This window comes from Melospiza georgiana, chromosome 1 (genome assembly GCF_028018845.1).
Source record: "Melospiza georgiana isolate bMelGeo1 chromosome 1, bMelGeo1.pri, whole genome shotgun sequence".
In the NCBI taxonomy this organism is placed as follows: Eukaryota; Metazoa; Chordata; class Aves; order Passeriformes; family Passerellidae; genus Melospiza; species Melospiza georgiana.
In genome coordinates this window covers 37,253,081-37,541,438 of record NC_080430.1, presented here as the reverse complement: position 1 = coordinate 37,541,438, position 288,358 = coordinate 37,253,081, and the positions used below count along the sequence as shown (strand labels likewise).

General features: G+C 36.6%; 1 protein-coding gene across 1 annotated transcript; it reads right to left on the bottom strand.

Moving 5' to 3' along the window:
- Positions 1 to 54,166: 54,166 nt before the first annotated feature.
- On the bottom strand, positions 54,167 to 230,959 carry KCNH8 (potassium voltage-gated channel subfamily H member 8). The gene is made up of 16 exons (XM_058025604.1): positions 230,879 to 230,959; positions 174,643 to 174,876; positions 160,013 to 160,144; positions 145,176 to 145,303; positions 142,672 to 142,912; positions 127,423 to 127,580; positions 122,108 to 122,315; positions 99,980 to 100,177; positions 95,077 to 95,276; positions 93,099 to 93,348; positions 88,562 to 88,776; positions 73,847 to 73,885; positions 71,799 to 72,154; positions 67,763 to 67,869; positions 66,601 to 66,677; positions 54,167 to 55,869 (listed from the first exon to the last, which is right to left on the bottom strand). The coding sequence occupies exons 1-16, from the start codon at positions 230,952 to 230,954 to the stop codon at positions 55,159 to 55,161; spliced, it is 3,330 nt and encodes a 1,109-aa protein (XP_057881587.1). The 5' UTR covers positions 230,955 to 230,959; the 3' UTR covers positions 54,167 to 55,158.
- Positions 230,960 to 288,358: the final 57,399 nt, after the last annotated feature.

The following is a 288,358-nucleotide window of genomic DNA, read 5'->3' as shown; positions in this document are numbered from 1 at the left end:
AGGTTAAAAACTGGATCTTACAGAAAATAATTTTTCCCCAGTAAAGCTGATGTGGGAAATTCTGGTATTAATTGTTGTTGGCTTAATGCATCTTTGGTTATTTATGATTACTGTTGTCATTAGCATTTCTAGAAGTATTTGCATATGATAGGGTTCATAACAATAAATTGCAGACGCCAGTCTTCAGAGCAATGTGAAACCACTTGAACACTTGTAAAGTTTACTACGGCCTGGAGAAGTTGTGGTTGAAGAAAATGATCCCAGGGCCGTTTGTTGCCTTGAGAAAGGCTGTGCTTTGTTTGCTGGGTCTGTCACCTCTAAAGATCTGTAGCCTTCAGATGGCAGCAAGAGCTGCTGCAGCATCAGTCACTGTGTCTTTCCACACCCCTTCTGGCCTAGTCCTGCAGTAGGAGAGAACACCACCCATCCCAGCGCCAGCTGCTGCTGTGACAGAAGGACAGCTGGCAGTCACAACCAGGGGACAAATGGGAGCTGCTGCTTGTGAGGAGCAGTTCTCTGAGGCAGGTGGGGGGCAGCAGAAGACAGGTCTGCCCTAATATGAAACTCCCTAGAAAATGGGCTTATGTCACTTTTCCAAAATCAATCTCTAAAACAATACAAAAAACACCCCCAAACCAAACAGCAAACCCTCATTTAAAGGCAAACATCTGCCTTTATCAACTACTGTAATGGGATTGATTTATTATATTATCTTCTACTGTTCCTTGTAGAAAGTGCCCAACTTTAAGCCTCTGTTCTCCTTTTTCCTGAACTTAACTGTAAACCTAAATGACGTTTTGCTTCAGAAATGTGGTACTAATCTGAATAGAATCTTTCATAGAAACTGGACCATATGTCTTCCTCTAGACAACTAAGTATTAGGTGTTTAATTGAGAAAAATCCCTGAAATCTCAGCTGCATTCAACTACATTTCCAAAAACAGTCTCTAAAAACCCTCAACATTTAATATGAATGTTTTGTTTCCTTTTGTGATTTTATTCTGCCTTTTTTTTTAAATAAAAAATTTAAAAAGTGGCATAAAGAGTGGGAGATTTTGAGGAAGTGATTCATATCTAAATGACACCGATGCAGATTAAATACCTGCAGGAGTTCTTGCAGCTCAGGTTTTGTGCAAATAGCAGAGGTCAAACTTGTTGGAAGGAAAAATGTGAGACCTCCCTGGCAATCACTTGGTTATCACATGGTTATCACTTGTAGTGTCCAGGATGGATTTAACTGCTAAGTGCAAGAAGGCAAGGCTCTGTTACCCCCTGTTATCCCACACTGGGGGTGTTAGTCATTCTGAGAAGAGTGGATGGCTTTAGATTTTTGATGAAATGAGGCGGGTGAGGGGACAGCTCTGGTTTGACCGCGGCACGGAAGCATTTGTGCACAGCATCAAGCAGGACCAATGAGTAGGGGTGAGGGAAAGGGCCAGATCTATATTCCTCAGTAAATCCATGTCTGCATAAAAGAAATTCTCTGAAATCCTGTGGACTGGAACTGCTGCCAACAGGCAAGAGCTGGTGATTAAAGAAAATAATCCTTGTCTTTTGATGGCTTGTTCAGAATTTGTGCAGAGGATGAAGCAGAGCATCAAGTGCACCTAAAAGGCAAAATAGATATTTTCTGTTGGCTGACATTTGTTCTTATTTTCTTTCATTAGAATGGCTTTAAACATCCATTTGCTCAGGATTTTGTGTGACATTATGTGTGTGCTTCACATGTCTGTAAAAAGAGAGGTAACCTTTAAATCCACCACTTTTGCACAATATTAACTCAGCAATGTCCTCAATAGGGTAAAGGCCCTGGAACTTGTAAATGAAAGGGTTGTTGTTGAAACTCCATATGCTCTGACTTAATTCCTTCTGCATTGGAATTACATATGTTCCTAGCTTAAACCATACTTTTCCAGTGGCTTAGAATGCTCTAGCTGAATTTAATAAATCATTGAACTGAGATGTGGATGTATAGCTAAAAAATTAGCAGTATAGTAGACTTTTCCATTTTTTTTTTCCATTGGGAATGTGGCTATTTTCTACTATATTAGATGTTGCTGCTGCCTTACCTGAGGTGACACATTCTGTGTTTAATAAATGGTAGTTAGGTATTGAAAGAATCATTAATTTTTTGTAATTGTTCTTATGATACTTATAACCAGGGTGATTTTTGTCTGCCTTTTGCTCTTGGTAATTTGAAAGTCATAGTGTGGGGTTAAGGTTCTCCAGCTACTGCTCCCAATAGATGTCAAGAAATCACCACTGGAGATACCCAATTCTACTAAAGAATGCTGCTTCTCTTGCGTTGTGCTGTGGTTCAGATAACTGAACCTTTGTTGAGATCCATGCCAGCCAGAAAGCAAGCAGTCTCCATGATATTATGCTACAAGGCTTGGAGGGACATGAGAGCATCTTTATTACCTGTCAGCTGGCTTGGTAGGGAGTCCACTCAAATTAGCAGATTGATTTTATGCAGAGGAAGATGGAAGAAAATCTGGCTCTCTGTTTTGACATCCTCTACCCCTCAGGTGGGCTGAGTTGGCCCTACTTCATGTTTTGTTTTTCTGTGTGGCTTGGGAGTGTGGGAGTGTTTGTTGTTGCTGTTTTGGAGTTTTTTTGGTTTTTCTTTTGTTTTTTAGCATTTTCAGACAACAGTTTTGAATAGAATTTGGCTGTCTCCCAGCCCAGACTGTATGAGGACTGTAAAAACACCCTACTTGCCATTTGAAAGATTTTTACTCTATTCAGAAAAATTTTCAAGCTAAAAAGTTTCACTGCAATGACAATGCGTGAAAATCAAGAAAATAGTGGGCTCAAACTGTACAGGACTGTTCCTGCATCCTGTTGCTGCACATCTCAGGACAAACTGCATTTCAATCTCTTTTCAGGCACTGCAACACAAGCCTCAGCTGTCTCAGTAGGGGTTGAGCCCTGAAAGGACTCTGCCTCCTAAGATCAGGGTCCTGGGGAGCCTGTTTGTAGTCAAAGGCTTTCTGCAACAAAGGCGGCTGATCTTTGCAAATGTGCAGCAGGATTTCCCTCCCCTGCCCCTCCTTTTGAGAATGATGATTCCCTGCAATTAAAGGTCTTGCTTTCTGGTGTGCTTCAGAGACCTAATGTTGATTTGTTTGTTTTTGTGTTAGGTTTGTTTTGTTTGTTTTTTTCCTTGGTTTTGTCTTTTAATTCCACCTCCTCCACTCCCAGCTGTTTCCTCAGTTTGGAAAATAAAGGAGTGGATGACTCATCATTTCAGCTTTCCAATCCTTGTTTTATCTGTGATTTTTACAGCTCCTAATAAACTGTAGGAATAAACTGTTGAGATTCCTAATAGGAAGACAAGACATTGGTATGACAAAGCAAATCAGTGGTGCTGTCTCTCATGGGGAAGGTTTCACTGACTCTAACTCCCAGAATAAGCATCAGTAATTTTATTGATACTGGCCATCAATAACTTAATTGGATTTAACTGCATACCAGTTAAATCCACTGCTATGTGCTTGCTGTTTTTCATAGTATGTCTTGTTCAAAACAGCATCATTAGCTGTACAAATTCAATTTATGTTAAATTATATTTCAGCCTTGTGGAGAGTTGCCTACAGGAAATATCCGAGCAATTTTTTCCTTCTTTCTGTAAGAATGGAGTGGCAGTGTGGGTGCTAATGAATATTTAGAGTGCTTTTATTAAAAAAAAGAACAAAAGAAACAGCACCACAACCAAACACACTTTCTGACAGCATTCATTAGAATTTAATTGGAATTTTATCAAGATGAATGTGGTTAAGCACTACATTGCACTAAAGGCAAGGGGGAGCTTCCAATGGACTGTGGAACAATACCAAGAATGGGTTTGGCATGTTTTCCATATATTTACTTGAGACTGTTTGGGGCAAGGATACTCAAGAGTTAAAGGCATGAGTTTAGACAGCATAATGGAGGGAAAAGTACATCTGTGGTCCTTGTGACACTTTACAGAATTCTTAGGATCCATTTTGCATTTGTTTTGTGAATACACATGTAAATAAGCAAGTTCTTTTCTGGAAGCATTTTACAGGCAAGGAAAACCTTAGAGCAGCTGTGAAGGGACTGCACATAACCCTGGAGCAGTCATTCTGTACCAAGAAATGAACTGTAGGGGAAGTGGTCTCCTAAGACTGTGAATCCACAGAAAAATTCCTTTGTGTTTAACCTTTGAAACAAATAATGGTTCTCCACATAGCAATAATATGCTCAGCAATATTTTGATTTACATTCACAACTTTCATTTTTACCTGTAAAGCCGTGGGAGCCTTGTGAGGGGTGTAAGGGACCTAATGAAAGGCTGGAACTGTTTAGACAAAGCAGATCCTGTTCTTGTCAAGCAGTATGGTCTCAAAGTAGGGCACTTGGCTGCAGTGCAGAAAAGTTTGGTTTCTTGCCATGCAGCAATTCTGTGATGTTTGGGAAATCTCTCCTTCCTGTATGCTTTGTTTACCTTTCTGAAAATTTGTAATGATCTCTCTTGCATGAGCATGAGCTTCACAGCTTAAAATCTAGGTAAAACAGAATATATTCTTGAGAAAACCTGCTTACAGGATTTCATGGAACAAAGGACTTTATGCCTGACAGCCTGTTGCTTTGGAGACATGCATACATGTTCTGTATCCTGCTCAGTTTCTTGACTTAGTAGAGTCAAATATTCTTATGGTTAAGAATCAATATTGTACATGTTTGAGCAAAACACTCTGATCTAAGGCTTGCAGGCTCTATGGCTTGTCTAAAATTTTATTTTGAATGATTTTGGACAGTTTCTTTTTTTCTTTTCGCTGCCTGGGACTCTGCTTCTGAAAGATGCATTTTCTGACACCTCTGGAAATTTAATTCTCAATAATAGTTGACTACAGAAGAAGTTAAACTTTCATTCCAGAGCATCACAAATTCTAATGTTTAGCAAGGCCACCTTCCCTCCTGTCTACCTAACCCTTAAAAGCCCTTGTTGTGCAAGTCCTTTTAACATTGCCTTTTAACATCCACTGATTTGAGGAGGTCCCAGGGACACCTTTTGTTCCCCTTCCCCAGCTAAGCCACCTGCTATTCTTTTTTGAGACTATCTTGTCTTACCTCATTATCAGGAGCCTTCCTGAGCAAATGTTTAGCTAATGAGGCTCTGGCACTGCACAACAAAAAGGGGCTACTTAAATGTTTTTAAACAAATGTTCAGGTTTTAGTAACTCCACAAAAAAAAACTAGTTTTCAATGGAAGCAAATTCATACCTTTTCGAGGAGGAGAGAATTAAAATATGACACTAAAACAAGTAAAAGTCCTTTATGACATTATGGATGGACTACAGCACCAGAATACTAGAAACATCTGTATGATTATTGATAACTTATTTTTGTGCTAGATGCTACATGTGCCAGTAAACTTTTAAGCTTTTTAATCACATAAATATTGTCTGGGTTACATCTGGAAGAAGGGTAGCAGGAGGTTGATTCTTAGAGCTTACCTTATTTCCTCAAAAGTAACAACTCATAAGGAAAAACTCTTGCAAAATTCAGATTTTCTCAGCTGAATTGCTCAGCTACCCTTTAATAGAATAAAGTCTCTGAGTCATGGTTGTCCTCGGGATTGCACTCAGCAGCTGTGTGCATATGTAATAGGTTGAGGAATTCCTCCCTCTTGAAAAGTCAAATTGCTCAATTTTTTCATGAAACAAAATTAATTCTATGAGTTTTAAATAAAATGCAGTGAATACACTCATACTGCAGTGGCAGTAGTGGTGTTGTACCCTCCCTTTTAGCCAGTGTTGGAGGACACTCAAGATTAAGAGCAGATCAGCTTGGTTCAGATTTTTGTTGTCTAAGTCAGAACCCAGACCAAAATGCCAGTTTACTCAGATAAATGGGGACTAAACCCCACATTCTCTTCCTGAATTTGCCAAATATTTGATTCAAAATGAACTAGAGGGAGTTCAACACAGGAATAGCATGTGTTTCATGGCAGGGATATGTGCAGAGCTAGAGAGAGGTTAGTGAATTTCTCAGCTAAATTCTGTGAGTTTTGTATGTGTTGCATGAAAGGATATCAGAAGTCATCTCTACAGCACTGCATTTCTATTCAACCAAATTATTCCTGAGCTGGACTTGACAATTATTCTTGCAAAAAATCTGGATCAGCTATTTGTAATTTTTAATTGATAAACTGTTTGCTAAAACAGGATGTCTACTCCTCGGTATCCTAATTTGCAATCTAAACAGTTCTGTGCTAAGTAATAATGCTTGTATAACGTTTTACCACAGTTGAACATGATTTTTTGGACTGACATCACCATGACATTGTGATTGATCAAGTTGGTGATATTATAATTTTTTAAGCTTTTGTGAAGTTTGTGGTTTCTTTTCAAACTAATCAACTTTTCTCTTTTTTCTTTGAGCTGTCAAAAACACTTGCAACCACAATTGGATCCTTTTTATGATACTAATTTTGTATTGCAGAAAACTACTACTCTTTAATAAGGTCTAAGGTTTACTGAAATATAATCCTACTGTAGAATAATACAGAATCAGATATTAATACTTCCTTGTTACATATTACTTCCAAAAATACACCACTGGAGAAAAGAGAATGCTCTACTCTCGGAAAATCAACAGATTTGTGGTAGTTTAACACAGGCCAGAAATTACATTCCAAATAAGCCATGTCTCTTTACCCTGCTCCTTCTGGTAAGAGCGGGACAAAGGTAGACTGCTGGTTGAGATAACAATTTACTGAATGTAAAACAGCAATGGAGTAAGAACCACACTCTCAGATCCCCGCTGCAACCAGGACAAGCTTGTAATGCAGTTTCAGTCCTACACAGTGGCACAATATCCCTTGCGGATAAGCCAACATCCTTTTATGTGGTCAGAGTGATAATAATTTTGTATTGCAGAAAACTACTACTCTTTAATAATGTCTAAGGTTTACTGAAATGTAATCCTACTGTAGAATAATACAGAATCAGATATTAGTACTTCCTTGTTACATATTACTTCCAAAAATATTCCAGTGGAGAAAAGAGAATGCCCTACTCTCTGAAAATGAACAGAATTGTGGTAGTTTAACACAGGCCAGAAATTAAATTCCAAATAAGCCACATCTCTTTACCCTGCTCCTTCTGGTAAGAGCAGGGTAAGAGCAAGGTAGAGACTACAGGTTGAGATAATTTACTGAATGCAAAACAGCAATGGAGTAAGAACCACATTCTCTGCCCCCTCTCTGCAACCCGGACAAGCTTGTAATACAGTTTCAGTCCTACACAGTGGCACAAAATCCCTTGAGGATAAGCCAACGTCCCTTTATGTGGTCAGAGTCACCTAAGCAAATTTACTGTTATCTCAGTTTTGCACATTCTACCATCTCCCCTGGTTTAATAATGATTAAAACCATAAAGTTTTCGCACATCATGTTATACATGGACAGAGTCCTGTGAGGCAAAGCTACTTGGCACATAATATCTTAAAAAAAGAAAATAAAGAGGAAATACCAAATCAAGGCTCTGGGAAATGCATGTTCAGTAGAGATATCAAAATAACTGTAAAGGGAGACTATCAGAGTAAAGTCTATTTATAGAAAGTATGTGTCAGGAGCACAATGCACTGAATAGAAGAAGAAATCTTTGAGTTAGCAATGTGCACAGTGGCAGATATATATATATATATATATATAGCAGTCTTCTGTGCTCTGCAGAGGTTTTGTGATTTTTTTAAAAGTGAATATATTTTTTGAGAACGTTGGTATAATAACACCATTAGAAAGAAAATTCCTTTGGCTACCTGCAAACAGGGGAAAGCATGAAGAAATGTCATGTTCAAGCTTTCTCTGTTAGTACTTGTTAATCCTTTTTTAAAGGTGCAGTGTAACAGATGAAACCTTGTGAGTTTTACACAATCATTTTACAATTCTAGCATTTCAGGGTGCCCATGGAGAATGTACTTGACCCAATGCCCTTCTATTTTCTTCACTAGTGCCCATGGCCTTGGAGGAGGAACATCTTAGAGCATTTATATTGGTGACTGAAAAGAACTTTAAATTTGAAGTTTGTGTGTAATGATAATGATGCTGTGAAGCAAGCATCTAAACAAGAAAAAATGTGTTAAGGGAATTGTGATGTCTCCAGTTTACCAGGTGTATTCTTGCTTTTGAAAATATTGAAAGGCTTAAAAAAAAGCTAAATTTGATAGTAAGTGTCTCTTCTCTTTCTGCAAAGGTCCTAATAAAAGAAAGAGACAGAGGGGCAGAGTCACTATGTCCTGTCTCTAAAATAACTTGGAGCTATCCCCATCCTGAAATGTTGCTACAAAAGACTAAGTCTCAAAATATTTTGGTGCATTGACAAAATGACTAGGAGTGATCAAATTGAGGTCTTGGAGTAATGTATGGTCTGACTATTTCTGCTGGTTTGCCAAACTTCTTCAGTCCCTAACCTGACGGCTGTCATCTGCTAGGAACTGGATTATTTCTGAAACATTGTACTATGGAAACAACTGGGTTTGGCTTCAATGAAAAAACAAAACTTTTGCATTTAAAAGAAGCCACAAAGCATTTTTCTTTCACAGTTCTCTCCTCTTATGTGGACTACATCTTTGCATATTGGTTTGGTTACAAAATATAATTCCTAGTTTTTCTTCTCTCTCTTTCAGCCAGGTTAGTGCTTATGTCTGTCTTTTTGCTGTATTTGCTTTTAATTACTGCAGTTGCACAAATTAGTCTTAACATTATATTTTTTACTATGCCTATTGTAATAAACTAATACAGAGAATTGTAGATCAGTGCTCTGCACTGCAGTCAATTTTGCAGTGAGTGGGTTTCAGCAGTAGTAGTACATCTGTGCTCTAGAAGATGGCAGTGGAGCTGTTTAACAGCTGCAATTGCCAATGAAGTATGAGACTTACCTGTGCAGGCATCTGATAACACCTGGATCCAGATGTTCATTTCCTGCTGTTCGCATCCTTCCCTTCAAAGATGAAGTTTCAGTGTCTGTAGTGCACGAACAGACACACTGTGTGGGAAATTCTTGATCCAAACAGCAGCCTTTGTTCAAATTATTCATGAAACTGGGCTTTAGCCTATGAACGTAGCAAAGTAGGGGTTTCAACACATTGCAACCCAGTATGTTCTTAAATTTTATGTTCAGGATATTCATCAGCAAGTGAAGGAATCAAAAGGCTGTGTCGCAGACATATTTTCATTAAAATCCTTTCTTAGGATTTTTTCCTGCTGAAGCTGAGAAGTTTCAGCAACAAAGTGTAAACAATGGTTATCTGCTGCTGTGGAATGCACCAGGTGTTTCCGAGATTGGTCTCCTGTGGAGGTTTGGATTTACCTACCACTCATGGCAGAGCTGCTCTCGCTCTCTGCTGGGACACAGATCTTTGTTATTCATTCTTTTCTATTCTTAGCTTAGCTAGCCTTCTGAGAACTTTCCTTCTATCTCTTTTAGTATAGTTATAATGTAGTATATATATCATAAAATAATAAATCAAGCCTTCTGATCATGGAATCAACATTCTCGCCTCTCTTCACCTCAAAACCCTTGTCACCACCGTCACGAGGCTGGTTCTTTGTAGCAAGTTCATTTGGAATATTTACATTTCCATTGGGGAAAGTTGTTCCTGCACAAGCATTTTCAGACAATCAGGAAAGATTAATAAGTAGGAGCATTAAGACAGCAGCTGAAGAAAGAACAGCTTCTAAAAGCTAGAGGAATAAATGAAAGTGGCTGAGCAAAGTTCAATTTCAAGCCTATTGGTGCCCAAGTCCTTTGAGATACAGTTTGAAAGGAAGAAAATGTAGCTGAAGATCTCTAAGTCAAGAGCTCGGGACTGTTAAGAGTCTAGGTGACTTGGGGTGCTGGCAGTGGAGCCCAGAACAAACCACTCAAACTGACTTTCCACAAATGCAAGGAAGGCTTGGTATCCTTGGTTCCTTTTCTATAAACTACAAATATCTAGAATTTGAGAGGACAGTAGAGATGGGTTCTTTAAAGTTGGATAATATAATATTTATATTCTATGAATGCTGTAATTATAAATATGTAATGTAAACTAGAAATCTGGTTGAAATGGAACGGTAAGTCTGGCCTGGGACTGAATCTCTTGAATATATGAAGTAAAGGAAATCTAGGGCTTCACATTAACCAAACAACAAGAGAACAAAATATTGCAATGAACAGGTATCCATCTGTTTCGCAGAATAATGTGTGGAGGCTGTAGGGAGAAAAGAGAAAAATGTGGTTTTGCCAGACACTGGGATTCAGGATTCCTTTCATTCTCGTCTTTCCCCAGTTCCCTTTCAGCTTCAGACTGCTTCCGAACACAAGCAATTCAATTAATTTTTCTGGAATTGACACTCTTCAGTCTTCTGCTTTCAGAGGGAGGTCATTATATGAGGATAAAGGCTACAGTTCAGTTGTCATAAGGGATGCACAGATTCCCAGGATTCCTTGGTTTTAAACGGTTGAGTGAATTGTGCAGGTATTGTGGAAACATGTTTTGAAGGGAATTTGCATCTCATTGTCATGTGAGTCAACCAAGTAGTAAAACCTGATAAATGGAACCTGAACGGGAAAAGAAAATTTTCTAAGAGCAAGAATAAAACCAAAACTGTCTGGAAATAGGAGACAAATGTAAAGGAACTTTTGAGAAGCTGATGAAAATGAACCAAAGGAGAGAAGTATAGGAGGAGCGAGCTTTAGGTTAAGTTTATCGGATTGTCAGAGAGTGCAGGTAAAGGGATCAGTACTAAGTAAGCAGGCACAAAGCTTGTCTGACATGATCAGAAGTAACACAGAAAAAGGTATGAAGGGGAAAACAGGTCAATTTAATCATCAGGTACTTTTAACCACTGTCCAAATAGCAGGGAAATACCATTGCAGAATCCTTCACAAAGACATAATTTGGTATAGCTTATAGCAATACTAAATTATATTATTTGAGTACCATTGGTTGTATTTGAATTGTCAAGTCAAAAACGGTAAAAATTGTTAAGCATCAGTACTGCTATAGTGTTTGTATTGTCCTCCCACCCACAATGTCAGGTCAGATGCAGGGCATTTGAAGTCACAAAAGGAAAAACTTGCATTTTTATCTTCTTCCAACCTTCAGTTATCCTAAATGTTAAATTGTATTACAAAAGGAGTTTTTTGGTATCCATGTAGCCAGAGATTTAAGTGTTGGTCTTGGGCAACAGCCTTGATGAACTGAGACTCTTGGAATGAATAACTTCTTGTCCATGTTAATTTTCCTTGTGTATCATTTGTATGAGCAATGCATATCTCTCATAAACGGACCTCTTTCTGACTGGGGAATGTAGAGGAAATGCTGGATTGGCAGGATAGGGAACAAATGAGACAGAGTGATGGGTAGGAGCCTTGTGTCCTGCTGCTAACAACTGTTTTCTACTGTGTGTTTTTGGCCGTTGTCTGTCCCATCCTTCGTTCTTCCTTTCAGGCCAATGGAGCAGAACTGAGGGAAAGAAATACATGTGCAGCTCAGAAAACGACATTAAAAATAAAGAAGTTGAAATGAAAGAATGTTGAAGTTATCTCCTTTTTTATTTGCTGAGCTAATAACTTTTCTTGAGCAAAGTTACTTGAATAACCAATATAAAAGATAGACATGAGCACTAAATCTAAGCTCCTATAAAAAACTGAAATGCTTAGTGACTGGAAAATATCTTTTGATTTACCTAGGGTATTTTACTTCTATAAAATTCCTTGCCTCCTCTCGGTTTCCATGGGTGTTGGATTGTTTCTCTCTTTTGTTTTTGTAGCAAACCTGACTTTTAAACTTCCATAAAGAGGAAATCAAAATTAATTCAAGCTTCCAGGCTGATACTGTCCACTTGTTCTCATACAAGCACTATAATTTATACATATCAAAGCAGTTCAGCTCATAGGTGGAAAAAATGGGATTACAGCTGCAGAGTGTTTTATCACAATATGGAAAGCTCATTTTATTGCCATCTCTTTTGTTTTTTTCTTAATATTTTTTGAAATTTAATTTCGGGTACTCTTTTTTTCCTTTCCCTTGAAGAGAATGTAATAGGTATTTGTCAACATTTGATGCTGGCATTAGAAAAGCACAGACAAGTGCATGTCTATCTCAGACCTCCAGCTTCATCTGAATAAGACACATTGATTACACTAAAATATTTATCTGTCTCATGTAAAGCATGATAAACTCCCTGGGAATCTGAGCTGTAGGATGTGGTATGAGACATGAGGAGCTATCTGGTCCTTTGCTCTTAAACAGCTTTTCTCTTCCAGTACATTGCTAGTTTCATATGGGAAATCTGCTTTAGGTGTTGGATGATGAAATTTCAGGTGCTCAGGTTGGTGAGGATTCATTTTTTTTTTTTTTGGCCAGTTCACAAAGAAATGCGGATGTATACATATAGATGAGTCAAATTAGTCTCCTAAAAACTATTGATGTAAGGTGTGTACAATCAAACCACTATGAATTTGCTGATCCAGGCTAATGTGTTTCACATTTCTTTTTAATTTATGACTTTCTATCATACAATCAGGCAGACAGGAAACATGGTCATTTTGACTGGCAAAATCAAATGGGATTTTTCCTAACTGTGAGTTAGAGAAATTTCTAGTTGTGAGTTTCAGTAGATTTTTCTGTTTGGATCATATTAAATAGCATGCAGTAATAACAAGGTAAAAGAATGTCTTAAATGTTTTATTAGTTTGGGGGTTAATTTTGATTATTTAAAAGTGTGCTTCAACCACCCTTTTCTCTTTCCTGGTACCTCAGAAACTGCACCTACTGTGGCCTTCGAACTCTGATGTGCACAGTGACAAAAAATAGACAAAGTTTGTTGGTATTTGTTTGGTTTTATGGTTTGGGGTTCTTTTTAAGAGTGATCAGGTAAAAAGGTACTGAATCCTGAATAGAGTTGAGATCACAGCTTTCCCCATAGTGGGCCACACATACGTTGCTTTTATGGGATGGTTGCTGTCAGACAGAGTTGGGATGTTCCTAGAGTAGGAGCTGGGTTCCAGCAGAGAATTGCAAAGGTTCCTCTGGAGGAAAAAGTAGAGACACTGATGGTGGCCAGTGCGTGTTCCACCAGCCAGTCAGTACCAGATCTCCCTTTCTGTGACTCCTGTAAGCTTTGCAGTGAGTGGGGAAAAATGAGATGGATGGGATAGGCCCAGGCAGGAAAACTGTCTCCAGTGCTATCACACAGCATGCCTGGGTCAGCTGCTGACACACCAGACCTTTGATCTCCAGAGTAAGGCTGCTTTGCTCTTCATTCTTATTAGAGCCATTCTTGAGCCTGGATATGGCTCAAATGCTTCTGATCTTACTTGGATAGAAGGGGATTAAATGGCATCCAGGCAAATGGTTTGGTTTTAGAGCCCCATGTCTGTGTACTTCAGTATTTAAGCAGGTATTAGCTAAGTATTCTTCTAAAGCCCTGAGACAGTGACGTGCAATTTCCTAAATGTATACAGTTTTGGAATGTCACAATATTCTGCGTGGTCTGTTCAACTCTAGTTGTGCTGTGTGGGAGTGGTACAGATGGAACTAGATTAAGATCTTGCTTTTTATTTTATGGGCTCTTCCATCTGAAACACACAACTTTATTTTTTTCTTCCTGTTTGTGTGAATTATTAAACTACTCTTAGAAAAGTTTGTTGATTTTTGACTTATGACATGACAGATTCTGTGTGTGTATTTTTTGTTCCTTTTTTCCTTTCCTGAAATAAAAAAACTGCTGTCAGAATTTTATATTCTGAAAAGTAATTTTGTATTTCTTAAGAACATAAACTTTTAGTCTATTATTTTGTGAGTTGTTATGATGGATATATCAAATTCTTTTTGGGGAAAGTCTTATATTTCAATGTACATATCAGATTTCAACACAGAGTAAATAATCTGTTCTGATCTGTACTTTATGAGGCTTTTGCCACTGAAAAAATCTAGTCCTATACATTTTTGGGAGGAAGTTAAAATATTTATGTTTTCTGAAATAATACGTCTTTCAAGTATTTTCAGTTTTATTGCTAAAGCGTTCGAATAATAGTAATGCAAATGGCTCAATAGGATTTATATTTTGAAGCTGCTTCCAAGGTAGACATTGTATCCTTATTATTAATATTTCAGCCTTGTTTTTAAAAAGTTTCTTCTGCATTTTTTCCCTAAGAAGCATAAAATATTATTTTCATACTCTCAAAATATAAAAAAATCACCCCTCTCAAATCCTTTCAATCTTCAGAGTTTTTTATTTTATTTTTAATGCATTTCTTTGAATGCTTCACAGGATAAAGAATTAAGATAGAATTTTTCATTGCTAGGATTGTGAAGCTATCCAGCATTTTAACAAAGCAATTGTTAGTGCTTTGGAAAGGCTTTTCTTTAATCAGATATTTAATGCTGCAGCAATCAGAAATCAGGATAATAGCGAGTCTTTAGCAGCTTGGAAAATTGGGACAATGGCTATTGTAGTGTGTAGCAGTGGTCCTTAACTGTCTGTCTAACACAGCTAAACACCTATTGGGAGCAAAGAAAGATGTGTTTTTCTCCCATTTTGAAGAGTTTCCATCCTCTATTACTTTTTGATGTAATACATGACAAGAATTTACTTGTTATTGCAATGATGAATATCTTATCTTGCTGTGATGGCTGAAATCTTTCCTATTTAATGGGGTAAAACCTAGAAGGGCTGTGAAAATCACCAAATCCTTTCATGACTTAGGACCATATGCCCTTTTTCTTTTAATAACTACATATTGAATGCTCTCTTCAAACTGCTTAGCTATTTAAACTGCAGGTTGCAGTCTGACCCTAGAATTTTGCCAGGGAAATGTGATTAAAGTGATTTCTACATTCTCTGATTTATGTAATATGTCCTTTGTTTATAATTTAGGAAGTAACAGAGTACTGCCAAAATTTTTGCCTTCAGCAAGCACATTACAGAAGATCTTCACTGAAATCATGTACTTTTGTCTGAAGTTTTACCTTTCTATGGCTCTATGAATAGCCACAGAAATAAGACGCCTGTGGCCATGAGGGACATAGTGAATACAGGTCTCTAAGTATTATTAACTGCATAGAAAGGAACAAATTGAAAACATGTTGTTGAAGGAGATACACCACAGAATATTTTCTAGCCAAATCAGGAAAAGAATTTCTTCTAAGAGAAGTATATTAATTTTCAAAAGCTTAGGCTAAATAAAACTTGAACTTTGGGGACCTAATTACATTTTTAACTAGTAGTAAGTAATGGAAAGATTACATCTAATGGAAAGACACATTTAATCGATTTTTGTTTCCTAATTTCCTTCAGCATTTTTAATTGTCTCATTTAGAAATGCTGTAAGTAAAAGTGATGTTAGATTCACTTTTCATTTAGGCTAACAAAAATAACCAATGAAAAATCTCAATTCCTTTTGGAACTGAAAGTGAATACACTGCTTACAGACAAGGCATTCCACTCTCTACTACTGGGTTAAAGATCATCGCAGATAAATATTCCAGCAGGGAAAGTTGCTTATGCATCTCCTGCAAAAATTACAACTTACATGGCACTAGTTTGTTACAGGGAAAACATCTAATAATTCTCTAGAATGACAGAAGAGAATTCAGTTTCATCTTTGCTACACTTTAAAGACCTGGACATGATCTACATGTATCGTATCACATCTCCCTTTTCAACACTGGAACAAGGAAAAACAGTGGAGAACTTCAGACCAGTAACTAAGGAGGGATTTTTTTGCAAGTTTTTACTTGCTTTATGCCTTTGTTAGCATTAGGATAAGTAAAAAGTCAGGTGCTTTGTAAATGGGAGACAAATATTAACCCAACTGTGATCCTCTCCTATGGGAATAATTGAGCTTCCTTTGTATGAAGGCTGTCAGCTGTCATGTGGGATATTGGTCAGTCAGAAAAACATTCTAGTAAAACTAACTGGATCCTGTTGGAACAAGAGCTGTAGAGATTACAGCAGCAGAATTTTCATATGCTGAATTGATGAGTTTCCCTGTCTGATAGTGGAAACTTGATTGAGTATTTAAGAAGAGATCCATGTTTTAAATAAAAAGAGGCTGGCTGACATTGAACTCTCAGTTTTGTGTAAAAGTTTTCTTTTTTCAAACAGAATATCACCTTTTCCTTAATGAGACATTTGAGACATACTTTGTGTTCAACCAAGGATTCAAGCAAGTAGGGAAGTCAAATCATCAATAATGTCATAGGTAAGGTCAAAACCAGTGATTCACATGTTGAACTTAAAAAAAAAAGCATTGAGATAGTAGGAATCTGTCTATTAATGCTGTCTGTATGAACTTTTCTGTAATGGAAGCAGTAACTTCATCCTAAAACTTTGGCTACTGGAGCCAGAAACCTGGTGTTTCTCCTTTGCCCATGCTTCTAGAATGTCAGAATGCACAGCTTCCCTGCCATAGAGTATGCACTAGATTGGGTGGCTCTGTTAAAAAGAAGTGTGGAAAGTGTCTTTATTACCTCTGGGGTGGGTTAGTTACACATGAGAACAAATATTTATATGCAGGGTGCATATTATTAGTGCATATATGTTGTAAACCAACACAGACAGTGGTGCAAAGGATCCTGTGAGTGGGCAGAGTGGGTGTCTAAAGTGAGATTATCAGGTGTTCCCTCCTCAGTAAAGTACTGGGACACCTTCACTGGCACAACATGCTGTCAAACTTCTGTGACTCCCTTTCCTGAACCAGTTGCATGGTGTCTTGAGCAAGCTTATACGATGCTACTCAAAGCAAAGCAATCCTAAAAATCCACAGAAGGAAGGATATTTAGACTAATGTTTTTTAAAGGAATGTCAAGTAAAGAAAATAGTTGTTTCAGTCTGAATGGACTAAAGAAGAGATTACTGCTCTTTAATGTAAGGTCTCTGAAAGTCAGGCTAGTAAACACATTGTAAGATAACACCAGGACAGCTGGACAGCTGGGCTAGAGCATGAATAAAAAAGACTTAACCTCTAGATTTGTGCTTAGCTGAGTCTAAAGAAAGCCCTTAAAAGAAGGGAAAAAAACGTCTTGCATTACTGTGCACATCAATTCTGTCCTTCTTTTGTGCAGGTTTGATGGGCCATAATTGTCTTCCTGGCATTCACAGTGAATCACATTAATTTTGCTCTTAACTCTTTTGAAATTCAATAGAAAAATATGCAAATTGTTCAGAAGAAAGCACGTAATTCAAAAGAGGTGTTATATGCTGGAGTTTTTTTTTCCTAACTGAAAGAACAGAGGCTTCATTGTCTTTTCAGGACTCCTTTATTTATCTTGATAAATCGGGAGTCTGTTTCCTCCACAAAATTTGAAATTAATTTTTCCAGCTCCTGATTCTATTCTAGTGTTTCGAGTGTAGGAAGGAAGAAGGGTTTCTTGTTGCTGTTATTATGCAATTGCATACATTCCTCCATGACAAAATGGGTTGTTCCCCTATGGATTTTCTTAAAAATGAAACCACCCCAGTGATATTAACTAATTTGGTTGGCAATGTAGAGACGAGATTAGCTCTGCTCTTAGAGTCTCTTTGTGAATAAACTTGCTCCTGTAACTTTGAGATGTCAGGGCTCCAGTGTGAGATCAAGTGCATCTTATGGAAGTGGGATTTATGCAGGGTCACAGGCATAAGAGAAAGATTATAACCCTGAGCAGTGGGATGGCTTAACAGTGCTCCCATAGCTAACCATCAGATGTGCTCTCAGATAATTTCTGACAATTTTTCTCAGATATTGTCCCCTAGCAGTCCAGTATCCTCTGTTCAAATACTGATTCCAAACCCAAATGAGGACTTTCCCCCCTCCCCATTTTGAGCAGGATGGAATATGGATGAGATAAGGGATAGAAAAACACCTATCGAACAACCCAACTCACAAAACCTTACCCTGTGCATGCTTATTACCTTTGGAGAGATGGTATGCATCTATTCAAACTCTTATGTTTAGCTTGATGGCAATGCAAATATAAATTGAAATCCATTGCTTGCTGCTGACCTGCTGTGAGCAGGAGATCAGGCCATACAGAAAGGCACTGGCCTCTCATCCTATGTGAGCTCCTAGGAATTACTCAGTACTATATGGACACATTCACTTTTTCTTTTCCAGCTTAATTCCAACAGCTGCCTTTGCCAGAATATCTTGTGAGCTGGAAAGAGAGAATAGTCTTACTGCTTCCCACTTCCTGCCATAGAGTGTCTCTCCGGAACACTTGTGTGTTTTTCTCTTATGAAATGAAGTGAGGAAGGACGGTAAAGATGCAGAAGCACCATAAATGGCTCTTGATAGTCATTTTAATATCTCAGCTTTGACCTGGGAGCAAGCTATTATCCATCAGCTGTACTGCACTAAGGACAAAATAGAAACAAGAGGTTACTGTGAAGAAAACACCTTGTGCCAACTCTCCATCCTGTGGGAACTTCTGCTCCTAAAGCTTTGAGAAGAATGAAGCAATTAATGTCTGAGAGGCTAAAGTGGATATTGCTCATCAAGGTGTACTTCATGTGTATTTCTCCTGTTTGTATTTGTGACTAACATTGGCCCCTGGGGGCTACCTGAGGCATCGTGTTGCTGCTTTAAGCACACACTGCAGGGTAATGGCTGCTGTGGATGCCACAGGAAGCTGTAATGAAGGGGAAGATGAGCACTGAGTGGGGGAAAGGAAAGAGGTGTGGGGCAAATTGGCAATATGCCTGCTAAATAGGGAGGGAAGCAATGACATTTCTGCTCAGCAGGTGTGTTTGGTGTACCAAATCCCCCAGGCTGCATCGCCTAGAGCCTTTTGTTTTAGTCCTGTTCCCACATTTGGAGTTGCTCTCACTTCTGAGAAAGGTGTGTCTGGTGTATCTGTGCTCTCGGGGGTAGGTGAACCTTTCCGATAAATCTGCAAGCAAGGGGCGTGTGGGAAATACTGAAAAATTACTGATGCTTCTAAAAGGTTTTTAGCCTTAATGCTCTTTCAGGCTGTTTCTGCTCACACCTGAGGTTCTGGGTTTGGTTGTAGAAAAGGCCTAAGTGTTGCCTTTCCCACCCAGTCTGTGAACATATACAAGAATAACAGGAAGGGTGAAGGGGGGCATATGTAAACTGAACTGTCTCAAATTTAGAAACCATTTAAAAGTATTATTTTCATGCTGTGAAAGGAAGAGAGGCAATATATTATTCCACTGACAAAATTGCTTGTTTTATTTGGGGAGTGGACAGTGAGCAGCAATACAAGGTTGACATCTCTCCAAGTTAGCATTCAAAACAAAACACTCCTGGAACCACAGCTTACATTTGTTCTTTATTTGTGTGAAAAGCCTTTTCTGTTTGTGCTGGAATTTTTAAGGCTACCTTCAGCCTTTCATGCTAACTACAAGTATGTTCCTTTAAGCTTCCTGTTGTGTCTTCACCCATTTGTATAAATACTTTGAAAAAATAGATTCATTGACTTACATGGTAAGGTGGCTTGTTGGTTCCTGCATGCTGCACCTATGCACAGGTGTGTTTTCAAGTACATTTGTCTGAAAACTTAGATCCTGCAATTTTTCCATAGCTAAGATTGAAATTTAATGTTTGATACTTCAAAGGATTTTGGTTTTGTTTCATTTTTTAAAAAGCACTGATAAAGCCCAGGTGTATGTAACAGCTACAGTGCATAAAACTCTTTGTAATGTGCAGTTACGTTCAGAGTCTTGCAGGTGGTAATTTACGATGGAAAGATTTTTGAGAATACATTTCCAAATGTGACCAAGAAGGACAACGGCTTCAACTTTGTTGTTTTAATTCAATGCATGTAAGAGTGCCAGGGCAGCAAAGCCAATTCTCAGTCATCCTCATGGCCATTTTCACACACATTTTTCTACCACAGCTATTAAAATGGAACAATAACAGTTAGGATGAATGAAAATTCAAAATTTTATTAAATATGTCAATCAACTTCTGCATTTGGCAACCTGGCTTGTTGCTATCTCTGGAAGGTTTTTACACACCTGAACAGTTTGTGGAGCTGTACCACGGTTGCCTTTTTATGTAAGCAGTGTAAAAACTGCAGATTAAGGCCACAGTTACTGTTTTGGTGAAGACAAAGAAGCCTTGAATGAGAGAAAGGTGGTAGCTTTTACCAGTGAGGAGTGGGGAGATGGGAAAGGATAGAAACACTTCACAAACTGGGCTATTATTTTTCAGAAAAGCAACACGCTTGTGAATGGGATTTAAAAGCAGGAAGTTCACACCTGATTTAAGTGACAGAGTGGAGTCTTAAACATTTGGCTCCATCCTTTCTTGATGCAGCATTTTTCATTGGCTTTCCCTCTTTGCTCATTCTCAATAGCCCATCTCAGGAAGGGATTTCCTTTGGCATTCTCCTTTATTGAAATAGAAATCTAAGTTTCTAGGTTTACATAAATTTATTGTCAGCCTCCAGGCTTGTCTTGCTGCACCTGTAGTTGAAAATGATTTGCCATACACTACTAGCAGATTGAGAATACTCTTGCGTTTCATTTTTCTTTTATTATCTGCTGCAATATAGTCTGATAAAGAAATTTTATATTTTCCATGCATAGTCATGGAAGTATAGGAGGATTTGTCCATTCTCCTGACATGGAGGAAAGTCAGAGAGAGAAGAATGAAAGTGGAAAATTTGCTTTGGACCCCTTCAGAAACTGAAATTTTATGTCACTCATAATTACATTCAAGCCCCTAGAAAAGGTACACTTGCTGAAGCTTTGGCATTCTGCAGTATAGCAACATTCAATGAAGATTTCTCTTTACTTTTGTTCCTTCCAAGTATATCACTCACATTTGGTCTCTGCTTTGTAAGCAGTGTAAGTCAAGGCTGCTGCCTATCTGTTGGAATTCTTGCAGTGTTACTGAAAATCTCTTTACCTGATGGCGCCTTCTCTGGGAGGAACATGAGCTAGAAATAGCAAGAAAAATATATTCTACACTTAAAACAGTAAATAGGATTTATGTCTCTGAACAGAATGCAAATACATTGAACAGTGCATTGCACAGCAATGCAAATACCCCACAAAAACTAAAAGACAAAAAAACCTCTCTACAGTGTCAGTCTTGTTTTTGCTGTGCTTCACCTTGCTTGATGGTTTTACCTCTGTGTGACAAACCCAGGGTTCAGTTCCTTCTACTTTGAGTGCAGTGTTGGTTATCAGGAGGATTTGGAAATGTCTTTTCCATTTGTCCTTCAAGGGTTCGAGGTTCCATGTCTTTACATATAAAAAATCCCCAGGTTGGTATAATTTAAGCATAATTTTTACACCTCCCTAGTTTTATTTGTATGACAGGGAAAGGCCTCTGCCTATCCAGAAAATGTACCTACCAATACCAGCAGATACCTGTACCCTTTTTGTCTAGATAATTCAGAGAAACCTATTTGCCTGAAATCTCCAGGTGAATTTCCCTGTTTACTGTTGCAGGAGGTGACCTTTTCTGATTTATAGGATCTTTTTTTAAACAAATTGGACATTTCGCTGTTATTGATTTTGCTATTTCAGTCATTCACACACAAAGTACAGAATTTTGGAGCCTAGACATCATGGACTCAGTGTCCCAATGGGTTTTGTTGTGTTGTTTTTCCCTTTTTTTCCTCATTAGAGCAGATGGAACTATAACCTGTTGGCTGTCCACCATCCCTATTGATTCTTAGTGGGTTTTAATATATTCTGAGTTAAGTTCTCTGCAGGTACTCAATACTGAATAAGTTGTTTCTGTACAAATTAAAAAAAACCAAACAAAACCTTTTTATTCCCCAGAACTAATGTGACCAGAGGGTCAGCTGAGGAAGATTCCCCTGGACCGCTTCAGGGTGATTTTTCATCTTCATTAAAGGTCATGGGTTTGATTGCTTGAAGAGCTGGGCTTAGGTGTCCTGTCTGACTTTCCCCCAGCCTGGATACACTCCCTTTTCCAATGTTCTTTATTTGGCTGGATGCACGAGGAAATATCTCCTCTGAAATATCATGCCTGCTAAGTACAGAAAAAGGTCCTGTTTGGATATTTTACATGCATATTCATAGGTTTTTCTGAATGCATTAATATATGTTCCCTGCCCTCTGTTCATGTGTTCTTCTGTCCTGGGGGTCTCTTTGGTGGTCCCTGGTGGTTGGTGACCCCAAAGTCATACCTGACTGCCTGGTGAAGTGGTAAAAGCTGGCATAACTGGGCTGGTTGATTTCCAGTTCTTCCTACAGAATGAATATTGTGTGCCTCCATAGGCCAGTGGTTTCTGAAGAATAAGCATTATATTAACCACCAGGTGCAAATGATTTTTCATCTGGCAGCAGCTGAAGAGTGGAAAAAATATGCTCATAGAGGGAAACTTAAAAAGATGGGTTAGATGTCCCTTATATGTTAACAGTCTGAAAGCAGATTGCTCCCCCTCAACCCTATAACATCCCATGAGTGTGTTTCCTAAACCAGCCTAGTGAATTTAGGTGAATTAATCTCAGTTCCCGAGCAGCTGGATTTATAATGTGATCTTGCAGAGGAATACACAGTCTGGTTTGATAATACAGAGCTGTCTAAACAGAAGACATGGCTTTTACACAATTCTGCTTTTCAGTGCAAGGAAAGCAGAGTCAGATGTTGTGTTCAGGAGCACAGCATGGGTATAACAGACCTGTACACCTACACAGATCTACACCCCAGGTGTGACAGCCTTCACCTAAAATGGCTGTAAGTCTTCCTATTGTTCATCCAGCTCTAAATGCTCTTTTGTCTCTGAAGAGGAAAGGGACTTGTTTGTGCTGTGAGATTTGACGTATCTAACAGAGCCTTGGCTTTTAATTTACACACCGACATAATCCCTGCAGAGAAGGAGGTGCTCTGAGTTGTTTTCCTGGGATGCTTATCTTCCTGTATTGACTGAGAGATGAGATGTGGAGAGAAAGTCAATCTTCTCTTATATTTAGTTGCAAAGACATTAATATATCCCCTTCTGTCCCAATAACCATGCTGATGAATCTTTTATTCAAGCAAACTAATTTCCAGACCTGGAAAATATATATGAGAAAGCATGTGGTGACTTAAAAGCCAAAAAAAGAGAAATGTCATGGAGAACAGGCAAAATGCCATATGTGTTGGTTGCAGCAGTAAAGCCCATGGAGAGAGCAGTAGGAACTAGAATTAAACAGCTTTGAAAGCCATTTCACTACTGGTGTGTAAGCTGCAAGGTGCAGTGAGAGCCAATTCTCTTATCTCAACAGCATGAGCCTCACAATCAAAGCTGTCTGGATTTTTAGTTGCCCCCTGGACCGGTTTAGTGTTCTCATACAGAAAAATGTTTGGATTTTCTTCCATGGTTGCATCTGGAGATAAAGGTGCTTATGCACATCTCTGATGGCAGGCTCCTCTGCAGTGCTCAGATGTGCTTCCAGAGGAATCATCAGGAATGGTTTGCACTCAAGAAAGTGCTTAATTTTTGTTCAGATCCCCACCTCCCTCTTTTTAACCTCTACCAAGGTCACTGTTGATCTTTGAATCAAGGAGGATTTTCTAGCAGGACTTTTTGCTGGTATGATTGAAAAAAAGCCTGTTTGGGTATAGAAATGGAAATACAGGCCCTGTAAATTTTCTTGAAAATGTAAATATTTCAGTTACATCAGAAGAATTAAGTCTTTAATTGCTTTATTGATTGATATATGTGCGCTTTAGGAGGACATATAGCATTTACCTCAACCTCCCCAATCCTACTCTGGATTTTGTGAAAAACAAAGAAAGAACTGACTATCTCAGAAAAAAACATAAATATCTCACTCTTTAATGTTATCAGCTAACAATGGCTTCAGTAAACTTTGATACAGTTAATATAAAAATCAATGCTAAGTAATTCAGAAGACAATCAAGCCCATTATGAAACCAAGTTACAAATCTCCATGAGACCACTGATATCAATGGAACCCATAGCTGATTTAAAATTTGGATAAGTTTAGTGACTTTGAGTATTGGAGGTGATGCTGTCAGGATTAAAGCCAGGGCCCACTGTGGTGAAGTGGTAGCATTTAGATTTCAAATAGCTTCTTTCTGTTTGAGAAGAACATATATATTTTTTCTTCGGCTCAAGAAAGGCTTGCATCCCCTAAAATCTGGACATTTTTGTTAAGATCACTGTTGTTTATAGGTACTATTTAAAATTCTAAAAATCCTTGAGCTTAGTTCTATTAATCTCTGTCCTCCTACAGACTTTTTCTTTCATGTGGTTGTTTGGGGCCATTTGAATAACTATTTAAAATGCAACATGAGTAAGGTGCTACCTCTATAATACCAAGGAAATGTCTTTAATTGCCTTTTAGATAAAAGCTAAAGGTCTTGATGTCATTTTTTCACAGGCATCTTATTAGCCTGTGTGACATGTGTGGGAAACTTCTGGCTTGTAACAGTCAATTTGTATTTTTTGAAAACAGTCATGTCAAACCAATCTAACTTCTTCCAGTGGCAAGGTAACTGGTCTTTGCATAGAAAACAGAAACAGATGTTGAATATCTTAAGTAAAGCTTTCTTGTTGATATGCACTATATTTTCACAAGCAAGCTAGATTAATACATTTAGTTGTAACCAGTAAAAAAGAACTTCAGTAGTCATGGGACAAAAAGACTGGATGAGCAAACAAAGTAGGATGCCTAAGGAATCCATCCTGAAATACAAAGTAGGATGCTTAAGGGATCCATCCTGTCACAAATACAATTAAATGCTTTTATCTGTTACTATGATGACAAAATCGAGGATGGTCCCTCGATTTTAACCTGAAGAACAACTGTGCAGTTAGGAGTTCACTAAAAATCTGGGAGGTAGCATGGATCAGAACCTGAACAGAAGCTGACAGCGTCACACAGCTATCAGAAGGGAAAAGGCAAATGAAAGGGAAGAGTTGGGAAAAGTGTGAGATTCTGAACATTGGAATGTGGTGGCAAGTTTTGGTTTAGAAGAGAATCATGGTGGAGAACTACTACTAAGAATTACTGTGCTGAGTTTCATCCAGCACAATGTAATACAGGGGTAGTCCAGAACAGGAATCCTAGGAATGCACTGATTTTTTTATCCTCGTTCTTACAAAACTGAGGTCACTGGTAGCTAGAACTGACATTTTTCACCCACTCTTCACAGCTGTAAAGTGAGAAAAATTACTTGAAATCACAGCAGCATACAAAATAGTACAGTTAGGCTAAATAACACATTAATTCAAAATAAATAGAACAATAATTTGAAATAGTACGATCAAGAGTGTTCACTATATAATATCCAGTTAGGCTTCAGCAGCTCCAGAATTCTGGATTCTGCTGTTTTACTGAACTGAATGTTCAGGATAGAGGGCATAAGTGACTCCCCAACATTTATTGCTGTTCACTACAGGCAGGTTTTAAAGTATCCTAGTGATTTTAACTCCAATACCTGTTAAGCAATGAGCACTGAAGGATTTAGTTTCCCCTTTCCTGCTGTTCCTCCTTCCCTTAGGGCTACTGCTTGCCATGGAAACACCCACACATTTAACTGTGTCACCAAAAATATAGTGACTTTCCTTAAAAACTCTGACTTAAAACATCAGGCATTTGACACACAGGGAAGCTTGGGATATAGCAAAATAACCCGAAACAGTGAAAAATAATAAAATTTATTTGTGGTAACAGCTACTGAGGAATTCAGTGCTTGGGTCAGCAGAAGCCCAGCAGATGGGTCTGTCTGTCATGTGATGAGGGAAGTAAATGAAGTTAAACTTCCCAATGCTCTGTGCCTCATCATTCCAATAGCCTGGCTAACCCTCAGAGCTGCTTCTGATGTGAAGCTGGAGGATTGGGCAGTCTACCAGCTGGATCAGGGAATTACTTTCACCAGGAATATGACTTTCATTTGTTGCCAAAGAGCAATGAAATTCTTCTTTCTTAACGAGTGCCAGCAGCACTTGAACCTGCAGTGGGTAGCAGGTTCACAGGAGAGGATGTGCCAGGATTTCTCTGCTGCTCAGAAAGATGCGAATGATTTAAAAAAATTTTGTTGAGCAGCTTGCTTTCTTGTTTAGTAAACACCAAGCTGGCCAGGCTGTGCAGTACCACAGTTTACAGTTTAATTGCAGAGGAAACACCATGGGTGGGCTGTACCTGCACTGAGGGAAAGCTGCAACTAGCAAAGAACAGTTGAGGCAAAGAAAAAAATTCTGGTAAAACAGAATAAGGAAAAGAGATAGCAAGGGACCGGAAGAAATTAAACTCAGAAATAAGCAAGATGTACTCAGTGTTTTTCACAAGAGATTCTATGCCCAAGCTTTGGCTTGGCACCTTAAGTCTAGGTGGCACTGCATGAGATTCTTGCTTGATGTAGAGAAATTAAAGCTGCTTTGCAATTTGGAGTATGTGAAATCTCTCAGCACCTGTTGATACTTCTGAGAATGGAGATGATGAAAAGTGAAGAACAGTCCTGAGCTCTCATCCCAGCCCCTGAAGAAGGGAGCTTGGGCAGCCTTGCTGATGCTGATCTTACATGACTGCCCATCAGTGCCCTCAGTTGCTAGGCATCCAGAGCAGCATAACCTGTCTCCCCAGCTGTCAAACGTGCATGAAGCTGCACTCACCTGTCCAGGTGCCAGGCACAGCCAATCTTGTGTTAGCAGTGCCACGTGAGCTAAAATCTTGCTTTCCTTTGAGGCAGCAGCAACCACTGGGGAGAGACACCTGTTCTCTTACTACCTGAAAACGTGTTTGACTTTGCTAGTTCTTTCACCTCTCATTGCTGGAAGGTCATTAAAAGGAAGAGCATTATTTCCTTCACATTAATGTAATCCATGCTGTCACTGTGTTTACATTCTGTAAGGACTCCAAGTCTGAATCATGAGTTTTTCAAGGTGACAGATGTATCTGCATCAAAAATGAGTTCCTTGCCTCTGTGTCTTCCTCTTCCTTAGCAAATTAAGAGAGAAGGTAAATAGGTAAAGGTAAAATATTTAATATTTACTTGTAGATACTTTATGGTATGAATCTGAGTTGTTATGGGATCTGAGCACAATTTCATGTGTTTCCTTTCCACACACACTCCCCAGGTTGTTTGAATCTTTGAAGAATTGTGTGTCTGTATGATTAAACCACTTTTCAGCACCTGGGATCCCATTTAATGAAATTATGTGCTGTGTTGCTGTTAAGGCTGTCCCAGTGTTTTGTGGACCAAGTATAAGTTCAGTCTGTAACTTTTACAAAGGTGTCTTCCTTCTGGGATTTGCGAATTATAATAATACTTTTTAAATTTTTCCTTTGCTCTTGGTGATGAGGAAAGTTTTATGAAGACAATTATTCTTCCATCTGTAGTTATATCATTCAACTTTGTTTTTGCTGTCCTGTGTTATTCTGCCTACTACTCTCAGCATCCCTGCTCCTGCTGGTACAAGCTGTTGTCCCAGTCTGTTCCAGACGTTTAATCTGTGAATCTTGGTGTTTATTCTAAGTCCTCCTTTGCTACAGTGTCCCTGTGAGTGAGCTGCTATTGCCCTTTCTGCCCTCCCAATCCTCCAGACTAATTCCTTTCACTTCTATATTTCCATCTTTCTGCTGCTGCAAAGTAGATTGTGTTCCTGATACCATGATTTTTTCTGAGTAACTTTATGCTTTTTATCAGTGAACCCCAGCATGGTTCCTGCTGCTTGATTGGATGTCTGTGCTGAACCTAGCGTGCAGCAGCAATTTATTTCTCCCTCCTGCATTGCTATTTTTGTTTCTTGCCCCCTTGATCACTGCTAGGCTTGGGTTTGTTTTTTTTTTTTTTTATTCAGCTAATGCTCATTCATATAATTTTCTTTACCTCATCCCTGTCCAATAAACCTGCTACATTTGATTTGCTCTGCCATTTATTTGGCTCCTTTGGCTGTAAGTGTGCATATACACCTGTTTTATGTGGACTTGTTTTCACTTTTTCTCAAATGGCTTTTGAAAATGTGGCCAATTGCAGCCATACTTTAGAGAAGTAACGCTATCCAGGAAAATTAAGCTTCTACCCTTTCTGTGGAAAATAGAGCACTGGAAGGGGCTCCTCAGGGAAGTGGTCACAGCCCCAGCCTGTCAGAGTTCAGGAAGCATTTGGACCACACTCTGGCACATGGTGTGATTCTTGGCAATGGTCCTGTGCAGGGAGAGGAGCTGGATTCAATGATCCTCATGGATTCCTTCCAGCTTAGCAAATTCTGTGATTTGTTGTGATTCTGTTACTGTAGCAGAAGGCACATTCTAAAGAAGTTTTTCTAATGTATGTCTCAGTTGCCAGTATATATGGAATTTGTGTACAATTGCTGTGAAAAATTATTCAAGTTTAATTATACACAGCTGTTTTAAAAAAAATTATACCTTCTTTATCGTATAAACAAGGGTTTTTTTTCCTCTGAAGGCATGTTCAATTGGCAGACTGGTGTTTCTGTCTTTTTTGGATGTACATGACAGCTGCTTTTGACACCCTTCTTGCTTTCTCCTTGATGGGCTTCACAGGCTGCTGTTGAACAATTTCTCATACTTGAGTATCCTGCATTGCTTTCTTTTAACTGCTTTTATAATATGAATTTATTTTTAACCCTTTTAATTTTTTCTCCTGTAAAAACTTTCTGGTTGAATGGAATCTCTCTTCTTTGGCTCCATCTTGCCAGAGGTTATTCTACTGACACTGTCAATGGAAATGCATGAAGCTGAAAAGTCTGCAACAGCAAAGTGTGGCTGTAATTATTTAGTGTCATTCTAGAGGCAATGAGGTCTTTCAGGGGTAAAATAAGTTCCTAGTTCAGGCTATAGCTATATATTATGTCTCATCCCTGGGATACATTAAAAAATGACTTCTGTTTGAGTACACATTTCCTGGCATGGAGAATAGTGTTGGCATGGGTGACAGCATCTGTTTGGATGACTGTATTTCTGATTTCCAGAGCTCTTCAGAAAAGCTCTGTTACTCTGAGAGTTTCTGCTACAGCAATTCTTATTTTGCTTTGCTCCTTCCAAAGGTAATTTGCTTTCTCATCCATTAATTTCAGTAGTGATTTTCTACACAGAAACTGTAAGATCAGCAGTGGGGTTGTTTTAATTGAATACAGTTGAATGAAATAAAACAAGAGGCATCAGGGCAAGGCTGTGCAAGGAAAGGACTGTACAATATAGGACTCTTGCAAATGGAGGTGAGGATGGTTGGCACAGACTATAAGGCTTGTGAGGAGCAATCCTTATCTCTGCTACTAGATTTTTCCATTTTCAAATGGTCTGTCACACACATCATCCATCTCCTTGCCTGTGTTAACCTCAAATGTAGACACCTTTCAGCCAAATTTTCCCACCAGACATTTCAGGCAAGAGTGTACAACATGTTACCTGTGGGAACATGCTTAATTGTCGTTTCCTGCCTAAGTTCTGTCAGGTACTTTCCTCAGCACTGTCTCTGGTGAAAGATTATCCTTCATTGCTGAAGGTGGGACTGTTCCAGATATTGTGAAATAGCAATTAGGTGTTTCCTGTTGTCTGCATTGTCATAGAATCGCAAGGATTCTTTCCCTCTGATGTTACGATGCTTTCTGAAACCAGAGATTCACAAAATACGTTCTTCAAAATTATCATGTTGGAGAGAAATAAATTTCATTGAGTGACACTTGCCTAACTCATCTTTGCTATCTGTTGTCAGTGATGGAAAGGCTCAAAACCAAATCTAGCTGAAGTTAAGCTCTCTTTCTTTAGAAGAGTCAATAAATATAAGAATGGAAATTTACAGTATCTGGCAGTTTGACTTCAGAATCTCTGAGAGGGGTGTTTAAACACTTCCTTGCATGGCAATAATTTTTATCACTGCTGACTACTATGTTTCTTAAATTACCTCTAAATATGTCTACAGCAGTGCAAAACCATGCACATGCTTACAGAGCATTTCTTACACAACCCAAAGGAGAATGGGAGAAGAGATCCAGGTCTGGGTTATCTAAGGAAGGAGGACGAAGATTTTTTAGTGCAATACCCCAGAAAAGGACTACAAGAATAAAATTTGATATGAGAAAGTTTTAAAGATTTACATTGAACCTAGCTGCAATTTTAATATCCTGTTTTATCCAGATGAGCAGTCATATTGGCAGAGTACTATAGAGAGAAAAGATGTGGAAAAAAAAAGGACTTAATAGCATGGGCGAGACTCATGTTTATGACAGCTTCTGAAAGCTCTGTTCCTGTACCCGGTCAAAATAAAATTTCCATGCTAAGTTGCCTGAGATACATTCATGTACAATATAAATCTGAGATGGAGGGTGCCATAAACATAGTACAAGTTTGGCTTCTGCAGGAGAGAAATTCTTCAATCTGTAATGCAAATCTCAAAAGATGTATAACGAACATAAAGAGCAATACAAGAAAATCATATAACTTAAAATTGCTTTGGAGGAAATTATTTTTAGAATGGTGCAAGTAGGAACAATTTAAAATTACTGCATAGTGCAAAAGATGCTTTTCCATAAGAGTAAAAATTGTGGAATGCTTGCATTATGGTTTCTGAGAGGAGACTAGAAAGAAAATCTGTATATATATGTATATATATATATCTCACTATATGTATATATATCTCACTATATGTATATATATCTCACTATATATATATATATATATATGTATATATATATAGTGATTCTCTGGAATGGCAACCTTGCCTTTCAGCAACCTTGTTGACCTCCATGGCAGAGATTTGAAGGGACTGATTATTTATATAATAAATAGGTGTTATACTATAACACCTAACTTGGTCTCAGACAACTAGCAAGAAAGACAATTTTCCATTAACAGAGTGTAAATGAATCAGTCTGTTTTATAGCATGCCCTCTAGTAGTTAGCCTGTGAGACATTTCCTAAGGTAGTGCAAGTAAAAGCAGCATTTTTTTTTACAGTGATCAGCTATAGTGTGCTTTGTTTTTCCATAAAGAACAGAAAAATTTATTTACAGCAACATAATAATAATGAATAAATTATTATTATTATTATTATTATTATTATTATTATTAGTATTATTATTAGTATTATTATTAGTATTATTAGTATTAATCAGTATTTCACTTTCCTGCTACCAAGTTATAGGGTAGGATCTAACAGATACCTTGATCACAATACTTCCTCTTCATCTAAATCATCATCCAGCTGCATCTAAGTTTTTGTTGTCACAACAGACAGCTTCCAGTGCTGATGCATTGTCATCCCCAGCAACTCATTTTGGACATGAAGCTCCACTGGCAGGAGTGCTGTGAAGGGCAGTGACTGAGCCAAGCCAGCAGGCTCATAGGCAACTTCCATGAGGCTGACCACAGGCATGTCTTCCACCAGGGCTCTCATCTAGCTGTACCATAAGGATGAACTCATTTATGCTGGGAATCACAGAGGGAAGAGTGCTTGGAGTATTGAGCAGCAGTAAAGACTGTTGATATTTCAGCAGAGGATCTGTTGAAGGAGACCAACCGTGTGCCACAAGTACCCTGGACAAATTCTTGGTTGTGAGGGAATAATTTTTGTCCTATGCTTTAGTAAGTAAGTTTTCATTTTAAGTCCTGATGCAAGTTATGCTGAGAGTAAAATCAGCAGCATTGACCCATCTGCATAGAATTTTTTTCTGGCTCAGTGAAAGAAAGCAAGGATGCTGAGATATGGCAAATTGTCCCATGCCCTCCCATGTACTGGAGTACTAGAAGTGCTGTGAAGTTCTCAGGTATTGCCACTAGGTGTTACTCTCTCAAAAAGATGCACACTGCGTCTTTGGGTAAAACAAAGGAAAATATGGGAACCTAAGATGACAAATTACTGCTGGAAACTTTCAGATTAGAAAAAAAAAATTCTAGCTAAATACATATAATTTGAAAATTAGTCATTTTCAGGATTTTCACTGTGATCTGGGAGACAACCAGCCTGATAATTGAGGGAGAGACTATGTAGTTGCAAGGATGAGGATAGGAAGTGCATTTGATTGAAGTGAAGCAGCTCATGGGGCATGGAAGTACCCCTACAGCATGCAGCTCTCAACCCTTTTGACCTATGATAGACAGTTTTTGTGGCTGATACGAAAAGAAGTTAAATGATCTAATGGTGTTTTTTAAGTGGTAAATAACACTCAAGTGAAATCTAAAGACTGTGATACCTGAACAAAATATGTATTGATAGTTAACAAAAAATTATGAATACAGAACAACTCTTTTGGCAAATGCAAGGTTGTCTAAAGTCACATTTTTTTTCTCTTTGCTCTGATGCATACATGGGGAAGAACAGGTTCATGGATAACTGATTTGAGGTGGCTGACATATTGCAGCTAATTTTTATTGTGTTGTCTAAGCCCTAACAGTCTAGTTCAAATATTATAGTTCAAATACTTTGCTTGCATGTGTGACCTAAAAGATGGTCACACATTTTAAGGTAGTGCGTTAAATTATTTTAGGGAGTTGATATTAGTAGTTTGTAATGTCTTTCCAGCAATTTTGGTTTTGGCAAATTAATATATTCTAACACTTTGCCCTCATCTGTACCAAAAATAAAAGGAACCAAGACCTAGAATATTTTATCAAAAAGATCATGACCAAACCTATCTGACACCGTTTGTGTTCAGGAACTGATATGTATAAACAAACATTGATTCCATGTCACTGATCTGTTTGAAAGCTGGCTCAACATCTGTTACTGTTTGGCAGAGGGGAACAGAATGTACAGATTTTTAAAGCCTTGTAAAATGCTTTCATATTTATTTAATGATTGATATCTCATTGCAATTAATAACCTGATAAAATTCTTTATGAGAGATAGGAGGATGAGAGAAGTTAACAGACAAGCACATCTGCTAGTCCTTTGGAGATCCAGAAACTTTTTAAATGAGAATCAGACTTGGAACTCCTTTCGAGTTTATTGCATCCTGAAATCTAGAGAGGATAGTAATGGGCTGAAAGGAAGCACGCTGTATTGCCATGAAATGTGCCCCAGAGGAGACTTTAAAATTGGTCTATCACCAGTTTCATTAGTCAAATGTTTTCACTGGAGAAATAATGGGAAGCTGGCTGTTTTCCTAGCAAGTGAATACCACCATCAATGACACTTCTATGCTTTAAAATATTCCATCTCACAAATGATAGCAATCACGTAGTCATAATCAGAGTGGAGAAAGACTTCTGAAAATACTGGTTAGAAATTCTGTGAGCAAGAAAGACATCAAATATATATATATATATATAATATATATATATATATATATGTATCATTAAATGGCAGAAAACTGAAATTTTGAAATGAAGAAAGATAATAGTAGTCATTTAAAATGTTCAAGTGTTCTATTCAAGACATTTTTGTTTACATTTGAGGTACGTTGCCTTTAAATCAGATATTCAAACTTTAATGTAATTAGATGTTATCCTCAATAAGTTTCATAGTATTAAAATGTTCTGCAAATGATAAGTAGATATTCCCAGGCTGATGTCAGAAGAACTCAAAACAGAATGGTACAGTCACTCCACTGCTCTCATCCAGTTTGTAGCTTAGCCTGGCAGCAGCTGGTGGAGCTGAGATTGCAGCTGGAATCAGTAGCAGCATTTTGCAGTGTTCCATGGGTGACTGCCCGCTCTGCCTGGGGCCAGGCTGAGATCCCCTGCAAGAAACACAGAGCCCAGAGCTCCTACACTTCCCTGTGGAGCCTGCAGCAAAGCTGCTGTGTCATTTCCAAGGCTAAACTGGCTGAACATGGCTAGATGCTGGCTGAACATCAGGTTCATGTCTCTGAATGGGGCACTTCAAAGAGGTGCACAGCTGTGTTCTCAGGCGCATTCTCTGAATTTACAAAACCAGGGATTTAAACTTAGTTTCTCATTTAACTTAGCTAGAACTATAGCAGTCAGTGCTGAAAAAAAAATGAAAGGATAAAGACAGCTGGCAAATCTTGAAAAGTACATGTGTAGGTAAAAAAAAAAAGATACTTTTATGATTACGTTTTAGAAAAAAAATTACTATAATATATACTATAATAACATATATAATATACTATATATTATAACATGCTATAATGGTATGCAATTTAAGTTGATAAATTAAGCAGTGAAAATTGGAAAAGGCCAAGATTTAGGTTGCATGGGAGCTCTCATGAGCATGCATCATGGCACAATATTTGCTCTCCATAAGTTCTCTCAGTCTCTATTACTCCCAGTATATTCTGTAGTGGTTTTGAGCTTGAGTCATTGAGCAAGCAGCAGAGAGTGAGTTCTTCTGGGTTTAATTCCTTTTACAGAACTAATGTAGGGAAAACTGTAAAAGTTTGCACTAGAACAAGTCTAGTATAAAGAGAACTTATTGAGAAGACATACACAACAGCCTCTCTTGATCAGATGTGAAGTTATTTTTCTAGAATGCTAATAGTCATAACTATTAGCAGTCTAGAATCTGTTTGAATCTGTTTAACTATTATGTGCATTGCCTCTGCTTTAAATAATAAAAATTTTACTCAGTTATGATAAAAAGCTTTCCAATCTGAGAAAGCCATAGAAACATGGCTTCTCAACCTTGTTCTGGAAAAGCACAGAACTTGTTTTATGGTATTTTCCTAAGTTAACAAATATATTTTATTTCAAACACAAGGCTTTGAAAATTTTGGCACTGACACAAATTTTTATTAGATCAGTGAAAGAAAATGGGCGTGGATCCTATTACCAAATGATTGAATGGAACTTTTTCAGTAATGATATCCTCACTATTTCAACCCTTGAGTAGATTTGGTACTAGAAAAGCTATTTAATCTGTCATTCCCTTCCACAATAAAATTCTTTAGTAGAAGACAAATGAATGTTTACTAGATATTTGCAGTCTATAATGAAGAAAAAAATTAAAATTAAATTGGAATATTTTGATTTCAAAAGTACAAACAGTTGATGCTAAAAAGTAAAAATCATCTTCCCCAAACATGGCACACATCAATTTAAGTTTAATTACAAGTAACAGCATCAATACCATCTTGATGATTGTCAGAATATTGAAGAGTTGTAGGCAGATGCTGGCAATACAGCAGTAAGTATGAATCTTTCCCTGTTGTATCATTTAATTTTTTAATGAAATCACACTGCTTACAGACTCTTCAGGTACATTCAGGCCCACAGAGTATTGTTTACACACAGCACAGCATAAGCCAACCTGTTTTCTTAGGTGAAATCTATGCAAGTCTAAAAATAACTCTATGAACATATGTGCTACAGTATTTTGAGGTAACCTTTGTTTTCTCACAACCTAATGTAATAAATCAAAACCATAGAGCCAGGAACATGCTGCTTCAGCTCCTCTTGCACAGCCATGCATCACTTCTCAGTGCAAAAGGAAACTTCTGATTTGTGTATCATATAAAATCTGCAGAAAGTACTTAGGGTTTTAAAAAGAAATAGTAGTTGGAAAATACCGTTGATAGTAAATAGTATTTGTAAAATTTGTAAATACTTACCTCTTATAAAACCCACATGCTAATGGTTGGCTGATATGAGCGTAACTTTCTATTGAAAGTTTTTACCACTTTAAGGGCTCTATACTTGTAGATCACCTGCTGGGTGTTTACTAACTGTTCATTATCTTGTGGTTTATGTTAAATGAGACCAAGGTCTGCTCACCACAAGTCTGTCTCAGAGAAACTTGAATAATACATGGGCCTTTCACATTCTTGTGGGTTTTCTTCATGGTCCAGAACTTAGCGACTGGATCTGCTTTCATCGTCAGAGGAGTAAAGCAAATTGGTATTGAAGATTAAGAAAACATTGCTCTATTTTGGAAAGTCTAACGTGTTCTCTCTTCAGTGGGAAAAAGTTTGTCAGGTTATCACTCACAATTATTAAATTGGCTCAAGCGTTTAAAATGTGAAAGCAAATTGCTTGTGGAAAACCAACTGAGCTTGTGACTCTGTCAAAACAAACAGCTGTTGTGCTTGACAATGAAGGGCTGCGGGTGCTAAAGGGAGGCTGCTGCTCATCAGCCTGACAGAAGGACTGAAGGGAAGCAGGAAGACACAAGGAAGCTGATACTAATGTCAGCAGTACTGAGAAACATTAAGGAGGCAAAAGGAAGGGCTGTGTTGGGAAGTGTAATGCATATGCAAAGTCTACAAAGGCACCACCCATGCCCTCAAAGGCCTCCATCTACCAAATTAAAGAGTATTGATAGCTCTTAGAACAATAACAAGTAGTGCAGAAAGGGTCCTTTGGTTTTCCGGTTTGTGTGTCTTGTATATTGACATGGTGGAACTAAGTAGCAAAGTGGAGTTCAGGTGTTTAGTTGTTCCAGCAGGGATTTGCCTTTTTTTTGGAACTGCAGTAGGCTCATGCAATGTCTTTTCTTATGACACAATGCCTTTGTCAATTAAAAACATCCAAATCTGCAATCTGATATTTGTCCGCAGGTCAGTGAAAGGGCAGTCGTGTAATTTAGAGTTATGCCTTTTAGCTGGTTTTCCTCAAACCAGCTGAATGAGATACAACAAATGCTCCTAAGTTCTTGAAGACATTTCTCAGTGTATTTTTTTTCAAAATGGTATTTTTACATTACTGTTACAAATATGATCTGGTGTTAAAAGTATGCTTTATACAGATAAAATACATGTAGCTAAAAATGCATCAAATTCAGTTTCAGATAAAATAATTGCTGACAGTCTATAATAAATTTAAATTAAGGCATGATTACATTCTTTGTAAACTAATCTGCTTGTAAACTAAAAGTTTGGATTATGATGCATAGATTGAAATAATGATATGGAGTCTTTAGTAGAAGCCTGATTCAGCAGCTCATTGTGTGGGACTGACATTGTGCAGGTATTTTTGACTTGTCTTCTAGTTAAGTTCTTTATTCTTTTTAGTTTTTCTACACATTTGGCCTTGAAATATTCCTAATATCTGTGGAATGTGGTCTTTCATACGGTAGTAGCCCCTGTGTGTTGGTTTTCTCTTCCTTAGGCATGATTCTGAACTTCATGTGTTCCCTGCAATCGGAGTTTACTGCTAGTCTGAGTGGTGAGGACAGCACCATGAGCCCAAGCCGGAACAAAACATGCCCTTTTACTTCTGGTTTAATGGGTGCACAAAAAGCAGAAATATTATTGTGTGAGGCTGACTTTTAGCTTTAACTGAAGGGTCTCAGTAAATCAGTCTTTTGCCTTACCAGGAACTCTGACTGGAAGCTTCAGTTTCTTCAACAAAAGTAAAACATTCCACTGGTCCTGGGACAATTTTTTTAGTAAGTCCTGGTCAGCAAGTAAATATTGAAGTTCATGATATAATAGGAAAGGGAAGAAGGGGGAGATTCTTAGCTTTATTGCTCACCTGCTGGGAAAGAAGAGTTACTCGAAGGGAGATGAGAGCTGAGAACCCTTGTGAGACCTCTTGGACAGCACTGGTGCTGGTCGCAGATGAGGAAGACAGGCCATCACTGTGGGGAGTGCCAAAGTTGGCAGATTTTTTTGTCTGCTGTCAGAAGGTCACAACGTAGTGGGGTGATGCATTACATACAAATGCCATATGGCACCTCCTGACAATACTGCTGTAGTTAAAAATAACACCTGAACACCATTAGACTACTGTGGATTTGAAGAATGCATTTTTTTCAATCTATCCTGTTAGCAAATTTTCCATTGCATTTAATCTGACTACATTCATTGAAAGGAGACAAGCATACACTTTTTAAAACATGTTTTCTAAAGTAAGTTACTAGACATTCTTGAGTATAGTAGGTAAATAAACAAACACATCTGTTTTAAGACAGTCAGCAGTCGCTCTACTGCAAATGATGTCAAGCGTAGAAAGAGACACGGTATTCCACTCAGAGTATTTAATCCCTTTCAAGATAACTTTCTTAGGTTAGGCTTAAATGCACCATGTAAAATGTTAATGCAAGTAATTCTGCTTTTGTTGCCCATGAATAATTCAGATCTGAGTATCTGCTATGTGTAGTCTGCAAGTTCACAGAAGAATCTTATCTAACTACTCTGACAGTCAATCATTAGAAGTTTTAAGGAAGTATAACATGCTCAAGTACTGTAACTCAGCTGATTGCATTAGCACAGCTCAAAGAGATACATTTGTACTGCAAAGATTATTAAGAAAAAGGTAGTTATGTGTTATGAAGGCAGGTGTTTTCAAACCACAATTACATCCAGTAAAAAATTGTCATGCAAAAGTCAGAGTTTTCTCTAAGTTATAGTTGTCTTTGCCTCTGCTGAAACGCATGCCTCTTTTGAATGTATGGCATGTCTTGCAGCTATAAAAACAACTCATCAATAAGCGGTCCTTTAACAATTATTTAAAAATATTTAGATGCAGGACAAATTGATTAAAAAAAAAAGTAATGATCCAAGACTTGTCTTGGCACACAAAGAATTGGTTGAGTGGAAACAGCAGTGAGGTGGTAGGGACTAGAGGTCTCCTTTTGTCTGCTTGTCATTTTTGTCATGACAGAGACGACCTACATCACCTGCATGTGTGCTGTGGTACATGGCATTGCACACTGGGTCTTGGGACAGGGGAAATTTGAATTCACGTCCCTGCAATATGAACGCATAGAGTACGATGGCGATAATAAGGGTGCTGAGGGGAGATGGGTGTCATCATGGTCTTCTGGTTTTTTTCTTACCTCTTGTAACAGTCATTTGTGTAATGTGATGACAGAAATAATTTGGCATGTGGGGTGAACATAGGTGGATGGGTTTCTAGGAGAAAGATGTAAAGGGGAAACAAAACATATACAGAGGGTAATGTAAGAAGTTATAAAAAAGACAACGGATACAAGTCTGTATTTCCCATGGAAAGAAAAATGACCATGAAGCTTTCAAGGAAATTGGCTTCAAAACTTTTTAATATCTTAACTCCTTATTAAAGATTGGGAGAGTTGTCAGGGAAAGCAGTAGCAAGTTTGGCACAGAATTCAAAAGGCAAAAAATGTTTTGATTGACTTCTGTGACTAGCATCCTAAGCTTTATTTTGAAGGCAGCATTGCACATGGCACATTTAAGAATGAGTGTTGTCATAATGACTTTCCTCAGAAAAGAAAAGATTTTTGGGCAATTTCCAAACATTTAGAGGAGAAGAAGATTTTTGGGCAATTTCCAGACATTTAGAGGTCCTGTGTTCAAGGTGCCCCAGCAGTCTGGTTGGGTGCTCCCTCAATCCCACTCTGCATTCCAGTCTGCTGCAGTAAGCTCCACTATAGCAGAGTTCACCTTAATATGAAGGCCAAATGCGTTTACTTTTCAAACAAATGAAAACCTCAGTCTTTTCAAAAGGTATCAAACAATGCAAGCAGCTCCATGGCCTGCAACCAAGTCTGCCTCTGGTTTTTGGAAGCATTTTCATGTTTGCTGTATCTAAATACTGGTTCAGACAACTGATTTCAACGTCTCATTTTTCCATGTCACCATAAAAAAATCTCTTTATGTATACAGGCTCAGGCTGTTTACCTGGTTCTGGTTTCTCTGTATATGAATTTCTCTGAATAATTTCATAAGGCAGCAAAAGGGTAAGACGACATCACTACTCAGTTTCTAGGGTTTTTTTTTATTCACATGCTAGCCTGATATCTTTTCTGGATGTTCCTTGTTATTACAGAATCAGCTAGATTGGAAAAGATCTTTGAGATCATAAAGTCCAACCTATGACCAAACACCGCCCTGTAAATTATAATGTGAAACCAAGTGTTACATTATACTACATCCAGGCTTTCCCTAAACATTTCTGAGCACAGTGAGTCTACCACCTCCCTGGGCAGCCCAATCTAAAGCCCAACTGCTCTTTCTGTGAAGAAGAAGCCTTGGCATCCCTTCTACTGTGACTTTATAGTTCATGTAGTGATTTTATGTGGTGTTGCTCTTGATAATTGGAATAGATTTTTCAGGAGCAGATTAAAGATAAGTAAAATTGTCAGAGACAATATGATTAGTTCTTCAGAGAGCTTAAGAGATGTGGTAGACACTCAAATGAGAACTTTCTTATTCAGGGTTTTGAAAGTAAGAGATGAAAAATAGGCATGTTCCTTTTGAAAATCACTCAAAAATTCTTCTGTAAACAGTATTATAACAAACCATTGTTACAAGTCATTCACTAGTGATGCACGAGCGAGTTAAAAGTGGCTTTGAACATGACTTATTCCTCTTGGTAACATCTACTATTCAAATAAATATTAGACAGCATTTGAGCATAAAAAATGTGGAGGAAGAAAAATGAAAATGTGTGAAAGAAATAGAGAAATATTACTTTATAATAAAACTCTAGTAAGGATGTGGCAAGAGGGAGGGTACTAAAAAGAGGAAAAGTCATAGAAAAGATGGTTATTATTTTTGTTCATTTGTTGAAGTTTGTGCCTCTCAAGGGACATGACAGAAATGTGCAACTTCTTTGAACCTCAGCATTATCCCTCTAGTACAAAAGAAGCAAGGGTTTCTTGTGAAAATGAAAGTTCAGTTGTGTAAATAAAAGCTACGTGGGTGTCATTCAGATTGCAAATGACTCCAGTAATGCGTCATGGCCTTCAGGGATTGGCAGTCTGGAGACTGTGAAGAGGGCACAGTGCTCACATCATCCAGGAGAGGAGCAGAGGCTGGAAATTGTGCTAGGAAGAGTAAACGCTCATCCTAGAGCTATGATTTGTGTGCAGGCTTTCTTCTGCAGTGTTAAAGAGAGGCTGAAAAGTGCTATGTGGATTTAACACTGTGTTCATGTCAGGCAGAAAAAGAATTGTCAGTGACGGCTTTATAACTTTAATTAACTTGGTCTTTGTTTACAAACCCCCAAAATGTTTGAAATTACACTACAAACATGATATCACCTGTTTTTGCACTGCATGTACTCATGTAAGTCTCTGTATATGCTTTTGATCTACGTATATCAGAGCCATATACCTTGTGAAACAGGGTGCTGTCATATAATGAATTATTTGGTATTAAAAAAAATCCAAATATCTAGATATATATGACCCTGTTAAATACCCTTATTTTATTTTAGGGTTTCTTATCACTGTAGGCCTCTAACATTTCTTCCTGTTATCCATATATTGACAGAGATACTCATAACATTTTTGTCCTAGGCACATACCTGTGTATTTTGACTTTTTTGCCTTTTTAAATTTTAGCTGCTGCTTTCTGTATGGCAGGGATTGGGTGTTACTAGCATTCAAAATTACATTCAGGAAATGTGCAAATTGCCTGAAGAGCAGTAGAAAGATGATGCATCCATTTCTTACTGTAATTGAGTAACATAACAAGGGTACAGTTCTCACCTTGAGTGTCACCAGGAACTTGGGGATGGGGATTGGTACAATTTTCATATGTAACCTGTAATTCTTGGGCATTTGAATGGCTTGTGCAAGCTGTCAGGGGCCTGTCTGTTGGTGTTGGTGGCCAGCCTGTTGTTAAATAAATGCAGGATGTGCACTGGTACCAAGGTGGATTGGGTGTAAGCTGGCATGTGAAGTGTTTAGCAATGTTTGGGAGATGGTGTGTGCTGTTTGGAGGGGATCTGTCCTGTGAATCCAGACAGCTCCTGCCTGCTTCTGCTTTCCTTGCCAGACTGCTGGGTATCTCTCCCCAGCAAGTTGCTTTCCCTGTCTGTGCTGGAGCTGCTTTGGCAGTTTATGTATCTTTACTGAAAAGGAAGATTTGGTGGTATGCATTGTCACAGAGTATGCACTATGCATTTGTGCCTTGCTGTCACAAGGCATTGCTGTGAGCTGTCAAAAATCCCAGAGAATTTTCAGCTGTCAAAAGCCTTTATAATTTCCCCAGCAGAATATTTTGCTGTGGCCATTCTGTCCATTCCTGTTTGGGGATTTTAGCCTGCTTCTTGCCATTCCCAGCAATTACCAGCTCTACTGCCATTATTTTTTAACTCACACACACACACACACACACACACACACACGCACACATGCTCCTCCCAATATTTTACTTATTGCTTCTCATGGGGTTTTCTTTGTTCCTCTCCTCCTTGCAGCAGAAGTGCCTCCCTCCCTGCAGGTTCATTGTTTCTTACCTACTGCTGTGACTTTGCTTTTGAAGGATTATCACAATTCACTAAAATTTTTTGGGTAGGAAGCAAATTAAAATGGCAGCCAAAGATCACTCAGGTTATAAAAGTTATAAAGATTACAAAGTCTTTTACATCCTGGGCATTGGAGTACTAAGCTCTGAATGACAAGACTTGTTCTGTGGGCAAAGGACCCATTGAGTCTGAGTTAACTTAGTGGAAACTGATCCAGTTGTTAATGGGCTTCCTTAAGGAAGCTAAATCTGGGGGCTGTTTGTTTCCTTCCTGTGAAATGGAGTGTGGAGTGAAATGAAGCTGAGGGAAGATAGGTAGGAAGAATAAGAAAGTAGGATGAAATTTCAGCTCCAGCTGGGCCATCTGTTTTGAAGTTGCTTTGAATTTTGTCTTCTTTTTTCCTAGGTTGGCTTGACACTGATTTTAGTCTAATCCTGAATTATTTGTAATTTAAATGTGTTTTAGTTATCATTGGCTGCAGAAGTACATAGAAGACAAAAAAAAAAAAAGAAAAAAAAGACACATGCTTTTAGTTCCCTGAAAATGTAAATGCTGGGATGGGGACTATCTCACTTTGAACAAGAACAAATTAGTTTTGAAATTTTTACTGAACTGGAAGTTTGAAAATAGTTGACTTTTAAGTGGATATTCAGTGTCGTGCTTGCAGGCTTTCTACAGCTGGTCTCAAAGTGAATGGAAAGAAAAGGTTGAAACAGCAAGAAACTTGTCTTAACAGCACAGTTATATGTTTGATTCAGCACTGGAGTCTTAGAAGTCCTGTTTCCCTTGCTGGAAACTGTTAGTTAGTGATTTTACCTGAAGTGGAGCCTACCTCAGACAATTTTAGTTTTCAGTTATAATGACATTCACTTACTATTCAAGTTACAGCTTTCTCCATGTGATGCTTAGTGGTCCCTTAGAGAGTTCAGGGACAGAGGTGAGAGAGGTGAAGTTTTTTATTGTTGTTGTGTGGATATGGTCAGGGTGGGGTCTGATTCTTTCCTTAGCTGATCATATACTCTGCTGTGACAGTTCAGGCTTCTCAGGGAACTGCACCTGATGACAAAAGTATTGTATAAATAGACAAACAGAAAACTACCTGCAGGTTGGAAACTTGTGTTCCCATCCCTACAGCACATCACTTTAGAAGTGCAAGAAGCGAAAGGCAAGGAATTATCAAAAGAAAAGAAATTGTTAATAACACATAAAATATTAGAAATTTATCTAAAAAAAGTTTTAGAGAATTATGTGAAAAAGCTTTTTCTGGCAGCTTGCTGATTGTATATGTAGAGGAGAGAGAGATTGATTACATATTGTAAAGCCTTAATTGGCAGCCATCTGAGTGAAGTATTGTCTTTGAATCTAAGTTCTGTAGAAAATGTCCCTCCCTAGACAATGGGTTAATATAATTTTTCAGGTGTCCTCAAAAAGTTGTAGCTTGGAGAGTGAGCTGCTTCTCATCCTGTAATAGATTAGAAGTGCATGCTCCTGCTTGGAGCAGAAGACAATAGGGAAGTGGTATCTGTGGTTTGCAGGCTGGCTCTGCCTGCAGAGAGAACCACCCGTCCCTGACCTCCACACACCCAGCCTGCTGAAAGCCCTGGCAGAAAGAAAATGGTCTCCTCACAATAGATCAGCGAGGCAGGGGTAGGGGCCTTTCAGCATTCTATAGTAGCTACTAATGGAAAAAGAGCAGCTCAAAATAATTTTCTGGAATATTCACATAGAATGAGCATAGCAAAGGAGGAAACTTATTTGGTGAGGCAGCACCAATAAAGTACACCTTTGCAAGATACCTGAGAGGTGGTGCTCCAAAGCTGGAATTTCGTTCAATGAGAAATATCAGCAAGCTGGTGTTTTAGCTATATCTGAAGCAAACAGGAGATTTTAAAAAGCTTTTCAAAATCTTTTCTTATGCAGTTATTTGAAATGGAATTATTTACTAGTGTGCATATGACATAGTTTCTGAAACTTCAAAACTGAGTTCTCAAAGTCGTTGAGATTAGAAATTAGGGTCTAGGGTTCCTTAGTATCCATGATCTAAATTTCCAGTGCACCCACAGTTTGGTATCACACAGGTATACACTTCTGGTGTTGTGTAGCAGTCTGCTACCCTGGAAGCAGACTTGGACAGCCCAAAGACTATCAGGCTTACTGTCTGGAACCTGTCTTGGTTTTGTTAAACATCAGCGGCAACTTAGATATTTTTAGAAAGCATTTTGGGCTCAGTAATTCTAAATTTTCCAGTTAAATTTGTTTCACCTGAAAATTCCCAGGGTAGCAAGTGTCTTTGACAGACCTTCTTCGCTTATAAGCACATAAAATACATTGCTGTATGTGTATTTAAGTTATTATTTTACAGCTTTTGGCCCACTAGTTTGAGTGGGCATCTAATCCTGGTGGTTTTGAGAGATACCTATGATTGTTGTTGAGTCACATCAATGCCAATGCTCGTTCAGCCTTGTATCCTAAAGAAGAATAAGTAGAAAGCAGAAGAAGGATGTCAGTTTCTCTCATTATGTGAAGCAGAGGCTCTGTTAGCTTTAATATGATGGATCGGGATGTTCCATCTTTGATTAGCTGAAGAATATACAGTAATTTATGAAAAAAAATTCTTATGGGCAACAACCAGCGTTAAAGGGAATTATGCCCTGAAGGTAAAAAATATGGAGTAACCAAACATATAGAGAAAAAATAGAAAACACTCAGAAATGCTTTTATGAAAACATAGGCTAACAAACTGGAGTGTAAATGAAGAACCTGTGTGGAAAAACAAAACTAGGACTCAAGATTAAGTAAACAGTGTCTAGTGGGAAAAATTCTTTCTGAGTAGTTGCAGTCTGATGTACTTTAAACAACCAGACAACTTTAGCAGGTTCTGGGTTTCTGCTATTGCCTTCCTTGGGTCATTAGCTGAAAATGAAGGCATCAGATTTTTGTCTGATTTTTGTTATTGACACTAACAAGAGAAGACTTCAGTGCTTAAGAAGACTTAAGTCCTGAGGTTCCTCATTTATTTCAGACAGCTCTTGTATCTATCCCAGCTTCAGGATAATGCCACAGATTTCTGATGAACCTCACATTTATAGGCTTTTGTAATCCTCTTCCTGTGTGTTGGTGATTCTTTCCCGTCCCTTGCAGTTGGTTGGTCTTTCATTGTTGTTTTGCAGCTTTTTCTTTTTAAATGTTTTCCAGCTGGCAGTGAATCATTATGTGCTACATTATCTGCTTTCCACTGCTCTGAGGGATCCTTTATTTATTAATAAGAACAATAGCAAACTGAAATGCATGTCCTTTTCATAGTCATTAGTTGCAAAGTACATTGTTCCAGGCCACATTGCACCTCTGTCGTAAATAAAGCCTGTAACAGCCACTTAACCCAAATACAATGAATATTAAAACCAGCATTCGTTTGGCACTGATTTAAAAATAATAGATTTAGACTCTGTGTGGATCAGCAGTTTTAATATTTAGCTGAATCTGAATAGGACAATGAATTCTTTTTATCTTGCCATTAAGCCATTTATTTTATACCAATGTTGCTTACAAGACAGAGTTTACACAAGCTAAGGAAACAAAACAAAACAGGCTCAGGAACTCTCCCTGTGGAGAGGAAAAAGGTTATTTCTAAGTCACCACATTCTAGTTTAAACCAAACAATAGTGGGAAAGCAGAAAGTGAGAACAGGTTCACATCAATATTAAGAATTAAGAGTTCAGTCTGGAAAGCTCAGGCTGTATGGGAGTCATACCCTGGCTGAGGAAATACAATAAAGCTGTAGTTAAGAAGTTAAGGAAAAAAAAAAAGATTAATTTCTTCCACTAGCATTTATGACTGAAAAAACCCTTAAATGTTCTTCCACCCTGCAGAACTCAGCTTAGAGCTGGCAAGGGACCCTAGAAACATTAGGATCTTGTCATAAACTCTCTAGGCTAGACTTGGATGTGTCTGGAAAGTTCAGTGCTGTTATTTGTGAGAGAGAAAGAGAACTGGGAACTGTTTCGCTGTTGGAAACTTTCACTTCTCAAATATAGTTTGGAGAACAAATGCCACTAACAGTGGTAGGCAAAACACACATTGGAGAGACAACAGCTTGCAGATTTAATCACCAAATGGTCACTCAAAAAAAACAAGAGGAAGGTCCTGTACCTAGGTCTATTTTGGACTTCTAACTGGGGCACTGCAGAAGATAACCTTGGACAAACTGACCACATGTAGAGAGTTTAAATTAAATGGAAAATAAAAGTCTGAAATAATGTGCATATGACAATCTGAAGTTAGTTGAACATAATTGTTTAAGGATATGAATGCTGAGGAGGCCTTGCTTTTCTTCAAATTAAAGATACAACAAAATACCTAAACTTCCTATTCCTAGAAAAAAAAACAGGGCTTTTTTGTGGCAGGTTCCAGTTTTAACATCTTCATTCACACCAGAATTTGTGTCTACATTGGCCTATTCAGCATCACCTGCCAAATCAGTCAAACATTGAATTATCCAACTGTCTTAACAATATGGAATTTGTCCAAATTTTAAAGTTGACATTTGGCTGCAAATAACTGTAAAGGACCTAATTGTTGCTGATGTGGAGAGAGCCTGTTCCCACTCCCAAAGCTGCCAGCTTTTTCCTTACCTTGTTGAGTGTCTCAGTGGATATTAAGTCATATAAAGACTATGCTGAGAGGCAACATTGTATATAATTATTTCCTTTTTTTCCAAGTTTGTTTAATTTTTATTATAATGTTTCCCAAATTATTATTGATTTCTGGTTTCAGATAGGGCCTGGCGTCTTCTGCCTACTGCTTGCACAATGATTGGGGGAGAAGGTGTAGAAGAAGGGAAAGCACAGGATGTAAAATTCTTCTCAAGGACTTGGCTGCCTGTGGTTGCAAGGTTGACTGTAGCAGCAGTGTGGCTTGCACAGCTGTGCATGCAGAGTTAGCAGATGTGCTGCATATTGCTGGAACACACTCTGCCTTCTTGCCCCTGAAAATACTTGACTGAGGCAAACTTTATCCTCATGGGTTGGTATTTTTCAGATGTGATTCTTATGTCTGATGGCAGGTTAAGGAAAAGGGCTGCTGTGCTGCTTTTGCTAAGCTGGGATTGCAGGTGTGAAATAAACCTTATGCAAGGCCTTCAGAGACTTCCTTTTATTCTACCTTGCACGCACAAAGAGGCTAATTAATTATCAAACTGTCTGGCATAATTCAAGCACCTGCTCTCAGAAACTTAACAAGTTCACAAACTGCTGTTGCTACACAGCCCTCACTGCAGACAATGTCTTGTTTGTAGGTACTCTATTTTCACAGAGCGTGGTCCTGAGAATCCTTTAGCATTTATGCTTGGAAACATATTCTGGTCTCCTAGGGCTCTGTTTCCTGGTGCAGCTCACACTGCTCCTCCACTGCTGGGCAGCAGGGCAGGCAGGGAGCCCACCCCTGCCTGCTGCCTCCAGGCTGGGCAGAGGGACCCATGGAGGCAGCCAGCTGTTCTGCTCCTGCCTCCCTGCAAGCCATTGTGGGGCCTTGGATAAATTTTTCATGCTCCTTTTTCTCTTTGTGCAACTCCTTTTCTTGTTTTTTTTTTTTTTTTATTTTTTTTTTTTTTTTTTGTTAGGTTGAAAGCTCTCTGAACTTTGTATTATCTCCAGATACTGTGGTGACTACAACAGACCCCTGAACTCTTTTAGGTGCTCCAGTTTCTACTGCAATGTGAATAATTGCTAAACTAAGCTCCATATGATGCCATTGATTTTCAAATACAATTTTCTTATTGAAGCAAAGGGCGACCAGAGCTTCAAAAGGCTCTGTGCTGTGCTGTGGCTCTGGTAAGGATATTGTGAAATGTCCCTGAGAGTTTTTATGATGTGCCTGTTTCATTTTTCTGCTAGTAAGTAGCTATATAGACACCAGCTTTTGATAACAGCTGGTTGATTGAAGTCTCTGTTCTCACCAACATTTGAAAGAGCACAACATTTACATATTGGTATGCACCAGGAATAGGCAGCTTATCACCTTGGATGCCCTATACCTGTTACTGCTGAGAATTTGGTCCTGAAGGAGAGTATTAAGGATTGCATTGGGTCTGGCTGAGGCAGAGCTCCTTTTTGCCTCTCCCACTTACCATCCTTTTCTCAAAACCCTTATGTTCCAGGGTTTCAACCCCAAAAGGTCTAGTGGGGTGACCCTCTATGCCAGACACCCTCCAAAGCTTCTCTGTCCCTCCCCTCTGCATCTGGAGAGGGGAGAAAGAACATAATGAAGGGCTCATGGATTGAGATAAGGTCTGAGATCACTCAGCAAATACTGTCAAGTTAAAAGAGACTCAATTTTGGGATATAATTTGAATTTCTTACTATGAAAATAAGAGCAGTGCAATGAGAAGTAAAAACAGACCTTAAAGCACCTTCCCAGCTCTACCTCCTCCCCCTCAGCAGTGCAGGGAAGCAGGATTGTGGTCTGTTCACCACACAGTGTTCCTGCTGCTGCTCAGGGTAAGGAATCTTTCCCTTGCTCCAGCCTGTGTTCCCTATGGGCAATAGCTCTCCTTGAACTTCTCCAAAGTGAGTCCACCTCACAAGCAATTCTCCGTGAACTGCTGTAATGTGGGTCATTTTTCCACGGGGTGCAGTTCCTCAGGCACAGCTGGGTCCATCGTGGGTCCCCCACAGGGTCACAAGTGCTACCAGGAAACCTGCTCCAATGTGGGCTCCTCTGTCCTTGGGTGTGCAGGTGCCTGCCAGGAGCCTGCTCCAGCTGGGTCTCCCCCACAGCTGCAGGTGGATCTCTGCATCCCTGATGACCTCCATGGGCTGCAGGGCTACAGCTGCTTCACCCTGGTCTTCACCACAGGCTGCAGGGGAACCTCAGCTACAGTGCCTGGAGCACTCCACTGACCTTGGTGTCTGCAGAGTTGCTCCTCTCACTTATCCTTACCCTGCTTTTCTTTGGCCACAATTACATCTGTACAAGAAATTTTTTGTTCCTGCTTTTTAAATCTGCTATCACAGAGGTATTCCCACCATTTCTGTTTGGCCCAGTCTTGGCCAGTGGCAGGTCTGTTCTGGAGCTGGCTGGCATTGGCTCAGCTGGACATGGAGGAAGCTTCTGGCAGCTTCTCACAGGAGCCACCCCTGCTGCCGTTGCTACCAAAACCTGGCCAGGCAAACCTAATACAAGTATAATGTTTTACAAAATACCAAGCAGCAATTTTCTTTTTTTTTATAAAAAGCTGTTCATGTTGTTGGAGAGGTGGGGAATGAGGAATTTTTGCCTTCTCTGTGATTGTGGTACAAGTGCCAGTAACTATTTTTATGATCTATGTATACAATCATCAGAGATTCTCTGGCACAATCTGTAACGCACACTGGTAGTTCTGTATGGGAAAAAATAAGCAGGTGATTGCTTGTCTTTGAACACATTTAAGCTGCCTGACAGTCATGACTCAGTAACATTTAAAAATGATGTTAGGAGGTAGTATAGCATTCTGAGAGTGTGTGTGTAGCTGGTGTTGTTCCTGTCCATCCTGACCATGTCCTTGCTTCCCACAATTTCATTGCAAGCAAAGGCATAAAAGAGACCTTTTCTATTTACTTTAGGAAAATTTCAGACTACTGTGGGTGAGATGAAAAACATTTTCTATCAAAGGGTTATAATTTTCCTTTCCTATAAACAAGTACAATGCAAGAAACCTGTTCATTCATTTGCATATACTACAGACTTTAAAATTCTGCCTAAAAGCAGTTTGCATGGTTACTGAAATAATGTTGGCATTTTTCTAACAAGAATACCAGCTGTATTTCTGTGGATCAGTGCTGTGTAGGGGTGGGGAAATGAAATCCAGCAGCACTAGATATATGTGTTAGGCTAAAAAAAAATCATGTATGGAAAGTCAGGAAGTAAATGATTGACAATGCTGGCCTTTAAAAAGGTATAATTAGTCTGTAGTATTGCTGCCTATTGAGGCTTGTGCTTCCAATTTGTCTCAGGGTGCTGCAGTTTTTGTCCTGTGTCTGACTGCAGAGTCAAGAAGGAACTGGTGCGTGGGATTTGATTGTTTGTGCATAGGGAGGTTAACACTGCGTGGGTTTTTTTAAATCTCATTCTTGAAGGAAGCTTTGCTTTTTTTGAATAGGAAGCAAACTCTTTAAAGTGCCTTGTGAAGGCAAACCCTTCCAAGTATGTGGATTTTTAGTCACTACAGTTATTTTTTATTGTATTAGGGTGAGAAGAAGAAGAACATAGTCTATTTAATTCTATGAAGAAGTCAGAGGTAGACTACACTAAAAATAAAGAATCAGAATAGTTACTATGTAGGCCAGGACAGGGTCAATACATACATATAACATTACCCACTCCATATGAAATGTGCAATTTAAGGGCAGATAAAGTGTGCTTAGACATTTGGAAATTTGCACTGACTGTTCTAAAAGTCCTGAGGATTTGTGGATGTTAAATGTGAAGGCCTATGAAATTTTAATTTAAAAAAATTCCTCAATATATTTGCACATTTCCCTGAGAAGTCTTCTATTGCACTTTGATTTACTTAAAACTTCCATCATTGGTTTCTAAGAGCCTAGGGTTCTTCTGCACAAAGGACCCTGAGGCATCACAATAGTTACAAACAAAATGTTTGGCAAAAGGCAAAACTGCAAGTTTATGCAGCTGTTCCTACAGCTGTCATTTATGACAGTGGCAACTCTTGCACCACTTTGCATTTTGAGAGAAATCAATGTAATAGATCAAAGGCATTTGAAAAAGAGAATGGATTCAAATATTTGTCTGAAGTTGTAGTTTATCACAAGCGCAAGGTTATCATTTGTGAAAAAATTATAAGTATTTGCAGAATTCGTGACAAGCTGCGCTTCTTAAATTGAATCTAGTAGTTATAGTGGGCCCAAGACAAATACATATCTGTAATGATGTACCTGAAGCAGAAGACAAATTTCCTACTTTGGGTATTTTGATTTGTTTGTTTTCCAGTGCATCTTTTTCATGTTTTCCATTCTTTTTCCCATTCCCAGTGAAAGCAACTACAGCATTGTGAGAATATAACATGCAGGAGATTTTGGTTAAAGTCCAGTAGTTTACTGCCTGAGTCCAGAGACCAAATATGGTGTCCTGTTGCATGACAGAGTTCAGTAACCATTTAGTTTATTAGTGGCAGACTTGGGATGATTTTTAATAGAAAAAAATACCAGAAAATAAAAGACACGGTTGAATTTGATGAAGTTAGAAAGAGAATATAAAACTGAATAAGTGAGAGAAAAAAATGGGGAAATAAATAGAGAGGGGAAAAGAAATACAGTTACTCTACAAAAGAAGAAATGGATGGTGATAGTAAATGCAAGAAAGGAAGGAAATGTAAAAACTTAGGAAGTAAACTGATGCAGAATTAGATGAGAAGAACAATCCATAGCAAAAAACAATTTTTTTTTTTTAATTTTTCTAAAGCTTAGTGTAAAAAGGAATAAATTCAGTTGTCTGAACTGGATGGTTGGATGTTAGGGTATGGGATGCTTGTATTCATTTTCATACTTAAAGTTTTTTGAAGGTAGCATGTAAATATTACAGTGCTTGTTGCTTTAATCCCATATATCCTCAATGACCACTTCGTGTGTAGAATTATTATGTCCATGGTAATCTTGCTTGGATACTGTTCCATTTCAGAAGTATAAGCTTTCACATTTGTCCCTGTGAATTTTCATTTCACCTTCAAAAGTGAAATTTTTTGCACTGGTTGCAGATAATTTCTGCAAAAGCTGCTTGAGGAATGCTTTTCCTGGGACCTTCATACTATGATGGTGTCAGGGAGTTTAAAATAGTACAGCCCTTCAAGACCTTTCTCTTTCTTTCCTTGATTTTGTCCAGGTGTGCTGGTCTTGGCTGGGATTTTTAATTTGCTTCACACAGCTCTTCAAACCAGCTCTTCACAGCAGCTGGTGTGGGGCTGTGGACTGAATTTGCGCTGAAACAGGGTGATGAAAGGGTTTTTGGTACTGCTGAGCAAGGCTTACAGAGAGCCAAGGAGTTCTCTATTCCTCCCCCACCCACCAGAGGGGTGCTCAGGAAGTTGGAGGGGACACAGCCAGGACAGCTGACCCCAACTTATGATATTCCATACCATATGGTGCCATGCTGAGCATGCTAAAGCTGGAGGAAGAGGAGGGCAGGGAGGGACATTTGGAGCGATGGCATTTGTCTCCCCAAGTCGCAGTTACGCACGACTGAGTCCTGCTCTCCTGGAGGTGGCCGAACACCTGCTGCCCACGGGAAGCAGTGAATTCATTCCTTGCTTTGCTTTGTTCACATGCATGGCTTTTCCTTTCCCTGTAAAACTGTCTTTAGCTCAACCCATGAGTTTTCTGGCTTTTACTTTTCCAATTTTGCTGCTTATTCTGACAGGAAGGAAATGAGTGAGTGGTGGCATGGGGCTGGGGTTAAACCATAACGCTTGGAATGACGGTGTTGTTCTTGCCTTGTCTGAAGTTCCTTAAGCTTTTCCTTGGAAGGCAGAGCACTCACCTGTGTGATTCCCCTCTTACAGAATCTCTGCAATTCTGGTGTGTTCCTTGAAACTATGGCCAGTACAAACAGTGTTTGCCAGCTTTGTTTGGGATGTGCTTGACAGTTGCAGAAACAGAACAACTTAGAACCGATATCCTGGTGCTATTTCTACGTAATTACTGTACATGCCTTTTTTTATTTTATTTGAGAATAAAATGTACAATACTAAAGCTAAGGCTGTGTATGCAAAGAGGATTTTTGTGTTTCCACTGACCTTTTTAAACTTTCATACAAAACCGACACAAAAACTCCAGGACAAAACATCCAGTTTTAATCGCATGACATCACTGTTTATACTGGAAATTAAAAAACCCAATGCCAAAATCTTAATGCATATACATAATGGTTTATATGTCATAAAATGAGAAAGCAAATGCTTCTTCCAATTTATGTGGGCAATGGAAATTGTTAAATGATATTGGGAAATAGGCATGGTGTGTTTGTGCACTCTCAGTCAGTAACTGGAATACGGTAGGCTGAGGAATCAGGATTTGTGGACAGCTGTGCAGCATGTATCAGTGCATCCCAAGGAGCTGCACCTTGTGGTGAGGACAGGAGAGGACTGTGGCTGTAGGGTGCTGAGGTGAGGTGGGGCTCCTGCCCTGGGAGTGGGGAGCAGGCAGCGTCCCCCAGCCTCCTGCCCAGTGCTGAAGTAGGATGGGCAACAGCGGATGGCTAAAGAGGAACTAGGACTGTTTGCAGAAATATGATAGAATGGTACTTGTTACTTTATTTGCTACTATCTATTATTATTTTATTATTTTAAAAAAATTCTGGGATATTCTTTATTTAATCTGTACTTCTCTATTTACCTTAAACTCAGTAAAAACTGGAATAAAGAAAAAGTAAGAAACCCTGTATACAAACACTCACATTGAGGTGTAGACACACTGGCAAAATTCAGGTAGCCCAAAATAGGAGATGACATTTCATCCCTAATTTGTACCAGTAGGAAAATGGCTGTGGAAGTATGTAGGTTGGTCACAGAGTGTCAGCTGGGGTTTGTATTCCCACACACAGCCAAATGTTAACATATATTTTGTCTTTGAAGTTTCTATTAAAAATCCCACCAAAACAACCTCTTAAGGAAGTTAAACATAAATCTGTGCTCTGTAAAAATTTTAAAAATTTTGATACCCAGCAGTTTGCATGAATTATTAAATATAACTTAGTTTACTTATCCATTTTAGGACATTTATTTTGGCTTGTGTGTTTTTTTTTTAGAAAGCTTGTTAAAGGATATGTAAATTTGATGTTCACTGCACATCTTTATATATAAAAATCAAAATTCCAATGCAAATCTGTAGCCTTGGTTGCACTGTAGCAATATGTTTCTAGTACATTAAATACCAGGAAAAAAATGTTGGGGGTACATTAAGTCAGATTCTAGATTAAATAATTCACCAAATCTATAGTATTTCCTTTGAAAAATTTCTGACTAAAAATCAAAGCTAGTTTTTAGAGATGAAACAAAAAGATCAATTAATAAATAACTACTTTAATAATAAATACTTTAATCTTAATTCTTTGATTCAGACTTACTAAGATTGTAATTTTCTCCTTTAATATTCCTCAGTTTGATCATTAGTTTTCATCCCTTTTTATGTTCTTAACCAGATATAAAGCCCCTAAACAGGAAAGTATTTTAAATGTTGACTTGGTCTTACGAATTACAATGCAATACTAAGACATAAACCAAGAATAATTAATGGTATCAGTACAACAACTCGTTTTTTAAGTAGTGATACCTTTTTATAGGATATAACATTTCAGCTCTTTTATTTTTTTAAATAAAATAATACCTTAATTTATTTGTATTCCACCAGAATGAGTACATTCATTGCAAATTGCATGCACATAAAAGGGAAGTAATTTGTAAACTACATGATATCTTAACAATAAATAGTATTTGATCTAATACACGATGGTAGTGCATTTCTTGTTAAAACTGCAAGCTTTTACCAAAATGAAACCAAACTCTTATTCTCTTTATAAATATTTTAAATAATTTTTAGGTACATGTTTCATACCAAGTATATAAAAATAGTATTTTTAGATAAATTAAGAGGTTTCATTTACATGACAAATAACGTGCAACATCTAAGCACTCTCTAGCAGCTCTATTTGGTTGATTGTCTAGATGACATGCAGCGAATGTCCTTTGCCTTCACAGAACTGACAAAAAGACCAGCAGGACCCACGATCACCTGAAGCAAACAGTGCCATAGATATTGTTTGGGAACAACAGTCAGACACTCAGGGAAAACCTTTGCTTCGATGAACAAAAGCCACCCACGACAGTTCTTTGTGCTAGACTTCCAGCTGCTCTGACCCTCAGGGTCTTTGGACTATCACAAAAGTCTGTCAAACAGACAGGTTATATATGTATTCAAAATGTTTTTTCAACATGCTTCTAGAATCTAGAAATTTATTTTTTTCCTAAAGTATGAACCATTTCCTTTTCTTACTTTCTATAAGTCTGAATTTTCACGTTTGTAAGTCTCCATGATCGCCAAAACGGGGATCAAATAAAGCAGTCATGCAGTACTCTCTAAACTGGCAGCTGTGGAACATGCTTTGAGTACCACTTCACTGTTTCTCATACGTCTATGGCTTGGCAGTCTTTATCTTTAACATCCCTCGTGCTTGTCACAATGTCTACTGGGAAATCCGGGCTCTGTGCAGAAGTTACTCCGGCTGTTCCTTCCAGGTCCCATGATCCTGGCAGGTTCTCAAGGCTTAGTGAGCTGATTGCTCCTTGGCTGAAGCTTCCTTCCTCTGATCTGCTGGGCAGCACTAGGTGCAGTGATGTCTCCGATGAAGAGCATACTGAAGGAGAAAGGGTTGCTGAAATAGACTGAAGAGGAGTCAGGGTAGTGTCTGAATGGGGAGAGGTGCATCTTAAAAATTGCAGATTGTCTTTCTGAATTACCTGATACTGGGAAGGGGAATTTTGAAGGCCTGTTGTATAATAAAATTCACCATCCATAGAATTTTGCAGGTTGGGTTCAGTCCTTTGGGGACTGCTGCCTACAGAAGACAGATCTGTATTCCAAATGTCACATAGTGTATTTCCACGACAAAGTTGTGCTTTGGTGCAAGAGAAGTTGCCAGCTTGCATGTGAGAGCAAGGCTGATGTGTAGTCCAAGCCACTCGAGGCTGCAGACTGTCCATTGTGGGACTTCGAGATAGGCTGTGCACAGCACAGAATCCTGGAGGCCTCTGGGACGTGAGCAGGTTTTCCAGAAGGTGCATCACATTCTTCATATCCTTACGTAATTGTGAGACTTCCTGACTTAAAGATGTTATCTGTTGTGAAAGGGCAAAATATCACAGTATTTATTAATGCACCATCCCTAAAATATGCACATACATCCTTCTTTTCTGTGCAGCAATAACAACTTTCATCTTTGGCACAGTGTTTCTACACTAAAGAAATACATTTTGCTAGTGTATATGGGAAATATTCCTTCCAGATACTTTAATTTACCTAATTTCAAATTATTCCCTGTATATAAAAAATGGTTATAGGGTCAGAAATGAAATGATTTCCAGATGCTGGATCACATCAATATTTTCTTGATCAATCATTAAATATTTTAAACTATAAAACTTTCCTATTAAACAATTTGATGCTGATGAATTATGTAAAAATGAAGTCTTGTGAAATCTTGTTTAGAAATACATATGAAGTATACTGCTGTCTTCATAGCAAAATAAAAGAAGTCCATACTCTAAGTTGCTGGATGCAAATACTATTAAAAGAAAATCTTGTGGACTGCTATGAAAAAAAAAAGGGGGGGGGAAACCTGAAAAATCTAAAGCTCACTTGCTACCTCTATTTAAAAAATATAAGATTGTGGAACAGTTTGTTTCCATGCACTTTTGGGTATGCTTGAAAGGTACTACATATAACAGGCATTAATCCATTGCATAGATTTCTCTGGTGCACGTGCAAAAAGGAGAATCAGATTTTTAATTAGATTTTTTCTCTTAAATGCTGAAACTGCTGATAGCATCCATTTGGTTCCATAAAATACATGATGTCTTTCCTCAACACTGCCGTTTTGGGTGGGGATCAGATTGGCAAGTTCTGAATCTGTGTTTTAAAGCTGACTGGCATTTGAACATTAATGGGGACATTTTTTAATGCCTTTATAAGGATGTTCTGGGCAAAGAAAAGTATAGCTCAAACATAAAAGTAACCCATTCATAATTTTGAAGGATAGAAAGTAAATTTGTCTCCATGATAATTATCAATCTATTTTAGGTCAAAGCACCATCATTATCAGTAAAATAGAGTTCCTCATACTGATGCTACTCTGTTGAAAAACGACATGACTGCACATTAATCTTCAAGCTACATGTCAAAAAGAAAATAGCTAATTCAAGGAGCTTTTCTTTAACATCACGCAGAGACATCACTGATTAGATGACCTACACAGACTAATTTTCATTGTTCTGTCAGGATAGTTCTGAAGAAATCTGCTGGAAATATATTTCAGGCTGAGTTTGATTGTGTTATTCCAGACATAATAATTATAAAGAAATTTGGAGAAGAAAGTAGGAAGCTCCAATACAGCTCCTACAAGATCTATTTATTTTTCTCCAAGCTTAGAGGTCAAAACCAATATGTTGTTTAATAATTTTGTAATGATCACACTGCCTTTGGAGATAAAATCCTTAAAGGGAGGAGACTTCTGAGTGGCAGGTGACAGGATCTCTGTCTCTGCACTTCTTTCTGCCTTGTCTAATTGAGTCATGGTAGATAGAAAATACCATGAGATCCTCTTCTGTCAGCAGAGATTAAGCTTTGAATGCCTGGTAACTTCAGTTAATGTGAGAAATTAAAATATGCTGCCAAAGTGTTCTGTGAGCAGGTTTCCCTTGGGGTCAAAGCAGCCAGTGAAGGTTTTTGGTACCGTCAGACTGTGAGAAAACAGTGAGATTTCTGGACAAATCAACCTCACAAGAACTCCTATGTTCTGTCGGAGATGATGTTGTAAAACTTCCAGAAGCTTTTTTGGGTAGGATGGGGGAAGACAGACAATCAAACTCATGGCTATCTAGATTCACTGGTCATCAGGTCTTTTTAGGTTCATCACTGGCCCCTACACCTCATGGATATAGCAACGATTTTCTGTGCATAATTTCCCAACTTGCATCATTTTTTCAGGGCTTTCTGCAGATGTGCAAATAAAAATATTGACACTACCTTATGAGTATGTACCTTACCTAAACTATGAATGTTGTGTGAAAATATCCACAATTTTAAAATGTCTTGTTTGGTTTGAACCTCGTTTTTGTTTTCCAATTCTCATCACTTATGAGCTTTTTAGAAGTTGCATCATCGTTTAGCGTGTTTCTTTTGCTAAATCACTAAGAAAATACAGCAAAAATCAATCCCAGGATCAGCACTTGTGGCAGCCCTGAATTTCTGATCATTACAACTTGCTTTAGTGCCCAGACACTCTATTTTTGATATTTCAGCTAGCTCATAGAGTGTTTTCTTCTCACAAACTTGCTCTTGTACCAACATAGGATAAACCCCTATAAAGTAGGCTTTAATCATTTCCAGTAGGATGATAGTCAGAATAGTTATGCCAAACTTAATTCACCACTATCAGTTAGTAAGATCTGTTTGGACCTATTCTGGATGTCACATACACAAAAAAACATGTAGCTTTCAGGATTTTACAGTGACAAGATGAATAGATTAAACCTCCAGTATCTATATTGCTATAGATTGCTATTAATTATCATATGTCTCTATATTATATAATAATAGACATTATTATCATATGTCTATATTATACATGCATAGCATACTATTAGTGTTCCTACCCACATTACCCTGTTTATGCTATTATTTTTATACCCTAAAGAGATCCCTGAGCAGATGCAAATAAAATGGTGTAATAGGGGGGAAAAATGTTATCAGTACTATTAAAAATTTCACAATGTTTGAGAAAGTGCAAAATAACACGGATTAAAAGCCGAAGGAATTTTAAGTTTGTGAAAGAGAAATTGAAAGCAGTATGGTTTCTTCCTGAGGAAAAAGGGCTAATTCCTGGCATGCCAGTAAGGCTGCACTCTTTTCAGGAGATCACTGATTATTGCTAGGCAAAACAGCTACTGGTACAAATGGTTCCTGCTGTGCTAGGCAGACAGCTTTAAAATTATCTCTGAGATCCCAAATATACTCGAAATGCTGCCTTAACATTTCCTAGAGCTTGGAAAAGATACTGCAATGTTTCCGGGTGTAGAAACTGGGTTTTAGACAGATTTAGCTTCAAGTAGCAAGAGGTGCTTCTCAAACTGGTTGAAAGCAATGTGCTCGTGCCTTTTTAGTAGACTATGTTATCAGGAAAGAATATATTCAAAATAGAGGTTAAAATAAAAATTTTAGCAGATCTATTTTTTATTTTAAAATTACTTTGACAGTTTCAGAAGAAAAAGTATTTTTTTTTACTACCAGTATTAAACTTTTCAGCAGTTTGAGTATTTTGTTCCATGTAGTTAGGTAGGAATGGTGTGATGCTTGTTGCTTGTTTAAATGGCTAAACAGATTTATTTTTCTTCCCATTATATATTCCAATATCTATGTTATAAAGACAAATTTTAAACTGGAATTCCTAGCTCTCATCACTGTTCCTGGATAATTCTGAATGTCCTAGGGTGACTTTAATAATGAACCCTAAATTTAAATAATGGATGAAATAAGACTTCTTTTCTGATTAGAAACGGATTAGATTCTTATTTGTACATATTTTTTCTCCCTCTGTTTACTCCCTTTTGAAATTCAAACTTCAGACCCAGATATCTTCCTGCTTTGACTGTTTCTGAACACCCAAAGAAATGAAGATGAATATTAGCTTCTTGAGAAATGGAAGCTGTATTTTGGCAGAGTGGAGGAATTGCCTGGCTTGGGCTGTATATGCCAGCTTCTCTATTCCCTTGCTTGGTCTTTCATTGCATCTTCTATTCTGGTTTATCATTAAGTCAGGGAGATTACCAGATAAAATGAGCTGTCTTTAAAACTCAGATTAACTAACTGCTGGTATTCTGTTTCTTACTGACTGCATTGTTGAATGAATGAAACAAGAATTGAGCAGGGACAGATTCCTCATTGATCTTCTATCAGCAGCTCTGTGGCCATTGGTATTGTGGTGACAGATGTTTCTGATTTAATGGCTTTAGAAACAAAGCTAGTCACAGAAAAAAAAATTCTAGTGCAGCTAATCTGAGTTCAGATTAAATCTATAGGATTTGTGCAATGATATGATGATTCAGTTTCAGCGACATAAATCCAGGAATCGGGAAGCTTGTGCAATTGGCTTTACCATCTAAGAGTAGGAAATTTTGTCATTTGCTGGCTCTCTAGCCAGCTCTTTGGTAGTTCCAGTGACTAGTTTGTCTGGGTGAATTAGGACACCAAGATTATTGCTATTAAACACACAAGGATAAACAAGAGAAGTACAAAGGACTAGAGTATTTAAATATATTCAACTTAACAGAAGTCCCATGAAATTCAGTCTAGAAAAAAGAGTTCCCAAACTGCAGTTTTAATAATAATTTGTGGCTCTTTATTGGGAGTGAATCTGGTGGGAAGGGGACTGGAGGCAGAGTGGTATGAGAGGAAACTTGATTAGAAGTATAGAGCACCTGTCCTACAAGGAAAGGCTAAGAGAATTGGGAGTTTTCAGCCTGGAAAAGAGAAGGCTTTGAAACAACATTCTAGTACCTAAAGGGAGGTTACAAGAAAGATGGAGAGGGATCATTTACAAGAGGATGTAGTGACAGGACAAGCGGTAATGGCTTCAAGCTGAAAGGCAGTAGATTTAGTTTAAATATTAGGAAGAAATTCTTTACAGTGAGCGTGGTGAGGCATTGGAACAGATTGCACAGGGAGGCTGTGGGTGCCCCATCCCTCAAAGAGTTCAAGGCCAGGCTGGATGGGTCTCTGAGCAACCTGGTCTAGTGGAAGGTGTCCCTGCCCCTGATAGCGGGGGTGGAAACTGGATGATCTTTGTGGACCCTTCCAACCCAAACCATTTCATGATTCTATGATTGTTGGATGTGGACTTTGTCTTCCGATTGGCAAAGAATCCGGATGGTGTCAGCATAATGGTGACAATAAGGAAATCAGGTTTGGAAACTACTGCTGCAAGGAATTAAAAATTACCAGAGACAAACTGACCGACTAGCCATTGATTGAGAGAAAATGGAAGATTGTGGAAATTCCAGGTGGCTGGGAGAGGAGAAGCTGGTAATAAGTACTGATGAAAGGAAACCTGAGGTAGCATATATGATATTGGGCAAAAATATTAAGCATACAATTTCTATAAGCATCTAAACGAATAGTTAAAAGAGGACAGGCAACATTACAGTTCTTAAGAATAAACTGCGGTAAAACTATAATTTTCTTAACTGAAGAGCTGCTTTAAAATATAAGAAGAAACTTTAGACGTAATATACATCTTGTCAAAAGACTTCTAAGATGTTACTGTCCATCTGACATTCTTCTAGAATTACAAGAAAATATGAAGGGGACATAACCACCATAAGCTGGATTCTTACATGATTGGAAAGATTTATGACCAATAGCTAGCTGTCATCCATGGACATTTGAAAATATCCTTTTCAGCACCTTATCCAGATCTGTTTTTATTTAATTTTATTTTGAATGTCTAAATGGAATTCATGTTCACTTTTAAATATCAGTAATATGAAATTCAAGAAAGATAAATGTTAAACATTACATCTGAAAAGAAAATGTCAGAGGCATAAATACAATGTTCTGCCTATGCAGGGTATTATAGAAAATTGTCTATGGAGGTCTGCTAAATGACACTTTGTGGGCATTAATCATACTCCCAGCGTATCTTCTTTAATTGAACTCTATAAGGGGGTTTTCTTCACAAGGAATTACTAAAGCTGCTTGACATTGTCTACTTTGTCAGTGAATTCAAAGATGAAAACAAAGACAATTCAAAAGAAAATTATACCAGTGAAGAGCTTTTAGCAAATGTAATGGGCAAAGAAAGTCAAAAGAAATTTGGTTTGCTGAGATCTGCTGGAATAGCGTGTTTTCAGAATAAATTGACTGTAGAAGGAGAACACCAATCAGCTTTTTCTTATGCTCTTCTAGGCAAAAAAGAAAAAGATGTGAACTTATGAACTTGCATACCCACAGGCATTCACATTTAGATGTTGGGAAAATAGATTTTATGAGTACAGAAACATTTTGAAATGCCTGTTAGATATTAACTGGACAAATGTCATCATCTGTCATGGTAACAATATTTTTTATTCAAATTTGAAGTCAGCTTTTGGTGTCCAGTTGATTTGTATACTGCATGGCTGCCTCTTGCTTAATTCCTTTGTCCCAGGTGCCTTTCCACCAAGGAAAAGTGCCAGGGGCACACCACAGCATATGGGACTTATAGCATGTATGTGCAGTGTCCTCTGGTTAAAAAAATATAATCTAGGCTTCAGAGCGTCAACTATTTTTGTTACCTTCATCAGCCAATGCCTATTAAACTAACATTAAAAGAAGAAAAAAAGTTAGCTGGAAAGGCTTCTCTACAGCTATCAAACTATGAGGCTAGAGAGACAAAACAACAAGCTTCTTTGGAAATATGATTGTCAGTGCTAAAAGAGATGTATTTTTTAAAATCTCAGTAGGCAAAGTGAATTCAGTCTGCGTGTAGTGTTTAGAAAGCTTTTATTTCTTCATAGAAATGATACTTGGTTTTATGTTTTTGCTTTAATGTGAAATTTACATGGCTAAAATCCAAAATGAGTAGATTACTTTTAATAGTTTTCATCATCTATAAATGTCATTAGTTCACTTTTTGCCACATTTTTCTTGATTGAAGGATATTTCACAAACCAAATCACTGGGATAGCCTTGCTGCAAAGTAATTTCTCTTGTGTGCTGATAGAGTTATGAACTTGTTAAGAAGAGCATGTATTTAATTACTCTAAGTCAAGCGAGTTCATTATATGAACTCTCAAGTCGCAAATTGAACTTTAACAATATATCCCCTATGTAAAACTAGAAGCCTGACTGGCTTCACCAAATTGTCTTTAGTGGCCTTGGTTGTCATTTGCATATATTTTTAATATTAAAAATGTTTTTTTCTGTACTGAGAGGAGAATGAAATTTATTTTTGACAGCTGGAATTGAAATACATTTAAAAATAATATATGCATAAAATTTATGATTTGGAAAATAAACATATTTGTTTAGGATTGTTCCTTTTGTTAGGTGAAAGTTAAATATTCCCATGAATATATTTTCTCTGTTCCGCGTAAGTGCCAGATGCTTATTTTAAGTACTTGCATTTAAAACCTAAAATTAAAAATAGCTGAATTTCCACTAAGTGCTCCAATATGGAGCTAAATAGAAAGTAATTATCTAGCTCAAAACCTGACCCTATTCATATTTCCTCATGTTTGTTTGTTTTTCAGTTGAATGGGAGAAATATGAGTACCGTGTTCATTATACTGTTTTAGTACTGTAATTGTGGGATCTACCAATGTGGTAAGACATTAAGACACGGAATCAGCCCCCAGATTTCTGAAGCTGAGGGAGGTTGCACTGAAGCTGGGTTGCACAACAAAGCAACTTGAGTTTGTCTTCATGCACTGTATGAGATGGCCTTTTTATCTGAGCTCAAAATCATGTACCTGTGTTTTTGAATGGAGAATGTGTATTTGTATTTAGGGGAGGAAATATGGCTAAATATTGTGTATTTTTCTTATTTTAACTGATCTCTTGTAAATAATTCGGGTTTGGTTTTTCAAACTGAATCAAGGTATTTCTCTGCCCTTTTCTTGCAGTAGCTTTCAAATGATAGAGAGTTAAAAGCCTTAAAGGACACAGGCAATGGGACAGTGATAGGCAAGTGCTTTAATCTAAATGTCTTGTCCATCTGTATACCTCATAAAATCTGCTTAGTGGTTTCCTATTTTTACTTTGTGGGCTCCTTAGTAGTTATCTATGATTGCATCAGATAAGTGGTGCTTCTGAAAAATATGATAAATGTTCAGATACACTCATTTGCTCAGCCTTTGCAGACAAATGCATTGGAAAGACCAGGTTACGAGTAGAGATCTCTGCAAAGGAAGGACACAGTGTTGTAAGGCAGAATACTCTTCCTGAATTCTTGCTCTGCTTAGTTTGGAGCAGGTCTTTGAATCAAGCTTTCCCCAGCTCAGAAAATGTACAATGCTGGTAAATATTCAGTAACCTAATCTTGGAACTATTGCTTAAATAACTCTGTTTTTACTAGAACAAGAACCTGAACCCCTAGCTTTCACCTGCCATGTACTGAAGTTACTGAACTATAATGAATGTCATGCCTGCCTTATTCAGTGATTATTTATTCTAAGAAGAAGGGACAAACATGGTAGGAGATAAAGTCGTTCAATTCCACTCTACCTTGCAATACTGAACTGGGAGGAAATTCCTGTATCAGCTTGAATGCTCAATGAGCAGTGAAGTTAGGTGAGGAAGTGAAGGAGGTGATTAACTGGCTGAGCAGCCAAGCCATGGAGCTGTACAACAGCAACTAAGGGTGTGTTCAAGTCTGTCTCACATTCACTGTGCTGACTCTGGAGATTACTCTCCTTAGAGGAAGTCTGTGCATCCATTACTATTAAAGTTAACAAATCTGAGAAGTGAAATCAAGGCACTGACTACTGTTACTCTCTTAGGTAAAAGAAATGGCCTTTGGACTATGTAGTGAATGCCATATACCTAAAATACTGCCAAGAGCTCAGCTGTATTTCTAAACTAGATATAGCTAATTTTGTAGAATTTGCTCTGGGGTAGCATTTTGCTTTGCTAACAAGAGATTGTTTTGAAAATCTGAATGGAAAGACACATGTCTTTTACCCCCCATGAACAGCTGAAATGTTTCTAAGCTAACTAGTGAACTGTTGTAATACAATTGCCTTTCATGAAAGCAGTTATCTTTGCATTCATTCATTGATTTCTGATCTCCACTGGAAAATGTATTAATGACAGTGTTTACTGCTGCTGGCTACTTGTGACCTCTTTTCTCATATTTTCTTTACCAGGAGGAGACTGCATGTCTTTAACAGAGAGCTTTGTTTCTGACTCTGCTGGTATTTTAACTACTGCTACAAGTCTGATGCAGCGTCAGTGCTAAGTTCCCATTACTGGTCAAATGATGGAATGATGAAAGCACTGGGTCTAAAAGTATTCTATACTTTTTACAACAACAAAAAACTTCAAGCAGCAGCTACTGTGGATCAGCAAGGCTACCATGAGCTCATTTGGGTAAGCACCAACTCTGTACTATCACTTCAGAAACTCCAGCTGGGTATGTTTGAGTACACATAGAATACGCAATTAAGCAGCCTTTCAGTCATGCGGTTTTTCCAGTGTAAATTTTCATCCATGGGAGGACTTGGAGGATACCCATCCATCTCTGGGATTTGAGCCCAGAATATTACCTATGAAATCTAAATCTAGTCCTACTGCCTGTGTTATGTTAATGTGAACGAACAAGTTGCATAACGTTTTGTTCAGATAGTATTACTAGGGCAAAATTAAAATTGCATGTGGAGAGAAATGACCTTGAACATGTGGAGGTTTTTTTTCTTTTTTTGATTAACATATTGCCCTGCTCCAAGATTTATTTATTTATCACTTTTCACCAGAAAAGCAATGAGAAACTCAGAACTGTTCCAGTTGAAATGTTTGTTTAATCCACAAGATGCCTGCCTTGGAACATCTGTCACCATGATATATTCTCCAACTGCCTCTTGCAGATAGCCATATAATACATCCTCCTATTTTAAAAATGACTGTCCTCAAAAGGGATGAATCAATATGACTTGTGTGTTTCAAAAGCATTACATAGGAAATATAATTTTCTGTCATGATGGTGGTGTCAATAAACATCTTGAATGTTTTTTTTGAGTTTTTTGACCAAATCCTATAAAAACACATAGTTTTTCATGACCCATAGTCAATGGGTCATGAGACTTTTTTTTGAACTCTACAGTTTTACATACAAATGAGTTGATGCATCCATAGTAACTAACTAACCACACATGCAGTCTTAGCTCAGGATATTTAAGTTACCTAAGCAACTTAAGCTGACTCAGGATGAAGGAGGTTTACAAGTTCAACACTTTGTAAGTGGGAAATAATAGCTAGATTAAACATACACAATAAAGAAGGAAAAAACCCCAAACTGGACATTTCTGGTAACCAAAGAGCTCAGGGAAGAAGTGAAACTGAGTGGTGGGACTTATTTAAATGTTTCCCCACGTGGAAGTATAAGGAGTTGTCTCTAATCTTTTCGCATTGAAAGACATTGTAGGCTAGGAACAGATTTTAGTATTGCAGTACCACTGTGAAGTTATCTGTTGCTTTACTCCTGTTAGCTAAAGTAGTGCCAGGGCTGTGTAAATGAAACAGTTTAGCCACAGAACATCTCCCTAGTGTTGGATTGATAGTTGATTACAGGCTTGAAGTTATTAAAAGGGAGGAATAGAAAGTGTCACTGAACACTATTGGCCCTGCATTCCTCAGGTCGTATTGCTTGAGCAGGAAGGGATGGAATTCTCTTTCATCCTAAGTAGAACACAGGTAAAGTGATTTGAATCATTCTATGTAAATTTGAACGTGAATGGATTTGCATGTCTTTCAAAGAAATTCTGTAAAAGCACAACACACACGAAGACAAGAAAATATGGGAGAAGAAACTTGGGGAAATAATGAGAGGGATGAGACAAATAGGGGCATACCCAGAAGAGACTAAATCCTAAGAAAACCAGATACACTAACCTCATTCTGGTTATAGCCCAAGCATTGACACAAACTTTTATGTAGGTTTCATGTAGAAAATTAATCTGAGAATGAATTAAAGGCCCCAAACTGCCCTACATATAGGAACCTCATCCAGTTTTCTAAGCACATTTATCATATTCCTGAGTTTTCTCCAGCATTCCTTGAATCATTGTTAATATCCTTCAACCCCCACAAAATCTTGTTACCTCATTATTAAGCCTGCTGATCTGCTGTTTGGTCTCTTCTGCTTTGATAACGAGCACAGCAGCACCAATTTCAGCCTCTGAAAAGAATTCAAATTCATGTAAATGACAAGAGTATAATCACTTAGAAATGATCATACTGTTCTTGCACTACACCAATCCTTTAAATTTAAACCTGTTTTGCAGTTGGCTAGAATGAAAATTAAACCATGTATTTAATGTTCATTTTATAATGTTTGAGAGAAGTGCAATTAATAAAGTCCATACTGCTCTCTTCACTCTGGACTTGAAAGGAATGAAAACGACAACCTTGGTGCCATCCACATGACAGCTTGACACTTTTAAAAATCATAAATATGACTAAACTTAAATTATTATTTTCCTGCTTGGCTTTCAGAGAAACAATATACATCCTAGTTGCCCCCATGATAAAGGCATTTAGCTATGTGCGAGCTGTTTACTTTTGAAAGAGGGGATGCTGGAAACAGTTCCTCTGTCTCTTTTTAAAATTCTTTTCCCCCCCATTTTGACAAATTCTATTGCTTTATGGTGCTGCTTCACCAACCTTTTCAGTTGTGGGTCATTTAAGACTCCTAAAACCCCTTGTAATTCAAGGTTTTCACTTTTGTAAAAATCTATATAGTTCCATACCCCTCCACTTCTCTAAATATCTTTAAAAATATTGAGAGCCAGGTTTACATATGGCTCTTAATTAATTGGGTATTTTTTTGTTTGGTTGTTTTGTTTCTTTTGGTTTTTTTTTTTTTTTTTTTTTTTCCTTCTTATTTATGGCTTGTTTTTTTCCCAGTTTGGTATTATAATATTTTTACATTCAGTTTTGTCCTTGTGTTTAGCACCTTCCATGACCAAAGGTTTGGGAGCATGAGGCAGATTGTACAATTCTTCTGGTAAAGCATAATGCATGAAAAACCAGTTCCTTCCACAAACTGTTTTATCATGACTGTCTGTTAGCACAAAAATAACAAATGACCTTTGGAACCTTGTTGTGGTTTTTTTACAATTATGGCACTGAAATGGTACTGAGAGTACAAATATATGTTTAATCCATTTATGCCACTAGTGAGGATGAAAGAAATAAAGGGGAACAAAAAGCAGTTATGAAAACTGTTTTCTCTAAAAAGTGATTTTCCCAGGCGATGCTCACCTCCAGTTGTAGGAGATAACCTGGATTCCTGCCTGAGCTGATCAGAGCTGAAGTCAAAGGTTTGGCTTTCTTCGTTATGGTTTCCATCCTCAATCCCATCGACAATTCTGTTGAGAAAAATTGGAGTAACAGAGCAGTTTCATAAACATCATGTCCATAATTATGTTGCAATAATTACTCCTAAAGGGCACATTTTTAAACAATGGTAAATTTTTCACAGCATTAAGTATAGAGAGAAGCAGAACCTGTTATATTGGTGTAACTTCTTGCTAGTCACTAAAAATGAAAATTACTGATAATGGAAGGAATGCCAGGCCAAGTGTAATTAACTGAGATTTCAAAATTTTCATTACTTTCACAGCATATTCTAGGTCCGATCCAAAACTACATGGACTATATTTTGTCTTTCATATTTACAGTAATGTGCTGCAATTCTTCTGCAACAGAGGCTTCACTATGCTCTTGTGCAACTAAAATCTCCTTGCCCATAATCAGGCTCTCATATTAGGTTTACTTAGGCAGAGCCTAAGCCTGAATATAATATATTTATGAAAACATCTCTGTAAACGTCAGTCAAAAGTATAATTTCCATGCAAATAGTCATTCTAAATTTCTTTAAAATGAACTAGTTCAGGCAGGGAAATCTTGTTTACAAATTTCATATAGGAAGATGCACAGACCAGTCTCCAGTGTCCCAGTTACATTAATAATGGTATTGGATCTGACTATTAGAAAAGACCTTTTTACCAGTTATTTCTACCCATGCATAGCAGTTATCTGTAATTTGTAGTGTCAAGAAAGCTAAAGGGAAAAAAAAGGCACATTATTTTATACAATAATCGATTTCTACATTCAAAGAATAGATAACAGGTATTGGAGGAATCAATATACAGTATAAAAATATATATAATATTGAAAATAATTTTCTGCTCTCAGCTAAAATAAATTGTGCTATAAAGAGAACTATATTAAAGTCAATAAAAGAGAATCATACAACTGCCAGTTGACTGATATGAAGCATCAATTTCTTGTTTTGTCCAGGAACGAGCTTCGTATTCTGTCTTACAGCAGACAGATGAGTTAAATACTAATCTGGAAGGGCTAAGATAGAAAATTCTTAGCCTCTCAGTCCTTTGGGATAAATTTGTGATGATGGACATTATACTTTTAATCTAATAAAGATATTTTCAGGAAAGCTTCTTGACTGGAAATGCCTGGAGAAAAAGAGCAAACAACACAGAGATATCTGTGATGTATTGGGCTTGAAAGACCCATATAACTCAGACCTCTGTATGAATACCACGTGTTCTCATCTTTTTTGGCTCTTCCTGTGGATTTAGATCTCCGTGTCATGTCTGAGTGTTCATGATGCCAGTTGGATGTTACTAGACTTGACTCTAATCTTAATCAGCCTCTGGTAGAAGAGGAGGCTCAAATGTCGTGCTTGAGCAGCCCTGGCCTACACTGCTGTCTGCAGCTGAGAACCAGAATGATTACTTTGTGTGAAAATTTCTATAAAACCCATTTAATGTCATTTGGCCTCACTGCTTCAAAAGGCAAATTTTAAACACCAATATCACTTTTGCAGAGGTTTCTAATTATATAAAATGCTAACATTATAACTACCTTTAAAGCACACAGGAGAAAGCTTACTCAGATGTGACTTGGAATTTATACATGCTACATTCTTTACAGTGTTTTAAGATTCAGTCTAAAAGGAAATTATATTAGCACAAATACCTAGTTAGGAGTGCCAGGCTTCTCTGTGGAAAATATATAATGTGCAATATGCTTATTCATATACAATGATCTGGCTGAGGAACTGCATAACCTAGTAAATTGAAAACATGAGGGGACAAAGGTAATTGGTAAGCCTCATCCCTCTCTGAATCAGCTGTTGTACAGCCCTGAATTCTATCCTGAAGAAAGAAAATGCCACTCTTAGAAGCCAAAAAGTCAGAAAATATTAACATGTGACCTCTTCCATGCAGTTGCTTAGGGCTGGAGTGCACTCGTCTGTGCGGGTCTAAGGAGATTCAATTACATAAAACCTCCTCCTAGGGCTGCCTTTATTATCACTTACATTTTCTTCCTTTTGGTGCTTTTCCACTTCACAGGCAGAACCCAAAAAGCAATTGGGAAGACCAGGGCTGTATTCTAGAAACTACAAATCTAGCTTCTGTTCCTTGCTCAAAGAGCTCTTTAAAAATTTGACCCAGTCTCTGGGCATTATTGCTTTCACTGTGGGGTACAAAGACAGAACCTGAAGCACCTGTAAAGAATTCTAATTAGTTTCCTCTAGGAAATATCCGCAGCAGAAGTTTCTTAAGAAGCTGTGGTTATGCATCTCAGACAGCACTGACTGGATATTTCAATCAGAGTCTTGACTTTCCCTTGCCTTCCTTGGCCAACATTTACCAAATGTAAATGAAAATTTTAATTAAGCTCTTCTAAATTTTAATTAGGGTCTCATTTTCTCCTTAATGCTCACAAGGAAACACTTAAGACTATTTTTTGAAGTGGTATTAACTTGTCAGTTTAAATATTCTAATAATATAAACTCCTTCCAGGACATAACATGAAAATTTTTTGTCTGGAAAAAAATTTCTGAAAAACATGCATCTTGGTCCAGTTTTCCAGCCTATTAACAGCATTAGCCTACAATTATAAAATTATTAATGGAAACAGGAAATAATATATTCAAACATACATTTTCATATTTCCTTTCGCAGCCTTAGATGCCAACGTCTGGCTGCATAAGTTCGAGCAATAATGAGCAAGACTACATTTCAGCAGAAAATATAAAAAGTAGATTTCCCTGAATTACCACTTATTTTGTGAATGATAATGACCTTTACTCATAGCTGACTGAAACAAATTCCTATGAGATCTAGAAAAACAAATGAGAAAATATCACATAATGCTATGGTTTTGTTGGCGTAGTGGTGTTTTGTCAAAAGTTGGACCTGATCTTGGAGGTATTTTCCAACCTAAATGGTTTTCTGATTTCTATGATTTTATGAAAAAATTAATTGTTTTGTATCTGGGTACTAGTTGAACCGTGTCTGTTCATACTGTTAAAATATATGATGAGGGGGAAAGGGTTCTGTGTAATCTTCCATGTCATTTTTATAATTGCATGTCTAGGGACTCGTGCTTTGACAGAGTTAAACAAATATTGTTCAAGCTGTGGGTATTTCACATTTGCAATGGCAAGTTCCTGAAACTTCCACTCTGCCTCTAATGAATAAAGGAAGTGCTTGAACATGTAAACCACTTCAATTTATAGAAGACAAAGCTTGAACTGTAAGATGAATTACTGCATCTCCTCGTATGTATGCTTGTCATTTCCCTAAAGAACTGGCATTAAAACTAGGATTGCACTGCAGCAATTTAAGAGCAGGTTACATAAATCACTTGTAAGTAATGTACAAATTAAAAAATGGAAATATTTTACATTTTACACTAGTAATATCTCAATGAACTGTCATACTTTTGTGTTAAAAGACACAGAGAAACAGATTTGCTAAACTCTGTATTTAATGTCTGTATAACTTCCATTATCAGATTTCCTGTCTCCAATAAAAAACCCTCTAAATATTTTCCAAAATTGCTTAGCAATTGTTTTCCATTATAGTTCTGTACTCCAGTAATTTTTTGTATTTTCTTTGCTATGCTATAATTTCTTTCACTTGCTTTCTAAATTTTTCTACCTCTGATGGACTCAGAATGTTTCATAGTGCTATTGAGGAAATGAATATTATAGACAAAATGATACCATAAGTCCAGACTATTTCAATAGCCATTTTTGCAGTTGCTCACTTTTTTTCACTGTCCTTTTTGTGGGCAAAAATACTTTAGTTTACAATGAACTTCTAAAGTCATAACATTCTGCATAGTGTGCAATGGTTCCTACAATACTGTGGGATGAACAGAAGTATAAACTATTAAAGAATAATTCTTATAGTGACAAAATGATGGTATTTTTAATAGGAGTCACATTATAGATAGGAGAATGACCATTCATAACTATTACCTTGGGCTCAGATCAGGTGGGCCGCTGGCAGTCAGTGCTGACAGGTACAATTTAAGGTTTTTATCCTTCCTTTTGGAGTAGTAATGGATCTCTGTTTCATGTTTGGCTCGTGAGGGGTTTGAACTGCAAGCACGGATGGGGGAATGGAAGGGTACAGTTCCTGAGGCCAGCTGCTTCAAGTTTCTCCCTAGGTGGCTTTTGCTGCTTGCAGTCTTCTTCTGCTGAGAGCTATTTGTGCTTCGTGTATCAATTGGTGAAAGGGTGCTGCTTTCTTCTTCTCCCTCCTCTTCCTCATCTTCATCTTCCACAATAGAAGGGAGTCTCTTTTTTATATTTCCATTTCCCTTGAGCTCTGTCTAAAAAACCAAATAATACGTAGTAATATTTGTAATATGTGTAAAATTCAGAGCCTGATATTGCAGAAACACATTTTTTCTGCTGTTCATTCTGGAACAAACGTAGACCTAACACAGCTTTCATTTCTCATTAGAGAGAGCAGCTTTTGTAACTTATCCACACCCTCAGCTATGACTGTATGTGCAGATATAAGAAAAATACAAATTAAAAAAGGTCACTCGTGATGCGGTCAGCAAACCCACTGCAATATGTTTTCTTACCAAGAAAGAGTACACAACTAGTTCTTACAAGCCATTTGCCATATGTACACTTGAGAAGATTAATTTTGTTTAGCTGAGGCATTATTTCTTGAATGTTATGCTACCGGAATCTTGGTGGTCCATAGAAGAGATCTGAGGCTGGTTATTCAAATAATACCAATTTTTTACATGGAACTTTTTATAATGTATAAATGGCATTTGCATCAGTTAGCTCAAGCCCAATGGTCTCTGTGTCCTTCTAAATTTTTGTAACTGAAGTAATTGCTGGGATGATAGACAGACTTTTCAGTTCACTCCAAGTCCTGTTAATGCACCAATAGTGTGATGGTTTCAGCTTCAGAGCTGAGTCATCAGAAAGCGGAGCTATGTCTGGTTTTGAAAAAAAAAAAGCAATTTAGATGCTTGATGTTGGAATCATGGAAATTTAGAGCCAACATAGACCTGTGCTCTATAATTTATGTATTAATTAAAGCTCAATGTAGGTGATCAATGGTTTTTTTGAAGTTACAAAGTATGCTGATCATGAGTGCTGACGCGTGCCAACATAGACAAGATCAGACCTTAACTCAGAAATTGTTCCATTTATTCCCATGGTACAACTTTCTCTGTATTGGTAGTAGGTGAATGGCCTAAGGCAGACTCAGGTTCTAGGTCAAATTAACAAACCAAGTGCAACTTCATGGTTTCAAAGGGAGTTGTTTTTAAATTTTTTTACAGGCTAGTCTTCTTAATCAAGCTTGATTAAGGCACTGTTAGCTTTAGATAGAAAACCTCAGATGACCCTGCACAGTCAAAAATCCCACGTTCAGGCCAAATGAGATTGGCTGGGTGAAAATACAGATTTGGGGAATTTATCCAAATATTCTAAGCCCCTATTAGCATCTGTCTAAATGTTCTGTGGCACAGGTTTAATTCTGTTACAACACACTTTGGTTGAATGTAAGCTTTTTTCTTGGTATGTGTTGACAGATTTAGTAGTATCTTTTAATTTGAGGTATATATGAAGAGGTAAGAATTCCAAGTTTTGACAGAAGGCATGTCTTTATAAAATAGAAATGCCTTGTCGTCAACTGTAGTAGTCATTCAAAGGCTGTTATGATGATTTACCTGTACAGGACCTGGCACTGATACTGCCTATACTCTACAGAGAACGAGTGTTACCCATATTCAAAACTTTGCCTTGGGTAGCCATGTATCTAAAATGTAGTTGCTATAGGAGGATATTCAAATTTAGCACCTGGGAAAAAATGATCATAAGCTGTTACTCATAAAATGGGCAGTGGCAGAACTATCTGCAGGATGCTATTTTAATTCTCATTCTGAAAAAAATTGAAGTCTGTTTTCAAGAAGGAAAGGAAGGAGTTTGTTCTGGTTATAATTATGTGCATATTCAAAGTGAAGCTTGGCATAATTAAAATGTGATCAACATACCTGGGATAGTGTAGGCTTGTTGGATAATTTTGATATTACCTGCAAAAAACAAACCAAAGAGGTAGGAAGTATGTACATCTGTACAGTTTGGATTCCAACGGGATACAAACATCTAAACAAAAACATTTATGTCAATACAAGAAAAGACACTCATGATAAAATGGCTGTATTAAATTAAATGATGACATAACACTGAACTAAGGATAATCCTTGCAAACAGGTGCTGTGAGAGTAAAAAAAAAAACGTTGTTTCATCTTAAATAAAAAGCGAGGTAATAAAAAATAAATTCTTTTACTTTAGTAAAAAGTAAATCAAGACTCCAAACCTGCAAATAAATGTAGATGTATGAAAGCATGGCTGGTAGATTTCAGTGCTGGTTTAGTGGAAGTGCAGGAGCAAGTACTCTACTTTGGCCCTGCTCAGCTTTAACTCCTGTGCCAGCCTAGTCTGTATGTGAAGATGAACTAAGTGTCTCCAGCATCTTTGAGGAATTCACAAAAGCAGTGGTGAGACTGAAGCAACTAGGAGCAAGATAGTCCTGAGGGAGAGTTGTCCAACCTATTCAAGACCCTCATATTTTCTTTTATTGAATTACACAGAAAGTAAAACATAAGAAAGGGAAAAATAAAAAAAATTACACAACTTTCAAGAATAACTACTTCTAATAAAATCCACTGGAACTGCTGAGTAATATCTGTTGTGAAAATTCTGCTGTTTATTTGAACGGCCATACATTGACTGTGGGCAAGTCTCTGGCAGCCTATATACTGTATTTATAAATATTTCAGTCTGCCAGGTAAAATTTTGATAGATTTTCTTCTTCTTTCCTAAACCCACATGTCAAGGCAAAAAGTGCTGTAACCCATCAGTCAATTAATTTTTCTCCAAACATAGGTAGAAGTTAGGCATTTCTGAAAGTCATTTGAATGTCTCAGTTTGTTTGACAAATGTTTTCAGAACACCTAAATATTCAAATTTAGGCACAGATTTGAAAATAATAATTTGCTTAGTTTTATATTTCTTTATTTTGTTCCAATTCTTTCAGGTTAACCTAAAAACTGTTTTGTAGTGAGGGTACTAGTAGTGGTATATTATACTAATATAGAATATTTAAGTTTTTGTAAGCAGAAATCCTACTCCACAAAATCCAAGCCAGTGGCAGGTGTATCATTAAATGTAGAAATACTAATACTAATAACTGCCAAACAGAGCAACTGCAGTAATGAGGGTATGTAAACAAAATAACTGCTGTGTTCTTACTGAGTTAGAGTACTAGGTGTTATTAGCAGAGAATGAGATGTCAGATACTGAAATCTCATAAGTGACATTTTAATCTATGCCAACTGAAAAATCAATATCTTCAAGATTCAGGATGAGAGGAAACTAGAAATGTGCTAAAATATTAAAGTCAGGATTAGGAAGTACTACTGGCCTTCTTTGCACATATGCTTAAAATATTAGTTCAAAATTGTGCCCAGAATTCTGGGACATCAGTTTGCTTGGCTTCTAGGCACAGCAGGAATGTTAAATAGCAGCCTTAATTAAAATTCCAGGCAAATCCAAAATATTAGCAGCTTCACAAAAACCATCTCAGAAAGTATGCATTTTCCTGCTGATGGCTTTAGAAGCGACTTGTCACTTGTAATTTGTAAAGTGGGTGAAGATTTCTCTCACTTTTTGTTTCAATGTTGCTGTTTTTCCCTCCCTGAATACTTGTTAATCCTGACTGTACATCCTGAAAACACAGACAAAGAAATCATTATGTGGGTTTTAAGCTGTATGACCGGTTGCTAGCACTGTGCCCCTGCTCCTGGACCTCCGCGCTGCTCCTCAGCACAGGAGCCACAGCCACCCATCGATGCCTCTCTGCTCTGCGTCACCCTGCCTTGGCCACTGCAGCAGGGGGAAGCGGCCTGCGCAGCAAATGGGGTCAGTGGCAGCACTTGGTTGCCTTGTGACCTTCCCAAGAGAAGGGTAAAGGAATTTTTGAAGGCAGGTTGTTCTTTGCAAGGAGACGAGGGAGCGCTCTCAGGAGGGCGTGTAGCAGAAAAGAAGAGTAAGTACGAACATGGAGCCCATGATGTGAGAAGCTGCTTATCAGACTTCTCCTGCTCCCCCAAACAACCTCCTCTAATCCACTGGGGACTATTTATTCTAAAATATCTATATTTTCAGACTGAAACTATGGAACAATAAACTATGGACCTATAAGCTATCTTTCCTATAGAATAAACTCCACAGTAAAAAGCCTTTTAATTGCTTCTGTATAGATACACAGCAGCCATACTCATTGCCTGTCCTGCACACACAACAGGGGCCTGGGCTTTATGGCTTAGTAGCTGAAAGCTGGCAAAAGAAACTAATCTGTGCCCAGAGAGAATTCTCGAGGATTTTGCTTCTAAACTTGTTCCAGCACCTCCTCTCTGTCTCTCCCTCCAGTCTCAAAGAGAAGAGATGAAAAAGAACTTGGACAAAGCCAGTCCAAGTGCAGTAAATTAGAAGCCCTCATTTTGCACACAGCTTTATCTTTTTAAAAATGTAGTATCAGAGTAAATAATTAGGAGGTGTTGCCCTAGTTTCTAGGACACTAAAACCTTTTATTTAGGGCAACACACTAGACCTGTCTTCTGTAAAATGCTCCATTTTCTCCTTATGCCAAGAGTGGGCAAATACCTCATATGCCTGCCTTTTAAAAGAAGTACAACTCTTAAAGGATAAGGGTTGCTGGAAGAAAAAACACAGATATTTAACTTACTATGCATTGAGAAAAAACCAGAAGGATTGATGTTAGCATGACTAATGTGAAATACAGTCAAAGAGCCTAAGTAAAGTATGATTTCAGCCCTGGTTTCTCTTTATGTCCTGTGAAACCGGCTATAAAATTTAATTTTACAAGACAAAACAATAATAGATCATGTACCAAAAGCAGACTCATAAAATTCTTCCATGTATGGAATCACAAATCTAGAATCTTCCAAGTTTTTAATATCTTAATACAAAGATTTTAAAATTTCAGTAATCCTTAACATTGCTTATTACAAGCACAAAAAAGAACATTTTTCCATCTGAAAACACAAGTGGTTTGCTGTTGAAAGCAGTGGTCTGAAAATTTTTTCAGTGTCAAGAGGCAGTAGTCATTTGTAAAGAATCTCTACCAGGAACTGGGACCAGCTTAGGTAATTAGCTATACAATGATTGAAGAAGAATTCCAATGATAAAACCCTATAGAGAAAAATATAGAGACACAGCTAAATTGGAGGCTAATTCATTATATGTCCAGTCAGTAAGTTTGCATGCTGAGGCTCAATAGAATGTTACCAGTGTTTGCTGGTCTGAATCTTGTTGCCTTCACAAAAAGTAGGAATAAAAATAAAAACATAATTTCACTTATTTTATTGTAATCTTTGGTACTAAAACACATGAATAATTCTTTATACTGAGGAGTCAAAAAGATAAAATACATTTTCAGGAAAGGATTTGAAATCAAACTGGAGTATCAGTGTTCTTGGTCAGCATTGAGAAATGGGAAAAGCCCATTGAGTAGCACTGGCAGGGTGGGCAAAAGCCCCAAGAATGCAAGCCAGAATGTTCTATTCTTTGCAAATTTACTGCATGGTAACGGAAAATATACAAGTACAGAACAGGAGATTATGGTACTGCTGCAAAACTTAATGCCTCACATGTGCTCAGGCCTCAGTTTTCTGTAATTAGGAAATTTTAAATGAAATATCACAAGTGGTCTAAATCACAAAATACTTAATCACTCAGAAAGAACTTGTTAGATATAATTGTTTTATACTGAGCAATTTGCCATCCCCATTCCCTTTGTGTTTTTATTTTTTTTTGTTTTCTTTTTAAGACTTTCTATTGTTCATTGACTTGTTTCTGTATTTTCACAGGGTTATTCTTATCTCTCTTAATGGACAGATAAAGAAAGAGTATTTTGTGGAAGAAGGTGTTTCCAGCATTCTCATAATGCAGACTACATTGAATAGGCAGCAAAAGTTGAACAGCAGATCTGTCACAGGTGTTTTGTCCTGGGGAGACAGTAATTGTGAATTGCCATAAGCTCTGCAATCTCCTGTTAAGTTGCTGTCCTGAGAGTTTTGCTTCTTTGTAATTAACTTGTGAAGTTGGTACAAATGTTCTGTAACTGACTGCTTGTGGTTAGCTCTGGATAGTTTGGATAGTTTTCATTTTTTTTGCAATTGAATAGTTTCTTGGTTACAAAATTCTCACATGAGCTTTTATATTTGGTGTTCAAGTTTACTTTTCATATATTTCTTTAAAACCTGAATGTTAACCTCACTGCATTCATTTTTTTTAAAATTATACTTTAATTATTTCATTAGCAATACAGGATATATTGCATTTCTTGTTAAAAAAGATTATAAAGAAAGCCAAAGCTAATATTTCTGCCGCTTTTGCCACATTAAGAATAAATAAATGGGAAATGTGGATGGTATAATTAGTATTTTTTACTTCTATATGCTTACATCCCTTTTCTGCACCCCAAAGCAGGAGAACAAATTAGGGTCTCAGCTGCTCTAAAAATGCATCTTTCACAGTAAATCAGTAGCTCTGTAGCAGTAAGAATTAAAAAAAAAAAAAGAAAAAAGAAAAAAAGAACAGCCTATCAATAAGATGAAAAGAAAACAAAAGAAGGAATTGTTAAAACAGACAATAGACCTGGCACTGACTGTACTGTCTGGCAGGTTGTATTTTTGGAAAAGCTTTCAGATTACTGCAGAAAAAAGATATGGTTGAGAAAGCTTGTTAATACTCCTACAGTTTGATTACAGTCAAGTAAAGACTTACATAATAGGAAATACAATAAAGGCTAACACCTTCCAAAGCAATAAAACTTATATGCTTAACTTCAAGCAGCTCTAAAGTTTTAAACACAAATATTTGCATGATTGGCCCTGGATTGATATTCTGCTAGACTCCTCAATTTGAGGCTGTAGATACAGTGAAGGAGTTGTGTTTTATTGTTAGCTTTATCTTTAAATGAAACTTCATACTAGTGTTTCTGTAAATTTGTATATCTAACTTCAGAGAGTGTCTTGAAAAGAACAGAGTGGGACAATGAAGTGGATATTTCAGAATAATCTCCCGTTTAATTTATTACTGCCAATTGCCTATTTGTACATATTCCCAAAGCTGGACAGGTGTTTTGTTAGCACTCACAGCTCAAATGAGTGAATGAGTGCTAGCAAGCGCCTCCCTGAGGATTGCAATATGTCCATGGAGAATTTTTAAGAAAATTGCTTGAATTCTTTGAATTAGCATGACATAAAAAGAAACTCAGTAATAGAAATCCAGTATCAGTTTTGGACAATGGTGGAATGAACAGTGAACATAGTGTGATTAGCAATGGACTCTGCCTCTGAACACTTGCTATCTCTGCAGCGCTCTACTGTGTATACAGTATATGTGTATAAAATGTATGTATATATTTATTATTACAATCATGTTAGTATTTGCCATTGTTTGAATTCACTGAATGTTTTCGGTGATATGGTAAACAATAACATGATCATAATAATATAATGTAATTTATGTCTTGGATATCAGATCTATTTTCAGCATAACTGTATTTGCACTTATGTAGGCTGGTTTTGTAACTCTGGTTTCACTGGGTAGAAGTAAAGATTATTAAAAAGAAAAATATGCAGATATTTTTGATATAAGTAAAACTTTGGCTGAATTTGTACATACAAAATTTTTGTTTTTATATGCTTTCATATCTTTGAGCAGAATGGTGGGTCTAGATGACCTTCAGAGGTCCTTTCCAAGCTCTGTTATGTTTAAAGAAAAGTTGCACTAAAAACATTACCAGCTCAAAACTGAGAACACACACTTGCATCAATGTAAAATGCCAGTTTGACACACAACTTGCACAGATTATAGACAGTTTTCTCAAAGACTACACTACATTTAGTTTTACACATTTCGGCGTGCATCCTGAGGTTATGAGGACTCTGCAAGTCATGTAGAAACGTTACCACATAAGCCACTCTGACAGAACATTAGATATCAAGATAGTCTCTGCCCTCAGAACTAATGTTTTTATAGAAGATATTGTGGTACTATCATTTTCTTCATTAATTAGTACTATATTAGCCAGAATAATAAAAGGACAAGTTATTGTAGAAGAGCTTCTAAATTTAAGGTCCCCAATGAATCAGTGCTTTATCAACACAAAATAAAAGGAATAATAATACAAAAAAATTTAAAAAGAATCCACTTTCCAAATTGATATCATTTAAAGTTTAGCTATATTAGGATTAATTCTATTTTCCATTTTCACAGTGTGGAGACAAAGATAATATTAATATTGTAAAAGTAATATTATCATGTTCCCTAAGGCACTCTGAGACATATTGGAAAAAAGTTATCCCCTAGCATGCCTGTCTAATTAAAATAGAAATATGGTTAGATTTCAAGGCAATACTCTGAAAGCCAGGAGCTTTTCCTGTCTAAAATTCTGTTTAACACAGTGTTTTATACCCTCCTCATACAACCATCTAGAAACATCAATAAGCTGCTTTGCTAGCCTGGATTTTTTTCAATGTGTTACCCTCCGGTTAAGCTTTATAATCTGATGCAGAATGTAATAATCCCAGGAAGCTGAATGAGTGGGACTGAAGAGTGCTCAAAAAGAACCAAAAGCTAAAATCAGAAGTAAAATTTCATCACTTATTTAAACATGTTAATTCTGGTTACTATGAAATTCTTTTGTATTTGTCAAGAAAGTGCTAAGGTCTACTTGTGAAAATCTTTTAATAAGTAATGTAAACCTTTTAATAAATACTGTAAGGCTCATAATTCCTGTCTCTTAATCCATTCACAAAAGCAAAAGAGTTGGAATTTGGGGATGAGTCACATATACCTAACATAGTCCCAGACTAATGTAAATAGGTTAATTTCCTCCCATCCTCTTTGTCCTTTTCCATATCTTCTGTGATTCACCCTTACAGTGAATTGGCCACTTGTTTTAGGTGCAAAATGGGAAAGACGTCTAAAAATCCAGAAACAAATTAAAAAAATATAAATAGAAAAGATTTCATAATTGCTCAAATAATTTGTGATGGGATGAATCTTCTAACTGGAAAATGACCACAAATCAGCAGAATAAATTACTAGAGACAAAACCAGACAGTGTAGGTGTCTGTGTCATTATTTTCAAAAATATTAGAATAACTGAAGGCTACAGAAATGAAACAGGAGATTATAAGTGAAAAAAGATTCTTCAGGTAAAGATACTAGGAAAGAAAAAAGGCCAACCAGTCTATCTTTCTTGAATTACATGTTTCTTCGTTGCCTTATTTCTCAGCAGCCTACCATATTGAAGAATATATTAGAAACACAACAGTGAGGCGATTGTCTTGAGAGGTACCGGGGGGAAGAGATGGCTCAGAGGCACACATCAGGCTCACCTGTAACTGCTAGAAAAAAAGCTTTATGAGCTACCAGACCAGAAAAAAAAGGCATCAGACTGGCCTACACTATAGCTTCAGGTCAGCCTTGCTCCCGTAGTAAATGAAGAAGTTAATTGTCAAGCTGAGGGTCTGGAGGAAGAACTGACTGTAAACCTGCACAGGGAGGAGGCTATTACAGCACATTTCCTTGTTTGAAACAAGCATCCAACTCAATAGCCAAAGATCCACCAAAACACACTTACTGCCGTGAATGCGGGTAGGAGACCTATGGAATGTTTTGCAGAGAGCTATTGGACAGAGCTCATTCCCAAAATACATTGCATCCATTTAATAATAAAAATGAAGTGTAAAATAGGTGAATGAACTGCTTTGATTTTGTTTGTTTTTTGCCAGTGCTCACACCCATAGGAATAAAGAAGCTTAGCTCATTGTGTGAGTGCTGCCTTGTTCAGCAATAGAATAACTATTTTTTTTTATTTTTTGTGAAGAGAAGAGAGAGAGAGGGGGAAGTAGGAAAAAATTCCAGATCGTCCCAGAAGTATAAATGAAAAATCTGAGTAGCTTGTAAGATGTGAGAGCCCTGAGTTATATTTGACAGCAACCCTAATTGGAGAGTAGTCTGTGCACAGAGGCAGGTAAGAGACCTACTCCAATGAACATAACAGGAATCAAAGTTAATTATATGCTACTAGTTTTAAAATTTAGTTTTTGACAGTATGAGGAGCACCTTCATTCCTACACTATAATCACTGAGAACTTGAGAAGTTTATAGGCTCCATATCAAGAGGTAAAAAGGAAAAATTAATATATGTTTTCTTTCAGGAAGAAGCAGTGGCTGTTCAGCCACCAGTCACTTAGGGCTTCTACCAGAACAACCAGAGCAAAGGGAACCATATGCACGGGGAGGAAAGAGAAAGACCATAAACAGTTGGTTCACAGTTTATTTTAGTTGTTTGTTGGGTTTTGCTTTTTGAATAATCTAGATACTAGTAATCTAAATACTAGACTTCCATTGCTTTAGGTGATTTATTCAATTCTATATTCTATCTGTTGTAATAATTGCATAGAAACACAAAACCTGGCATTGATTGGTCTCTTATTCTGCAAGATTTGTACTTACTGACAATAAACACCAGTGAGTTACAGCTGCAATAATAATACATGATCCTCTACCAGACAATCTCCTGACAAAGATGGGTGTTTAATATGCTCTAATCATATTTAAAAATTAGAAGTTTTCATCAAATTTATCCAACCCTACTGTTAAAAAAAGGACTGGTTGACTTTTTTAAGGTAAACCACTTCATTTTACATAGCTGCTGGGTGTTGTGAAAAAAACATCTCCTCTATTAAAAAGTTGGTTGGAATTATTTGGGAAATGTTCTATGAAAATTACTTATTATTAAAAATATTTTGCAACTTGTGACTGTCATACACGGGTGCAGGAAGAACTGGGATCTAGGCTAGAGTAGAGGAATAGTGACTAAGTATGGCAGCACAGTAAGAGCTGATTTGGAAATTAATTTTTTCAATGCATGACTTTTATTATAAACACTCAGGTAATGCCCATGAAATAAGTTGGTTTGGTTTATGTTTGTTTTTTGTTTGTTTTTTTTTTTTTACTTTGGAAGTTAAACTCATCAATAAGTGTGACATTCACATTCTTTGAACAGAGAGACAATTCTCTCTCTCAGGGGTTTTTCCTGCAGAAGCACAGAGACAAAAAGAAAAAAACAATTCTTATCTCTACTTGCTGCTCCTGTTGTTTTGCACATGTAGAATGTGTTAGGAAGATTGTTTACCTGAAGTGATTTGTCAGTTGGATTCTGCTGAGGATTATTTTTTTTCCTTGGCCAATTGGAAAAAGCTGTGTACTGACTGTCGGGAGACAGTCACGAGTTTTCTTTAGTACTCTTTGTAGTATAGTCATAGTATAGTATAATGTAATATAATATAGATTAATTAAGCAATTGTTCAGCCTTCTGAATCAATGGAGTCAGATGCCAATCATTCCCTGCATTGGGGGCACCCTGCTTTTCGATAAATAAGTAATCATGTGACTGGTTCTATCAGGTTTTCTTATCTCATAAAACTTGCCAAAGTTAGAAACAACTTTAAAAAAAACAACTTTTTTTTTTCTTAATGTTTATAGAGTAGCAAATATAAGTTGTTTGCTTCTTTAAAGTGAAATACTATTTTCTATGCAGACAATCAGTGCATTAAAAAAATCTGAAATTGCACACTACTTTCAATGCTGATTCATAATAGATAATCAAATATATAATAGAAAGTGTTATTGCTATATTGGAAAACAGCATTCATAAATTCAGATTACCTACAGTAGAAATCTAGATCTAGAAAATGCATGACTAAACAGGCAAGAATGAATTCCTGTCAAATATGTAATCTACTAGCTGAAAACCAAACAGTGTCAAGGCAGGATTTAATCTCAATTTTGTGCTTGCATTCAAAATATTTTTTGCTATTCATTTTCTGACAACAAGGGCAATGCCAACAGTTAGAACAAAGAAAGATAAAAGTCTTCAAATAAGCAGCTAAAATGACATGGAGAGGAATTACTCCTATGCTTTTAAAATACTTAAGGCTTAGCTGGAATGAACCAGAAAGCTCAGTATATTTTAGATTAGAATTTGTAGACATTTTTCTTCCCAAGCTGTGCCCTCTATTGTGTCCACCAGAGCTTAGAGCTACTTTCACCTTTACAAACAATTATTTGGTCAGTTTTCAGATTTTCCAATACAAAATGAGGAGCATCCCTTGGAATTTCTTAGGTATTGCTAATAACAACCTGAGCTTTATTATATTAAAAATTCCTCACAACTCAGTCATTAAAATTTAATAAATTCTAAACACCAGCCTCTTCAAAGGGCAAGAATTAATCCCTATTTGTAAGATAATGTTTTCCAGAGGGAAGATGGGGGCAGATTCTTTGGCTTTATTGCTTCTTGGTTGCTAGATTGCCTTTTAAAATGTATTTGTCTATTTATTTATTTTATTATCAAGGAGCCCAGCTAAGGTGCACTAAGACTCCATGTTCTCTACTGAAGAAGGAATCTACCACATTTTCATGAAACCTTGTCCTTATGTTGCATTTACATGGCAATGCACTGACAGAATCCACCCTTCCTTGCGATTCACAGACAGAGTGTTTTCATTTTAGAGAACAGCTTCCTCTTTGGGGAGAGGGGAAGGAACAGCTTTTCTAGGAGCCAGAACACTACTTTTAAGCCTACAAAAGGAAAAGCAGATTCTTATTAATTGTAAGTCCTATCTACAAACAGAAATTTTTAGCTCTCCAGGAATATAACTTTTTGAAAATGACTCACATCGATACAGCTTTAGTGAGACAAAGATTGTGCCTGAATGTGCTTTGTCTTCCTTTGGGACTAAATTAAAGCTTGATAGTATAGGTTTTTATCAGTGTGACTCTAACCAGCTTTTTATTTTTTTAATCTGAAAAATCTTGTCTACACTGTAAATTCTTTTGTGCGTATATAAGTAATAATTAGAAACAATAAACTCTCCCGAAGCCTACAAAGATATTGTCAAACATTTACTTATTCTGAGTTCTTCACAGCATATTCATAGGATAATTCAGAGTTATGAACAGCTGCTGCTACTCTCTGAATGCATCAAATAACACATTTTCCAGGGGTGGTGGATAACAAAATAATTTCCAGTTTCTGTCATATTAATCTATGGGTATATGATGTATCCACATACCTTTTCAGAGCCCTCTTTTGAGTGCTCAATTTTATCAAATCAGATATGGGTCATTCTCACTGCCTAATACATATGAAATCTGTAATTCATAGTGAAAAATTATACAGATAGGGTGAGGCATATGTCAAAATCTGTGTCACTCAGCAAACTATTTCCTTACTATGACAACATAGTCACAGACCTAGATAAATTGGTAGAAATGGGTGAATCGTTTTAATGTCAACTCCAGCTACCAGAAAGATTATTATTTTCTAACTGCCCCTAATATTTGAATACATTTAAAACCACAGTTGCTGGTTTATTGATCAAAAGGAGGCAAAGAAAGTAAGGGGAAGAATAAGCAAAATCAACAAAAAGTCTTGTCTCCTAATTCATAGCTTGCTGTGATGAAAATGTATAAAAAGATGGCAAAATAGCACTGCTAGTGTAGCTGAACACAATGGTTTAAATAATAAAACAATTAGTGACTCCTGGCTTAAGAGTTATCATGAGGAATTGTTCAAACTCTATCTCTCTGTTTCTGTGTCTGTTTCTCTACCTTTTACTTATTACAGCCTGAAAGAGTTGTCTGCTCCTATTCTTGAAATCTGGGCTTTCCTCCCAAGATTGCTAAACAGCTCTTTCAGTCTATAATCAGACAGTTGCACTTTCTACTGGTAACTGGGACAGCTGGTTGCATCTCCTCATTTTACTGGAAAGGGACACAGCTATGGAAGTCCTTGAGCCTTTTCCACAGTCATACCTTAATTGGAGTTTAGTGCAGATGAACCACATCATTATATATCCTGTTAGACTTGCAAATGAATGAAGGAAACAAATTTAAAATATTTCCTGTTTGTGTAGGTAGGGCAGATATGTAATCTTCCAAGCACACAATTTTGACACTTTAAGAGAAGGACACTACAAATGATTTCTGACCCCCTTTTTGTCCATATTTTTCTAATTCAGTTCAAATCTCTGATTCAATTTTAATCAGAGCAATGAAGGTGGAAAGAGGATAGTGAACAACCAGGAATAAATTCTTATTCCTTCTCAGGATTTTAATGCTGGCTTTAAGTTTTAATAAATCTTCAACCTACAGTAGATTTTATGGACTTTGACTGAAAATGCAATAACATTTTAGGTCAAGACTGAAAGACAACTCATAAGTCATAGTGGGGAAATTCATGTTATTTCACCCTGCAGTTCACCTGACCCTAAATACTGCTGATGATTAATTTTAAGTATTAAATTCACATTCAGCTACAGATTTACAGTCATTTGAAGCATCCAAGAAAAAGAGAGTGAGAAACAGACTTATTCAAATGAATAGATCTACTGTTTAACTGTGGGAATGTTCTCCAAACCCAAAAATCCCACAAAGAAATTACAGATACTCTCAAAAGTAAAATCTCCTTATATTGGGAGAGGGAATTCAGATACAGTGGCCTAGCTGACGAGCTCTCCCATAACACCATTCCTAAGTGCTGTATTTAAAGAAAAAAAAAAAAAAAAACCAACAAAAAGAAGCAAGAAGCCATATTAACACGCCCAAAAACTGTAAATCTGAAAACTTCTTACTTTTCTCTGAGAGTAACCATCAGATAACTCCAATTTTTTCTGTTTGCAAGGATATTCCAGCTAAAGCGAAGACAGGGTATACTCCTGCTGAAGAAAAGTGAGTGGTTGACCAGGAACACTTGCTACTGACATAGATATCTGTCCTCATTTTTGAACCCTGTTTTTGTGGTACAGTTTTTGGCTGCCTTATTTATGCTGTTTATCCTTATTGGTAAGTAAAATGGTTGGAAAAGAAATGAGGTGTTCTATTGCAAGAGATATAGTAGCTGAGGGGATAGTTAAGCAGAGGATGTAGGCAAAAGCGACACTCATAATCTGTCTTGGATTTTGTTTATCTGCCTGTGACACTGGGTGTTATTCCATGTCAGGATATTTTTTCCTTTAATTTTAAGGTAACAGATCATACAATGAAAATATGGAATAGATTCAAAAATGCTCTAAATATTTTCTACTTTAAAGCAGAAAAGGTACTTGGATGTGTCCCACATTACTTTAAATCCCTCATAGAGCCTGAAAAACACTCACCTTCAAGGCTGCTGTAGGCTCGCTCTCAGCAGAGTCCCTACATCACCCAGCTGACTTTAATTGGCCAGAGTTGTCCCTGAATTTATAAAACCTGAATGCAGCTGAGAGGGTGACCCTCAGATTTGTCACCATACAGAAAAGCATGAAGCAACACATTGAGGGGATCCATCATGTTCCATGACAAAACTGTAGCAGGGAATGAAATAATCTTCAAACCCTATCTCTGCATGGAGTTTTACTCCTTTTCAGATCAAACATTCCTCCCTGAGGGAAAAGTGTTAAACAAACTGATCACCAGGCTCTCAGAACAGCTGTGTAGTCCCAGCTGCTGTTTTCAGCAGCAGGAAGTTTGGAGACATTTCAAGAGACAAACAAATGAGATACCCTGGTTATTTTCCTCTCCAGAAGTACACACTTATATATGGGCTCCTTTCTGCTGCAATGGTTTAATAGAGTGTTGCTGTGGAAACACTGGCACCAAAGTGCACCTAATAGGAAGCTATGTAGAAAAATCAGCACATATATCAAACTCATTGGGTTTTGCACTGAAAAATACTTTGGTGCGCTCTCCCTTGGCATTATATTTGTCCCCTGTTTTGAGAGTATCCTAGTGAAAATTGATGTTTTTCTAATGTTACTTCTCTCTGTGTTAGGAGAAGAACACAACAGAACAAACACCTGAACTGTTAAACACCAAATGGGAAGTTTAGCTATAATTGTCTTTGAGCATTCATGTGATAAAGTCAGAAAAAGAGAGATGTCATAAAAGCTTTTCACTATTAAAACCCAAATGTACATATTTTCTCTATAATAATGAAAGTAATCATATAATCAGTGAAATTACTTTGGTGAGTCTGTACTGAAGCCTTTCAGGAGTGCTTTATCTGGAATTTCTTCTTGTTATGTATTTGCTTGGGGTTTTTGTTTGTTTTACCTTTTTCTTCAAAAATAAAATACTCGTTTAAGTGGAAAAGCACACTTTAATTGCAGTGTATGGGAAACAACTGTTTTTCATTTTCAGTGTGTGTGATGACATTCTTTACTAAAAGTGATAACCAATGATGTATGAAATGAGTGTTCGTTAGGCTGGCACATGATCTTCTACAAAAGGTATGGCTAAAACCCTTTATTTGGACACATAGCTTACATAACTATGACTTATTTTTAGACATAAACAAAAAATATTAAAAAACCAAAGAATTTTGTTTCATGGATGATGTTATGGAAAATGAGAAGCAGAGAGGTCTTTGGATATTTATGATCTGACCAACCGATAAAAAAATTAAAATAGGTAATATCTGAATTATCAAACAAATGGAATCAGCGGTTCCTTCAACACAATTTACATATTATGTCTTTACTGTGGCAAAATTATAAGAAATTACTGAGGTATGTGAAACACCTGAAAGAATAACTGCAGAGACCTTTAAAGATACTTACATCACTTTCATGGCCTTCTCTTAGATTGTAAGTGAGATCATGCTGGATGTCTTCAACAAACTTGTGAGCATACTCTGGGTACAGGTCAAGCACTTCAAAGAGACCTTTGAGTATAATACATTGGAGGTCACAATATGTTAGAGCTTTAACATCTGCGTTTGTTTTAATCACTTGATCCCTAATGGATAGGTTTGCTCCAATTAAATCTCCTTTGCCTGAAAGAGAATACAAAAATAATTATCTTCAAAGCTTAAATTCTTTACTTTTTTGAATCATAAAGTTGTTTGATATAGTGGTATACCTGAACCTGAAATCCCATTGTTATTAACACCTTTTTTAATTAATATTGCGTTAAAAGATCATAGACTAATTTTTTTCCTCTTTTTGCAGGTGCAAACTTATACACAATTAATTGGAGGTACAAAAACTAATTTCCAGACAGGTAACTGGCTGATTTAAGGGAGCAATAAATTAAATATGTATAAAATGAAGATTTACACCAGTAACTAATAACAGGTGCAATTATTTTTCAAAAAAGATGTTGTCAGGTGTTTTTGTGGTGTCTTAAAACATGCAGGTGTTAAGGTAGCATTTCAACATTTCTGTCAAAAGAAAAAAAATGCTTAAGAAAGAATTCTTGGGCTGGTTTTATTTTCATTTATGGGCAAGACTGCCTTAGAGCACTGTGACTCTATTAGAAACCTCAACTGACCATCTATTGAGGAGCACAAAATTTTACAATTAGAAGTTTCCATAAACGTCTGATCTGAGGTATAAATTCCAAAGTGTAGTCATTGAACCAGAGGTTTTCCTCAAAAGTTAAAGCAGATGGTCTTCGTTAAAGACCGGGACAGTGTGATGGAATGCATTCTCAGCAAGTCATGGGTGATACCAGGCTGGGGGAATTGGTTGATGATACTGAAGGACAAAGTTGCACTTAGGGGGACCTCAATGAAAGATAAAATGGCTGCTAGGAATATCATGAAGTCCAACAAATCCAAATGCCAAGTCCTGTATCTGGGATGAAAACCCTCCCTAGAGCGGCATGGACTGGGAACTGACCAGCTGGGCAGCAGCTCTGCAGGAGAGGCCCTGGGGGTCCTTTTGGGCAAGCTGAACATGAGCCAACCATGTGTCCTTGCAGCAAAGGAGTTCAAGGACCTCCTGTGCAGCATTAGCAAGAGTGGAGCCAGCAAGTCCCAGGAAACGACTCTTTCCCTCTATATTTGTCATGTCTCACCTGCAGCACTGTGTCCCCTTTTAGGCTTCCCAATAGAAGACAGAATATTGACAGAGTGAGTCCAAAAGAGACTACCAGGAATAAGGGACTAAAGAATATAATTTATGAGAAAAGGCTGAAAAAATGGGCTATTGCTCCATCTTACAAAGAAAAGGCAAACGAGGGATATTATTGCTGTTCAACAGCCCTGCAGAAAATTGTAGAGAAAACAGAGTTAAACTTCTCTTCAGAGTGCACGGGCAGCAAGATGTTCTGGGCACAGGGTGCAATAATTAAATTCTCACTCCAAATCAGGAAGTGAAAGTCAAGAAATGATGGAACAGCCAGCCTAAAGAGGCTGTGGAATTGTGAGCATCCTTGGAGATGTTCAAAACTTGCCTGGACATAGTCAATATGACTGACATGAATTTGCCCTGCTTTAAGCAGGTTTAAGTTGGGTAGCTTCTGAAAGTCTGAAGATCCCTTCAATCTTACATTATTCTGTGATGAATAAATAATAAGTCAAGACTGTCACATCGGAAAATCCACCTAGCATGTGATTCCAACTGTGAATTACACAGGAAATGGGCAGCTTACAGAGTAAGTTAAACTAATCAGTCAACCATCCCTGAACTTTCTTAAATAGGATAGTTTCACACTGTAATGTATAATTTTTAGTACCTTAAAATATTTTTTTTCTTATTTATGTGGAGCTTGAACAACTTTCTCAACAGTACATGTCATAAACTCAAGGTCCCTACCTTGAGGGATTTTCTCTTATGCTAGGAATATACATATATTAATGTACTTTGGTGTCTCTTAAAAGTCTCAGTTAGTATAAATGAGAATTAGAATGAGATTGGGTCAGTCTGGGAAAGAGAAATTCGTTAGGTACTGATAGCAACTGTCTTTGCTCAACACAACATGTATTGCTACATAATAAATTACAGCAGAAAGCAAAGCAGTTATACACTTTTACATTTTACTGTAAATATCTACAATTCCTTAGATTCTATTCTATTCTAATTCTATTCTAACAGAATTAGAATAGAATGTTCTATTCTATCTAGAATTCTGTATAGAATATCTATTTAATTCTTCCATTCTATTCTAATAGAATGGAAGAAATCTAAGGAATTGTAGATATTTACAGTAAAATGTAAAAGTGTATAACTGCTTTGCTTGCTGCTGTATTTTATTATGTAGCAATACATGTTGTGTTGAGCAAAGACAGATGCTATCAGTACCTTACGAATTTCTCTTTCCCAGACTGACCCAATCTCATTCTAGTTCTCATTTATACTAACTGAGACTTTTAAGTCTCAGGGCTGTCAGTGTTAATTTACTGCTTGTTGTTTGGACATTTTGGACAAGGGAAAGAATTTTTCAAATATACCAAAACTGATCCTCAAACATCCTAATTAGAAACTTTTTAGATATATGAACTGTATTAGTATCCATACTTCATAAACATTTTGAAAAAATGTTAGATTTTTATTGGATTGTAGTTAAAATTTTAGAGTAATTTCAGGATTAAAGATACTAAAATTGGTCTGCTAGTCCTCATATATGTTTATTTTTCAAATGAAAATCATGCAGCAAAGGCTGTAGGTAATAACCTGAAGTTTCATGTAGAATTAATGAAGTGATTAACTGATTCTACCTTGAACGTCAAAATTTGTTATATAACAGAATAATTTCAGCTATTCTTAGTAGCTCTTTTCTTTTTTCTTTAATTGGATAACAAGCTTATATATACATGTTTCTCACAGACACATCTGTTCTTCAATAAATCAGGGACATGTAGTCAAAGTTATAAATGTTCTCATTATGGATATTTTTCAAATAACTTATGGCTAATATTTTTAAGAAATCAATGATATATGATCAAACAGTACATAACTCATATTAAAACATATTCTACCATAAAATAGAAACCATCCATCATTATTAGAGATAAAGTAATAGTCTCTAGAGGAAGCAAAGATGTATTTAATGAGAGCGTTTCACTGAGTTGTTGCTGCACTGCTTGTTAGTGAGAATGGTTCAGTAAACAAAAACTAATCCACTAGAATTAGAATCAGGACAGAATTCTAAAATATTCTGGGAACTGCAAGTAACTCAGCATTGTCAGGGAAAAAAACTGCTGTCTTGAATTTACATGACATCAGTAACACAATTTCCCATAGGGACCTATGTGTTTGATGCATTCACCTTCTGCTGGTGTTAATTAGGTTTAAATTATGAAGCTCCCATTCACTGTAACAAAACATTATTTTCTGTTATGTTTATGTTTTTTGCATTATGATTTCATTAACTTCTCTTAGAAATCCTCTAATCACTTGTTTTGATTGTCACCATTACACAATGATGCTTTAATTAACACTTTCAGAAGTGCCTGAAGATAAAATCATTAATGAAAAATCATATTTCCAATGAAACTGCCTCTAGAACTCTTGCTAGCGTTTAGCCTATGACTTATTTTAATTCATATTTTATACCTCTGATCTATGTGATCCAATGAAATCAAGAGATTCTTAAACTTCCTAAAAACAAACAAGAGATGGAGTGATGTGGTCTGTCAATCTAACAGAATTAAAGAGTTCTGAAACAAATAAGACCTAAATCACATTTATATATTCTAAAAAAGACCAATGAAATGCATTTTAGTAAAATAAAGGAAATTCAATTACAGAAGACCAGAAGCTTCCATTATCAATGGTCTAGTGTAATCCCACAAAACAGGAAGAAAAGCAAAAAAGGAAATGTTCTATTTAACTCTCTTTTATAAGAATATTAAAAGTTATTAGAAACAGATATTAAACAGATATTAAAATAATAATAAAATAATTCTATTCCTTTAGAGTAAAATTTTATACTTTATTTTGCCAATATTTATTAGTGGGAGCATTGCCTGGACACTAATTTTCATGAAAGATTTAGGCACTGACGATCAATGTTCTTTGAGCTATCAATACTACCACCAAATAGAGCAGAAAGCAGCAAGCTGTGTCAATAGCTTGCAAGTGGGTGTTTACACGAAAATAAGAGAGAATAAGTATAAGGAAACCAGAAGTGAAATATTGCACAGCTAACAATCTGGCAATGGAAACCTCTTTAGGTCAAAATAGAAGGAAATTCAAACTAAAAAAAAACCAAATAAAAATAGGAGTTTACATAGAATAGATATTGCAGATTAAAACAAAAAAAGTATTTCTCATCAGACAATTAGGACACACTAAGCCACCAGTCAGTAGTGAAGGTTCTCCTGCGCTGGGGGACAGTTCTTCCTCTTAGAGTCCATGATTGCGAACATACCAAGGATTGCCAGCACAGTGCTGTCCTTCAGGACTTCCATGGAACCTGAGCACACAAAGTAGATCGCTTGCAGGGCATCTCCCTGCCGCAGGAGGTATTCCCCAGGAGCACAGAAGGAGGTTTTGATGTGCAGAGACAGAGACCTGAGGCAACCACGACTGGCACACTCGAAAAGGGAAAGCTGCAAAATCTCCTTGTTCAAGTGCATGGTGATGTCTGAACGCAGCTCGTCTGGGAAGTCTTTTAAAAGCTGTCCAAAAGAGGAAAAAAATGATGAAAAAGAGAAAATTTGTAAAATTATTTGTTTCCACCTTTGCAGAAGTGGACTGATTTAGTGGTTGGGCACGTCATACTGTCGTAAATACTTCCCTCTTATTTTTCTTATCCCCTTGATGAGATGTGCTATTTTAAGAAATTTTAACAATAAATTCCTGAAAAACATGAATAAATAAATGTCTTTTTACTATTAAAAAAAAAATCCCCAAAAGCCTCACTAAAAAAAAAAAAAAAAAAAAAAAACCCTCAGGAAAAAAGGTCAACAATATTGTTTGTATGAATCCCCTCTAATGCACAATTTAAGTTCGTTGAAGTTCTTCTCTGTGATAGAACACAGTAGGCTGCTGAGGTACACCATTGTACACAGTGACATATGCAATGAAAACAGAGAATTTTATAAAATTCATCAATATGTAACATTACCTCCTCTGTAGTGAAACCACTGCAACAGGAATAACTAAAAAAACCCCAGCCTTAAATGTGGTTTTTTTCTTGCTGTTATTTTTATTTTTTTAATAATGTAACTGGACACTGAAGGAGGGGTGGGAAAGGAATGCAGACAAGTTGCACGTTCAATGGAAGAACATATGGAAACTAAAAGACCATGAGGTCTCATTTTTCCTTCCAAGCTGCAAGTCCACAAAATACAGGTTTTTTTGTAGTTTGAGGGGATGTGGCATCTGAACAGTGCAATCAGCCAATGCTTGACCAGGTGGGCTCAGACAAGGTGCTTTATCCATAGAAGGGAAATAATGAAAGACTGATGGTCTCTCCAGGAGCTGTGGTTGTAGTACAGCAGTCACTCACTTTCAGTGTGACTAAAGGTACAGAAAGTACAAAAGCTGAAGGAGATCATTAACCACATCTAGGAAAGCTTTGACATCTAAGTCATTTTTGTACCTTTGTAAATCTTACTAAGCTCCTTCTGTTGCTAAGATGCTGTTGAAAATCCCGTTCTTTGTGCTGTGCACAACACAAAAAGATTTTATCAGGAAAAGAATGTTCCAAACCCCGAATCTTTCTGCTTATTTCCACATTATCTTTAGAGACCACTGAGTTTTATAACACAGATAACAAGAAGCCTAAAGGGAGTTCTCCATTCAAATAACACTCCAGCAGAGAGAAGCCATTATTTCTCCTGCAGTAACACATAACCTGGATAAGTAATTTAAAACAAGCAAGCACAGATACCACCAGAAATATGTCTTTTGATTTCACTCTCAAGTTACACTGTGCAATATTTAAAAAGGTAGTGATATAAATAATATAAAAATTCAGCCTAAATAATTTGTTTACAGTATTGGAATAAGTAAGATGAAGGAAGAAGGAAAGGGTATCAAAGTCCCTCTTTTACAAATGACCTAAAATTCCCATGTAGATGTTTTGTTTACTGAAAGATAGAAATGCCCATTATTGCATTTCTCCTGGCCTCATCTAAAAGGTTTCTGATGAATGCCTCTTCAGCATTTGAGAATCACAGAGAGACTGAATTTTTCTACATTATTTGATGTTTTAAACCTGCTTTTTCAATTGTGTACCCTCTTCCTGGGATAATCCAGGTTCATTTTTAGGCATGGTTTTCTTTGCTATGTAACTTCACACAAGACACAGCATTACAAAAGAAAAATTACCCCCCTCTTTGCCTCATAGTCATAGTTCATAGTCAAAACAATCAAACACAAATCCCCCCTCATTTGGTTACCTCGTTGGAATCAATTCCATTATTGACAGACCACGTGGTTTGGAAATATTCAAGCATCCTTTGCTTTAGCTGCTGTGGCAGGTGATGGACCCGTATAAAGTCCTTCAAATCCTTGGTTCTTGTGTGATAAAGAGACCACCTGGAGTACATCCTCTGAATTATGGCAGTCACATTGCCAAACACCAAGGCATGCATCAGAGCTAGGAAGCATAGAAATTACACGCAGTGTGATTTGTTGATCAATAAAACTTAACACAGAACATAAACAGCATCTTCACAGAGCGAAAATTTCCTGATTAAGAGATATAAGAAAGCTTTTGAATACAAAACTCCTTGAGTAATGGTATATTAATACTGTAGTATTAATATGATTATTCATTCCTCATATTTGAGACACTACAAGTCACTGTCATAGGACAGGGTAGAACAACAACTTATTCTATCTAGTCAGGGTACCTAACAAAATAATTAAGTCAAATTAAGTTCATAGTCTAAGAGAAAAGGAAAACAGAGCACAGAATCATAGAATCATAAAAGGGTTTAGGTTGGAAAGAACTTTAAAGATCATCTAGTTCCAATCACCCTGCCATGGGCAAGGATGCCTTTCACTAGACCAAGTTGCTCAAAGTGTCATCCAACCCAGCCTTAGACACAGCCAGGGATGGGGCATCCACAACTTCCCTCAGCAGCATCTTCCTGAGCCTCTCCACCCTCATAGTAAAGAATTTCTCCCAATATCTAATCTAAGCCTACTCTCAGTTTGAACCATTCCCACTTGTGCTGTCACTGCAGGCCTTTGCAAAAAGCACAGGAAGGAACACAAGTAGGCAGGTATGCTCAGAAAGTAATGAGATACTCATTATGGAAACTAGACTCAAATGGTCAACTGGAAACTACACAGAATGTAATAGATTTCAGAGAACTCATGTAAATAAAAACAATTACCAATGTAGAGGAAGGAGGTTGTAAATAACATTTTAAAATGTATCATATTCTGGGTGGGATATTTAAAAAAGTCAGAAAACAACCCCATTGTAAAGCAGAAATTCAGGCTAAAAGAATCATTTGAGGAGACAAGCTGATTTCTTATGTTGCTGGACAGGGTCAAATATTGTTAAAATTGCTCTAACATCCTGGAGTTTGTCTGCAATTAGTGATTGTCTTGGGAATAAAAAGCCCAGAAGCAAAATTGAAGAAATATTTACAAATATAGGTCATCTGGGTTTGTCTGTGCAGAAATATGTTTTCTTATTTGAGTTGGAAATATCACTGCAGAAATTGTCTGTCATGTAATATTGATCTGATGTATAGAACATACACATCTACAAACTGCTGATTTAAAAAAATACTAAAAAACTTGATTATTTCTCTAAAGAGACGTCTGTCTTTATGGTGCTTGAAAGAAAGCAGACTGACTTCTCAGAGTGACAAAGGAATTGGTTTATAAATGAGACAAACAAGTTGTTGACCTTGTATGTCACTTTACAGAAGTCCAGTGTAAGTGAGAAGAGACAAGGGAAAATAGGAGGAGGAAAGGATGCACTTTTAAATGGTAGAAATAATAGAAATTCTGTAGTTTGGAGTGTTAGAAAACTTTTACAGGCTGAGAAAAATGCAAAGGAGTTGGTAACAATATCTATGTCCTTATTGTGAAGGAGTGCAGAAAAGTAGCTGAAGAACTGCAGTGTAGAAATAGCAGAAAAAGAAAAGGATTATGGATGTAGTAAGAATAGTAAGCCTAACTGGAAATTTATTTCTAAAAATAGTTAGCTATTTCAACTAGGGGTTGCTCATGATGGTGCAGTGAACTGCTAAGTCATTAATGTCAGAAACTGGAGCAACAGAATGTGAGGGACTGGTATAATATTAGATACAGAATATTGTATTAGAAATATGACAGCTAGGTCTGAAACAATTCAGCCAGACACAGATAAATAGGTTAAAGAAATAGTGTAACCTCTTTCAGGATGCAATAATCAATTTAAAAAGGGGGTGGGATAAAGTGTTAGGTGCTGTACGAATGCAAATATAAAATTCACATGTGATATAAGTCCCTCATCAGCCTCCAAAGTTAGGAGCTGACAGTGGAGAGATCTCAGTGATGTTATTATAGGCACAAATATCACCTAGAATTTTATTATTGTGGTAGAATCTGTCCTTACCTATATACATTGGAAGGCAACTGCTTCTTATAATGACAAGCTATTCTTGGCTGTGACAGGCATTAGAATTCTTCATCAAATAATCATACACTTACCCTACTTTCTGTAACAAAACCTATTACACCTCTCTCTAAACTCAAGTAGGACAAGTTCAAAACTTCTAGGAACTATATTTCAAGCAGTGGCCTTTATTTTAATAGGTAATTTAAATCACATTTTGCTTAGGGAACAGAGGAACACCTCTGATCCCATATAGGACTGGAGCTACTAGAGTGGGCCTCCAATCTCTTAAATGCAAAAATACACATTATTTGCTGAAAGAACATGAGAGTATAAGAAAGAAGAGTATAAGACAGAATATGGTATGATCACCTGTTGGAGGGCAGATCTGATCGATATTTTAGATGCTGGCTGTCCCAGGAATTCTGGTTACATTTTAACATTTTAATAAGTAAATTTTCTTTCCAACTTTAAGAAGACTTACTGTATTGAACAAGATCTTTCATCTTCAGAATATGACTTGTTAAAAATTTAAATTTCAAATTTATAAATTTCAAATTTATAAATTTCAATTTTATAAATTTCAAAATAAAAATGTATGTGAAGAGGCCAGTAAATATGAAAAAGGTATTCTATATGCAATTTATTTGTTAAGTTTACATTTTTTTCTGTCTTCAACTTTTTCAAGGTTTAATTAAATTTACTTCTTTTTTTTTTTTTCAGTTTTTAGTGCCATACATTAAAGAGATACAGCAAAATCTACTGATAAACTAACTCACCTTATCCATTACACCTGAAATTTCATTAACTAATGGCTTGGTCAAAAAGTCTGAAAATTGACACCAATTTTTCTTAGAACATCACTTTCCATTAGGGAATTTTAAAATTAAATATCAGCCAAGAAGATACACTAAAATAGGTTTTAAGAAATGATAAGACATAATGTCCTTAAGCATACAGATTAGCACTTTATTCCTAACAAAGTTTTCTAAACCATGCTCACCAATCTTCACAGTGCCATTCCACCTCTTTTATGTTTCCTTGAGTTTCCTCAAAAGTTTCCTAAAGTGTGATTCCTCAAGAAAACAGCTACAGGTTGGCCTGCTCTGCTTTTTTTACCTGGACATGTCTTGTTCACTGGACCATTGCAGATATAAATTCAGTCTCCTACCTACTTGTCTTTAAGCAACTTCACCTTTCAGCCATCAGTTCCCTCTTACTCCACTCACCTAACTAGTTCTTCCCAATTTATTAAATATACAAGCATATTACAAGAAATAAATGTGAAATTTTGTTATAACTGGGTTAAATAAATGTATAGGATACTTTTATAATCTACTCTATTATATTCATGAAAGCTCTGCCATATTAAAGTGAATTAAATATTCATCTCTGCCTTATACAGATCTTTTGATTTCTTGATAGAAATGGAAACTCCTTCCTTCATTACAACACATTTTATGTAGTGAAAGTCCCAAAGAACAGAGACCACAGTGTATTTTAAAACTATAATTTTATGCAACCACCAAAAGAAATTCATAAGCTGCTCATGGTTTTGTGACATTGCGAAAACCAAAATTATTTCATTCTTGGATGATTAATTATATTATTGCCTCTCATTTTCAGGACTGAGCAAAAGGAAAATAATTCATTGAAAAATTATTTTACCACTTAAGGCTGCAAATATATAGTTTACAGGTAATTCATCGTGTTCTCTGACTTTCAAGTGTCAAATTTCCAGTTTCTTATTGCCAGGAGAATTTATAATGCAAAGCTAACACCCAGGGCTTTACTGACCAGCCCTGGAGAAACACCTACTAGTATTTCCAGAACAGCTAAGCCAGCAGAAATAGAAAGGGAGGACAGAGTACTCTAGCAGGGACTTGCTTTTACCCTTCATGGCCAGTGTGACACCTTTGAGTTGTATAATGTACACATCATGTATTTCATCCGCACATCAGATTTTTTGTGGGAGGATGATGAATGTATAGACTGAGCCTCTGGTACTTTCTCTAAAGGATTTGGCTTGCAGATCTCTGCTTGTTGCCCCCAGGTGCCTCAGCAGAAGGAAGGGGACCATGAATGAGCACGTGGCTTACTCCAAGAGTACAACCAGGTAATCAGCATAAATGAAAATGTTAGAAAGGACTCCAAATATGACAAAAAAATTGCATTCTGATTCAATTCTGAATCAAATGTTTATCAATGATAATTGAACAGTAGCTTTAATTTTTTTTTATGCTAAGGTTCACCTGGCTCTGTCCTGCCTCTCCTTCTGGTCTGGTCCTTCAGATGAGGATACACACCAGCTCACAGACACTTTGTGCTGTGGGCTGCACACCTCCCCTCATCACCATTCCCAGGGCTGCTGTGGGGATGGAGCTGCAGCTGGTGGGCACATCATACCTGGCTCTCTGGAAAAGTGCCTGCCACAAGTGACTGAAATCCCCAACACATGGCTGGGCCTCTTCCTCTGTTAGTAATGTGAACTTGCATTTCAGTGGGCAACACCATCTTTCTTCACCATAAGTGAACAAAAGTTTAGAAATATATCTGCCTGAGAGAGTCTATCTAGTGTAAACCAAACAAAGTTTTTTCCTTCTTTTGCCATTTTAAATTAAATTTATTAAGCTTTCCTCTGTGTTTGTGATTTCTTTTAAGGAACTTAGCAAAATTTCAGCTTTTATTTGACTTTTTCCTACTCCTTGGAAAGGTTTTAAATGATACTTAATTGTACCTACCCCCAATCAGCATTGTGCAAATGGAGAAGATCTTTTCAGCATCAGTATTGGCTGAAACATTTCCGAAGCCAACACTGGTGAGGCTGCTGAGAGTGAAATACAGGGCAGCTATATAGGCACTTCTGATTGATGGGCCTCCAAGTGTATTATTCTCATAATAAGGAGATTCAATTCGTTTTCCTAGCTCATGAAGCCAACCTGCAAAACAAAGCATAAAAAGAGTTACTTTTTTATAATACTGACACCACCATGAAAACTTTACATTATATTAATAAAACAGTTCTAGAAACCCCCACAAATCTACTTAAAAAACATTATATTCTTCACATAACTCCAAGAATAAAAAGACCATTAAACGTTGGGAATTTATGCAGCACTTTAAGTATTGTGTCTCTGGCATATTTATTTTATGTGCAATTTTTATGATAAGAATTGTATTTCTGCATTGAAATCAAGTGGTTTTGAATTGCATATTACAGGTCTAATTATATAATTTATAAAATCCATTAAGTCACTAAATAAACATCTTCACCTAATAGCACTGCAGCAACAATGCATCATCATTTGATTCTTTCCATTAATTAATGCTTGGAAAGCTTTTTGACATTCTAAGACTAAATCATTATAATAGTAATTACATATTCAGAGCTTTTCACATGTTTCTTTTTACAGTAGAAAAGATTCAAAGAACTAAACATAACTTACAAACCAGAATTAATTTTCAAAACATGCTTCAGTAAGTATTTTCTAAATTGTTCATTAAATCTTTCCTTTCACTTTGATAAACGCATCTATGTGCACCAGAGAAAGCAGAATTAGCTACTGCCTCTGATATTTGAAAAAAAACAACAAAACAACTCCAAAGCAACAATGCAGGAAAAAATATCCAGATGGAAAACACAACCTGAATGAATTGCATAAACAAAATTCTTTGCAAAAATCAAGACTGGGGAAAGAAGAAGGACAAAAATCTATTTGTGTGCCCAGTTTTGCCTATTAAACAGCTTGCTTGGGAGATTGGGAATCTTCCTTAGGTATACAGGAAGAACTGCCAAAAGAAAATAGTCCTGACAGACAGTTTTATTTTTAGAAAAGTCCTTTAGGGATCCCCCTTTGTTAGATGGGACCTGACAGACTGAATCACCTCCTAGAGATTATTCTCTCTCCACTTCAGTCAGCATCCATGAATTCAGCCAGAATCCATGGATTCATCCATTCGATGAATCCAAATATGAACTGGGGGAAATCTCTTTGCACAGAACGTCTGCAAAAGCAGGGGGTACATTTAGAGTATCTGTCCTAGCTCTTCCAATTAAGTTGCGAAGAAAATCTGTAGGAATTTAGCACCTAGAGAAGACCTGCTGAACCATAGTTACTCCCATGCTCATCTCCATGCTTTCCCTGTTCTCCAGGGAAAGCTCAGCCAGAAGGGCTGGGTAATGGCACAGCAAGGTCTGGCCATGGCCCTGCTGATCCAGTCTGTGCAGGACAGGGAATTTGATCGAAAGCATTAATGAAAGCAATTGGCATTGTCATACAATGGCAGTACTGAGTAGGATGTTTTACCTTGCCAACAGACAGGAAAGCATGTGAAAATCTCCTTGATTTTGCCTGGATAGATAATATTGATCAAGTGGGGCTATTTTATATTTGTGGCTCCCAATTATTTAAAATGAAAGTAGAGCAAAATGGGAAAAAGAAAAAAAGAAGCCTAGGTGAGTCAATACCTGTACTCTGCGCACTACGGTTTTTCTGAGATTACACTACATCTCCCCAACAGTAGCATGGTCCTTTGTGTGGCAGATTGAACTCCTATATTTCTATAGTAGGGAATGTAACCACAAGCATTAAAGAGCATAGAATAAAAACCTAAGAAAATCTCTAGCAGAGAGAGGACAAAGTTAAAAAATTCTATCTAAGCCTAACGTAAAGTAATACAATCATAAAGTCCAAGATCAGCTCAAGATTGTTTCAGTTGCAAAACTGAAACATATAAGTTATTTTAAAGAACTGTAACTGATAAGCCTTTCAGGAGAAAATCTCCTGCCTCAGAGTGTTCTAAAACCCACTGATTCTCAGCCTGTGTATTTCCATTTTTCTCATTTTTTATGCATTTCCAGTGCTATCCAGGAAAGGTGGATGACTGCATTTTTTAACTGAGAGATATATGTGAATTGGTTTCTCTACAACTCACTTCATTTTCAAGGTTTTCATCCAAGCCTAGTGAAACATTACTGCTCCTAAAGGATTCATGCTACTAATAAAAGTGAGGTACAAAGATATGTGTAATATTAGGATTTCTAGCAAACACTTCTGGCCAAGATACCAGTATTTGAGATGAGTTTAGTATCCAGTGTCTAGTTCTGTGGTATAACTGAAGGTCAGACAAATCATCCCCTTAGTAGGCTATATGGCTATCACTGAGCTAAACCAGCAGTAGTTAGCAATGATTAGCATTTCTTAATGATTGCTAAAATCATGCCCACAATGTAAAGAAAAGCTATGAAGTAAATGTTTTCAGAGATTTAGACTTGGAATAGAAAATGTGTTTCTGAAAGGGAGAAATGCAAAAATACATTTCTCTGACTTGTAGATAAGACCATGTTTACAGCTTCTCATTTCTCTTTTGGCTGGCAGAGATTATCCTAATCAGGAACTTCTGAAAAAATTGTATAAAGTGGTGTTCCAGCCAGAGCATATAAAATGCTGCAATACCTTCCAGATCAACTGTATTTCTCATATTTGTTGATAGCACTGCATTTTATATTTTTTTCAGTTTCAGGGTAGAGGCAAGATACAGTTGGGTGTAAATACTTTCATCAGCCAATGGAAATAGTCATGAGGTAGCATCACTGACTAATGCATTTTCCTCTTCAGTTCCTGTAGGTAACAGCTCTCAGCAGATTCTCTGGCAAGCTTGAGTAATTAATTTCTGCCCTCAGGGAAGAAGAGAAAAATAAATATACCTTGTAGTCAGAGGGAGCTTCCTAGAATTTAGCATTATGAATCGTGTCTGGTTCAGAATTAGCATTGTCTAGGCACAGCTCTCTGACTTTGAAAACATTTTAAAGCACCAATTAGCATAATTAAGAGGAAGGCCTTTCAAAGAGAAAAAGAGCACTTAAGTAATCAAGTCCCATTGGAAAAGTCAATAGGAATTGGATATCTAGCTCCATTAGGCTACTTTGAAAATTGCTGTAAGAATCTGTATTGAGTTTCATTTACTTATATCTGGGAAGTGCTCAAGTATCAGCAGAAGCCTAAAAAAAGCTTTTAAACCTCCATAGATGACATACTTTTTAACTGGATGTAAATCACATTATTTCATTTGCTAGACATCCAGAAAATCAGTCCTTCTCCTGGCTTGGTGCTTTCTCTGCTTTGGGTATGTACAACACTCCCTATAATTTGGAGCTTCATTCTATACTACTACTTAGATTTTTCCTTTTATGCCAGACAATTAACATACCAAAATACTGTCTGGTACTTAAAAAACTTAGAAATTAGTTCCTTTTTCTAATGCATTAATTAACTATATTACTTATTTTAAAAACAGGAGCAACATTTTCTTTTGCAGTTTAAAAAAAGCCCCAGGTCTCTGGTTTATTCTGCACTACAGTGTAAAGAAGAGTAAAAAGGTGTGGATAAGAAGTGCCTCTGAAAGCATCCCTGAATGTCTGAAAGCAATAGCAGTGATGATGCTGAAAGAGAAAAGTATGAGACAAAGGCTGAGCTTCTCTCAGCTGTGATTCCACATCAAATTTAGGGATTTCAAGTATTCCTATGGGAAATATGAAGGTAGAAAAGCCTGTCTGCTCTCACATAACCACTTTTTTTGATGTCTAAACAGTATTTCAACCTCATTCAGTGCAAGACAATACCTGGCCCTTTCATGTTAGTGAGGAGAGACAATAAGCAATACTAAGCTAATAGTAGACAAAGACAAAAGGTAGTGAGAAATGCTGGAATGAACTGAAGGACATTGTGTATTGTATTTAGTGGTGATTATATTTAAGGAGTATGTCTGAGGCTGTTTTATTTTTCTGACTCAACTGAAAAGAAATAATAATAGAAAAATGTCCTGAACTCTAGCATATGCAGCCTTCTGACATTAAAAGATTTTAAGTTTTAATACAGAAGTCACTATCCTATGACTACTAATGTGTGTTGCAGTGAAGAGTTTAGTGCCATTAAGGAGAAGATAAAAACTGTACAAGAGAAATTAGATCCTTCATCACTGGAATGCATTTTTAAATGAAAATCACCGTGTAGCCTGGTTCCTACTGCAGTTGTCCCTGATCACTGCTGATAGCTCCTAATTTCAGATCTAGAGCTGTAGTTTTGCACAGCAAAGTACATCACCCTTTCATCGCTTAGCAGCACTCTCTGATCTGCAAATAAACATCTCATATTTCCATTTTAAATGGGGAAAAATGGTCCAAGTTTCTGTTGATCTCAATGAACCAAGATTCCCGGTTGTATCCATCTCTATATTTCTTTGTATTAAGCTCCACAAAATAAACCTTTAGGCAGAACAGTTATGAAGAGAGACCAAGTAGGTGAATTTCCTTCTTTTTAGGTAAAAGCACATGGGATTACAGTTTCTTTGATTTTAGATGTCCAAATCACTTCCCTCAACTGTCTGTATGGTTTCCTCAGAATGTATCATAGCTAAAGTTCATTTGAAGAGGGGAGGCCAGAGCTAATATTGCATTTCAGATGAGATCTTTTAGAACAGCATAATGAATACATTTTACCATATCAAACCCTAATTATCATTCATTAGACATTAAAGCAGTAGCTTCATTTTAAGATTTCTTCCAAAGAATTTTGCACAATTACTCTCTAGATGTTGCTGACTGATATAACACATTCAGAATCTAAAGGTGTATAAGATGAAATCATTTTACTTCTTGCGTGTATGACTAAATTATTGAATAATCATTGCCTCTGTTCTCATGGCGATTACTCAGATTCTTCACAAGAGCTTCAAAGTGTTTTATCTCTGTCTAGCCAAAATTTTTCTGACATGTGCAGTTTTTCCCTGCTAAAACATTTGTGGTTTTTCCCCAGACTATTAATAGACCAAACAACAGCATTCCTACTATTTCACCCTGTGGAATATTGCTGTTACTTTTTCATTGTCGCAAAACCTGATCATCTGTTTACAGGTTTGATTTATAGTGGAGCTTTGCCTGTCATGTTAGGGGAGGCTCCCAGGTACCAGAGCAGATGGCTTTAGGATTAAAGAACACCAGAGATGACAAGAGCATCATACCACTGCTTCTGGATGGACAGAAATGTCCCAGATGTTACTGGACTGGGTCAATAAGAAGAACGAAGAACAGGAATCAGGCTTTTCTTTTACATGAATTAGGCAAAAAATAACACACCACCCCCGTAAACCTTTCCCCTTTCCTCCCCCCCAAAAAAACCCCACCAAACAAGACACAGTCCTGAAAATGTGACGTAGTTACAGGCTCTGAGAGTGTGAAAACACAGCTCCAGTTGTGCTTAAATGGGCAGAATTGCACACTAGTAAAATAAAGGACATGAATTTATGCTCTTTTCAAAATGAAGACAATAAATAAGCCTTGTCTGTGTAAGAGGAAATCAGAAGTACGTCTATATGATATGTCAGCAAGTACAGGGTACAAAGGAACAGCTCTGGCCAAGAGGATTATATTTTAAGAAAATTAGCTGGTATTCAAGATAAGTAAAAACTAATTAGCAATGCATGAAATTTAAACTAGAGTGATTTTGATATTAATATAACAGACATAATTATAATGGCTGCAGGACAATCAGGAACAATTGGCATTAATCTAGTTCCCTTGATCTTTATTCTGCTAACACACTTTCCTGAAAAGAGTGGACAGCTAAAATGAGAAAGAAAACAAATATGATAAAGACAACATATTTCTCAAGTACCGAGATGGCTTAAAAATGTTAAAATCTCAAAATAATTTATTCTAAATACCTTTTATTTTAGCTTTGAAAAATATGGTTCTTATCAGAGTGTGGTCTTTATTATGCTGAATTTAATGATTTTTTTTCCTTAAACTAGAAAGACATAACATGGCTATGGATGAGACTGGTAGTGTTACAGAAGTAAAGGAACACCTACTGCAGCGTTCAAATGTTGTGGAGGGAAATTTTTGCCATGGCATAAAAAAGAAACAGGTTTAACTGGGCCTATATGAAACATAATTTTACCTCAGCTGCCTGTGAATGAAGTCCTTGTGGTAGAGGTGCTCTCAAGGCTGCCCTGTGTGACCCCGGGAGCAGAGCCCAGACACCAGCTGTGCTGACTTGGAGCTGCCATGTGTGCAGCAAGGATGGGGATTAGTGCTTTGGATCAATGCAAGGCAGGGGTGTCTGCCCTCCACACATCATAGCATTGCCTTTCTCTTACCTTTGAAACCCATTTTCTGTATACTTCTAAACCTAGTTTATGTCTATTTTAGTATTTTCCCCCATTTTTCTATGTTAAGGTCATAATCCCTGGCAGATTTCTGGTGCATTGGTTGCATCAGCTAACCCAGGTAATGAAGGGCTATGTTAAATTTGTACAAGCAGATTATACCTAACCTCTGGCTGAGTAGATTTTTAAGTGCCAGAATGTGAGACATGTGGATATTACTTTGATGGAAACCACACAAGATTTTCCACAGACATATATGGAACTCTATATGCATTTACTTGATGCATGTGCACTTCACAGACAATAAGAAGAAAAAAGGAAACACCTCAAAACCTCCTTTAATATGTAATCAAAGAGGAGAAAAATAATCCCTTTTGCATCAAGTGCTTCATGCCTCTTTCTATTCATCAGATAAAATCTTCAGAGGCGAGAGGACATTTTATAAGATTTCATGCTTCAGATCTCAGATGTTCACCTCTTTAAAGTCTAATCCATAAACAAAAATCGAGCCTTCTTTCATGTGTTATATATCTGCATCACTTAAACATCCCTGTGATAATATTAACAGCATATTTTTGGGGAGCTGCAAACAATGGAAACTACAAAAATGGAATATTTTAAAATTACAAGTAAAATAGCTGAGAATTTCAAAGCCACATCAGTCTCAAAGACAAACTATGATGAGACATGTCTCCAAAATTACAGATCCACCAGTAGCAACTTTGAGGATCCTTGTCATATTAGAATTCAGGTGAACACTTGGAATGGATAGATTCAATAAATATGCCATTTGATTTCCATTGCAGAGAAACTGGATAGGATTTTTATTATATCTCTTCCTAAATTAGCACATGAAGAGAGAGATGGTCATGAGCCAAAATCCAAGGCACAAACACACTCCTAATAAAGCTGACAATTCAGACCCTCGTATCTACTTTTTCTTTTAAAATTTTTTTTAACGAATGAAATTAAAAAATCAGGGTTTGAGCATATATCAAGTGAAATTGTAATCTTCTGCCAGATTTTGGGAATTTTATCACTGGTTTTTGAGCATCTGTAACATCATCCAGGGAAAGTTTGAATTTGGACGTAATGCAGTCAGAAGAGAAAAACAATGATAAATATTAAAGGTTCCTGTATTGCTCTTGAGGCTTGGACATTCAAGATACACAAACTTCTGTGGTCAAAGGCAGGTGGGTGACATGAATACCTTCATATCTGGTTCCTTTTGAATGCCTGCCTTACCCTTTGCAGGTGCAATAATCTGGACACTGTATCATCCCCAAGATCCTTAGGGAAGGTATTTACTAAGGACATACATTGAGACAGATTTCTTAAATACTTTCATAACCCATAGAGCTTTCCAAGATAAATGTGAAATCCTTGCTGTGTTAGAGCGTTTTTACATACAAGCTTAACCTCTGTCAGGTGTACCAAAAGTTAATTTGAGTTGAAAGGTGAATTCTTTTATAAGACTAACGAATATTCTTTGTAAATAAATTGGCTTTTGTATTTCTACTTGAATGTGCACTTAGAAGGTAGCATTAAAAAAAATACACTTTGCTGAGCTTCAACTCATCTAACTTGACAAAGTCATAACAAGATATTGACCCATTGTTTTCCCTGAAAATGAAACTTCCATGGTGAAATAAATACTCAATGAACTAATCAGTTTCAGTAGGAAGAGGAGTACAATCAAGGAATCAAAAAAGGAAAAAAATATCTAAGATCTAATTGCAATGTTCCTTGTAACAAGAAAAACACAGCTGAGCCCACAAAGTGCTGAAAACCTGAAAATTAGGCTTTAATTATCTGATAAAATTCAACTCTGAGTTGAATTTTATCAGATAATTTATCTGCAAGTATCACTACTTAGAACAAAAAAGTAGCATTTCTCTTTTCTCATGGTAAAATTGATGCCACCTTCAGGATATGCACAAAACTTCCTTGTAGGAAGTAATTTCTTGTCATTATTAAGGTGTGGTCTGTTAAACAATTTAAATTTCTGTTTTGGGAAGCCATAAGTGCAAGGAGAGGTACCTCCTATTCGAAGCTTGCAATCCACCCCAGTGAAGGCACCATAAGATTTGTAATGCAAAAAGTGATCAGTCCTGGGCATATTTGTGGCTTAAAAATTGTAGAACAAAAGGACTGATATTAAATATTTACAATGATAGCATTTTATTAGAAAACAAGGTTGGAAAGCTATATTTTAAAATATTTAGTTAACAATGAGTTAGAACAGTCTGGAGTTTGGAATATCTTCCATCTAGTGCAAAATGCTACATAAACACTCTACAAAACACAGTCCACATGAATTACCAACAGCTTCCCACATTTCATGCCCTGCACATTTCTAGACAGAATCTAACTATATTTGAGGCAATAAATCTTAAAATTTCGAGATGATGTCCTATCTTCTTTTGTCTGCAAAATAAAGTTTTGCACTTTTATTTTTTCTCCTACTGTCAGAAATCCCTGAGGAAGAGCCCAGATAAAGTTTCACAGTCAGAGCCCTAGATGCTTCTTTGGCAGATAACTCATGTGAATTAGCTGTTTACATTTCTTCTCCACCATGTGGAAAAATATTATCTTTCCAGGTAATTTATTTCATGCCTACAAGTGAAATTTATTCTGGTGAGAGAAGAAAGAAAGGAGTGGTACTGGTGGGATATATCCCTTTGGGCAGAGCTTCAAGACAGTCTCCAAAAAGCCAGCAAATGCTCTGCAGGAGCACAGAGGTTATCACCTCCATAAGGCTCTGGGTGAGTTGTCCCCCTCACCCCTACACTGCATTGCTGCCTTGCTGCCTCACAAGGCTGCAGATTGCATCTCTGGGACATGCAGCTAGTATTCTGTGGGTGGCTAAACAAATACAGACAGTGCTGCTCCTCACATTTCTGAGGAGGACTCCAATGCACCTCTGTACCAGTCTCACAGTATAATGTAATAAAGATTCCCCTTGCAGGAGAGATACACTTGTTCCAAGGTAGAGAGGCCTGTCTATATTACCTATAAGAGCTATGTATAAAGATTTTAAGAGCTGACTCAGCAGACCTGAAAGGAACACATTCCCCTTGATATTTTATGACAGTTCTCTAAACATTTAGACTTACTGTTGCAAAGAAGCTCCAGTGTGCATGGTCAGTGCACCTGCATTCCTGCAGAACTAGGTCATAACTTCCTTCAGCCTCATTTGTCAAAGAGTCATTTAGAAAAGGAATGTTCTTGAAACTGTAATCTGTGATAAACTAGTACAGCTCTTCTCAACAGTAATTTGTTAGATGACTGTGTTTGAAAATGTGGGAGGTTTAAATCCCTCTTGCTTTTGCAAGTCAGCTGTTTACTCTCTTTCCCCACACCACTGAATCGCAGAATCCACTAGATTGGAAAAGATCTCTGGACTATCAGGTCCAAAGAAAGGACAAGATGAGGAAATTTTCAATATCGACTTTCTGCAATAGTAGAAGGCAATACATGCAAAGCACTTAATAAAGCTAACTATTTCTATTAAAATTTTATTTATTTACTATAAATAGTTTGAAAACAGCTCCAATGCTATTGACATATTTAGAGTGAAGAAAAACACTTTTTCATTTTTTGAAAATTATCTTGCTTTTTTCTCCCCAGTATGTTTTCCTAGGGTTCTTACACTAAAATAAAATAGTAGCATAAGTAAATTAACCACTTTTTTTGCTAAAATAGTATCATGTTAATTTAATTTTTAGATTACAGGTAAATAATGCAAATCTAAATGTATAGGTAATTTGAGAAATTAAATTGTGAGGCCATATTCAGAATTTGTAAATTATGTGAATATCATCTTCTTAAAGGAAATGCCCAGTGTCACTGCAGAAAGAGTTTCAGTATTTAACATTACTGCTCCTTAGGCAATCTGGCTGTTACTGTCTTTTTCCAGGCTATTAAAAGCCTTGCAGCTAAGTTTGGAATTAGACACATTTGTGCTGGTCATCCATTCAGTGCAAAGAGCACGTCCATCTATGCCCTCTTTGCTTCCCTGTGCTCCATCAGTCTGTACCCATCTGTTAGAGCTTTTCTGATCTTATATTTAGGCTGTAATATCCTCTTGGGCAAGAGCAGCCTTTTTATTCTGTGTTAATTCAGCAATGGAGACAAGAGGGCCTTGACCCATAAGTAGCACCCCAGGTGTTCCTGCAGTAATATTGATGGTAATGAGGAATTTTTTTAATGGTGTCAGCTAAAGAGTTAGAAACCTGTTTTGCAGCTCTATGTGTTTGGAGTCCAAATCATCCCAGAAAGGTTTTGAGCTATTACAGGCAGGCTATTCGTATCTTTTTAAAGGAATAAGAACTCTCCTCCACAAGCAATAGAGATGATTTTAAAATGAAATACTTATTTTCAAATATGTCAAAATCTCCCACACAACACAGACTTGCAGAATGTAAGTTTTAAAGTTGTTACCAAAGCTTTTTGTCTAAGTGTGTGCAGCATGGCATAGTTGGTAAATTAATCTCACCTCTACCCTGCTGTTCTCACTGCTTGGGTCTCACCATCAGAGAAATACAAAATAAAGTCTTTCAGTTCTTCTGACTATTTCTCAGTCCTAAGAGTTAATATATTAAAGTTCTGACTCAGAACCTGCAAATAAATTCTCATGGAAGGAGCGACAGTGGTAATCAACATCTTAAAATCTTTGTTATAAAAAGTATTGTTTATTTGCAAGAGCAAGATATCAAGAGGACTATACTTTTTAGAAAATCAGTGTAATTTTCTACACATATCTTGTATTTTCATTCTGTCTAACTGTCAGCAGTCTGCAAGAGTAGAGCTGTTTACTTCCAGACTCTGCTTTTTAAATCTGAGTAATGCAAGAAGTGGTGGTACCTTCCCCTCTCCTGCCATCTTTCCCACAGAAATCAAGCCAACTCTCAGCACCTATTACCTGTTCAAATGCAGTCTCCCAGTTTGGCAAAACAGGGGCAGAAGCCCCAGCACAGAAACTGTTTCCTTCTGTAGGTCTAACTGCAAAGGAAAGGTTTATTGCAGAATTGCAATATAACCATACTAATTTCCATCTGAATGGCCTGCACATGATCACACAGGAGATGATGATGACAGTATGGAGTTCAGTTTGGGTCAGCATAGAGAGCTGCAGCCTACCTGACATCCGTTTCTCCTTGTCTGTTTTATTGCTGACATCCATGCTGGTTAGATAACAGCTAAATGTGCTAACCCTCGCTGCCATCCTCTCCTTGCTTGCTCCATGGATTTTACAGCATTGTCTAAACATTCCCCTTTGTGTTCTTATCTAAGGAGCCATTGTGTTGAACAGGGACCTGCCTCTGACAGGAAGCCCTATGATAAATGGTATTAGCACTTTATTCGCTCTTGCTTTGTTTTTTTTTTTTTTTTTTTATTCCTTGATTCTAGAACATAAGCAACATTTTTCAATTCTTTTTTTAAATTATGTGCCACTTGAATCAAGGAAGTTTAGATCCAAACAAATCTGCCTTTTGTGAGGAGGAGATCAACAACAGGGGATCTGTTACTCTGGATTATAGTTAAAGATAACAAAAAACCCCACGAATTTGCAGTGAAATAAGGGCTTGATGTAAAGAAAGAGTAAAAAGTAAAGAAGAAAGGTGGTGTCTTAATGGAAAAGTACGCTACATTTTTAAAGCTGATGCAGTTCTGAAATAATACATCTGTGTCTGCACACATGACAGGTCTTTTTGAAGTGTGTGACATAAGGGAATCCTAAGCATTAGCATTTTTATCTCCAGCTCTCTTAGAGCTGACAATGAAAAACAATTTAAAATAATTAGGTATAATTACTTTTACAGAATGTGTCTTGTGAAAAACTTTACATGCTGCAGAATTCATTGACATATTCTCACAGCTTCACATTGGCTTCTTTGACTGAATGTAAGTACTAGGTAACTTTAAGCACTGTCATCTGAAAGGAAAAAAGGAACAGAAATATTTTACAGGATATAGGAAAATGGAAGAGAGACTGGAAAGACTCTTGAATAATTTCTTCATTTCTGTACAGAAATAATTTTCTATTCTGGCAGCAGAAAACCCTTCTTTTATCAAGCACCTGCTCTGGTAAAGGGCAGAGAAAAAAATGATAAATAAATAGAAAATAGGAATATATGCAAAGGACATCTCTACATTAAAAATTTAAAGCATGTGCTACAAAAGAAGAGAAAAGAAAAGCTATTTTCATCTTAATGGGATGTCTTTGGAATGCAACATGGTTTTCTAGCACCTTAGGATCTCTACTTATGTGATGGGGCTGAAGGGCAGTCCAATCACCTATTGAAGCAGCTGCTGGAAAGATTTCAAAATACATAGCAAAGGCTTTGTGGGTTTCAACTAGATTGAAAAGTTACAGTTTGAACAGCCAAGCCATGAGCTTTAAAACAGAAGTAGGAATTTCCGAGTTCTAACAGAACATCCCATAACACCAATGTGTGAGACACTAATACTTTAGCAAATTGTACAGAGCTCTCAGAGGAGGGTAGTGTAACCCTAGTACAAGGTGTACCCAGTCAAGGTTTTCAGGACTTGGATGGAGCAAGCTGTGTTTGACCTGATTTACTGCCTGTGATGGTCCTGATTCAACTATCTAACTGGTTTAAATAAACCCCAGAGGTTCTCTGCAGCCAAAAGATCTACAGTTCCAAGTACAGTTAAGGGTTAAAGACTCTGATGTAACTTCAAATTGATTGAACAGAGCTTCTATGCACAATATTTTCAACTTGCAATAATTATACTCTCTGTTGTTCCCATTACAGAAGCCATGTGGAAAGATCTTGGCCTTATTTTACCTGTTGGGACCACCCTTTCTTCTTCTGTGTTCACTAGGCAGATATTTTCCCCTACATGTGGCACTGAGAATTTCTGCCATGGTTGCAGAAATTGGTCCAGATACAGCTTTTCCACTGCGATGGAAACTGCTTTGTAGAATTAATAAATGATACCCAGGTAATTTGTAGTTCAATGCAGCAGGACACTTTGTCAAATCTCAGAGGGCTTCATCCGCATGCCAGATTTTTACCTTTGACTTTAAAACTGTCCGAAAATTTTTTTATTAGTTACAAAATCTTGGAAATGTATTAATAATGATGCAAAAAATTCACACTCCATTTAATAAGCTACTTTCATGCCTGCTTTTTTCTGGGCTACAAATCCAATAGGGTATCTCAGTCCCAGGCTATTTGGTGATTGCTTAAAATGGTTCAATCAGAAGGCAAAGTACGGTGTGTAAAGGAAAACACAGTTTAATCAAGGAACTAATCCTATAGGAAAGAACAGCAGGGAAGACTTACTAAGGCCCAGAGCAGCTAAAATACAAATTGATGTTAATCTAAATGCAAAGGGAATGCTTCAGTTCAGCTCAATAAATGATATTTTAGTTTCACACACCTGCACCTCAAACACACTGGTTTGAGTTTAGAAATAGAAAATGAAAAATTTCCACAAACTTAATTTCTATGAATATTTTAAAATATAAATTTATAAGCCCTTCCAAAACCTTAATTTGTAAGTGTAGGTCTTTATCATGTGCAGACAGGTTTCCACACATACTTCCCACATATGTTCTGGTGATTACAGTTTTGCACATGAAATTCCCTTGCAGCAGTTAAATTTCTCTGTGTTCAATCTAACTGACTGACAGACACAGAAAATACTATGTGCCTCTGCTTTTGTTGTGCAAAAATAATGAGTAGCTATGTTTATCTGCAAATAGGATTTCTTCAAAAGCCAGATGAACTTTCTCGCATTTCTGCCTTATTCAAAAGTCTAACCCGATCAGGGAAAAAAGAAAAACTTTTCTTTCATTAATATTTCACACCACAAGATGCTCCAAATCTGGCCTCATATATAGTATTTTACATAAAAAATTATTTTCACCAATCAGGTAAGATACCCAGCAGACTTTAAATAAAGATTTTTTTGGTTGTTTTGAAATACATAGTACATTAATTCTAATTTCTTCATGATTTTAATGATTTTATTTATATTTGTTCTAACAAGGCTGGATATTGTGAACCTCAAAGAATTAATGGAAAATTTACACCTTGCGTGCACAATAAAAGCATTACTTTCACAGAGGACTAAAACTTTTAAGGATTAAAAAGAGCAATAAAATTATTTAAAAGCATTCCAATGTTAGATATTCTCCTGGGATTAAAATTTTCTGTTTGAACTGCTTTAGAGTGTTTCATCATTATGTAATGCTTCAGAATTTTGGTATATCCTTGTCTTTTTCAAAGTATGTGCAATGTAATAAGGACTGTTTGTAGTCATTTGTACAACGAGTACTTTGAAAAGTTTCATAGCTTCAAAGTGATCTTCTTGTTTTGGTTGTCTACTTTATTCCTATTACTATTTCTGCATGACACTCCAGGGGCTAATTATTTTCTATAACACTGCAAGAAACCACCCAAACTAGTTGGCTGAGTCTCTCAGATATTGATACTCCAAATACTTCACAAGAGTGGTAACCATCAACCATTTCCTTCAAATATTAATTAGCAGTGAATTTTCAGCCCTGCTTCCTACAAAAAACCACCAAAAAACTAAACAGGTGAGTATTATACAGATATTTCTATTCCACACAACAATGAACCTTCAATACAGGTACCCCAGGTCAAGAGAGCATTAAAATTGATTTTACTAAATTGAAGATACCAGCACTCATGTATGACATAAATATATATTTTAAAACTCCTTTTCTTAAAGATGCAACTTCAAAACCAGAAAGGACCATAGTTCTAGAAGAATAGGTTCTGTTATCACTAATGACTAAAAAATGAAGAAAATCCATAATTGAAGCAGATTGGAAAAGAAATTAAAAGTCAAACATTCAGGTAGAGAGATGACAGACTGAAGTGAACAATTGATCACTGCTGGGGAACGAGCTAGCACTATAATATTTTATACACGATAATATCTGTGCAGTGCTGTGCAGTGTAGTCAGCATGATGTTCTTTCTTGTTCCGCACAAGGATTCATAAATCTACACGTGTCACTTCTAACCTGATGGATGTGTGTTTGGAGCACTGAAACCAGACCAATATTTTAGAGCAGAACACAGCTCTCTTGGCTGAGATCCTTGGAAATTTACAAGCACTCTTTCTGGCAGTGAGGAGAATTCACTAAGTTCCTACAGTGCCACAAAACAAACGGAACTGATGTTCCCACTAAGGCAGACCAGGGCATGCTGGGCACATGCGCTGAGCGTTGCCATCTGCCAGACAGCTCAGGAGCAGGGGCCAGCTGCAGCCTTCCCCAAAGCTCCACTTGGAGATCATTAGGACCAGCTCTTCACAAGCTGAGCATTTGTTGAAATTACTGGAAGCTGTTTTGATGTAGGTCCAGGCTACAGCTCCAGAAGGTCGGTCTGGAATACAGAAGTAGGTACACGTACCTGCATGCCCCAAACATTCCCATCATCTGGGTCCAAACCCTCTTCATTCCTTAGCACTACACTTTTATCATGTGGCTTCTGTTAGCTGATTTTCCTGACAGCCCCACTACCTGGAGATTTGTGATCACACAAAATCTCAGTTTTCATTTTTTTTTTTTTTGGAACTAAATTTCTGGCCACCATCGTTGCTAAGAATGTCTTGCAAACATGAGTCTCAAAGGTTCAAAAGCAGACTGGTAATCACACATTTTAAAAATATCATTATTTTTCATATTTTAAAAATGATTTTTAAGAATGTTTAGATTTAGTAAAAAGTCCTCATATCATTCAAACCCAAGTTTTTAATCCTTTAGCAGAAGGAAATGTTGTACAGGGACAAAGCTGGAATGATCTAAGATTGTTAATAGTGAAGATAATTCATATATAAAAAAAGAAAAATAAACACCACCTCTATCTCAACTTTCACACCAAGTCTTCTGTCACATCTATCCATTTAAGTAATTTTGCTTTGCAAAAATACCTTCATATTTACCTGCTTCTGCAGTACATTCTGAGACTTACTGTAATATGAAAACAGCAGGAGTTAAAAGTTAATTATTGCTTTGAAAAATTATGTATTGTATTGATTGATAATGGAAAAAATGGCACTGATTTTTCCCATATGAATTCTACTGCTATTTACCTAAGGGCTATGCTGGGTCTAAGAACACCAGGAACTTGTTAGTTCACTAACATACAATATTTGTGGAAGAACTAGCAGATGCATACATACCTAAAAATAATCTTTCTTCTGAAAAGAGGATAGCCTGAGTTTTAACCTGAATAAATTCACCAATGCCACAAGTGAAGGATAAGCTTAAATCTGTACCTTCAGAATTCCTGGTAAAATTGCTCAGAACCTTGTGAAAACTAAAACCAGCTGCGTCTGGTTTCTTAGCATAAACTAAGGAAAAGCTTCCTGGCACTAAAACTTCCCAGGCTGTTGAAACTCAAGAGAATTACAGGTAAAGGTCTCTCTTAATGGATATTCCAGCTTGATGCTGGAATTACAAAATTCTGACAAGAGTGAAGCTATGTGGGGAGCGCAAAGGACTTGGGCAGAATTCATAAACCTGAACTCAAGGTTTTAACCTAAAGTTTGCATCTAGGATGTAGGACACCTGCATTTTGGAAAACTCATTTCAGCCAACTTCTGCCTTGGGCCGGAAGCATCACAATCTTTAGATGTTTAAGATACTTGGAGAATCTCTGCTATATGCACCACATGGAGATCTTTCAGTACCTTGTCCCTCCATCTAAATTTACTGAAGAACTCAGTGGGGAAGACAGTATCTTGAATTAAAGCTGTTCACTTCAGTCCAACGTGGGACACATAACGCCTGACTGAAAAACCCTGAAGGCACAGTCTCATTTTCAGCCTTTCCTACTGGCACTACTCAGGTGCTGAGCACCTTTTCCTGCACCTTGCCACTGACAGCTAATTGTGAGCGTTCACTGGGAGTCAGCATCCAAGTCCTTTTAAAGGCTCTTGACTGCAAGAGTGTGATAAACAAAGTGTGTGTGGGAAGTTTTATATTGCAGAGTATGTGGTACAAGCACAATTGAGTTCTTGTTTTCAAAGGTGCTGTACATTAAAAAATGAATATAAAATGAGTAAAAACCTGGGATGAAAATTGAGGTATTCAACTGAAATAAAGATTTAAACAGCTGAAGAACAATGCCCTTTACAGGACTGGTTTTAAAGCTTATTCCAAAGAAAATATTTATTAACTATAAAAAACACAGGTTATTTTTTTACTGTATTTTGCATTGATAACAACCCCATCCAGAGCCAGAATGTTGTGTTACTGTAGGAATAATAAAAAGTTGCAGCTAAATTTCTGGTGGACAGGAAGGAATGTTTTTTTGAGACAGTGGCACAAATTATACTTGACAGTTTTGATTATCTAAGGGAGCCAGCATCCTGACTCTTAGCCCTGTCCTAATCTCCTTGCTACACTCAAGACAGCCGGGTTTCAACAGCTCACATGGTTCTCACAGAATGAATGCCTTCAGCAACAGGAAATATTTTCAATATTTTCTGTTTCCTCTAGAGTCAGGTAGAAAAATAATTTTCTCGTGTTTAATAAGATCTTTAAAGTGTATAGTATATAGCTCAGTATATATTAATACAAAAAAGTAATCAGCAAATAAAGAACCCATGCCTAAATCTGATGCCAATTAAACTATAGAAATGGGATCCAATGGAACTGGATTGTTAGTATCAGCCAGGAGCCTAAACACAGTCTAGCCTCTACTCTGTGTCAGCGAACAGAAAGTTTATTTTTTTACAGGTTGGTGGGGATCATGCCATGTCCCCTGAGACATCTGTTTCACCAGTGAAAACAAATGGGGGGAACAAGGTGAAATGTAACAGAGAGGGACCTGAAAATGCCAAAAGGGAAAAGCAGGGCAAGAACAGTACCACAGTCTCCAATGGATGGGAATTATGTGTCCAGGAGTTGTGGTTTTATCAGACATTAGAGTCAAAATGTTGCACATGGAACAACTCTTTCCTAAGATGGGAGAACTTGCTGAGGTAAAGGTTTCCAGCATCTAACAGCACTGCCCATGGTGTATATCTTCCAAATAATGTAATCAGCTAAATCTAGCAATACGAGAGCTAAGAAGAGATCCAGTTTTTAATGCTATGTCCCAATGCCCCCATGTCAGGACAGTCCATCAGTAAGAGACCCAGACATTTCACCTTTCTCACTGTACAACCAAGTGGCTAAATTTGTGAATGTAACCACGTTTTTAAATTGTTTGCCATGTGAATGTTGGCTGAATAAGGACAAAAAGTGAAATAAAGGCTTACAATTAGGTCCAGGAAGAACAAAGCAAATGCCATTTTCTGTTCTGGGTATTTTCATAGGAACAATGTTATCACTCCCATTGCCCCTATTCGAATGCAAATTAAGCACCACAGTTGTTTAAATTAGCTAGAGAAATAGATACACGAAGCAAATGCTGCTAGATCTGGGCCATGGCGGATATCTTAAGGCACAGCAAGGTTCAAAGTATTGTGTTAACAGTACTGCAGCTTTAAAATGTTTGCTTTAAGTGTTAGCAAACCTCAGTCTTGAAATCTGTGCTACAGGTTGTCTGAGGAAGCACTAAATGGAGTAAGTAAAAGCTAATAGCTTTTTTCTCCCTTTGCCTCTACCTCCCCCAAAAAAGCAGCAAACATTAAAAGCAAATTAATCTTCTTTTCATTCCAGACATGATTTGCCTTTCTTAGGACAAACCCATCCCTATACTTCAGCTATTCCATACATGGAGCATCCATACTCATGGTGCCATACTGTTTACAAGTGGACATCACCTGAGACATCCAGTGAAGAATAAAAAATGGAATTTCCAAGGCAGAGACACATTTCCTTTAATTAAAAAAAAAGTATAGGAATTATATTTTTTTATGGTATTTTTTAACATTTGCCATTAGAAAGCCTCTCAAAGGCTGAAATAAACTCTGTGTATGATGCATTGATGGAAATTTGAATCTCCACTTCTGGTATATAGAAATTAAAAGTTAAAAAATTAAAACCTTGAAGTCTAAGAGTAGGGATCATATTCTACTGCTTTGCCTGCAGTAAGAAACCTCTTTTACATGCTCTTCAAAACAGCACAAATTTTTCAGTTGAGGTCTTCCTTTAGGAGAACAGAATATCCTCAGTGCCTTACAGTAATACAACCTTAATTATACTCCAAGCAAGATTTCTCCTGTGTGCATTATTTGCTCATGATTTATTATGATTTCCAGACCTCATTTTACTTTGCTTAATTACTCATACTCTAAATTACAACTACTATTCTCCCCTCAAATTATCTCCAGTGTGGATGCTATGAGGTGTAGTGAACTTGTCATTTGAAGTTTTCTTAAATGACAAAAAGAAAGGTTTGCTACATACAATCACCAACATAGCAAAAGGTACACAGAGGGCCAAGACTTAATTTCATTGTGTTGCATCAGCAAGTAGTTTGCATGTGGAGAGCAGTAGAATTTGTACTGATTGAAAAAATAACATAAATTTTTGTGCTCATATATGTGACACATAAGCTTAACCAGAAATTTTGTCAGTGCTGGAGTAGTCCTTGCAAAACAACAGCTTCATGACAGATATCTGGAATTTTCTCTGCTCTTTTCTTTCAACCAGTATCTAATATTTTAACATTTTAAACCTTTAACATTTTAAAACCATTTCATTTAAAAAAAACCCCAGCAAACAAACAAAAAAATCCAAACAAATCCCCAAAGCTGTAAATTATTTAACTTAGCTCTAGAACTAATATCTGTAGGAGCATTACAGGAGTCATTGCAGTATCATTTTTATTATAAATTTATAGCATCTAAATATTTTAGAGACCATCCATGAAGGTGGTGGAACAGCCATCCAGGCAAAAATGCAAACTCATACCTTTAGGAAAGAAAAACCCTAGAAGAATGCCTACCTATCTGTAAGCTCAAGAAAAGCCCTTTTTCCATGTAGAAGGTGAAAGCCTGAGAGCATGCACCACTAAGTGCTTTGGCCCACCCAATGTGGAAATGCACTGCCTACAGCTGTCCAGGGAATGTCCCTGATTGCCACAGGTTGAGGTAAGTTGGTGGTGAGGGGCTGTTAAGGAGCAATTCCAGCCTGGGAAGCCCACTGGGGGATGATCAGTTTGTGATAACCCAGATACAATCCCTGCACTGAGACACAAATGGGACTTCTGGGAAATGTCTCTGTTCCAGTTGAACTGGGGTTGGTTCTGGTGAGGCTGTTGGGACATTTGGTTATTACTGCTCTTGCCCAAGAAAGGACAAAACTGATGGGTGAAGCTTAGTGTTTTCATAGTAATAAATGCCAGGAGCCCCATGAGGAGTGTTTTCTGAACATGGCCTTGCCTCAGGGAAAATGGAGCATGGGGAGCACGGCCGGCAGCCCTACCCAGGGAGCAAGGATGCAGCCCACCATCATCATTTGGACTGCAATGAATGCTTTGAAAGCAGCTATTGTTTGTGGCCTACATAAGCTGACAAAGTGCCTTCAGAGCGGCTTCTCACCACAGAGACATTATTATTATTATTATCTGGATTTGTTTCTCTGTTTGCACTATTTGACCAATTTTTGCACAGTGGGCTTTCTTTGTACATTCTCCCCTAGAGCTGCAGTCTTTTCTGTCAGAAGTTTGCTCTCTATAAGGAGTTCAGCTGCAGGTCACAGACCTGGTTTACAAATGAAAAGACAAATCAACAATCCACTTAGAAGAATAAGAAGACTCCACAAGTCTTTAAGTAACATACTGAAAAACTAGAAACACATATTTCCTGAGCTTTCTTCTTTTTCTCTTCCTGACCCAGCATCTTCACTTCTTTGAGGTTAAGAACTTTTATATGATTGTTATTTTTCCCTCATATTTATCATAGTTAAGTCATATTTAGACAGATGATAATGGGGGTAAGAAAAACCAAAGAATCTCCAAGAAGGAGATAAAAATAGGGCAATCTGCAGTTTGAATGCATATCACTGAGCTTTTGGTCACAGATGTTTGCACTATTTTCCCCACACCAAATGTTTTTTCTCTTGGGGAACTGTTTTGCCTTTAGATAAACTTTGTTTATGGAAGATGTTTCATTGCAAAAAATGAAAAGCTGAAGAATTGATGTAGAACACGCAGATCACAATGAAGGCTGGGATAGAAACTAAAGATTGGACCAAAACTGAGCATTCCATTGATAAACATGATAAACATTGATAAACATCTGCTCTGAAAAATCTAAGCCTGCAGATCCTCTAAACAGTAATTTCAAAGGAAGTTTTTAACTTGAAGACATTTCAGGGCCTATCTGTTTCAATGCATTGGAAGAAATAATCTGCACATTTGAGGGAATGTTTTGACTGATGAATTTTCCTAATTTGCAAAACCAGGATGAGTTGTCTAATGTAGTTGTCTATGCAGTCTGCCTAGTCATTTCCTACACAGATCCTGAATTTTCCCAACTTTGAATCACTCTTAAAAATCTAAAATCATCTTGTATTTTTTCCAACTGATTTTTATTTTAACCCGCTTCTTCAGATTGATCAGAAATTCAGAGACTGCCAGTCTCTTCCTTTTCTGTACAAACAGCACTAAATAATGGTATAAGATTGAGCAAAACCTGAAATTTTGAGTGAGTTATACATACATTTTTATATATTTATACACATTTATGGATATATACACGTGCGTGTATACGTCGATGCGGGAAGGAAGAACTTACCTATGTCCCAAGTAAGGGGGTTGTTCTGCTCCATCTCCCTTTTCCCTATGACATACCAGATGCAGGCCATCCAGTGAGCAAGCAAGGCAAACATGGACATGAGGAGCGTGAGGACGATTGTGCTGTGCTGGGAGTAGCGATCCAGCTTCTGCAGGAGGCGCAGCAGCCGCAGCAGCCGCACGGTTTTCAGAAGGTGGACAAGGGAAACCTGGGACAACGGGGAGAGAAAACCACTTGTCAGCACCCAAACACCTTGGCAGCGGCTTACTGCTATCACACAGACCTCTGGTTTCAAGAAAGGAAATTCTAAAGCCCTGTGAAATGTTGCCCACTCCTCATGCAGCTGCGCATCTGACTGGAATAAATCTTAAGATAGCAGAGAACAGCAAAGAAGATGTTAAAAAAAGAAATATGAAATTTTGATGTGTAAATACACAATTACTCTTTCTGATATAAACCAAGCAAACTTAAAATGCTAGGATATCTTTCATGTTATCCTTTTTTCATGCAGTTTTCTTTCAGATTTATCAAAAATATTTGTCCTTGTGAAAAATTGATTCTTCCCAGCTCTAGAAGAGAAACACAATTGTCAAACTAACCAAAAATAGTTGGATTGCAATATGAAATCACAAAAAAAGTATCTCCAAACACAAAATGATTTTCAGCTAACAGCAGACCTAATTTAACTGTGTATGAGATGAAACTAGCCTATAATTTTGCATGGAAGAGGCAATAACAAATAGATATTTTGCAGAACAACATAGCAGAGAAATTAGAGAAACCTCAGATTTTTTCTTGAGATTTAACCTTGGCATATTTTATTGCTCTGCACTAAGTAATCATCCAAAAAAGCTTTCATTAAAACTTCTAATACTGCTTCTTAAATTCCTTAACTAAAATATTATTGCCCTTAAACTTTATGTGGCAAAAGCAGCACCTAATCTGCTCAGCACCCTGAGTATACATCAGTTTATGAAGTGTATGGCTCTGGCTTTAGAGGAGTTCCAGCATAAAGCAAACAGTGTCTAGATGACCCCAACCCTTCCAGAGCATCCTGCAACTGACATCCATACCATATTGTGCACAGCCCACGGTTTTGCTGCGAATGTACTTGGCTTGTGCTTCAGCTGTTGAGCAGAGTTAGCAAACAATATACAGATTAGGATCCAAACAGTTTTAATGTGTTTGTCTAAGATTAAATAGCCATAATTTTTAATAACAGTAAGCATTTTTTTTGCTTCCTCCATTAATGAGACAGTAGGATTAAGGCCTGCTTGATACAGGATACCCACATCAGCTGGAAAAGTAGCATCAGACTTTATGTGTCTTGCCACAGCACTCCCAGAGCACAGTAAAGAGCTCTCCCAAAAGCAAGTCTAAAAACACAGCTCAATCAATATCCTTTTGCTTTTTCTAATCCAGAATATCCTGATGCTCAGCCTTTCTGTTACCATAGATAACAATCTGAAATCTAAATTATATTGGTGTGCATTCACCAACAGCTAGATCTGAGGTGACTGACATATTTTGTAACATCAGGTGTTTTTGATTATTTCAAAGATTTAACAACTCATTGATTATATTCCACTCTCAGGAATTAAGTATATGAGAAACCTGTAAAGAAGAAAATAAGGAACCTACAAGCATTTTTTTTTTGCCACTACAGTTTTGGTAGTCCATAAGTAATTCTCCCATGAGCCTCTTCAAAGGGCAATACTTGCAGCCCATTATTTAATGTGTTTTTTTTTTTTCTCAAGAACCTTTACATTTTTTTCATGTACATAGAAAGGAAAAAAAATCAACAAAAAATATGGCATTTTTCAAAAAACATTGTTAAAATAAGGTCTGACATTTGAACACACAAATATTTACAAGGTCGTTTCTTGCATTTCATTTCCATGGCATTCTCCATCTACAGTGCCAGGGAATTAGTTATGTCTGTGGCCTTAAGCCCAAGAATATCTGCAAATCTAGGGCAGAAGGCTGAAAAACACTTGAAGTAATTGCCTGGTTTATATTATTACAGTCATACAGCTTTAATGTATAGTTATTCTTTAACTGCCATGAAACTCTACCAACTGCCTCTGTTCCAGTGGTAATTAATTTCACAAAGTCTCCTTTTCTTCTCTCTCATCAGCTTGTTTGAATCAAACATGGTTCTGTTGCACTTATAACATAAATGCACTTAAACATAAATTCATGACTGACTCTTCAAGGTGTAGCAGTAACATACAAACAATTGTATAATGTTTATTTATATAATGATTGTATGTGTGCTATGCCCTACACATTGGACCCTTCATCTTCCCACGGGAACCTATGTTGTAAAACATCACAATTAAATAATGATAGCTTTGGTGAAATTATTTCATTCTTTTATTAAGATTCCTACAAACAAAAAATTGCAAAAGGACTGTTATAATTCTGTGTGCCCTGCCAGTTATCAGTCTTCCCTAAATTCTGACCATTTTTGTTAAGCTACAAAGACATGAATCATATATCATAATATTCTTTTTAATGTGGAAGCAGGTTTCATTTTAAGGCCTAAGGTCTTCCCCATTTCAAAATAATTTCTTCATAAAATTAAACACAGATGTAATTAATCATGTATTATTGCACTGAATTTTCTCATTAGTCATGCCAAATGCTCCTCTGGTATTGTGCCCAATATGTCATTGAAAGATCTAAAATGCCATCAGGCAGCTTCTTTTTCTATGTCACAAATTTAGGAAGACAAAATAAAGAGTCAGCACCCATACTTGTGCCTGGAAAGATTTTTCTTTGCCCACAGATATAAAATCATCAAAATTTTCCATTTTGTTAATCGTTTTAGACTAGCTGGGTTAACCTTTTTCTGTCAAAAGGACAGGGACAGAATTTTATTTGAGACTAACACAAACTCAATCAGCATAGTCCTGAGAACTACTGACAACAAATAAAGCTGCTACAAACCAATGATGAAGTTCTCTGCTTGGAAGAATCATCTCCTACACAAAAAATGAATTAATGAAGAAATGGGATATAAATTTTAAGAAATGACTGGTGGGAGAGATTTTAATCATTTTTTGTCCACCTGGTTATTTGCTTTGCCTCAAATAATGATACTATTGCCCTAAAAGCATTGATAGCTATTCAAAAAGGAGCAATTCAATCATTATAGCTAGGGCTTAATGGCCTGATTTTCATGGCAACATTTGAAAACATATCTCCCTGTATTAAGAGAACCTTCATGTCAGATGAACAAAGGGATGGAAGGAGCTTGGCAGGCACTGAAGATAGGCAGGAATGGGTCTATGGTCTCAGATCTCCCAAGAGTCCCTGATTTTAACATTAGGGCAGAATCCAGGTAAGGTGTAAAGGCAGTAGAGCCAACTCATACAGTTTAACTTATGTTTCTTTCAGAATATATACAAAACCAGCAAACGACTCCACAGCATTTACATGCACTCTGGCTCCATCAGTCTCCAGGTGGGGTGTGACAAATCTGTGCCATACATACACAGGTATGTATGGCACTATACCTATGGCTTGCAGAATTTAGAGCGTCCCTAAAGGTTTGGCCCTTGTGCCAAGGCCTGAGCAGCAAAGGGGTGAGATGCTCCCTGATGCCCCTTCTCACCGTTCTGTTGAGGCAACATCTGAAAGTCGATGAAGTGAAAATCTGAGAACAGACATGAGGAAATGGCTTATTAAATCATGAAGTCTGGAAACAGTGTAGTGTGATTAACACCTCCCCGTGTTTTGAGACAGCTGATAAGTCATTGTTATCTTGAGGTTTATATTAACAGTTGCCAAGTCTTGTCACGACAGGAGATATGATACAGTAAGGCAATGTGTTCCCACCAAGGAATCACACAGAGGTCTCATTAAGGGAAAAAGCTTAAAAGTACGACAGGAGATGTGTATTAATCATATTATGGCAGCATTTTTAATAACGTGATATTTTAATTGTAAAAATAATCATTGGATAGTACTTTCTTTTCCAGAATTAAGTACAGAAATCTTATCAGTCCTTCCACTTGGGACAAAAATTTGTTTTCAGGTTTTTTAATTTTTTCTTTGACGGTAAAAGTAAACATGGTTAATTTAATGAAAGTTATTAATAGAAATTAAGCCAACATTATTATGTTGGCTGTTTGGTTGGAGTGCAAGGGATAAACTGAGATAGCAATGTGTTGAAATAGATTACCCACTTCTTATAAGGAAACAGTGGACAATGTGAAAGTAACTATCAGTTTCTAAAAAGCATCTTCACTAGCAGTTTATTGATGGTTCTTTATGTAATAAATGACATGAAAAGAGATTTCATTGAAGGAAATGAAAATAAATTTAAAATCAAGCATGACACCTTGTATGGGACCCTTCCTGGCTACTTCTTTTCTGTTTGTTGGGGTGTTTTTTGGTATGTGTTTATCCTATCATCTCTGTACTTGTCTGTAACTCACTTGTAATGAAATTGAGATTGAGTGCATCTGTTTATGAAAGATCAAAATTATGGGAATTAGAAAGTGGACAGCTGATAACCTTAGGTTTTTATGAAAAAAATCCACAAAATTAAGAAACACCTGCTGATATTTTTTTTTTTTAACTGAACTTTTTGATTCAGAGGGTGCATTTCTGAGGAGGGATTGTTTGCTTATTTGCTTATTGCAATTTCACTTTGTAGATCCCTACTCTACAAAATCCAAGAGGGCTAGCAGAATAAAAACCTTCGTCTTAACATAAGTAAGTCAACACAAATATAATCCATCATGATTGTGACATCACCTAATTTTAGAACAAACATTTTCAAAGCAGATTAAGCTTTTTGTCATTACGTTCCTAAAAAAAAAAAGATGAGTTGAAACTAAAGTCAAAGTAAGTGAAAATTGTAAACAGTACACATTAGAACATACAAAAAATTAGTAGTCGTGCTGTAATTTTTTCATGAAAATTCCCACAAATGAAGAGAAAGAGGATTCCTGACTAAATAAACATGCTGACCATAACAATGATTTACTTTACCACAGTAAAGTGCATGAGTTTTGAAAAATTAAGGACTGAATTTATGCACCATAAGAGAACAAAAGTCATAGCAAACTGTGTTTGAGTAAAGTAATTAGACATGAAGCTAACATAGATGCAACTGTTTACAAAGTAAAGATAATTGAATTAAAAATTGGTGGATCCAGAGTGAAAATACACCACAAAGCTGTAAAAGACACCTAGTTATTTTAGTTAATTCAGTTTCAGTCTCCAGATCTGGGGAAAAAAACCCACATCAACAAACCCCTCTTGAAAAGAGAGAACAGTTGAGAAGGCAAGTTAGTACTTACCACAGTGACGTTGAAAGCATAAAGAAGATCAAAAGGAAGTGCAGCAATTAAGTCAATGATAAACCACGTGGTCACATAGTGGATACAAATAGATCTTGCCTCAAATATCACTTGGCCAGACTTGCTGACATATGTTGTTCGGAAATTTAAAATAATATCTGCTTGACAAAGAATGAACAGAATCAGAGACAGTGATTTCTTAATTCCTGGGCACAGCACCAGGAATTCAGAATAATACTGTTTGGTTTTCTTCTGCATCATAAATACCAGATGGATATTCTAATACAGAAGCAAAAAACATAGTAGTAAGAGATGTACATACACAGAGTTAAACCAATGAATACATTATTCTTTTCAAGGAGTAAACAAAATGTCTAAAACATTTATCACTCCCTGATTTAAAAAGGGGGTTGATCCACACACACTGATCTTTAAACTGTACAAATATTGCTATTTTGCTAAATGAAAAAAAAATGTTATTTTTGTCCATAAAATTTACTCACTTTTTTTGAAATAAAAAATCAATAATTATTTTATTTTAAAATGTGATTTAAACTCTTTTAGTGATAGCTACTTATCACAGATGATGAATGTCATCCTCAAGGATAACCATTTTTTTAGCAACTGAAAAATGCTGAACACGCTTGAATAAAAGGTCTTTTGGGCTATGGTGGAGATCACAAAAGTGATATGAATTGCTTGGTGGCTTGTGTATTTTGTATGCTCCCATCTAACACTCCGAGATGCGTGTCTTTCGGTATGAGATGTACTTTTGACGCGTCTTGCCAAAACACATTAGCACTCGGAAAAAACCTCAGGTCTTGACAACAAAGTCTCAATTATTTCATGTCCTACAAGACAAAGACTATAATCTGTCCTCAAGCTATGCACCCTGTTTCTACTAATATTAGTGAGAACTACTCATGTAACTTTTACAGAGTCAGAAAAGAATGCAGCCAACCATTAAGGCTGGGGTTTTACAGCAAGATAGCTTTAGGGGAAAAAATGAGATTGATTTGCATTTCTCCCTAGAAGTTCTTTAGGTAGGCTACACTAAGACTATCTTTTTCCTCCCCACTGGGGCCAAAAAAGAACAAGAGAGAGGTTCAGCACACAGAGAAAATCATGCTAGATGACTCCTTTGGGGTATCAGAAAAGATTCATTTGGGGTAAATTTTGATCAAACTCCAAGTTCTAATGCTCTATGTCTGAAGAATAATAATTTTCCAGGTTTCACTAGCAGAAAATTTTTATGCTGTCTTCTGCAGCTGGAAGCTAGACACCCTGCTATGATCATTTCCCATATTGGATAACCTGTACTTTGCTAGTAATAAACCTATACTAATTCCAACACTTTGACCTTGGCTTCTACCTCCCTTTGACCCAGTAGAGTCAGTTAATGAAAAAATCCTAAACTAACGAAATCTCTGAGGAATTTCTCAGTTTTTGGGCACAGAATCATTTGATTCTGCTTTTTTTTTTTTTTTTTTTTTTTTTTTTTTTTTTTTTTTTTTTTTTTTTTTTTTTAGGATTTAGTGCAAAACCATAACACAAAGTGACCTAGACACATTAGGAGATATCTGGTTCATGGACTGAGGTCTTGCAGGTTATAACTAGTTCATGGTTTAAGAATGTTTTCCTTCAACCAGGTCCTCAGGCTGAAGAGAACATATAAATGAAATCAGAGATATAATGATTTAGATTACCTCATGAAGTAGTCTCATTCCTGCATTCTTAAAGCTACAAAAATGTGATGAAATTTTCAATAATACAGCTAAAATGGGAATATAGCATAACTTCACACGGTTCATAATGAGCAAGGCAGTGAGTTTAACTCCACAGGTGCTTTTTAGAGACAGTTGGTTACTAGCCACATTTCAAGGTCAGCATGGCAACACCAGTCACATACGGAATACCTTCATGAAGATTTATTTCATAGAGATAAGAAAGATAAAGATATTTGCACCACTAGTATTTTGAAACTGCTCATTCTCATTTGTGTCACAAACTCCAAGGTGTAGTTATCAAAGTCAGAAAAAGTATTTGCTTATTTATGGCCCATTAGTGTCTGGGAAACCACTAAAGCTTTAACAGAAAAGGGGATAAATTCTTGCTTTAAATATAAGTACATCCAATACACCAAAGGCTTATCAATGTGCATATGCAATTCACTGTTCAAGATTGAGGAGATTAGAGGCTTTTCTGCACTGCACACTTTTCTGCTGTCCTATCAAGGCAATTTAGGGCAACAGCCCCAGATAATAGCTATATCCAAAAAAAAAAATAAATATATATATATATAGGAAATGTTAAGTGCTTCTTTCTGCATCCAGTTTATTAGATAAAAGTCCAGAAGGTGGGAAGTAAGTGTGACCCATCTTGCATTTCTGAACAATTTTCTGAGCTATACTTGGGTGTAAACAGCTTCTTCATCTGAGCAATCTTATTTACAGCTTAACTGCTGTGCTAAAGTACTTACTGAGATATCTGTAAGGGAAAACACAAGAAAAGAACTCCTGAGGCAAGAAACTTCTAAGACCACAACAAAATCTTTAACACAAGTTTAGAAAATGACCATTTTTTCTGAGAGATTGTATTATTTCTAAGAATTATATATTCTAAAATGTTTTTGGAGATTTCTGCTAAGAAAGTGAAGATTTCTTTTTCCTTTTTTTAATAAATGTTTTCTTATCACTAATAATTTATTTACTAATGTAAAAATAGAAAATACCAATGCATTATTTAACATTTTAGAAATTGTTTGGTAATCTAACTGTGTAGCAGCTTCTACAAACTGATGAAAATTGAAAGAACAATCTGAAAATCAACACAGGCATCAATAATGTAAAGTTTTGGAGATTCCAGATAATTCAAGGGCTTCAAAACTAATGGTTTTCTCTAGTGATGAGTTTGTTCCAAATGCTCTGAGATGAGGTGAGTTTTAATCATTTCCTACAACATGAAAGGCAACAATTTTAAGTTTACACCTGCAAACAAGGCAAGAGGGACATTTAATCTCTGATTCTTAAATCACATATGAAGTGACCCCAATATATTTGGATAATTAGTGGGCTAAATTTTTTCTGCAAGAGATATATTTGAATATCTTTAAGTATGCTTAAAGATACTCACAAAGGTATTCAAGGGTAAAGATATTCACACTATCTTTAAGTATGTTCTAACAAAAGTTTCAGCCTGTGCAAACTTCATATTTAAAGCTGTGTTTGATTTGTTCAAGCTGGGACAAAGACTACAATCTCTCTTCTGCTTTAGCACCTCTCACCAAACATCAGTAACAAAGATTATGTCTAAAGAAAAAAGAAATCTGAATTTATTTTATCGCAATTTTTTAAAATGTGAGATAGGAAAGGATCATTTTAACTGGTCTTGTGAGCCACACATCATGTGCTCAGGAAAGCAAAACAGAGTATTTAAAAATGTCTCTGACATGAGAAATGTCATTACAAAGTTGCCTAAAACTAAAGCAGAAGGAATAGCAGAAAATATCAAAATGCTTAACTCATTGCACCTGTCTTGAAGCACAGCACACACATATCTAAAATACCATTTTTTTCTTGATATAGAGAGGGAAAAAAAAGTGAAACATCTTTATTAGGAAAAATATGAGTTCTTATTTTGTTATATAATTCAAATTCAGTTCCAATGAGACAGAAAAAAAGTCAGGATTCAAGAAAATTAAAGCTCAGTATAGAGTCTAGACTATCCTATTGAGTTTAAGAAAAGTCCTTAAATAATGTTTAACCACATGGCCTTTTCCACAAGACTTATACTGTGTTTAAAACAGACACGTTGTGTTAACAAACGCCAATGTGTCTTAAGCCCGCCATGATCTCCTCCTTCCCCACTCATTTCTGCACTCACGGCTGTGTGTGAACCTTGAGCAAAGAGTGTCAGCCTTCCAAGCAGTGAGGGGCTTTTTTTGTCTGATGAACACAAAGGTAAACTTGACCTGAAAGCACCCAACAGGGAGGAGCCAAGATCTCCAATTTCAGAGTCTTGGAACTAGGAATCCCATCACCCTTGCACACTGTGTAGGAAAATGGGCTTCTGCTCCACACACCCTCTGATCACAGTTCCCCGCTGATGCAATTGCTTTCTACTTTCTGAGTCCTGTTCCTCTGAGTCTCCTTTCTCTCTGCCCTGCAGACTGATCACCTTTTCCTACCAACCCAATAGAACACAGACCTGAAGCCCCATCAGGCAGTAAGTCCTTAAGATGCATGCAGAGATAATAAACAGTGAATTTGTGAAACCATGACTGTGATTTTTCTCCTGGTTGGATCCCACGGCTAATTAGCTCCATCTGCATGGATTCTCTCAGTCTGTTATTTCCGCTACTGGTGGACACATATCCCTTAAAAAAAAATCTTGTAATAAATGTGATATCTCTAAAACTCATGCAAAGATACACTGAAAGATTATAGAAAATGCATTTTTATAAAAAAAAAACCCAGCTTTTTCAGCCATGAAATGAATTTAAAATTGTAATCTATATACAGTTGCAGTTCCTGATTTATTTATATATTTTACTCCCATTAAGGTCTTACACATTATTCACACCAGTAAACGCAAGAACACTGGGACCATTATCCCCCAAATGTCTTCCAAATTTGTAATTATCATGTCTACATGGGTCTTTGATATTTTCATTCCAAATACATGACAAATTCCAATAACATTCCAATAACACGATATAACTGGAAAGCTCTGAACAATTATTTCCTTATTTGAGCATTGTAATTGCTTTTACTCACCTATTGGTGACTATTTTATTTTTCACAAGCTTCCAGTGTGAAATCCACACCCTAGCAATGCTCAATTCCTAAGAAAGGGCAACTTATTTCATAACTGGGCATAAAAGAGCTGGGAAATCTAAGCAAGCTCATAAGGTTTTGAAACTGGTGGCCTCTCTTGGATTAAAGCTCTGCATGACATGCTACATCCTTCACCAAGTGGCCTTTTTCTAGATTTCTACTGTGCAACACATTCACACACAGACACATTTATGCAGTGAATAGTAGGAAAACACCAACTGAAGTTGGTGTTCAGCAAAGGGAAGAAAAATTATGTTAAAAAATGGAGGTTCTACTTAGGGTGTAATGCAGATTAGTTTCCTAAATTATATAAATGGAACAAAAGCCCCAAACTGATAGTCATCAAGCTAACCTATTAATCATAAGATGTTTTTCCCTTGTAAAATTTTAAATATGTGTTTTGTGGAATCTCAATTTCTAATCCCTGTTTAAAAGATAGTAATCTGGAGGCCAGCTGAGCCACTTTATCCATAAACAGGATTATTTTACCTGAAGCAGCTAATTTCCCTGTGACAACATTTTTTTTTCTCTCTTTAGGCTTGATTGTTTAAAAATAAATCCTGCTGGGATTAAACATATGATCAAGTTATAGCGGAATAACATTTCAGAATTAGGCAGGTGAATCAATTACTGCCCATGACATAGTCTTAAATTTCAGAAAATGCCATGTAATATGCCTCAGTTTAACTGTCTTTCACTGGGAGCTAAATGAGATTAAAACCCCTGTGCCTTTAGGGCAAGCGGCATACATGTAAGCAGTGAGTTTTTGTTAGACTGCAGCCATTCAAACCTGTATTGAAAACTAGACAATTTTAGGTATGTTAAGCCCATTGATTTTCAGGGAAGACAGTTTTCTACATTATCTCCCTCTTTTGGTATGGTATGGTATGGTATGGTATGGTATGGTATGGTATGGTATGGCATGGCATGGTATGGTATAGTATGGTATGGTATGGTATGGTATGGTATGGTATGGTATGGTATGGTATGACTGACTCATCTCTAATTTCTTGTATTTTTTTGTCACTTTCCTTAAGTGATTTTACATTGGTTGTCCATAGCTAGTAATACCTTCCCCAAAGTCCAGGCTCTTTCTGATGTATCTGATTGTTTTAGCAAATTTTATTTAATGATACAAGGATAATGATATTAGAATCTGCCCAGAGAGCTTTTAGGAAAGTTTCCAGGAAATGTTAGTGCCATATTGTTTGAAGAACAATTTATCTGTCCCTATATAAACTCTTTTTTTTTTATTTTACTGTTGAGATAAACATTCCTAGTAAATTGTCTAGGAACAATTTATTCAAATGGAAGCATGATTTTTCAGTTCAGCATCTTCCTTCCTGACATTTATAACCACAATTAGCTTGATGATTTTCTTTCATAGGCTGACATGATCAGGTGAAGGAGCTGGAATTAGGAAAAGAAAGTAATGCTCATCTTATACCATTGTGTAAGAGCTTGAGCCACTATGAAATCAAGTAAAGCTTACAAGAAAAAAAAAGGCACAGCAAAGGTTAAGTGCCAATAAACTAAGTACTAAAATGTAGAAATTTTATGTAATAGATATATAAAATATAATAAAATACATATTATATAAATAACATAATCAAAATTATGTCTTACTGAAAGCCTATTGAAGGTGGTGGAGAAACAGAATTTTTTTCTTCTTTTTTAGAAAGTTATACCAAGGAGTGAACAGATATTAAGTAACAACCAGTACAAACTATAGAAAATTTGTAATGAAAACCTAGACCTGTTTGAGCAAGAGAAAGAAATCACTGGTGCCCATGATGAAGGAAAAATACAGTTTTAGGAAAAAACCACTAATAGCAAACTTGAGTTCCTTTGTAAATAGTAAGGATAATGATAAATAGTTTCATGTCATTACAAGAGAAGCTAATAATAATCTCACAGAAAGTCCAGATGTATTCAATATGTCTTATATACTTAGCTAATTTTGGAATGAAACAGCAAAGCAAGGTTGTGTCATATCAGATGATAAATTACAATCCAGTGTGCCCAAAATAAGAGTCAGGAGGTAGCAATAGTTTAAAAACCAAACACTTAACTAGATGTCACTTCTGCAGGTTGATAAAAAAACCTCCAAAACCAGAAATATGTGGTTTACAAGCCATAAGTAAATAGAGTTATGGATTCTTTAAGGTCTTTGAAGAGAGTTGATGACCTTCAGGAAAACATGCTTTATCTGAACACAGCTTCTTTAATACATGGCTTAAATATGACAGCTTCTATTTAAGACACAACTAGATGGTAAAAATTTCTAGTTCTTGTCAGAATCTTTGAGAAATGAAAGATCATACAAAACTACATATAACTGAAGTCTCAGGTGCATTGTGTTGATGAGAAAGTGAGAAAGAAGAAGTTTGACCAAATTATATACTGCTGGAACTTAAAGAAATTAAGCATCTCAAGATACAATGTCTAGATCCTAATGGACTTTGTATCTAAAATGGAATATCAAGACCCATCATTGTACTACCAGGATGGTGTTTTGTTAAGTAGAAAATTTTTTTCTCTTCTCCTGCTTAAAAAGAAAAAAAAAAAGAAAAAAGAATCTCATTGAGGAACATTATCATTCAAGAAAATTATGGAAAAGGATTAGAATTAGCCCTTAAGCAACTGTAAATTTAAAAATGTAAAATATGGCTATCAAGTATACCTCTCCTTCCTATTTTTCTTTGGGCACAACCCCAAATATCATTTTCTCCTGGACACTAGCACTTGAGAATATTGTGCAAACAACCTCATTTAATTTGTGTGGGCAGTCAGAATCTGAAAAACATATTTAAGAGCCACAGTACACCTCCCTTGAAAGCAGCTCTTTTTTAGAAGTCTTGTGGCTTTAGCTGGATGACTAGAGTTCAGATGAACAGCAGGAACATGGTTTAAAACTACAAATTCTTAAAATCTTTACCACAATTCATATGATATTATGTAACATGATTGACTTCTGAATAAGAGATTTCTGCTAGCATGGAGTAACTATAACTCAGAGCTTTTGCTGTTAAAGTCACAATTGAATACACTGAGCAGTTTTACCAGGCAAACTTCTCCAGTGAGAAGAGTTTATTTACCATTTGACACCAAGTTGCTTATCACTGCGTGGTACATGAGGAGTGGCACGGTCCCTGTCCTAAGGCTGTGCTATGATGTATGTGCTAAGCCTTGAATCATTCAAGTTTGTCAAGTAAACAACATTTTCAGTGATATTAATGGAAGAAAATTCATTTTTGGGTGTGATGGATCATAGCAGCACTGACACCCAAAATTCATCTGTAACTGACAGTCTGATTTGCTCTTCCTTACTATTTGTCCTTACAGTGGAAAGTAATGTGATATTGAAGTTACATCCAAGTGGAAATACTGTTTTTCTTGGGTAAATTACTCATTAGTACATATAAAAAAATAAATCTGAAGGCATCTTCTGAGTGGGTATTTTTATAACAAAAGTCACTCCCACCAGAAGGATGTGGTCAGTAATATAGTGCACTAACATGATATGTTCTATCAAACTCCATACTTTGGCTGCTGTACACATGAACGGCCAGCATCCCAATGTCAAGAGAGGGGGGTCATTTCTTTTACCTGCTTCTTTGATTTTTAGTCTTTGGGGTTTGTCCTTTTTAGTTGCTTTCTTTGACTATGAGGGTGCCTCACTGTGATTAGCTAATCTCAGTCCCATAGCAGCTGACGCACCAGAAAATCATCACATATCATGACCATTATAATAACACACTAAACTGGAAAGACTTTTTTTCTTATATACTATGCTGTATCTTTTGAAAACAGACTCAATCCCTGAACATATTGAATAGCTAAAATATGTTTTATTGACTTTTCTACAAAGAAAGACTTTGGAGTCTTGAAAGAAAAGCAAAAGACTTGAAATATGTCTGAAAAATGAACTGTTAGCTCTGCTTTGAAAAGAAGCTAGTAGATGTGACTGAAGAAGCGTGAAAATTTCTTCATGGGCAATTTTCTAAATAGAACCTGCAGAAATATGGCAGAAAGAAGTAATTCCAAAGAGTGGAGAAATATCAATCACATGATATAGCTTTTCATTAAATTTAACCTATGTAAAGAAGACATGGGTGTTGGGTATTTCATGAACAGATTTTCCTTCACACAAATATTGCAGCAAAAAAAGCAAAGATCAAATAAGTAAAACATTCAGTGGGAAGTGGCATAACTGCTTCATTCATTTCCAATTTTTGACCAATTCCAAGGGAAAACCTGAAATATTTTTCTCAGACTTACTCTATGCAGTTTGACAGCAATTCACATAGATAATAGCCATAAATCATACCAATAATAGGGAAAAAAGACCACATGCTAATTCACAAAAAGTATGGTAAACTATTAAGCATCAAATAATTTCCATGGAAATTACCTAGATTAGATTACCTGGAAAAGATTTAAACACTTTAATCTTATTGAAAAATGCAATATTATCTTATCACTGTAGTATAGGACAGTAAATGAAAAATAAAACTTTTTTCTGATTGTAGCTCTAATAAAGAGGAGTTAGTAGAGGTAATACAAGTAAAATTTTCAGGGTGCCTCCATTACCATAACACTTATCTGCATCTACCTGAAGATACAGAAATACTTCCATGGAATAATCACTTGTGGCTTGCACTTTTCTTCTTTAGGTCGAGGTTGATGTTTTTGTGCTTGGAAACAGCATCTTGTGTGCAGAAAAGCATCTCTTGTCCTTACAAGTATCCAAGGAAGTTTATTGTTAAGATTTTTGACATTATAATGGTCTTGCCTACTTGACTTTGATGTTTTGAGGGAGAATCTTTAAGAATCTTACTACTTTTTTCAGGATATATATTTTGCATTGTTTTTTCACATTACTAGGCAATCCATGGAGCTTGAACATTTTCTTATTACCTTCTCTTTCACATATTAGGTGTATCAATAATGTGACTCTGTTTACATGCTCTGTTCATATGCATTCACAGATGAGACCATTTGTTGCTTAGAAATAAATCCCCAGAGATAATTTCAAACCACTCCCTTTGTCCTTTCCTGAATTTTAGACTATAACAGTCTGAAATCACACCTTCAAAATTTCAAGACACTGCTATTTCCTTTCAAAATGCAGAAGTTTTCTTAGATGTGTCCTCCAGACACAGAAAGTGTTGATGAAATGACTTTTTGTGCACTTGCAAAGATAGGAAATGATAATCATTATAATAATGATTAAGAAGATGAAAGGAAAAAGAAAACAAACCTTCCATTTTAAAGCAATCTAATAAAATTTATAGCATTTAATACTTTCTCATCTTATTCCAATGAATTTCATTCAACCTTATCTTCAGTACAATACATATGCTTGAATTACTGTGTAAGTCATGAATGATTATATTAATTTCTACAAGGTTTATGCCATAGTTTTAAATCTCTACATATTAAACAAGTGAGATTCAAGGAATTCATATGATTTAAAACAGTTTTTGAAAGATTTTGAGTCATTTACATTTGTGACAGATAGTAATGGCCACACAAGTCTCCTAAGTCTACAGTGTCATGCCACACAAATCAGAGCTTTAGTGTTGTTAAACATACTGCTTTAAAAACATTAATTGTTAAATAATATTTAGAGAGATAGAGAGAAAAATACAAACAAATAGAGAAAATCTTAGTGCAAATCAAGATCAATTTTTTCTCTTGAAAATGTAAACCATAGATCAAGTCTTGAGATGCCAGTGTGTGTGTGGAGAGTGGAGGAAGGGATGGGTATAGGGTTTTTCCCCCCCACAGGTGGCAAAGTAGTATACTGCAGGGAATCACTTAAAATAACTCTCCAGTCTGTTCATAAAAAGTATAATTTTATGGCCATAATTAGTATCCAGTGTTTGTCTTCCGCTAAAAACTGAATGATCCACAAACAGAAAATTTAGCTCTTCTCTCTATAGTTATTCTCTCTATAGTTATTCTTCTCTCTATAGTTATTCCACCTTAGATACAAAATACTCAAACCCTTTTGTTCTTATTCAGCAAATAATGCATTGCCATTACCCAGAAAGCCTGTGCATATTTTCACTGAACCATTGCACTGATCTCAACTCCTTTTGAAGGTCTCCTATTCAAATAGTCCTGTGAGTAGACAAATAAAGTACTGATAATTTTTTCAGATATTACTGCTTTCTTCAATCAAGATGTTCAATAAAATTAAAAACAAACAAAATAGATAAAGAAAGGCAATATCTGAAAACTGGAATGAGACTGTTGCAGAAGTTAAAAACGCTGCCCTGGATAGTTATGGAAGAGTAAAATTAAACAATTGGAAGCTTATTATTAATTAAAATGAATGAACTTGGTGAGATGTTCTCCTGCCTTTCTTTTCCCAGAAGACAGAAAGCTTTAAAAATATTATTGAAAAGTAATCAAGATCCATTATTCTTCTTAGAAGTATTGATATTCAGGCTCCCAGACATACCTATCTAGAAATGAAAGACTCAGCTGCTGTCTATGCAAATATAGGAGCATAAACTTTGAAGCAAATAGTACAATAAAGCAGGAAATAATCCCCACCAGATAAAACACTTCTTAGGCTATTTTTAATGAGTTTTAAAAATACACTAAAGCTAACAAGCTTTTTTTTCTGCACTTCTTTATGGTTTTTGAATACATAAGACAACATAAAAATTGTAAAACTAAACCAATTCTATTTTATCTTTGGTTAGAGGAAGGAAAAGATTTATTTACAGGAGGATGTTAGAGAAGGTTTGCACACATAACAAAGGGAAACAGATAAAGGAAGTACTCTCAAATACAACATCACACAAGTTATCATAGGAAACATCAATTGAAAAATGTAGTTTCATATGAGACGCCCTAATTATTTTCTCCCTTCATCCTCTTCCCTGACAATGTCACAAAATGGGCTGTTATTATTGTTTATCTCTGTCTGTGTTTTAGAGAACTTTAAAGGCTAAAGCAGTTACACCTCTAGCTAGATGCTTTTCTCATGAATAATTTAATTCATATCCATGCTCTTACTTGTATCACCCCAAGTCAGAAGAACACTTTCATATGTATTTTTGTCATGCTTAAGCGCAGGATGACACACATCACAGAATCACAGATTAAGCTGAGTTGGAAGGGACCTACCAGGATCATCAGGTCCAGTTCCTGGCCATCCAAGAACCATCCCCAGGAGGCACACCATTTGCTCAAGAATACAGTCAGTCTTGGGTAACACAGCTAAAAACCAAGACCTTGTCAAGTCCAAATGAGTGCTTATGCAAACCATGCTCATAAAAGGGATATTGCTCCATCTTCTCAGAAATATGAATAAAATCAAAGTAGATAGACTATTTCTTCAATCCATGACTATTTTGTGATACCTCAATCCATGACTACAAAGCTGTAATACAGCTGAAGATCGTATATCAGATGGATCTCCCCACTGCATTTCTGAGGCAGCAGCATCATAAGAAGAATTTCTCTCAACATTTCTCTGGTATTTCTCAGAGAACATAGATCATCCATCAAAGATGTGCTTGTCAGAGACACAATGCAACAAATGCCTGGAAACTTATGCTTAAATTTAAGTATGTTGTCAATCTTACTACTTTCAATGCAGTTATACATGTTCTGAGACACATTAATTCAACATTTTAACAGACAAGGGACCCTTGAGAGATGATCATAAACATACTATTTTCTTTAAATTCACTGCAGGGATTTAAAAGCAGTATTACAATGTCTTGAAAATACTCCATAAACCTTTCCTTAGAGCTGGAGATTTAAATCAGATAATAACTCTAGAAAAAGAAAATTATTCTGGGGAAAATTGAGCTGTTATTCAAACTCTAGGGGAGGAATATCAGTACCCTACAGTACAGTGGTTACCAGTTACATGATTAATCAAAGTCTCTTCTAGTGCTCCTTGCACATTTCTTTGAATGCGTCTAGTTACAGCCATAGTGTGACTACCTGGACTACAGATACAGACCTAAAAATCTAGCTAGAAAATATGAAGTAACATTTACAGAAAATCTTTGCTTCATTTTTCTTACTCAGCCATTCTATTGATCATAGATATGTCTTTGCTTTTGACTTACTGATATAAAGACTCCATATTTCCAGCAAAATATAAAACCAGAAAAGGAACACTGAGCAGTTCACCATCTTTCATGTTTCAAATGAATACTATATCAGATAAATCAGTTAGATAAAGATTATACTCTCTGGTGCTTATATTCAAATAAACACATTTATAACACAAATCAGTCTTTTACACCATTATCAGAATGTTGTAACCTTGAGTCTACACTTTTTGTAAAGTCACCCAGTTACATAAGTGGGCTTATTTGATTTAGTACTCTTAATGCAACATTAATTTATGACTAGATTAAAATTATTAGAGTCACAACCTCACGCTTTTTACACAAGACACAGGATGATGGTTGATGATCTGCATTGCAGAATGCAAGTTCCTTACTGCAGTGCTTGAGAATCTTTGAATGTGAACTGTTTGCATTAATGCGAAAGTCCACCAAGATCTAATAGTGAGCACAAAATGTACATTTAGACCTTAAGTCTAATGAAAAAACAATGACTAAAGGAGGAAACAAATATTTATTCATCATAACATCTGATTTTTCCATCAGTCATATCACCTACCAGTCTTACTGTCTACAATAAAGCTGACAGAGAAAAGGAATAAGCTTTTCAAATTTTTTCTAAGAAAATCTTCTGAGTTATTTATAAGTGTTTATGGTGCTTCAATTTTCTTTAGTTCTAGAGAAGATTGTAACATTGCTTTTAATGTTTGAGCTAAGTTGTATTTTTTCACAAAAATAAGGAAGATTAAAATGGAAAGAAGCTTCAACCTGAAAACTATTTTCTTGGTTTTTTTTCTTCTCTTTCTGTCTTAGGTTGCAAATGCAAGATGTGGCCAGGGGTGTGTATTCTATTGCCATCTGTCAGAACCAAGTGAGGCAGATTTTTTTAATCTCTTGCGCAACCAATCCTCCCTCCAGGGAGATTTCTTCTGTTAATGGGCCCATTGAGTGTCACTGCACGACTGATGAAATTACATCATCCCATTATGAGAAGCTCCACCCAGAGGGAGGAGCCAAGCATTACTGCCTAGATATAATCTGAGATTTGGAACACCAAATCCAGTCACACTGGATTCCCAGAGGAAGACCAGGCCCATCTACACCACCAATGGACCTTCAGAGAGAAACTACACCCTTCATTAGGATCACTGCTTCAACAAAACCATGCTTATCACTCCAGGAGGACTGCAGCAACCATTTAATGGGACTGCTGCCAACACCCTGACCAACAGGGTGTCAGGTCATACTCTAATTCTGTCAGTGTTGTTTTGTATTACTGCATTTTAGTTTTTATTTTTCCTAATAAAGAACTGTTATTCCTACTCTCTTGTCTTTACCTGAGAGCCCCTTAGTTACAAAATTATAATTTGGAGGAATGGGGTTTACATTTCCCATTTCAAGAGAGGCTCCTGCCTTCATTAGCAGACACCTGTCTTTTCAAACCAAGACATTTTCTCAGAATCCTTCTGAACCCTTTTCATGTTCAAGAAAGACATCTCCAACTTGACTTATTTCTTAAAAATGATAGCTTCTCCACCTGCAAGTAGCAACAGATCTGAGCTCTGGTTTGTCAGTGTGACAGCACTGAGTGATATTATAACAGTAAAATCTTGGGGAAAAATCTGTTTGACTCTATTCAGGGATTCTTTTCAATCTTCAGAAATAAATTGAAAAAATATACCACCAAAAAAACCCCAAACATTTGTTTGGTGCAAATCTATTATTAGATATGACCTTGTCTCTTTTTTGATTGTTAAGAGATATAAGAGTTAAATGTGTCACAGAAATAAAAAGCTTAGAGAATGGATCAGATGACAGACTCAAACCTCTCAAAGTCTGTCCCACTTATCAATGTAGCATATTGATATTGTATTTGTGTGTTATTGCAGTATGAGTTTAAATCTTACATTGACATTTAAAAAAATTTATTCAGCTTGTGGTCCATGACTCCTCTACGTGTGAAATAAAAAAATTATCCCACAGATTGAGAACAAAACTGTAGCATTTCTAGGGCACATCCCTATACTGGTAATGTTTGAGGCATCCCCAGGGTGAAACAAGGGGTTACAATCTTCCTTGAAATCAAAAACCCCTGTAGATTAGCAGCAGAACTACGCAAATCAATCTAAAGTTTTTAAAAAAAAGGTGATCTAAAGTTCAGATAAAATATCAAGCCATACAGCTAAAATTGATTTTCTTTAAAGTCACAAAAAGGATGATTATTTCCTTTTCTAAAATATTATTAATTCTGTGAAAATCCTAAATGTCAGAACAGAGATCCCAAACAACAATCCCCAAACAAATCTTACCGATGATAAAGAGAATTTCCACTGCAATGTCACTGACAGTTGTGCTTCGAGTTGTAGACAGCTCATCATGGCCAATAAAGGAAACATTGTAAGGTACAGTCACAGCAACATAAAACGTTGCCAGTAAAATAAGCCAGTCCCAGCCAGCTTTAAAAGTGCTAAAATGCAGCAATATGAATTTGGATTTTTTTGCATCTGAAACTTTGTATTCTGGAAATGCTGGTTTATCTACAAAAACATTCTGAAAAAGAGAGAAAAAAGTTAAATGAGACAAAACAATTATTTGATTACAGAGAAGCATTTCTTGCAATGGAGTCCTTAGGTAGTTGATGTTTTTGTAAAAAAAATCATAATAACATATGCAGGCAAGAACAAAAATTACTTTTTTTCTAACCTAGACCTCACATTCATTTATACAGATGTTAATGGAATAACTTTTGTGAATGTTGAGGCAGGAAGAAGACTAATAAGTTACAGATTAAATGGAGTAAGAGGGGTTTGCGTCTGCAAAAACTGTTTCTTCCTCTGTTGAACTAATTCTCACTGCAGAGCAATATTATTCTACAGGATAGATAGGTGAGATCTTTGTATACACAAAGACATAGGACTGTAAATAGGAATATATGGAATGAAGTAACTGGTATTGAAAAAAGCATCCTGTACACAGAGATGCGAGGAGGTTCTTCCAGACTATCTCTAGCCTGGTCCTAGGGACTGAACAGCTCCAGTACTGGGAGCACCTCTCCTGGTTTAACTTCATCTGCAGACATCCATTTCATGTGAATAAAAGCACAATTAGTAGGAATAGCTTTTTGGTTTTCTTTAAAATTGTGCTCCTGATATAAATCAAAATATTAATCTACCATAATATGGCTCCAGAACTGACTACCTTCCTTATTAGACTAGCTTTGTCTTGAGTCTGTGTCTTACCACTGTTTTATGCAATCAATATTTCAGTGTTAAACTGTAGAAATTCTTGGTTTTCACTTTTTATAGCTTTAACAAAAAACACCTACCCTCCCCAAAAAGCAGCATGTGGGACCTGACCTGTCTTGCATTATTTACTGACAAAATTCTTGCTCACTGTTGCTGTGCTCATGGTTAATGCTGTTTCAGTAACAAAGAGCCTCCCAAAACAATATTGTGCATTCAGCAAGCTAAGATTACTTCTGATCTTGAAGTTATTCACTATGAAATTAAAAAGACAAAACCTGCATAACCGTACACTTAACTGCACCTGCCTTGTCCATCACAGCCTTTCTCTTTGAAATACTGATGTCATTGCCTTTTCTATTCTTGGTTCTTATTCATGAATTCAGGCAGCTGAATTCTCACTGTTCTTAGAGTCAGCCCATTTTTTAATCATGGAAAAGAAAGAATTCCTCATATTATTTCCAGCTCATAGCTCCAAAAACCCATGTACTAAAGCTAGTAAATTAGTCTCAGAATAAATATTTTAACATGGTAAAATAACATCTGCACTAGCATTTTGACAGTACAGGTAAGGCATCAAAAACTATTTACGAGTCATGTTCCTAAAAAATATTATTGTATTACAATACAATGAAAATATCCCTGGAAGACCTGGTCATATTTTGTGGGGCTTTTTATGCTTCTTCAATATGAAACACTTGTAATTTTTTTTAAAATACTATTTTTTCAATATTTAATCTTTTTTTATCATTTAAGATTTAAATTCAATGAAAGAGGCTGTTTGCCCTATGACATAAATAGCAGTTGTGTATTTTCATGCCCATAATCTATAGCAAGACTTTTTTAACTTTTAATTTGTACTGCACAAAGCAAGAGACTTATTTTTTCTCATTAACATTTCTTTAGAAGTCTTTTGTTTTGCTATTATGTTGGTTTGTCTATGGTGTGATTTAGTGTTAGCAACATTCACAGCATGCTTTCTGAACTTACTCATTATTTATAGTTACTGGGGGAATACAGAATTAATTTGAAGACAGAAACATTACTACTTCATTTAGGAAATTAAAAGATAGATATCACACCATAAAGTTGGAGAAATTCACATGAAAACTTGCCTAAATGAAGTGTGACCTTTTGGAGCTTAACAGCATTAAGAGTTTCAGCTAGAGCAAGACCTTGAGTCTTTTTTTTTTTTTTTTTCTTTTTGAAAATAGTAATAATTGAGATGACGAAGTAAATTAGAACCTAAAATTATGAGAACCTGTGGAATCTAAGTTCTGAGAAATTTTGTATTGTGGCTGTCATGGCATTCAATGTCTGTTTACAGTATGATTAAATGCACTATCTTGCTATATGGTAGCAAATTCCACAATAGGAAGAAATATGCTTCAGTGAGAAATATTTTAATCCTTGTTGCTATAAAACTGTGATCAGGATATATCTCAAGTACTCTTTGACCATTTACAGCACTTTAATTTTTTTTAAGTTAGTGCAAAGGCTACTTCTTTTTCTTCTTCTTTTTTTTTTTTTTTTCTAGGGGGGGTTTAGGGGAAGAAAAGAGTTTCACCTACATTATTAATTTTTAATTTGTTCTTCTCTCGTCTTTGTAGATGTCCAGAGATGTGATAAAGGACAGCTCTACTCCGTCTGCGTGCCGACTCAAAATGTGATCCTGCTCTTCCTCTTCCTTTCCATTTTTCTGCAGAACAGAAGTGAGAGTGCATTAAAGATCAGGAAATAGCATTTTAATCTTTGGGACCTGAATTACTGATATTTCAGACATTGGTAGAAATGTAAATATTATGCACATATTTTCTTTTCCTCAGTCTTTTGCAGCAAAGAAACAAATCCTCCCTCTCCTGAAGGGCAAATAAAAACCACTGTAAAGTTTTAATTGTCAAATGCCTTCACAGAACTCAGAAGCAAATAATTGCAACATTTGATTTCACAGATAAGATAAATGTACTTTCTACTGTTTCAGACCAGAGGGAAGGATGTCTAGATGTAACCACTGAAAATATCCTTGAGGTGATTCTACTCTCTCACTTCACAGAAAGAAAAAAATCCCTTGCAATTTTAAAAAACAGAGAGTCTGACTTGTACTAGGCTTCCATTATGTCAGAATGTGCTAATTTGTAAGCTTGCTCATTAGTAATAGCCAATTCTTACATTCATGTGTTTAGATTCCTTTTCCCACCACATGGCCAATGGCAAAATCGTGTGACATATTCCTTGGTGACATGAAACCCATTAAGGGCAAAGACTGAACATTATTTTGGAAAGGTTTGTGGTTTTTACCTCCATTCAAATGCCTGTAATTGTCAATCATGGGAACAAATTTTGTTCTTGCTTATAAAGCAGTAAATTCAAAGTAATTCCAGTCACTCTGATGGAATTACAGTGAATTGATGCCAGAGTAAATGAAAGCAGACTTTTTGTGATGTGTCAAGATTAAGAAAAAAGAAATTATGGGACGAAAGGAAGAAGCCGTCTGTCAAGGAGGTTTAATTAAAGTCAATTGAATGCATACAAATTAAGAGGAAAAAATTAGCAAAACACAAAACTAATTAGCAGAGCCAGAATTTAGAAGCAAGCAAAATAACTACATCTTGAAACCTGCCTAAAGAAGCAAGAAAGATTTGTATTATAGGAGACTGATATATTTTTGGCTTAACAGTGCAAAACTATACATAACAAAATGTGTAGGAGGGAAAATTTTCCAAACTTCTCAGTAAAAAAGTTTTTGTGTAATTCATGCAAAAGCACGCTCTAGTTGAAGATGTTTTTTTTTTTTAACTTGTCAGTAAAGAGAAGGGGGAAAAAGAAAAGTAAAAAAACAAGAAGGGAAAATCTCTGTACTGTGAAGCCAAACCACTACTCAAAAGTTGAAGGGGGCAGATGGAGAAGCCTCAAACTTTTCCATCTCCAACACACATTGGTATCAGCTACAATGAAGAAATAAGAACAAAAAAAAACCATTATTTCAGAAATGACCCAAATAAATTAATGTTGTTTTTTTAAAAAAATAATCTCCCAATCATCAAACCACTTACACTCAAACTAAATTCTGAGTCTTCTTAAATTCTGGGTAAGAACAAAATGCTTATGTCTTTCTCTGAGGAAAAATGAATTTAAGTCAACTGAATTGGGTCTCCACTGTAGAACTGTTCAGCTTTAGTAGTCTGGTTTTGTCATATGACTTTGCAATTCTCTTTAAACCATTTGCAGGCCTCTCTTTTTTCCCTTTCTCAACCTAAACTGCCATGTTGTACGAGGCCACCCAGTTCACTCTCCTGCATCCAAAAGAAGTCAATAAAACAGGCTTCAGATCTGCTAGGAGGCAGGCAGGGAAAACACTCTTCTTGAGCTTCTGGCCAGCAATATTTTTGAGATGCTTCAGCTACAGGCTTCATCCTCATGCTGTACCCTATCTAATACCTGTCCTTGTCCTAAGCCCATAGAGCCTGAGGCAGTCCATGCTGGCAGATAAAACAGCCTTGGTGATGTGGTCTGTTGTGAGAGCTACACTGAGTTCTGTTCAGAAGGCAAGCCTGGTACCTTCAGGTGCAGTTTCCTTGAGTTCTTTCAACATCCCCAGCAATATGAGGCCTTTCAGCATGGAAGTGGACCTCTTTACCTCTGGTCAGTCTTGGAAGTCTTTACTTCAGCTAGACCACCCATGCCATTTAAAATATATTCTTTAAACATTTCCTTTCCGTAGCTATGTGCAGAACAACATGCAGCTTTCAAGCTATGGATACACGATTGGCTGGTACAATGGTGTTACACTGCTTTCAGGTTTTTTCTCTGTAACTCCTAGCCTCAGATGTGCCTTTCTCTCAGATGCTGAGCACTGAGCTGAAAGCTGTCCACAATTCCATCTCTTTCCAGAAAGCCATGAGACTATGGAAACAGTCAATGTACACATATTCAGTCACTATTTCCTTTTCCCCCCATATATTTACTGACACAGAGTTTCACTCTCCATCCACTCTTTAAATGAGAACAGGTTCCTTGCAAGGTTTTAAATTTTATGTGCCAGCAGCTGGTAATTTTTGGCTTCACACAGATTCTATCTCTCCTACCTAGGTTCAGAGTTTCAGTCACTAAGGATGTTGTACTCACTAACCTGCTCTGGCTATGGGACTTGATATGGCACTTAAAATCATACCAATTGCATGTTTTCACAGCAAGTGACTTCTATCACATGCTGATTACACTATTTGCAAAGGATTAATGCTACCTTTCTGTTAATATTGGGAGTCACTCAACTCCTAAAGAAAGAAAAGCATGCATCAATAAGGAAACATTACATTAATTATGAAGTAAGTAGTAGTTTTCTTCCTAATCAAAAGTGGCAAAAGTTTTTATGGTTGTTATTGGAAGTGAAAAAAAATTAATTAATTGTAAAGATAATATGCCATCAGAGCACATGTCAATAGCTTATAAATAAGTGAATGACATTTGTGAATTCTCCTACTTTCTGGTCTCCCAATGCCTTCTGGAAAGGAATCAGTCCGGAGCCTTGTCAAACTACACTGCTCAGGTGTGCATCTACATGTGTGTGATTATTTTCTGTAACTTCCCTCTTTTCGAGTCATACTCAGTTCACAGCTCACTATTCTGGAAGAGACAGCTCATTTTTTATAAACTTCCATCTGTTTCTCTCTAGTTCTTCGAAAATTTAAGTACCTGACAGACTAGATTTATTATTTTTTTCCATGGCTGATCTCAGAAAAAAAGATCCAAGAATAAAATAAAGCATAAGCAGAAAGACACTTTAATAAAACTGGCTTTTTTTGCCCAGTGCCTAAAATCAAAAGGATTTCTCATCTCCCCAAAAACAGTGAGAAGTCTTATTCTAGAAAAATTCCAGATTTTGGGATATATTTCCTGGTGCTTCTACACACCCCTTCCTGTGTAATGGTAACCACCTCCCGCCACCAAGAGAGCTCCTAAAAAGGATGCTTCCAATTTAGTCTTATCTGCCCTTTATCAAAAAAGTGGTAATATATTCTTTAACTCTTACTGCTGTCCTTCTGGTTGTTCTTCTTTCAAATTAACATAGATATAGTGCCACAACCATCAGACATGACAATTACAGAATATTTTCTAAGAAAAGAAAGTAACAGAACACTTCTTTGCTAGGCTTAACATTAGCCTCCTAACAGTTTAAGACTTCTTACAATCTTGTGAGGGAAGATTGCAGCAAAAGAAAGCACATCCAGACACAAACGTCTTTGTAACTCTTGTCTTTTCTTGTATTTTTATAAGAACATGAGGCTTCAATCATCCATTTAAGGTTAATAGAAAGAGGAGGCATAGCTCTTTTCTTGTCCCTTTGGAAAAAAACAAAAGATCCACTTCTTAGGTATAAATCAGAAATATAAACACTGACAGCTTCTGACAAGCTTTCATAGGTATGTGCTGCCCTAGCAATGCAGAGGAACTGGAAAGTCAGCTTTTCTGGCTAAATTGACACAAAATGTATGTCTGCTCTCCTTCTAAGCAGTTCATTGAATCCTAGAATAATTTAGGTTGGAAAGACCCCTAGGATCATCAATTCACAATCACTTATTGTGAACTCCACCACTAAACCATGTCCCCAAGTGCCACTCTGATGCATTTTTCAAATACTTTCAGGTATGGTGACTCAACCACTTCCCTAGGCTGCCTGTTCCAAGGTTGATAACACTTTTGGTGAAGTGTTCCTAAAATCAGGATAGTCAGAGCAAAGCATTAGATAGAGTCCAGAATTTATGATTTATAATGATCTCATTCTCCAGGTAAAGTCTGACACATTTATAGAATCATGGAATGGTTTGGGTTGGAAGAGACCTTAAAGATCATCTAGTTCCAACCTTCCTGCCATGGGCAGGGACACCTCCTACTAGACTCAGTTGCACAAAGCCCCATCCACCTGGCCTTGGACACTTGCAGGAATGGAACATTCACCACTTCTCTGTTCCAGTTCTCAGCTGTTCCAGTGCCTCCCCACTCTCTTAGTGAATATGACCCAGATATGACCCAGAAGCACAATGCTCCCTCCATAGCAAACAACCTGTGGCATGAGACCATGAAATGCTTTTTTTTCCAAATACCAAACTGAGCTAACCTGCTCTGGTCAGAAAGTTTACACATTATTTACAAAAAAAGTCTCAGCCTTGGTGGTTTTTCCTCATTCATTTGTATCCTTTCAAAAGAACTGCTTTCATTTTTCTCATTCATGCATTAATTAAAACCACTACCTACCGTTCCCTCTGGTGTGATACATACCAAACATACTCTTGTATGGAAACATCTGCCAGTCTGATCATGGATCATTACCCATGATTTTGTGCTGAAAAATTTCTATACAAGTGTGCATGGACACAAAATAGAAAATTAAGATCTAGCATTTCATTCATATGACACCGGAAAAGACACCAAGAGATTTGCCCGTGTTCACCTAAAACATAGAGAATGAGTTAAAGCAATCTGCACCTCTCAAATTTAACCCAGAACACAGTATCCTGGCAAAATGTGAATGAAGTAGAGAGGGATGATGTAAAGTAGCCTGGGAGTTTAGTTATGGAAACACATGCACAACTGAGCAACTTTATTCAGAGATGGTATTTCTACCAACAACCAGTGTGACAGAGTTGTCCTAAAGGCTGTGAAACTGCAGGATGTCTAAGCAGTATTTCTCCAGTACAGTGGCCAAGGAAAGACAAGTTCACCACTAGGGACAGGACCCTGAGTCTTTGCTACTTTTTTTCTATTTCCACAAGAATTTTAGCTCCATACCCAAATTATATTCCAGATCCAACTACTTGATTGCCACCGCTGTCCTGTTTGCTTGGCAGGTGGGGTTGTAAGCTTAGGGTAAGATTGATTCGGGCACATTGACTATTCCCTTCAAAGAGTGTAAATGTGACCATCTGAAGGCATGGTGTGTAACCCTGACTGGACAAAAGTGGGAAAGGTAGTATAGACATAGATCTCTTTAAATACTTTGCACAAAGAGTCCTGAAGAAAAACAGTGAACATGTAACAGATGTTCACCAGATTTACATGAACTCTATAGCTCTATAGTAGGTGTTCTCTGTGAAAATTCTAAATTTTTTGTTTCTTTAGCAGTGTGGTGTTCACCTTTATAAATATATTCCATTAAAAAATGAGATTGCTTCATTTTAGCTATTTTGAGAGCTAAGCCAGGAGTATGAGGAATAAAAAGATAAAATTTTTATTTTACTAGCATTTTACTCAAAGGACTAGGTAAGTTGGCATAGTAGATAAGAACTTTTCATTTATTTCATTGTTTACAAAATTGAAGTCAATCATGAGATGAAACAGCAAGTAATGCCAACTCCTACCTAAGAAAATTTATCATAGAAATAGCATCATTTTGAGTGTGTAAACTAGATTTGAACAATAACACCAACAACAGAGTAGAACAGGACAAATGGACTCCATTGCCAAAAGCTATCAAGATACAGACAGACTTGAAGAAATCCATGATGCTGCTCCATGCACACACTGGAAGGAGCACTGTGAAAATGCATAGCAACCAGGTTAATGCTGTGATTTTTAATGTTGGTTGGACCCTTCCCTGCTCAAGACACAGTGGTATATTGTTGTACCTGTGTGGTCTCTCCTGCTGCTCTATTCTGAAATCAGGCAGGGAAATAAACCTCCCCCATTACCTTTCCTGCGTATGTCTTTATGCTGTCACAACCACACAGCCCAGTCACACAGAGAGATGTTTTTACCTAGAATATCTTACAAGTACTGAATTGTTCCCTTTTGAACCTGGGTTCAGTGAAAGAACTTGTTAAAGAATTTGTCCCTCATTTATTCATCTTACAACTCTATTTATAAAAGGCATCCTGTAAGAAATGTGATAAAGTTCTTTTTGTCCTTTTAACACATGTCTTGGGAAACCCTCATCACTTGCATTATAAGGTAAGAAATATCACAACAGAAAGTGTGGTCTTTGAATAGGCCACCATGAATAACTCATGCACAATAAAATATATACAATAATGTCTACAGGAAATACAATGGTTAAAAACATATCCAGTATGATTCACACAAAACATAATTCATAGGCAGTCCTCAAGAAAAGCAAATCAACCAAGGAAATTCTGAAGGAGACAACGGGGGTAAAACAACTCTGAATGAAAACAAAAAAAATCTAAAACCAGATTATATGGAAAGCTGGTTTAATTTGTTTCTAGTCTTTTAAAAAAATCTAGAAAAAATTTCAGTTATTATTCAGGGGACAGCACACCAGCAGTTGCCAATAAACAGAAAATTGATGCAAGTCTTCTTTGATGTTAATGACAGAATAAAAGCACTACCATGGGCAAGAGGCTGCAGGAGTTCTGCTGGTTGTATGACACATTCTCACTGTCAACAACAACCAACAATTCACAACACTCTTTGCTGTATGGTGGATCCAGGCTAGCCTGTAGCTGCTTTTTTAATTCTGTTAACTGATTAATTGATTCAATAAGAAGATGTACTTAACACACATACCAGCTATACCCTGTGAATATTATTACAGAACATTTTTTAAAAGGGCAAATTTTACACAGAATCAACAGTATGATTATCATTATTTTAGTATTATGCCTTCAGAGAAAATTCACTTTGAACAGAAAGAGAAAAGAAGCAATTTTATACATAACTATTAATGCTTTTATGAATTAGAAAGAACCTAAAACAGCTTATGAGATAAAAATCCTTAACCACATTTTGGTCTGCCAATTCTTCCACTATGAAGAAAAAAAAGGTGTGAGGAAAGAAACACACAAAACCAAAAGAAAGGTTCTTTCTGCTCTTTCATTTTGGTGGTTGATGGTAGTGTACAACTAAATAAATAAACAAATTTTCCTTTTTAGGTACCTCTATTTGGGCCTATCTTATAAATATGATAAAAATAATTAGGAAAAAAATTCCTAAAGACTTACCTTTCTTCAACTGATTCAAATAGGCTGAGTTTCAGCAGAAGAGAACTCTGAAAGTGAATTACTTTAAACTATTTTCTCATTTATTAATACTACTGCCAAAAGTTACAGAACTTTTGTAATGAAGTAAAATATTCCAGCTCAAAAATAGCTATTTCATAATACTGTAAAAATAGTTTATTTGCCTGCTTTCTATTGTTACTACTCTAGAATTGTCTCACAAATTGTAAAATTGTCGTTTTTTTATGTCATCAAATTTGAGACCTGTCTATTGATTCAACTGAAATGAGTGGTCATATATTGTTCTTACAAAATTAAATGTAGCATTGAATTTACAGCTGGGTCATCAGTCACTTCCAGCTGTTTTTAGTGTCTCTTTTTTCCATGAATACTTTGCATTTCCCCCAGAAAATACCCACAAAGTTCATGGGACAATGACATGCTCATAAATCGTTATGAACAAAAATGTAACTGGAATAATAAAGGAAATATTTGAAATATTTTTCAAGAACCCCTAGAACTGAAATAAGGCCAACTATTTAAGTCACCAAGAGTTAATATCTCTTCCTCTGCAAGTGTGTAGTATTTAAAGACACAATATCATGGAACCTGAGGGTTTTCTCTTTTCCTTCAGTTCCATAAAATTTAATAATGTATTTTATCTATTGATATTTTTTCCTCTTTTTATATTCAGAAAAATATTATTATAATTTCAAAGTCATTAGTTGCAAAAATAATTTTTTAAAAAAAATTTGCACAGATGATGATGCTAAAGTACACCTTGCTTAGTAACATGTCCCTGAAAAATTTCTATCTTGTAAAGAAAGCATGTCTTTTGAGAATGAAGATTTGCATTCTTAATAGATTTATGTAAAATATAGAACCAGATAAATCCCCCATAAAAATGTTTTGTAATCCATGGAACTTGCCCTGAGTTAAAAGAGCAGGGGGCGGGGGAATAGATTTTTTTAAAGAATAGTTTTTAAACTTAAGAAATATGTTAATTCAAAATCTTGTTATACCTGTGTATATGTTCTATGTGGCCATATAAAGACCCAGGAAGTTTCTCTGATTATCCCTGAAGGAATTATATGCTCAGTCTCTGATAGTGACGGGTCCTAAGCCCAGCCTATTTTACAATTTTAAGTACAGAATTTAGGAGTGTTGTAAATCCATCTGTTCTACAGCTATGCAAAACTCAGATGTAAGAGATCTTACCTGCTGTGTCTTTACAGGGCCTCAGAATTGCTCTGAGGAGATGCAGCATGACCTAGATGCCCTATAACTCTAATTACAGTTAAATTTTGCAAATGGCCCAAGGCCTTTTAAATGTGCTTCAGAACACAAAGTACACATGAAATGTGCATTCTAGTCCTCATGGTTCCTTAATAAAATGTAAGATACCAGGCTGTGTCTAGGCCAGTAAAAATCTTTAAAAATATTTCTCCCTTCTCAGATTTTTTTCCCCACAGAAATAAGAAAGATTGTAAATTATATAGGAAGGTTGTAAAATGTCTGACTCGTTAAAAAATCACCTACCACACACACACTCTGAAAAACTCTGAAAAGTGCTTCAGCAACATATGTACTGAAGATTTTCCCTGTTTCTTCCATGCTTTCTCTTGTCTGTCTTACGTGGCTGATTTTTCAAACTTTAAAGGGAATATCTGAAGATACTTTTCAACAATCTGTCAGCAAAATGAAAAACAAAACAAAACAGAAACCCAGACAAACAACTTCTCCCCCACATTGATAACCTTGTTTTCTAAGGAAAATCTGGAAGCAGTGGCATAAATTTATCTAGGAACTGGTGAGTATGAATTTTTGGTTGCTAATGTATATATTCTCTCAACCTTCCAGAATATCCCAGAACAATCTGCTGTTCTGCGTTTGCTCAAGAATCAGACTTTGCTTGTCTTTTTTCTCATTTTCATTCTACATATATCACAAAGGACAAGGACACTTTTCCCTCAGCTCCAGAACATGCCCTGTGCCTCTCTGGGAGCTGCTGGAATGGAGCTGCCACTTGCATTTAACACTCAGTGCAAGGCTAAAGCAAGAGCTACAAAGATTGATACGTCTCTAAAGACTCAAGGCTCAAATAAAACTTATTTGCTTGGATAAAAAGGTGAAAAGGTGAGAGGGAGAACATCTACATGCTCACAAATGCCAAAAGGAACTGGGAGAGAAAGGCACCTCTATTTTGTCCCCTAATTATTTAAACTATAATCTGCAGAGCAGGAGGAAAGAAGTTTCTCTTTAGTGATGGCAGAAGAGTTTCAGACCCTTCTTACTTTGATGGTGAGCCAGGAGCAAAGTCATGCTAGGGGGGATGTAACTCATTGCAGAATAAATGTAATTAATTGCAGAATAAATGTAATTCATTGCAGAATAAATGCGGTCTTCCTTTGGGCAGCAGGAGTACTGGGCTAAAACTGTTTCTATCCCACCTCCTCCATTGATAGAACTGCATGCTGCCTGTGTATCCTGAAAAAATTTCAGCTGCTTTGGTTACTGTAAGTCTAGGTGACTGTATGGTTATATTTCCCATCCCAACATACTGCCTTCTGACAGGCGTAAGAAGCTTTAAAATGAAAAATTGTCTCCTGAATATTCACTGCAGTAGCTTGAGCAATCATGAAGTAGCTGAGACAGTAATTAAGCAGAATAAATCAAAGTGCACACTGCAGAATTTCTTACAAGAGACCAGTACTGCTCCAAATAGACATTTTCAACATAAAAAATCTGGAATGTAAAATGTTTGGCACATGGTATTTCACTTCTGGCACACTGAAAAGAACAACTCCTCCCTCCAACAAATGATGCATAATCAAAATAAATCTGTCTCCTCAGAAATTCATATGGACCTAAGGATTACTAAGAAGCCAGAAAAAGCCAGACAGTTGAACCATAACATGCAGTTTAGTTTAATCTGTTGTGGCAGAAGGTGTAGTCCAACTTTTAATTCACATTATTTCGAGAGTGAAGGCATCTTTACCAACAGGCAGACCAACCTAAAACATGAAATTCTGTTTAAGAAAAACCATTTTTTTTTGCTTTGTGAAGAGTCAAAGACTGGAACAGACTGCCCAGATAAATTGTGGAGTTTCCATCCTTCATGCTTTGAGCACATATCTGCGTGTGTTCCTGGGCAATCCATTCAATCTGACCCTGCTTTGAGAAGGGGACATTGGACCAGATAATCTCCAGAGATTCCCACCACAAATATTGTGTGATTCTGTGTTTACTATATATTACGCACATTTTTATAATAATTCTGGAATAAAGTTGAGAAAATCTGTCCTAAAATAATTGCTTTCAAACAAAGAGTTCAAAATTTTCATAATAAAAAAACAAAACAAAACAAAAGTAAATAGATTATCAATATCTTTGTGAAATGAGTCAAATTAATCAGAGGAATTTTAGCAGTGACTATAACAGTGGAATTCTATGTAATCTAAATTATTCTATGTTAGCACACAGATTAGAGGTCTAAAAATAGTCACAGAATAATTTAATTTCTTATTTTCCTACCTGGATTCCTTTATTCTCACTAAATTCCTGCATATGTTCTAGTGCCATATGCAGAAATGAAGAAGCACTGACCCAGCTAAGCCTCACTAGAGTTCAGATTTGGAGAACAGAATTTTCAGTTTAATCACTTTACCTCCAAAAGGACAATGGAACTTCAAATCAAAAAGTAGCTCATTGTAAGTTAGGATGTTAAAATAAAATTCCATAAATCCACTTAAGAAACAGTTTCTTTAAGAAAACCAAACAAGCAAACAAACCTTTTCCTGTATATTGAAAAGACCATCAATTTGCTTAAAGTGCACAATTTTAGGAAAAAAAAGGTGGCAAGTTGCTTTTCAACAGCAAAATGATTACAGCTATTATTAAGCAGCTGGAAAGCAGAGCATATTTCTACAGTAAATTTACAGGTAGGGTAAACATATATTGTTGAAGGCAAATTAGCAATACTGAAAAACTGAAGCCTTTAAGGATATTGTCAAATTGACTTAAAAACCAAACCCAAACCAAACCAAAGAAGTGTGAAAGTTGCTGACTTTCACAGGAGTTCTTAAAGATTGTCAAACTTCTCAGGCATGTCTTTTTCCATTTTTCTTATGTGAAAGTCTTAGAAAAAAGTCTGCGTCTCCCATTGGTTGATAGAGTTCTTTTCACTGGAAACTTTTATAGAGAAAAGAAAAGCAGGAAAAAACCCTGTTAAATTTGTATTTAGAATGACACATTCAAAAGAAAAGGTCACAGACGACATCTGACATTTGGGCTGGGTAAAAGAAAATAAGGTAAAAAAGTGGACTTTTGCAAGGCACATTGGCACAAAGGACCAACTGAAGTTGTGTGAACAGATGAGATAAAATTGATAAGAAAATGTCTGCAGAAAATCAGACAGCATTGTCTCCTGAGATTTGCAAAAGTAAATACACAATGCACAAGAAGAAAGAGGCCATAAAACCAGAAGATAAAGTTCAGGAAGGTGTCATTGTAAAAGTACAAGGAGAACAAGTTTTACAGAAGAAACAGGTGATATCAAAAGTAGGAAAGACCTGAGGAAGTAAGAGTCTGGAGAAGGCTTTTGGAGGCACAACCAGTGAAAGTGTGCTACCACAAAGTGCTGGTGGGATGTCAAAGAGGCGGATTTAAGAGAAAAGGAGCATGAAAGAATTTTGTTAGATAAGTTTTCTAAGGAGTTTAGACATTAAAGTGAGATGGAATATAATTATTAATGACCCATAAAATTATAAAAGTCAGTTCTGGGAAGAAAACAGAAGAGAGCAACTGAAACAAAAACATTGCTAAAGGGGCCTTGCATGGGCAGGATAGTTTCACACTGAGAATGTTTTTGTCTAGGTTCTCCTTCCATACACAGTCTAACCTCAAGAGATATGCTAAAAAGGCAATAGAAAACTGTGCACGATGGCAACTACCTTGTAGCAATAGTTCAGTTTCAACTACAAGTTTAAAAATGATTTGATTTTTGAAAGGACAAATTCAGTGATCTTTGAAAAAGTAAACCAATCTGTAAGCATTGAAAAGGTTTTTTCATACATCCAAAAAACCCCAACAAACTCAAGCCTTTTTTAATACAAGGTGCATTGTGGATTCCTGATAGAAATTGTGGTCTAAGTAAAGAAGTACCAATTACTTCTAGAATTTAAACATTCTGAAATCTCAGGTACTGAATGAGTTGCACAGATTGTACTGGGCATTCTTTTTTGAAAATAATGAGATGATATTCACCACAGGAGGATTAGCAAATCACTCTGCAGAGGAAGAATTTTAATGCTAGTAAAAAAGACCTGGTATACCTCTACATTTATTTTTATGTAGTCAAGTGGATATACACAACATTAAAATGCTGAACTTAAAAAGAAAATTTGAATAAATGGTTAAATCTTGTTTGTTTTCTCACTCTAGTTATAAAATGCAATAATTACCAGAGCCCCACACTAAGTGCTACTTTCTGCTTCCATGACGCTAACAACAGAAAATTATTGTCATGGTTTTAAAATTATTATGAAGCAACAGAACAACCAAGTTTCAGGATGATATTCCAAAGAATACATCAAGGAAGAAAGCCAAGCGTCCATGTTCATTGTTGTGGCAATTGAATGGGCATTTGCTGGTGTGGTGCAGCCCTGCACAAGGGTCAGCACTCAGCAGAGTTGCATTAATTTGTAAACATGCTACAGGAAACTGGAGTTAAAATCTGCTTAGATTTATAATTTGATATGAAACCACATCAAAGACCATCTTAATACATCCTAAAATAAGCACGCAGCTACAAAATGTTTATCAGATAAACAATAGCTGTCATTTTGCAAGTAATCAGCAACATACCTATTTCAAGTCATCCCTGGCATACTTAATGTGATTTCTCACTGAGTCTATCCTGAAAATTTGTATCCCTTGTAAGTAAATCATTAGCCTTTAGAGCACAGATGTTCTGACAATCTCTCTCCTACATAGTTCCATGCATCAGGTTTTAAGAAATTACATTCCTAAAACTTTTATAAGAGTAAGGTTTTCTGAGGCTTAAGGAGAAACAAGATAAAATATTTTTCATATTTTTATTTTTTTACTTCAAGAGATAGCAATTGGTTGAAATTGAATGTAAGGAAAAGCAGTAAAATGTACTTGTGTACTACTTCAAAACCATTTTTCAGTCTTCCTGCTTTGAAAATTTCAAATATATTCACTGCAAAAAGTGAAAGATGAAAAACAACTCCCCCAGAAAACCTGCTAATATTCAGAGCTTGAAAATAACGTAAAAGGTGAAATTATTTGTCCAAGCATACACAAGTGGCAAACATCATAAGCATAAGTATTAATCAGCACAAGAAAGCATAATATTTTACAGTTTAAAGTACTAAAATTTCATAAAAGAATACTGAATCACACACCTCTGTAACTGAAATATCACTTTTTTGTTGATAAATGAACATTTAAAACCTAAAAAAGTTTAATAATTGTTCCCCTACTTTAGAAATCCACGAGGAGTAAATGTGTTCTAAGTGCTATAGCAATGTAGTTGTTGACTTATGCAGAGATCAATGGCTATCACAGGGTGAAAAACTACAATAGGCCCCAGACCAGTACCAGGTTGGAAAATTCAACACCAATGGTGTTTTAAAGAATTCTGAGACCCATTCCTGGTGTCTACAGAGAAAATCTTTCTAAGCAGTTCCTTAGAGACTGAAAAATTACAAAACTAAAGAGTTGGTCCACTATACCTTTACAAAATGCCAGTCTGGAATAAGTTCACTGCCTTTGATGCACAACTCACTGCTCACTGCATAACCTTCATTCCCCTACACTGACTTTGTTTTGTGTTACCAAAATTTAGCAAACCTTAACTACACACACAGTCAAAATTTTTTTATGGCGGTTGTGAGCCATTACCATAAGACAATTTTCCAGATTCATGGAACAGAATCTTTGCAGTGTTTCCTTTCAGAAGCAAACAAAAGAGAGGAATTATTTCTTATACTATTGGATAATTCTGATGATATAATAAGTCTTATAACTTAAAGTGTAATGCAAATGAGATGACACAAAAAAATATATGCTTACCAATAGGCAAAATAATTTCTAAAGCTTTTTTAAATTCTGCTTATTGGAAAACATGAAAAAACACATTCATTTACTCTCAGTCATGCTGAAATCAGATTCATAGATGGAAACTTTGAAAAGGTCCAAAGTTTCTCTAAAATACCAAAATATACTTCTGTAAATCCAGAAAGTAAATACATTAAATCACGGTACATAAAAACAATTTTAATTTTTAGGACAAAATACTCTGTCTCCTAAATTCCATATTTACAGAACTGCAGCAGTATGTAAATAATAAAAATCCCAAAGAGATTATTTATCATTCCATGACATATATTAATTTGTTGGTTCTTATCAATATTTTTGCAATTCTCACAAACCTTCCTTTTTGTCTTCTGCGGCAATCTTCGCTTTTGTGTCTGTTATGTCTTTGAAAGAGGCCAGAAAGAGTACCACATCTCCTTTTTCATTCTTTATAGGAACAATATCCAGTAAGCACCAGAATGAAGACCCTGCAAGGATAAAGAATGAATTTAATTCAAACAGCTGTCTTTTGGCAGAGAGAGGGGGGGAAAAAAGTGAACTGCTTATTTAGGAGGTCAGTAGTCAGGGAATCACAGATGTTCAGCTCATGTAAATCACTTTGCATCACTGGTTGAAGCTCTGTAATACTTCTTTCTCCAGACACAAGACATTAATTTAAATGCAAAATTTATCTACAGGGATCATTAATAGCGTTTAATGAAGCTGTTTACTCCTCTGAAACCATGCTTTCCTTTGAACTCTCCACTGATGTTGCTTATTTCCTGGAATAGCTTTCACTTTGTTAACTTGGCATCTGAAGCATTCATGTCTGCTACAGAATCATTCTACCTTAATCATCTGACTTGATACTCATTAAAACCTCTTGACAGAAGACCTGCTAGTCAGAGCATCATTTCACTAATTCAAAGATATTTAAATTAATCGAATATCAGACTTAGAATTGAAACAAAACTTGTTGCACAGACAGTGAGATATATAATACCACACATCATCTCTGAAATTAATCAGCTTTAATTTCATAATGTTCATCTTTGTAAGACTGAAGTTGGACAAAACTGAGTTTGACAATATTTTTAATTCTTGTCAACTTTTCTCTGTCCACACCTGCTACATAATGATGCAGTTTATAATAAATTCTTACTGTTTACAAAGATATGTTTTTTAATTCCAATGAAATAATTCCTAAGTTTTCTATCAACACCACTTGGAAGAAGAAAATATTTAATACCTAAATACAAGCAACCTAAATCCCACTCCCATCCATTCTGGGGTAACTCAGCCCGGTACCAGACTTTTGTCTCTTTCAGGTTTTAGGTATCAACGCTGACTACTTCCACCCACCATCAGCCCACAAATATTATTTATAAGAGATATAAGTGTTACTAGAGAGTTTAAAATTTATTTTTGTACATCTTTACGCTTCCACAATCTGCTGCTTCACAACGTGCTATTTTTAGTGTTCATTTATAAACAAAAGTCTACTTAAATTCAGAAAAAACCCAAGACTGGTTCCCTGCACCACTGCTGCCCCAGCTGACTACTGCCAAATGATCAGCTGAGCTTTGGAGGGCTCCTTGGGCACAGCAAGCAGACTAGGCACTTCCTGCTGTGCTGTCTTCTGAAGTTTCCAGTTTTGAAAAAGAACTGGGCACAGGAAGATCACTGTTAAGTTTTATAATTTAGATTTTCAAGTGGAAGTTCCCTGGCTGCCTTTTGAACACTTTGTAGATGAGCATGATAGGTGAAAGAGCAGCTTTTCTTTTGAAGGACCACAACAGTTAAAGGTTAAAAAAAATGCTTCAAAGGAAATTCATCTGGCCTTCTGTGCCCTGATCAAACTTTCCAAGAGTCACACAGGCACCTTTGAGACTAACATTACTAGTTCAGCAATCTGGCAGCATTTCCACTTAAGGTATTTAAAAAAGGGACATGGAGAAATTGGAACAAGAGAAAGGAAAGCTGGAGGACAGAAAAAACTGCAGAAAGAAGCAGACTTGCTTTGTATTGGGTTTAAATATTCTTATTTTGAAGACAAAGCAAGGAAAGATTCACTTTTAAAAGAAGGTAAAACATGTTAGAATCAGAAGCAAGGCATTTCTATTGTTCTTTCTCCTACTTTGATTCTCCATTCTTCTTTTTTTTTTTTTTTTTTTTTTTTTTTTTTTTTTTTTTACAGATTTGGCTCTATTAAAAATTCTGGGAAAAACTGCTCAGTAGCATTACTGTCAGAAATGTTTTAGAGAGTCACACTGTCCCAATCTGAAGTGGTCCATTCAAGGAGAAGAAGCATTAAGAAACTTTACTGCTTAAAAATAGAAACCTAAGTCTTTACAAAATACCATCATAACTTCTAAACTGCCCAAACTCCTACTGGCAAAATTACTTTCTACCCAGCTGCCAACTAGCAGTAGTTTCAAAGGGCAAGAAGTCTCTCTCAACTCCTTCTAAGCACCACCAAGAGGGTCAATGGTCTTTTAAGATGTTTCTATCTCCTCCAGAGGTGGAAGTATACATTGCTCTTTTCAATTGTTACATGTCTTTTCTACACACACACATGCATACACATTAGCTATTAAGGCCTGAAAGAAAGTTGCACACATCAGGCATTTCAAACAAACCTAACTCAGTTACAGTAATATTGTCTGAAATGGTAATTTGTAGGTTTAAGGGAGTTATTAGAACATAGTTAATCATTAGAGATAAATCTATTTAATATCTAGTGGTTTAATGCATTGTCACTTTTGTATAATCAAAATACAGTTGAATTCTTTAGAGGTTTTTCAGTCACCAGTGTTCACTAGTCACTGAAATTGTCCCACATCCTGTCATTTAGTTTCTCTCAATCATATTTTCTTTTTTTTTTTCTTTTCTCATTCTCCTTCTCTGCAGATATATATGAAAATATTTTGACTAAGCAAAGCAAGCATGTATAAAATTTGGTGCCACTAAGGAAAACACACATCCAATACATTCACAGGCTACTTTTCTCCTGGAGAATTCCAGGCTAATACCTGGTGTGGTGGGCTGTCAGTTCTGGCTGTATTTACACACTGAATCTTTAGTAGTTCTAACTAGTTGGTTTGGTGGGGTTTTCTCTGTGTTTCAATTTTATTTGCCTTTTCTCTGAAAGGAGAAAATGAATATGAAGTTGTTTTTAGACTGGGTGAGATGATCTGTTTTAGATCAGGACAAGGTCAATACAAGGTTGCATTCTGTCAAGAACAGAAGAGCTCTCTCTCTTTCACTGTCAAGGAGCATCCTTGGAAAAATAAACTGCAATGCAATCTGTTACATAGCTTTTACTGAAAGCCAGCATCACATAATTCTATAAACCAAAAGCAGAACTTTCTACACATCAAAAAAAGTAGTGCCCTATTTTGTTACGGTTCTTTTGAATGCACTCATCTGTGAGACAGAAATTCCTTCCCTGCTTCAGATGATGCATACAAAGGTTTTCTGTATTGTAAAGAGTTGCCTATCAAAGAAATTTCTTTTGGAGGTTTATTTATACACAGACTATTTTTATTGCTTCAAGCCAGCACTCTTGGAGAAAGGGTCTAATCTTTCTCTTGCATTATGAAGGGTCAAAATATATTTTAATATCCTCAAGGCTTATATAAGCACATCACAGGGAAGGAGAAAAGAAACCAAATGAAGCATAATCTTATCACAAGGCAATTTGGCTATAGTCCACCTTTTATATATACAAAAAAAGAGAGTGCTTTATGGTCACCCTCTCAACCACCCTTTCTACCTTTCCTTGTTTTGACAGCTAGAAGTCTGTCCCCAGACTGAAATCAAAACAAGGGTCAACAGACCACAGCATTTAAAAGGGAGATTTTATACAAAACTCTGTCATTAGAATGCCAGTAGCCTTCAAAACCAGGCACTCTTTTCACTAGAAGATAAAGCTTGCTTGAACCATGGGACAGACTGAGACCATTAGCTGCGTTGATGAGCTGTGTGCACTCACCGTACGATAAAAGGGAATCTGTAGTCATGCCCACCCCAGACAGAGCCCTGTGAAATACTCAGAACAGAAATATCTTTGGTGGATATTTGGGTATTGGAGAGGTTTCATAATAAAGGTATGATGTGGGATGATGGTCCGCAAAGTTTATGTAATTCTTTAACAAAATAAATAAACTCTACACCCATCTTGTTAAAATTTTGCTTTATACTTTTTAAGCCATACAAATATCTAAGAAATACTTGGAATGAGCGCTACTCATGCCAAGCTATGGCTTCCTTTGTCCTTGACAGTCTGTGAATAGTTTTGTCCAGCAAGAAAAGCTTAAAGATTCCTTTTGCTTTTTGACTGGTGTGCTTATATGCACTTCAGACCCTCAAATCTTCAGGACTTTTCTTGCCACACTGCTTTCCAGAGGGATGCTGAGCCACTTTATGCTGTCCCTTTCATCATAAGGGGTCAGAAATAAGAAACACACAAATTTCTGTGGTCTATCTTCACTTCTCTGTGGTACAAGGAAGAGGGATCAAGCTCTTTTAAGAAGCTCTGAATCTGCACATAACTTATAAAATTAACCAATGCAACGGTTCCTAGACTAAGGGCCCAAGTATATGAAGAAAAAAGAAAGTTTAAATGGTTTGCGTACTAGATATAAAAGTCTTGTGTCACAAAACAATAGCTTTTTGAGGAATAATTATATATATGCATAAGAGGGCAGAATTAGGCTTCATAAGCCATCATAAATCTGGAATATTTCTTTTTGTTTAAGTAGGTGACTTAGTAAACTAAATGTTCTTGTAGGGAGATGCAAATCAAGCCTTAAAGAAAACTATTAAAACACATCACTCTATTTCCAGGGACTCATGTAGAAGACAAAGATAAAAATATTTTCATTTAGATAGCTGTAATAACTTGTCAACAAGATTGATGCTCAATCCTCAGCATTACAATCCTCAGTGTCTCATTGGTGGTTGCTAATTATTAGCAAAATAAACCTGCATCATAACACCAGAGATATCTGAGCCTGATCATTTCCACTTTTCCACCACAGAAAGTGTGCACTTCAAGACTGGCAGGCTGGGATGCCAAAGATTTTGTCTGAGGAAACCAAACTGTCTCTTTCATCAGCTTACCCAAAAATTCCCAGCCTCACTGATAACACTTCATTTTGAAAGTTAAGTGGTTTTGACAAGATGTCAACATTTTGTTGAGGAGAGAAAAGTGCAAAGAAAACAATGCTTAAAAAAATTGCAACTGGATTGAACAGGAAACGAAATGAGCTGCAAGAAAACTATAGCTATACATTCTTTCTCTTTTGTAAATATCATAACTTTGACAATGATCAATTAAAACAGCTAATGAAAAGTTCTGCTGCTTTAAGAAAATTATCACCTCATTCTTCTCCATTATCCCTGCAAAAATCAAATTTATAAGTTAACAAAATCTATAATTTATTTTTCTTGAATTCTGCTACTGAAGGTGTCCGCTCATCTGCTACACCTAGTGACATTCTTTGATCAGAAAAAATTGCAAAATTAAGAGCTCATGTGGGCTATGATGAAACTAACTTACATGGGAACAGGTTGTTGAGTTAGATTTTCATACAAGTGGCAAAGAAGATTCAAGAACTTGTTTCCCCTACTTCTGTGTGACCACCAGATCATACTTGTATCCTAGAAGTCTCCTTACCAGTTTTAACAATTAATGTAAATCTGTTCCAAAATGGATTTGTAATCCATTGATGCATCCAAAATTCATCCAATCCAAAATTTATTTACACCTCAAAGCAGAATACAGTTGTGTCCCAAGAATTTGGTAGATGAAATATGATAGTAAGGTACTGTAATAACAAAGCAAAAATTGTACTTCAGTATGAATAAGTAGGGAATTAATAATCCTGTGGAGTTGATTTAAAACTTGTTAAAAATAGCTTCCTAGTCCTCTCTATACCCTATGGAGTACCATGGAAAATTATTCAAATCTATCACATCTCATCAGAGATACACAAATCCACCCCTCCATGTCTTCCCAGCCTTTTCTGTGCCCAGCTCCAGCCTGTGCTCTTTCCCTTCTGCTGCCAGGTAATTCAGTGCCTCATTTGTCATATGTCTCATGCTGCCCAGCATGTCCAACTTTCTCTGCCATCTCTGCCATGATGGAGAGATGAAAAGAGGGAAAGGATGCCCTAAGAGAAGACCTTTTTCAACACAGCAATCTCCTATCCTTGCCTCTCCTGAAAACTGCCAATGTTAAGGAGAGAGAAGCTTAATTCACAACCCCAAAGTTTCTGTTTGTCACATTTTGGATACAGACTGTCAGTGTTATGGCAGCTCCTAGTTTGAGCGCACGTCCTTTCCATCCTTAATGGAACAGTCTCTCCATGCAACAGCTAGTACAGTCTGCAGTGACTGTTTTATACAACTGATTTATAAGCTCCAGCACATCTACATTTCTGCTTTGTTTATTCAGCTTTCTGGTCTTTCCTTGGACAGCTCCAGTATCTCCCCTAATTAATAAAACCATTTCAAAATCCTCTAGTTACCCTGAGTTTCCTTGAACAAAAGCAGAGGACTAAGCAATGCCTTTTAATGTCATGTGAGATACATTATCCTTAAGTATACCATTTTCTTTTTGTCTGCCCTAATTTCCTTTTCCTATCTCCATCCAGATTAGAAAAGAAAATGACATTTAGGGAGATAAGTACTTCCCTGATGTAATACATTTACTGGGTTGCAGTTATGACAATTAGCAAAACACACAGGATTATCTAAAAACTAAGTTAAGTCAGTGAGATGCATTCTGCTTAAATGCAAAGAGCTTCAGGGCAGACTCATAAACATTATCAGTTTGCCACTTTCCCTCCCCCTCCAATGACAATTACTTTGTCACAGTTACATTAGTACAGGGCATTCAGCATTTGTCAACTAACTCCTGGGAAAATACTAATTGAGACAATATACTTATACAAACAAATATACAACACCTATGGCTAAAATGAAAAATCACCCAACCAAACAAAAGCAACAGAAACCAAAACAAAATGGAGTTTCTTCAATATCTCTATACAGACTGCTTCAGAAATAGTCAGGCTCAATCCTTCCTGATCAGTTTAGTCTGTACTTAATTGCTTTCACTCAAGCAATTTCCAAGTAAGCCACATTTTCTTTCCATTGAATACTGTAGTTTTGAAATCTATTATTAAAACTGTGTTTATAACCTATGATCTTTATTCCTTTTGGACTTTCAGGGTCAACAGGTAGATATAAACACAGTAGTAAATATGATTTCTCAGCCTGCTGAGGGTTGCACTCTTGAAAAGAGGGCAAGAATTTTTTTTAAAACAGGATGATCTCTCATATACACGATGTATGTCTGGATATATATTTGTGTATATATTCATATATATATATACATGAATAAAAATGTGTTTATTATTCAGAAATTTCACCTTATATTTTCAAATCTGAAGGAGTTAAAGCACACATTCACCTAACATAAACATGTTTTCAAATGATATTATTTTGCTTTTAGCTCATTATTCTATTATCTGAAAAGAGAGACTTCAAAAATAATGTGAAATTTACTGCAATCAAAAAAACCCAGCAATCTCCAAACAGACCTCTACACCTATAAAAAAAATCACATTTTCAGTTTCAAAAAACAAGCAATAATTATATAAACTAAAATATCTGCAAAATACTTTTATGATTCTCACTTTTGTGTCTTTAGCAGTGGCAGCCCCTAGAAACAGAAGTCTGGAATCTGCAGAATAAGAGATCTCCCAGCATTGGAAGAGGTGCTGGCTGTAATCTCGTGCTTATTCATAAAGTTTTCTAAAGGCATGACATAGAGAAAAAGGGGATTCTACTGGTTACTCATGCACTTAAGCTTAAAGGCTACATTTTAGAAACTGATCAAGTTATTTTACACTGCTTTTCCCACACGGTTAGGTCAGAAAATATTTTGCTTTATAATCCTTGTCTGTAATCCTTGTCTTATCTGTTCATATTATTCAGAAGTTTTCAGCAAGTTTAGAGGTTTTCTGTTGAGGCTGTGATTCAAGAACTTGAACCTGTACTTCATATGCAGCCCTTGGGCACCTTTGTGGAAGGAGGGGGCTAAAGCTGGGGCCTGAGATGGAGCTGAGTCATGGATCTGAACTGATAATCCCACCCTGTCAGGTCCGACGGTTTTGTACAGAAGGGTTTTGAAACACACACTGAGCAATTATGTAACATGATAGAGAGGATTAATCTTCCCAATTCACCACTTCAGCCCATGTGAGCACATGCTGTAAGCAGTCTCTGAGTGTGGCCAATGAAATTATTGTAACCCCACCAGCTGGAAAGCAGCAGGTTTTAACCTTCTTGTAATTTAACTGCTCTGAAATCAAACTGCTTTTGCAATTCCCTACCCAAATCAGTGGGAGGGTTCAGTAGACAGTGCTACCGTGAGCCTCCTATCACCTTCCAAAGGCTATGGAGCTATAGCAAGAACCCATCACAGTGGTCAGCACAGGGGTGGCAAATAGTCTGCATCATAATCCAGAATGTGGATTTAGGGATCAGGGACAAAATAAGGAAATGCCAGCCAAAGAGAGGCATATGGTCTTTGGGAGAAATGACACTTTGAACTTTCTTTATCCAAAGAACAGCCTAACTCATGGTGAAGCACAGGCACCCAAGTCAGCTTTTAACAAAGCTTGATTTAAATCTCATAAAAAAAAATAAAAGGCAGCAGACTCAGTGTGGCAATAAAATTGTGAGAAAAAAATTCAATAGAAAAGTGATTAGTCTGATGTCTTATGAACATCCGACTCCAAAATTAATACCTCTTACTAGAAATGCATGCATAAAAAGTAGTACAATGAAATTTCTTTTAAAAACTAAGGACAAAAAAAGCATCCAGCAGTACCAACAGCCATTCATGCCATGTGCAGCTGGATGCCCAGGGTGCCTGTGTGGAAACAGTAATTGCATCTGTTAGCAGTGGAGGGCATCAAGTTGTAGCAATATAACAAGGAATGGGAAAATTTCACACAGATTTATTTACATATCAATGTGGTTCTAGAAGAACAAGTCTTTTCTCAGTGAATTATGCTTTTAATACATCATGCTGCTGCTGAAAGAAGCTATTAGCCAATATCACTGTGAATGCATCAGAACGACGTATCAGCGCTGTCAGTGAGCTGCAGTCTTGTTGATGTCTCATTAAATTCTAGGAAAAGACCTCAGATAGTTTAGATCACATTGTACAAAGGGGATTTTGCTGCCTTTTTTTTCTTTTGCCTTATAACTGAAATTCATTCCCTTGCCTTGTCTTCTTTAAGGCTTTTGCTGACCACTTCACCCAGGCCTCTGTGAAGTTTCAGCCAGGGCCCTACAGAGGGGCACAAGCCTGCTCTGCCTTTCTCTTCTGCTGCAGAAGCTGGGGCTGTCTCTAAAACATCAAAACATTTCAGAGGTACACATTACCTTCCATCAGAAACCATGGGTCAAGAAAATGAAGGGTTTGGAGAGAAAAGGAGACAAAACTGCCCTATTCTGTGAAGCAGAGGAAATTAAGGACATGTCTTCTGTCTATATTCTATACTGCTTTTTAAAGAGGAAGACATCCCAAAAATCAGTGAAATTTTCTAATGATTAATGAGTTATATGAAAGAGAGAAACGAAAAAGAACAAGAAAACAGAAAAAAATGAAATAAAAAAACAAAAACAAGAAAAGAAGCAAAGAGAAAAAGAAAGAAGAAAAAAAACCCAACATATTCTTTTATAAAGTTACAAATTATTTTTTATGGCCCAGGTAATTGCAATTAAATATTACCCTCAGATTAATCTTTCAGTGTTGCTTGCATGTTTTATTCCCCTCCCCCGGTATTTTGTACTATAATTTAGCAAATGTGAGCAAGCCAACCACAAAAGCTTTTTAGCTTTCTTATTTTTAGATGAGGTTTTCAAGGCAGAGAAGCAGTGGAGCAGCAGTGAGGCCACATTGCTACAAACTGCTCTGTCAAGAAACTTGTCAAGGTGCTTTCTCTACATTAGTACGTAGAAAATTGTCACTAAAAACTAGTAGAAAGTAGTCACAAGAAAATTTGAGTCTCTGTACAGAATTTTTTTTACAGTCAGAAAATTCTAATAAATGCCCCTCGTCTTAATGCTGGGCTTAACTTCCAAAAGACATGGTGTATTTCAAGAGATTGTTAAAGAAGGCAGGTACTTTCTGTAGAGAAGCTTCAGGAAAATCCAATTTTCTTTCAATTCAAAAGAAATTAATTTCTCTTCCATTTCTTCATAATTCTTCTATAATTTTAAATAACATTGAACACTTTTTCTGAAAAAAACACCTTTTCTGTTTTCATAACACAAGGAATGCATTAAATATAAATGATGCTGTTTAGCCTTTGCTATTCTCCAGGCAAGTTATTCAACCACAAACGTGGCAGAGGCAATGGATGGTTTCTCATGGCCTGAGCCTTATTTCATTTACCTGTGGCTGTCATTGCTAACTTCAAACAGCCTTTTGCCTGATGAATTCAGGAGCTCAGTAACAGGGTCTGACTTTCACCCTGTCTCTAGTCATACTCTGCCCATCTGAAATACCTTAATCGCAACCTTCAAGATATGGATACAGCCTTACCAAAACAGATATTCTCATGCAATGATGAGAAGAGATATAACACTTTCATTTAATCTTACTGACTTGTAATAAATGAAGAAATAAATATTGAAATTGAATACATTGTATCTCCCTGACCTTAAAATTTACTTACCAAACCTTTAGGGACCAAGAACATGCCTAAGACAAAACCCAGAAAGTGTTTAAATCAGTGTACACATGGAAGCTGACAAAACGTCCCTCGAGTCCTGGTTAACTGTCACAGACAAAGCACACTCTGCTTGCACCAAAGTCCTGAGGCACCGTGTAAAGACAGTCCCAGCAACATCTCTTTGCTCCTGTCCTCTTACAGTGGGGGTTTTCAACTGTGCGCAAAGGCTGCAAACAGCCCTTTTTCTGGGGTGCACAGATATGATGGTCACCACAGTGGAGTCTCTCAAATGTCCATAAATCACAAGAGGCCACTGCTGATTACATTGTGTTTCACACAACTTAGACATACACTGAAAGAGGCCAATTTCCTTTCAATGAGGGAAGGTTGTGGAATTATTGCATGTTTTAAAAAGTTGTATGTAAGCACAGACCTCTTTTCAAACACCACAAGCCTAATTTTGAGACAAAGGAAATAAATCTGATGGGGTCATAGGGGACCCAAGCTGTGACCTTCTCAGCAACTAAAGATGGAGACCTTAGACTGGACTAGGTCACTGGTTATAGGGCTTGTTGTGGCATTATCTTAGGCTGTAATAGAAAAGGAAAAATGCTGCTTAATTGTACTTCAGTTTGAGGAAATGTAAAGACCTCATTTAACTGCCTGTACTCGCTATTGACAAATTTCAGAAGAGGTCTGACAGGGAGAAAAAGAAGGGTTTATTTAAATATAATTCCACAGCATAGTGTCCAACTGCTTTTAGATTGTTCTAAACAAGAGATCCAGGAGTGAACATTTTTCTCACAACTCACTTGAATTCCAAAAGGTTAATTTGCATTTCTATTCTCATAATTGACAACTTAATTTGTTCCAGATGTTTTAAAGAAAATGTAGATATAGTAACAGAAAAAAAAGTTTAAAAATCAGCTCCTAAGCAATATAATTTTAAAACTCTCTGAAGAAGGCAACAATCATAAAATTCCTTGTCTTTTAATAGTCTTCTTTTCTGATAGTCTTCAAGAAACTAGTTTAGCTCTGTCAAAGAAAAAGCAAGAAACTTTCAGAGAACAAAAATAAATACTGAAACTATGATGAAAAGTATATTTTGAGTTGAATTTTCAAAAGACATCTCTCTCTGAAGCTTCTGTATTGGCTGCCATGCTTCTAATATTGCTCTGTTGCTAGTATGGCAGAAAATGTTCAGGATGAGGAGTTACAACCAGTTTATCTTATTCTAAGAATTCATTAAAATTCTCAAACGAGAACACACAGAGAAAAATTTCTTATCCACTTCTTGTGGTCTCAGAAGGATTGGTCAGAGCACAACTACTTAAGATCATTTTTCCCTTGAAATTCAAACCCAAATGACAAAGAAAATGAAAGACTGTGGTTCATCCAACACAGACAAATAACCCACTTTACTCAGATTCTTGCCCAAGCCCTAGCACACTACTCTTGCTGCAGTATCAGCTCAGAGCACGCTGGAATTTCCATGAAATTGCATGTGGATTGCTGGGGTTGCTTTAGTTATAGCACTCATTCCTTTAATTAACAATTACTGAGCATAAGTGTTTTGTGAATTCTTTAATGACGGTTAAATAACTGTGAAAGGTCCACATTCAAGCTTAATAAATTTGAATCAAAGCTGCTTGTTTAGAATGAACCATCTAATTTAATGAGAAAAACTGAATCAGCTTTGAAATAAGTTTAAATCAAATTTAAAATATTGAAAAATGTGACAATTGAGGAGTAGATGCACGTTCAGTTTTGTAACCTTGAATGTCTGCCCCAAAAAACAGGATACATATGATCTACATTTCAGACCAAATCCAGAAAAACCAACCAAGAGTAAATTATTGTATTCATACATCCATGTCTCTCATAGTAAATTTTATCATAATATTGTACTAACTATTAAGATTTCAAGAAGGATTCTGTGAGCTCAGAATCACCCCTGAGGCTTGGGAGTGTTTATTTGGTCTTGTAGTTAGGCCAACAAAGCAAAGCTGTGCCAAGTAGCAGACTAAAGGCAGATGGTGGTTCCCCTCTGCCACCCTAAAGCCCAAACAGGACATTGAAATGTGGCCCTGTGATAACTAGGCATTGCTGGCTACTTGTCTCCCAGTGACCTATGTTCCTGGCATTATATCAGCCCAAAAAATCAATGATTTTCCATATTGGATATACCGGAAAGTATTCACACAATCATTTCAAGTATATTATTCCCAAAGTTCTTATGTCTTAAAATATTTTTAAAACCTTTTTCTGGACAAAAAGTTGAATAAGTTTAACAGCTTCAGAAGTTCAATTTTTCCTCTGAGAAAAGCCCCAAACCCAACTCCAAAGCAAAACCATTTAGCTAAAATGGCTGATTTGCCAAATTTGGAGCCTGCACTTTGCAGATCAGTTGAAAAACCAAGATTATTTTTTAAGATAAATTTAGCTTTTACACTAAGAAACTCTCATGTTATTTTAATACCTATTAATTTCTGTTACCCAGTGGTACAGAAACACATGGAAATGAAAAATATAATGGGCAGTTGGGGAAATTTATTCTTATTCAGAAAATGTATTGGGGAAGCTTCCAGTCAAATTATGCAGAGGGATGCATGTAGGATGTGTAGTGGGAATTCTTTTGGCCTCAACAATTTCTCTTTATCTATTTATCTGTGATTCAGCTACTTCTCTGATAATTGACCTGCAATCTCTCTCTGCCTGTGTTAATCATAGCTATTACAGATTTGAAGCACCCCTTCAAAATATAAAGGAATCACAATTTATCATTCAGGACAAAGACAATTAAATGAATGTCTTAGCTTTACTTCTGTAATTTAAATACCTTGAAGTATCTTCTTATCATGCTTGGTTATCACTATGGAATACTAGAAAAAAGCAGCTCTTATCCTTCCAGGTTAAAATAATTTTTCCCCTATATCCAGACATGTTTTACAACTTGGAACTACTTTATTTGCATAACCTTCCTGAAACCATTTCAGGAAACTGTGTGAGTCTCTTCTATATGCTAAAAAACAAAACCAAACACACTCACACACTCTGAAGCCTCCTCAAAAAGTCAAGACTAGGAAGCATTTAGCAGAATCTTCCAAATTAACGTCAAACTTTTATGCTATGAAGAGCAGTAATCAGGAACACAAGCCAACTAAGGAACATTCTTCCTTTTCTTTTTGTTAGTGAAACTGAAGTTGCCTTCTCCTAACACTCCAAATCACTTTGTTGTCATGCAGTAATCACTTTTAGAAAAAAGGTTTTTAAAGCATATAATAGCAGTAATATTATTTGAAAGGAAAATATTTCATTTATAAAAACAGAAGAAGAGAAAACCTATGAGGAAAATGCAGTCTAGACATATGCCTATAAATTCTAGCCATGTAATAAAAGAGAAGGTGATACTCAACACCCATGGATCCATTGAGTCCATGGATCACTCTGCTTCTGTTATCATGGTTGAAATCCTGTCACTATCTCAAACTTAGTGTCACCTGTTTGAAGATAACATGAATGTGGCAATAGAAATATATGGAATAAGTGCACTGATATAAACCAAAGGAGCTGTGAAGTGTGCATCATGGCCTACTGTCTTCTGTGCCTCATACAAGTTGACTAAAATTTTCCTCATAAATGTCTTGCCATAAGAGTCAAAACTGCTGGTGTAAATTGAAATTTCCAATAGTCTATGGGGTTGTTTAATGCCTGGATTTTTTTTTTATGTGACAATACATACTTGAATATAAATTTTTCACTTTTTGAAAGTTATTATTTTATTCATGTGTAATAGCAGTTGAGAAGAAATTACATGGCTCATTCAGACATTCGAGCATTTTACTGATGGCATTGAAAAATTTACATAGCATATTTTGTGGTGAATATGAATATTTTCATTCCAACTCCAACAATAAGAAGTAAAAACTTCAGTATAAGAAGAAGAAAAAGAGGTAAAAAGAGTGTCAAAGTGACTGCAAAAAATCTCACAATGTAGTTTAGAACCCTGAATTTAATCTGTGTAGCTTTGCAACACATTCATATAAAATCAATAACACCAATATACACATGGTCTCAATTTTACCTTACTAACATGATTCAAATCTATTCACATAGGTTTGATAATAGACAACTAAATTATTACTTAGAAATGAACATTATATATTATATGCATTTATGCTAAGTTTCTTTCTTTATGACTAACAGAACAGGAAAGAAAGACTTACCATTCTTCTTATAGAACATGATTTCTCCTTTAAATTCTATCTTTTCCTCCAATGATTTCTCAATTTGAAGAATCATCTGCTCATTTGTTTCAGCACCAAGTAAGAATTTACAGCTGCAGCTCTTCTGCATGACTTCAGTCCGTGCAAATCCAGCAAGCTCACAGAAGCCATCAGAGCAGTAAACAATGGGGAATCCCTTAGCCACCTGAGCATTTGCAAGGATAAAGTTACTATCTGCAGAAGAACACAAAAGTAAAATATGAATTAAAGTCCAAATTCTGCACCGCTTGGCACAGTACTTTCTATAACATCATAAGAAGGCACAACTGGACAGATATTGTAAAGCAAAGTCCCAACTGCCCGCAAACAAGGATATAACTTCTGGTTTCAGGCTAGTGTTCTGAAATTGAGTCAAAGATCTAGTCCACAGATCATATACAATAGTTCTTGATGGCTTGGTACAAGTTGCCTCATTGTCTCCTCTAGGAATCCTTTATGATATTTGCCTCTGAGATAGAAGCCAACACACTGAAACAACCACTTGACCAAGGACTGGTGACAAATCCCAAAATTTTGGAGAAATTTCAAATGTTATGCTGCAATTTAGAGTACTCTGCAGTCTAAAGAGACACAGCTACACCATAAAACCCAGAAATATCCATGGTCTCAATAAGATAATGCTGACCTATGTCAGCAAACTAATTTATTCTATAGAATTTTGCAAGGGAATCCTTAAAAACACAGTTGAACGACACACCAGGATACGTGGAATTAAGGACATTCTAAACTACAAGGAATTATTTATCCTTCATGGGAGGCGAGGTTGATTTTGGGGTTTTTTGTTTGGTTTGTTTTGTTTTTTGTTAATTTGTTTTTTGTTTTCTTTGTTTCTGAGGAAAAAATATTTCATTCAAAATCAGTCACCTGTCTTTTGGAGTCCCACCATATTTCTCCCATATGAAACAGGCACATCAAAGATTCACCATTCTGTTATACTTAATGCTCTTTATATTTTTTCAGTGTGTTGAAGCTGCAGCTATTATGTATGATCCATTCAAGAGTAGAATATTGACACGGACATCAATCAAATAAATGTGGTGTCCTAATTTGATTTCAAATCTTCATTAAATCTAACAGTTGAACCTCTTGGCAGCCTAATAGCTCATTCCCATCCTTCTCTGAAATGGTTTTGAAGGCTTTGAACCTCAGAACTTCATCTTCAGCTGATGTCAACAACTCTGACCCTTTACAGCATTTTTCCATTATCAGGGAGAACCTTTCCAGATAATAATGAACTTCTGATACAAGTGTTTTGCCTGTGTGTCATTATCTTGAAGTGAAAAAATTAAAAAGTTTTATGGGCAGAATCTGTCTACATTTCACATGGAGAGAGGAAAGACTATTTTTTACCCTTTGCTTGTTAAGGAGTGTTTACCTTACAGCTTGCTAACAGGAGCTTAGGAGCAGTCTAGTCCCAAGACAGACACCTCTCATTTTTCAGACTTATGTGCAAGTGAATTCATGTGTATGTATTAAGGGGAAATACTATTAACTAACTCATAATCCCTTGATAAATTTTCATAAATTTAAAGAGAAAAAATGAATTATTTTAATGGAAAACTCAGGTTGATATACCTAATCCCCATACATGTATGTATAATTTATGATTGGGAAGGGAGGAACAGAATCCATACACTAAAATAGAGGAAAAATAAGTCTGTTTTTCAATCTGAACTGTCACAAGAATTCTACATTTGTGAAATCCCAAAACCCAACTATGTTACTCTTTAATTACCCAAGGGATAAAACACTATGTCTTATACTGCTTTCAGTATTTTAAAGGTAATGGAGGTTTATTAAATGACCAATTTTCTCTCAAGACTTTCCTTCAGTTACCCACATTTTGTACGGATTTAATTAAATCCTTTCAATAAATGATTGTTATGTTAAAACAGTCTTTTCCCACTTACCAAATAATGTGTTTTTAAAATGCATTCTGGTTCAGTGCAGTGCTTGACTTAGCCTGTCATTTTTATTTGCCTAACTGGGGAAAAAATATCATTACCATTCATGCACTAACATGCTGCTGCCCATGTCAACACAAAACTAAATCCCCACACTGCCAAGAGAATTAAAATCATATGCTTGCAGTGCATAATGAAAGTGTGACAGTGCAAGACCAGCAGATCATTCATACCAAATATATTTATAGCTGGAAAATTAATTTACTGCTCTGATTCTTGTTGTTTACAATACAATTATGTGATGCAAAGACTGCTGTAGGGTTTTCGTTTTCTTTTTAATTCTTGTTGTTGAGAGTTGTATGAAGCAGAATCTGGAACACCAAAAGGGCACAAAAGGTGGAGAGGATGTGCAGTAGTGAATGAATGTCATTATGAACAGGAATACATTGGAGCTTACCAAGCATACCATGGCTTTATGAAAAATATAAGGTGGCCAAACTCTATTGTCAGTTACACCAAAATGAACCTGGAATAATTGTGGTTGCTTTAACATTAATGAAATAAACAAGTTTACTTATAAATGCCAATCCAGTACCAGCTAGAATAACAGCGAATCTTTCTCTTAATATCAGCAGGTTTGTAAGCCTAATTTTACTCAACTTTTTGTAGTACAACAGCAAAGCATCAGGAAAATGCAATCAGAATTATATTTGCTGCTCTTCTTAAACTTGAATTAAAAAAAAATAATGAGAGATGCACCTATAATCACAAACTAAGGGACATATCTAAATAATTTGGTGAAAAAATTCTTGTCATACTAAAAACATACAAGAAATATTATGCCCAGTAATTATATGTATAATTCAATTCTTCAGCAACATTTATAAAGGGATTAATATTTCCCTATTGCATAAAGAAAATAAAAAAAAAGCCCAACAAACCCATACCTCAAAATATTCTGGTTAAAGGTTTGCTTAATTCTGTAATTTATTTTTATAGCTTCAAATCTTTAATATCCCTAGTTATTACTTGTGTATGTAAAACACTATAAAATATTTCAAAAAAGAAGTATTGAGGGTGAAATTTCTATCATTCAGTGTTCATTGTGGCACAAATAACAAATCCAGCACTTAATTTCATGATCTTCAATGATAACTAGCTGGATTTTTAAATCTAGAGTAAGATAAATGAAATATTCTTCAGAATAATTTATTAGAAACTTATGGACTGGAAGACAACATATTTTATTATTTTTAAACTTGCATTTGGAAAGTTGCAATGAGTGATACAAACCTGTTGGTCTGTATATTTTGGTATATGTTTCTGTGCAGATTGCAACACTTCCATAATAATATAGAAGTTGTTGAATTCCATATTATGCTTTCAGCACTTTGGCTGGAATATTAAGTTATTTCATTGATGAGGTTGGTCTATCAGGAGACAATATTAGATTACTGGTGGATGTTTCCTTTTAATTCAATTTTTAGATAAGAAAATGCATCCAATCAAAATACTTGATCTATTGAGAAAGGTGTAACCTTGAGCCTTTGGAGCAACAGAGTAGAGCTGCTGAAAATCTGTGTAAGAAAGAACAGATTTGCAGTATTGAGGAATAAATCTGGTGCAGGTAGCTCAGTTTGCCATCTGCTCACTGAGATGCAAAGTGAGCTACGAGTGGGAGCCAGAGATAAGAGACCATGAGCTGCCAACCCTTTGGTCAGCAAAGGGTGCAAAGATGGGTGGATGGACTCTGGGAGACGCTGCAGGAGCAGAGGACTCAGGAGAAAGAGAGGCTTGTGTGAGGAGAGACTGTGAGGGTATAAAATCCTTGGGTTTCCTTTGCTGAGGGTCCTCCTTGGAGGCATCAGCTGGGGATGTTTCTGTGTTGCTGCACCCAGAACAAATGTCTTTATGGAAAGAGTCATCTGAGCTCTGCTCTGGGAGAGCTGTGGTGGATATGGGAAGGAAACCTGATCTGACTGTGAGAGTGGGGTGTACAGGGAGTCAAGCAGGCACCTGTCAGGTCACAGGAGCCGCCCACAGGGAAGGGACCTCGATGCCAGCAGTGAAAGTCTCTGAGCTGCGAGTGAGACTGCCAGAGAGTCCAGAGAATGGGCAGACTGGATGCTTTTTTAACCAGTTGACCCTAGGTTTCAGCTCAGAAATTAAGTGGTGTAAGTCTCTACAAAATAAATTTTTAAAAATTCAAATTGGATATTTGTATATTGGCTTTGGATAAAAATTCTTGATTGTTTGTTCAAGCCTGCAAAAGCTGTGTGAAGGATGATTTAAAAGTGCTTCTGCTAAGATGAGAAGAAGCCTAAACACAAAATATCCAACATTCACGAGGTTTTCCTTTAGCAGCAAGTCAGCAGAGATAGATGAATGTGAGAGAGGTCCCTGGCTTGCCAGCGCAATTTAAAAGCAGATTTCTTTCAATTGTGATTCTTTTACTTTAAGCTCATTTTCCATGAAGATCAAGTTACTTTTTCACATGAAAGTTTGAAGGAAGACTATTAGGAGCTTGCATGCCTGCCTTCATTTCAGAAGTAGAACATACTGGAGAGGATAGGACATTGATCAATGGAAGACTCGTGGTTTTCATAAATCTCTGCCAGAAATACAGCATAAAGCCAGAGACAATCAAATAAGATGAGCCAGAACCATGACAACTGTACCTTCAATCACAGGCTTAGACAATGTTGCCCTGTTTCAATGATGTGATACCCCAAAATCATAACTGGAGCGACAAAAATTTAGATCTCATGCTATCTTATACAGAGAATCTTATTCATCAAACATCCCATGATAGAGTTTTACAATTGAGATAATTAAAGAAAAAGGCTTTATACTCTTCCTCCTAATTAATGCCCACAATTTATCTGGCTGTTTGTAATGACACTGTGTTACATTTATACTCTGCACTCCCTTCATGAATGCTACTGTCACATCCACCAAAAAATGACAAAAGGATTTTTGCTTTAATACCATGGCTATGTCTGATGTAAATCTCATCATTGTGCTTCTATGTTCTTTTCACAGTTCTTTTCACAGTTCTTTTCAATCAAAGTCCAGAAGTTTTCATCAGGAGAACACCTGACTTCTTTTGCAACTGAGAAAAGCCGACAAGCGCTCTAATTTTATAAGTTAAATTATTTAAAAATGAAAGAGGAAGAAAAAATCCTACAACAGAAAAAATCTTTAGCAATTGAAGAAGCTGCATTAAATAAACAAGTGACTCTCATAGTTACTCTACATATTGTAGAGCAGTCTATAATTCTTCTAGTTGAAAGGATGTACTGCACTTAAATTTGATTCCACAGTTTGTACACAGGCAAGTTAACAAGGGAAATCTCATTCCAGGTTCATGCAAATTACCGTGACAGAGAACACGACCACATTAACAGTTGAGATTACTGATTAATTGAATGATTAAAGCAGTGCATGAAAACATTTAGCTTTATGTCAGCACATTTAGATGCAAGTGAATTTAATTAGAGCTCAAAATCATTTGCCAGCTAGTGTCCTCTGAATCTGATTGAGACCAAGATGATTTTTATAATGCATACACTTCCAGACATTAAAATTCCTTTTGTAAAATCTCAGTACACTTGACTGGGTCACTAATGTGAGGTGAAGATTTATCTAGATCTAAATAAAAAAACCCCAAACTGATTATAATGATGTTTTCTCCCACTCTTCCCTGAAAATGAATGCATATTCCAATGAATTTATAGTAGTACAGTGAGAGGAAAAAGTATTGCATTATAAAGTACAAGTATGGACTTATGAACAAATACCTAATACTGTAACTCACTGTAACCTTTAAAATTGATTTAATTGGCCTACTCATTTAATTACAAGGATGCATAAAATTGGGTAATGGCTACAAATTTAGAGTTATGAATCAGTATTTGAAGTACCCAGACCTATGGACTCAGCTAAAGGGGTGAGCTTCCATAGGTCCCACTTGACCTGAACTGACAGGAATAACTTACATTAAGTGGAAAAGTTCTGAATTCAGCAGCTAAGAAATAAACTTTTCACTTTATATTTACAAAATAATATTTAGTCTGACAGTAAAAATGCTTTACTGTATACAATATTTATTGCTACAAGAGGTAATCTGCAATGCAGTTCAGCATGGAAATATCTAAGCAAAATTTGGGCATCTGGTTGCTCAATCATTTCCCAGTCTTGTTGATAAACACAAGATCTTAAGCCACTTAAGAGACTTGGTGTTTAACAGTCTCCAACCCAGCTTTCTTTGTCATTAGTGCATCAGGTCAATACTGGAATAATGACTGCAGCTTTCTGCATGACCACTAAAATTACCTACTCCTGTAAGAGAGCAGACCAAAAGCCAGACTGTATCAGAGAGAAACAAAGTGAGAAACAAAAGCAGTAGTGAACCTCGTGGTGAATTTGTCTTCTGGCATATCAGCAAGGAAAAAAATAATTTGTTCCTCCATTAGAAATCTTTGTGCATGTTCCTATTGCTTTTCCAATCTCAGTATCATTTGAATCTACCTAAACTCTAAAATACAAGACTGAGAAGGACTTGGTCGAAATAGTAGTACTGCTGTGGCTGCTCATTTATCATCACTGAGCACCTTTCAAATAAACATGCAGTGCAATTGTAAAGGGTGTACTATAGTAAAGGAGAAAAACTTTCAGTAGAGATGACTTTCAAATTCTTCAAAATTAAGCTCCACTAGCAGAAGCAAATATCTATGTATTTTCCTCAAAAGGAAATATTAATTAGTCCAAAATAAATCTTTGCTTTTGATTTTATATTTACCTGGAATTACAAACTTACGTATGTCAGCTGAATCAAGGCTGCAACAAAATATTTCTTTTCCCACTCTTTTTGGATATTAACAAAATTTTATTTTTCAGTAAAAAACTATTACATTTGATGAACTTTATTTGTGTTACTGATTGTGCAGTGACTGGCAGTACACAGTGCAGATGTAACAAAAACAGCTATATTGCAGCTGTCAAATATTTACATGCAAGTTTCATAGGCATTGAAGTGTTGCAAGTAAAACAGCACATGGCACTGGGGAAAAAATCCAGAAAAACGAAGACATTACCAATCAAGAGACACTGCAACTCATGAGTCACCAGCATTTTGTGACAATGTTCAGTGTCATCCAGAAGTTACTCACCGGATCCTTGTTTTTCTGAAAGAACTGAACCCCATACCCCTCACGAGGGAGTCCAGCTGCTGTACAGTGCATTCTGTGAGTGCCCACTGCACAGCAGGGTGCACAGGTTCACATTTCCAAGGGAATCATGTTTTGTAATTTCTCCAATAAAATACATGGAAATTTTAAGTTCATCCACTAGGCAGAAGAGCCATTTGCTTAGCCCAGCAATATCTGATTTGCTGTTTGTTTTGTTTTCCCAGCTGTTCCATTGATTTAAGATTCACCAGGAATTTAGAAATGGAATTGCTATAAATCAAATTAACACATAGAGTTCTCATAAACTCAGATCATATAGCCCAATGATTTAAGAGCCTGGGACCATGACTTGCTTTCAAGTGTTCAACTGAGAAGATTTGCAGAAAACACTCTTCCTGAATAGAAATATTTTCAAAGTCAAGGGCCACATCATCAACAAATATTTATTCATGTGATCCTGTCCATACCTTCCTTTGTCACTCGTCTGAAGTAGAAATGAAATAAGGAGTTGAAAGTTGTTTGGCTTACAGCTGTATTAAGCACTATGCCAGCTATTCACAATTGGTGCTTGGTTTACAGGAGTACTAAATTTTCACCATTTCATAACATTTCGTGGGTTTAGAATCCTACACTTGCCTTTACTATACACATGCTCGATGAACCTATTTATAATGCTATTGCAGTGGATAACCCTTTGAATATTTGCACTCAATGCCCTGCTACTGACAGTGCAATGTATGAGCAGCCATATGTTACAGATTCTGCTAAGAGAAGAGAGCTAGTGAAAGAATACAGGAAAAAAGATTTACCAGGCATTACTCTTGCACAACTGAGAGGAAGAGCGTAAGGTAGACATTTTGAAACCAGTCTGAAATGGCTTTGAAAGATCACATTCCTGGCTCTTTGAAATCTAATGCTCCTTTCTTCATATGGGACTATGTTAATTTAGGAGTGGTATCTCGGGGACTTGGAAAATATCTTGATATCATCTATACTGGAAACAAGAAACTAAATTTCTTTATAATGTGATGATGTGAAGTTCAAGGACTATTTACCTGTCATTGGGAAAGTTTCATCTTATCACTTGAAGTCGATATGGTCTGGAAGACTCAAAGTATCTGGAACTTTTTGCAGTAAAGGACCACATATATCAACACATAGAGAAATTGCCAGGGTTTTGAAATTAGTTTTGAGATTTCATGGAAATTTGTTTCCTCTTTAAAGTGACCATGTTAAAAAAAGTGTGGCTTCTATAAATCCTATATAAAAGAATGTTATCAGTAAGGATATAAAGCAAATCTTTTCAACAGAAATATAAAAAGATATTAGTGCAAAGAGAGTGGAAAATCTTTATGGTCCTTCCACTTGCTTCCACCATGCATGGCCAGAAGGTGTTTACTGTCCACATGCTGAGCAAATGGAACTTTCAGCCACCATTCCCAAGAATGAAGGAGGAGAAATTCCACTTGCAGCCCTGGAACTGACCATGAAAGAAACAGACCAAGCTGTTCCCTCTGGAGAGACTCCAGTGAGTCCTGAATCATAACCATACTAATTCTCCTCTGGTGACAGTGGGGCATTTTATACAAAGTTTCCTCACCTAAACAAAATTATGTTTTCTCAGAATAAGACCAGACCCACATCTATGTTTTAAATTGAAGGCAGGAGGGACAATGGTCATCCTTCCTCAGCACCATCTGCCTAATGCAGAACTTCGGCTCCACAGAGGGTGATGCAGGATCCTCAGTTTTGCATATGACTTCCATTTTCACAGGCAGGTTACCCAAATGGCAATGCAAAAGCCACTCTCTGTTCAGATACCACATGTTGCTATTATATTCTTTGAATAAGAAACATTTTCCATTTTATACAAGCGCTACACTAACCTGAAGTTGTTACTCAAAGAGGCTCAAAGCTGATTTTCATGTATACTAGCCTTTATATATAAATTCTGGGCTTTTCATTGTCACTTTTATAATCCCCTATGACTCCCATGACAATTTCATGACAGCTAGTGGTGAGTTTTACTTATTGATTTTCCCTTTTAAATATTGTACTTCAATATTAAGGTGTCAGAACTTTAAGAGTAACTGTTTCAAACCTTTGTAGTTTATATGCTCATCTCTCAATCCCTGAAATTAAAGGATAATCTTGAGTTAATTTTAATGGGGAGAAAAAGCAGACTCCCTCATGCCCATTCCAGTGAAATGAGTTCTCTGTAAACAGCAAGGATTTCTGCACACAGTTTTCTTAGAGCAGGAACACTGATCTGAAATAATGCCTTGGAAAAGAAAGCTTATTCCAAGAATGCTCTTCTGAAAAATTGGCACAAATCATATTAAAAATGGTTCACAAAATAATTACCAGTGTCCAGGAAATGTCATTTCCAGAGGGGAGAGTTGTATACTGCACTATCTGCCATAATAAAGAATTACATAGTATATCCTAAACTCACCCTTTCAGAATAAAAATATCCTAAGAATATCAATACGAGGATCACTGACATTGTCTTGAGCAAGATCTGTAAAAAACCAATATTTTGAGGGTGGAAAATGATAAGAGGGAGATTACAGGTGAGAATATTATCATATTCAAAGGAAAAATAACCATCTTGTAGTGGATTTCTCAACTAAGAATGTTCTCATAAAAAATCCAGAGGAAAAAGGCTAAAAATGTGTGGAAGGATGAGTTTTGTTGTAGAATAAAAAAAAAGTGGAATAACCTTAATGGAAAAGCAGATGTGGGAAGTAGACATGGGCTATTATTTCTTATCATAAAGTTGCTATGGACCTCCTGAAGGACTGGCATAGTTTACATCAGGAGTACCTGAGCTTGGACCCCCTGATTTATGCAAGATATACAAATAGTTACAGAAGGAGCTGCTTGCGAAATCAGAATGGCTTGACACTAACACTGCCATAAGAGGGTCTTCTGGAGAAAAATCCAGATTTTGGCTCAAGAAATGAATATGATCTGAAGATACAAAACATCTGGTGCTTTGCAGTAAAGAAATACATATATAAACACACAGCGGATTTGTCAGGGTTTTGATGACATTTGAAGGAGAAAAAAAACAAGTTTGGACTAAATATTTTCTCAGTGAAAGAAATCAGGTACAGGAAGAGATTGCTATAATAAAAAATCTACTGAACTGAACCCCTAAGGACCTGAACAGTGCAGATAAGAGAGGAAATGCACCAAAATAATGACAGGACTGAAGACAGTTACTCAAATCTAGACCTTTTTTGTCTGTTGCTTTTTCTAGTTCTAGTTCTTTTTTACAGGAAATAAAGAGACTAAGTATCACAGAACCAGCTTTGGTACTTCTAAAGTAAAAGTTTTATTCTGCCATGGAACAAAACCTATACCCCTTCCCACCTCTTTTTTCCAAAGCGCTGCCTAAACATAAAAAAGTCTGAACCTTACTTCAGAAAAAGACTCTCGGGAGAACAACAGGCCAGTGCTCAATAATTAATGCGAGTCCCAAACCTCCAAAATCCCAGGAAAATGTTACCTATTAACTGTACTGCAGTGAATCAGTATCATTAGGGAGCCAGGTAATGTTTCTGAGAATTCTATCAGTCAAAACATACAAATGCCGCTAGAGTTTTTAATTAAATTTTTCTAACTGGTCCAAAATATTTTAAAGTAAAAAAATCCCAGTTGCTGGTGCTGTACTTGCTAGACAAAAGCAACACAACTTTTTGCTCCACAGGAAAAAGGTATAAGAATGCTGCAGTCTAATTCCAGTGTTGTTATGGGAGGTAGTTTTAAGTTTGGCTTAGTTTTTCTGGAGCCCAATCTGAAGAAAGTGATGAAAAGTATCTTTACAAATAACAACAGGTGCTTGTATCTGGTTGCAAAGTTTTCATGCTAGAGAGAATAATCTTTTTCATTCTGAGAGTTTGGAAGTAATTTGTAGAAAGTCAGATATTTATATCTTTATCTCATCAAGTAAAAGTGGCACTGAGCAAACAGAGAAAAATACTAAAAATACAGAAATAAGGTTCCATAAATTGCACTTACTGAAAACACCAAAAGTAGAAGAAAGCTATAAATTACAACATGATTATACTGCCACATTTCCTATGCAATCTGATGTTATAAATGTGGAAATTCATTGCTGCTTTAAATACTGTTTTGAAAGTTAAAAAATAATTCAGAGACTAAAAATCAGTTGGAGAATTTGACTAACAGCATCATATACACCAGCAAAAATGATATTTGTAAAACAGGTGGTCAAACCACCAAAACAGTGTAAAACATTACCTTTAACCTACTCAACCTCAATATTGAGGTCAGGAGCTTCAGCTGCACTGGAATGCTAGGAAGTGATGTCTTCAAGGCATTACTCAGAATAAGGACTTATATTTATCATATGTGGAGGGTGTGGTGACCAAAATCCCTCAGATTTAGCATCATCTTAAAGCAGAGGAAGTAGGTAACATCAACATCAAGCCAGGATAGAAATCAGAGCATTTCTGTACTATATTTACTCAGCCAGGCTCTAAATGTTGAGTAGATGCACCTGACTATGCCCATGTCTTTCCTTCTTGTAAAGAAACGTCAAAAATCATCTGTAGGTGAGATACTGTAGAACTAATTTCTTAATTTGAAATTACTCTGAGGAAAGAGAAAAAATATACATTTTTTAGTTACTGTTTTTGGCATTTTTTTAATCCTAATTGAATAAGGTGCCTGAAATAAGAGTCTGAACTTGTGGATTGTATTGTGATGTAGGAAAATTATTCTATTTCAGACCACTCTATATCTTTAAATATAAGTAAACAGGGTAATTATACACATTGTGCAAAGCAGCATAAGTTAACTTTCTTAAGTTACATTAGCAATAATGGAAACTCTGGGCAAAACTTCACAAAATCTACAACTCTTGATAAAAAATAACAAACAAAAGGTATGAAGCATGACCTTTAAAGTTAAATAACCTCACATAAGAGTAGAAAATATGACACAGTGGACTTGCATCAGAAAGAAGAACAAATGTTTTGTGGTGTCTTTGGTACCACACCCTTGGCAATACTATGGCTTTGTAACCTCTACCTGCATTATTGAGGCAGTTTTCAGCTTCTGTAGGAATATTTTACCTTTATTCTCCACATACTGAAGATCTTATATCACACTTCTCCCAGCCTTGCACCTGCAAGGCTGAATAGTGGTGGCCTCTCAGAGTAAGCACCCAACACTGGTTTAAGAACGACCCCTCCATTCCCTCTGCCTGCTCATCTCACTTCACGAGATATCAGCTTATCAGACAGAACTGAAACACCATGCACATGCAAGTAATTGATAATGATCTATGTATCAATAAATGTTAACCTGTAAAATGTATATACACAAACTTAACAAGCCATGAATACACATCACTGCTGGCTAATTCATCAATTGGCAGTAATGCCTCATTTAATGATAACAACCAGTGGGGAAGAGAGGGAGGGAGGTTTAAACAAGGCTCTGATAAAAGTGAATAGCAAATGAGAAAAAACAGGTGAAAAATCATCTACCTCACTGCCAACCACTGCACCAGAGAACTGCCCAGAGCCCTTCAATGAATACTGTCACTGCTTTCCAAGGTGGCTTCTGAATGGTTTTCCTTTTCCCTTTTCCCATTGCATTCCCTATCCTTTGTCAGTGGTAGTAACTACTTGCACTTTGTTAGATGCTTATGTTCTAGGCTGCTTTATGAGCATATCCACTTAAAAAATTTATAAAGTCCTCTAAGCTGCTTTCATCATGAGCCAAAATTTAAATTAAGATACACTAAAGAAGGGAACAGAGAGAGAAAAAATTTAGAAATAGGGAAAAAACAATTGATTAAAAAATGGGGGTGAAATCAGGAAAGATGTTAGTGACATAATTGGCTTGCCAATTCCAGAGGACACCGTGGGATACAGATGTCTACACAGGTCAGATTGTTAACCTCTTGGCTTCACTTCCTCATTCCATTTCATTAAAGATATTTCAAAGACAAAAGTGCATAAGCAGTGAGTTTTAGATATAATTAAGGTATTCTTATTATTGAAGCCATCATTAGAGGTATTTCTTTACAACAGTACCTTGAAGTTTATTTTTTATTGTATAAAAATATGTGATTGATTAGAAGTCTTCAAAGTTAATTGGAATACTGTCATAGGATGAAGCTTTGGGCCTGTCCCAGAGCAGTGTTTCCCCATGTTTCTAGCCCACCAACTAATTGACTATATTTCAAAGGGTTCTTTAGAAGCAGGAAGTGTATTATGTATTTCTCTGGAAGTACTACTAACTAGCTTTTACTAAACATTTAAATTTGCTTTTAAAAAACCTTGTACAAATAATCTCTGCATTGTAAGAGCATGACTTCAAAAAATTATTCAAACGCATCCAAGTATTTTAAACTAAGACTAAAATGAAATAAAAATTTAATCAAAGTTTCAAGTAAATGACTTTTTATAATGAAAAAATGGCTTTATAAAAAAAATTAAGAAGAAACCAAAGGTAATAAGGATAAGCTATTTTTTTACTGTTTCATGCACCATGGTAATGAAAATATAAAACAGCCCACAGGGAAAAATCAATTAAGAAAAGAAATAAAGAAAAACATTTCCCGAAGCTTTTATTCTTCTCAGGATATAGCCTCTATAATGCATTAACCAACAGTTTTGCAGCATGCAAGAAAGGTAAATGTGCTTGGAGCTCTGGAAAATAGTACACTGGTGATATTTCTGTAAAGGATTTTCAGTTTGGCATTTGATCCCCACATTTTAATGAATTAACAAATTGGTAATGTATAAATGGCATTTAGAAGGCCAAATTCCATGACAAAGACACTAAATTTCATTCTCCAGAGGCACTCTCAGCAGTTCCTTTCAGTTGTAGAGGTAATTCAGGCCCTCTGCTTCAAACAGTGGTCAAACTTGTTTCTCATCTCTTTACCCACCTGTTCTGGCCTCCACTGCCACTGCAATTAAGAAAATCACTATTTCTTTGGGTGGTCTGAATCCCTAGGAAAGGGGCTTTCTGTTGATTATTATGGTATCTGTCTCTGACTGGATTTAGGAGACAGGAAATAACGAGAGTGGGACAGAAATAGCATTTGCCTCAAACTTGAATTAAGAAAGAATCTGAGAATCACACATTCTCAATCTATGGTACTAAAAGGTTATAACACAAGGTTAGTCACGTGGACCTTTGCCTTTGCAGCATTTAACAACTAATTTCCTTCCTGAACAGCTTTCTCTTCCATTTTGGCTTTCCCAGAGAAGAATGAATACCCTCCTTCAGAGTTTGAGTCCCTTGATCTTGTCCCAGCCCTCAAGAGATACAACTAAACCAGATTATTCTATCAGTTGTATGCCCACAGTAGAAAAGTGAGTAACCTAACAATCTTTTGTATATATTTCAGCTTCGAAAAGAAGTGAAGGAAACTGTGAAATTTACATTTAATATCTTCCTGTGTAAAAAGAGGCAATATTAAGGATTTCACTTTACAAGTATATATACCATGTTACAACATTTTCAATTAAATCCAGTAACATTCACATTTTTCAATATATTTGTATGCAATTACTTGCTTATTTAATTTCTGATTATTATTTTCTCCATTTCTTACTGACATGCCAGACATCTTCAGGTACTGCTCTGAATTATGCTGAAAAAGTGGGAGCTGATGGTAATTGACCCAGTCCTATTCAGCTGTTGAATCTAAAGAGTAAGTTTTCATTTTCTGTAACTCACACCAAACTAGAAGAGACAAACGGCCCATTTATTTTATTTCACTTCCAAACCCAGTATGAGTTGTTTCTAAAAAGAAGCTCAGACAAAAATTAAAATCTATATCTAGCCAAAAACGTCTGTTGCACGGACATGTAAGCAAGATTTGTATTGATCATGACATCCAATTTTTGTAACTGAGGTGTTTCATTTCCAAAAGGAATTTTTCTCTGCAAAGTCACAAGTAAACAGAGACCACATTCATAACAAGATTCATGTGCAATCTATAAAACTTTTAAGGAACATGATAATTCACAAGAAACCTGTTTCTCAGCTGTGAGACAGATGTGCCCCATGGATGTTCCACTGCATACAGCACCCCATCTTAGAACACAGAATTACTGATGGTTGACTGGCACCATCAGTGATGCTTTCACCCAAAAACTGTCTTGAAAGGCAAATGAAGTGCATGCAAGATTTCTGCTTTGTACTTGTGTTTCCTGGAGTTGATTTCAAATTTCAGGATTATTTGCAAGGGGAAAAAAGAGTTCTAAGGAAGCCTTTCACAACAGAGTTATAGCAAGTGAGTTATAGACATTCCTTAATTATTAGCTGTGAAACAAAAATTTGGGTTTCTTTAATGAGATTTATAAAAGAATCATGGAATTGTTTAGATTGGAAAAGACCCTAGGTCATCAGGTATATGGATGTGCAGCTCCTAGCCCCTGACTTCGTAACAGAAGTCCACTATGAAAAGAGCATCTTCCTAATTCCTTTCCTTATGCCATGGTACTTAAAATCCTCTTCTTTCTCTATTGCAGTTTTCCTTACATGTGCCCCTCATGATTCCTTCCTTTCTTCTTGAGGTCCCTATTTCAAGGTGAGTAAGCCAAGTCAAACTTCTCAGGTGCTGAGAGCCAAACAAATGGCTCGGAATACTTTCTATGGCTTCTGATTGTTTCTTCTGCAGGCCAGTTGCACAAATTTAATATTTTTTAATTCATCCTGCAAGTTCCCAAGATTACTTTCTGGGGAAAGAGAGCTGGCAGAGAATAATACAGCTCACAGCTTGTTTTCTTGGAATCAAGACAAAGAGAAATGTTTGCATTATGGTATTAACCGAATTGTAAGATGATGCAATGGTATTGCATAACGAAAATTATGAAAGTGAAAATCTCTAAACAACATCTTTTTCTTGATGCAGATTTAGATCAATTCAGATTCAGTAAAGTCTTTGTTAGAGAGTATGCTTACTTTTGGTTGGAATTGTTATAATACACTGGTTTTGCTCATCCAAAGGTGTTAGTTTTAGGTCACTGCTGTACCATGTTTTGCACAATATAAAGGTCCAATGTATCTGCTTTTGTAATTTTACTGGGCAGAAGAGCTCAAATCAGATGCGACTCTCCTATTTCAGTCACCGGGCTTTTTAGCCAGTGACTCTTTAGCCAAAAACAACCCCACTGTATTTTGTAGTTGTTGTTTGGTTTTGGTTTTGAGTTTTTTGTTTGGTTGGCTGGTTTTGGGGTTTGGGTGGTTTTTCTTGTTTGTTCATTTTGTTTTATTTTTTTTAATTAAGAAGTTTTGAACCTAATTCTTCCTTTGGGTTGTAAATCTGTTAAAAATTAAGTACCATTGATCATAATTCAAAGACACCGTATCCATAACTAAAAAGTAGTAGCTAGAATAGAAACTCTCAAGCTTGCTATTGACTGGATATGTAAATTGTAGTTACAATCCTTCATAAGATTCCTACAGGAGCTGTGAGAGCACTGAACTCCCCTTTATTTCCCATTATTATTATTTCTTCCTCATTTTTTTTTCTTTACTTCTTACTTGATTCCAAATGTATGCAAAAGCCGTCTCATATTATCTTGTTTTTCTGTCACAATATACATTAAGAAAGATTATTCTTGTAAGTGTGATATTAGCAACTCAAGGTTAAATTCTGTACTTTTGCTTCCCATAGTTATTCTCCATTTAATAGTTTCTGAATCTGTCTAAAAATACTCAGCTGAATGGATCCTGATAAAAGCTTGTTCAAGTACAACCTCGTTGGTTTCCCTTGATGTCTCTTTGGAGTCATGAGTGTGCAGACCAAAATCATGTTATAAAAAAAGAATAAAGCAAATCTGCTGATGACACCAAGCTTTGCAGTTGGCATACCTGAAGAGTGGGATGCCATCCAGAGAGAGCTGGGCTGACTGAGGGAGTGGGCCCTGGGAATCACATGAGTTTTGACAGGACGAAGAGCAAGGCACTCACTGCCTCTGGGTCAGGGTGACACTCGGTACCAGCACAGGCTGGGCCATGAAGAGATTGAGAGCAGCTCTGTCCAGAAGGACTTGAGGTGCTGCTGGATGAGAGGACATGACCCAGGAGGGTGCATTTACAGTCCAGAAACCCAATTGTATCCTGGGCCAGCAGGGCTAGGCAGGTGATGCTCCTCCTCTGCTCTGGTGAGACCCCACCTGGAACAGTGCACCCAGCTCTGGGGTGCCCAGCACAGGAAGGACATCAACATCTTGAGGAAGGCTACAAAGATGATTAGAGGGATGGAAGACCTCTCCTAAAGGTAAAGGCTGAAAGAATTGCGATTGTTCAACATAGAAAAAGAAGGATCAAAAGTGACCCAATTGTGGCCTTCCAGTACCTGTAGGCAGCCCACAGAAAGATGGAGAGAGACTTTTTATAAGGGCATGTAGTGACAGGACAAGTGGGACTGGCTCCAAACTGGAAGAATGTAGGTTTCCATTAGAAGGAAGTTCTTTACTATGGGGGTGGCAAGATACTGGAACAGGTTGCCAAGAGAAGTTGTAGATGCCTCATTCCCGGATGTGCTTCAAGACCAGGTTAGATGGGACTCTGAGAACCTGTTCTAATGAAAGGTGACCCTACTCATGGCAAAAGGGTTGAAACTTATTGAACGTTAAGGTCCCATCCAACCCAAGCCATACTATGATCCTATGATTCCATGGTTCTGTGTACTACTTGAAATGTACTTTACTACTTAATATAAAGGTAAGAAGCAAGGTGGGAGAGGAGAGCCAAACAAAAACCCTTTTCTGATAAGCAGCATAATTTCCTCTCCTTGATTCCCTAAAAAAACCAATTCATAATGAGAAGGAATTAATGCCATTTTTATCTATATATGTTTTTCCACATTCAAATCTTCATCTTCAGAGATACATATATTTAAAATCGCATTCTCCACGCTCTCAGTTACTCTGGTACATCTCCAGGGCAACTCATTTAACAGTAATAAATTTATCTTATTCTAGAAGAGATGGAAATCTGGAAACTTGGATTAAGTTTTAGTACTTTTGAAAGATATTTCATTTGAATCCAGCACTTTTACCCTGGCAGCTGGCAAATTAGATTCTGATTTCAATAATATTCATTTGCATTTTGTGCAAAATATTTTCTCTGCATACTGAAGGAGAGACAATGATTTTAGGATCACAATCTAGCAATTAACCAATTTTATTGAATTACAACATTGTTATAAAAGAGAGTCAGTGAAACAGCAACTAAGGCAATAATCATTTTAGGTTGATGTTTTACTGTCAATAAATAGAATTTGTTTCTAAACTTCCACATTCTCTCTTTTATAAACTGTTTTGTTCCACTTTACAACAGATGTTACATTATTTATTCTCCTGCTATTTTTAGCTTGATGATGCTTCATTTTTTAAATTATTTCTCCCTGCAAAACAAGGGTGCCAAACATCATTAAGCTGTCAATCTGAAAATATGTGACAAGCTTGAAACATGTATCAATAGGTTTTTCACCTTTATCTGTTAAAGAGAGAAATTACAATAGTATCAAAAGGACTAATTGCTTCATAAGTTAATACCCTTAGAATATTTATAAGCTATAAAAGAGAAGCATCATTGGCATCTCTCTAAAAGCATGTTAATAGACTGTTCAAAAGATTTTTCATAGAAAAGACATTCCAGAGAGATTAAAAGTGTTATGCAAATTTTGAAATTTAATTTATAATATGATTTTCCAATCATTAATGCACAGACCATTTTGTAAAGTTTAGAATGGAGATTTTGTGTCTTCTGATATCTCCCCTGCAACTTCATACTGAGTATCTACTCCCTTGATTCAATCCCTTAAAAATCCCCATCTTTTTCTCTAGAAGAACTATAACAAATTCAGTGTTTTCCCTGACACCAGATCAGAAGTTAATTCAAGATGCATTCATGTCAAAGCTCTGCAATATTGCATCTATCTGCAAATCACTAACAGCAGAAATATGAAAAGATTTCAGAGAGTAAAACCGTACCTTCATTGCTACTTCTAAAAGAAAAGAGAACTTCTGATGGACTTTGTTATGTGACCTGCCTCTGCATGGAACTGCTGTCTGAACTGATCCTGCTCCAGCATACAGGGGCTGCTGGAGGAAACTGTTGTTTAATACTCATTCTACAAGTCTGATTATTATTTTTCAATTTTAGCAGCTGATCTTTCAACAGAAGTAAAGCAAAACTGAATAAACATGAAATCCAAAACCAGTCTTAACTCAGAAACAATATAGTAGATTTGTGCATGAGAATCAGTGCCCGGACTGAATTATATGAAAATGGGTTTCAGTCTTCCCCAATAAAACCCACTGGATCCATATGAATTATTATACTGGGGACAGGGATAGTTCTGGTTTTTTTGTCACATGGGATAGACTTATACTTCTGGCTTCCCTCTCTGATTTCTAGTATCTCCCCTTTTGCCTCTCTAATTTTTCTCATTTTTGTTTTTCTGACTAATTTCTCTAGCTCAGTACAAGCCATTTCTAGTCCTACATTCCCAGTCAGACAATTACTGAAAAAGGATGCACAGGTGCTGCCTGCAACTGTGATGAAAGATTGAAAATGTGAGTTAGTTTTTGTGTATTATTTTTGAGCTTGGAAACTAATTGTTTGTGACCTATTCATGCAGCCAGTTATAATGTGCAATATAACAGAGAGAAAAGGGTAGGTAACCTTCCTGATAGCCAACTGTATAACCCACAAATATAGCTCAATAGATCTGTGGTATAGACACAGGACATGTGGCAGCTTTCCTTGCCAGTACAAACCTTCTCCTCTGACTTGCAAGAAGATTGACACCTTGAAGAGATTCATCAAGACTGGGAAAAGCTGACTGAAGTTCATAACTTACTTTAAGCTGAGACACTGTGCTCAGCCTCAAGATTAAAAACAATATCTAGAATAAATGAAGCTGGCTTAAGCTGAAAATGTGTACTTGTATTTCTTCAAGCACATAGACAGAAATAAGTATTAATTAAGCAGTCATTATGTCACCTGCAACGACTACTTACCAATTATTTAACAATATTTTTCAAGTCAGCCAATAAAAGCTTAGAATCATAGAACTGTTTCAGTTGGAAAAGGGCTCTAAAACTGAGTTTGACCATTAACCCATTACCTCCAAATCCACCACAGAACCAAGTTCCTGAGAGCCCCTTCTACATGTCTTTTAAATACCTCCACGGATAGCAACGCCACCCCTTCCCTGTGCAGCCCATTCAAATGCTTGCCAGTCCTTTTAGTGAATACATTTCTAATGATAACCAATCTAAACCTCCCTTGTTGCAACTTGAGTCCCTTTCTCGTTGTTCTAGTTGTTCCTCTTACCTGAGAGAAAAGTCTCATCCCCACCTGGCTACAGCCTCTTTTCAGGCAGCTGTAGAGAGTGATAGGGTCCCCCCGCAGCCTCCTCTTCTCCAGGCTAAACAACCTCAGCTCCCTCAGTCCAGATCCTTCACTAGTACTCCAAACCCTTCCCTAGCTTTATTGGCCTTCCTTGGACACACTCTAGACATATGTACGAACGCAAAAATAATCTGAAGTAAAACAAGTTATATAAGCAGAAATATCAATAAGTTGAGTCTGACAGGGGAGCACATTTCTAAATGAGCAGACTTCCCATTATGAATAAAGAGCTGTAGCAGGCAAACAGGACTCCCCCACTCTAAAACTGACATTTATTTGTTCTGGATTTCATTCTATGAGCGAATGAAATCAGGGTAAGCATCAACTAAGCAGACATTTATTATGTATTCTACCCTGCCAGTTCCAATTTAAAAGCAGTGTTTATGGAGGGGCTGCATTTATTAAGCGTGCTTTGAAAGTGGTCTCTAGATACAGTGATTCAAGTTTATTACACTGTAGGAGCATAAACTTGAGTGGCAACATGAGGCATACACAAAAGAGTCACAGCAGTATGTGTCAACTATAACTTCAGCAAGCTTGGAACAAAATTAAGACTTTAAACTCACAGCCCCGTGGAACTGAGTACCCTGAGAACAGAGAACCAATTTCATCAGAAATGCTGTAGTCTGGAAATTCAGATTTTGTACAACATGAGATGTCTCCTCTTTCTAGCAGAAAAGGAGATTTGCATGCATCTTTGTCCTTCTTGCCTTCCTTCTTTTTTACCAGTAATCAGAAATTAAAAAGACTTATTCAGCATGCAGGATTTGATCCAAAATGGCTTGAATCTGTAAAATACCTGGATTATTGAATTACATATTCAATTTCTGTCTCTCAGTCCTTTCTACCCCACATGAAAGATAACATTCACTGAGTCAGAGAGTGACTGAGCTGATCACAGTCACCAATATCCCAGGATATTACACATTTTGGGTTTTAGTCACCCCTAACTCTTCTTTCTCCAGAATTTTTTTCTAATGCTAATAGACTGACTGAATTTCTTATAGAGTACATGAGAAAAAGCTGCCTTCCTTTTAAGAAGAGGGACACCACCATAGTTTCAAACGTACTATTAATCGGAACAAAGAAAAATTTTAGCCATCTTTCTTCTAAATTACCTCCTTCTGTGACATGGCTGCCATTGTAGACTCCTATATCTCCTTCACAGGTCTGACACCATAAAATCTATTGCAAGATCTAAGACAGAAACAGCAAACACTTAAGAATGTATGAGTTTTGTTATTAATTTTTTTGCAATTCTTGTATTATGAAATTAGTATTATAAACAGAGACTTCAGGATTCCATGCCCTTGCCACCCACAGAACAGTATGTTCTGACATATTTGTGTAGCAGAGTCTTTGAAGCTATTTTTTCCCCAGAGATACCTAGACAACACACATACAAGAAAGAAACAACAGCCACACACAGGAAGACAAGGTATATATTCCTTGTACTTTTAAAGAAAGTCCATTCCTTAAATCTTGGTGAAGTCTCCACTGATTCAAAATACTTCAAATCTGAACAAGACTTCTGGTCTAGTAAAGAGATCTAGAGGGATGATGGGTGTTTCCTGGTCACCATTCATCTGTTTTACTGTAGGTGTCACAGAGAGGTCAAAGAATCATGCCCTGAAGTTGTCTATTTTTATCCCCTAGTTATAAAGGGAGAAAATGGCTTTGAATTAAGGTGGATATTTAGATAAGTAGAGCAGCATATTTAATACAATCCAAAAAGTCATGGAAAAACAGAGGTCACCTCCCTTTTATTATTACACTCTACTTCTACTCCTCTACTTCTATTACTCTCTTCTACTCTTTTAGAAGGTAAACCATGGTCTATGAAAATCTGGATTACAAATTTTAGAAGAGTAAACTGTTGAAACTGAAAAACAATTTAAATTCAATCCTTTGAAAGGTTAAGCTCTGTTTTGTGCCTGCTTTTGCTTACAGAAGACACCTGCACAAACATTTCAGGATTCCTCTACTCCACTATAAATGCAAAGGTGTTTCAAACATCCTCTGACTTGAGGTCACCCGTGACTTTGTCCTGGAACAAGCCTTCAATGCAGTCTATAGAGAAGCACCAGCTAATATGCATGGTCAAGCTTGCTGGTTCATCGTAATTTCCTGATATGTTTGCGCAGGAAAATGCCTTTCTGGCCTGGATACCTGATTCCTCTTTTCCAGGAGACTCCACGCTGGCATAGCACACAGCTTCACATTGCCAAGGGAGCACACAAATAATCTACAAGTCAGGTTCTTTTTCTTAAGCAAGAACCAGCAGCCTAACCTTACCCAGTACAGTCCCACACTTCTACATGCAGTTATTCTCATGAGTCATCTTGTATGATTCATGTTGTTTATAAATAGGGGCAGAAATTCTGAATGTGCCCTGGTGTAAAACTGTTTGCAGAACAGGTCCTACATAAAATATTTTCTTACAGGCAATATGAGGCCTGACAGACAAGGTAATGGAATCAATTTTAGCTATATATGGCTTTTTTTCCTATGCAGTGTGATTTATCTGGACCAAGTTCTCTGAAAAGAAGTTAATTTCAAAGATTGGCTATAAAGAACCTAGGGCTTTGGTATATCAAACAGCTAGATATGGCAAAAAGAAGACAGGAGAACAAAGAAAATATGCCTTAAATTTGTTTAGCATCACAAGTTTCACTAGTAACACAAGTTCAGGTTTGTGCTGTGGCTTCCCACTGTCACCTACAGCATGCAATATACTTCAGGTTGTGCTCAGTGACAATATCTTGGCTTTCCCAATAGTCTAGAGAGTGTATTGGCTACTGAAAACACACTTGAAACACATTTCCTTTTCTGTCCTCAAATACTTTTAACATATATGGCTATTTGTGAGATACACCAGTGTCTTGAATTGAGACCTGTCTTCTCTGGCAGATACTCTCTGCACCTACAAGCCAAAGAGGAGGGAGAGCTTGGGGAATCATACTCTGCCAACAGTTAGCTCAGGACATTATGTACCATCCTCTGAAACCTCTCACTATTCACTAATGACTGAACATTACACCTCTCAGGAATTTTAGTAAAATAAATTACATCTTAAAATACTAATGAAGAGTAAACCTTGCAGTCTGACTAAAATATAGACAATGTTATTTTAAGGTGTTTTTGTTTGTTTGTTTTGGATTTGGTTTTGTTGGATTTTTTAAATCTAGGGAAAAAAAAATAAACTGAGAATGAAAAAACAGTGGATTAATGATTCGCACACATTTTCTTAGAGGTGATACTTTACATCCATGAAATTAATATTGGAAAATTTCAAAGCAGTTCTAGTAGTTTATGATATTATACTGAAAGATTGCAATGAAATAAAAATCTCAAATCTTACTTCTTTTTATTATAAGTTACTCTTCCTTTAAAGTCATGATGAGTCTAGATTTATAGGGAGGAAATTAATTCCACACTTGCCTGACAATTCTTTTTGCAATGTAAGAGTACAATAACAATAATGATTTCAGTGAAAGACTATAAAGAATCCTATAAAATTAAATGAAATGCCAGTGTAAGATATATTACTGTTCAAAAATGAAAAGGAAATTAAAGCAAATAAAATCCAAGTAAAGCTTATTATTAGGATTTACAGGCATATCTGCATATATGTTCCATTCTTATTTTCTTGGTTATATATCACAAAGCATAAATTGACCATCAGCCTAAGGAATATACATACACAACCTGAACAGAAATCTTCTACCTCAGCCCCCTGACTGGGGGCTGGACCTTTTCACAGGTTTGTAATAGCCTGTCTTGTTTAACAATGTCATTTTTTAGATCAACTGGATTAGAAAGACTTTAATGTCAAAAGAAAATCACTGAGAAGGCATTTCCTGTTTTATGACTGAGCCTAAGTGCAAACAGCTTTCAAAAATTAATTTCTCAACTAAAACATTTATGGAAGATCATCATCTGTTCATGTTTGAATGAGATTCTCTTCTTGTTTACAAGAGATTCTCTTCTTGTTTACATGCAGTCTACAGCAAGATGCCAGATTTTGGCTGCTGCTGGCCAGGCAAGTTTTCCTCTCTTGACTCTCAAGCAAATATTAACAGGGTCAGTATCAACAGGCTTGAGGTTCCATCCCCAAACAGAAAAGGTGTCTCACGGGAGCATAAAGTGGAAGACTGCAGCTATGTGATGTTAATTTTCAGCAGGTGTTGAAAACTTCACATCCTTTAAACTGCTTTAATTAACATCAAGACCACAACAACAGCACTTTCAGAATGAGAAGGTTGCATATGGCTTTTAAATTGTGATTGCTCCATCTTCAGCATTAAACGACTCCCAGTGAAACAGACAAAAATTGTGATCGGTTATCTTCCTTAATTATCTGCAAAAGGTTCTGTAACTGAATATGTCTGATATCTTCAGCTATGTTTCTGCTTTATGTTTACTTCGAATACATTCTTACACCATTGTAGTAATTTCATATAATTTCTCTGACTTGAAAGGCCAATGCATTACTTATAAAAAAAAAGGCATTGCTATCTCTTTTTCCCCACAAGCACATCAAAAATAGAGACATTCTAGGAAATAGTCTAAGATGCTCAATAGAAAGTATTCTACCTTCAACAACCATAAAAAGACCCATTCCAAGAATCTATAGGGTCTTACCTCCCCCTGATGAACTTGATCAAGAGTAACCCAACATAAGTTGAAGTGGACCTCAGCAGCAAGAGAGGAAAACAGGGCAGGTACCTCAGCATCCTGCTGTAACATTCTGACTCATTGATGGGTCACACCATCCTTGAGCTCCTGCCCTCTGTCTGGATGCAATAGAATGACTCTGCCCTGGTGCTGTTTTCCTCTGAAAGGTCTGGGATAGCTCTGCATTTGCAGACTCACATAATTTTCTTAGCACGTATGGTTTCAAAATAAGGAAGACCCACGATAAATAACACACCAAAAATAATTGTAACAATGTAAATGATCTTGGAAAGTCAGCAGCATCCTGTAAAATTCTCCAGTCCATGGCAGTTGTGATATGCATATGGAGAACATGCATTTCACATAAAAAATGAAAAATAACAAGAAAAATACAAGAAAGTTTAAGGTGGTATTTTTAATACCACTTGATTTTTTTTTTCAGTTCTTTGCCTAAGTAAGCTCAAAGTGTATTTGAGATGATGCTGTATTGAATTGGGAATTCCAGTGGGAATTGGGCCGTAAGCTTAAATGAGACAATATTATATGGTATCCTTCTAAATTAAGACATTTACAGCGAGCTTGATTATGAAAGAAGTGGGCATGTAGCTTTCCTGAAACAATCTCCTTGGTCCTGAACTCTGATAGCAGCCACAAGAACCAAGAAAGTTCAGAAAATTAGCGGCACCCATGTGGCACCACAGAGCAACACCTAAAGGCACGGGGACTTGATCTTGAAAAGGAAAATGTCAAAAAAGTATAATGAAAAAGTAACTTAAAAAAAACTCGAATGCATTCAAATGATTATGCTCAGATATTTAACTTCTTACCCTTACGTTTCAAGAAAATTCAGATTTAAATGAGTGAAAGATTTTATTCAGCTTTGTATTTTCCTGCAAAACACTACAAGATAATCAGGAAAACAGTAAGTGCACATAAAGGGACAAATCAAAAACAAAATAATTCTATTTCCTTCAACTCAGTGAAGTCATGATATAATTCATGTAAAAGCAAATGTAGATAAGATCCTGTAAACAAGTACCTGCAGACCTGTGTTCCATTTCCTTGGAAGAAAATGGTCTGAAAACAAGAGCAGCAGCATTAAAATCTAATGCCAAAAACTGGGCATGGAACTTGTCAGGTGCTAAGAACTCAGAAGCATCCTGCAGAATTTTCCACCCTATGGCCCATGAGGTACAAAGGAGGGTTGGTCATGGGCTCATTTCATATAAATACAGAATTCTTAACAGCAAATGTTATACCACTTACATGAAATACTGAATGCATAATAACATTGAAGAGGATTTCTATTTATTTTTTAAAGTTTGTTTATACTGTTCCTGAATTATTTTTAGAGACAGTTTTGATGAATGCAGCCAAACTGGCAAACCTAGACAGGAAGCGCATCCACTGTTCCATTCTGGTAATTATGACTGAATACTTTTTGTGATGATAAACATAGGTGATTTCAACTTTTTATAATATTGGGTTTTTTTCCTTCCAATTGCTTCAACTACAAATTTCACAGGGCATGCCAGTCCCCTCTGAGTATGCTTGGATTTTATTTACCACAATGGCTCTTTCCCATTTTATTGTGCTGAACTGCTGAAATATACAGCTTGTATTTCTGTCCTGGAGACTCATTTGAAGATATAGCTGGGTCATAGCTTCCTGAGTCTCCTATTTCAGAATATCAATGTAATTTTATTTAAGAGTTGAGGGAAAAACTCTAACAATTATACTTTGGAAATGCCTCTCTAGTCACAAATTATCTCCTAGTAAGTGCAGTTATTTACAAGCACATAAAAGAAATATTTCATTGAAATGTATTATAATTTCATATTTATGAATTGAATTGCCTGCATAGCTACTTATGTTAAAATAGGTCAATTTTATGTAATGTTCTTCACGTATGACAAATCCTTACTTGCTGCTAAGGACACAGGAGCAGAAAAGTTCATTGTACTTAAGATACTTAAAAAAATGAAATAGTTTGAAGACAAGTTTTATATAGGATGGAAGATGAAAATTCCAAACACTCATTCAAAGTATCCAAATGAAATGCAATTTTTTTTTGAAGAAGAATTAGAAAAATGTTATATATCGAGAAACAGAAAGCAATTTAGCAAATGTATAAATCACAGTTTATAACAAGGGTCACCATGAGTATTTTAACTTAATAATTCCAAACTTAATATTTTTCCAAAACTACTCTTTGGCTTATTGTAAGACACATTAATATCTCATGTGTATAGACAGAAGGGATTTTGTCATCTACTTTAAACAAAAGTTTTGCTTATGATATTTGTAGTTGATAAATCTGACATTGACTTTCATACTTATATTTTCATTTTCACCCTCTTGACAAAAAGACAGACCGATTCCTATACTTGCATAAAATTTCCTTATTCCTCTTTCTTAAAGGGAATGATTCTCTCTCTCCCTGTGGCTCCTAAATTGATATTATCCAACATGACACAGAGGCTTATCTTTGCACATATATGTACAGTCACAAGTCAATACTCAGCAGTTACACCACAGTTCCTTACCTGATTCTTTTTCACCTGATCATTATCATCAAAAGTCGAAGTGGAAAGAACAAAAAAAAATGTCCTTTAGCTTTGCAGTTTAATAATGTACTTATTTAATTTCCAAGTTGTTTTACTTAAAACAGTTACAAAAGATACCTTAAACTTTGTCTATTTAATCTTTCACCCTCTATAAAGAAGGAGCTAGTAACAGAAGAAGAAATGTGGGAGTTTGACAGACACCAGCAGATTAAATGGAATGGTTGCTGTAGTGAATATTGCTTATGAAAGAGGTGTGGATTCAGAAGAAATCTCATTTCATACCTTCAAGGAAAGAACCTCAAACACATAACTTGAGAGTTTTTTTGCAAATCTTTCACCTAAACCCAGACCAAATTCTATTGCATATGGTTAAAAAATCCATTACTAATAAGTGAAGCAGAGTGAAATGCTTGCCTGGAATGAACAAATTAATGGAAGATCTAATTAGGCAGCAATTTCCTGCAGATTTCTTCCCTTATGAGCTGGAACATTTTTCTGACTGGGACAGGACTGGAACTTTTAGTTAGCATGATTCAATCCTGTTCTCCATGTATATTAAACACATACATCAGGATTGCGCTCACATTTATCTCCCATATATATTTCCTCTCATACACAGAGTAATAAACACAGAAATGCTTATAGAAAGTTGCATATTCAATCAGCTGGGCTGGTGGAGTATTGCCCTTGGTTCACAGCCTAACCCTGTCTTTGATAAGCAAATTGTCACAGGCTGAATCACCAGCCACAGGAGTTTTCAGAAGTAATGTAATCTCGGACAGTCAAGATATTCACTTTTCTTTTAGGAAGTCAGCACCTCTTTTCCAAATAGGTCTGCTATCCTAACAGAAAGACATTAGGGAAAGGATTGACATTTAAAATGTGATGTAGATCTGTTGCTGTTGGGCTTTGTGTCTTTCTATTCAAACCTCTCCAAGAACATTTGCATTTGCTTAATCACAGTCATCCATGGCAGTTCAGAGTTTCAAGCCTTTATGTAAAATGCATATTTTCCTGATCAACAGCTAAAATTGATCAGTCTGTCAACACTTAAACTTTTTTAAAAAATTTTATTGGACCTAGGACTCCACTTCTAAATATTTCACTGGACAGTACTTTATTACGTGTCTCTAAATTACATGTAGGTGAGAGGCAGAAACTGTTGTTTTCTAAACATTTCTCCTCCTTACAATGGGGAAAACCTTCCATCATCTCTAATCCATCTAATATTTTATTTCATCTGCATGATGTAATCCATCAAAGTCACTCACAATCTTTTTTCAAAGAAAAGCATACTCTCCAAGTCAAACCCAAGACATTTTTATATAATGTGAAAATATTTCAAGGGATTTTTCCTCCTTTTCAATATACTAAATCTTTCAAGACACTAGTTAATAAGAAAGGTTATAATTATGGATTTCTCAAAGGGTTCACTAGAACTCAAAGATATTTTAAAAAATGGATATGTAAAGACGGAACAATAAGGATGAAATCTTACAAATACACCTTTTAAAGACTGGTAGCAAAACTTACACCTGTAAGACTCTTCATTCTTTGTATGATTATTTTTTTGTCTCTTGATTGTATGGCATTTTGTTATGTTAAACTAGTCAATGCCAAAAAAAAAAAAAAGGCAAAAAAGACATAGAGCTGTAATGGAATGATTATTGAAGCTTGCAGAACTGGAAAGGCAATGCTTGAGTCTACAGAACTTCTGAAAGGACCTCTATAAACAAAATGCAGATCAGCCTTGCCCATTGTTCTGTTTGGAACACAAGATCTCTTAGTGAGAGACGCCATCACGAACACACGTTATCTGACATTATGATGCAAGTTTCATCAAAAATAGTGTTTAGCATGTCTATTCACTGTTCCATATCTCATCTGCTAGGAAAGACTATTCCCAAGAGTAAACATAAATAAATTTTAATTCTTTCTCTCCACCGGTTCTAATAGCATGGTAGGAGATGTAGTGACTCAAAACTATCTGTTCAGTGTTCCTTGCACTAGGACAACATATTTTTAATATTTAATATTATACTAAGTAATGTTTTTGTGCCTCAGAAGTAGCTCTGCAAGAAATGGCTGATGATGTTGTTGGTTGAAGGAAGAGGTGTACAGATGGAAGAGGTGTACATATATATATATATATATATATATATATATGTATATATAATCTTGCATGCTTTAGGAAGATGAAAAATATGTGAACTTAGCAATTTCTGCTAAATAAAATCTACCAAAGTCCTTTGTACACAATTCAGTTATATAACTTAAAATTAAAATTAAAATTAAAATTAATTAAAAATTAAAATTTCCTAAAATTCAGCTAAAATGTAAACATTGCAGTTTAAAAAAAAATCAAAATAACACCTTAGAAAGTCTTTAAATCCAGTGCCCTATCTCAAAATCTCAAGGCACCACACTGGTATTACTTTAGGCACCTTGTGATGATGTTTTGTGCTTTTACCAAGGCAGTTTCCAGTAGCTCTTTCCTCTCCTTGCCAGCAGGTGTATGACCATTTCAGTTGCTGCTCATTTCCCCTACTTATGCCAGGAGCACATGGTTTAACATTCAAAGAGAAGCAGAGACTGATACCACTGCCAACAAGAAATTAAATGAAATCTGAACAGGCTAAGTCCTGCTGGAAACAGCAGACCGATTTCCCATTTTCTTCAATGGAACTGTGAATATCTGTGCTTTGTCTAGTACTTGCATTCATTATACTTGTAACCATAGCTGCATCTGCTGTAAACCTAGAAATATGTGTAGAGATGTTTACTTAGAGACACAAAATCTCGTTTGCATGAACATCTTACATGCCAGTTTGCAGATTAAAGCACTTTACTCAGTACTCATAGAGAATTTTAAAATAAATTTTATTCTAATGCTGTGTAAACAAGTTCCACTGAAAAATAATTGTTATACCAAAATAAAACTTACATGAAAGATTCACCAAAGCATGTAATTCATAATGTATTTTTCCATTGTTCCTTCTTCATCTTTTGCATCTGCATCATTGCTGACAGTCTGCTGTTCAGCAAAATTAATATGTCAGTCCTTATTCCTACTTTTTTGGAGTCAGTAATTTTAGGACAGGTATAGAAGAATCCATGCCTTAAATACAGGTTGTGTACTTCTCTGAAAAAAAATTTCGGATGAAATGGAGAAGAAGCTAAAGGAGGTAATAAAGGCAACGGAAAAAAACTTGGTTTCTGCATCAGAATGTCTACATTATGTAAAATAAATCTTTTCCCTTTTTACATAGCATTTTAGTCAGCTGAAAATGACACAACTAGCTTTGTTTTGCCTTACAGAATAATTTTCAGCAATACTATTTTAATGTTGAGCATGTCTTCAAGTTACAAAAACAAGCAAAAAAATAGCTAAGTTTTTTAAATACCATGTGGAGTATAATTGGAAGAGTTCAGATGACTATATTATTCTAGAGCCAGATTCTTCTCTGCAATGATACATCCAAACCCTTGGAGGGAAAATGAGTAATTCCCTTATTTATCCTTTTTAAATGTATGTGTAACCAATATGTCTTTCATTTCACATTTTTAGCTTTTTTTAAAGAAAGCTCTTACAAGTTTAGCTCACTATGCTAGGACAACTTTCCTCAGAAGCAATTTTTTAACTACAGTCTTCAGTTATTAGTGATCATAATGACAGGTCACAGATTCATAACCTTTCTGCTCAAAACTGGAAAAGACAGAATGAAATATTTTATGTACTTTTCTGTGACTTACAAGCATGATATGGAAAAGTAATGTCAAGTTCATAGATTAATATTTGCCCATACATCACTCCTGGGACCACAACACTTCAGTTTTAGGCAACATATTATAGTAAGAAAATTAATGCTGTATTCCACCTATTTTATGATCACTTTACACAGATCTTGTCAGATAATCAGGATGATTATTTTAATTTACTCTGAATATGCAAAAAGATCTGGCAACAACTACATTTGAAGTGTTCTGTGTTGTAATTAGAGCAGGGTGAAAACCAAAACAAATTTATTTTAATTACTTCCTCAAACTTAAAAAAAAACATTGGGCCATATTCTGCATTTTTCCTTCTACACCAAATAGGTCTGAGAATTTAGTAAGTGCTCCTTCCAGTATATAAAACCTGGTTTCCATCCCCTCTTTTCTTTGTGATTTAGGGAAGGAAATAGAGAATTGGAAAGAAAGAGGAGTTGACCCTTTTCTTTTTTTTCCCTCAGCTAAACCTGGTGATGTGATGACAGAGAAAGGAGCTCTCAAGGCTTCAGTTGCTCCTTACACTTTTTCTCTACCCACCTGCCTGCCTCTGCTGAAGAAGAGCAGCACCAGAGAAACAGCTGCTTTTCTTTGTCCAGGATTCTACTGGGAGATGGTTAGAAACTGAGCCCCACACAGATAATTTACCACAGTTGTCCATCCTCATAATTTCTGTCTTGGGGTATATCTGCCCTGAAAGTGGCTCCAACTGAAATTAAAGGAGTTCTTAGTGACATAAGGTACTAAGCAGAGTCATTATATGATCAGTACTGAGTGAGTAACCTTCTTCTTTGAATCTGTCTTCACCTGGAGAAACCACAATCCCTTGTCTCAGTTGCCATGTATTTCTCCTGAGTATTCCTCACCACCTCTCTACAAAGTAGGCAGAAATTATATTAATCTATGTTGGCTGATTTTTGTGCAAAAACATATCAAGAACACTAATAATATCCATCACACTGGCTGCACTGTGAAGATCTTAATCACCCCCGAGAGAATACAAACATTGTAAATCAACATGGCTGTTTGTGAAATAATCATTAGACCATGGCTGAAGGGAATGACTGCAGACTCTGGCCCTGTTGTTATTATTAGTGAAGCTGGAATTAATTTAGAACCATTCTCCAGCAGAGTTAGCTTGCTGGGATTGTACATGAAATGCAGACTTGACCTGAAGAGCTGGTTTTGTCCTTTTCTATAGAAATGCCATGCATGCTTCAAGCTGAAGCTGAAATTGCAACCAGCAGTGTGCTGAGATAGTTCTTTTCACCACATATTGACAGGGAAAGCTCTGTAAAGAAGCTTTAAAGAGCTAGCTTGACTGCTGAGGCAAATGACTTGCAGTGGCTATTGTACAACTCAAAAATCAAAACTGTATGGAAAGGAAATGAAAGAAAAAAAAACCTGAAAAACGAAATTAAAATAATTTAAAGCAGATTTTGTTCCAAAAAGAGAAAATTTCATATATTCAGAGGAAAAAGAAAATCAAAATAAAATTAGAAAGACTAGAAAAGAAAATAATATTAATCCTTATCAACATTTAGATCTTACTTAAAAATACAAATTTATGACCACTATTCATGATTATATTTTTTAAAGTCTGTTTTCACAGGCTTTTCACCTCCTAAAGTTTATATACCAAATCAAAATATTTGTGACAGATTACTGTCTATTAAATATGGGTTTTTAAGTAGATTTACAATAATATAATCTAATGCAAGTTATATATTAATAAGTACACATGTTCAATTTCTGAAGAAATCTTTGTATTTACACCTAAATGAAACAAATAATCATACATCATGGACAAATCATCATATCTTTTCCTGTTTGAGGAGTCTTTTGTCATTTAGGACTCTTTAGTTTAGCATCTATTTAACAAATCTGAAGCAGAAAACAACCATTGTGTTATTGATTTATCTCCCCTTTGACAGAGATTCTTAAACTTTATATAATTACTTGCATTTATCATAATCTGTCTACCATCTATGTAGCTCTCACAGAAATGGTAGAACATCATGCTGGGCTGCTGTGTTGACAGCAGGTTGCCTTCAATTTCCACCTGTTACACTGTATTAAAATAGATAAGAGAGTATTAAATACAGTGGCAACACTACTTTGTGTAATTGCTGTGGGGATGTTATTCCATCATTACTGAGACACGCTGCAGTGCAGAAGATAACCCTAGGATGCAGCAGGAAACTGGTTCTGACATGTTCTGTAACTGAAACTAAGCCTAACAGAAACTAAATTACAAACAAGGATGTAGGTTAAGTAACAAGTGCTCCGTGAACCACATTTTCATAAATTTGAGCTAACATCACTTACTGGTTGAATTCTGTGGTTAGTTTCATCCCAGAGACTGTGACTGAAAGGGGAAAAATTGTTCAAAATGTTTTGAAAGCATTTAAGATCACTGCAGCTCTGGAAGCTTTTTCACAAATGCTCCAAAATTCTTTTTTTTTTTTTTTTTGTTTAGTTTTTAGACTCTATTAGGCTCCCCAAATTCAAAAAAAAAAATTTATTTACATAGGCTTATTTCTGATATTTCATATAAATTTCTTTATACAAAATGAAGTTATGAAATGTACATATGTACTTACACATACATACACAATAAATATCTAATCATCAAATTGTGATCGTGGCCAAAGAAATACAAACCCTGACTAACTGAGAAGCACCCAAGTTTATTGAGTTAAATAATATGGAAAAGTTAAAAAAAAAGAAATATCAGACAGGTATATTAGGAGGACCATCTATTTTGTGGGGTAAAAAACAGAGACCTAATGGCCACAAAAGTAATAACTATCATTTTCTTGATGAAATAAAGGGATGTATTACCTGTATTATATAGTTCTGCATTTCAAAAAACCAAATGTAAAAAAGCTGAGTAGACACAATCTAGAAAACCATAAGCTTGAGTCACAATCAGAAGAAAAACCTATCATGTAATGTAATGTCCTTCCTTTACACTCAAGCAGAAACTAAAGAAAACAAAATAAAGGGTAAAGAGAAAAATAAAATCTCTAGATTTGGACATACATTTCCTCTCAAGTTTCTGTTTCAGTTCTTTCTTAAATCAGGGTTTTGGCAAGTAGTTTAAGCAAAAGAATGTGATTTATCGTCCCAAAGATGTCCTCTTCCCCTTGGGATCTGATATATACAGAAACCTATTCTTAATCTCCCTACAGAGAGGACTGGAAGATACTTTGTGTGATGATAAAGCATAAGGAACAAAAAGAAAAGCAACTTTGTGAGAGAAGTCAGTGTGATAACAAGGCCACTTATCAAAGGAGCCAAATTGCTGAGCAGAATTTAAAACCAGCCACTGGGACACAGAACATAGGCAAAGGATTTGTCCTCTGACAAAATAATCAGAGCCCCACTTTTTTTTTTTTTTTTTTTTAATGTAGGATTTTACTGTGCTTTTCAGTGCAATCAATCCCAGATGAGTGTTCCCCCCCACCCTGATTTTGCACGCACAGCACTGGCTGGTAGAGAAATACTGTTCTACTCAGGAGCCACATGTACTTCTGGGTATTTTTTTGCTGCAACTTTTAGAAACACTAAGAAGGGTAATTTCACTTTTTTCTGGTTCTTGTTACTCCTTTCGGCGTTTAAAAACTATTAATAAACAGAATACCTTTGTAGCATTTTTCTACACTATAATTAATCTAAATGGATAATCTGACTCTACAGGAAAGTAGAAGGTGCCTAGTGCTGCTTCATTCATCAAAAGCCCACTACCACTCCTAAATCACACATGAAAAATGAAGAGGAATGATCCTGTAGTGATAAACAATTGGAGCATTGGGAGCCCTGCATGTCATCAAAGTATGTCATGATCACAGTTTTGCTCAGTATTACACCAGAAGTTAGACATGACATCATTTGCTGTTACCTGCAATTGACTAAATAAAAGTATAATATATGCCTACTTAACAACATGCATAATGCAAGATATTTAAATATTTCTTGTTCCCTACTAAAATCAGGTATCTCCATGTCATTTAATGCAGCTGGAAGACCCTAAGCCATGATGATATGTTATATTTAGGAAAACAATTTACAACTCCATGTTTAACAAATTACCCACATATTTTTTCTCTGCCTCTAGTTTTAAATTGTGTATTTTTTCAAAGCAATAGTGCAAACATGAAGATAAACTATTATCAAAAGGTCTTCGGGGAGAAAGTGCTACAATCTACAGAATTTCAGAAGTGAATGGAACATTTCATCACTGGAAGAGATAAGAGGGGAAGGAATGGTTTTCATCAAGAAATTCTATATATAAAATATTCTTAAGAAATCAAAGTAGTTAATTACAAAGAAGTACTCCAGATTCAAATTCACACACAAAGAAGAAAATTATTTTCTGTGATAAATCAATAACAGTGGGGGGAAAATGATGTTGCATTTTTAATCAATAGTTGAGCAGAATTTTTGTTATACTTTTGCATTTTGATATGTTTATCATCTGATGATAATACACCCAAAAAAGTTTTCATAGACTATTGCACAGAGCACCATTACTTAACATCGTGATTTTCAGAAGTGGGGTATACATCAGCTTTTTTCCTTACTTGATTTACTAATAGTGTAGTAATATTCTCACCTAGCACTGCAATAGCTTAAGAGAAAATTAAAATCTGTGTTCACAACTAAAAGTGTCTGCAGGAGACAGACACCTTTTTTCTGTGTATTAACCATTCACTTTGTCTCCTTGCTACATCAGTGTGTAGCTGTTATAATTTGAGAATAAATTTTACAAATTTTTGTTGCATATATTTATCAGTGTTTCAAAAGGTTGCCTTAGAAGTCATGCTTGCTCATTCTTGTCACAGCCATACATTATTTATTACATGTCTGTATAATGATAGATTATTTATACTCTGATATTTATGGCACATCCTGATCTGAAAGACTGTATGAAAATGTTCAAGAAATAGCACGAACTGTAGCACATAATATGAAAACGTATTACTAAAAATGGATGGCAAACAAGACTTATAATGTTGTTTTTAAAAAAAAAAACATATTTTCTCCTCTCATCTTTCAAATAAAAATCTGATTTAAGGTTCACCATTCATCATTTATTATAGATATATTTTTTGGCTGCACATAGGCATAGGAGTTTTTAAAATATTTCAGTCTGAACAGTAAGCTGTTGCTGAGCAATGGTGTCCTGAAGACACTTTTCCTTCCTCCAAGGGTTTAAAGGTTAAGATTTAAATAAGCATGAACTTCTGGAATTTATCCCCATGAAATAATTATTTACTTTACAATTCAGAAGATATTTTTCTTGCCTAAGATTATGTAAGACCTTGTTTTTATATGTTTCAAAAACTATTTTTGGTGAAATCTTGAAGAATATGTTAAGATAAAGTGCCACCACTTCCGTGATTTATAGACAAAAAGTTAAAAAATGGGCCTGGAAAAATTACTAAGCACAAAAAACGAGAAGAGACTGAGTCTTGGTCCATGATAAGTTGGGAACCAGCAGGGTTGAGTACACTTCTTTATTAGTCTGGGAACAATTAAATTCTTCCTAGACAAGAGCAGAGCAACAGCTGGAGTGACAGCCAGCTGTGCAGCTGGAAAGGATGAGGGCCATAGAGATTTGTGGTCATGTTCTCCATTGCCCATGTACACCCAGTCTCTATGGGAAAGCAAAAAAAGGCATTATAAGAATGTAAAAATATACTGAATAGTATCAAATAGATGTTAAAAAAACCAAACCAAACAAAAAAAAAAAAAAAAAAAAAAAAAAAAAAAAAAAAAAAAAGAACAAACCAAAAGAAGAGACTTTCGGAAGTCAAGGAAGGGAAGAAAATGGAAATTCCAGGAAAAGGCTTTCTAATCGGTCCATGATAGTAGCATGTCTCCACAATAAGTCCCTGAAAGAGTAATATATATGCATTTTTGTCTTAAGATTCAGCAGTCTTTAACAAATAGAATCTCTGGTCTTCCAGCTATTAAGTTCTCTGATCTGTCCCATCTATGCATCACTCTGACTCCTAGAAAGTGGGTGTGGAGCATTCACACATAGAATGGAAGAAAATGTAAGTACTATAACTTTAAAATGAAAATGAGGTGCTCAGAAGGAAAAAAAAAAAAAAAGGAGAAGCCTTTATAATTTGTTTCTTATTGTGATGTTTTCAAAAAAATTACATTGCATTAAGAAAGAATGGATAACTCCAACTGAAAAAATTACAAGAAAACAAAAACAGAGTATTTAAAACACAAATTGATAAGGAGTAATAGCAACATTATGTATTAACTTTGAAAAGAACATGGAAATAAATCCTTTTCTACAACATGTTTCTGTTTCAATTAATTTGGCAATGATACCTGGAAAACATGAAACTACACAGGTATCATAAATATTCTCAAAAGAAAACTAGCATCATAACTGAGAAACCCAAAGTTTCAGTTAGGCTGGAGTTAAACAAAAAATATTATAGCGTTGATATTGTTCTGTGGGTGACATTTCAGAGCAGCAGCTGGAACTTGGCACAGCCCTACTGCTCTGCCAAACGGGGTGGGGCTTTTGTGGAATTGGCCACTCACCCCAAAGGAGGTTTATGTTGGAACAGAGTAAAAATAATTTTCTTTTTTAACTTTAATTGACATCATTTTTTTTTAAAAATAAATTCATTTAGAGCACTAAAGATAAAATAATAACAGTATTAATGGATTTGAGAAATGAATAATTTCTTAGTAATTAAGGCCAATATTTGCAGATCATTGTACATCTTCAAGATGTTTTAAAAGCATTAAATATTCTTCAGAGCTCCCTTGCAAGTTAGGTGTACATGAAGTCTCATTTCAAGGACGGTAAAGAATTGATTTAGGGAATTTTGTTATTTACTCAGCCTTGTAACTGCCTCAAGAGCCAGAATGAAGGTATAATTTAAATCATCCAAAATGCTACCTTTCTACTCAACTCTAGAACTATCAGATATTTTAATTTCCCCTCAGATTTGCTCTCATACCACACTCAATCTTCCTACTTAGAAAGAATTTAATTTCCTATATTTTTGTGCAGTACATTGCCATGGACTTACTTCTGAAGGGGCAAGATAGAAAGCATGACCATGGGAAATCCAGAAATAGTGGGCAAAGCCTTTACTGAGGGACAGAGCAGCAATGCAACATGTGGATCATCACTTTCAGAAAACTGCAGAAATGCAGTCTACTGTGCATATGACTGTGGTCTCACTGGATCTGGCACTTTGCTACAGCACCAGCGATTCTTCCTGCCATTCCAGACCCGGAACGAACCAGGTCTCCATGCCCACTCTCCCTGTCCCACAGACTGCATGGAATTAGCAGGGCATTCTGATTGGTGTAATGCATCCAGCAAATGTGAAACACAGTGCAGATACCAGACAGGGGTCACACATACAGGTTTTATCTACATTAAAAGACATATAGGAGACCTATTCTTAGAATCATAGAATGATTAGGGTTCAAAAGGACCTTAAAGTTCCAACCCTACTGGTATGAGCTATTCGGACCACACCTCATTTTTAATGCAACTCCTTAACAAGAGGCAAAGATGCACGTTAGTTTGAGTTAAAGTAATAATAATGTTACAAAGCACAGACATCAAGTATTCCCATGAACCTACTGCCTGTGTATTTTCCCATTATGCAATGAAACACCTTGCACAGTTGCAAGTAGTATCAGGAGAGATGAGGATAACATTCCCATGGAAAATATTCTATCTGTGAATGATCTCATCTGTGGAGTGACATTTCAGCCCTCTTTCCTTTTTGAAGTCTGGGCTTGTGAGTTCCTGAGGAGCAGTGAAGGAGAGCACAGTGGCAAGCAGTCAGTATTTCCGGGCTGAGAGGGCTCACCCTGAAAAGGCTTATGGTTTGGTGGGTGCACAGAGCTGCTTCTGCTTACTGGGAAACAGGTTTTTCCCTGATTATGACCATGAGAAGCATTGTTACAGGACTGCTCTGTTTCCCAGTAATCTCCCAAAGGCTTATGGGATTATGAGCTAACATGAGGTAAGTGGCAAACAACAACCCAGTCGCTCCTGACCCACCTGTTTCCTTTAAACCTAGAGTGGGCAGCTTCTCACTTTCATCTGCTTCTACATCTACTCTGTTTACCTCTGCATTGAAAGCCAAGTGCTATACAGGGGTGTTAATTTGCAATTTAGCTTCACTAAAAACAGAATTAAGTTCAGACCTAGAGTAAAATCAGAGCCACCCTGTGAAATGCCATTCCCAGTTTTAATTTGGCACGCAGCTTTCAATACATTTCTCTGCAGATGTAACCTGCAATTGATGATAATTATGGCCAGTAGACTTAAGTTCAGATATCAATACTAACTTGGTTTGTCAGAAAGAAATTTTATCTCTGAACTGGTTTTGAATTCAATCACTGCAGCAATTAGAACTAGCTGTAATATATATATAAAATATATTTTTAAAATTAATTTATTTAAAAGAATCAGGATTCTTCAATGATTGAACTTCATAAATGTGGCCATTTAAACACAGTGAAAAAACACTACTGGTGATCCCTTTTGTCTTGTCAAATTTCAGGCATTTATTCTATACTTCTGTACTCTAATCAATGGAGAGAAGGACACTTTTCAGATGGTGAAAACACCATCTGGACCCGCCTGTCCCCTTCTTATGTCTGGCAATCTATTTAGTAAGTGTGTTCCTAATAAAGACACTGAAACATTTGGTCCTCCAGAAGTTTCAAATTTTAGTTTAAAATTGACTTCATTACTTGGACTTATCTGAAAATTATATTTCCAAGAATGAAGTCACTTATAAAAGATAATGCACTGCAAGTTATATATAACATGCTGACTCATCAGATATGGATGATTTTGTATAAAATTATTTTGTACCTGTACTTTGAGATCTGTCAGGGGAACTTGTTCCTTATTGACCCATTTCTACACATGGAAATATGAATGCAGGCCAAGGCAACCAAACTGGAGAGTTATTTTTCCTTGTTAATGATAAAGCTCTGGCATTTTACAGTCATCGAATCTGAATGAATATTTAAAAGTATTTCTGTTCTGCTGATTTTTGTGTTATAAATGCATAACTTCATAACTCATCCTAACAGTGGATAAAACTATTTTGAGGTACTTAATGGCATAAAATGTTATAAATCAATGGTTCAGTTTATATGGAAACTGCTCTGATATAATCTTTACCATTGCATGCAACAACAGAGGACGTAGTAAGTACACGATGTTCAGACACTGCATGCCAGATAATGCTGTTATTTTAGGAAGAAATTGTTTTCATAAGGAAAACCACAAAAGACTGCATGAAAGATTTGGAGTATTGTGCAACATGTGATTCATTGGCAATTACATTAGTGATTATTTCAGTATTTAAAAAAACCCAAACAAACAGCAAGCAGATTTTCATTCTAATAACAAAACCAGCTAAGTTCATATTGCTTAAGTACATTTTTGGGCAAAACCAAAACTGTATTCAGCAATGTTAAAGATATTAAATAACTGAATATATACTCAAATAATGGTTTAATTATCAGAAAACACATGATGTGCATATTAAGACTGCTACCAATATCATGCACATCTAAAAAAATATTCTTGATACCCAGATGGGTTAAATTCATGGCTAAAAATTTGGGTATTTTCTCAAGTGTCAGAACTATCTCCAGCTGCTTCATTTTGTGTGTTAATATATGATTTAGCTGAAACAGTGTAAAAATGAATGTTGTTAGAAAATTCATTTAAGTGTCATTTATTTCGAAATTGTTTCAAGAAAACAAATTATTCCACTTAGGCAGTAATTTCTATTGATGAAATTAGTTCAAATTCATCTGCATGGGAAAAAATGCAAGGCAAGAAACTAGGTGACTCTGCTTTTGACCACTCTTTCACTTTCTGCATCAGTTCTCTTAAGAGGTGTGCTTCTCAGGGTGTTATGCAAGATCCTTCCATAAAAGCAGAAAAAGGCAACTCTCAAACATAATTGGTTTCACTATTTGCAGATATGAGAGATTTCAGGGGAGCTACAACGAGATGCTTATAAGTTTTATGCAGCTATGAAGGGGAGTTATACAGTCTATTTTAGACCTCTAATTAGAGTGCATCCAAGAAGCACTAAAGATTAGGAATGTAAGGTTCCCTCTGCAGACAAAAGAAAAAAAAGCACCTTCCTGTACTCCATTCTGCAAATAACTTGAACCAGTTCAGTGAAGAAAAATAGTGCCACATTCACCATACCTTTCAGAGGTATTCAGTGCTAAAAAAACATTCCTGTCTAAAATAGCAAGAAGGACAAATAGCATATATGACTATCTTCTGAGCATTTCAACTGATTTATTTTCTTCCTCACAGCAATAGACTCAGACTTAATGCATCACATTTATTTCAGGTTACTGAAGCCAAAAAATCCTTAAATTGGAAAGCTTCAATACAGAATCAGTTAGGTGTCTATTTCAGAGTGTTCTAAAGGGTGATATTTGAACTGCAATGGATTGCCCATGCTTGCTGAATCTCTCAAGGAAGTTTTACTGTACTGCTGCTTTTTGTAATAAATAGGACTTAAGTGGCTCTGTTTCCCGTACACCTCAGATTCTTCTCCCCATCTCCTCTCTTCTCAACACTAAATCCCCAGCCTATTTTCAACAATATTTACCAGGGAAGAGAAAATACAATAAGTTTTATAAAATAGCCCCAAGAAAAATGACTCGTGCCCTAATTTCACAAAATTTCAGTGTCAGCTTGACAGTACTGGATTACAGAATATTCATATAGCAGCTCAACTGCAAGGGTAAACAAGGATTCTTTGGCACACAGATTCATTTTTTACCCCTTTCATATATTTGCGAGAGCTGAAGAGATTTTTATCTCTGATTTTTAGCAAATATTAAATGTTAGAATTTCAGCACTTTGTCAAATTAGGAAACAAAATTATTAATTAAAAATAAGAGAAAAGGATTATCCAAAGTAATTTGCCAGCTATCCATTTGAATTGGTACCATTTTCACTGTATAATAAAGGTGACCAGTCCAGGGCTAGGGCCTAAAGGTTTTCATTTCTCATCACTGATTTTATATTTAAGTTATGGAGAAAAACTTGGGCTTGTGCTGCTGTTCTGACAAACCTGTTTGGAACCTGTGTATTATTTATGGAAATAAAACCTCCGAGTTCTTTTACAGTTAGCCTGGTGAACAAGGAAGCGACGAAATGTCCCCACACTTCAAGGACAACTCTCCCACACTCGGCAAAAGAAATTTTCCAACTGATCTGAGCCGGGTCAAGAGCTGTCTTGGGAGAAAGTCAGGTTGGGTCACTGGTATCCAGCTGGAATGGAAGGAATTGGAAAAGATACTACACTGAAGAAGCAGCTAAGTGCACTTGGTTGAAGGGCTAGGAGGTTCTGGTCTTGATGATTTAGAAAGCAGGAAAACATACTGTGACACCTTAGAGTATTCATAGTAGTTCTATTTTTACTTTCAGTGGATTGAAAACAAATTCAGCTGTCCCTCAGAAAATGCAGTTAATACCAGTAAAAGCTACTCTGTTTTTGATGCTTCCCAAAATGTGGTAGAACACAATATTGCAATCCTGAAGTTCTGAAATAAAAATATATCAATGTGATAAAATACATACATTTATTATTGCCACATTTTCAATGATGTAAGTTTGTTTGAGTTCCTCTTTTAGTCTGAGGCTTTTTTTGCCTTTTAAACATTTATGCAATTTGCTTTCTGATTTTGGTCTGAAAGCTACGTGAAAGCTGTGTCATTAGAACAACTTTTTGGAAAGTAGAGTATATTTTTAGAGGAACACTTTTTTTCCTCCTGGACATTTAAAACCACATTTATATGAAAAGGTTTTGTCTTGCTGACTGAGCGTTAATGTTCTGAAAGATATGCATTGCAAGTAAAGATAGAATTTCTCTTTATAGACGTGCTGTTTCATCATAGTGTAGGTTGTTACAAATCTCCTGTCATGAAAAATCCTCTTCATTTCTTCAAAGTCTGTGATTGAGACCATTATAAGATTAGAAAAAGCAAGATATTTTCTGTTTCTAATGCAATATGAGTTTCTGTGGCCCAGACTATCTAGTTCCATGCTTTGTTCCTTCCTGTTTGTCATCAGTACAGTCTAAGCCAAGCTTAACATTTCCAGCTACTCTGGTCTTGTCAGGATGTCATTTTATAAGAGTAATTTTGGAAACACAGGGATGGAAATATGCTTCTCATATGCAACAATCCATTCATAATCAGGAACCATGCTGGAAGGATTAAGGGTGTGAAACCTGTCCCTTTCATGGCAAGAATAGGATAGATAAGGTGCAAGAGTGATTTTTAGTGGTGAAAGTCTTGCATCTGCAACTCTCATAGTAATTTACAGTTCTGAAAATAAGATACAGCCTTCACTTTTCTTACTTCTCTATTTCTCTTCTGCTGTAGCTATTATGTTCTCTAGCACCATATTTTAACAACAGAAATACCTAGATGTTACAAGAGATCTTGAAATTATTTTGGTCATCATGATATTTCTTGAGTAACAAAATGTGAAAGGTTACTGAAAATTACTTCAAAAGCTTAAAACTTGATAAAATTTCAGGACTGATCCAAAATTTCAGATAATTAAAAACTGAAGATTTTTTTTTTTTGCCTTCAGAAATATATTTTGGTTGGTTTTCTGTAATTGCACCACATGTTTGATTTTAAGTGCAAGTATAAAATTCATGTAGGAGCTATTGAGGATTTAGCAAGTGTACAAACATATCCCTCAGTATGGAGCAGCAGTGCTACCAGAAAGAAATTAAATTTCTGTAGAAAATTCGATTTACTTCTGGGGACTATATTACTTTCTTGAAAATACAGAGAACAGCTCTTGACTCTTGCCTCACAATCCCAGCAGACAGGCCTGTGGACCATCAGACAGTGCTGTAATTTAGACCCTTTCCTGCCAGGGGTTTACACTGTTTATGTAGATGCCAGCTCTGACACTTGATTTGTTATTCAAGGACTTATCTGGAAAAGAGGTTCCCAGAGCAAGAGGAGTATTGGTGCTTCCCTGCAGCAGAACAGCAAGCCCTGCAGCTGGGCTGAGCCTGGTTGAAAGACATATCCAAATTTTCATCTCCAGCCCCAGAGATATTCTGCATCATGTGGCCCAAGATGGCATTGTGTTATGTGCCAAAGAAAATACTGGTCTGTCAAAAAGGAAGGATCCCATTTTATTGCACAGCCAAACTATTAGAACATTCACTGCATTATTTTGCTGCCACAAACTTTGTTGGCCAAGCCTGAAAAACCTATCAGGAAGCACCTGCTTTCAGGAGCAAACTATTCTGTTATTACATTTAGTTTATTGTGCCATTCACAGATCCTCCCTGGAAGCCATGAATTAGCCATGATAAATGAACACCAATACATTCAAGTGCTGTGCAAACTGCTACAATACTCTAAGCATTAAAACAGCTGAAATAAAATCACTGTTCTCAGCACAGCAATATGTCAAAATTTAACGGCTAGAAAAACAGCTACTATCAAACTAAGAAACAAGGATTCTTTCTCATTAACTTCACTTTAGAAAAATAGTTCATTGAATAAATAGTTATGTACATCTTAATTAAATGCAAGCAATCAATTTTATAGACGCCTGAGCATCAAAAAGATTAGAAGCCAATGCCTTCATTCTATAAATGTAAAAAACTTCTTTCTTCTTCATTCTTGCTTTTCTTAGAAAGTCATACCATAAAACAGAATATGTAAAGTTGATGAAGATGTCTCACAACCTTTAATAGAGCACCTAGAGGCATTATTTTCAATGACAGTTCATATAAACTGACATATCAACCATATCAGGCTGGGGAAAAACCTAATAATATTCTCCCAATTAATTGTAACCTCTTAGCTTTACTCGTAATTATTTCACTCAGCTCCTAAAACTCAGCTTATTAGGATCCATCCATCATGGTGTGGGTCACACAGTATTTCTCCTGTTGGGCTTCCTGGCCTTTGTCTTCCTTGTGAGAGGATGTGAGAAAACCTTGCCGACACTGGACTCATAAAAGGGAAACTTGCTTTTAAATGAAGAATAAAATGAAACAGCAAAATAATTACTATAATACCAGATTATTTATTTATTTAATGAATTTTATTTCCCTGAACTTAGTCTGCTGCTTCCCTGGAAGAGACACTCCTCATGCTTATCACTTGTGAGAGTACCAGTTAACTATTTACCTGCACTTCACATCTGACTTATTGATGCATGAAGTGGCTGTTTTTATTTCCTCCTTTTTCTTTGAGTGATCATACCTATTTATATAAAAGTTATTGCTTCAGGAATTTGATATACTCCAGATGAGATTGTTACAGTATGAGGTTGTGATTGTTTATGCTTAAAGAGCATACCCACAAAAAGCCCCAGCAGAAATTAGCAACATTACAATAATTCATTACAAAAGACAGAAACTGAAGGTCTGTAGCTCCCCTGACAGTTCAAGCAATCATTCCCAGGAGACACATATCAGCAAAAAAATTAATAAATGAAGTGCTTATCCTATCTGAAGAATGATTTCTTCTGTAATTAATGCAGGTTATCATCAGCTTATATGTTTCTCTATTTGTAAGCTTATTTGAAATACTAAGTATTGAAATGTCCAGATAGATAATTGCTTTTCTGAAGATACTGTTGGCATCAAAAGGAAGCACATTTTTGATACATAACTGTATTATTGGATCAGAACAAAAGCAGGAGGGGAAACTGCAATTCAGATAGCTCCAACTGGATGCAGCCAGCAAAGTCTCTATTTCTCCAAGAGTTACTGCTCCCACTATCTAATTTGATGATTAGCACCGAGTTGTAATTGGAACCAAAATCCCAAATCCCCATCTGGATCCTGCTCACAGCAGTATCAACACAGTTCCACACCTGCTTGTCTTATTTATGTAAGAATCCTGACTGATGTGTTTAAATGTCTGCGGCAATTTCCGCCTGTCCATCCTGACTGTTGTTGATCTCTGCCTCTGCTGCAGGGATCGATCAGCAGCGTGGGGAGGCATTTGGTCCATTCCAGAGCAATGCCTGCTGCTCACTCAGCAAGCCCATCAGTCAATCCATCTCTGCTTCTTCACAGCTGCTCCCTCCTTTTTCCTTTCTTGGCCAAACATCACTTGTACACTTTACCACCCCGGACTATCCCTTATCTCTAAAAATCAATCACCACTGAGTTCATTCTGTAAGTAAACTTTTTAAAAAAATAATCAATTTTGTGTTTAAGGTTGCTTATAATCTTGGGTTTTCAAAGGTTCTTAAAGGATAAGAGACTGCTTTTTCAAAATTCAGACATCACTTGTGGCTACTCTCTACAGGTACAAAAATTTGTTAATTAATAATTAACTGTAATTGCTAATGAACTTGAAGAAAACAAAAACCATTGATTCAGACAGGAAAATAGCAAGATTTTACAGGGAACTGAAAATAGTTGGATGCAAATCTCCACCCTATCAGAATAAATCTGGAAGTATGCTTTAAGCCGTAAGTGTGTAAAGGATGAACCGTGTCTGTGGTCCCACACTGCGCTGCAGTGAGTTCACATGACTGATGTGGGTGACCAAGCCTCCCACGCCTCCCTTTCCTTAGGGAAAGTGCTCAGTGCTGTACAATGGAAGAGCATCACCTGCCCAATTCCAGGCAGGAAGAACAGGCAACAGGTCCATGGACCATCCCCTGCTCATGCTCTGCAAGGCATGCCAGCAGAGTCACTCTCCTGGTGAAGTCTAAACATGTCACGTACGTCAACTAAAAATAATCCCAAACAAACCAACAACCATTAGAAATATTCCTGTAAACATACAAAGAGGTAGCAAAGACAGTCAGGATTTCTAATGCATCCTGGTTTCTGTTTCCAGTGCAGAAGCAACTCTTGAGCATGACTAAGAAGATAACTTAGTCATAGCTCTGCTTCAAAGAGGGCCATTAAAACCATGCTTTAAAAATCACAAAGACTAATTTACAGTAAGACCTTGAAAGGCCCCCAAAACATAGTGCATAACCACACTATTCTCTCACCTTTTTCCTCCCATGCTGTCACCCAATTATTACAGCACTGAAGCAGACACAACTTACAGCTATGTATATTCCTCTGTATATCAGTGATCCTGTTAATTTTCCCTAATCTTGGCAAATGCGTAGCTCAAGACCTTTCATTAATATTTATTAACTATTCTTTTCTACATTGAACTTTTAATTATTTAAATCGCTAACATATAATTCTGTAACTACACGTTTTATGAGGTGCATTCTTCTTCCCACAGTTCTGGAAGTGAAAAAAATAAAATGTTAAGTCCAAATTCCAAGCCTCAAGATCTTTTAACACAGTAAAGAAACAATCCAGTTTAATAAATGCAATGAATGTCTTATCATCTCATAAACATAATTCATACAGAAAAAAAGAAAGATGTGGATTGAAATATGATGTATTTTGATTTCAACCATTAAAAAACATACAAAAAGTAGAGAAAACAGCTTGCCAATGATACACTGTGATTATTATTGACTTTTGACGGTTTTTTACTCTCCTAAGAGTCCTTTTGATCTTCCACAAAGAAGATTGTTTTTTCTGCAAAAGTACTTTCCTCTAAAATAATATAGTTTCCCTATTGTTTTCCATATCAGTGTAAATTCCTAAACTAGATTGTGAGAAATTCCTAACTAAAAATGTAAGAAAAGGCAGAACTTATCCAAAAACACGCTCATCACTTGTCCAAGAGTTATCTGACATTTAGAGGGAAAAAAAATAAAATCAAGCTATCTGTCCAAGGAAAATTTTCTCATTCCAAATATCAAATAAATGACACAAGGACCAGCTCAGAATTCTCTTTCATACCTTTGGAATAAGATGCCTAGTCACATGTCATAACTCACTATTGAGTGAGATGGAAGGCAAAAGGAAAAGGCCACCAAAAAAAGCTGTAACAATGAATTTCAGGTCTATTCAGCTCAGAATTAATCCTTCTATATTTCTACAAGTTTAAAAAAGAGAAAAAACCAAAATACTTCTGATGACTAGGAGTCTAGGACTAAGGACTGAGGAGAAAGCTCATTGAGTGCTGGCACACTGGAAGCTGTTTTCTCTTCAAAAGATCAACAGGGAAGACAACATATTTCTCCATAACACAAGTGTCTTCAGCTGTCCCTGAAATGATTGACAGCCAGCATTAAGCTTTAGGGATGCTCAGACGATATTTAATGTCAAGTTCAACATTGAATGCGCTTGTATTTTAAGAACAACACCTGTTCCAAAGTCTTTGAATACTACTATCAGTCCCAGAAAACAGAAGGAGCCAGAAGCACTTGGCAAGATAAAGCACAAAAGAAGACTTTTTTTCTTGCTGTTAAGGAAATCTCTCTCCTCCCTGAGATTTGAGAATGCTGTGTTTGTTTCTTATCTTGTTGTGCCTTCCCTTCCCCCACCTCCTTCTATTGTCACCCTTTCTTTTTTCCCTATTTCTTATTTATTTATTTTTAGAGTGAGTGGGCAAGAAACAAAATTACTCTGTGAGCAGGTTGTTCCTTACCTGCTTTTTCCTTTTAGTCACTTTAACACAAGGTAAGATGAGCTTGCTTGTGATGATGCAAAACTGCTGTAGCAACTGTCTTTGTTAACCATTTCTAGGCTACAGCACATGCAATATATGTACCTTGTTTTTCTTTCAAAAATTCATTTCCTCAGACTAGTACTAGGAGCAGTGAATGCTCTGTAAACCCCTATCTTGCCTGATATATTTTAATATATTCATGTACATCTATTTGTTTACACTCCTACGTGTGCTTGAGGCAGTGTTTTTGCTGCATTTCTACTCTTTAGAGCCCTGAAAAACACTCTGAGCATCTTTCCTTTACATCCAAAAAGGCTGGGAATGCATATAGAATTGCTACCTGCACAAATAAAATAAAAATTGATAATAGAGGTTGAATGTACAAATGTAATGATAGCCATAAGAGAAATCTGTTTCTAGGGTGAATCTATTTACTCATTGAAATGCATAGATGGAGAAAAAAGTAATACATGTCTGGGGAAGGGAATAAAGGGACTTTTACAGAAACTCTCCAGTGGAAATCCAGATAATCAGCTATGGTTTAGAAACACTAAAAAAATTCTTCCACTAACACAAACTACACGTTCATTCAAATATATGTAATTTCAAATATATGTAACTTCAAATATACAGATTTGATTTGATCACTGCACTGTGAATCAAGTTTCTACCCAAAAACAATGCAGAAGATAATATTATTTTGTTACTAAGGAAAAAAATATCCCTTATTTAATGAATATTTTCACTCTTAAATCTCAAATGCTTGCCTTGACTTCAAATACAGGGTTTATTTCTGAAGTGATGATGTGTGCTATTAGTCCAACTTTATATTTATAATACTAATCTAAGATTAGTGTGATTACTGAATTATATAGCCTCTGAACGGAGGAACTACAGATCATGCCTTATTTCTGTCTAGCAAAAAATAAGAGAACATCACCCAGGAATTTGAATAAATCAGTATTTTTTCTAGCAATAACATGGACGCTGAATAAAACATGCAGTAATGACCATTTTTCATGGTTTTAAAGTGATTGCACATTAAAAATAATGCCTGAATACATTTTTGTTTGCTTGAATCAGATCCTTAGGACTAGAATTGAAAAATTAAGCAAAACATGGTCTTAAGATGCCTTGAAACCCTTCCAATTCCATCTTTCAGGTCCAATTTTAGCTCAAGCTACAATCACAATTCACTCTAACTGCTGAAAGTGAAGAAAAACAGATAAACTGACCTTAAATTATGAAGTTTTACACCCCCAAAACTTGTGCCAAAAGATGAGGAAAAGATTTTCCAGTTAGCTGCCTAATCTAGCCACTTGGTTACTTCCAGCAAAAAGCAACAATATAAAACAGGTTCCAGCATCCAATCCCTGGTTTATATTAAAAATCATATTTGCCTTTTTTAGTAATGGAACTACAGCAAGGTGCAGCGCTGGTCACATCTTACAGAGAAAAGTCAAGACAGGCAAGGTCTGCTTTTTTGGGGCTCTGAGCTGAGAACAGGCAATACTCTTTCCAGTGTTGACTGTATATTTTTCCAGTGACAAATGATTAATTCACAACACCACATTATTTACTTGTTCAAGGATATGAGTAAAAGCACGAAACAATTCTGGATTAACATAGGAGCAAGAATAGAAGTATCTTTGGAAATTTCCCTCTGGCCAACTCACCCCATCTCTATGACAAAGAATTTGACCAGCTTCCCTGCTCTTATTCCTTCAGAAGGACAGTTTGACAGACCACCAGATTTTCCACTGTCAGTGCTTTGAATTCTCTTAGACTTTGATCAGTGCTTATCACAGTTTGAGTCACCCTTCCTTGGTCGCAGGATTTTACAGAATCTCAGAATCAACTCAGTTGGAAAATACCCCTGAGACCATCAAGTCCAACCTAGGACTGAACACCACCATATTTACACCAAGTGCCATATCCAGTCTTTCCTTGCACACCTGCAGGGATAGTGATAAATTTATTTCTAAAGCCCAACCTAAGCTTCCCCTAGGACAGCTTGAGACTGTGTCCTCTCATCCTGTCACAGTTGCCTGGGAGAAGAGACCAATCCCCTCCTGGCTACAGCCTCCTTTCAGGCAGTTGTAGAGAGTGATAAGGTCTCCCTGAGACTCCTTTCCTCCAGGCTAAACAACCCTAGTTCCCTCAGCTGCTCCTCATAGGACATTCTCTCCAGACCCTTCACCAGCTTCATTTTCCTGCTCTGTACCCACTCCAGCACCTCAATGTCCTTCCTGAACCGAGGGGCCCAGAACTGGACACAGTGTTTAAGGTGCAGCCTCACCCGTGCCGTGTATGGTCTGTGATCACTGCCCTGGTCCTACTGGCCCCACAATTCCTAAAACAGGCCAGGATGTCACACACTGGCTCACGTTCAGCCAGCTGTCACCCAGCACCCCAAGGGACTTTTCTGCTGGGCAGCTTTCCAGCCACTCTGCTCCCAGTGTGTAACTGGAGCATATTTTGTCTTTGTCAGGTAGAACATTCTGATCCTGGAGTCTGATGAAAAGCTTCCTCCCCCTGGAAACTCAGCTGTTGCTTCCCCTACACCTGATACTGCTGCAATTCCTTGAGCCTGTGTGAGGTAGAACCCCCAGGCAGCCAAGAAGCACTTTTCTGCTTTTGAAGTTTCTGTGATACTATTAAGCAGCACATTGGCTGGTGTAGAGAGGATAGGATTCACCCTGAATGAGACAGAATTTGACAACAAAGTTACAGAAAGTGTTAGTTCATTGGTTCAACCTAGCAGACATCACCAGTTTGTTTGTGAGACAGGAAAGCAAGTGCTGGGGGTAGCTGGGAAAGAGTGGGGGAGGAATCTGACCCTGCAATCTGGAAAGATCACTGCACACAAAGGCTTTCAGCTCTCTACCAACTGACAATGATGCAAAAGAGACAACCTGGTTCTACCCACAGTGCCAGCAGAAGTGTGCTGACATCACTTTTGGTACGCTTAAATCTGTATGTTCTCATCAGGTGCTTTTCAATCATATCTCAAGGGTAACTAAAACAATCAGAAAACTGATTCCATTTTATCAGGAAGGAAAAAAACCAAACAGTTATGAAAATTGCTGTTTAGGTGCAAAGATCCTTTTGTTAGTACTTGAGCACGACTTTAATTAGAAAATTTGAATGTAGAAGTTGTTCAGCAAATAGAGAATTAACAAATTATCACCATTGACACTGAGCAAGAAGAAATTTACTCAGCTTGATCTTCAGGCTGGGTAGTGTAAAGTTGTCAATAAGAATGTGAAGTACGCACTTAATGTGGAATCTGATCACATATGACAGACAGGAGATCATTATAGAACTTCAGCTGTCATTTCATAGTATAACCATACACAAAATTGTTGTTCTTTTTTAAATAAAAATTAATAAGGCTATTTGCTGAATCTCTGTTAACTTTGCTCTCCAAGAAAGTCACACACATTTCCAGAAACCATGACTTTGGTGTGTATTTATTAAAATAAATAAATAGTGCATGAAGAATATCTATGTGTGTGTATATATATATGAAAACAATAGAACATAATTTCCTACCATGCAACTATTTCAGAATGCTTTGCCTGATCTAAATAGGGTTAAGAAGCAACAATATGCAAATTTTCCATTCAAAAGCTTGAAGTATAATAACTCACTTCAGACATTCAGTTTCATAATATTTCGTGGTGGGGTTAATTATAGGTTTATATTTTAAATATTTAAATGTTATTTTGTCTCGAAAATATAAAAAGCGAAACAAAACTAAACCAAACAAAACCCCTAAACCCCACACCACTCATTTGAAATTCTTGTGCTTGTTTTCCACATAGGCAATAAACACATTGTTCACAGAGGGGGCAAAAAGTCTTGGATGACTTAGTGTTTACATTTTGGATGGAGAGGAAAACATTGTGAGAAACCATTAAATTAAATTAAGATGCAGGACCACAAAAGGTATTTTTGGGTTGGAAGAAGGTGTCTGTATGACAGCACACAGGCAGAGACAAGAGCTCTGCCATGGAAATCCAGAGAAGCAAACCTTTCATGCTGCTCTTCCACATCTGCAACACAGGTAATGGGAAATTTGCAGGAGACTTCTGCAATCTCCTGCACAGCTAATAGTAACCCCAAAATTTATCTAATTGCTTTCTTTAGCACATATTATTGGTCTTATATGTAAAGAATACTGATGTGTTACATTCTAGAAAAAAAATCTACTGGGAGAATTCTGAGCAGCTGAAGCACCTGCCAAGGACTTGTTTTATACATTTTTGAGATATGCAGTATTTCATAGTGAAATTTATAACTGCTAATTAGGCATAAGTCACTGCAACAGTATAGTTTAAAAAGTTCTGTCAATGAAATTTTGAAAATTCCGTGCAAAGCAAAGCATATTTTCTAATATTATCTGGAATCCCTTCTTGCACTTTTGCCCGGAATTAGAATTATCCCTCTTCGGGATTAAAGATGCATTGGTGGATTAGTCTATCACTGATGACAACATAATATATCCTTCCCAGAGGCTTAAACTGAAAAGAGGTCTGTTAACTACAGACTGTATTAAAACAACAGCCAAAAAAAAATTATATATATATATATATATATATATATATTGGACACGAGACATTATTTTAACATTTAAATATCAGCATGTGGGAGGTCAAAGGTTGTGAAACATAACCTCAGGTTCAGTGCCATGTATCAATCCTACTCTTTCCACAGACTGTATCACCCATAAAACTAGTAAGGCATGGGACTGATTCCTGCAAGGATTAGCCATGGGTACTACTTCTAGCTTTAGCCACCTGAGCAAGCTCAGGAATACCAGCCACACAGGCAATTTAAATGAAAAATAAATTGGTTTTAACTTTTTTACTTGATGGTCAGATATGTACACATATTTTGAAAAACTGTGCTTTTTTATTTGAAAATTTTTGGCCAGTTAAAGAAGTATTAATTTTATATTTTAATTTAGCATTTCCAAATCAACAAAGCAGGTGAGCTGTTTCTGAACTGAAATAATTTCTATTTCTGAAACTTTGTTTCAGATGACATGAAGCTGATTCATCACTTTAACGCTCTAAAGGAGATGTTACATTATTCTGTATTTTAAGAGACATGCCAGCAGTTTTCCATGGAATAGTGTCTTCCTTCGAAGTTTTTCTAGGTGTAAAACCACATAGTACATAAAACATGTTTCTGTGTGAACGTTCTGGAATATTTCACATGCCAATGATCATACAATGAGAACTTCTAGAATACACCTGTTTAATATTTAAACCAGATTTTGGAAGGCTAGCTAAAAAGAAATAGTTCAATGACTCAAATAGATAATGTGCTGCACTGTCTGGTGAACTTAAACACCTAATTACATTCTTTTTCAATTATATCCCAGGAAAAAGCAGATGAGTTGTTAGCATTAAATTTCAATGTAAGATGCTGGGGTCTGGTTTTTGTTTAAGAAAAGGTCAGTCCTTCACTTTGTGAAAGCCAGCAAAATTATTGTCTTTAAAAGGAGCTCAGCATGAGTGTAGAATCCAGCTAAGAAAAGAGCTTTCTACCACACTCGCCTGTTGGTGTCAGTGAGAAGATGGGGATTAGACATTTTTCTGGTGTTTCATTTAATAAGAGACCTGGATGTCATCACTAATGTTGCTTGCTAAATTGAATCTTTGAAGAACAGTATGGAATATGTGAAGTGTTTGTGTGTACAGCTCACAGGCTGTGTGCTCCATCCTTTGAAAGGAAACCATTGTGAAGGGGGAGGGTCCTGAGCACAAAGGGAAGGATTGCTTTTCTGGCAAACAGCAATATCAGCAACAAAACTCTAATAAGAGCCACATGCTCCAATACGCAGTAAATAATACCCATACACTTTGTAGAAATAAAAGGTTGGAGGATGGGGGGAAAGGACTTTGAGTTCTGTAGTCAAAGGAATTTAAAGGTACATCTAAGTAGTCTTACAAGAGACTGCTTTATAGTGAAGTATCAGTTACACACAACCCTGGATCGTAATTATCTGTGTATCCTCAGACTAGCAGAGCAGTTATAATGCAGTTCTGTGCTTCTCTGCAATTGATCTCTGTGACTGCATCATTTTCTTGACGGTTTACAACTTGCTGATTCAGTAATCACAGTTCAGCTGTCTTAATCACACGGTAATTGAACCACAGAGGGAATGCCAATAATCAAGAAGATACCAAACCAATTAGATAGCAATGTTTTCAGTCAAGAAACAGCTAACAGCAACTCAAACCTGAGTTTGTTTATTCTCCCCTGTTGATGACTAGATTTCTGAAAAGGGAATTAAAGGGAAGGCAGTCCATTTTGGCCCAAATCCGCTATCTCCCTGCTCCTTTTATTATGCGTGAGCCCCGTTGAAGAGGAAACAGGAGTCAGGACCCAGGCGTGTCCCCCCGCGGGGCCGGAGGGGAGCGCGGCAGCCGTGCCCGCCCGGGGGAGCGGAGCCGAGCCGGGCCGGGACCCGCCCGGGCCGGGACCTGTCCGTGGTGCTGCAGCCGGGCCGACACCGCTGCCACCGCCGGGGGACCCTCGGTCCTGCCCCGCCTGCCGCCACCAACCCCCTGCCACAGCCTCCGCCGCTGCCGAGCTCGACTCACAGAAATTCAGCTTTTGAGGACATTTCGAACCCCTCAAGGCTGGGGGTACTCAACAAAATAGATTCCCGAAAGCTCCTAGCAAAGCCCAGCCCAGGCTCCGGGCGTGCCTCTCCCGGGCGGTCTCTGGGCTGCCCGGGGCGCGGGGGACGCCCCAGCCCAGCGCGCAACTTTCCCGCAGGGAGCCGGGCTCCAGCCCCTGCGAGCCCCGCGCAGGGCATGGCAGGCGGAGGGGACCTGGCGCTCTCCTCGCCGCAAAGCTGTGGAGAAGCCAGGCAGGAGAGAGAGCCTGGGAGCTCCCTCGCCTCGCCTTCCTCATTGCCGGCTTCTGGCACCAGGGAACCCCCGGGGGGCGGAGGGAAGGGGAAGCCCCCGCCGTACGCGCAATGCCCCCCGTGCATCCCCTTCTCCGGCAGTCCGGAGCCCCAGCCCGGACTCACGTGTGCCGTCAAACCGGGTGGCGATGGTGTCGAGGAAGGTGTTCTGGGGTGCCAATAATCCCTTCATAACCGGCATTTTTCCAGCGCGGTGCGAGGTTCCCCATCAAAGTTTGTCTACGAGGGTGGCTCGAGAAGAAAGTGCAGAGGGCGCCCGGGGGAAGGTAGGGAGGGAGGAGGCGGAGGGATAGGGAGGAGAAGGAGGATGGGGATGCCGCCGCGCCGCCTCCGGCGCCGGGAGCCCCCCGCTCGTCAGCCCCGGCCCCGCACGGCGCTCCCGCCCCGGGAGCCGCGCACAGGTGCGGGGGCGCGCACAGGTGCGGGGGCGCGCACAGGTGCGGAGCCGCGCCCCCGGCCGGCAGCGCCCGCGCCCCCTCCCCGCACCCCTCCCAAGGCCAGGGGAGGGGGGCGCCTGGGGAGAGGCGCCGTGAGGAAGGACGGGCTGGAGGAGAGCGGGGAGCCGGGGAAGAGCCACCTTTATCCACCTGTAGCGGAGCCGGCTGGGGCGGGGCAGCGCAGGGACCGGCGGGCCCCCGGGGGGGGGGGAGCCTCCTCCGCCCCCGGCAGCCTCAGACACATTTCGGCTCCAGCGCCTGAGAAGGATCCCAGGTATCTCAGCTCACAGGGACCCTGCTTTGTGAGTAATGATATCGCAGGGTAAAGCGCAGGCTCTTACCTTGCTGCAAGAAGAAACACCCTTGATAGATAGCAAATGCTTCTGGAGATGCTCACTGGAGAGTGAGACTGGGACATGGATAATTCCCCACCAGTTGTGCGGCCTCAGATATTATTTGCATGGTTAGGCTATTTCATTTAAGGAATAGATATTTTTCTGTGATTGTTAGTACATCCCATAATATTCTTTCAACATTCTTCCCTGAAAAATTCCTGAAATATTTGTTTTCTGCCATCCAAAGAGAGAATTAATGCATACCTTAGCCCAGAAGGTCTATTGTGTAAATTCCAATAAATAAATATGGAACAACAGTAAGAAAGAAGTGGCATTCCACATTCAGATGAGTAACCTGCTCAGACTGGTATCATGACTCTTTAAAAACTGCCAGTCAATTCTCCATAGTACAGTCATTTCACTTACTGTAGCAGCAATGGAAAAACTTCCCCATGTTCTTTCAGGATTAAACGACTCTAGAGAAAAGTAGTGGGAGTACACTCCCTAATCTACAAAGTCACTGTGAAGAAGAAGCCTGTTGGGTTCTCGCTATTTTACAGTACTGCTATTTGTATTTTTTGCTATTCCTGTTTATTTAGGATTCTCTCTTTCTCCAGATGGTTAGAAGACTTTGATTCCCACTTTTCAGCATAAGCAGCACAGAGTGGTTACAAAAGAAAAAAAATGGTCTTTCTTTACAACAGATAATGAAACACAGAAAGCCCCCAGGACCTCAGAAAATGCTGATACACAGGGTTTCTTGTACAATATAAAGCCTACCCATGGTAACCTCACCTTGGCTCTGGAGAATGCAGCAGTATTTTGCTGAGATCATGAATGTGTCCAGTTGCCCTTGTACTAGAAGCCTTTCACAAACTAGTTGATATAGAGCTGCCAGATCAGTTTTCAGATGTAGCACATGAACTGAGAGACTGTCTGTACAGTACTTTGGAAGTCTTCAAGATCTCAAAGTACTATCAGTTTCTTGCTACCTGATAATCTTCAAATTCATGTCAGCCTTGTCCTTAAAGTATATAAGCAGCAGCCTTGTCCTTAAAGTATACAATTTTTATACCAGCAATTTTTAATTTTCCTTATTATTCTCATATCTTCCAGTTCAATATAAGCAGAGTCACAAAATTAATTTCTATTTATAGTTTTCCATTTAGCCTCTCTGGCTACTTGGATTTAATGATACACGTACTCACTAGTGAAATACAGAAAATCCTATTTCAATACCTGGAAAACTCTGAAAAACATGATCAGGTTTTCACTTCTGCCAAAGTGCTCAGCAACAGAGGTTGTTAAGATAAATCCAAAGCTTTGAAACCTGACAAAAGGCTTGCCTATGTTGTAGCCTGTGGTGCTGCAATTGTGTTTCAGTTTGCATTTTTCTCCATGGCCTGACCAAACACCATTTAAGTAGGGATGCAGTGAAAGAGAAAGGAGTGTATTCTTACTCCTAGTACAGGCAGTCAGGAGAAGCAAACCCTCATATACACTTAAACATATAAATGTATTTTTCAATTTTGGTCATCAAAAAAGGCAAAAGAGACAAATGAGTCAAGTTGTTGACTGATAAGTCTGCAAGGCCATAAATGGCCACACCAAGTCTGAGCCCTAATCAAAGTGTTTTGAGGGCTGTATGACATAACAGCTTCAGTAAGTTTAGAGCTTTATGAAGAGCTCCTGGAAACTTCTTAATCATGAGACAAAAAATGTTTTAATAAAGCCTTGGGACTTAACTTGGACAAAGAATGCCAAAAAGTTATGTAAACACACAGCTCAGAAAGGATGGGTAAGTGCCAGAGGAGTTGCATGGCATATTCCATGTTGATAGGGGTCAACACAAATTAGTTATTGAAATTCACCACTAGCCAGGGGGATGTGATAGCAATGGCAGTGAAAGGAAATTCTGCTGATGCACAAGAGGGAAGGATACCAAATGCTGCTGGAAAGTCTCTTCATCTCTAAGAACTTCAGGAAAGAGGAAGTTTGCTGTTCTTCACAAGTACTCACACTCATGCTATACTGTTACAAATTGCTTGTGGAAATGTCTACATACTATGAACAACTAGTAACAATTAAGCCCCTAAAAATTTTGTGTTTGTGTTCTGTGTATCACAAAGCAACCACCCAAATGCCTTTGAAGTAGAGCTAATAAAATATATTACAAAAATAATGTACATAAAAAGGCTCAAACTACAAAAGATGAGAAATTGAAGTGCACTACCCTATTTTGCACTTGTATTTAGCAAATTCTAGAGACTTTTACTTATAAGAGTAATCCTCAATACAAAGTGGTACTTTGGAGAGCTTACTACAAAACACAGTCAACTCTTAAAGTTGCTCAAAGCAGACAAATTTAACAGGCTGAAATTTTGGTAAGCAAAGAAGAAATAGTCAAGAAAAGCAGACAAGAGCTGAACATATATAAAAGGGAGGAGTTGAAATTTTGCAATCAAAAATTATTTGGAAAATGATTTTTAGGCTTTAAACGAAAAGAAAAGGTAATCTGAATAGTCATAGACATATATATATTATATATATGTATATATATATGTATATATATATTATATATTTTTTTTTTTTTGTGTGTGTGTGTATGTGTGTGTGTGTGTATAAGGAAAATGAAAATAAAAACCTGGGTGAATTTTAGCCTGTTTTAAGAAACCAGCTTTCAGTTTTGTTGTATCAATTTCTAATATCTGAAATATCGGAATATAGTGCCTAATAAAATATTATTTTTGCTGGAAAGGACAGGTAAGCAAGAGTTGGAATCTAACTTTGATTTTTTGTGTATTAGTCTATATCCAATTTACGTAAATAGCCCACTCCCCATATTCCTTTCTTTTTTGCTGTGGAGCATTTTGCTGAATTCAAAAGCATAAATATATGTAAAAATATATGGATATGAGATACAGATAAACAGTACCAAAGCTGAGAAATTAAGTACTGATAGCACTGCTGCTACCCTTGAGGATGCCATTAGCATCCAGAGATTGCAAATGAACTTTATTCAGGGGCTTAGAGTTTAGACCAGAAGGACTATCTAAGAAAATAAGGTTTTCCACTTCAAATTACTCAATAAAACCTCAGCATTACATTTCCCCCTACTTATCCACAGCTACTTGAGACTCAACATATCACATTACATTGTGAGGCATGGTATAATCGGTATAATCTATATTATTGCTTGTTACCCAGAAATGTGGGCATGGGCAGAGTTTTGCGCAAAATATAAGCAAGGAGCAGCATGTTGTAGCATTTTTTCTCATAACTTTTCCTCATTTATGATTTATCCAACAGCACTGTTCCCAAATCTTGTTATTAATATTTCACAGTATCATGAATTACCTCATGAAGCAAGAAGTCAGGAGTTGCTTCCCTGGCATAACCATTTGACCTCAACTTACCTGCTACAATTATGCAAATGAAAGGAGATAGTGAAAATCAAATTAACAAGGTTAATTTGCAGTTTACTTTTGTGCTTGAAATTACCACCCACTTATTTGTTTGTTAACCCTGGCATGCAGTGGAAAACAAAGAAATTATAAAAAAGCCTGAAAATACTAGAAAATGGCAAAGAATGGCAACCTGCTGTTCATCTGCAATGAACAGGGTAATTTAGTCTGAAGTAGTGTGTGTGTGTTAAGAATATTATCCTGATAAATGATTATTGCACTTCAAGAAATTCTGGCCCCTGCCTTTTGTTGTGCATAAACCAACAAGAGAAATTTTCAAGAATAGAGCTGCATAATTACAACTCTGACAAACAAGGGACAGTTTGGGTTGAAGTTTAAATGCACAGCCAGCACCTCTGGCTCAGGAGGAGATTGAGTTCCTACAAACTGGATGAAGCTGCAAGCAAACAGGAGAATCCACACATGGTGGTACTTTGAATGAAGTTAAAGATTTAAAGCTCACTTTTCCTCTGCTCCTGGCAGACACCCATGAAACCTTTTGGCAAAAGTCTCATTTCTTTTTAGCACTGGTGTTAAAGGATGCAAACCTGATGTTCAGAGACATGCCATTCACTAAAGTACTGAAAAAGTACTGTGGTAGATGCACAAGGTCCTGATTATACTGATATCACCACCCTATTAGGCTGCAATTTATGCTTTTGTTTTCTTTTGAAATATATAGGTAATCATGGATAAGGTTTAATTCCATTATACATATTGCTCAGCTAAGTAGATGAATGATTTATACAATACTGATTTGTGTTTTGTATGGTTAGAAATCTCTTCATACATTCAGAGATCCAGGTTTCGTGTGTCCATCAGCTTCATGATGAGAGAAGATGCTGCCTCTTGCTTTCTACAAAGTAGAAAATGAAGTAAGACCTAAAGGTAGCTCTGTTGTCAAAAAAAAAAAAAAAGGTGAATAGACTATCTGATCTCAAAATTAATAAGACTATAAAATTTGTTTTCCACTTTCCTGTCTATAAAAGTAGAATCATAATTTTCGCCTCCAAGGATTGTGTGGATATGGTTAATGTTCACAAAACAACAAAATTTCACAAAAACCTCTGATAAAGCTAGAAACAAATTAGCAGCTGTTATTGAAGAGATTGGATAGCATTCAGAAAGTTATTGAACCACATTTCAAGCAACAAGGAATTAAGAAGACACTCAATTGCTCTCACATTAATTGAGCACCATCATGTGGGGAAAAACTCACTGTTTATTGGAAAAAAGTATACTGCATAAAGGAGTTATGCACAAAATTAACATCTAAAGCTGAATAAACAATATCTGTTTTCAATGAAGTTTGGTTTTCACCAGAAAACAAAACCAAATCCCCCAGCAAATCAAAGCCAAAGCCCTCAAAAATAATACTACTAATATAAAATAAAAAATAAAATAAAATTGCTACACTACAGTTCTGGTGATGAACATTATATTTAACTAAATAGGAACAGAATTTTCTTCTTAAAATTGTTGTAGTAAAATAAAGATTAAAAGAAAGTTAAATTCAGAAGAGACTGAGGCATTGTAATGGCTTATTTTGTATTTCCTGGGTATGAAAGACATCATAAGCCTTTCACCCTCACTGTGGCACTAGAGGCAATGCTGATGCTAAAGGATGTTGTACATTATTCCACATCTCAAAAAATGTCACCAATTCAGTTCACCTGTTAATAAGGAGTACTAATTTTCTTCCAAATTCTCTCTTTTAAAAAGGAATGAATTCACTTACTGAATATCAAAATAGCTGTTGACAGTATTCTTTACAGTAATGTCAGAACTTCGCTTTTTTATGACCTGGAGTTTAAAATAATTTCATTATAAAATGCAATCCATTACCATTTATCTGCTTGGATTCAAAGAGTACGGAACCAGAATTATTTGCAAGGCAAGATTGTGCTCAGAGAAAACAAAGGAGAACTCAGTCCAAAAGTTTAAGAGGTGATACTGATTGTATAAGAGATACAGAAGGATGCTTTGAATACAGAATAATCACAAGCACAGCTCTAGATATGGGATTTTCTCTTAAGCCTTAAACATCACCTTCCTACATGCAGGTGTAAAAAGTGATTCCTCCCACAGATCCCTCCAAGTTAATTAGAAATTGTGCTACCATGCTTCCACGCAGATATCCCCTGAACACTGGGAAATAGCTATCTAAATTTCATTATCACATTCTAAATAACATTATTGAAAAGCAACTCCAAAGACAGCACAAATCCCTTCATAAGTACACCTATTTTAAAACCCTTAAACCAGATCAGTCTAAAACAATTTCTTCTTTTCCTTGCCTGGTATTTTTTGAGCACAATTTATATTCTTCTTAATCTTCTTCAACATCACCAAAATAACTCCCATGACTCAGCCGTATTTTTCCTGACTTGCACCAGTGCAATAGAGAAGAGGCTGGGACACGCCAGCTGGTTTGACTTTATTAATTTTTCTGACCTGCAGAGCACCACAGATAATGCTAAAAGAATTAAGCAGTTCAGCTATGCTGGTCCCCAGCACTGTTGTGGTGCTGATGGGAATTAAGATTTTGTGACCATCCATGAAGTGACAAGAGAGCAGGAAGTGAGAGCAACATTGTTTGTTATAAATCACTGCAAGTCACGAACGACTACCAAGACACAGAACACTCCAAAGGAAACAGAGTAGAACTTCACTAGATGTCATCTTCAGATTTATCACTGCAATTGCCTTGACAGAGGATTCATTAATAAAAAGCCTGGGTGGCATTACTAGGTCTTATTCCTTCTTTTCTCTTGGACTTTACTGCATTTTAAAAAGTGAAAATCTAATATTAAAATATAAGATTTATGTTTAAAACAAGTTAAAATCATTAGAAAATTCCTAACTCATAATGTACAAGTATTTTTAATTACTTCATATCATAAAGACACAGAAATTAGTGCTATGATGTATGTACTTTAAAGAGACCTTTATATTAATTATAAATAAGACCTGACATCTAATTTATCTACCAAAAACATCCTCCTAGAGAGAAACAGGTGAAAATTCTCTGATATTTAGGGATTTTGATGGTAAATATTAATACCACTCAATATATGGCTTGTTTGGGTGTTAACAGTAATAGCACATTTTCTCTAAGGTGCAATTGGCAAGCTTTGCAGAAGTCAACAGCAATAACTTGAAGTCATATATTAAATTTTGCTTTAGAAAATTCCAACAGAGAAAAGGGAAGTTCTCCCCATTATATAAGTATAATCAGCATATTTTTCAGTACCTTTCATAATCTCTCAACAATAACTGGACAATGAGAACTTAATTCTTTCAGCATTGTTTTACACAGAAATAATTCAGGACCAATACTTACGGCAGGTCAAAGGTACTTTCTACTTCAAAATATATAGTAGAGTGACCTTAATTGACATGTATTTTAAAGGTATCTTGAGGTATTTGATCTTTGCCATAGAAGATAGTAAATACAATGATCACAGAGACAAGAAAAAAAAAAGTGTATTCAATGTATTGTTAAAATATCATGAGCAGTAGCTTAAGAAAATTTCCAAATTGTTAGAGGAAAATATATTTCTATAGTTCCAAAATGCCTGTCTATAAAGTGTAAATGCACTTAAAAAACCCAAAGATGCTTTATTAGAATAAGTACAGACTCAACAAGATCAATTGCTTCGCCAAGAGTTAGTTGAAGCAATAATAAATTTGTCAGACCACTGAATGTAATAATACCTTCTCCTAATTGGAGGAAGAATGAGAGGGACAAGGAAAAAAAAGGAGTACTGATATGAGGGTCTCCTCGAGCCAGGTCTTATAAGCTTTTGGAGATTTCTATCACACCCAATACGGCTCAGCCACCTCAGATGGCATAAAGTCAGCAGGATGGCTTCTGTGGCAGAGTTGGAAACAGAAAAGTTTCAGTAAAAGGCAAAATAACAAAGCTCTTTACAGAGAAAAATCGAGCCAGGGCAAGAGGTTCTTGCTCCTGGTAAATCACCTCACAAAAGTGATTATTTCCTTTTGTTCTCTTCTTTTTCTAGTAAATTGCTTAGGCAGGACTTTTTGGCTTCTGTCCAATTGGCTACCCTTAAGTTTTAGGTGAAGTTCCCAAGGTCCTATGAGGTGTCATTTTACCTAACTGAGGGGAGAAACTTCTGGACTTTCTTTTCTTTTTTAAAAGACAAAGGATAATTTTGTCACTCTGTCAACAGGGGGAACATTATTACAGTACTACAGAGTACTGATCAAAAAATATTTGAAGTGGGTTAGAGTTTTTTCAAGAATCCTTGCATCAACTGGACTAGGTAAATTGCTTAAGATACTGCAGCACATAGATTTTTTCAGAAATAGAAGAAAAGCACCATTTCCCACTGATTTTAGATAAAACCCTTGTTAGCTACAGTTCAGGTTACGTGACTTTTTGACTATAACAGTGATAACTGAATTTTCTTCTACTTAAGTCAATTGCATCACTGTTTGAAAATAAATTGAAAACTCCTGAAACACAACAAATCCTCCACAACACTTTGTTTTTCAGTAAATCTTACTTCTACATAACAAGTTCTTCAGAAGACAACAGTTAAACAGCAAGTAATTAAGGAATAGGAGTCTAACTTGATCCATCAAGGCTGTAACAGATCAGCCTTAATGCTGATTGATTTGCTTTTTAATCTTCTCCAACTCATCAACTTCTTTTCCATCTTAATAAGAGTTTCATTAGTTGTTCTTCTCATGAGGCCATTTAAACAGGAGAACCAGTAGATACTTCAGTAGTCAGAAGTAATGTTTCTCTACCTAGAAGATACTCCAAATCTTCACAGATAAATAATAAAAACTACCCTGTTTTCACTGTTATAAGATAAACATATATCTTGCTCCCTTATTTCGGAGAGATTTTCATAAATGCATCTTCCCTGAAAGTGTACTTTGAGTTAGACATTTGCAAGGAGGAACACTGCAAAAGGACAGAGATAGAGAAAGACGGCAGGAGAGAAGTTTTACTGTTCAGATAAAAAGAACCTCAATGACTAAGTTGAAGAATTGGCAAAGAAATCCTATGGAAGTAGGCAGTTAAGGAAATGTCTAACAGGTGAAAGTGTTTGGCACAGGACTGAGCTTTGGACTAAATCTGTTGTGCCACACTTGTGACAACAGGCAAAACAGGGTTTAAGTAGAAGGAGATGAAATCAAAGGACAGGAGAGTGGGCAGCGCACCAGGTCTAAGAATGAATAGGAAGATTCAAGCAATGCTTAATCATGCAGAGACCAGGAAAAAAAAGAGAAAGAAAAGGAAAAAAAAAATACAGCATTTTTGCCTATAGCTGAAACAGTTGTGAGAACGTGGAAATCAGGATTAAGAGGAGTTTTATGCTGCATCCATCTAGTTTTTGTGTGCTCTTCTTCCAGCAAACCTCCAACGGGGCAGAAACAGGTTATTTTTGGACTTTGTTTGAAGAAATGAATCTTGAACTTCAGTCAGCTCCAAAATGCACTGCAAAACAGTCTGCCTGACACTTTGAACCTGAAGAATTCTTGTTTTTATTTAGATTTTGATGTAGCCCAATTTTTTTTCAATATTTCAAAGAATTTGGGATTTCAGATGTGTCAATCCTCTATTAGCTTACCTTCTATATAAAATATTCCTCATAGTTTTGTATGTTCCATCTATAAACAGCTCTCTGATCCCACAATGAATGCAAACAAGTAAAGCCTCAGGTGTGCAGAGCTCTCTGCGCAGGAAAATTAGTGTGACATAATAGGTAGGTGTAAGGATTAGACTGAGGATCACATTACAGGATTAGGGCACATATACATGCAATGGATTTTGTAGGAAATTACCAGCCTTGCATTAGTTGCAGCCTCAGAGTCCTATTTATAGTATAATCTGCTCCCAAGTCAGGTTGAATTAATATCCTTATCCTTTTTGCATAGACTAGTTGGTATATTCTTGGTACAATTTTCAAGACTAATCTTTTATCTAGGATGGCATTTGCTGTTACAGTGCAGTTTAAAGCTCAGTACAGAATTTGTGTCAGCACTTTTTGTCCCATAAAGAGCTGAAATTAAAACATTGAAGTAGATAATGCAGCCATGGTCCAGAAAAAAGCTCACAGCTTCTTCCAAGCTCATAATAACTGAAGAATATAAAATCCATGGGCACTTTCTAAGTATTGTTTTGGGATTTCTTGGCCATGAAAAAGGTTTCCAGGTGTTCTTCTGAAGCACATTTATTTTACATGAAATAGCATCTTATTATGCTGCTTGTACTAAAAACCTCCCCAGATTAAGGTTTAAATTAATTTGTTTCATACTAAGGAACAGAAACCTGTGATCACATTCAAGTACTTGATCTAGTGTCAAACAGCAGAGGTGGGAATTATTCTATCTAGTGATTTAGTGGGATCAAATAATGTGGAATCAAATTCATGATGAGCTGAAACATTCAGTTGGGAATTGAAGATTTGTACAGAATTAGTTTTCCCACCTTTTGGTATAATTTTTTCTACTTAAGTTGTTCTACCAGGTTATTCACAGGAAACAACAATCAAAAGTCTCACAAAAATACAAGTTCACAAGCTTACTCAAGTGAACTAAGAAATATATGAACAATATGAACTTTATGTATTTCTCCACTACCTGATCATCTGACAGAAGATGAACACGGAAAATTAAGGGAACCTCTATCCAATTTTTCTTCATGATATATATACACAGGTAAACATGTAGGTGCAGTTTATGGTGTTATCTCATTGGTATTAGCTTACAATTTTCCTAAGTAAATTTAACATTTCTAAAATATACATGCCAAATAAACTTCTAGGCTCTTGAAATCTAAACAGCTGTTTTTTCCATTAGAAATTTAGGTCAGATATTTACTAGGCTGGTAAAGAAGCAGACATTATCTATGCTCTGTAAATGGTTAGAAAGATAAATTTACAGCTGGAACATTCTAGAGTTTATTGCCCTGGGCAGACAATTGTCACTCACAGTAGTTTTAGTTTGTTATATTTTTTTAGCAGTTGAGATAAGCACTTTTCTATTTTTTCTCTAATTGTCAAAACATACAGCTATTTTTTATATTTCATGATAAACTATGTGCAGAATAAACACTTGAACAAGTGTTTATTGTAAAGAACTGAAAGTTTCTTTTAAAGAACTGAAATGTGATCATAACTATTGCAGAAACCAGGGTTTAAGAGGTTTCAGTTACAAGACAAAAAGAATTATTATAATAAACAATAAGCAAACAGTCAATGAAAATGCCTGCTGAAAAAGACAAGGATTGTAGTGATATAACTGAAATAATATTTGGTAAACAAGAAAAGAAAGCATTTGGCAACCAACAGGCCACAGTAGGTTATTAGATAAGTAAAAGAAGAGTCCTATTGCCTTATTCTATCACTTTCATTTAGTATTTTTCTTGTACAAAACTCAGAAAAACCATTCAAAGTGTAAGTTGTCACTTAGTAACTCCTAACCTGCCTTTGGAATTAATTCTCTCCTCTTTGACAAGACATGCAAAGGTTATAAATTGATGCTGTGGTTCTCAGATTTATTTTAATAATTTTTCACTAATCCTGTTGTTCTTCACAAACATTTACTTTCAAAACTCTGAATGAGTCTTCCAAATTTGGAATATTGGCATATTTGAGTACACTTCCAGATTTTGGAATGAATACTCTACATTTTTCACAGCTGCTAAATATTGATATCCTTCTCTTAAAAGTTCATCTCAATCAATTTCACATAGTAACAAGCTTATTCTAACACCTCTGATATTTGGGCCTCTTATCCTACCTAAAATAGCACAAAATGTAAGATTGCATTTGGATTTTCACACTCTTTAAACCAAAATATGGACAACCATTGCATTTCACATTAAGTATTACCACATTTTCTTACTCTGAAGAGTAATATGAAATAACTTTTGCAATTTATTTTTTGTTTATCTTTGGAATATTTGTATCTTTACAAATATTGTGACAACAATATTTACAAAAATTAAAAAAAAATTTTACAAATATTTAAAAAATATTTACAGCATCTTGTGACTAATAGGTGAGAATAACAAGAATTACAGTAGAGAATCTTATATCTCGGTTGAGATTGCAATATCATATTGACTAAAATAAAGGGCATGGATCAGCTTCACCCTGTTCAAACTTCAATTAAGGTCAGGTAAAACACTGAGTTCAAGGTACTAACAACTAAAAATGAATTTTTAAAGGTTTTTAGGTGATTAAAGAGGAAGGTTGGAAAGGTAGAGGATTTTACAAAAATGTTTATTTGCTTTGTGTAATTTTGCCTCCTGAGGATCACTTGGCTTTTTCTGGAAGTCTCAATGGAGGCATAAGAAGTTGTTCTCACTTTCTCCTCCACTGTGAATGAAGAAAATTAATTGTAGCCATCAGGACTCCCATTCTTCTTCTCTCCGGTCTTAATATCGCCTTATAATCATTCCCTCACCCGGAACATTTGACAAGGCTTAAATCTTATCCAGCCCATTTTGATAAATCCGAGTGAGGCAGGTTGCTCCAAGGACCACCATGCCAGGCAATGCTGGACACGTCAGCAGAGAGCAGAGATGAGTGATCAGGGGCAGGAACCTCCTCAGCCATGCAGCAGCAGCTGCTGAAGGAGGATGCAGTCAGACCCTGAACACTTTGGAAGTCTGGCCCTTGCATCATGTGTGATCTGGGCCCTCATCCTCCGGTGTAGTCACATCACTAAAAGAGCAGCCTTACCACATGAAGCAATTTTAATGAACATGTAAGAAGTATGTGAAAGCTTCTGGAAAGAATTAACTTTTAAAATGTGCTTTGAAATATTAATTTGGACCAGATGCTTCCTCAGGTGAAAATACAAGCTATTGACCTGCAGATTGATAACCAGTTCCATCATTCATGTGGCTTTGGGTTAAAGAAATGTGGTAGAAGAAGTTGGATACTATTTTCACAGCTAGATGTTCCTCCATTTCTATAGTTTAATTGGACAATATGCTACTATGAATATTATAACTAGCAGAAGTTTGTTCAAATTCATATTTTTACTGACCACAGGTTGAATTACAGGAAAGGAGCTTGTATGAGCATTTTTTGGCCCGCTTCAATTCAGCCATATACACAACTGCTGCAAATACTTTAAATACAACTTGTACTCAGGTAAGTACATGCTTTTTTCTGTACTTAATTTTCTGAAAAAGAACTTTGAATCAATGCTCTAGTACTGTAAGCACAAGCTTAATGTTCTTCAGAGCTAATCCAGCAAAACACTTAAAACATATACTAATATAGGACTGGTAATATGCTTAACATTAAGCTCTATTTAGTGAAATACCCTTAGCACTTGTTGCAGTGTATTTTGTAAGATAAGCATACTCAAGTATTAAACTCTCAACATGCATTTTTCCAGGACTGTGGTCAATGTTTGCCTCCAGCCACAGCATGACCTGATTATTTATATGTTTTAAAGCTCCTGAATAGACAGAAAGCCTAGGTCTCTGCTGGTGTAATTATACTGATGGCACTGGAGGTACAGCACTGCTTCCAGTCCTTGGCTCTAAACACTATAAACATATACATTTTGTGAGTTCCCACCAGATCTATTGTTTTCACTGCAGGTGTCATGGACCTCAATCAGATGAATCAGAAGATTTTTAAAAAAGCTTAAAAACTGAAATAATATCCAGACATGATTAGTTAATTCACTTGTGTGTATTTGATGTGGCTTTAAAAACTAAGTTTTAGATGTACACAGAATTATTTTATCAAAGAAGGATCTTTCTTAGCAGTTTCACTTAGATTTTGTTAAGGCAACAATCCATTCTCTTTCCTTAAAAACCTAAAGAAAGTGTTTCAATAGCTGTTATGTAACATTTGAAATTGGAAAAAGATAAACACAATATTTCCAGCTATGGTCTAAATGGAAAATTGACACTAAAACTGGGGGAGGGAGTCTTCTCCCTTATATGCTTTGCACATGTGTTGTCTCACAGCAACTTATTCTATGTTTCCTTCATTAGTATTCTCACTTTTTAAACAGCCTACACATGCTGAAATTCCCATATCCCATTTCTAACTATTTGCCTATTTTGTAATTAGATTATGGATGATAAATTAGTAAAAACTGAACATAAACAAGATATTATTTTATTTGAGGAGTACCATTCCCATTCACCAAACACTGTTTTTAACATCAGCAAGGCTTTATCTGCAATACAGGACTGCATGTAACTCAGTGTTATTGTTTATTATTAAATGGGCAAGTGATATATTTCACAAACACATCAGCAATGAAGCAGACTCCAGAGACAGCAATACCCAAGATGCATTGGCCCAAGACCTATCATATTGCTGTAACATTTTCCTTTCAGAAATATAAATACTGAGATAAAAGTGTGTGCCATAAAAATTCTTTTATAAACCTGTCTCTCCACAGCCCACATTCAGGTGGTTACATAAGTACATGAATGATGTTAAGCAAATGAGTTATTATAATGAAGTTAAATACACAATTCCTATCAAACTAACGTTTAAACACCTTTTAATGTCTTTGTACATTTTCATGGAACATTTAACAAGGCCTAAATCTTTTACCACTTATTAAAACAGAGAGGCTCTCTTATGCAAAATCTAAGTGATCAGCTAAAGAGAAAAGATTAGACAATAAATGAAATATTTTTTTGCTGAGTACCCATGTGATTTTGAATATTACAAAAGCTGCTTATTTGCATCACAAGGGCTAGATACACAAAAACATTTAAGCACTGAGTATTCTTCCTTTTCAGCATGATACAATTATCATATTAGAAAGAGAATGAGCAGCTGTTAGGTAAATCTGTGCTGGCCAAAATCCACATAAATAAATACATACTAAAACAAAAGAGGTACCTCACCCAGTTTGGGACACTGAGTGTCAAATGTTACCTACTCCTGGCAGTTCCCATTCACACTTCAGTGAGCACTGGTATTTCAAAGAATGCTCTCAGGGATACCTCAGCAATCTGTACTTAAATTGTACTGAAAGTGTATTTCTATACACAAAATCCTCAGGGTAGGGGAAAGGGCCTGAGAGGAAGGAAAAGGAAGTTAGGAACCTTTTTGGAGGCTGCTAAAGCAGCTCTGACAACCTTTTTAGAGTCTGAAAAGAGAATAGCCAATCCCAGTCACAGGGATTCTGGTGAAGCATATTAAGATCTCACAAAACCAGCTTCAGTTACTGATTGATTTCCCTGTCATCCACCTCCCAAGACTCTTACCATCCCCAATTTCCTTCTGCATTATCACTTAGAGCCATCACTGACTCTTTTCCTTTCAAAACTTTGTTTTAGATTTTTTCCATTAAACACATGGAATATGAGTGTATATTTTTTTCCCTAGTTTCTACCTAAGCACATAATCTGACACTTTGTGATATTGAGTGAGATGACTTAAGGATAGTGTATCAATACTAGCAATTAATTTCCTTCCTTTTATTGCTTTGAACAGCCGTTCAATCTAATTTTCAGGATTAATTATTTTCACTTCCCACCGGTACTGCAGACAGAACACAATGAGCATCCGAGAAAGCTGAAACCAATCCAGCTTCTCATAAAAGCCTTTAATAATTTGATTTTGCTCATCTGTCCTGATTTAAAAAGGTCTGCTTCAAGTCTTGCAAAACAAATTCCAAATTCAATTTAAACTAGGACTTTCACTGCATGGTACTGGCAGGCTTGCAGTATATGGTACTCACATCAGAACTCATACACATTCCTGTTTACTTTAAGCCAAAAAAAGTCCTCCCTTGGTAATACTGCACACGAGTAGAAATAGAAAAGAAATTCTAAGAACTTTCTAGACTGAGTGACAACACATGCTAGGAACTTTACAGTTCATTCTAATCTTAAAGTAGGATGCCACCTACTGCTAAACAGCCTGAACTAAAAATAAGAGAAACCAGTTCCCTAATGTCATTAGGTAACATGGAAGCAAAAATGACTAATGTTTCATGATTCTGATGCAAAAGTCCAGTTCTCAGAAAAGAGCTTCACACCCAGCTTATCATGTAAAAATTGGTGCTCTACTGCTGGAGCAGCAGAGTTCTTTAGAGTTAATTGGAAAAGTACATGCACTCAAAAGGTAAGGTTATACTTATGGAAAGTAGCATCACTTTGTGACATAAATTTAGTTTTTGCCTGCCAAGTTTGTTCTCTCATTCCAGTTCACTGAAGATAGCAGAGGAAGTCTTTGGCTCAAAAGCTCTGGATTGTTTGCTCAGTGGGCAAGTCACTGATTATTGCTTTGATATCTAAGAGTTTGTTACAGTTTGGGGGAAAAAAGGGAAAATTATGGTAGAAATAAAAATATTCTATCTACTCGGCATAGGCAGTTTACTTTCAGCTTCAAACCTGGCTAGCAACATATCTATAAATGTACATGAATGTTTCCAATGTTCCTACCTGCAGAGTGTTCTATAAGTCTTTGCCTTCTCTCATATAATCTAAGAAGAAAATTCACTACTACTACAACCAACCAACAAACAAACAAACAAACAGAAAAGCAGCCTAAAGCAAACAAAATCAGCTTAACAAGTTCCTTCCTTGGTGCTCCTAACTTCCCTGGAAGAGTTTCTGCCTCCTTACTTTTGGCAGTGGAATTTGTTTAATAGCTGCTCAATGAACCAAAACAGAAAATTCTTCTAGATTCAGTGTAAACTTCAAGAATCAAATTCCTTTGCCAGCCTGTATGTTTCCTCTGATTCAGGTTATACTGTAGCCCTGCCAAAATCTGTGTCAGCACAATGTGTGGGACAAGGTTCCTAGCACAAGGTCTGGTGACACAGATTTCTGAAGCCACCTCTGCGGCCAGAGGCAGTGCACAGTGCAGTTCCTTAAAGTGAGTCCTCTGCTCACAAATTGAAATGAAACAGACATTTCAATCACATTTTAATTACGTGTTACCAAGTCAGGAAAGAGCCACAGCAATTGGACAAATGCTTTATATTTTTTACACAAGAGAGAAGTATTGAACAGCAAACAAAAATAGTGCAGACACCCTCCACTTCCATTTGTGTTTCTGCACACAACTCCTCAGTGAAGCACTTGCAATTTCCAGAGATGACAATTTGTAACAGAAAAACATACTGATTTACAGGCTAGAGAATGAAATAATAGGTTTTCCTAGGGTGTTGAGACCATTTTGGGTGTCCTGCACACCTTAAGGCCAGCAGGAAAGTACTTTGCCGCTACTCTCAACTAATTTTGAGCTAGGTTAGTACTACCTCTTTAACAGAATCAGACAACTTTTTTATTTGAATTAAAATACCAGAGCCAACAAATAAGGGATCTTGAAAGAATGGCATCAATCCATCTACAAGTCCTACCACTCACTGCACAAACTAACTTATGATATATAGCAGGATGAAATTTTATTAATGTACCATATATTAACATAATCAGCTTGTTTTGTGAGATTAATCAAGACCTTAAAAGAAGAATACAAAGACTCTTTTAGGGGAAGAAAGGCATCAAATACAGCCTGGCTGTAATACCAAGTGCTTCCTAGCCATCTAAGAGCTTGGTTCAGAAAATCCAAACGTCTTCTCTCCTACATCATACGTGAGCAGTATTTTAAGCATATGTCATAGTCTTCCATCTATTCATCACTAGGCAATCACACAAGTTTCAAATACATGCAGCAAATTGTGTAAGGATCAAGCTGAACTGCAATGTCTAAGCATACCACAACTTGTAAATGCAACAACAAACAGGGAGTCACACACTTCGAAATTACCAGCTCTCTAAGGAACCAAGACCCGACCATGATTAGTCTAGCTTCTAATCATCTGCTCACCGAACTCCCAATCCCCCAGGTCATTTAGAGAACCTTTTATTTCAGGTGTGTAATTGCAATAATTAAACTTTATATTTCTGGACCTTTACAGAATTACTTCAGCCTTCAGAGATCAAGAGGGAACACTTGTATAATTCCCTCTCTTACTCAGACACAGCCTGCTCATTTTTGTGTGGTATGGGACTGGCCATACGTGTTTCCTCAGAATCTACTCAAAAATGTGACTTCTGATGATATTATCAAGAAAACACCATTATAAGCACATGCATAAAGGGACCAGAAGGAACCTACAGGAAAACACTGTATGAAACTGCTCAGTGAAACAACTTTGCCGCTCTGCTGTGTGACAGCAAAAGTTGGCCCAAAAGGCACTATGAATGTGAATGTGACTGTTCAAAAACTCAGCACAGACCTCCTGTGCTTCACCCACTTTTGTGGGTAATTATGTGTATTGGTTCTGCACGGCCTGGTTTTTGGCAGCGGGGAGGCTACAGGGTGGCTCCTGTGAGAAGCTGCTAGAAGCTTCTTCTGTGTACAGGAGAGGAAATTGCTGGTGTCTCCAAAGATGGACAGGTTGCTGGCCAAAGTTGGACCAATTATAAATAGTGGTAATGCCTCTGGGATAAAAGATTTGAGAAGAAATCAAAACAAAAGCTGTGGTGCAGTTTCAATTGTGATTAGAGAAGAGCAGAGTGAGAATAGCTCTGCAAACACCAAGGTCAGTGGAGAAGGAAGGGCAGGAGGTGCTACAGGGGTGGGGGGCAAAGGTATTTTTAAGGGCTCTCACTTCTCATTATCTTGCTCTGATTTTGTTAGTAATTAAAAAAATTAATTTCATATTTCTAAGTTGAGCCTGTTTTTTCTGTGATGGTATTTGATGAGTGATCACTCCTGGCTCTTATCCCAACTTATGAACCTTTGTTAAGTTTTCTCTCCTCTGTCCAGCTGCAGAGGTGAGGGAGTGAATGGCTTTCCCGGGTGCCTGGCATTTGGCCAGTGTCAAACCACATCATTATGTTAACCCAAGGAGTGAACTTTTTGTGATTACAAACGGAAGAATTCTGAATATTGATTGTCAGATTAAAGACTGAGAGAAGAAACCTAGTAAAAAGCTTAATCTCACAATCCTAATTAGTGAAATTAACAGCAATTATGAAAACCACTTGATGCATTTAATTCCAATGGACATTACAAACCATTTCCAGGAAAGCCTCTGGAATCTGATTTTCTATGGGAGAAACCCAAAGCTCTCATACTTTGTCTCATTACCTCAAAATCAATTATGTCGCTTAAAACCTATTCTGTTTCAAATGTGAAAATTTTAGATCTATCTAGTGTTAGATGTTTTCCTGGCAAAATTAGGTATTTCAAACACTTAAACACTCCATAATTTTTTTTTTCTAATGCTTAAAAGAAGATTTTTAATACTGTTGCTGTTCAGAGAGAGAATATTTCTCTAATATTGATATTTTGAATCCTTCATTCATAACCTCATTTAAAGGAGAACTCAGAGGACTTTTTTAGATGGCTATTTAATAATTCCTTCACTATTTTATTTTCTTTCATATCCACCTACCTCACCTCTTACTTAGCATGGCCTTTCACATATCCTACAAACAAAAAGAGTGAGCCCAAACCAGAAATTCATATTTGGACTCAACCTCAAGAAACAGCATTCCAGCACTTTAAGAAACATTTTGACCCATTTCAGGCATAGGGTTAACTCTCTTCAAAGGCACAGCAGCATTGATTTTTAAATCAGAGCAACAGGTGTTTTAAACAGTCCTGTTGTATCATTCTTTGCACAAACCTTATTTATTAATCAAGATCTGACAAATTTTATTTCGCACCGTGCACACAAAACCAAGCCAGCAACAGAAACAGGCTGTTAGCAAGCTTAACACATACAGAGGACAGTCTCAAGCTACGTCAGGGAAGGTATAGGCTGGATATTAGGAAGAAATTTTTCACCAAAAGAATAATAAAGTACTGGGATGCTCTTCCCAGGGAGGTGGTAGAATCACCATTTGTGGATGTGTTTTAAAAAAGACTGGACGTGACGTTTGGCGCTATAGTACAGTTGAGGTGTTAGGGCATAGGTTGGACTCGATGATCTTAGAGGTCTCTTCCAACCTCATTATCCTGTTATTTTGCAATATTCAAGTGTCTCACTCAGAAATTCTGGGTTATAAATTGTGCCTCAATTAATAAATTCCTATTGCACACATCTAAAATATTTTCTCATATAGTTTGTCACAACACTTCTGGTTTAAGCAGGGTTAACGGTGTCCAGGAAAACAACAGTCACACGCGGATTCTTATTACAACACTCCTGTGGGTGTTGTTTCAGCGCTTTTTCCCCCTCGGCTCCCCCGAGCAGCCCCCGGGCGGCTCCATCCGGGATCGGGCCGGGATCGCTCCCGCGCTGGGACCGGCGTGGCACGGCCGCCCCCTGGCGGCGCCTGCCCGCACTGCGCTCGGTGTGACAGGACGAGGCAGGCCGGCGACAATCCCGCGTCACCCGGCCCTCTAAACATCCTTCATACCAGCTTCATGCAGCGACAGGAGTTTAGACCGGGGGCTGTCTTCCTCCTCCTCTTTGCTATGTGAAGGATGAGGGAGTCATACAAAAAGAAATAGCTTGACTTTAGGTGGGAGTAATGGGAACAATAACAAAAACTGATCCTGTGCTTTGCTGTTACACCTCCCACAAGTTACTAATGACAGAGGCCAAATTATACAAATGTATTAATTGGTGAAGTCTGATAGCTCAGAAAGGCCTGTTGTCCCTCTATCTGTTCACAGCAGCTGTACGTGGTAAAAGTGTTTAAGTGAAGTAGGATCCAGCAGGGCTTGCTTTTGATCTTTACAGGATACTATGTAAAATTGGGGTTGCATGTCTTAGGAAGCTGAGAATGAGAAAAGAAACAGGCATAACAAGATATTTTCTCTTTTTTTTTTTCTTTTTTTTTGGGGGGGGGATAACTTAGAAGCTTATAGAAAAATAAAGCGGTTTAAACTGTGAATGTTAACGTGTCAGATAGCTGCGTCTCTGTCTGTGTATCAAAAACTGGAGCCTTGAACTCTCAGGAGCAAGCCTAATATTCGAATTAGCGGTGAAGTCCCACTGAAGCCCTGTCCCTAGAATACCTAAACTTTCACTCTCAAAACAGCACACAATTAATTGAGCTCTCTCTGCCAGCTTCCCACAGGCTGTACGGGAGTTCTCTGCCGTATTTCTCTGCCATTTCCTACTGCCCAATGAAGCCAAACACACTACATTAACCTTTAGTTACTTCTATTTTGTCTCTACCTCAAATATTCCCTTACAAGTCTTTCTCCTCAGCAACCCACATTTTTTTCCTGTCTCACAATATTTCTTGTACTATGCAAGCACACTGGCACACATTACCTACTCCAATAATGCTATTGGTCTTGAATGCTCCAATTACAACTTCTCCAGCATTTCCAAATTTTAATTCTGCATTTACTCACTATTGTGAAATACTTTCCAACTTAACAACAAAACTACTTGCTTGAAAACTGACCCCTTTAATCATTATTACAAAGGCAGGCCCAACAGTAAAGCCCAGAAAACAGCAATTGGCATGTTTGTGCAGCAGTTGGAAATAACAGATTTTATTTATCATTTAGTATCTGACAACTCCAGAATGAAGCAAAAATATCACAGGAGAGCAGTCGGATCCCGTTTATGTTATCTATAATCTCCTTTTTATTCCTCTTAATTACTTGTGCTTTGTTCCATACTAGACTATGTTTTTCTTGGAACAAGAGTGTTACTCATCTAGGGTACTTATGAAATACTTGGACATTCAGATTAGATTTTTTTTGTGTGCGTAGAAAAACAGCAGATGATAATGAAAACAAAAGGTAACAGGTTACTGACTTGTGGTGAACTCAAATTTGTGGCTCATGTTTTCAATTTAGATTAATGAGTACCATAAAACATTATATAAGCTTAATAATTAGTGTGGGGGCATTTTGGCAGACTGTTAGATTTAGTAATTATATTTAAAGCCCTGATACTTCATTCATTGTGGACTTTTGTCTCCTGTGAAATTAATTACTATTCTTTCAGTGTAGAGACTCTATTCTTGGAAAAGTCCAAGTCAGGATGTGTACTTACAAATCCTACCAGCTAAGGAAACTTACTGCAAGCCGTGTTCACATTTTCAGGGCACAAAGTAGCTCTTGCAAACTCAGCCCTACCAGTGGAGTGGTTATTATGGCTACTTCAGGATTGATTTTAAGCGTGGGTCCAACCTTATGCTTGAGTTCATACTTGTCTGATACAAGTCACATGGTCGTAAACCCAGACTGGGGTGAGGAACAAATCCTGTTTCCGTGGCACCCATTAGCACAGGTCCAAGCACTCATTTGTATGTTCTGAAGAGCAGTGTACAATGTTCTGAAGAACAGTGGTACCTTCTCACTCCACATCTCCCATGCCAGCTACAAAAGTGTCCATCATACATGGCTGAGGTAGGAGAAACAGGCCCAGAAACAATGCACCATTGAAGTGGCAAAGACAAAGTTGCTCTGCCTTCTCAACAGAAGCACGTGCCGTCAAGTCTTTGCAAAATGTCCCTCCACCAAGACCGGGCCACCTGTGGGTGCAGGTCCCAGGGCAAGCCACACCTCTGCCATTCTTGTGCCTGTGCTTTGGCAGATGGTCATACTGGTTTGCCAAAATGGAGTTGCTCAACATGTGCCTGAAAAGGGTGGGAACTACCAAAGGCAGATTTCTGGAACACGTACAGTATAAAACCACAAAGCTGTGAAGCATTAAAAATATATTTAAATCCAAGAAAAGTTTATGAAATATATACAGAAGTGCTTACCCTGGCAACAGTGGTTAATTAGACTCAATAGGAATTAGTAGCGGTAGAAGCAAGAAGAAAAATTACACTTGTGCTGGGGCACATTGAAAACTGTAAAATGGGGCTTTGTAGATCCAAAGAACAAACAGAAAACTGCTGTTATTTACTTCTGTTAATGGCTTATCAGCTTTCAACTTTCCCTTTAGTGCTAAAAACATGCAGCACAGCTTTGACACACCTAAAATACCATACATATGTGTGGGAAAAGTCTGTGTGCATTTGTCATTCTAGGGAGATAAAATATCAGTAGTGGCACATGGCCTGATAGGAATCATATTGTTCATGACTGGAAGGTGTTCAGAAACAGGTGCAGTGTGAAAATAAATATCTTGTTTTCTAATTTTATTGCTAAGGTAAAAAAGTAAACTTCACTGTTATTTTGAAAATACTGGATTTTTTTTAAACTTCAGCAGCCAAGCAAAGTGGTGGGGTTTTTCTCCATCCTGACCCTGTCAAGCTTAGAGTTTGATTCTAATGAGAGAAATCCAACCCAAAACTTGCTACCTGGAATCTCTTTGAAAAACACACTGTAAAGCAAAAGAGAGAAATTAATCTCTACAGCTACTCCAGTAAAACATTAATCTATCCTTCCATACCTCAGTGGTGGAGCAGTTTTCATCCCTATCCATCATTAGCACACAGCATATATGTACTTAAATATTTAGTTTCTACTTTGGTCACATCTACATAGATGTTTTAAAAATAGACCTTACTGCATTATTAAACTGAAATGTTAGTTCCCAGGATAAAAATAACAAATATTCATCCTGCAGTAAGATTCTCTGCAAGAGTTGTGAATGATTTAGAGTTAAGCCGTGCCAGTGCACTGTATCACCTTCTTTTTCCCAAGAGCTATCTGAAGGAATTTGGAAGAACTGTCTTGAAAACAAGAAATTTTTTGTCACAAAGGTGGAGTAAAAGCACCAGAGGAATCAATATAAATTGCATCAACAACAATCAGTTTTCAATCCAAATCCAACAGTTCCTGCAAAATGTTTCAATCTAGCTTCTAGTAGCACACACTCACACAGACATCCTAGTGCTTCATTATAACAATCAAATCAAACATTTATTGCTGTAATCTGATAAGCTGACAAAAGTTTTCCTCACCTTTATTTGCCTTCATGATGTTAAAATATTTAAAGCTGCGGCCTGCCTGCCTCCCTGATGTTCCCTGCACACTCCCACACAGATCTGCAGCTGATGGAAGTCAGTCCAGCTGCACCAAGGCAAATGGAGCCATACTGACAGACTCCCCTGGGAAGCCATCCCCTCTGTTACATGGTGACCACAAGCAAGTAACATGTGCAAGAAAACTCTCAGGCCTATTGTGGACTCAAAAGACTTCAGTTCCCAAAGGTCAATCGGACAATGGAAGTAGTGGTGTTGCTTTGCCTGAACTGAAGTTTTTCAGAAGAACAGATTTCTGCTACTTCATACTTTCTCCAAATTGAGTTTTTCTTCATTCTTAAGATCTTTCTAAAGGCTGGCATAACCACAATATGTAGAGTGAAGAAGCATAAAATATTGTAAATATAAAGAAAAGATCATTAACAAGCATAATTTTTGAGCTAAATTCCATCTAGAAGCACATTGAGCTTTTAAGTCATATTTAGTATTACTTAACACATTTTTAAACATCTCAACACAAACTGTAAATGCAGTCTGAATGTTTTCCATAGAGAAGAGACTTGCTGCTGCATGATAGCCAATTTAAGTGTGTGTCTGTGGGTTTTTTTCTTTCATTAAGTGGCAATTCAGCTCTTCATCTTTTCCGATTTTCTTTACTCACTTTCAAGCAATTACTGCTGGGGGCTCTGATGTTAATGAGTTATACACAGCATATTTAGAACTGAAATACGCTTTTAGAGTATGAAGTTAAGTTAATGGAAGCATCAACCTGAATAGATGTAAAAGCCAGACATCTTTGATATCAGTGCTTGATTGATTTTATAAGTCAGGTGTTCACATGAATAAGTAACCCTTACTTAGCTCAAGGAGCATTTTGACAAGAAATTTGCACTGATGAGCTATAAAGGCAGTCTTTTTATAAGACTCTACTTTGCATTGTCTCTCATATTTTTTGATCTTGTTTGCTTTCTCTCTTTAGTAATCTAAATCCTTATCAACATTGCAGATCTCTATATTATCATAAAAGCTGTCATACAGCTACTTATAAAAATCCCTAAAAATTAAGAAACATGAAACTACTGATATGAAAAGCAAACCCCTGCTCCTGCAAATATTATACTTTTTTTATGAAGGGCTCTTTATTGTATTCTCTTAACTTTTGCACCAGAATACTGCTTGTAAGTGTTGACCAAGTTTCTTTTTCCATGGAGTTCAAAACGGTTGACATTTAAACTAATGTAATTTTTAAATATTCTTCTATCTATCTATTGTTTATTCATGCTGACTAAAAACTTTAGAAAATTTCAATAATAAAATCCAAGAGGTATTTTAAGTACTGTAGTACTTAAGAGCATAGAAACTTAATCTGTTTTACTAACCACAGAAGTTGTCAGACTTTTAACTGCATAAAGACAAAGTTAACCAGATTTTGCATCTTATTTCCCTGTTTTTAAGCTTCATTTTCTTTTGCTTAAACTAAATCCCTAATCTGAAATGCAATTGATTATATTAGACTAATGGTGCAGAGTTCACCTACCAGGAATTGTTACTTTGCTCCTAGTGAATATTCATGCATCACATGAAAGAGACACCTAGATCTGCTTCAAATGTACAGCCACAGAGAACAAATGTGAAAAGGAAAATTCCCAAAATGACATTTTATTATTAAATCCTTTCTTCTATTGCAAGTAGGAGGAACTCTCGTCTTCACTGAAAACTTCCAGCAAGTTCTCCTTCTCTGCAACACCCCACCACCTCTGCACCCAAGGACTTTTAGAAGAAGCATTATCTGAAAAACTCACTTGATAATAGCTATGCTCCAGAATTTTTAGCCAAAACTAGAAAATTTGTGGAAAGAGAAAATAAACCAACAAGATACATTCATTTGCTAATCACAACGTACTGTATAAAATGGAAGAACTTACCAGTGGAAGCTGCAGACTTTCTACACCTTAGTAGCTTTAACATAACAAAATCACAACAAAAAATATAGAAAAGCAGAGACCAGAATAGTTACCTAGATCCTTAAACACCCTAGGACAAGGGCACATTAATTCAATTTACATCCTTTTTTACACGCAGACTTTAACACGTTGAAGGATTCACTGTCTTTCCAGGTGATGAATAGCATTGTTTCATTAGGGTTATGCTAGACCAGAATCACCTGAGGAAATGATGAGACCTGTGCTAATTTCCAGGTGGCTCACATTAATAGAATCCTTCTGGCTTGAAAATGTGTTTATCTATCACAATGCGCATTACTAAGACAATCTTCTATGCAGCCATCAGGTGTCACTCTGTGCAATCAAACACTAAAAATGAAAATTAAATCTCTTCCTCTTAGGTTTCATCATATAGTTGCTCTTTAAACAATAAATAAATAAATAAATAAATAAATAAATAAATAAATAAATAAGGAATTAGAACCTAGCTCTTGTGAAGGACAAATAAAGGGTTTTTATATATTACCATGAACACTTGAATTCTGCCTGACTTCTGGTAAAGGTGAGTTATATAGCCAAAGACTGGTTCATTGTCAGAGGCAGCAAAGTGGGGCTGAATTTCTAGATTATATCTTTGCCTTTGAGCTTATTTATTCTAATTTACCTTACGTGATACAGTAAATCAGGTTTCAGAGCATTACAAAGTAGAGTAGAAACACCACAGCCACAATACGAAGACCAAAACTAGAATATGCTTTTCATATTGACATTTGTCCAAAACACTGTGGAATTATGTCTTCCAGGCAGGCATCATGCCTAGACTAGGTATCACCAACTCTCCAACACTGCTCCACTGTTATGTTAAATGTGATTTTTTTTCTCCCTCACAATCGATATCAACATTGGTTTATGTACACTGGACAATTTAACCCTAACTTTGGTTACTTTGGTGTATACTGTAATCCTGCACTTCACAGACCCAAATCTGTTACCACACAACTGCAGCTGTAAAGCATGTGTAGATCCTGGGAAAGGCCAAGTGAAAAGCAATATTTGATCTAATTCAATGGCAGAGCATCCAAGAATTTGCAAATCATCAACTAGGATTTCTGCAGCTGTGTCATAAAGGCCAGAAAATGGCTTCAAATGCTCATGCCAGTTCAACTCCATCTCATGAAACAAAGAAAGGTTTGCCTGCAAAATGCAAATTAAAAATACTTCAAATATTACTTTGGCAATATTATTATCTAGTTATTGAGGTATAATGCTCAATTTCAAGGTGTTTCTTTTTCTGGTTTTGCATCACGAATAAATCTTACCTGAAAGTTTCAGATAAGCAGCGTTCACACATTGGCTCTGGTATGGTATGGAAACAATCACACTCATTCCAGCTCTCGTGTTTTCAACAATTCTGGACCAAAAAGCACAGTTAGTGGCAGACCCTATCAACTCTTCACCTGTCAAAAACCCCATTGTACCTCTGTCCTTCTGCAGCTTCACACAAACAATAATCTTGAACAGTTTTCTTGGCAGAAAAAAGGATAAAAGATAAATTAAGACAAATAAAGATGAATTTTCAGAGTATGGGCACAGGGAAATCTGAATTCAAATATATCGTCTGATGAGGAATGTCTATGCAGTTTCTGGTGTGCAACCCAACATGGGGGAACAAAAGGGCAGCTGAGCATTACAAAGAGGGATTGCTCTCCATCTGCACTGCCTAGCAGCAGCAGCACCTGACGCAGTCTCTAGAGCAGCAACATTGCCACAATTCAGCACTGCAAACCAGGGTGAGATGCTGGCACATCTGGGTCTAGTGGAGCTCTGACTTCAGCAGGACCAAAATTCAGCCCAGGTTCTTGCTGCCTCGAGAGACAGGAAAGTGTGCTCACAGATATGAAGTAGAGACATTTATACTACCACAAGCTGTAGTTTGTATTTTTATTTTCAAGGCAGAGTCTTATGGAGACCTATTGGATGCTCATGCATTATTAATTTTCTTCAGCTATAAAAATATAAAATGGAGCATACAATAACATGTTGTTTATTGCTTATGCCGGTATGAGGCTCAGAAGCTCGGATCTCCTGCCAGACACTTACAAGCAGAACTGTTCCACTTCATGCTGATGACACTGCTCCATCAAACAGCACTAACCAAATTGCCCAGGGCCTTCCAAACAAACTGTTAAAATGCATTATCAAAAAATAGTCCAATAATACTGCCCATCTTAGTCTTATATTGAAAGTGTGGCTTGGAAAGCCTCCAAATATGTTACAAAAATATAATAGGTTCTGCAGATTTGCTTCTGAAATTCCAGCCATTTTACATCACTGTCCTTAGTTGAATGACAGCTGATAGCTATCACAATATTTAGAGGTTTATAAAGAAAAATGTTCCACTTTAAAGGTAGCAATGTGTTTGCATCAAATTTTAACATGCTTAATGACAAAGACTCCTGTTTATCTGGAAAAGTTGCTAATACCGGTCTGCTGGTTTCTCTAAATATTTCACAATAATTAAAAACATTACTTCATTCCAAAGAACAAATGCATTCTTGTTCCCTCAGCTCTTTACCACAGAAAAACTAGATTTTGTACTATCAGAAGATCACCTTCATACCATTAATTTCTGGGCATGTTTGATTTTTTTTCAAGTTTGATTTTTTTTTTCAAGTAAGAACTTCAGTCAACACGTCTGAATTAGTAGAATAAAGCTGCCCTTATGTATGTTTATTCCAGTGATGAAAAAAGAGAGACACCTTCTTTTAGTTAGTTGAGCATCATTCTCTTGGTAATTGTCAGTCTTGTCCATGTCTTCTGCTTCTTCCTACAACTTCACAGTGTTTTCAGCATGGAGGAGCAGCTGGTAGGGCCACGTCATGGGAAGCAGGCAGCTTTCAGACTGATGCTTCAGTTCCAGAAGCATCATGACTTGTGTGGTCTCCTAGAAACTGGGAGATGTTCAATGTTGTCCACGTTGTCTTCTCAAGGAGACAATTTTCAAGTCCCCTTGGAAAACAGCAGAAGGTTAAGAGCCTTTCTGTAATACAAATTTCCCACTTGGAGCAAGTGCAAGCTTTTGTGCTCATGAAATTCCTCTTTCCCACAATCTGTGTATCCAGTTGCTAGCAGATCCTCTGCGGTATACAGTTGGCCAACTCTGTATTGGCAAATTGTGTCATGTATCAGGAACAGATCTGTGAAAGAAAACTGTAGCTGCTGAACACCTGACATGAACACTCCTGGTGATTCTTCCAACATGCATTAGGGAGTGCAGCTTCCACTTCAGTTTCATCTCCAAGTTTGAACCATTTCAAAATGCAAATATGATGGCAATGGGGATTGAGAGGTGATTCACTGCAAAAAAATTCTCCTGACCTCAAGAAAAATTCCTTTGAAAGCTTCTTCATGCTTTAGCCTCCAAAATTCTATAAATTCTTAAGAGACAAACTGATGTCTCAAAAATTGATAAAACTTTTTTTTTTTAGATTAACAGGTTTTAGATTTCATTTAGTCAGAAGACTTCCCAGGCCTGAACTTACTTGTCTCTATCTAACACTCAGTTGAGGGGTTTTATTTGAGTGTGGTTAGTAAAGTAAATAAACCCAGCAATATTTAGATGGTAGAAGTGGCTTATATGATGTAAAAAACTGGAAGGTGTATCTGTATTTTTTGCCTTTTTATTTTCACCTATTTTCCTTGGTGAATTTGATTAATACAATAGAAGCAGCACCAACAGAGAGGTCTAGATATGTCCTAGCACACTGTGAGCACAGTGAGTAAGGTTCTGCAGATAGTTTTGTCTATATCCATTGATGGTTGTTTGCAGAGCTTCAGTTCTCCTGGGGTGGAACGCCTCTGTGCAGAGGCTGCCATCTAAGCTATTGTGGTGGGTGCATGAGAGGGGATGGGAATCAAGTCCTGGTTGCAGATAGTGATATATAGACCATCAGCTTTAACACAGGAAAATTAGGCCTTTATTTATTTATTTATTTATTTATTTATTTATTTATTTAAGCTTGCAGGAAATACTTGTAACTATTAAAAAAAGAAATAACAACCAAACCCCCCCAAAAAACCAAAGCCATGGATAGTTGCTTCTTGCCTTCTGAGTCATGGGTACCTGGGTGAAGCTATAACTTGGGAACTCCACTAAAATATCTCCAGTACCTCAGACATTTTAATGAAGCACGTGTAGCAATTATCTTTGTTATGATTGCAGATAGATTTTTAAAAATTATCTATGCCTTTTGGGGTCCTTTTATCTGAAAATAAGAAGAACAAGCTGAATAAATAAGAGGTTAAATAGAAAACTTGGCACTTCATTATCAATGTATCAGCAGTTCAGCAGAATCATTGGGAAATGGAGAAGAAAGAAAATATTAATTGCAGTATATTTTAAAACACTTCTTCAGTAGAACTAATTCCTCGGGTCACATCTCGGTTTGTTTTGAGTATTCTAAAAATGTCACATGTTTTCTATTTACAGGCCAGTATAATCAGACTCCTACAGAACACAATGAGGTTTCACTAATTTTAAATGTCCAACAAGGAGATTCTCTTTCTATCATTAGATGATACAAAATAAATACAAAACCAAATAATAGAATGTGCTTTCCTATTGTGGCAAAGAATTTCCCCTTTCAAGGAAATGTGTCCAAAAGACATTGAAAATGAAACTGTTTCTTCTTCTCACTCCATAGACATAGACATAGACATAGACATAGACATAGACATAGACATAGACATAGACATAGGTAACAGCTAATTAAGAATGTCCTACATTACAATTCCATGAAGCTCCTCTGTTTCCCACAGACATACACTGTCTTACAGACTAGATGCAAAGACCTGCCACTGCAATTATACATTTCTCTGGACCAACTCAATCCAGCAATAAGCACAGAATTACAATACCATTACAAAGGTAAGTATTTATGGTGAAATTTTATTTTCATTCTGATAATTATTTTTTCTCATTCCTCAATGTTGCTTAATAAAAAATCTCATATGTTTTCTTTAGCAACTCTGCCACTCTAGGATGTGATTTAGCTGATATTATAAAAGTGACATAATCAGAAAAAATTGCACCAAGAAAATCTAAAATATTCACAAATTTGTACATACTTTAAATACTTATATACAGATACATATATATATCAGGATATACTTGTAAACAATTAACAAGCAGAAGAAAAGCTGAATTTGCGATTTTTATAATTGTAAGTATATGATTAATCATCCAGCTTAATAGCATAAATAACAATATACAACAGGCATTGTTTCAGAACAGTTAAAGAAAAATAATCCAAACAAGTCCCCTGTATTCATAGGGACAATTCTTTTATGACAACATCACAGGAAAAGGTTGTAATTAATGCAAAAATAAAGCAGACAATCTATTAACATAATCTGAATAAAATCCTTCCACTGTTAAATGCAGACACTAAGTGCTAGTATAATACTTTATTAATTAACAAAGTATTTATCCACTGGGAAATGAGGATAAAAGACCGTACACTTTGTCAGACTGCAGAAAAATGTGTTAGCTCTTCATAAGAAATGCATAAAACTCAAACAAAAGAATTATTATTTCTTTAAACCAATTACATTTAATCTCAGAAGAAAGAGTGAATAAATCTGCTCCTTCATGTTACTGTGATACACCACCAAAGAGTGTATGGAGATCAGAGTCCTTAAAAATTTCAAGGCTGGTATCCAGTTATTCTCTTGAACTGTTAAAAGTATTAGTACAGCACATGGAATTTTAAGTTACAAGATTTTTTTTAGGAGGATGAGGAATAATTCTTTAAATGTAATACTTCATTAAATGGAGCTAGTTTTTAGGTAAATGAAATATATGGTGCTTTCTAAATGAACAGTCTTTGTCACACAGCATAGTTCTTCTGGTTAGACACCTTTATACAGTATATCCTTACACTTGTCATGTGCTCTGGAATTCTTACTTTTCCTTCACTTAAATTTTGCAACTGTTATGTTTTCAGATAATCATACTTCAACTAATTACAAACAACTTCTTACTCCTTTCCAGTTAAAAACAAGTAAACCACCAAGAACAGTACAAAAAAATAGGCCTTCCAAATTAAAAAGAATTTACAGATCAAAGCAAAAACAAAGAAATATCCTAGTCAGAAGAGAAAATATTTTACATTAAGCAAGGGAAATTAGAATAGTAAGAATAGAAGAATATTGCTCAGTGGAAGACAATGCTCCCTGAAACTTGGTAAGTACATGGAATAAACTGGTCTCAAATCACCAGTGGATTACTGAAAAATTTCTAACTTGACTACTTACCAATGCAATTGATTTCCAAAAATTTTGATAAGTTTCGATTCCCATAAGACATAACTCAACCAACATATTTTCTGCTATTGATTCTGAACTTGCATGTTAAGATGCTTCCTAGTGACTTTAAATATCAATTTCCATCCTTGAATTCAAGGGGGGAACTTTGGAGACTTACAAATTAGAAAATTTGTTTACTATTATAAAACTCCAAAAAACTGAGTCACTTCCTATACACTTTTGTCTAAGGTCTTGCATTATCCCAGGAATAAGGGACGGAGAACACGGAAATCTGTTCCTATGCAGATAGCCACTGCATCATTTCAGTCTTCCTGAAGCCTTTTATTCACACTGTGTTATCTTGCATTTATACATATCACATTCTTTTAGTAACAAATGCAATTCAAGAACCACCGGATTATTGTTTGATTTTTACTTTTTTTAAAGGGGGTTGTAAAACTAATAAAAAAAATTCTGATCTAGTGAAAAAACCATCAAATGATTATTTGAAGTGTATATTAATATTTTCTGTTAGGAGTTCTAGTTATGATCCTTTGCCCTTTCAGACTTTTTGTGGACTTTAGTCTCAGAGAGACTGCATCTCCCACATTGAAGTGAAACATCATACAATTGTATTGTAAAATGCAAAGTCTGCTCACAGCATAAAGACTTCAGAGCATAAGTTCATCATCAATTTATGAACTTTGAAGTGCTAAAAAAGTCTTGATGTGAACACCATTCCATCCTGAGTGTGTACTGTGAGAAAAACTTATTCCTCCCTTCAAGGCTGCTCTTTCTACCTGGTGGGGTGTTATGAATACCACTTGCTGTGATAAGATGCAAAGCATTCATAATCAATAAGAGAGAACTAATTTGTTTACTATTCATGGGTATATATTGAATTCAGATTACTATCATTTCCCCTTTATTGGATAACATTTGAAAAATAAAAGGACAAAAATAAAACCCATTCAGATGGGAAAGATAAAACTTTTGTTGAAATGAGTGAATGCTTTTTTTTTACATCAAAATTCTGGTAATCTAATCAAAGCTTACTTTTACAAGGGCTCATAAAACTAACATATAAATCATGAATAACTCAAGTTTCTAAAACTGAATAAATTTCTATGAAATTCAAGATTATCTGAAATTTCCTCTTACTTGTATTCATAAAGAATGCACACATTCAAAATGACTGATCTAGTAGACAATTGTTTTTTTCCTTATTGTTCATCTCTTATTATTACTATTGCTCCATTTGACAGAATAAGAAATAGAAACTTCCACAAAGTTGCAGGGTGTCTTGCTCAGAACCAGAATTAAAAGTCAGAAGTTCCCAAATGGTCTCTGCACCTCACATGCAAATCATTCTGTAGCAACATCAATAAATTTAGAAAATATATTCTTGGAGGCTCAGATCATATGGCTTTCTTTACCTGAAGCCTTAATAGAGAACGAAAAGTTCTGCTTATCAATACTTGTTTTGTGTGGCACACTCATGTAGCATGCGTTACTGTCTTTCTCCAAATGTTTTTTCATTTTCAGTATTCTTCTGATACACTCTTGTTACATATTTAATGTTGTTACAGGTGCAAAATTGTAATTTCAATCTTGAATGCTGTTGCACATGTGCCTCAAAAACACTGAAGGCCAAAACTCTATGCCGCTAACACAGATTGTGGGTCAACAACATTTTCCTCTGCTTGCTAATGCTTTATTGTCTCTTAGTATACATTGAAATAATAATGGTAATTTATGCAGATATTTTGTATGCATAGCAAATAATGAGAAACACCTGCAGAAATTTCCCTCCTTCTCTGAGTTCAGCAACTAATTATATTTTTAAATAATGGCTACCATTGAACACAATTATCCAAATCACTTTAAGTAATGGAATCTTTTAAAGGTGTTTTTGAAAATTTTCACACAGTTTTTAAACAGTCTTTTTATATAGCAGATAGGAGACAAAGAACATGGTAAGCAGCTTAGTAACCCAAAAATGTTTTGGCAGCTACAAATCATACTGTGCTTTTTCTTCTGCAGCTAACACTTTGCTGATTTAAAGAAAGGCTAGGATTTCCCCAATACTTTCCCTTCCTGATTAACATTCATGGGTGCTATAAAGAAAAAACTACAGGGAAAAGTAAAATACTGAGTGAGCCACCCCAGTTAAAGCTACTGACTCAGCAAACCTCGCTTTTCCAAAGCTGAGATTTGAAAGCATAAGCGGAGATGAAAAATGGCAATCTTATGAATAAGGAATGAGAGTCTAATTTAAGGAAAAGAGTAGACCCAAGGTCTCTGAAGACTGAAGTAACATCCACTCATTTGAGAGATACTCATTTCTTCGTACCTGGCACGTTGAGCATTCTTTCCAAGCCCCTAAGTAAATAGGACAGAGGTGCTGCTCTCCTGCTATGTTCTGCATTGCAAGTAAATAAATGAAAAAGTGTCAAAGAAAATCACAAGACAACTACAGCAATCAGTTCATCACATGGATTTTATTCTTTATATCTGCTTGTAAAGGAGGGAAACGGATCCGTTTTATTTCAGCATCTCTTTCTCCTGTTTCTACTTCCAAGCTTTCCTGAATGTTATAACAAAGTACAAAACTGCTTTAAGTACATATGAAACTAAAACATATAAATACCCCAAAGCAATAAATGAAAGCAAAAGATTACCTGAAATCTCTATTGCCTTTTCTGCATTATATTCAGATGCTTAACTTAAAGTTTCCTGCATTTCCCTGCACCTGGATAGGTATGTAACTCTAATTGTCATATTATTCACACCAGACCCTCCACCAAGCATATCAGCACTGAGTTAAAACCAATTTTGGCAATCCCAAGATGACAGATCAATATTAACTCAAAGTCAGGATGCTCAGCTATGGAAAAATAAGCACACAGATGAAAGCTGAGGTGGCCCAAACAGGATAGGGAGAACTCTCGGCAGTCAAAGTTGCAGATTCACTGTTTCTATAGGGTAGAGGAGATTATTATGGAAAAGTGAACCCTACAGCCACAGGTCCTAATCTAATCCACTGTAGAAACACAAGAGCAGCTCATTTTTCTAGGGAACTACTTCTCCTGTTGGTGATCTGTGACCTGGCTCTACTTTGCCTCAAGGCTTGGTAGCCAGTCCCTGACTGTACAGGTCACACTTGGCTGCTGTAGTCGTTTGACTCCAGGATTAATGGATTTATGTTTTCTGTTGCAAATTCAGTTTATCCTTCAACAACATTGCATTGCACATGAGAAATCTCACCTGACAAAATACACAGATTCCCGGCGTCTGACATACAAAAGTTGAGGAAATCACAGAAACACCCTAAATGAGAAATGTATCAGGCAAGTGCTGAATTTTAGAGCTCATTGGGTTAACTGAGATTGGTCACTTGGACAAGATCATGCCTACACAAGGCATGGCTGCATCAGATTTGCAATTCATCTCTTTCATTTTCTGTTGCTAGTGGAAACAGACATCTTCTGATGTTCCTTGAAGTGGACAGGGATGACAAAAATTACCATTACAGCCTCAAAGAAGCCTATTTATCTCTAGTATTACAGGTGCATAGCATAGTGAAATGGGGCAATTAGAGTTAAAAAGGAGGGAAATTAGGATTCAGTTATATGTATGATACTTCTGTGTGAAATGAGCTGTTATTCTAACTCATCTCCCTGAAGCCAGGCATCCACATCATATAAATGTGTGAACAGATACTTAAAGCTCACCTTCTGAAAAGAGGCCAAGAATTAACTTCTAATTTTGAGTTAATCAGAACAAGAATAAAGCATTTGGGAAAGCATTGACACACCTCCTTATGTGTTTTATAGACAAACAGTAGAAATTATTCCTCAAGCCTTTGTATCAATATCTTTTGCCTGCACATAGCCCTGTGATGTGACTTTCAGAATCATGTCTTTTTCACTATAATTTTCTTATTTTGTACATGCAATATATTTTTACAAACATTACATAGATTTGGAAATTACAAATTACAAATGTCAAAAGCATTTGCATGACTGATTTTAAAAGTGTGTCCATTACTTCCATTTTGAAATTCACCTTAAATGAATTTGCTCTTTTCCCTGCAAATTTCTTACACTTTGGAAAATTAGCAAAAATATTTTCACATATGCTGCAATAGAATCCCCCCTTACAAACAGTTCATTTTGACAGCTGTGTTGGATTTTAAAAAAAATTTCCAAAGCATTTTAAGATGCTAGAATAAATCATTAGATAAATAATTTCTGTTTCCATCTTAATTCTAAAAATTTCATTATGTTTTTTGTAATTCTGAAGTTAAGACTAATTTTTAAGTATTTTTTTCAATTTAGGACTAATTTTTGTTAACATCTGCAAGAAGTCTTGTACCAAGATAAATTTGGAATCTAAGGAGTAGCATAGCCTGGTTGTCTTGATATAAGTCAAATACCAAAAACTGCATCCAGGAAAAAAATGTCACCTTTCATCTGTCCTCAACCTTTGCTAAACTGGTTGATCAAACTATGCTTCTGAAAGAGAGATAACTCAGGGATTTGGAACCACATCTCTGCAAGAGTGCAGCTCCAAGCTGGTCTTGATTTCCAAAATAAAGCAGGAGAATGTTAAATTTCAAAGCCCAAATAGATCTGCAGAGGATTAAAAGGCATTTCATTAGGACATGTAAATACAGAAAATAAACTGGCAAATTCTCTTCTGCTTTCTCTGTGATGTCCAGTGTGGTGCTTAACTGGAAAGGGAAAAAGCAACCTAATATTACAGAAGTAGGCAGCACAAGAATTAAATAACACCAATTTGAGGAAAAGTAGATAACTTTTTCCTGAAATATTGCAGTAGGCATTCAAGGGAGAAGAAGGAAGCTGCTGTGGGAAGAGAATTCTCACATCCATGCAGATTACCAGGATTACTTTACATTTGCAAATTCCAAAAGGAGACCCAGGCTTTGCTGTCTTGCAGACCAAACCCAATCTCAAGATATCAAAGACTGATTTTAAATATAACTACAAAATATATGATCTATAATAATCTCATTTCACCAAGTTATTTACACTAATGTGTATATTGAGATGAAAAGGTAAGTTTTTCTGTTTCGGTGAGGACTGAATAAACAATACATAATATTATTATAAAGTGCCTGATAAGTATTCTCCCAGTTAAAATACCTTATAGAAAACAAAAAAAAAAAGAAAAGGAAAAGTGCCTCCCTTTGCAAAGTGTAAGAAAGACCTTGCACTCCCACCTGCCTTTGCCATAGACAAGGGTAATGGTGAGTGTTGTGGGGACCATTTCTCCTCCCTTCCCAAAGCAAATATCTCATGTTTGGTGCATGGAAGAAATATTCTTTTTTTCTTCTTTTTTTTTCTTTTTTTTTTTTGAATGCTGCCACTCTCCAGCCACATTTTGCAAACTGTGGTAGCTCCCAACGTCCATGAGAGGGAACTATTGTTTAACAGTTGAAGATTCAGATCCCCACTTCAGTTCATTCAGCGCAATTTCCCTCTGCTTATCTGAACCCTGCCAAATGGGACGTTCGGAATGTAAAAGGACAATCCCGATCCTCATTAGAATGCTATTTTTGAAAGCTAGACTGCTTTAACTTTTAACAAGAAGGCTACTAAAGATGGTGCTACTAATGGGATTTGGTGTGCTATGCAGATGGAACCAAGTGACAGGCGCCCGATACCAGAAGCCAGAGACATGATAGCAATAGACATCACAACAAGAACACATTTGCTACATTCAGTGCTTTCTAGAAAAGAAAAATTTTTCTAGGGACATATTAATTTTAAAAAGTGTCCCGGTAAAACAAAAAGAACAGCTTGGTATTCATCAGATTCCTGCTTGACAAGTAACAATAATGATCCGTAACTGGTACAATGTAAATATATGCTATGAAGTACTCATTTTTACAGTCTCCCAGGCTGTTTCAACTGGTAAAATCCTGAATGCTGCACCAGAAGATATATAGAGTGGACTCTTGGAGATTACACAGTCTTCTCCTATTCTGCAGAGCCTCTACAGTGGCAGAACTACAAAACAAATTAGAAAATATATGCTTCTTTAGGGTTTGTTGGTTTTGTGTGGGTTTTTAAAAAATTTTTTGGAGCAGAGGAGAAGACAAATGTGTTCATTCATCTTGACAGTCTCCTGATTTATTAGAGCATTGACATCCATTCTCTTTGTACAATTTGGCAAATGATCAATAGAATTATTCTTTGTGCAGGCAGTCTCAGATTGACTGCGGCAGCAGGTACAAAAGGCATCATACCGGATTAGGCTTTGGGATGAATTGACAGTGTAAAGGGACTTCAGTTTTATAGACTAGGCTGAAAAGCAGTAAGTGGGTTGATAATGTGGCTGAAATTTATGGAAGAAAAGCCTTTTTGTGAAATTCATACTGTTAATTGTTTTTTGTTAAATAAATTTTACGGAGACATATAAAATATGTATTTATTTTTGAATAAAGATTTGAGAACTGCTAAGCCAAAAAGAGCAAACATTGTTATTGACTCTGTCTTTTCCTACCTTCCTAACTTTGTATAAGTGAGTTGTCCAGCTGAATTTAATGGGGGGAACTTGAATGATTTTGTCTCTAAAGTTAAGAAAAGCTTTGCAGGTTTAAGTAAGATTCTTTTGTGAATTTTGATAATGTAGCTATTTTTCTGGTGTATAAAATGACTCTGAAATAAACAGAATACCTCCAGAATTATTTAAATATATGTTGATTTAAAGTGTTACACATTTCCTGGCCTTAATTTTGCCCTTTGTTTGAAACTAATAGTCATCAAAATTGTAGTGGCTTAACTGCTGTCTTTAAACAAGAAAACATTCTACATTTGATTAACAGAGAAACCTCCTCATCAAATCTTTTTTTTAATATACTATTTTTCATTCCTTCATTAAAAAATGCAACTAATAAGATGTCTTAAAAGTAAAAGTATCACAATTAAGCCCATTCTCAAATTAATTAAATAGCAATGTCCTGCAAACATTTTGTTCAAAAATGTAAAATCCCTCAACTTAAAATGCTCTGAATTAACATTTATTTTTTCTATTAAAAAGACTCAGCTTCTCTCTGTGCTTCAAAACTGACATATTGTGCAATAAACAGCAATCAGCCTAAAGATGCTATATTAAACAAACCAAGTTTTGTTTTGCTAAACTAAGCAAAATTAGTTGAATGCCCTAAGTAATAGTTGCTGGTATTTTTTTGTAAATTATTTCTCCACTTGTTTTTGTGTCTATGCATAAATTAAAAATCTGCTGAAATTTATTATTCATCTGAGATGTAATTAATATGCAAAAATATGCAAATTAAGATGCAATTAGGCTTCAATTCTCTAGTGGAATTTTCCATTATAATTTAATACAAAGTAATAGAGTAATTGGTGTCACGTGTAATTACGGTTACTCACGTGTACTTGCAGACGTGAAAATGGTGTGGTATATGTTAGTTATCCTATGCAAATGTACCGTACTGGCTCTTAACACTTGGGAACTAGGTAAACAAAGATTGCTTTAAAAAAGAAGTGAGCAATAGTGACCCTTCTTGCTTGTCATTTTCAAGATGTACTGTCATTTTCAAGAACGTGAATAATTGTAATTAATTTTTGCTGTGTTTATTCCTTAGAATTTATAAATAGGTGGCATGATGAAATACTAGGTTTTCTGGTTTTAATGTCTTCTCTAGGAAATCATGTCTGGCAAAATAAAAAATGGTCATCAAAAAGACAAGGACCTGGAGGATCAGTAATACGCATAACACCAACTTCTCAAGTTTTTAACACAAAATGTATTTTCTGTCTTAATGTGATATATAATCAGTTTCAATTGTTTTATAATGTACTACTTCATACTGTATGGCTTTGCACTACAACCTAAAATGCAAAATCAGATTCATATACTTTGGCTGGAGGGAGAACCCCCAAACAATCATGGATATGAGCACATGTACTGGGTGAGCAAATCACACTGAATTCAAGTTTTCTGAAGTGTTAACATCTGCAGGATCAGCCTCTGAGTTTATATGAAGTTTCAATATAAGTGGTATCTGTGATACTGCAGATACAAGATTTTTTTTAAAGCCTTTCCTGTCATGAAATATAATTCTTGTTTTGTGCTTACAGAATTTTGGATATAGAAATAAATTGTTCAAATAATCCAAAAAGTCGAAATTTCATAATTTGGCTGATAACCACATATTCAGTCGAATCAAAGATTGCCATGCACTTGAATTCACAAAAATAATAAAGAAAAAACACAAGGGAAAAACCCCTCAAGCAAAACCAGAAAAAGCTTTCCAAATTTTATTGTAACAAAAGATGAAAACTGAACAAATATAATTTTGTGCTTAGCTCTGACTCCAAATCATCATTCCTGCGCAGCATCATACACCTCTCATTTTTAACACCCTAACAGCAACACACATAAACCAGTAGTATGTGTGAAAAAGAATGATTCCATTCCAGACTAGTTATTTTTGGTAGTCTTTTGGCTGGTTTTTTAGAGTTCTGAGGTATATTGTACAACCATGCTTTTGCTTTAACGCTATCACATTCTCAAAACCTTTTTCCCCATGCAGGCTGGAACTTGTTACAAGTTTAATGTGGATGAATCAATGTCTAAGTAGGTGGGGTGAAGAGAGGGAAATTGGAATGATTTAATGTAATGAGCATAGAGCTTCAATGTGCCAAACTAGTCTCCTTCTCTTTCTCTTTATTTGCTTCTACTGGCGCTGGCTAATTATTGAAAGGAAAAGCCATCTATGTGAGAAAATAAAATCTACCATTAGTCTCTTGTGCTGCACCCTTCCCCAGCCCCACCCATTCATCCATATGTAGCTTTTCCATTCACTCCCATAATACCACCAATTACTATGCAGCCAGGACCATTCATATTCATATTCACATCTCACTGTGGACATTTAAGCTACACTCTGAGCAACACTCATACCTTAAACTACACCTATTATACAGCTGTTGTACAATTACTGTAAATGAAGTATACAATATGGGGCTCAGCTTGTATAATAATTTGTAATCAGTGATAGGGGAAGAGGGTTTTGTCTACTTCTGCCCTGCGTACCTTTTGGTCTCCTTCTTTCCATCATTCTTCTCTCCCTTTCTCCCCTTGGGCTTGGTTCAATAAAGACTTATTCTGAGACACACAATAAAGAGATTCTCATCTAGGGTAAAATAACTTAGCTCTCCTGCAACTCCAACAGCTTATGCCAGCTGAGACAGTCAGCCTGTCTATCTCAGCACAGAGCACTGATCTCTTTTGTATCACTCTTTGCTGAAATGGACTTAAGTTTGATTTATATCCAGGACCAGAACGAAATATGTAACCTAAGTGTAATAACACGATCAGAAGAAAGGTTAATAAGAATCACTACAAGAAGCAATGCTAACTAAATTAATGGCCTTTGATCTGGTTATTTTTAAACGTTTATAGTGTATAAGCTATTCTAACGGGCAAAAGATTACAGATTTGATGGATCCCGTGGTCAATCTCAGGTTGATAACAAAGTAAAGGATATTCAGTAGAATATGATTCATGCAGGCCAACTATCTCACTGGTGGGCTAAAGTTTCCATAATTTTTCCATCTTTGTGATTTTGTCACTTGAACTTGGAATGTATTTGTCACTGATAGCATCAAAGCCATGTTGTAATATATTGAAACAAAAAAATCCTTCACACTGCTACCTGGTGTTTGGTCAACATGAACTGTATTTTGCAAAAGCATAAAACAATAATTATTATGGATGATTTAACAATTTTTTTTCAGATTTTTTCCTATTTATAAACATGTTTATAAAAATACTGTCATACAAACAAAATTTAACAGTAGTGGAGTCATCGACTTGCCTAGAAATATTCTTCAATAACAATGAAGTTCATTTCAGTATTGGTAGATATTTTAAAATCATAAAAACAATTAAAGATTGTCTAATTTTTTTTCTCTTACATAGACTATAGCCCTCAGACTCTGTTCAATATTTTCACAAATATCTATGTGTGCTTCTTCTTCATTACATTGCCATGTCCTCCTTCTATGTTTTTTCTGATCTACAAATTCCATGTGATTGTTCTTTTGACTGTCTTCACAAGCCTGTATGGGAACTAGTCACATATATTCTTCTCAGATATTGTTTGCAAGACTATAGCCTTACAATAGGTAGTCAGTCTTAGTAGTGTTTAAGAAGCCCTGCCATCTAACATGCTGTGTTCCCAAATAGAAATACAATGCTAACAAAATTTAATAGCATTTTAATAGACATTACTGTTCCAGTTACAGCAGGCTTTCTTCCTTTCTCCCTTAAAGCAGAAGGTCACAGCCAATATTACTGATGCCACCCCATTGGGTAACTTTTAACTGAGTTCTTGTTTTGAGTTTTCAGCTGAATAATTGCTGGTTTTTCTACTTCTCTTCTAAGTGGATTTCCTGATAGAGAGCTGCTGTACATCTTTGCTCCTTGTATGCCACATTACAAGGAGATGACATGCCACTGTTCTTCCATCAACATTTTGTTTATGGACAGCACTGTCTCCCCTCCTTTCTCTCTCAAGACTCCTGGTGTCCCCTGTCAAAGGTGGAAACTGTTTTCCATCAGAGAAACTGAGTTCCATCACATTCCATCAAATTTCTCTCAAGATATTTATTGTAGTTCCTTGGGAAGGTAGTTTCTACCAAAAAATTAAGGACCAAACAGATTATTTATGGTTGCTGCTGTAGTACTACTTCATCAGTTTACTCTCACACAGTGACTGTCATTCCTACATTCATACAGCAATCTCAAGACTTTACACGTTTCTCACAAAACTGCATATTTCTGCAGTGAGGGAGGTTAGTTCAAACAGTTGTCAGCAAGACAAAAAACATTGTCTTTTGTGGGAAACAAGTACACATACCATTCTAGTGTTTAATGGTTCGGAGTTGCTGCATTTGCCAGATACATCAAAAGATACAGCATGAAAAGAGAAAAACCTCATTCTCAGATAGCCTTGAAGAAGGCAGATGTTCCAAACACAACACATACCCACGACATCTGCTACAGTTCAGCTGTCTCAGAACATGAGAATTAGAACCTCACATTCAGGTGACAGACACCTGACTACTTCCTTTATGCCTGTAGTAAGGTCTTCTTGCCCGGGTTTGAGATACAGCTTGGCAGAAGACTTGCTTATTCTATAGTTTAAGAAAGGGCTTAAGATAAATTAAGTCACTACTGGTTAAGATAAGTCCTTCTGCAGGTAACAATTGAAGCATTAATATATAACTTGTATTAGGAGCTTCTGATAGCCTTCCAAAGACCTGTAGTAAATCAATAAGTTAAATGTTAACTGGAGAGGTGTTTTAGACCCTAAGTTCTCATCAAGTGACTTCGCCACTCCAAATTTGTCTTTCATCTCTGTATGTAGGTACAGAGAAGGAATTTGTTTTAGTTGTTTGATCATGGAAAGAAATGTGGGCTGCATCACAGCATGCAGAAAAGTTATAGTGTGGTGAAGAATGGTCTTGATAAGAGCACCATCTTAAACAGCCTAGATCTTCCCTCTCATCCTTCTGGTCCCTGGCTTAATGTTCCCACACCTTCTATACTCTTCAGCTGTACACCCAGTAGCAAGAGAATGTGATGAACTGACAAGGATTAAAAATAATCTGTTAAAACCAATTTGTTTTAACCTGTGTTAGTCATACTGCTGCTAAAAAGAATTTCTCAATTTGCATTCCTGTTTCCCCAGGCTCTTCCCCTTTCTACTCTGTCTTCTAAAGTAACATAGGTAGTAGACTTAATTCATTGTCATTTCCATGGAATCCAGATGATGATCCAGATCACAATTGCCTCTTTCATCCTTCTTCAACAGCACGACATCTTGCTGCTCTTCTCTTTATCTCTCTGACAAATATCAGGTGCCAAAAGGGGTTATTTGCAATATTCCATTTTTACTTTAATGATCTCCTACTCTTACCTCCTCTCTAGGAAGTACTGTCTGTCTTCTTAGTCATTCATTGCTGAAAAATCCCTCCCTTCATCTTTCCCAGCTTTGGCAGTACTCTACAACAATAGAGTTGGAATCTCTGCTTCCAGTGACAGTAATGGCCTCACTGACTTGCTTTATAATATCTTATTTTTTAACATGGGCTTCCCTGGTTTGGCCTCCCACTAAATGTCCACAGTTCAGACCTAGAATTAGGGAAGAATCTAGTCTGTAAGAGGTTAAATTTTCCTGGAAGTTCCTGTGTGTTTTTAGTATGGGAAGTTCTGAGAGAAAGAGAGTGTGACAAAGAAGGAAGAGACCTCAATTACCAACAGAACAGCCAGTGACTCGCATTTGCAGTGCTGAAATAGGAAGAGGCTGAACTTCCGGCACAACTTCAATCCATATTTAGTTACTGATAGAGAGTGGAACAAAATTCAACAAGAAATACAACAAATATCTACTGGTTGGGTGCAGGTGTCCCATAGACAGGAGCCCAGACCATGTCTGGTGTCACTCTGTAGAAGATTTAGTCTTGACTGACTGTTGACTTTCTGCTCTGGTTTGTAATTCTCCATGGCAGAGCAGCACTGTAGGGCAACACCTCTTCTCAGAAGAGAATTCCATCCTTGCCAAAGCTGAAGCTTGCATTTCAAGTGCAGAAAGGATATTTAGAATTTTAAAAGCAAACAAAAATAAAGGAAAAACCAAGAAGCTCCCCCAAGCTCTCTCAATTAGTTGGGAAATCTCTAGTCCTCTTTACCTAAGACCTTTCTTTTCTTCTCCACCCATGACTAAATAGTGTGTAACTTCTATCTGAAGCCATTTTACTTACTTACTCTGCTGAAAATCTGTATTTTACTACATGCTCAAGACTATTTCCTCCTCCCCAACTGCTGATCACCACTACTATTCTAACAAAGATGCCATATAACAATTAATTGCTTTGCTTTGTATTATAGCTCATCAACTTGTTGGGAGCTAGGAAAAATGAAATAATGGGGGTCACTTCTGGAAAATGAGTTTATTTTCATGCCAGCTGCAGAAAATGAGCAAGGTTGGCTTCATGCCAGTTAAAGGGACGCTGTAAGAGGTTTCTTTCTGTTTGCCTGAAGAACAAATGCTGATTTAAGGAGTTACACATGCTAATACACACATGCATGTTACATACATGCAATCTAAAATAATCATTACTGCACAAAATAGGCTAAATTTCACATCTTACTATATTTTGCCCTCACCTTTCCTCCTTTGTATTTTTAATTTACAACAAAAACTTCTTGTGCATTTATCTTTTTGAAAATCATTCACTAATTTAACATGAATACCAGCCAACAGGGATTTTGAAGATACATGACCTGGAAACTAAATATTGTTGAACTACTTTAGAGTTTGCTTAGAGTTTTTAGCTGTTTAAAAACAAGCCTGATCATCTGCTTCATCTATTTGTGAAACATTAAATGATTAAAAGTTTTATACAAATGGAAGGAACCACATAGGTATTTTCAAGCACTCAGCACCTGTGTACCGATATTTTGACTAATGTGTCTTAAATCCCCAAGAAAGCTGAGCTCTATAGACTTAGCAGATTACTTAATGGCAACATTTGTTAAGGTACTGCCATAAGTCAGTTTGGAAGTAACTGATGACTGGACTCATCATTGAGCAGAGAAAGGACACAGCTTCTTTCTAACAACAGCATATTGCTGAAAATAATTTCTTCACTGAGACACACATGTCTGTGTAGCACTTGAACACCTACATGGCAGTGCCCTTAACTTCCATATTTCTGTGTATGAAATGTCTGTTTCTTGTTATAAATTCTGGAAATTTGAATCGAGAAAAGAAATTTTATTATTGGAATGTGTGAGCCTTAATAGCAAAGGAAAAAAAAAAGAAGAGTGTAACCGATAAATAAATGAAACAAGGTGTAAAGAAGTATTAATGTTTTCATTATTTCATACCATTTCTGCTCTGTTGCGGCTGATTTCCATAGTAATATAGTTAGCTCAAAATCTGTCTTTGCATATAAGGTCTCCATAGAAAAAGCAAATGTGAAAATGGCAATATTTTCAACACTTCTTTTCTTTAATAAAACTAACATTTTCAAATCTGCTTTTATTAAAACACAATAAATACCATCAATTTTTGACATGAAATCTCATTACACACTGTAAATATTTATCACTTTGCAGAAAGAAGATTATACATTAGTTCTATTCATTCAATTCAAATCTGAGTAAGAATGAATTCATGTTTTATTTTTCTTCCTCTATTTAAAAAGGCCCAGTTGCTGCAAGAAAATGAAAGAATTTCTCCTTGTTGCTGCTAACAGATAGGCAGAGAGAAATATCTCAGAGGTAAGTGCTCTGACACAAGTGTTCCTTGACCCTGCAATTACTCCCTGCCAATGCCATTTATGATTCTCACAAACTCCCATTGATTTCAAAGGAGTCAGTCCATGAAGGTCTCTTTGTTAAATGAAGGTACTAACCTTTCTGTTACTGGAATTTATCTTCAAACATGGAGGTTATGAGAAAAAAAAAATTTACAAAGGAAAACCTGATTATTTTATTCTCCTTTTACCTTTGTAGCAGAATCACTGTTATATTAACCAGTAGAGCTCAGAACATGGATATGCCTCTGTTCACAATGCTCACAATTGAAATAGCAGTGGTGTAACAGCAGGACAAGGTGAATAGATGAAATAAATTGTGGAAGCCTATGTTATGCCTGTCTACACTAAGCAACATCAGGACTCTTTATTATGCTTTTCATTAAATTTAACCCCAAGTATTTTAAATCAATGTTTTAGCTTCGAATGTCTAGCTTGCATAAGTGGCATATTTTCTGAGAAAATCATTCTTGCAGATCTGTTGCTCTTTGAGTTTATGGTTTTACCCAGATAACAATATAAACCATATCCTGTTGCACAGTCTTTGAAGAATTCTGAAGTATCATAATTTAGTTGCATATGTTCCATAAGTCTCACTCAAATCCTTTGAAGAATGTTTTTGCTAACCTACATACATTTAAGAACAAAAAAATGTGGGCTTCCTCTCCTTTTGCAGGGCACAGTCTTTGCAGAATAAAACAATTTCATCACATGTAAAGAGAATTTGACACACTGCTCAAGCAATTTGAAATTCTACAACAGATATTCAACCATTCTGATAATAAACAAGAAAGAAAACAAATAAAATTGAGAAGCTTTCAACCACAATTAACTCTGATGCCAGGCTCAAGTATAAATTTTCCTGCACAAGCTGGGAGATAGTGGCTGAAGAGCATTCCCACAGAAAGGCATCTGAGAGTCCTGGCCAGCAGTGAGTCCTGTCAGCCCAGCAGGCAAATCCCATCCTGGGGCGCCTCAGACACAGCACCAGCAGCCAGTCAGAGGTGACCATGCCCTGCATTCAACGTTGGTGTGGCCTCACCATGGACACTCAGTGCAGGCCTGGGACCCACCATTTAAGTAGGATGTGGTGGCCCTTGAATGCATCCAGAGGAGTGGAACAAAGCTGGTGGTAAGCCCTGAGGAATGTTCTGTAAGGAGTGGCTGAAAGCACTGTGTGTGTTGAGTTTGGAGGCATTAGGGCTCTTGGCACCTTCCTAAGGAGGGGAAGTGGACAGAGGTGCTGATCTCTTTTCTCTCATGTCCAGTGATAGGATGCATGGGAATAGCTCAAAGGTGCAACATGAGAGGTTCAGACTAAACATTAGGAAATATTTCTTTACAGAGGGAATGGTCAGATGCTGGAACAGGCTTACTAGAAGACAGCTGACAGCTGCAGTGCTTAGGAAGTATTTGGAAATGGCCTTAAATACATGTATTAAATTGATCAGCCATGAATTGGTCAGGCTGTTAGACTAGGTGGCCATTGTAGGTCCCTCCCAAATAAAACATTCTATCTATTATTCTAAGGCAAATGTGAAAAATAATATAATTCTGAATGTGTAGTTGAACATAAACACTATACTAAGTGGAATTTGTTTATTTGTAGTCATGAGAGAATTAAAATGAACTATGAACTAATTCAGTCAGAAGGATACCAAAATATTTGAGCCCTTAATTTCATGATTCACAGACTCACAGAATTGTTAGGTTTGGAAGAGAACTCTGGAGATCATCTAGTCAAACCTCTCTGCCGGGGAAGGGTCACCTGGAGCAGGTGACACAAGAATGCATCTGGGTGGGTTTTGGATGTCTCCAGAGAGGAAGAGCTCATGACATCCCCGGGCAGCCAGCTCCAGTGCTTTGCTACTCTCAATGTAAAGAAATTCCTCATGTTGAGGTGGAACTTCTTGTGGTTTGTATCATGGCCTTGTTGCTCCCTGTCCTGTCTCTGGGCACCATTGGAAAGAGTCTGGCACCATCCTCTTGGCATCTGCCTCTCAGATATTTATATGCAAATGACATACCCTCTCAGTCTTTTCTCTTGATTAACAGGCCCAGCTCCCACAGTCTCTCATAAAAGAGATGCTCCAGTCCCTAATAATTTTTGTGGCACTCCACTTAATCCTTTCCTTGGCTTTCTTGTACTGAGGAGTCCAGAACTGTACACAGAACCAGATGTGGCCTCATGGGGCTGAGTAGAGGGGGAGGACCACCTTCCTTGACCTGCTGGCCCCACTCTTCCCAATGAAGTCCAGGATATCATTGGTCCTTCTGATTGCAAGAGAACTGCTGGTCAGCTTGTCATTCACCAGGACTCCCAGGTCCTTTTCCACAGAGCTGCTCTCTAGTAGGTCAAGAAGTACCAACCTGTGCTGGTACTTGAGGTTATTCCTCCCCAGGGGCAGGCCCCTGCACTTGCCCTTGTTGAATTTCATTAGGATCCTCCACCCAACCCTACCAGCCTATCAGGGTCCTGGTGAATGGCCACACAGCCTTCAGGTGTATCAGCCACTCCCCCCAGTTTTGAATCATCAGCAAACTTGCTGAGGGTGCATTCTATCCTTTGTCCAGGTCATTGATAAACAAGTTAAATAAGACTGGACCCAGTGTTGATTACTGCGGAGTTCCACTGACTACAGGCCTCCAGCTGGGTTCTACTCCACTGATCATGATCGGCCAGTGCTTGAACCACCTCACTGTCCACCCATCTTATCCACATTTCCCAAATTTACTGGTGAAGGACGCTGCAGAATATAGTGTCAAAAGCCTTGGTGAAGTAAAAGTAGACAACCTCCACTGCTCTCCCCTATCAATACATCCTGCCGTGTCATCATGGAAGGCTATCAGATTGGTCAGGCATGATTTCCCCTTGGTGAATCCATGCTGACTATCCTGATGACCTTTTCTTCTACGTGCTTAGTGATGACCTCCAGGGTGATCTTCTCTATCTGTTTTCCAGGGATGGAAGGAAGGTGAAGCTGACTGACCAGAAGTTTCCTTGGTCTTCCTACTTGCCTTTTTTGAAGATAGGAGTAACATTGTTCTTCCTCCATTCATTGTCCACTGCTCTCATTCTCCATCATTTTTCAATGATGAAGAATGGCTTAGCTGTTTGTCAGCTACCTCAGCACTGATGAGTGTATCCCCTCAGGGTCCATGGGATTATGGTATAAAGTCTATTTACCTGATCTCAAAACTAACCCAGCCATGGGGAAGTCTTCCTTTCTTCAGCCTTCTGTTACCTCCCAGGTCTGGGACTCCGAGGGTCAACCTCAGCAGTAAAGACTGAAGAAATAAAAGCATTCAGTAATCCCACTTCTCTGTGTCTTTCATCATCAGGACACCCATCTGATTCAACAGTGGCCTCACATTTTCCCTGATCTTCTTTTGCTATTGATGTACTTGTAGATGCCCTTCTTTTTGTCCTTGATATCCCTTGCCTCAGTTCCTAGTGAGCCTTTGGCCTTCCTCATCACAGAAGATGACAGAAGTCCAAAAGATGAAGCACTTTTAATAGAGAAAGAGAAGACTAAAGGATTTTTTTTTTCAGTCATGATCATCAATTGTCTGTCTGGCTATTTAGTCTATTTGTCAAGATCTGTTTCTGATTTGTTTAAGGTCTTCTTTTTCTCTTGTAAAAAGTTGCTCTTTGGAAGACATACAAATAACAGAACCATTCCTGTCATTTAAGAAGTTGAAATGAGCAAAGGAAGAGCAAAAGATAATTTAAAACCTAATGCATTGAGGATTGGGATACTCCCAAATTCCACTTTTGGGCTGATAAAAAGTTGTAAAAATTTCATCATAGTTTTGCCTCTATTTTCCTTTATCTCAGAAACCTTAGTGTCAATTATACAAAGCATGACTGTACATTCCTAGACCCAAGAAAGCTGAAGACATTTTTTTTTTCCAAACCAGGAGGAAAATCTTAAAATTATACATGAGCAGTCTTAATTCAAGGTTTTTTCTTCACTGAAGCTTCTCTAAAGAATTTTCCTCTTGCAGTTCTAGTTTGCACAAGTGTGCAATCTTGCTATTTCTATGAATTCTGTGGTCTTCAATAAAATATTGAATATTTTGGGGGAAATGCAGACTTTTGCAATTCACCTCTCAAACAATTAGACTGAAAGAACCTTTGAAAGATTTTGAATATATGTAAATTCAAAATTTATTTTTCTCTTCTGATGGGTGTTCCAAAGTCGTAAGGTAATTCAACTGAATAAATGTACTATAGTTATTGTTGGTGCGTTTGGTTTTTTTAAAATCCAGTACCCAGTGTTTTGCTATATTTGAAAACTGTACTCAACTTATGCAGATAATCAAATTTCCCCTTAATATATGAGCGCTTCTTTATGATGCTGATTTTTCTCATGGAATAATGACTTTTATTTCCAAGTAAGCCTTAGCAGTGCAAAAATAAATAAAAACTAATTAAATTAATAACTATAAGTTTAAAAACCTAAAGAGAAATGAGAATATTAGAAGCTTAAAATATAGGTTGGAGTTTTTAAAAAATCGTGAATTTTTGGATTGATGAGTTTGGATTCCATCTGAATAAGTCTGTCCATCCTTATTTCTTTCAGTCTTGGAGAAAATTCACCTTCATTATTCATATACCTAAACAACTGTTAACAAGTACTTCTAATTGCCATATGGAACCAGAGCTCTGTGAGAGATATTTATATGAAACAGAAACTCTAGAAAAGGATATTCTCTTCTTTATTAATCTGATGCCAACATTTTGCTAATTAAACCACCACATGTCTCATGTCACTTCCTACGTAGGTCACTGGAAGAGGAGATACATTTGGGCACCCTTAAGGATGAATCCCAGGGGAGCATCCCACAAAAGCATGGTATTTAAGCTTGCAAGTTTATTAAACAAATCACAGAATAAATTCCAGCCTAAATCACAGACGTGGCATGACACAATTAGAAGATTTATTGATTCTTTGGGCTAGAGATCTCACAGCTTGCACTGGGGGCTCTACACCCACCAGAACCAACAGATTTGCTTCATCACAAGTAATATTTCTAAACTAGAGCAAGGAAGTTTATAAAGTTGAAACTGTCTGACTTAAACTTTGCTTGTTTTCAACTTTGCTTCTATTTTAGCCCAACTATAAATTGAACACATTTTGTATTAGTCGCATGTCTCACCACCCCAAATTATTGGCACCCAGCCTGCAATAGCAGAATCACTATATGAAGCAAAGGAAAAAAAATTAATAAGCAATATTTTTTACAGTCTACCTACCATCTGCCTTTATTAGAAATTCTTACCTCTTTATGTAGTTCTTTACTTATTGAATAATGCTGATCAGAATAGTGGTCAGAACCACTACTCAAATAGAAGATGCTATAAACAATTGGCTATGCCATCTACATAATATTTCCAATAAAAGATGGCTGATTATGGCTGAATTATGTGTTTCCCAGAACTCAGTTCAGGTGTGAAATGGCTCTTTCCAATCATGCCTTGGAGTTTGCTACTTTACAGCAAAATACAGGGACATTTCCTTTGAAAGTCTACTTTTTATTCTCCTTTGTGGCACATAAAAGTGCCAATATTTCTATCAACAGAAACTGTTTAACATTCTATGAAGTTCACTGAAAGGTCACAAAGATGATTAAGGAACTGGAACCCTTCACATGTAAGGAAGGCTGAGAGAACTGGAACAATTAAGCCTCGTAAGAGCAGGCTAATGGGGCACCTTACAAATGTATGTAAACACCTGAAGGGGCCATGCGCATAGGACAAATCCACAATGTTCAGTGTCAGCACAAGAGGTTCCATAAACATGAGGAAGTGTTTTTTTACTGTGAGGGGGGCTGAGCTCTGCAACAAGTTTTACAGAGAGGTTGTGGAGTCTCCTTCCTTGAAGATTTAAAAAATCCCTATCTACACTTGTTCTTGGGTAATTGGCTCTATGTGACCCACCTGGAGCAGGGTATTGGATGATGACCTCCAGCGATGCCTGCCAATTTCAACCATTCTGTGATTCCATGATTGCATGTTAAATCTGTCTGTAGTGGAACAAATTATATTCCTTAGGTTCTTTGGATCTAGAAATCCCTTTCAGTTCTTCACAAGCAAGCAAGCAAGTAACATTATCATCAACTTTTTAGCTGAACCATTAACATAAAATTCTCACACTAAATCTGCATATTGGTGCAGGCTTACCCACCATGATCTCATCAATACCAGTGGTCCATGAATCACTCTTCAACTCAGATTTGTCCCTGTCATGGCTATAATTTAACTGAAAGGAATCAATCTTGCCCACCTTCTTTTTCTGATGCAAAGAATCAATGTCATCATAGAATCATAGAGTTGTAGAATGGCTTGAGTTGGAAGGGACCTTAAAGATCACCCAGTTCCAGCTCCACTGTCATGGGGACATCTTCCACTTGACCAGATGGCTCCAGGACCCATTCAACACCGCCTTTTCATAATCATTTAGGTACTCAACATTGATAAACTAGATGAACCAAGGTTGCTGAAATGATAAAAATTTATGGCTTTAAACTGGTACCTGTCAAATGTCTTTGTGATGGCAACTGATATCATATATGACTAGAGTGCTTGGGCTGAGGTCTTACTCTCTTTCCATAGAGTAGTGCATTGTGAGAAAAGGTCACTGTCAAGGACATAGCAGAAGTACCAAGGACAACAAGAAAAGAGCTAATTCAAAAAACATCCTTACTTATACATTCTACTGGTGTTTAAAATAAAGGCACCCTAGAATCAGTGTTAGTTTTAGGCAATTTGGGATGCCTGACTGCCTCATTCATTCAGATCAGCTTTTGACCTCAGTATCCACAGGATACTAATAGAAGATACAGCATCTTAATTTTAGGCATAAGAGACTCTTTTGATTTCATTAGGGATGAAGGGATGCTGCTCTGGAGGGAACAAGTACTTGTGAGTGTGCTTAACTTTAAGCATGCAAGTAATTCTGTTACTTTCATTGGCTTTCAAAATTAAGAACAGGCTTGAGTGCTGTACTAAAATGAATTTCAACATAGAATTTCTGATGGTTGCCTGAAATCATAATAATAGAAATTCTGAGAGAGAGGAGAAAAATAGAAGGTTTATCAGTTTTATTATATGTTAAATTGATATTTAATGCACTTAAACTGTTTTCTGAAATAATTAAGCCAGTGTTCTCCAGTGCTATTTTGTTTTCTTTCTTCTTCTCTTTTAGAAATATCATACATGGATCAATTTTGTCATCGTATTAAAAAAAATCCTGCATATGTGTTTAGAAAGAGAGCATTTACAGATTATTGTTTTTTATATTAGTGGGTTTTTTTTCATTACATTTCTTTATTTGTCAGTATCCATCTTCTGTAAATGTGAAGTGGCCATCTCAAAATTCATTCAAGCTTTTCCCTTTTAAAGAGTTCAATCTATGCAACAAATATCTGGCTTTCTCCTGGGAAGCTTTTCCTTTTAATATGTCAAATTATATGTGAAGGGCTAATTTCCATCTGGAGACATCAGCGAGAATCTTTCTTCACAACCTTGGGAGGGAAATATTTTCCTCCTGAATAACTTTTTTTTTTTTTTCTTTTTAAATCTGGGCGGTCTCTAGAGCTGTAGGGAAGTGTCTGATCCAGAGTGCCAAAGCATTTTATTTCAGCTTAAGCTCCACATTAAAGCAAATCTGCAAAAGTGGTATCTAAATGTTGGAGAATTCCATCAGGGTGTTTCTGAGTTTTCACACCAGAGATTTATGTGGGAAAATTATTGGCCTTTTCTTTTTTTTTTTTTTATGGTATATGGAATATAAATGGTTAAACTACCTTCTTCACAAAATATTAGTTAAGGCATATGTTAGAAGTCATATCTTCTCTACCCTCAAATACTTAAGACAGCGTATCAGCCCAAGTCAGAGATCATGGTTCATCAGGAACAGAAGAGTAATTTTCTAATTTTAGTTCAATTCTATAATTCTAATTTGTAAAAATAATGAAATACTCTTCCTTTTAGCGCCTATGTCTACCTGAATAGACTGTGTTATAAAGGTATCTGAACAGCTAATTTCACTTTCTGAGTTGACAGCTAAGGTACATTGCCTTCTAGAAGTCATCTATTAGATATTTTTAAATCAACACAACTTTTGCTCCATTTGTAGTACAGCCTACTCAGAGTCACCATTTTCCTTCTCTCATATCTCTGTATATCTCTGGGAAAATAACCCCCAGCTTGGCTCCCTGCTCAGCAACAAAACTAAGCCAAATGAATTCACGGCAAACTATCTTTCCACTTTTGCAGCGAAATTAATTCACTATATTCAGGAACAAACATAACACTTGACATCACTCACAGTTTAATTACTGGTCATAATGTTAATTCTAGGGTGCTTTGAAGGTACGTCTAAAAACACAATCTGAAACTTAGAGTTTTCGGCAACTAAACTATACTTGTACTAATTTTAAGCTGACTGAGGGGGGACAAAATGAAATTTCTATTCATTTGGTTGTTTTCACTTCAAGTAGAATGTTACAATTTGAATTTTTTACTTTTGGTCCAAAAGTAAATTTCCTATTAATGTTCTACAACATATGCTTTTCAATTTTCAGCTGCTACCCTTGGTATTTCCAATAAATATGTGACAGAAGAAGTTATAAGATGATTTCTCTAAGCTACTTTCAGTTCTGGATTCACATTCTTATGCCAAAAAATTATAAAAATAAATACCTTATTTATTATATATGTTGGTACCATGTAGTTAGAAATTTTGAGGCAATTTTATGACAGTCATATTTTATGACATTATTTTTTTCTTATTAAAGTATTTACCAAATATCTTAGATGAGAAAATAAATAACCAAAGCCTTTTCTGTAACAGTTTCCATCTTCTAGCTTCTAAAACCAGCTAATCAAACAATGACCTTATTTTTTAATAGAGGGGGCAGTTGAAAATCATTGAACAGCCCTACCCCTTAATGATTTTTTTCTCAGACATAATTATAATAATTAGCATTATAAAGTGCTAATTATCTTTGGACACGAAGGACTTGCACACCAGAGACAGAGGTCCACATTAAGTAAAGAGGATTTTGCTTTCTTCTATTACCATTTTTTTTTCCTTTTGTAAAGAGGTAGAGGACATTCGGCCCATCAGACTTCCTTTCTGAATGTTCATGTCTTGCTATTTCAGGATGATTGCCCTCGGTACAGAAACATGTATGTTCTTAAAAGCCATGTGGATTGACCCTCCACATATCCAGTCTGTAGATCTGAGATTGTCTTCTCATGTTAGTGGACTTCATTTTGTCCAGTAGTATTGCAAAGACCTTGGATTATTGTAAAGGATTGCTTCAGTCCTACTCAGTCCTGAAGGGATTGGATTAATTTTGTTAGCAGACAGTATCATTTTTTCATAAATTCTTTCTTATTGACACAGCAGAAGGAAGGTTTCAGTCCCCTCAAGAAATATCCGAGTCATGTTTTTAAGGACTGTAATGTATAGTGCATATGTTTGAAAATCAGGAATGAGGACATCATAAGCATGACATCAAGAATAAAAGATTGGGAGTTATTTTTCTTGGCTTCCTGTACTGAACCTTACATCTTTCCCTGGCTAAATAATGCTTCTCCTATCCCTCAAACTGGATATCATTCCTTGAAGCATGAAACATTTATCTTGCCAAAATTTTTACTCTTGTTTGCTCCTACAGGCTATAAATATTGTTTTATATGGATTTTCTCCCTCATGTTGACAGAGCTTTTGCACAAAGCACTGCTATTTCATTCAGTTGTTATGCTCAGTCCTTCATCTCTCTTTTACAGACTTCTTTCCGATGCCTTAAAAACAGATTTTCATCTGCCTTATTCTCCCTCAGAATATGAGTGTCACAAGTATCACACTAAAAGGTGTTATCCACATGTCTATTTCCTAGAGTCATCTTTGTGTTTTGCTCAATCACCATAGATGTATATAAAAAGTTATTCTTTCTGTATGTGTATCTGAGCTGTCCTCACTGATGACATTCTACATTAAATATTATAGAATATCTTCTCCTTTAAAATAAGCAGATTATGAGTTCCAAAGATATTGGCAACTGCTCATAGCATTAGTGGCGTGGATAGATTGTTCTGGGTATTCAAAGTAACAAATAATGGAATGACTGCAAGAGTTTGATCTTGAGCAATACATTCTGTTTCTTCTAGAGAATCCCTGCTATCCACCTCTCATAATATTATCAGTGTTATCAGCAAGGACTCAACCTTCCTCTAGCTAGGATAGTGTGAAAATGTCTCTAAATGCCAGCTGAAACCTTCTCCAACAGTATTCTTCAGGCAATTTCCGCTAAATTCCTTCAAAAAAGACTGCTTATATTTCAGGTTGTTTCTCTGGGTCTGAACCCATAAATCCAAATTTTCTTTGAATGTTGAAAGTCTTATCTGAGCTCAGAAGACATCTTTCTCTCAGGGGCTCTGGCTTTTCTTTAACTCATTTTTTTAATCACAAGTCCCTGGTCAACAATGAACACTTTCGAAGATAGAACTGAAGATGAGCATAATTATCTGTGGAATTGATATGAAAAAATATATTTTCTTCCACAGCAAAGCTAGCAGAATAGTCATACAACTCTTCTGGTTGTATTGCCTTTGAAGTTTGTCTTCCAATCAGCTGCACCGGTCATTTAAAATCTCAGATACTATTATAGCCTTTGATTGAATGACTTTTGAATTATTTTTGGTATGTGCATCTATATATATATATATATATATATATATATATATATATATATATATATATATATATATATATATATATATATGTGTGTGTGTGTGTGTGTGTGTGTGTGTGTGTGTGTGTGTGTATATATATGTATATATATATATATA

Excerpts from the sequence above, each read along its gene's own strand:
- KCNH8 (XM_058025604.1), bottom strand. The coding sequence starts at position 230,954 with ATGCCGGTTATGAAGGGATTATTGGCACCCCAGAACACCTTCCTCGAC. Across the intron at positions 160,145-174,642 it reads CATGTTCTATAAGAAGAATG|GGTCTTCATTCTGGTGCTTA; the intron begins GTAAGTCTTTCT and ends TTATCCTTGCAG. Across the intron at positions 142,913-145,175 it reads ACAAATTAAAAATTAATAAT|AATGTTTTTGTAGATAAACC; the intron begins GTAGGTGAAACT and ends TCTCTTTTTCAG.